This window comes from Schistocerca cancellata, chromosome 1 (genome assembly GCF_023864275.1).
Source record: "Schistocerca cancellata isolate TAMUIC-IGC-003103 chromosome 1, iqSchCanc2.1, whole genome shotgun sequence".
Taxonomy (NCBI): Eukaryota; Metazoa; Arthropoda; class Insecta; order Orthoptera; family Acrididae; genus Schistocerca; species Schistocerca cancellata.
The window spans coordinates 66,378,351-66,666,708 of NC_064626.1; the positions used below are offsets into that span (position 1 = coordinate 66,378,351).

The window sequence follows — 288,358 nt, forward strand, 5'->3', positions numbered from 1 at the left end:
GTTAATATTTTCTTCCAGGTAATTAATATACAGTTTGAGTAGCAAGGTCCCCATGCACAACGAACGTAAATGGCCAATGTTGTCTGTAGGTACTGCAGTCAGGCCACAGTGCCTGGAGGCACAAGTGGGGTATAGGTCCTACACACTAAAGCAGTATTCTAGGTTTGATGAAATAAATATTTTGTAGATAACTGGCTGTATTTATCAAATATCCTATCAGCAAAATGAAGTTTGCCAAATACTTTACCTAGTACTGGACCTCCACAATCTTTTCATTTTACATCCACACAAATTATTTCACCAAGGTATTTGAATGAGCTGTGAAGCATGGATATTCTAGTCATAGGATACTGTGGTTTACTTGTATGAAGTGAACTGTTGTACTCCTATGAACATTTAAAACAATCTGACAATCTTAGCATGATTTTGAAATCTTATTATTGTTGTTGTTAATATTGTCTTCCATGTAATTAACATACAGTTTGAATATCAAGGTCCCAACACAGTTCCCTGAAACATGATAAAGTTGTGTCCCAACACACTTTCCTGAAGCATGGCCACATATTTCATTTGATACCTCATATGATTCTGCTTTCAGTGAGTGTTGATGTGATAGTGAAATGATCTGCAGAAGTCAACAAATACTGCAGCCACCAGACTGTCCCAGTCCATTACTTTTAGAATCACATGTGAGAAAAGCAGTTCAACTTTGCTTGACCCATGTTTTCAGGACCCTTTGTGATTGGCATGGATACTTCATTATGTTTGAGTTGAGAATGTGTTGTAAGATTCTATAATAGATGAATGTCAGTGATGTTTGATAATACTTTTGTGGATCAGATGTTGTTACACAAGATAGATGTGCCCTGTGTTTTCTTCCAACAACTGGGCTCAGTATTTTGTTCAATAGGTCTAAGTGTATTATGGTTAATTCTATATCGAATCTGATAGGGGTTCCATTTGGCTTTAGGTCTTTTGCAGTTTTAGGGATTGCAGTTGTTTCTTATTACCACTGATGCTAATATTTAAATCTCTTCTACATGGGGTATCCCAGGAGGAACAGTCAACACTGAGGGATGTGACCGGAATAATCATTTTATGCAAAAGCTTTGTATGGACATATGCCCTATTCTGAACGGTTTCCGAAATAGAACACATTTAGTGTATATTATTCATATTTTCTGTATTATTCAATATATAGTCAGGTTTACACATGTACAACATTTAGCAGACATTACAATGTGTGTTTTACAAAGCATCAATCAAAATAAACATATTTTTAACTCATTCATCTCTTAAGCATGATCTGACGTGACGGTTCACAGTAAATGTTTGAATACTCCATTGTCAACTTCAATGCATTTGTACACTCTTGGGAGAAAATGTGTTGCTTGTCTGAATGTGTCGACACATTTCCTAATGAGGTCAGCAGTGTCCATGATGCAACCAAGCAGTTCATCCCATTTCACCTTTTGTTTGTACACCTCAGACTTCACTCAACCCCATAAACAAAAACTGAGTGGTGTAAGATCTATCAATCCTGGTTGCCAGTTAATTGTACTGTGGAGAAATCACAAAGGGAGATCAATGGGGTTAACTTTTGCATCCACTCATTTTCTTTAAAAATGTGTTATGTCTCAGAAACCGTTCAGAATAGGGCATATGTCCATGTGAAGTTATTTGCTTCAAATGAGAATTCATTTGAATATTGACCAGCCCAGTAATTCCAGAGTAGGATCTTGGATACCTTGTTTATTAATTCCAGAATCATTCCAAAAGTTCCGCCATTGCTCCTTGATGTCAGGTTGATGTTCTTGTGTATTTACCCATATAGGCTTCTGTGACTTCAAGCGGGTCAATGGTATTTCATTCAAAACTTCATGGATTGGTAGATTCTGAGGGTAATCTGAGTCATGAATTTTCGAGCACTCTCTTGCTGCTGCTTCTTGCCTTCTCAATTGTGGAGGTGGGATATTGCTTAGAGTATGCAGCCAAGGGTCTGGGGTGGATTTAATAGTACCCGTTATTATCCTCATACACTCGTTCAACTGGACATCGATTTTATTAGTATGAGTGCTCGTATGCCAGACAGCAGAGCAATATTTGGCAACAGGATATACCAGGGCTATTGCGGCAGTACATAAGGTGGATGCTTGAGCTCCCCAAGTCGAGCCAGCCAATTTTCTCAGGATGCTGCTGTGACTCTTTAGCTTTTGGCTTACATTTTCTGGTGTTTTTTGTAAGTCAGGGAGCGGTATAGTGTTATGCCAAGGTATTTGGGGTTGAAGTTGTGTTTGAATCTTTGTTCACAGAAGTTCACATTCAATTCCTGGTGGGCCATTTTATTGTTTAAGTGGAAAGCACCCACCTCAGTCTTGGTTGGATTGGGTAGAGTTGCCATTTTTTATATATAGGAATTCAAGGACTCTAGATCATCTGTGAGTACGTTCGCTCCTTCCCAAAGTGTTTTAGTTTGTACAACTAGTGCCAAATCATCGGCGTAGCAAAATTTCCTGCAGACTATATTTGGCAAGTCGCTAATATACAAAGTAAAAAGGGTTGGAGCCAACACAGATCCTTGAGGAAGGCGATTTTTTATTTTATACGATCTGCTGGTGTTGTGGCTGATGCTCACTTTGAAAGACCTGTTCGTCAGCATGTTGTTCATTAAGGTTTCCAGTTTTAAACTAGGTATGTGTCTCTTGATCTTAAGTGTAAGACCCTGGAGCCACACAGTGTCATATGCCGACGACAGATCAACAAAAGCTACACTTGACTTCATCCTGTTCTGGAATCCGCTTTCTATATATGAGGTTAGGGCTAGAACTGGTTTGCAACAGCTGCGCTTGTTTCTGAAACCTGACTGATATGGAGGGGTTATTCCATCCACGATGTCCTGAATTCTATTAAGTATTAGGCATTCCAACAACTTAAAGCACACACTCAAGAGGGTGATGGGGCGGTAGCTAGTTGGATCTTCTGGTAGCTTTCCAGGTTTAAGGATTGCTAGTGTGTGGACTATTTTAAATTGTGGTCAGACTATTTCAGTGTTTAAAATGTTGGCATAAAAGTTTCTTAGCCACGCTTTTCCATTATGTCTGAGGCGTTTTACAAATTCTGGGAATATACCATCAAATCCCACCGCTTTGCATATTTTTAAGGTCTTTATCGCACCCTTGATTTCCTCTTTGCTAAATGGTGACAAAAGCAATGTATCATCATTCAGAGTTTTTTCAAGTTCTTGCAGTTCTTCTTTAGTTTCTGCTTCAGTTGTTGGATCAAGAGGGGTTTTCTCAGCACGCGCCTTTATGTGCAATGCCATCTCCGATGGTTTTATTTTAGGTTTCTGGTGGCATGCTGAAGAGGAGTTACCAACTTTCCTCAATAATGACCAGGCTTTTCTGCTGGAATGTGTAAAATTCAGCTGGGACATGAGTTCCTGCCACTTGTTTTTTCTGTGTGTGTTTAGTCCCTCTAATATTTGTCCACCGGTTTCAGGGTTTCCTGTTTCTTGGTATTTATCATAAAGTTTGTTAATATTTTTGTCCCAGCAAAGAATATACTGTTGTCTTAAGTCCGCATGGTATATTCCTTTTGGCTGCAGCGATGACGACTCCAGTGAATTGTTTATAGTTTTCTTGTTTTGGAGTAATCCAGTGCAAATTTTGATCAACTTCTTGAGCATATTTTGCCCAATTAGCTTTCTTAAAGTTCCATTGTGGTTTATTGACAGATTTTACTACTGGGATTTGCAGGCCTATGTTAAGTATGGTGGGACAATGTTGGCTCTTTGGAAAGTGTTTCAGGACTCTTTTTGTATGGTATAGTGGGACTCTATTCTGATCAGTGGACACAATGCAGAGATCAGGATTGGTATCTGTTTGCCATCTGGCCAATTGGAATGTCTTAGGGTCCTTGGCATCATATATCACGTACATGGCTTGCACTTCAATCCACTCAGACAGTTTTTCTCCGTTTTTGTCGAAGTTGCCATAACCTCCCCCCCCCCCCCCCCCCCCCCCCCCCCCCAAAGAGAGTGTGACGGCTATTAAAATCCCCCACGTACACGCAGTGGTTGGGCAGTACTCGTAAAGCTGGTGTTGGCCATTTACTTTGTGGGGGCTTATAAATGGCTGCTATGGTCATTCCATTAAGTTCAATAGCAATTATTTCTATGTCATTAATTTCTTGGCATACCACTTCTTTGTACCCAGCAATGTTGTTACCAAGATACAGAGCGGATCCATGAATGTGCGATGGCAGTGATGACCATCCTGTAGTGTGGATTGGTGCATGCTGTTATGCGCTCCTGCACTTGATGAGTTTCTTGGAGCACTATGATGTCAATTGTATGATTGTTAGCCAGCTTGCTTGAGTAGTCACATTTATCCCTTGTCAGGCCTTCTACATTAATCTGCAGAACATGGGCGATGGGTTCAATATCTTTAGTCCGTTGGCTCTCAGAAGAGCCTTTCTCAATGATAGCATTCTTCTTTTTCTTGTTTTGTCGCAGTGTGTGGCCGTGAGAGATCAATGATCTAGTTCGGCCGCCATTTGTGTAGACTTCCTGCCATCCTGCTATCGCAGTCCGTTGCCTGGGATGCACCATATTGGAGGTTGTCTACACATTGTCTTCTAAGATAAGTCATAAGGTCAGTATTGCCTCGTGTGTTCCAATATTTCTACGGAATCCAAACTGATCTTCCCCGAGGTCGGCTTCTACAAGTTTTTCCATTCGTCTGTAAAGAATTCGTGTTAGTATTTCGCAGCTGTGACTTATTAAACTGATAGTTCGGTAATTTTCACATCTGTCAACACCTGCTTTCTTTGGGATTGGAATTATTATATTCTTCTTGAAGTCCGAGGGTATTTCACCTCTCTCATACATCTTGCTCACCAGATGGTAGAGTTTTGTCAGGACTGGCTCTCCCAAGGCCGTCAGTAGTTATAATGGAATGTTGTGTACTCCCGGGGTCTTCTTTCGACTTAGCTCTTTCAGTGCTCTGTCAAACTCTTCACACAGTATCATATTTCCCATTTCATCTTCATCTACATCCTCTTCCATTTCCATAATATTGTCCTTAAGTACATCGCCCCTGTATAGACCCTCTATATACTCCTTCCACCTTTCTGCTTTCCCTTCTTTGCTTAGAACTGGGTTTCCATCTGAGCTCTTTTCTTCAAAGGTCTCTTTAATTTTCCTGTAGGCAGTATCTATCTTACCCCTAGTGAGATGAGCCTCTACATTCTTACATTTGTCCTCTAGCCATCCCTGCTTAGCGATTTTGCACTTCCTGTCGATATCATTTTTGAGATGTTTGTATTCCTTTTTGCCTGCTTCATTTACTGCATTTTTATGTTTTCTCCTTTCATCAATTAAATTCAATATTTCTTCTGTTACCCAAGGATTCCTACTAGCCCTCGTCTTTTTACCTACTTGACCCTCTGCTGCCTTCACTACTTCATCTCTGAGAGCTACCCATTCTTCTTCTACTGTATTTCTTTCCCCCATTCCTGTCAATTGGTTTAGTCAGTTTATCCAGGTCCCATCTCCTTAAATTCCCCCCTTTTGCAGTTTCTTCAGTTTTAATCTACAGTTCATAACCAATAGATTGTGGTCAGAGTCCACATCGGCCCCTGGAAATGTCTTAAAATTTAAAACCTGGTTCCTAAATCTGTTTTACCATTATATAATCTATCTGATACCTTATAGTACCTCCAGGACTCTTCCATGTATACAACCTTCTTTCATGATTCTTGAACCAAGTGTTAGCTATGATTAAGTTATGCTCTGTGCAAAATTGTACCAGACAGTTTCCTCTTTGATTTATTACCCCCAATCCCTATTCACCTACTACGTTTCCTTCTCTCCCTTTTCCTACACTCGAATTCCAGTCACCCATGACTATTAAATTTTCGTCTCCCTTCACTACCTGAATAATTTCTGTTATCTCATCATACATTTCTTCAATTTCTTCATCATCTGCAGGGCTAGTTGTCATATTAACTTGTACTACTGTACTAGGCGTGGGCTTTGCGTCTATCTTGGCCACAATAATGCGTTCACTATGCTGTTTGTAGTAGCTTACCCGCACTCCTATTTTTTTATTCATTATTAAACCTACTCCTGCATTACCCCTATTTGATTTTGTATTTATAACCCTGTATTCACCTGACCAAAAGTCTTGTTCCTCCTGCCACCAAACTTCACTAATTCCCACTTTATATAACTTTAACCTATCGATTTCCCTTTTTAAATTTTCTAACCTACCAGCCCAATTAAGGGATCTGACATTCCACGCTCCGATCCGTAGAACACCAGTTTTCTTTCTCCTGATAATGACATCCTCATGTGTAGTCCCCGCCCGGAGATCCGAATGGGAACTATTTTACTTCCGGAATATTTTACCCAAGAGGACGCCATAATCATTTAACCATACAGTAAAGCTGCATGCTCTCAGGAAAAATTACGGCTGTAGTTTCTCCTTGCTTTCAGCAGTTCGCAGTACCAAAACAGCAAGGCCATTTTGGTTAGTGTTACAAGGCCAGATCAGTCACTCATCCAGACTGTTGCCCCCGCAACTACTGAAAAGGCTGCTGCCCCTCTTCAGGAACCACACATTTGTCTGGCCTCTCAACAGAAACCCTTCTGTTGTGGTTGCACCTATGGTACGGCCATCTGCATCTCTGAGGCACGCAAGCCTCCCCACCAATGGCAAGATCCATGGTTCATGGAGGGACTGAAGCTTACATGTAAGCAAAGCAACCGCTTGATCATAAACTGGGGACCAGAAAAAGACATTTTTATGCAAAAGCACTTGCAGGGGCTGAGCAGCAGTGGATGTGTCTCATAAAAACTTTCAGTAGTACACAATTTTACTGCAGTTCCTTAACAGAGGTTGGCTGCGGCAAAGCTGCAATTGCATCAACATAGTGCCACAATGGCTTGACCCCTGTACAAGAAACCTCAAAACTTAGGTACTCAACTGATGGCTGAAAAAACTGAGATTTAACAAGATGGCGTGAGACATGCAGACTGTAAAACAGAAAACAATGATCAGAGATTTCTAAGTTGGTCTTCCGTGGAAGAACCTGAAACGAGAATATTGTTGAGGTGACTAATGCATCTGGGCACAGAGACTGTCAGGTGTTCTACAAGTGTTGAAAAATTGCAGGCACACAAACAATGCCAAAAGTTGCGGATGGGGCGAAGGGTATGTACCTACTACAGCCTGTGCATTATTTGTGACACTGAAGTCGCCACAGAACAAAGCTTACCCATTGGCTTCTTAACAATGACCAGTGCTGTATCTCATTCACTTGGGCTGAATGACATCAGGCGACATCAGATGGTCTAATGTGGCCTTGACAGATTGCGCAATGCAACAGTCACAGACAATGGGGCAGGCAGGCTTTTTCATGGTAATGTGGGTCTGAAAACCGGTAGCACAACCGAGCCCAAGGGAAAACAGAGACAAAATCTCAGGGCAGTGGGACTCCAGTTGCTGATACGGAGCTTAATCTGGCACTAAAAGTGTTAAACGCATCTAGCCTGAACAGGTCTGAGGTATAGGATGGATCCACAACAAGGAAGGTGAGAGGGCGAACAACAGATTTGTAATAGACAAGAGCGGAGAACTGACCTAGGATTGGAATCTGCTGTTTGTTGCTGCCAACCATCTTCTGTGAAACCCGTGTGGAGCCCAAATCCATGTACTTTTGTGTATTTACAAGCCACTGTAGATCCTGTGTTCCCTCGCATTTTTAGCAGTTTACAAGACACAGCCAAGTTAATAAACAATTTGTTTGGGGAGACACTCATTGTAGATACAGTTTGTGTCCATTGGTACTACTGTGTCCACCATGTATGAGGAGCAGTTATGCCTAACAGGAGTTGATGGAGCAACTTTCAATGCCTTCCCCGAGGCAACAATGTGATCGCCTGTGGCTCATGACACTTCAAAGGACTGTGCCATATTGAGCACATCCGTAACTGTTGGTTTCTCACACTGAAGCTGTATGTGTTGTTTGTTGCACCGTGAGAAATGTATGGGCCGAACATCAAAGCATTATATTACAGATGACCTGGGAAAAAGCTGACAGAAAATGTTGTTTCCAGGAAAATCAATTTAAAGATTAAACTTATATTTTCTTCAATTGTTATACCATCACATGATCAAGAATTATGCTCAAGATCTTCGTTGTCTTCAAGACTTGTGTTATGACTTTTCTTTTGTCCTGTTTTCTTTGCTAGGTGCCAAATAGATATTTCAGCTTTAGAAACATGACAATGACCAATTTTCTCAAGAACTGTTAGTTATTGCACTGGCTCTGAAGTCCAAATGCTGTAACTCATTCTCCCTATGTTTTCATGATTAAAGTAATTACAGCATCTCATGTTGCAAATTTTACAGTTTTAGATGACGAAAATGGTGTCTTGGGGTAACATTTCCAGGTGAGCACATTCAGAAACTCATTCAGATTTTGAATTTTGCCACTAAGAGAATTTTGAGTTTTGCCACCAAGACACTTCCTTAGTAGGTGAGGATTTGCCTGAGACCTAGATGTGGGCAAGAAGCATTCATTACACATTGAGGAATACATTTCTTGTCAGTGTAGAAACTGTTATTCCACAGACAGTTGTGAAAGGGGTTATGGCATCAAACAGCACAGATTATTTATTTTTTGATCACTTCCCATGTGATTACAAAAATGAAACTCTGAGAAATAATGTTAATAAATTTTGTATCTGAATGGACACAAAATAAGAAAATGAAATTTTTAGCCACATTTGCATATGTCTCCCCTTAAAATCAGTTACTGACTGCTTCCACAAGTGTTCTCTTCATTTTTGTTTCTTTTTTTTTCCAATCAGAAGGTTCTACTTTGCCAATAATAGGACATAAAACAATAAGATGCACTACAAGATGCAGTGACGCATTTACTCAATCGTTCTTTCTGTGCTCCACACATGATGGAAGGAGATGAAATCCTGACATGTAGGGTAGGTACACAGTTATTAGTGGAGTATACCAGGCTGGTTAGAAACAGTGTAAAATGTTGTAAGGGTGTTGCATGGTAGGTTGTACAGAGAAATAATTTTTAAGAAAATGTTCAATATGTAGCACTGTTTACGAGTTAATGAGCATTGACGTTAGCCAATCAGGGCAATGCACACAGAAAGCAGCCCACAAGAGATAGTGTCACTAAATGCTTTCTTCATTTGGTTTCCTAAAACCAAAGAAGAGAGCAAAACAAAAATTGGACATGGAATGGCAGTAGGGATCGAACCTGAGCCAAATGCTGAACAGTCTCATGGGCTTCCATCCAAGCTATGAGAACTGACCAAGTAGTATCTGGTGGACTTGGATTTGCGTGCCCAATGGTCTGAATAATTAAATGGTCTGAATAACTAACTTCAATGCTGATTTACTCAGAAATGGTGCACTTACAGGCTTCTCAGACTGTTTCTGACTGCCCTGTATAAGTAGATGAAGAGGGACATCATTCTTCTGTCCAAATGTCAAGTGATATATAATATATTTTTGCATGTAGAAGCTGTATTCCACATTTTTGATGCTCTGTAAATGGTCCAAGCAAATATATCTATCTACTTACTTCCCCCTCCCATATCTACACAACAACTTGAAATGAAATACTTTCTCATATCCTCTCCACACCATATACTGTCATCTTTGTCACCATTTTAAGCTCTGTAACATTCTAGTCAAACTATGACGGTGCCAAACCAACACCCATACACCAATATTCTCCCATGCACCCACACACTACCACCTAGTCCAGTCACACCACAGGTAAATGCTCCAACACTTCCTTCTCCAGCCCCACCACTGATACATCCTACAATATTGAAGGCAGAGTAACTTGGGAAACCACACATGTTGATGATCAATTAACTTATTACAGTGTTATATGTAGTACATATGTAGATCTGAATCAATCAGCACATGAAAGGAAGACTTATCATATAGGATTAGTGATAAACTTAATATCAAAATTAGGTACCGCAAAGGAAACAAAGTGAAGGTATTCTACTTTAGAAGCAATATGATGCCTAATGAATGAAGTAAAGGATGTATGAAAAGAATACTAGCACAGACAAAGAGGACATTCCTTGCTAACAGAATTATACCAGTATCAAAGACAGGTCTTAAATTGAGGAATATAGTTCTGAGGATGTGTGTGCGGTGCACAGCATTGTATGGAAAATGAATCATGGACAATAGGAATACCAAAAATATAGAAAACAGAACCATGCCATAAAAGGGTTTTGAAAATTAGCTGAAGATATGAGGTGGTTCTCCACAAAGTAGGCAAGGAAAGGCAAAACAATGATAAGAAGGAGCAACAAGATGATTTACATGTGTTAAGACACCAGGGAATAACTTCCATCATACTAGAGGGAGTTAGAGAAGACGACAGAAAATGAAATACATCCCACAAATAATAATTTGAGGACGTTAGGTATAAGGGCAACTCTGAGATGAAGAGGTTGGCAGAGGAGAGGAAATTGTTGCATGTCACATCAAATATCCCAGAAGTGATGGGTGGATGTGGGGAGGGGGGTGGAATCAAAATCAGTAGAGGTTTACATGAAAGTAATTAAAAGAATGATGACGTAAAAGCAGGAGACAAATGAATATCAACAAAGGTATAGAAAATACGTACAAAATTTTTATTGCCTGATTTCTTGTTCTGTCTGAAATGAGATCATCAGCATGATGTACTCATTTAACTTACTTTCACAGTATTACTTGTTATTTCAGCAGAAATGAATTTGTTTTTAAAACTGTTAAAAATAGAAAAATGCATTCCCAAATTTATTTGTGAAACTCAATTAAGGCATCCCACAATTGGTGCTGTTAACAAAATATTCAATATGGCAGCCAGAGTACTGTGAAAAGGAACAATAAATAATAGAAAAGCAAAATTCTTACCAGAGTGATGAGATGGGACACAATGCTAACTAAAATGAGGTGAGCTGAATGTTTATTACTATAAAGGAAGTAAATAGGTGTATATTTACACATTACATGATAATCTTTTATTTCACAATAAGCAACAAAGCCAATGCTTTGAGACAGAAATTTATTTTACACTTTTCAAAGCCGATTGACTATACACTATTTAAATCTTTGGGTAAGAGCAACAATTCATAAATCTAAATTGTCATGATAAGTTTGTAATCTCTGTTCAAAAAACAAACATCTTACAAGTTTTGTTAATATTAATTACTGTAGTACTTCATTACAACAACCAAATCAGATTTAATATTTTCAATGAATTAAAAAGAGTTAATGTTCCATCTGATATGTCACACATTTGTAGCATTAGTTAACTTTCCTTACATAACCATTGGTGTCATTACAAGAAACAACGAACATTATATAAAACCAGAGGAATTACTAATCCAGTATCTATGTAATTTATTCATTCATTAATTTACAGGTACTGAATCAGTTTTTTCCTTGCCGCAATAATACATAATTTCCACACAGATTGCATAAAAAAGTTCTTAACAAAATATACAAAAGTTGTGAGATAGATACTGCAATAAGTGAAAAACTCACACAATTTCCTAAACAATTGACACCAAAGTATTTTAACATATAATATTATTATTAGTAGTACTCTCTGCATATTAAGAGAGAGAATGAAAAATAAAATACACATAATCAGTTGGTTTCAGTTTTGCACTATGTTCATTAGAATTACATATTTAAGAACACACTATTACTTACACATGTTGTATATGAACTGTTACAGAATAACAGTGATTTGTGAATTTCACTTCCTTGACAAAGTTTACTTTTAATTATGTATACTTTCTTCACATATTGTTTTTTTTTTTTTTTTTTTGTGATTACAGACAGCACAACTACAACTGATGAAGGAAACAATGAAAGCTTGTACCAGAAGCTCCATTTTCAGCATTGCACCTCAAAAACAATTATATGTGATTTGTTGTTAACTCTAATTTTTTTGCCTTTAAGGAGGAAAAACTCCTTCTGTTATTAGTAGGTACATGATAATAAAATCATCATGTTTCATCAGCCTGAAAATTAACAAAAATGGAATAAAATTTAAAGGATCTTCTTAGCACAAATTCCAGGATTTTTTAACAATATACAGGGTGTTTCAATAAGAATGACCTGATTATGGACAGTAATAATTATGAAACATGGGACGTGTCAGAAAGGAAATGTGTGCTGTTTCAATGGTCACTGCCTAGAATTTCACAAAATCACCATTAGATGTCAGTCATTGCATCTTCTCAGTTTGCTTGTCAGTCACATGTAAGATGGCATCTGCTCAACAGACGCCTTTTGTGTGCTGTAGTTTGCAAATAGTGATTCAGTGATTTTGATACAGTGTGCTTTTTTTCACTGCACCCAAAAACATTCATCATTGGTATCACCAATTTGAAGAGACAGGAAGCTTGTGCAAAGGTCAAGAGTCCAGGTCTACCACCCAGTTCTTGTCAGAACACGGTGGAAAGAATTCAGCAAATGTTTGAGAGGAGCCCATGAAAAGTCTACTCGTCGCACAAGCAGAGAACTAGCAATCCCTCGTACAACTGTGTGGTGAGTTCTAAGGCACTGTTTGGTCTATAAACCTCACAGACTACAATTAGTGCAAGCTATTGGGTTGGTGATAAAAGAAATGGGCTGACTTTAGCAATGCTCCCCTTTACCTTGTGACATAGAAGAAGTGAAGAACAGAATAACAGCCAGCATAACTTTTGTAAAAGCAGATAGATACACTGTGTAAAGTTTATGACGAATTAAACAACTGTCTAGTTGTTGATCAGCTGCTGCTGATGGACACATAAGTCATTTGTAAGAGCATAGCTAAAACTTTAAAATTTTGTAAGTATTTTGCAATTCAGCCCATAACTGTAGCATGCTTTTATCGATAAATACAAAGTTTTGAAATCAGATGATTCTTTTTGAAACACCATGTAGCATAAAATTCAAGTGCAACACAATACAGTGCCACAAAAAAATTTTCATTGGTGTTATTCTGTTCTATTTATTTCTGATATGAGATTGTCAATACGCATCTTTACTTTACACTATAGATATGGAGGTGATAAAAATTTCAAATCCTAACAACAGAACACTGCCAATTATTTGTACTGTTGCAGACTGTAGCTTTCTGTGCTCTTATAGTTACTTCAAGCTTTCTGATCAAGAAAACATTACATCCCTTCGAGAATTCTTAAATTAAACTGGACATTGACTTCACTGATGAAGATAAGGATTTTTTACTAGAGAGCAGTGAAGATGAAGGTGTGGACACTGTGAATTAGGAATGGTTAGTGGAAGAGAATGCAGATGCTGATGCACATCACATCTCGCCTCATCAATCATAGCATGCCCATTTGAATGCATCTACTCAGATGGTCACTAGGAATGTGATCAAGTGGAATATTATCTATTTCTGGTAAATAATCTTCTGGAAGGAGATTGGCTGTGAATGTTCTAAAGTAAGGAGGTCCCACTACTTGCACATACCAATGAATAGATAACTCTGTCATCAATGCTTTCCTTCTAATTTTTAATGAAGCAATGGTACATCTCATGAACAAATGCACAGAATCAAATAATCAAAAAGTACTAAAGAGCAATGATTGGACCATATCACTTAAAGAACTGAAAAATATGATAGCCATCATAAATGCTTTGAGTGTCATCTGTACGAAAGATGTGTTTCAGATTATCTGTGGTTGCTTCCTTGGGGCCTGCTTTCATCACGGATATTTGACCACAAGTTGGATTTCAGTAATTTTTAAGATTTCACCATTTTGAAGAAAACTCTGGGCTGAATGCATGCCAGGCAACGAGTTTGATCTTGTATCTGAAATTTTGGGAAAGTTAATATCAAACAGTATTTGTTCTTACAGTTCTGGAAGAAACATAACCACAAACAAGCAGTTATTACCAAGCAAAATAAAATGCAGGTTTCCACGAGTCATGGCCCACAATGCCAACAAATATGGTCCCAAATTTTGAATTGTTGCCTTGTAGCAAAATACCTTATGTATCTTAAACTTTCCGAAATCAAGGAAAAAACATGACAAAAAACAACTTCTCCGTGTCTTCTCAGCTTGCTAAAATGTTTAAAGAAAACTTCATAAGCTGGTACAATGAAGAAGATTGTGAGATTGCTTATGAGGTAAAGCACCATCATGCACCAGATGCATGATGGACTACATTGTGACAGTATACTAATGAAAGAAGAAAAAAATGTTATTCTTCTGGGAACATTGCATTTCCAAGTACCTATAGGTAAAAAAGGGAAGAAGAAACCTGATACAATAACATTCTACAATTCAACAAATTTCAGGTTGCATGTGGTTGGTCAAATGAACCTTAAATAAGATGGACAATGCATGCTTTCTATATCATATACATGGTAGCAACAAATGCATATCTTATACGGAACAGTAATGAACATGAAAGAAGTAGTTCATACTTCAGCTGGTGAATGAACTCAAGGGAACAAAAGAGTAGGAATAACATACAAAAGAAGAGGACATGGGACTAAAATAATCTAGAAAGTGGAAGTACTACCTAATTAGTTTCTGAAAAGACCACAAGTATATTTAAGTGGCACAATGCCATGTGCAGAAAACGTTCATCCTGAACAAAAATTACCAGAGCTATCATCCATTCGATTCCAATGACTTGAGCAGAAAGTACAACAAAGCCATATGTAGAACACATGTAACTATAATATGGATCGTATCTAGTAAATTTGTCTAGAAGGTTCAAGGAATAGTAAACATATGAAAATGTACACTCCAGAAAATTTCTTAGCATGAGTAATGATAAATCAGTATGATATTTTTTGCTGAAATATGTAAGTACTGTGTTAAATATTTTCTTATATAATTACTGTTACAACTTTCAAAAAGGAAGAGATTAACAGACAATAAAATAAAGCACTAAAGTCAGATATAAAAATATTTTTCTGCCATTTCGGGAATGTCAGAAACACTGTCTTTTTAGTGTTAGTACAATTTTTACAGGGAAAGCTGTATCATTCCTGTGAAACACAATTCTTCAGTTAAATAAAGCAATGACATCTACTGTCAGGGGAACTCAAGTTGATTCAATAATTTTTGATTTCCAGAATACTTTTGAAACTGTTCCTCACAAGTTACTTCTAATTAATTTCCATGCCTATGGAGTTTCATCTCAGATGTTGTGGTGTAATAAGCATGAGATGTGTTTTGAATTCTTCAGTACAGACAGATATCACTAATTTCAGTTCATAAATCAGAAAGTTTTTATAACACTGTACTCAATAAAATTCAGTATTTTGTGCATAAATACAATGGTGTCTAAAATAAAAGCAACAAACTACTACCGTATTTACTCGAATCTAAGCCGCACTTTTTTTCCGGTTTTTGTAATGCAAAAAACCGCCTGCGGCTTAGCATCGAGTGCAAAGCAAGCGGAAGTTCTGAAAAATGTTGGTAGATGCCGCCACAACGAACTTCTGCCATCGAATATATGTAGCGCTACACAGGCATGCTTTGTAGTCACAAAGATAAATACTGGCGCCAAAACCTCTGCATCAGTAAAAAAAAAAAAGGTGGAAGACGAGCTTTTTTCTCCGCCCCGAGTTCCGATCACTGCATTTTCATACATTATCCAACGAAGTAAATACAAATTCCGTATTGTTCATCTTCAAATGTAGCAGAATTTCAATGTACTACGAAAATAGACTGTTCGGGATGTTTGTCAGTATGGCCAACTCTACATTCTGAATTTTTTTCCTACCAGTGAGAAGAGATGGTTGCTAATAGGAACCTGATGAAATGTGAATCACGTGCAGTATTCTCTTCACCATAAGACTAATACAAATATAAACATTTTGCCATGTATTCTTTCGTGTTTGCTGTTATCTCATTTAAATTCTGTCTGCCTAATAAACTACATAACTAGAGTGAGACAACAACAAAGGAGGAAGAATATACGTATCGTGTCATGTTTATATTCATATTATTCTCATGCCTAATAGTGATATGGTCAGAAATGAAGCACGGCAACTGACTAGATTTTTAAATCTAAGATGACTAATTTCTGTGCAGAATTTGATGTACTACAGAAGCGGCCGCAAAGATTTTCAAATGGAGAAAAATTTTCGCCCAACTCTCATTCAGAACATGTTCTATCATACGCAGTCTATTATTTGGTTCTTGTTGATCATTATCAAAGAAAGCAGCAGTGCAAGTAACAACAAATAGCAGTCTCTTGCCATTGTTTCGCTAATGAGACGATTACTCTCTCTCTCTCTCTCTCTCTCTCTCTTTCTTTTTTTTAAATTGTAAGTGGTTGTAGCGCGCACAAAAGCAAGCCATGCTGTGAGCAACTACAGGCCGTAAACACGCACTATCAGAGTGCAACAAACACTGCATGACACAGTACAGTAATGCATTTTCAGCTTAGAGTGATGTAAACACCTATAACAAAGAAAACGGCACTTATCAGATCAAAGCAAAATAAGCAGTCGATTCAAACCAGACGAAGCACGTGAAAAAGGAAGGATACCTGTATAAATACGGACGGAGCGCCTGACGCGTAGCAGTGGCTACCTGGTAAAGCTTAACTGCTTTGACTCGAACCAAACTACTGTAGCTGTATCGTCATTCATTCGACCTAAATTGTGTCTCACATTACAATGGTCCAACCCTGTTTCGATTTGGAGGTGCAGTCTAAAACTTTTCTCTCCCCTTGAATTTCGAGTCTCAAATTTCAGGTGCGGCTTAGATTCGGGAATTTTTTTTTCCCTTTATTTCGAGTCTCATTTTTCAGGTGTGGCTTAGATTCGAGTGCGGCTTAGATTCAAGTAAATACGGTATTTCCCCCTCCTGTGCCTAATTCAGGGTATAATCATACAAACTGTCAACAAATGTCATTATGATTGTGTTCTGCATGGAAGATGGCATTCCAATCAATGGACAACCACACAACAATGGCATCAGGGCACCTATCAAGTGGGGTCATGTTTGCAGGATAGGCTCACACCCACAACTGCTGTGTACACAGTCACAGACGGTGCAGTACGGCACAGAGAAGATGCCTACAGACACTCTGCTGTGGAGGGCCATAGGAAGAATGGAAGCAAGTGTGTCACAAACTGATGTGGCCTGATGGCGTAATGTGAATTTTCCTGTTGTTCCTTGGATGAGGCGACAGTTTATAGAGACTGAAACCGTTTTCCGGAGACCAGGACAGGGCTGACCACATGTGACATCAGAAAGAGTGGACCATTATTTGGCTGTAAGGGCATGACGGTACCACCTCAGCACATGACTGCAGCTGGCACCTGACCTCATAGCATCCACTGGATGTGTTGTATTGAGGCAAACGGTGTACAGAAGGCTTCAACAGAGTGGCCTTTATTGTTGGAGGCCTGCTGTCTGTTTATCTCTGGCGTTTCTTCAAAGAAGGGCACGTCTTGGATTGTAACTGTCAACATGCCATCCGGATGGTCGAACGGTGGGCCAATGTTCTCACAAATGAGGCCCGATTTGATCTGGAGAGTGATTCTCGACAGATTTGCATCTGGAGGATACATGGAACACGATTTCAGAATCCAAACACTGTGGAAAGAGACTAATATCGAGGAGGATCCCTAATGATGTGGGCAGGGATTGTGTTGGCCACTCGAACACCTCTTCATGAAATTGTATAGGTGAATCAGCAAGATTTAACTGATGTCAGGTATCGTGAGGAGATCTTGGGATCTCATGCATAGTTGTTGGCGCTGTGGGCCCAGACTTTGTATTAATGAAAGATAATGCTTGACCTCAAAGAACACAGATGGTTTATGTTTTTTTGGAAATGGAAGATATTGCATGCATGGCATGGCCTGCTCACTCTCTCAATTTGAATCCAACAGAGCATGTCTGGGATACACTAGGTAGACGTGCTGCATCACATCAGCACCCACCAACCACTCTCCAAGACTTGTAAGCAGCTCTGCAGGGAGAATGGGCATTATTGTCTCAACATGAGATAGATTACATCATTCACAGCATGTCCTGCTGTTGTCACGTCTGCACTGGTGACAGAATAAAATGAATCCAACTTCAAGACTATCAGCTAAGTAAGAAGTTATATTTTAATAAAAAGAATATAACCTTCAATATAACTCCATCCATAATAATGAGCAGCATCCATACTGAGCACATTAACCAGTTGTCAGAATGTGTGGGCAAATCTCTTAAGCTGGAGAAAAAATAAATTGTCTACTGTTACACATGTTGCAGTTGATTATGTTCTGCATTCTTTACACTGATTCTACTTTACTATCACCTGTTTATACTGTTTTGTGGCAAAATAAATGCAACCTTCCAAAATTTCCGTTTCTTGCTTTAATTTTGGACACCAATGTATTTACGGCTTATGTGTTCAGTATAAATTTTGAAGTTTTAACATAAAAATCTGCAAATTTAAATCTACCAAGTTTTGATAAGTATATCTTTGCTTCAGATGTTTTCTTTGTACTGTGTACATTTGGCAAGGTGTTTTGCAATAATGGAGGCAAATCATGTTTATGATGTGGCAGAAAGCAGACGCTGTAGTTGTAACTGATAACTTAATAAAAAGAATATAACCTTCAATATAACTCCATCCATAATAATGAGCAGCATCCATTACATGGACAAGACACTGTACAGACAGTACTGAATTGGTATATTACATCACTGTCAAAAATGTTCAAATGTGTGTGAAATCTTATGGGACTTAACTGCTAAGGTCATCAGTCCCTAAGCTTACACACTACTTAACCTAAATTATCCTAAGGACAAGCACACACCCCTATGCCCGAGGGAGGACCCGAACCTCAGCCGGGACCAGCTGCGCAGTCCATGACTGCAGCGCCTTAGACCGCTCGACTAATCCCGCGCGGCTATCTTACAGCACTGAATTGGTATATTTCACATATTAATATTAATGCTGTACAAAAAATATATAATGACAGATGTATTTTTTTTTCCAGATAAACTAAAGTGAAAAAAATTGTAATGAATGCAGTAGTCAACACAATGGAGATGAAATGGAAAAGCAATTAAGAACTGTGAACAATAGGACTAGAGATCAAAGCAGATACAACTGGACACACTACAGATTTAAAGTTAAGTACATAATTTCAGCTTTCTTCTTTAGCTGTATTTTCAGAGTAGGAGACAAAAAGAGTGATGTTTGGTTTAGTTCGGGGCATGTTTGAGGAGGACAATTCAGGGATAGGATTTCAAAACCAGAGTACAGAAGATTCAGTAGACTCAGTTACAACAATTTGTGATAGACAAGACAAAGGTCATAAAATTCCCCTGAATGGCGGAAAAAAAATTAATGAAATTTATGAATCATGTAAGAAAAAGGTTGGGTTGTTGATGATGTAATTGTGTTTCTGGGTAACTTGTGTAATGACCATAACAATATAAATAGCAATGACATTTCTGGCTTACATATTAATTGTATGAAGAAAGTAAGTAACTTAACTAGAGCAAGGAAAAAAGTATTCAGAGCACCAAGGACATGGAATGCAGAGAAGTCGAAAAAGATGTTCTAGACGAAGACACTGATACAAAGACAGATGAAGAAACAGGATATGCTTATGACTATGTGAAAATAGGGAATTGGTAGGGAAAAGCACTGCTTGCATTCAATGTTACAGACTTGAAGGGAGACATAACTGAAACTAAATTTACACAGGAGGAAAAGGAAGATGCTTGTGAAAACATGAATAGGTTGCTGTTTATGAAAGAAGAAAGTCATGTAACAGGGGACAACACAGAATTAGAAGCTGAAGGAGTTCATGAAAACAACTGAGAAGTACCTGAAACTATGGGGTGAGTGAGGAATAGAAGAATGGGCTGAAAGATAGCTAAGACTATTTGTAATGGCATTTGCAGAAACGACAATCATGATGATAATTTGAAACTGCTGAAAAGTTGATAAATATTATAACACGTAAAAGGGAATTCTATTTAGAATACCCAATTTAGATGACTGGAGACTGTGTTGGCCAGAACAGCATACTGAAGAACTTATTATGTATATTTATGCAATCCCAAATTCCTGGAAACCCTAACAAACGTTAAACTCTTGCCCTTCAGGAACTAAAGCAATATGCACAACACCATCTCAAAAAACTTTCCAACCTGCTCACTTCCTATTCTCACCTTGGACTATCACTGTCCACTACCTCTACAACAACCTCCAAATCTCCCCCATGTCCTCTCAAAGCTGACAAACCCTGTCTTGCAGACCTACTACATTTACCCCACTCTCCAAAACTGCCCCCCCCCCCCCCCCCCCACCTCCCTACAGAAACCAGAACCTAAACAGACCCATAACACAGTTATGAACCTTACCTCCGAAAGCCTTTGCCTAACAGAAGTATCAGTCCTTTCCCAAATTCAATCATGCAGGACTTGTAAAGACCTTCTCTGCTTCTCCCAGTCCCTATGTGGAAACACTTTTTTCCCACCAACCCTTCTAATCAGATTCAACCTAAGAGCAATGTTGAACCCTGCCCGAATCAGTTCACTCCTTCATCCAACTGTGATCCACTCCCACTGCCCCCAAACCCCTCCCTGTTAACTTTCCAGAATTTCTTAGCCTTGAACCTTGTCTCATCATCATTCCCCAAATCCCTCAACATGCAAACTAGCCTTACATCCCCAGAAAGATCTGCACTCCACCACCTAAAAACTGATACTGACCTTATAATCCTACCTGCTGACATAGGCTCCACCACTGTTGTTTGAACCACAAGGATTACCTGGCAGGACTCCAACAGCTGTCAGATTCATCCATCTACAAACCCTGCCACAATGACGCCATTCCCCAAATCCAGCAGGATCTCCAGTGTCTCTGCAAATCCTTAGGCCCATCCCAGAGTCTCTCACAGCAGTCCACCTCTCTCTTCACCCCTACCATTCCCCACACTGCTACCTTCTACATGCTTTCTAAAGTCCACAAACTAAACCACGCAGGATGTCCCATTGTGGCCAGTTACTGTGCCCCCACTGAGAGGATCTCTGCTCTTGTAGGCCAACACCTTCAGCCTATTAGTTGCAACCTACCCTCCTTCATAAAAGATACAGTTTCCTCCACTGACTCTCCACAGTTCTTGTTCCTTTACCACATTGTGCCTTCTCATCACTATCGATGTCACCTCCCTTTACATTAACATCCCTAATGCCCATGGCCTTAATGCTATTGAACACTACCTTCCCAATGGATTATAGACCAATCACCTCCTTCCCAGCTGCCATCACCAACTATATCCTCACCCAAAATTACTTCTCCTTTGAAGGCATTACATACAAACAAGTCCGGGGTACAGGTGTGGGCACCAACATGGCACCATCCTATGCCAAACTATTTGTGCGTCATCTAGTGGAATCCTTCCTAAACATGCAGAATCCAAAACCCCTCACCTGGTTCAAATGCACTGATGACATCTTTGTGATCTGGATCAAGAGTGAGGACACCTTATCCACATTCCTCCAGAACCTCCTCAACACTATCTCCCCCACTTGTTTCACATGGCCCTACTCAATCCATCAAAGCCACCTTCCTTTGTATGGACCTCCACCACAAACAAAGATGGCTATATATGTACTTCTGTCCATGTCAAACCTACCAACCATTGGCAATACCTCCACTTTGACAGCTGCCACCCATTCCATACCAAGAAGTTCCTTCCATACAGCCTAGCCACCCAGGGCCATCGAATCTGTAGTGATGAGCCGCCCCTGTTGAAATATACTGAGGGTCTCACTGAGGCTTTTACAAATTGTAATTACCTTGGTACACAAGCAGATCTCTCACAAAGCCCCACTGTCCAGCCACAGAGGAGCATTCCCCTCGTGACTTAGTACCACCCAGGACTGGAGCAACTGAATTACATTCTCTGCCAGGGTTTTCAGGGGACTATTTCCCTCATGACTCAGTACCACCCAGGACTAGGGCAACTGAATTACATTCTCTGCCAGGGTTTCAACTACCTGTCACCCCCTAAAATGAGAAATGTACTACGATCTATCCTTCCAACTCCTTCGACAGTGGTATTCTGCTGCCCACTGAACCTACACGATATTCTCATCCATCCCTACACAACCCCTGCTCCTAACCCCTTCCCTCATGGCTCATATCCATGTAATAGACATAAATGCAAGGCCTGTCCCATACATCCTCCCAACACTACCTGCTCTAGTCCGATCACAAACATCATCTATCCCACCAGCGGCAGGGCTACCTGTGAAAACAGTCATGTGATCTACAAGCTAAGCTGCAACCATTGTGCTGCATTTTAGTTGGGCATGACAACCAACAAGCTGTTTGTCTGCATGAATGACCACTGACAAACTGTGGCCAAGAAACAACTGGACCACCTTGCTCATTGAGGAGCACACTCCCCAACACGATGTCCTTCATTTCAGTGACTGCTTCACAGCCTGAGCCATCTGGATTCTTCCCAACAACACCAGCTTTTCTGAATTGCACAGGTGGGAACTCTTCGTGCAATATATCCTGCATTCCTGTAACCCTCCTGGCCTCAGCCTTTGTTAGCCATCTAGCCGCTGCCCTATTACCATTCCAGCACTACACAGCTCCCAGTCTTTTTACTTCTCTCCTTTTCCACTAATCCCCATCACCACCACTCTCTGTCTAACCTCCTGATTGCACCCAGCTGCTCCACTCTCCACCTCGCCCCTCCACACTCCCAGCTGCACTTTAATCTCCCCCCACTACTACCCTGCTCCCCCTCCCCACCCCAGCCTCCTCCTTACCCCCTCCCTGTTGCCTCTCCCATAGTGCACTGCTACTCACAGTCTGGCTCCAGCTGCCAGAGACAGTGATTATTTGTGTGAGTTGCATTTGGGCATACCAAGAACTACCATGGTAAACATATTTCCAAAATATATCAAATTCTCTCCTGCTAGAAAAGCAAACACTGATTTGAAAATAGATAAGGACTACTTTCATATGTAGGTACACCTCAAGCAATGATGTTTAGTAATGTGTGACATTTTGTCTCAAATTCATGGAAGGTAAATTAAAGGTCAAGAGTAAAATACATTTTAATATTTGCTTATCATCCAGGCAGTCATCCTGCCATAAGGTGTATCAGGCAAATCAGTAGAATACTGCTTACTGCAGTTACAAACACCCATTCTGGACTGAACATGTGGCCAACTTTGAAGACGTGATGAACAGTTTGCAACGTAGTTCTACTTGAGGTATTGGCAAACCCAACCCCAATGCTTACCTTCTGATTTATCTGAAATCTTGAAAGTTTTTTGGACTAGGAAATTTACTGAACTGAAACCTCTTCTGGAATTTTGCTGTGTGGTATGGGATCCTTACCTCACAGAATTGATAGAGGACACTGAAGATCCTTACCACACAGAAGTAACAGAGGACACTGAAGACATTCAACAATGGACTGCCCATATTGAATTATCATTACACTGAGGACAGGAGAAGAAAGTAGGAATGGCAGTTATTAAAACAGAGGCATTTATTGTTGTGTTGAGATCTTTTCATGAAATTTCAACCAATGAACTTTCTTATCCAATTGTCAAAACAAACTGTTGACCTGATCAACTTTCTCCTCCAACTGTCAAAACAAACTGTTGATCCCCACCTCTGTTGGGACAGATGGTCATTGCAATAAAATGAAACAGAGATACAGGTGATCATTTTTCACCACATGCTATTCGACAGTGGAAAGGTCAAGGCTGAGCCCAGTCTCCGTGCCGCTAATGAAGTGATTGCTTTTGCTGACATCTTTTGCAATAATGACTGCGCCAATCAATGGTATCACGTACAGAAAGAAAGAGCTGCTGGTGCTACTGAGGACTCACTCGTGAGCATTTCAGATGACTTCTTGAGCTCTTATTCATGATGGCAGTCAGACAATCAAAGGTGTTGTCGACTGTGGCAGACAAATGCGAAATACACTCATTGTGTGTTTCCGCAAAGTGATCTTTTATTAACAGCTTACTACTGACTTTTTTGCACTGAAATTATATCTACTTTTATTATATAACACTACCACTTGTCATGCAGTTTTACAATGAACTGCTACTTTCAGACCTTTAATCGACTTTCAACACCACAAAGTACTAAAGCTATATGGATTCTCAATCTACATGTATGATGTTGCTGTTGCGATCCTCATTCCAAAGACTGATTTGACGCAGCTCTCCGTGATGTTCTATCATGTGCAAGTTTCCTCATCTCCAAATACTACTGCAATCTACATCCTTCTGAATCAGCTTACTATGTTCATCTTTTGGTCTCCCACTATGATTCTGGCTGATGTCTCAGAATGTTTCCTATCAACTGATCCCTTCTTTTAGTCAAGCTGTGCCACAAATTCCTTTTCTTTCCAATTCTGTTCAGTAGCTGCACATTAGTTACACAATCCACCCATCTAATCTTCAGCATTCTTCTGTGGCACCACATTCCAAAAGTTTCTATTCTTGTCTAAACTGTTTATCATCCAGGTTTCACTTCCATCCACGGGCACAATCAAAAAAGAAAAAAAGAAAAAAAAACTTCAGAAAGGACTTCATAACACTTAAATTTATATTTGATGTTAACAAATTTCTCTTCTTCAGATATGCTTTTCTTCCCATTGCCAGTCCATATTTTATATCCTCTCACTTTGGACATCATGAGTTATTTTGGTGCCCAATTAGCAAAACCTATCTATTACTATAGATGTCGCATTTCCTAATACAATTCCCTCAGAATCCTGTGATTCAATCTGGCTACATTCCATTATCCTTGTTTGCTTTTGTTGATGTTAATCTTATATCGTGTTCCAAGACACCGTTCATTCTGTTCAACTGATTTTCCAAGTCTTTTGCTGTCTCTGAGAGATTTATAATGTCATCACAAATTATTCTATGGTTTCCTTTACTGCTTGCTCACTGTACCTTGAATAGCATTGGGGATAGGCTACAAACCTGCCTCACTCCCTTTTCAACCACAGCTTCACTTTGATGGCCCTCAACTCTTACAAGTGGCGTACAGTTTCTGTACAAGTTAGAAATAGTCTTTTGCTCCCTGTATTTAAATGCTGTTTCCTTATGCTGTTACTTTCAGAATTTCAAAGACAGTATTCCAGTCAACACTGGCAAAGCTTTCTCTAAGTCTACAAATGTAGGTTTGCCTTTTCTTGACATAGCTTCTAATAGAAGGTGTAGGGTCACTTCTGCTTCACGTGTTCCTACATTTCTCTGGAATGCAAAATGATCTTCCCCAAGGTTAGCTTCTACCGGTTTTTCCATTCTTCTGTAAAGAACTCACGTTTGTATTTCGCAACCACAACCAAACCAATAATTTGATAATATACAGTAATTTTCACATCTGTCGACACCTGCTTTCTTTGGAATTGAAATTATTATATTCTTCTTGAAGTCTGAGGATATATCGCCTGTCTCATACATCTTGCTCACCAGGTGGTAGAGTTTTGTCAGGGCTGGCTCTCCCAAGGCTATCAGTAATTCTGATGGAATGTTGTCTACTCCCAGGGCCTTCTTTTGACTAAGTCTGTCAGTGCTCTGTCAGATTCTTCTCATAGTATCATATCTCCCACCTCATCTATGTGCTCTTCAATTTCTACAATATTACCTGCCAGTTCATCTCCTTACATAGACGCTTATGTAATCCTTCCACCTTCCCCTTCCTTGCTTAGTACTGGTTTTCTGCTTGAGCTCTTGATTTTCATACAGCTGCTCTCTTTTCTCCAAAGGCCTCTTTACTTTTCCTGTAGGCGCTATCTATCTTGTCCATAGTGATATATGCTTCTAAACCCTTACATTTCTCATCTAGTCATTTCTGCTTAGAATTTTGCACTTCCTATCAGACTCATTTTTAGAAGTTTCTTTTCAGTTTCACCTGCTTCATTTTTATATCTTCTACTTTCATCAGTTGAACTTAGTATATCCTATGATATCCAAGGATTTCTAATAGACTGTCTTTTTACCTATTTGATCCTCTGCTGCCTTTACTTTTTTATTTCTCAAAGATACCCATTCATCAACTACTGTAATGCTTTCTCCTGTTGCAGTCATGAACTGCCTAATGCTCCCTCTGAAACTCTCAACATCCTCTGGTTCTTTCAACTTATCCAGGTCCCATCTCCTTAATTTCCTACCTTTTTGCAATTTCTTCGGTTCTAATCTATAGTACATAACCAAGAAATATTGGTCAGAGTCCACATCAGCCCCAGGAAATGTCTTACAACTTAAAATATGGTTCTGAAATCTCTGTGTTACTATTATACTATCAGTCTTAAACCATCTGGTGTCTAGAGGTCTCTTCCATGTGTACAACCTTCTTTTGTGATCCTTAAACCAAGTGTTAGCAATGATTACAGTATGCTCTGTGTAAAATTCTACCAGGTGGCTTCTCCTTTCACTCCTTGTCCCCAAACTATATTCCCCTACTATTTTTCCTTCTCTTCCTCTTCCTATTAGTGAATGCCAGTCTCCCATCACATTAAAATTTTTGTCTCCAATAACTATATGATTAATGTCTTTTATCTTGTCATACATTTTTCAGTATCTGCATCATATGCAGAGCTAACTGGCTCATAAACTTGTAATACTTTTCATAGTAGCTTACTTGCATTCTTATTTTCTTATTAATTATTAAATCTACACTTGCATTACCCCTATTTGATTTTGCCAGTATTCATCTGACCAAAAGTCTTGTTTCTCCTGCCATCAAGCTTCACACTAATTCCTACGATATCTAGATTCAGTCTATCCATTTCCCTAAATGTTCTACTCTATTTGTCTGATTAAGGGTCTACCATTCCACGCTCTGACCCACAGAATGCCAGTTTTGTCTCTCCCGCTGACGCACCCTCCTGAGTAGTCCTCACCTGGAAATCCGAGGGGAACAATCTTACCAATGGAATATTTTACCCAAGAGGATGCCATCATCATTTAACCATACAGTAGAACTGCATGCCTTCACAAAAAATAATGGCTATAGTTTCCCCTTGCTGTCAGCCATATGCAGTACTGACATAGGAAGGCTGTGTTGGTTGATGTTATAAAGCCATATCAGTCAATCACCCAGTCTGTTGCACCTACAACTACTGGAAAGGTTGCTGACCCTCTTCAGGAAATACATGTTAGGAGTGTTAATGAAGAATGTTTTTAATTTTCTTTTGAACTGGTAGGAAATCCCAATTTGTTGTTTTATGTTAGATGAGAGCTTGCTGAATATCTTACCACCAAAGCTCGTAACTTTATTCTGAACCATGAACAAAGCCTACATGAAAATTACTTTTGTGTCTTGTATTATGACTGTGTATATCACATCTGATATGAAACTAGTTTCCATTATAAGCAGCAAAAATCATTAAGGAATAAATGTACTCAGACATGAGTAGTAAATAACTGCAAGACCTATAAAAAGACTTTTGCAAGATGTCAGTTTATCTACTTTACAAAATGTTCTTATTGCTTGCCACTATGGCTTCAGTCTTTCCCATAGTGCTCAGAGCCATTTGAATCACTATATGGAAAGGTTCAGTTTGGGCAAATCCTCTTTGTAGCAATAAGGAGCAAGATACTGTCACAGGAACAGGAAATATAATTCAAACTGCCATAAACTTATATCTAGACTTGTACATAGTGGCATACTGTTAATGTACAGAAGGTCAATATGCGGAAAGCATACAAAGAGGATAATTTGTAATACTGGAGAACATTGTAATAAGTTAGGATCGGTATTCATAGATCCGGATGACCTTTTTAGTCACAAATGTCTGGGGACTGCCCTTAAATAGGTTTGGCTCTAAGATGTTTTATCAGACTTGCCAGATCTTAAAAGGTAGGGAAAGCTGATACTGCATAACTGAAATGAAGAATAACTCAAGGTCACAAAAACCAAAGACTAAAATTCCTTCCAGAGCAAAAGTGCAGTAAATTTATAAGTACTGATATGGCATGTATTATACAACATCAAATGGTCTAATTGCTGACTGTTTGAATAATAGAAAAAATTTTCTGTCAGAATGCAAAAATGTTAAAGTTATGTGTCTGTATCAGCACTGGTTGATGTAAGATACTTTGAAAATTAAAAAAAAAAAAAAAAAAAAAATAAAATAAAATAAATAATTTCAAAGTACCTTCCAGCAACGTAGGAATTTAGCACTCTTGTGTACTTGTTCATTCTAATACCAATTAGAAATTAAGAAATGATTTTAACTATTTAAATGAAGATTATAACTTTAAAAGTAGATGTGTAGAGTTCTAATCTGGTTTAAAGTAGTTGGCATTTGACAGATAGCCTGATGGACTACACACACAATCCATACACCAGTGGGAGTCTAGCATTGTTGGTCACCACTGTGTTGCTCTGTGTAGTGTCTAATTTTGAGTGTATTATGAGGTTTGATGACACTAAATGAAAGAGGAGCACACAGGAGACGCTATACAGATTTATTCCATATGTCAAATTCAACGTTTTTACAGACAACAGATCTGATAACTTCATACTTGTAAGAATTGAATGTTGAAAAAATGTAATGCAATTTTCCAAAGCTTAACACATCAAACACAACATGATATACAGCTTTGGACACACCCACTACTGAGCAAGATATTTTGGTAATCAAGGGGGAGGAATCTACTTCACTGAGTTCAATAATTTTTTAGATATGACATAATATGATTGAATCTGCTTCCCAGATGAGAAATGTTTACCCATGAACTCTCTTGTGTCAATCTATTCAGTTCACAATGATCAGTTGCACCCTAAATCCTCGAATATTTGATGGATACAGACTCCATTCAGTCTTCCCCTATAGTATTTACCTTCTATAACTCCCAATAGTACCATGGAGGTTATCCCCTGATGTTTTACCACATGTCCTATCATCCTAACCCTTCTTCTAGTTGGTGATCTCCAAGTTCCTTTCTCTGCTAATTCTGTGGAGAACCCTTTCATTTCTTATCTTATGAGTCCACCTAATTTTCAACATCCTTGTATAGCAATACATCTCAAGGCACTTTCTCTTCTTTTCCCAGTATTCCACAGCCTGTGATTCACTACCATACAATGCTGAGTTCCACATGCATGTTCTCAGAGACTTCTTCCTCAAATTCATAGAGCCACTTTCAAATTATTTCTTGGCTGTTCCAGTCTCACAGAGCATGTGGATAAAATGAATCCCTAAATCGTTCCAGGTGAGTTGTTATTTATCTAATTTTATTACCATCTCCTTATATAGGTGGGAGTCAACAAAATATTCTAGCATTAGGAGAAGAGAGTTGGTGGCTGAAATTTCATGAAAATATCTAGACACTTGAAAAGCACATTTGTTTTAATGAGTACCGCCCCAAGTCACTTAACATATTCATAACACTCACTCCCCCAGTCCATGATTCAGCTATGGTAGAGCCCTGTTCTAAAGTGATTCCCTAGTCAGTATGGTCACTGTTGACCAAAATGCATAATCTGGTAACAATATTTTGTGATCATGCATTGGAAATATATAAGCAAAGGTTTCTATACTTCTTAGATCACCATTTGTATACACATACCTATGATGCCTGTCTACAATGTTTATAGAGATGGTGTATAAGGGATTACTGATGCCATTCTTTCAACAGGAGAAAAATATTAATGTGAGGTATGCATTTACCATGATTTGGAAGAAGAAATATATTTGCCAGCAGCAAGTTCCATACTCTCCTGCATTTCCACAGTCATCTTCACAACAGAAGCACATAACTACATAACACAATTATGTAGTATACAATTACTGACAAAGAAAACTTAAATTTGATACACAATCCGTACATAAGAGAAAGACCAATTACAAATTCGACTGCACAACAATTTTGCCATACACACAATGTTGAGTGTTCTACACTGTCACTGAACCCGTTTACTGTTTTAGCAATGTATAAATAATTTTTACTTTGGATTATGCAAGAAGTAGCTTAGTGCTTTTATGTGCTTAAATATAATGTAGTTTTGGGGAAAAGTATAAATGTACAAATATAAGATAACAAATAACACAATCTAATGTCTCACTTTACTTATGGACAGTACAATATATGGAACAATCTCCCACAAATGGATCAGCTGTGTTAAAACATATGAAACTATAAAATACTTACAGTCATACTCACTATCAAGATTCCCATCAAAATACCAAATTCTCTACAGGAAATACAGAAAATCCTCTAATGCATTGCTTGGTCGAGTGTGGAGAGATTGTCCTACCAAGAATGCCAACTTGTGAGCATATTGAACTGGTGCCGGTACTCTCACTGTGCCCTGTGAAGTTTAGAGCATTTGTGTTTTTAGAAATTAAAATAGGCCTTCTTCAGAAATTCTGTAAGCAAAACCAGATTACACACTCAAAAATACCTATAAATAAAGCAATGTTTTGTAGAAGAGGTGTGTGTGTGTGTGTGTGTGTGTGTGTGTGTGTGTGTGTGTGTGTGTGTGTGTCTCCATATGTTACTATCATGAGAGAGAGAGGGGGGGGGTGTTAACCATATATGGTGCAGAATTTTAAGTGATTGTACAAGTACTAATAGCTCCTAAGAGCTACAACACATGCAATTACTGATAACAGCTTACGTTTTCCCTCTGAATTTAAGTAAACTATGTAATGAAAGTCTGTTGAATTATCCATTCTTTGTGTCAGTCTAAGACTGCTTCCAAATACTTGATCTATATCTAATTGATTGCTTCAAGTAGAAGGTTTTTCTTCAGGTAATCTACATTTTTGCACAGTAAAAGTTTGTTCAGAAGTAAGTTACAGCTATAAAACTGAGTGAAATGTTGTCTCTCTTTTCATAGCAATCTTTTGATCTACATTTACTTTATCTGATTTCATCTTGTGATTCAAGTTTTCATATTGGGTTTATTTTTTTATAAATAATCCACAACATTACTAACATTTATTGAAGTCAGAATCATGTTTTATTTCCAGTGCCATAACAGGTTTTATGAGGAATAGCTTGTATGACCAACTCTCACACAGCTTCATAGAAAAGCATTAATCAGCTTACTTTTTGACACTTGGTGTAAAAAGCATTCTGGAGCAATTGAGGTACCATAGTCAAAGCATAAGGTAAAAATATCTTGCACCTTTTTGTTCCACCTAGAGAACAATTATCTATTGAAATTACTTAAAACAATGATAAAATTGCTACAGCAGAATATATGTATTCGACTCATTAAATAAAATTCCTTGATATGCATATCAGCCACATAAGGTTTTGTTTTTATTTTGACATTTTTTTTAGCAATTTTTGCAGCCCTTCTGTCTACGTGTATATCCAGTTCAGTCAGTGAGTTAAAACATGATTTGTATGTGAACAGAACCGGTAATCTATGTGTCTTCATTTTTTATTTTGATACAATGAATCTTCCTTGCAATTAACATACAATATCATTTGAAATTTTCAAAGTGACAATTTGATCTAAAAGTAATTCTGATGCAGGGCTTGGTTCATCTCATCAGAATGACATCACAAAGCAAAATAGTAACAGTTAATTTCCAGCAACAGTTAATTTCGGCAGTTGGTAGCACAGTGATGGGAGCAACAGATTATGGTTTGGTTTGATAACTACAGGTTATACTGTGTTCATTTGAATCTGGGAAACAGTATGTTGCCACCACTGACGATGGCCGTACTCAAATGGAGCAAATACACATCTTAATTTGGGCTGGAGGAAAAAAGTAACAAACAAACATTACACAAAATTGTTGTTTGTATTTAAATCCTTAGTATCATCTCAAACTTCAAATAAAGCCACGGTTCTGCAGCACTGGACAAAACTATTACCACACAATAAGTATGTAATTGTGGATCTGAGAAGCTACTAAATGGGTCTAGATTATATGCTAAACAGGTAGACCTTAACTAGGGACTCTTGATCTGGGATTCATCTAAAGCAATTTTGAGCGGTTTCTTTTTCTTTTTTTATCCCCCTGTCCCTGAAGTGTTCTAGGTTTGGAATACTCCCACAAAAAAACATAAGTTCCACCTCTATTTATTAATATTTTCCTAAACTTAACACAAATGGCCTCCTCTGGTCAAAACTAAAGCTCAACATAGACAAAGTGCAAAAATGTCAGTAACCTGGACAAAAATCTTAAAATAAACCTACAGTTTACTGAATGCTTAACAACAAAATCATTCTCTTACTGGAACACCCAAATATTCTTTATGATATGATACAGCCCTCCCACTTGACTAAACACTCGGAAATCTCTGACAAACGAGGTATAATTTCAAGTCCCTTCAATCTCGTCAGAAGAGTCTGACAGTAACATGTGATACCAACAGTTCCCATGAGCACATTGCGAAACTTAGTGCTGTCCACTGGAGATGACGGTGGTGTGCAGCTGGAAGAAGTAATGGGTCTGTAGACGAAGACATCAGTTAACTGGCTGTAACAGAACTGCCTGGACTGGGGCTGACGAAGTCCTAAATACTCACATGGCACAAGTATATTTGCATTCAATTGGCCACACAAGACACAGTGGATGCAGTAGAAGGTCGACAGCAGGAGAGACCACTGTCGCAGTTGCGTGCCCCATCTGTTCCCATGTCTGGTGTAGGTGAAGGCACTCTGTGGACTGAACTGAAAATGTCTTGTCTTGATGGGCTGTGCAACTGAGTCACAGTGGCTGTGCTTGCTGCAGTCTGCCTGACAGGGGTGTGTTGCTAGGTGGCTTCAGCAGTCATTATTTTCTGCGACATGTCGCCCCCACACAAATAACAACTCCCACAATACAAAGTAGTGCGCATAAAGAAGAATGAAACCTGCCTGAATAAAATGTTTGCACACTGATACCTGAAAGATGACAACAAAATTTTTCATCCAGGACATGACAGGATAAGAAGTATTTGTTTGTTTGTTTGGAAGTGAATTATTCTGTCAGTGGAAAATTAAATAAAATGCTACAATGGCTAACATGGAATTAAAAGTCTACCTGAGGCTAGTGGAGAACAGGCACTTTGTGGTGTAAGTTTAAGTGGCTGATGTACTATTGTTCATGCAACACCAGCAAACCTTCCTGGTGCCCTAATTCAGATTACGGCCTCCCTTAATTAATTACAAACTGGTAATGAAGGTCTGCCAGACACATCAAGCTGGAGGAACAGATGTATGATCAAGAAAACAGAAAAGAAGAAATTGCTTTTCCAAATGCAATTTTGAGGGTAGAGATTTGTGAGAAAGTTGATAGTTAAGCAATAGAAGTGGAAAGGTTAGAGGACAGCATGGCTGAGGTAAAAACGTGTCTGAGAGCTAATATTGATGTGTGAGAAAGGGATTCTCTTCTGAACAGCTCAATAGTGAACATAAATTAAAAGAAACTCAAGCTCTCATTGAGTCAAAGACCACAAACCAAAACTCTCATCACTAGAGATGCATTTAGTCACATAATGCTAACCAGTGCCAGTACACATCCCAGCTGGGTGATGTACTTAAGTTGAGACCACGAGTGACTCTGTGGAACAAACATTAATACATTAAATAGAATAGAATCTGAAACAAACTGACAACTGGCAAACGCTGATATCAAAGAACCTGCAGGAAATAGATTTTATGAGACTTTTTCACAGTAACATTATTGAGGCAGTGCACCAATGAAATGTTTTTTTGGCACATGGTAATACCACTCAGTATATTTTATTTATTAGTCTAGAGGCAACTGTGTGCCTGACATGATAGGACTCAGAAAATTAAACTTGTCAAAAGACTTTTAGAGGGAGATGCTGTAACATTGGGAAGCCAAAGTAGACTACAATATTTAAGTTATGAGAAGCTTGAACATTTTTTTCTTAATGCTTCCTGGTCTGAGACTAAACGAGACTAAACAAGTTACAATCCATAATGAATTTCTGAATGGACCACATTATCAGGAGAGAAAAGTTTGCTTTTTTAAAAAAAAAAGTCAAGAGAAGTTTTTGTTTGTTTTTCAATCATTTGAAACATCCTATGAAGATGTAACTTGCAGTCCTGGACCAAATCACCAAAAGATGAGCACAGGGCTACTGTGAATTAATTCATATATTCCAGTGTATTGCATGTAGAAATCTAACTGTCATGAATAGAACTGTAAACTCATAAAGTTTGCATTTTCCACCCTAGAAATTCCCAACATAAGTCCTTTGGTCAAACACGTGTCCAAAATTTTGTCAAGTTCATTCCATACCACATGTAACAACATCCTGTAAATGGTCATCACAGCAGCACTGATGATCTTGGCAGTGGGGCTATGTAAACATGGTCCTTAATGTACTGCAAAAGAAAAAAGTCACATGACATTATGTCAGGTAGCCTGGAGCTAAGGGAACACAGCCGCATCATCTTCACCACCACAGCCAACACAATGATGTGGACATTTATTGTTTAGGGAGCCACAAACATCAATGCTCCAATGAGGAGGTGCCTCATCTTCTTGGAAGATGAAATTCGTGGAAGCATCAGTCATTTGGAGACAACCACAACTGCAACATACCAGGAGGTAACTGTCACAGTCTTCTCACAAAAGAAAAGCAGCCCATATAGCTTTGTCTGTGATACCACACAGAATATACCAACCTTTGGTGAATTCCAGTCATGCATCACAATTTCATGAGGATTTTCAGTGCCCCATACTCTCACATTGTGTTGATAACCTTTCCAGAAAAATGTAAGGTTGATTCCCCCTCAAATAATATCAGCTTGGAAGCAAAATGTTTATCCTCAAGAGCTTCCCGCATTGCGATGAAAAACTGAAGGCACCAGCCATATCTTTCAGTTTAATTATGGCATGAGGTGCAGATGGTACAGTTTGAAATGTAAACACCATTACAAAACTTCTACAGTGTGATTCAGTATTCCAAGTGCATGGCTTCCACAAACTGTCGATTATTTTTTTGGTCTGTGTATGAAACTTTCCCTCACCGTGTCCATGGTGGCATCTAGACACTTGGTTAACAAATATTTTTTTCTGTTTACAGAGATAGCCAGTATCCCTAAGTTGTCAATACCAATAAACAATGTTCTGTTCACATGGAAATTCTGAGATATTACAACACACAAAACCCTTATCTTGCTTTATCACCATTTGGCAAGGCACTGCACTCACAATGGCAACTGGTGGACACAATGCAAACTTGGTGTTTGTGGTACTGTTCATGCATCATTCATATTTCTACATGTAATACTTTGGGAAATATAGAACTTAGAAATGAATGAATCATTTATAGTAGGCCTGTACAACCATGGCAGTTGAGAATATACTGACGAGCGCCAAAATTCATGTGCTAAAAAATAGATATAGGTAGATTTTAATCAAGATTTGTAAAAGTTACATCACGATCAATGCATGTAACTGCAATAGCCTGTATATCCCAGACTAGGTACATGACAGTATACCGATGATTTGAAATATTTAACTGTACACAATATTTGATCTTGAGACTGTAGTAGTATTGTGTTAGTTCCCAAAGTGCTGCAAATCGAAGAGGGTTTGTAAGCCTACAAATGAACAACACAGGTTACTGGTTGACAGTGACAAACACATTGCTAAGCAAACACATAACCTTACAATTCCAATGGGTGGTAGCATGCCAAGCAAACATGCAGGCCAGAGAAGCTGTGTTGCACCATGTCTTCAAAGAAGTACTGTACATTATTTGGCAGATGCAGGCAGGTTTTATCCTACTGAAATATGATGAAATGGTATTTCAGATAGTTTTCCATACTTACTGGTCAAGACAATGTTTTGTATTCAATCACTTTGCAAACTATTATACTTGCCATCTATCTGCAACAACACAGCCAAGATAAAGGTACGAATGCTGTCAGTGCAACCTGCACTTAATGCTGCTGCACTGCTGACTGACATTTTACTGTGACTTTAGGAATGAAATATCGGTCATTCTGAGCTATAGTCACTTGGCATGGTCCAGCAGCAGCCTGTTAGGGTAAATGACCCTCCTTTGAAATCTATTTTGCAAGCCAACATACAATTGATTGTGGAGGGCACCCTGCACAACTACTAGTAATTCCCTTCGCTGTTACACTTGCAAATAAAATGAAGAAATAATGACTGTCTTTATGCCTTTGTACAGGCCCTATTTTCCCTTACCTAATCTTTGTGATCCTTATGCAGAATGTATGTTGACAGTAGTGGAATTGTCAGCCACAAATGCCAGTGCTCTAAATTTTCTCATTTTTTTATTTATTATTATTATTATTATTTTGTGAAATAAATGTTCTGTTCCCTCCAGGGATTCCCATTTTAGTTCATGAAGCACCTTCATAATACTCATGTTGGCTGAACATACTGGTAACAAACTGAGCAGCACACCTCTGAATTACTTTGATGTCTTTCTTTAATTCAAACTGGCATGGAGCCCAAACACTGAAGCAGTGCTTAAGAATGTGCCATGTCAGTATCCTGTATGCTGTCTCCTTTATGGATGACCTACATTTTTGTAGAAATCTCCCAATAAAAAGAAATCGACCATTCACCTTCCCTGCTACAGACCTTACATGCTCCTTCCATTTTCTATAGCTTTGCAACATTACATCTACATATTTAATCAATGTGACTGTCAAGCAACACACTGCTAATGCAGTATTTGAACGTTAAAGGAATCTTTTTTTTTCTCAGCTGCATCAACTTAATGTTTTTCTACATTTAGAGCAGCTGCTTTTCATCACACCAAATAAATATTCTGTCTTAAGTCATCCTATATGCTTCTAGAATCACTCATCATCAACACTTTCCCGTACAGTACAGTGTCATCAGCAAACAGTCAAAGATTGCTATTCACACTATCCATCAAGTATCAAAAATGTAACACTGACACATTCTCTAACCTGTGGCTGGGCAGGCCAGCATGCTGTCAGTAAAATTCTGACATGTGGGCAGGAAAAGTGCTGATGTGACATGACATACACCACCAACCTGGTGCAGTTGAGCACCAGGTTACCTCATGCTGTGCTGTCTTGGCCAATCTACATGATGAGAAGTGACAGCTCATCATAGTAGAATGCAGTCAAGTAAGTATAAATACTGCCTGTCCAAGTCTAACATTATCTGTTGTTGGCTGCTGACTAGGTTGAGAACTATGATCATCTAGTCTCATCTATAATGGGTCACTGCCTCTGCTAACCATTAGTCTGTGCGCCACACCACCAGAACTTGAATTGGCACCTTCTAGCTACAGCCTTCTTTGGGCTGCCATCAACTGACTCGTCGACATCACTAGGGGGTCTCACACCTGACTTACTATCAGCCGATGGCTGGTCATTGCAATTCATACCTAATGGTGTGACTGATTTACACATGAGCATGCTGTTGTTACAAATCTGACATCAACAGGCATGTGCCAGCACATGCAGCTCCACGGCATCAGCATTCTGCTGCACTTGCATCCACACTTGATGCTTCTCAGGCATACACCCAGGTGCCCTGCTGTGGAACACTGCTGCCTGGAGTCAAAGCTTCCTATCAAGATACCATGTATGAATTCTCCTGAATAAACTATGTTGTTATTGCAACTGAGTTTATGATTCCACAACAGCTAAAGAACTGGTTCCTCATGCCTTACTGTCTGGCCTATCATTCTGAGACATCATCTTGGCATTCATCTCAGACAATACTGGGGCTATAATAACTTGTGTCAGAAGTGAGCAGTGACATTGAAGAAAGCCATAGATGAGCATATAGTGTCATTGGAGCAATGTGGTGAGGTGAAACAAAATGTATTTTCTCTGGTTGTTCTCTCTTCAAATACTGTACAATGTTGTGCCAATCAAACTGGCAGGCTGGTTTTACAAAGAAGTTTGTAAAATTTGGTGCAGGACGAGAATTGAGGGAGTTCAAGAGAAGTACAAGGGAGACACATGCCTATACATGTACAGGTGGATGTACGATTTTTAATTTTCTGAGGCATAATGCCCCCTGTGCTCATCTACACCTGTTACATGCTCTAGGTGTACAAGGTTTGGGCTTTAGGGCAGGAGTGCAAAAAGAGCGTAGAGCTGGCACTTGAGTGTATAAATGGAGTAGGTTAAGGAACTGTTACTGTAGTGCTAAGTTCCATTGTCTCCCTGTGTCTGTCCTACCATGTTTTGTCCTGGTGTGTTGACAAAGGCATTACAACTGAGTGAATCAAAGGCACAGATGGTTAGCACTCAGGAAATGACTCAAACATTACTAGAATGAGTAGCTCAAATGAAGGCAATTAATATAGACTTCAACAGGCAGTTATATGCTTTGAAGAAGAGCAGACCCTCATTCAGTTTATCACTGCCCATCCTGGATGCTAGTGCTGCTAGCCTAGTTGGTCTTTTTTGAGCAAGGCACGAGAAGATGTGTTAGCATTTGTGAATAACCTGTTGAAAGTACAAGCTGAGTTGTCTGTTGGAGGAAAAGTTGTTGCAAGTGACCAAATTACACAGGGGTTGCAAAGGCATAAGTAATGTACCAAGAGGACCTGAGAAATCCTGACAACTTGAACTACTGAGAAAAGGCTTAGTACACTGGTATAGAAGACAGCGGAGTTGTAGACAGTGGAGAGTTTTGTACTATGGTACACTTTTCAGAATTTTGCCTCTAGCATTCCAATACAAGTTTAATACTTTTCCTATTTCATTTTTAAATGACACTCTCTTCTTATGGGATGCAGTCTTTTTCTGAAATTTCAAAAATTATTCCAGAATATTAAACTTTTGCCAAGTGTGAAAACGTGTTCCAAGGTACACCATTGTCACCCAGCTATGAACAGATATTCTGTTGAAATCTAAAAGCATTGCAATCAAGAAAATAATTTCAGTACCGTATTTAATAGTCTATGTGTGGTTGTTATTGTCTTCAGTCCAGAGACTGGTTTGATGCAGCTCTCCATGCTACTCTTTCCTGTGCAAGGTTCTTCATCTCCAAGTACCTACTGCAACCTACATCCTTCTGAATCTGCTTAGTGTATTCAGCTTTTGGTCTCCCTCTACAATTTTAACCCTCCACATTGCCCTCCAACACTAAATTGGTGATCCCTAGATGCTTCATAAAATGTCCTACCCACCGATCCCTTCTTCTAGTCAAGTTGTGCCACAAATTCTTCTTCTCAACAATTCTATTCAGTACCTCCTCATTAGTTACACAATCTACCCATCTAATCTTCAGCATTCTTTTGTAGCACCACATATCAAAAGCTTCTGTTCTCTGCTTGTCTAAACTATTTGTCATCGATGTTTCACTTCCATACATGGCTACACTCCACACAAATACTTTCAGAAATGACTTCCTCACACTTAAATCTATGTTTGATGTTAACAGATTTCTCTTGTTCAGAGACGCTTTCCTTGCTATTGCCAGTCTAAATTTTACATCCTCTCTACATTGACCATCATCACTTACACTCCTGGAAATGGAAAAAAGAACACATTGACACCAGTGTGTCAGACCCACCATACTTGCTCCGGACACTGCGAGAGGGCTGTACAAGCAATGATCACACACACGGCACAGCGGACACACCAGGCACCGTGGTGTTGGCCGTCGAATGGCGCTAGCTGCGCAGCATTTGTGCACCGCCGCCGTCAGTGTCAGCCAGTTTGCCATGGCATACGGAGCTCCATCACAGTCTTTAACACTGGTAACATGCCGCGACAGCGTGGACGTGAACCGTATGTGCAGTTGACGGACTTTGAGCGAGGGCGTATAGTGGGCATGCAGGAGGCTGGGTGGACGTACCGCCGAATTGCTCAACGCATGGGGCGTGAGGTCTCTACAGTACATCGATGTTGTCGCCAGTGGTCGGCGGAAGGTGCACGTGCCCGTAGACCTGGGACCGGACTGCAGCGACGCACGGATGCACGCCAAGACCGTAGGATCCTACGCAGTGCCGTAGGGGACCGCACCGCCACTTCCCAGCAAATTAGGGTGACTGTTGCTCCTGGGGTATCAGCGAGGACCATTCGCAACCGTCTCCATGAAGCTGGGCTACGGTCCCGCACACCGTTAGGCCGTCTTCCGCTCACGCCCCAACTTCGTGCAGCCCGCCTCCAGTGGTGTCGCGACAGGCGTGAATGGAGGGACGAATGGAGACGTGTCGTCTTCAGCGATGAGAGTCGCTTCTGCCTTGGTGCCAATGATGGTCGTATGCGTGTTTGGCGCCGTGCAGGTGAGCGCCACAATCAGGACTGCATACGACCGAGGCACACAGGGCCAACACCCGGCATCATGGTGTGGGGAGCGATCTCCTACACTGGCCGCACACCACTGGTGATCGTCGAGGGGACACTGAATAGTGCACGGTACATCCAAACCGTCATCGAACCCATCATTCTACCATTCCTAGACCGGCAAGGGAACTTGCTGTTCCAACAGGACAATGCACGTCCGCATGTATCCCGTGCCACCCAACATGCTCTAGAAGGTGTAAGTCAACTACCCTGGCCAGCAAGATCTCCGGATCTGTCCCCCATTGAGCATGTTTGGCACTGGATGAAGCGTCGTCTCACGCGGTCTGCACGTCCAGCACGAATGCTGGTCCAACTGAGGCGCCAGGTGGAAATGGCATGGCAAGCCGTTCCACAGGACTACATCCAGCATCTCTACGATCGTCTCCATGGGAGAATAGCAGCCTGCATTGCTGCGAAAGGTGGATATACACTGTACTAGTGCCGACATTGTGCATGCTCTGTTGCCTGTGTCTATGTGCCTGTGGTTCTGTCAGTGTGATCACGATATGTATCTGACCCCAGGAATGTGTCAATAAAGTTTCCCCTTCCTGGGACAATGAATTCACGGTGTTCTTATTTCAATTTCCAGGAGTGTATTTTGCACCACTAATAGCACAATTCTACTAATTTTCTAATCTCATTCTCTCAGAATCACCCAGTTTAATATGATTACATTCCATTATCCTCATTTTGCTTTTGTTGATGTTCATCTTATATCCTCCTTTCAAGACACTCTCCATTCTGTTCAACTGCTTTTCCAGGTCCTTTGCTGTCTGACAGAATTACGTCATTGGCAAGCCTCAAAGTTTCTATTTCTTCTAAATATATATTAATTCCTACTCCAAATTTTTCTTTTGTTTCCTTTACTGCTTGCTCAATATACAGAGTGAATACAATCAAGGATAGGCTACAACCCTGTCTCACTCCCTACCCAACCACTGCTACCCTTTCATGCCCCTCAACTCTTACAACTGCCATCTGGTTTCTGTACAAATTGTAAATAGTTTTTCATTTCCTGTATTTTACCCCTGCCACCTTCAGAAAAAGGGTATTCCAGTCAACATTGTCGAAAGCTTTCTCTAAGTCTAAAAATGCTAGAAACATAGGTTTGCCTTTCCTTAATCTATAATCTAAGATAAGTCATAGGGTTAGTATCGCCTCACATGTTCCAACATTTCTATAGAATCCAACCTGATCTTCCCCAAGGTCGGTTTTTACCAGTTTTTCCATTTTTTTGTAAAGAATTCGTGTCAGTAGTTCGCACCCGTGACTTATTAAATTGATAGTTCAGTAATTTTCACACCTGTCAACAACACCTGCTTTTTTGGGATTCGAATTATTATTTTCTTCTTGAAGTCTGAGTATATATCACCTGCCTCATACATTTTGCTCACCAGGTGGTAGAGTTTGTCGGGGCTGGCTCTCTCAAGACTATCAGTAGTTCTAATGGAATGTTGTCTGCTCTCAGAGCCTTGTTTTGACTTAGGTCTTTCAGTGCTCTGTCAAACTCTTCACGCAGTATCATATCTCCCATTTCGTGTTCATCTACATCCTCTTCCATTTCCGTAGTACTGCCTTCTAGTTTGTACAGACCCTCTATATACTCCTTCCACCTTTGTGCTTTCCCTTCTTTGCTTAGAACTGGTTTTCCACCTGAGCTCTTGATATTCATGCAAGTGGTTCTCTTTTCTCCAAAGGTCTCTTTTAATTTTCCTTGAGGCAGTATCTATCTTACCCCTTGTGATATATGCCTCTACATACTTACATTTGTCCTCTAGCCATTCCTGTATAGCCATCTTGCACTTCCTGTCGATCTCATTTTTGAGATGTTTGCATTCTTTTTTGCTGGCTTCATTTACTACATTTTTATATTTTCTCCTTTCATCAATTAAATTCAATATTTCTTCTGTTACCCAAGGATTTCTACTAGCCCTCGTCTTTTTACCTACTTGATCCTCTGCTGCCTTCACTACTTCATCCCTCGAAGCTACCCATTCTTCTTCTACTGTATTTCTTTCCCCCATTCCTGTAAATTGTTCCCTTATGCTCTCCCTGAAACTCTGTACAACCTCTGGTTCTTTCAGTTTATCCAGGTCCCATCTCCTTAAATTCCCACCTTTTTTCAGTTTCTTCACTTTTAATCTACAGTTCATAACCAATAGATTGTGGTCAGAGTCCACATCTGCCCCTGGAAACGTCTTACAGTTTAAAACCTGGTTCCTAAATCTCTGTCTTACCATTATCTAATCTATCTGAAACCTTCCAGTGTCTCCAGGCCTCTTCCATGTATACAACCTTCTTTCATGATTCTTGAACCAAATGTTAGCTATAATTAAATTATGCTCTGCTCAAAATTCTACCAGGCAGCTTCCTCTTTCATTCCTTGCCCCCATTTCATATTCACCTACTACTTTTCCTTCTCTTCCTTTTTTTTTACTATCAAATTCCAGTCCCCCACGACTATTAAATTTTTCATCCTTCCTTCACTATCTGAATAGTTCCTCCCCCCCCCATCAACGGCAAGGTCCATGGTTCATGGTGCAAGTTTGTGTGTTATTAATGACTGGGATGCAACACAGTTTATTAAGCTTTCATTGGTCAACAGAATACCATAGCTCATAATGACTAAGTATTGAACTTTCTATGGAATGCCACTCCAGTGCTAGAAAAAAATAATGTGCATGGGCAAGGCCAAAATTTGAACCATAATGCAAATAGTAGCATGTTACCATCAGTATGTTATGTTCTGGTTTGAGAACAAATGACTGTTACCCACAACAATTGAGTTGCCTTTTTGTACAACAACATAGGATCATCAACCTGCCTTGGAAATTTGTTCCCTATAAGTTTTAATAAATCATGCCAATAGAAGAATCGCACATTTTTAGATAATCTAAATAGTTCTTTTGCAATACATACAATTTTAAAAATTTGATGCGCTGTCTCTGTAACGAGACTGGAAACTTTATGGTTAGTAATTCCTTATTAGCTTCCAACTGCTGGAATAGTCTATATGTTGCATAATTACTCTACTACACACCAATAATTGGCAAGTGAAATTAAATCAAGCACAACATTTACCAAAAACCATTACAAGTTAAACACATTTTTCAATAGTAACCCTTGCACTCAAAAGGAGTAAATGAAAGAAAGTAAAAGAGCAGCTATTGTCGAAAATTTTAGATATTGAGCTATTGTAATTTTTACATTCAGCTTTTTAAAATTTTTAATGATCTGGAGGGAAAACATTCTAGTTCTAAATTTAAATGAGTTATGGCAGGTTGAACACTGATGGTGGAAAATAGATGTTTCGAGATAATGTGTTCTGAAGTTTCACTTTATTACCACTATTTAATTTGACATATTTAAGAAACAACACACACACACACACACACACACACACACACACACACACACACACATATATATATATATATATATATATATATATATATATATATATATATATATATATATATATATATATATATATATCTAAAAACAAAGATGATGTGACTTACCAAATGAAAGTGCTGGCAGGTCGGCAGACACACAAACGAACACAAACATACACACAAAATTCAAGCTTTCGCAACAAACTGTTGCCTCATCAGGAAAGAGGGAAGGAGAGGGAAAGACGAAAGGATGTGGGTTTTAAGGGAGAGGGTAAGGAGTCATTCCAGTCCCGGGAGCGGAAAGACTTACCTTAGGGGGAAAAAAGGACGGGAATACACTCGCACACACACACATATCCATCCACACATATACAGACACAAGCAGACATATTTAAAGACAAAGAGTTTGGGCAGAGATGTCAGTCGAGGCAGAAGTGCAGAGGCAAAGATGTTGTTGAATGACAGGTGAGGTATGAGTGGCGGCAACTTGAAATTAGCGGAGATTGAGGCCTGGTGGATAACGGGAAGAGAGGATATATTGAAGAGCAAGTTCCCATCTCCGGAGTTCGGATAGGTTGGTGTTAGTAGGAAGTATCCAGATAACCCGGACGGTGTAACACTGCGCCAAGATGTGCTGGTCGTGCACCAAGGCATGTTTAGCCACAGGGTGATCCTCATTACCAACAAACACTGTCTGCCTGTGTCCATTCATGCGAATGGACAGTTTGTTGCTGGTCATTCCCACATAGAATGCATCACAGTGTAGGCAGGTCAGTTGGTAGATCACGTGGGTGCTTTCACACGTGGCTCTGCCTTTGATTGTGTACACCTTCCGGGTTACAGGACTGGAGTAGGTGGTGGTGGGAGGGTGCATGGGACAGGTTTTACACCGGGCATGCCAAGGTAATCCCATTCCTGATGTCCAGGCAGAGCTTCAAGGAATCCTCAGAACCTTAGGCCCCCTACAAAACCTTTCACCTGACTCCATCAACCTCCTGACCCCACCGATACCCTGCACCCCTACCCTCTACCTTCTTCCTAAAATTCACAAACCCGATCATCCCGGCCGCCCCATTGTAGCTGGTTACCACGCCCCCACAGAACGTATCTCTGCCTACGTAGATCAACACCTTCAACCCATTACATGCAGTCTCCCATCCTTCATCAAAGACACCAACCACTTTCTCGAACGCCTGGAATCTTTACCCAATCCGTTACCCCCAGAAACCATCCTTGTAACCATTGATGCCACTTCCTTATACACAAATATCCCGCACGTCCAGGGCCTCGCTGCGATGGAGCACTTCCTTTCACGCCGATCACCTGCCACCCTACCTAAAACCTCTTTCCTCATTACCTTAGCCAGCTTCATCCTGACCCACAACTTCTTCACTTTTGAAAACCAGATATACCAACAATTAAAGGGAACAGCCATGGGTACCAGGATGGCCCCCTCGTACGCCAACCTATTCATGGGTCGCTTAGAGGAAGCCTTCTTGGTTACCCAGGCCTGCCAACCCAAAGTTTGGTACAGATTTATTGATGACATCTTCATGATCTGGACTCACAGTGAAGAAGAACTCCAGAATTTCCTCTCCAACCTCAACTCCTTTGGTTCCATCAGATTCACCTGGTCCTACTCCAAATCCCATGCCACTTTCCTTGATGTTGACCTCCACCTGTCCAATGGCCAGCTTCACACATCCGTCCACATCAAACCCACCAACAAGCAACAGTACCTCCATTACGACAGCTGCCACCCATTCCACATCAAACGGTCCCTTCCCTACAGCCTAGGTCTTCGTGGCAAACGAATCTGCTCCAGTCCGGAATCCCTGAAGCATTACACCAACAACCTGACAACAGCTTTCGCATCCCGCAACTACCCTCCCGACCTGGTACAGAAGCAAATAACCAGAGCCACTTCCTCATCCTCTCAAACCCAGAACCTCCCACAGAAGAACCACAAAAGTGCCCCACTTGTGACAGGATACTTTCCGGGACTGGATCAGATTCTGAATGTGGCTCTCCAGCAGGGATACGACTTCCTCAAATCCTGCCCTGAAATGAGATCCATCCTTCATGAAATCCTCCCCACTCCACCAAGAGTGTCTTTCCGCCGTCCACCTAAGCTTCGTAACCTCTTAGTTCATCCCTATGAAATCCCCAAACCACCTTCCCTACCCTCTGGCTCCTACCCTTGTAACCGCCCCCGGTGTAAAACCTGTCCCATGCACCCTCCCACCACCACCTACTCCAGTCCTGTAACCCGGAAGGTGTACACAATCAAAGGCAGAGCCATGTGTGAAAGCACCCACGTGATCTACCAACTGACCTGCCTACACTGTGATGCATTCTATGTGGGAATGACCAGCAACAAACTGTCCATTCGCATGAATGGACACAGGCAGACAGTGTTTGTTGGTAATGAGGATCACCCTGTGGCTAAACATGCCTTGGTGCACGACCAGCATATCTTGGCGCAGTGTTACACCGTCCGGGTGTGTCCGCCGCCGTGGTCTCGCGGTAGCGTTCTCGCTTCCCGAGCACGGGGTCCCGGGTTCGATTCCCGGCGGGGTCAGGGATTTTCACCTGCCTCGAGATGACTGGGTGTTTGTGTTGTCCTTATCATTTCATCATCATCCAGGAACGTGGCGAAATTGGACTGAGCAAAGGTTGGGAAATTGTACGGGCGCTGATAACCACGCAATTGAGCGCCCCACAAACCAAACAAAATCATCATCATCACACCGTCCGGGTTATCTGGATACTTCCTACTAACACCAACCTATCCAAACTCCGGAGATGGGAACTTGCTCTTCAATATATCCTCTCTTCCCGTTATCCACCAGGCCTCAATCTCCGCTAATTTCAAGTTGCCGCCACTCATACCTCACCTGTCATTCAACAACATCTTTGCCTCTGCACTTCTGCCTCGACTGACATCTCTGCCCAAACTCTTTGTCTTTAAATATGTCTGCTTGTGTCTGTATATGTGTGGATGGATATGTGTGTGTGTGTGTGTGCGCGCGAGTGTATACCCGTCTTTTTTTCCCCCTAAGGTAAGTCTTTCCGCTCCCGGGACTGGAATGACTCCTTACCCTCTCCCTTAAAACCCACATCCTTTCGTCTTTCCCTCTCCTTCCCTCTTTCCTGATGAGGCAACAGTTTGTTGCGAAAGCTTGAATTTTGTGTGTATGTTTGTGTTCATTTGTGTGTCTGTCGACCTGCCAGCACTTTCATTTGGTAAGTCACATCATCTTTGTTTTTAAGTATACATATATATATATAAACTCTTTGCCTTTACAGATGTCTGCTTGTGTCTGTGTATGTGTGGATGGATATGTGTGTGTGTGCGAGTGTAAACCTGTCCTTTTTTCCCCCTAAGGTAAGTCTTTCCGCTCCCGGGATTGGAATGACTCCTTACCCTCTCCCTTAAAACCCAATCCTTTTGTCTTTCCTTCTCCTTCCCTCTTTCCTGACGAGGCAACCGTTGGTTGCGAAAGCTAGAGTTTTGTGTGTATGTTTGTGTTTATTTGTGTGTCTATCGACCTGCCAGCGCTTTTGTTGGGTAAGTCTCATCATCTTTCTTTTTAAATATATTTTTCCCACGTGGAATGTTTCCCTCTATATATATATATATATATATATATATATATATATATATATATATATATATATATATATATATATATATATAGATATATATATAAAAATGAAAGCGTTGGTATGTTGATAGAAACAATAACAAACACAAACACACACACAAATTTCAAGCTTTGGCAACCCACGGTTGCTTCATCAGGAAAGAGGGAAGGAGAGGGAAAGACGAAAGTATGTGGGTTTTAAGGGAGAGGGTAAGGAGTCATTCCAATCCCGGGAGCGGAAAGACTTACCTTGGGGGGGGAAAAGGGACAGGTATACACTCGCGCGCGCACACACACACACACACACACACACACACACACACACACACACACACGCACGCACACGCACACACACATCCATCGGCACATCCCGGAAGTGGAAAGACTTACCTTAGGGGGAAAAAGGGACAGGTATACACTCATGCACACACACACATATCCATCCACACATATACAGACACAGGCAGACAAATGTCAAGGCAAAGAGTTTGGGTAGAGATGTCAGTCGAGGCGGAAGTACAGAGGCAAAGATGTCGTTGGGTGACAAGTGATGTACGAGGGGCGGCAACTTGAAATTAGCAGAGGTTGAGGCCTGGTGAGTAACGGGAAGAGAGGATATATTGAAGGGCAAGTTCCCATCTCCGGAGTTCTGATAGGTTGGTGTCAGTGGGAAGTGTCCAGATAACCCGGACGGTGTAACACTGTGCCAAGATGTGCTGGCCGTGCACCAATGCATGTTTAGCCACAGTGTGATCCTCATTACCAACACACACTGTCTGCCTGTGTCCATTCATGCGAATGGACAGTTTGTTACTGGTCATTCCCACATAGAAGGCTTCACAGTGTAGGCAGGTCAGTTGGTAAATCACATGGGTGCTTTCACACGTGGCTCTGCCTTTGATCGTGTACACCTTCCGGGTTACAGGAGTGGGGCAGGTGATGGTGGGAGGGTGCATGGGACAGGTTTTACACTGGGGGCGGTTACAAGGGTAGGAGCCAGAGGGTAGGGAAGGTGGTTTGGAGATTTCATAGGGATGAACCAAGAGGTTACGAAGGTTAGGTGGATGGCAGAAAGACACTCTTGGTGGAGTGGGGAGGAATTAATGAAGGATGGATCTCATTTCAGGTCGTATCCCTGCTGGAGAGCCACATTCAGAGTCTGATCCAGACTCAGAAAGTATCCTGTCACAAGTGGGCACTTTTGGGGTTCTTCTGTGGGAGGTTCTGGGTTTGAGGGGATGAGGAAGTAGCCCTGGTTATTTGCTTCTGTACCAGGTCGGGAGGGTAGTTGCGGGATGCGAAAGATGTTTTCAGGTTTTTGGTGTAATGCTTCAGGGATTCAGGGCTGGAGCAGATTCGTTTGCCATGAAGACCTAAGCTGTAAGGAAGGGACCGTTTAATAGGGAATGGGTGGCAGCTGTCATAATGGAGGTACTGTTGCTTGTTTGTGGGTTTGATGTGGACGCATATGTGAAGCTGGCCATTGGACAGATGGAGGTCAACCTCGAGGAAAGGTCCTTTGGCAAGCAGTAAAGACCTAAGACATGTGACATGGTTACCCATTACAGACCTATAGCACATTATAGTGTACAAAATTTAAAACCGAATACATTAGCCCCAAAATGAGAAAAATTAGTGTGTGCTGCACAGCTTTCTTTATGACAAAATATTGTTATTTTTACTGTGTTATGGCATCTTTTAGATTTTGTTTCTGAAGCCACTCATGGGCCCAAAACCACCTAAAATTCTGGATTCACAAAATCCCCCAAGGTAGGTTACTTATATCCCATCTTTTATGGTGTCCAAAGGATTTAATTTTCTATTTCTAAAATAACTGTGTCTGAAAGGGCTCAAAAGCATTCACAACTGACTGAAGGGGTTCAAGGTCATTCTATACAGCATTTTTCTCTCTTCTTCTTTGGTTCTGGAGTATCTGGCTGGTAAGGATCTTCCTCGCAATCCACACTGTCACTGACTTGAGGTTTTGGTTCAGGTTATGATTCTACTTCAGGACACAAAATGTCTTTTTAGTCCTCTTTGCAACAACGCCTGATGTTTTTGAAAAGATAGTCCTTTCGTTGTTTCATCGTCCCTGCTGGAATTTCTGTTTCAGAAGAGTGTTCACTATTTTTGTCCAGTTTGTTTGTGGTGGCGCATATTGATTTAGCTTCAGTATCTTTTGCTTTGCCATGGCATCACCACTCTGCAAGCACTATGTATGCCTACTTTGCACTTAGTGACACCACAATTGAATGCACCTTTGGCACCAACACTATATCTAGCATAGCTTCTTCAGTTACAGGTGCAACAAATGATGCAGCTTACTGATACTATGGGGGAATTCTTTCAAATGGTGATGGCAGCCAATGAGACTCACAATCAGGAACAGAGGACTAAGAGGACTGGGCTGAGTACTTAGCCCAGTGTGAAGTGCATCTATCTGAACACCAAGTACCAGGTAAATTAAACAATCTTTTTTCTTATCAACAGCTAGTGTGCAAGTGGATAGTGTTCCCTACTTTATCGCCAGAACTTTTAACTTACGAAGATTTTATCCAGCCTTTGAATAGATACTATGATGAGAAAGTCCATGTGGCAGCTGCCAGGTTAAATTTTTCAGACTAAAGAAGCTGCTCCTTTGGCCACCTTCCAGCCATTTACGGTATCATCACCAATGAGGATGTAATACTTGGTTCCTTGCAACATAATTGTTACCAATATGCATCATAACAAATGGAGTTTTTTGGGGGGGAGCATATAATGTGTAGGGAGTGTAGTTATAAATATTCTTAGATTTTAGATATAGGCAGAGGAGGAGAGAGTGAATTACACGCTCTTCTGCATTTTTTAAGATTTCTGATTGGTAACTAGAGATGCCAGTGGTTAGGCATATAAGAAAATGTATATTACTGGAATGCATTTCTGTGATAGAGTAAATGTTCATGACGATTGTGTTATAATTACTCTGTTCTTGTTGTGATTAGTTATGGTGGAGAACTTAGAAGTGTTTCTCAGGAATTAAGTGCTACGTTTGCTTGCTTATAAAACTCTGACATGACAAAAGATGACTTGCTATTGCCTAAAGTATCAAAGAGATGGATTCTTACACTCTGGTGTAAGTGGAATATTCATGTGGGTAGTTAACTGTTGGTCTAAGTAAGGATTTTTATGAGATTAATGGTATGTATCGCTGAGTGATGAATGATTTATTCAGTGTAGTGAGCTGGGGATTTCTTTTGTATTCATACAGTATATCTAGGATGATGTTTGTTTTGCTGTATATAGTGTGGGGGTAGTACAGCAAAAGGTATTTTATGGTGGAATGATTGTGGTCACAGCTGTGGTAACAGCAGCTTTGTTTTTGAAAGCAGCAACTGCAGGTGAAAGAAGATTCCTTATAAGGTTTACGGAGAAATGAGTCGAGCTTTGCTTTACCCTTAATTCAAATATTAGAAAAAATTGAAAAGTCATTAGGCCACAATATTGGCACTAAATTTCTATTTTAACAGCAGGAGTATAATATTAAATTGATTGACTGATTGGATCCCCGCAGTATAGGTTTTATGGTGTACACAACTGGCCTAATCCACAGTACTTCTGCTGAGTGTGTTAATATCAAACAATGGAAAATCCAGAATGGAATGTAACAATATTAGAGAAGGAAAGTTGCTATTGAACATACTGCGGAGATGCTGAGTTGTGAAAGGCACAACAAAAAGATTCACAAAATTATAACTTTCAGCCATTAAGGCCTTTGTCACCATTAGACACACAGACAATTGAAACCACACTGCAAGCAGCAGCACCAGTGGAGGTCTGCCACCACCACCATACTATCCCTCCCCCTCCCCACCCCAGCCTCCTCCTCACACCCACCCAGTCGCCACTGCCATCACTGCTGCTCGCAGTGTGGTTTCAGTTGCCTGAGACTGCAGATGTGTGTGCAAGTTGTGTTTGTGTGAGTGTGTGTGTATGTCTATTGCTGACAAAGGCCTTAATGGCTGATAGCTATAATTGTGTGAATCTTTTTGTTGTGCCTATCGCGACTCAGCATATCCACTATGTGGTGAGTGTATTAACATGTTACACACGCCAAAACCACAGACGCAGCCTTGTGTTGATGCACCAAGCATATCGTGAACACATGCAAAAGTCATTGCAAAATAGCACACAACCAGGACACATACTGGTCCCAGCGAGGCAGGTATGCCTTCTTACCTCTTCCCAGCCATCATGCTGCATGATGTCACAGGCCACATCCCCTGCTTGCATATTGCAAAGGCCACATGACCCCCATGTTTATCAACGTGTGCATCAACTAGCTGTATTCTGCCCCCACGCCACTGACAGCAACCATTGTCAGAGCTATAATGTCACACTCATTTTGCGTTCATGCTCCACAACATTAACTTGCAGCACTTACTATTCAACAGATCACAGTGTGACATATAACACCTACTATCAAACTCCCCACTCAGATGGAGCACATACCTTTAATATACACTATGAACCTTTTGTTCTACTGCTCAAGATAACTCTGCATGACAACTGCTCAGTAGATATCCACACTGTACAGGATGGCAGCCAGTCAAGGAATATTTTAGGGAATTGGTTTAAGAAATACAAGTTTTCTCCCAGAGTAATTCACGGCGTGTCTATGTGACACAAGTCTCTTGCCTTTCAAAACCAAGGCAGTTCTGTCCAGTTAAAGCTGCTGACAGGAGACGCCCTGAGCCCTCTGCTGCCACTGCTAGCAAATTCACGCCATTGATTTTAGCCAATAGCGTGCACGGGATACCAATCATGCTTGTGGATGCTGGAGCATCCTGTGGAGCAGAGCGCAATTGCTTCGCTCTCTTGTAATCCAGACCTTGAGCAGAACAGACGTCTTTTTGGAAGGCCTTTCGCGACCAGCCGTAAGTTAACATGAACCACTTCCCCTTCCGTTGCCCATTTTAGTTAATTATTCGACCTCCTAGACTGGCCTCAACCTGCTAACTTCCGACCCTAGGCACACCCTTTGTACTCCGTATATTGAAATATATCCTTTTCATTGTACTTAATTTCCTGTTTTGTCATTTAAAGGCAGCCCTGGATGCCCACTATCAAATCCTGACTGCTTGACCTCCTGCACACTGCCGCCACGAGGCATATTTAACAGCCTTCTTCCCCCTTCCCTGCCAAGCTATACATTAACATCGGTTGCAGAAGTCCCTTGTAAACTTCCCCTAACTTTACAACGCTCTATAGTTGAGGTACTGGCATTTGAAAATGCACAGATCAGTTTAGATCATGCTGTTTCACATAAAACTTACACCATCTAAAGACCAAGTTTATTGTAATGCCTCTGATTTCTGGTTCCTCCCTCTTGGTCATATTTCTATTATGGATGACTAAGGGCTTTGCAACTTTCCATGGGACGTTCACCCTGAACCTCATCCCAACGGTACCTATCGTGAATAGAGGCTGCATGGATGTTGAATATGCAATCTAAAACATTGCTTAGTACATAAGGCATTATCAGGACTCTATACATGTCTAATTTCATAGTTACTTTTGCTATTACATCATTTTATGTCACTCAACTGTCTTAAATGTTGTGGAGAGTCAACACAAGTGAAATGAGTGTTCCTGAGCCATGGTGTAAACAGAATTTTGCATGAAGGCAAATTTAATTTCTGAAGATCACTGTATTAACTATGTCGTTTTACATGCCTACTGGAATTACGCCTATTAATTTAATGTACCCCTGCAGGAATACTAGAATTGTAAATGCGAGAAACTTTAAGAAAAAGTATAATACAGATTTTTGTATTAATTTAGTAAAACAATTTTGCACTGACTCAAGTTTTTGTTACCAGAATACTATGAGATTTTCAACGTGGGGCAAATGATGAAGAAGCTTTTATATCGGGATGGTACTTCGATTTCCAAACATGCATGTGCCTCAAGTATTTTAGGATTTATCTGTGCCTTGCACTATGGGACAAAAGTTTTTGTTCACCTATCACAACTATGGATTTGTGGTTAAAACAGGGATTTGAAATATTCTGTCACATCCTCATTCTAATAGTAAAACACATGAAGACTAAGCACTTCTGTTGTGAATTTGACTGCTTGTTCCCACAGACTGGTGCTGCTGAGTATCCCAACAACAGTGACATGCCTTTACCTAAGAGGGTTTATTGGAATAAGCCTCATTCCTTCAGCTGCCTGTGTAGCTACCAGTTCACATTAGTTTACAGTAAAATTTGTGCATCTAGCAGTGTGTATACCTGATCAGCTTCATAGCATATTACCTCCTAATGGGACAGAAGAAGGAGATTGGAAACTGAAAAACATACTGGCATTGTAGTTCTGTATCAGGAAGGCTATTGAAATAGAACAGCAACAGCAAAAGTTGGTGTGGCCCAATCTACAAAGCTGTATACATTGCAGTGGTTCAAGCAAACTTGTGCCAGTGTGAGTATCTCAAGACCTGGAAGACCAAGAGTAACATCACATGTGAAGATCAGTTCATATGTTTATAGAGTAAACAACAGAGGACTCATAATGCAGCTGAAATTTGTGAGAAAATTAATACTATGAGAGCAGCTCCAATCTTTGTATCAACAGTGAGCCATCTTTGTGAAAAGGGCCCCACAAACAAACACAAACATACACACAAAATTCTAGCTTTCGCAACCAATGGTTGCCTCGTCAGGAAAGAGGGAAGGAGAGGGAAAGACAAAAGGATTTGGGTTTTAAGGGAGAGGGTAAGGAGTCATTCCAATCCCGGGAGCGGAAAGACTTGCCTTAGGGGGAAAAAAAGGAAAGGTATACACTCGCACACACACACATATCCATCCGCATATACACAGACACAAGCAGACATTTGTAAATTTACAAATCTTGCATATCTTTCCAATGAAGTTATTCACTGCATCCAGAGTGTTTTTCCTGGTTGAAATGCAAATTGGTTACTTACAATATTTTTTACAATAAAATTTTTATCTGATTTGCAAGTACTTTCTCCGACACTTTTGACAGGACTGGAAGAACAGAAATAGGGCAATAGTTTCCCACATCTTCCCTCGACCTTTTCTTGCACAGAAGTCTGACTTCGGCATACTTCAAAACATCAGAAAAGCATCCCTGTACAAAAGATTTGTTGAATATTTTAGCTAGGAGAGGGCCTCTTATGTCACACATTGTTTTAATTGCTTTAGTGGGTATCCCATCCCACCCAGCAGTGTTTTTATTTTGTAATGATAATATAACATTTTCCATATCCTTTCTGTGACTTTTTTAAAATCTGTAAGAGACTCAGCTTCTTGGTGGAGTCCAAAGGGATTTACTTTACTCTGATACTCTGCTACATCAAGATCTGACTTCGCTGCATTTATTAAGGATTCATTTACAATCTTATCATCTACTCTAATCCTAGATATTTCATTACTACTAACTAACACCTGACTCTGATTTGACAACAGACCACATTGCTTTTGTCTTACTATTATGTTGTACAATGAACTTCTTTTTGCCATTTGTTTGGCTGCCTTCACAACTTTTTTAAATACAGCTTTACAAGTAAAGCACCTGTTTTTATTATATTTCAGTTCATTTTGGAGCTCCCTCTTTCTGGCACTAGAAATTTTTATGCAATGAGTTATCCATATAAGTTTGTTAGTGGTTTTGTTACATGTGGTTCTAAGTCAAAAAGTTTCATTAAATATTTCAAGAAAGTTACTTAAAAATTGTTAAAGTTACTATTACTCGAAATACAGCACTTGTAAGGCCATTCAACCTCTCATAACTTATATCTAAAAGCAACTGAATTTTTTTCATTAAAGTTCCTTCTCACATGGCTTTCAATACATGAAATTTCTGCCTTAATTTGTGGTAATTCAATGAAAAATGCAGAGTGGTCAGAGATTCCTAATTCTATGCAAAATTTATAAACATCTTGAAATACATAATTTGTTAGAATATCATCAATACATGTATGCACTTACTCTAGTGGGTTGCATGAAATTTTTTTTTTTTTCTTAAGTCAGTGAATTTGGTCCCATCATTGCTTTCAATTATGATGTTAATATTGAAGTCAACAGTTATTACCATCTTCTCCTTTTTTCTGTACTTAGATCTTCAAACAGACAATGAAATTTTACCAGAAAACCTTCAATTGCAGCTTTCTATGGTACTCTATATATAGAAACTACTATGACATTTAGATCCCTCAATTTGAACAGTAGCTTCCAATATACACACTTCATTTTTCTTATTTTATATCAACAGCCTCCATGTGATTTCTCTTGTCTGCAAAAGATGCTGGCTTCTTCACAATTTTCAATTGTTTTACAGATTTTAACATTGTCAGATGCAAGCCATGTTTCCTGATACAAATAACTCAGATTCAGACAGAATGATTTGTAATTTGACACCATTTATATTCAAGTGCATTATGTAGGGACATTCATTCCTATTTATGGTCTCAAGCATACTCTTTCTTGATCTTGCCATTTTTCTAACCAAACACTGTTTCTCATCCCCATCAGTTCTTATAAGTTTCTCCCATTTTTCAGAATTTTATATGTATCAGTGAAAGTTTTACTAAGGATTTTGGAACCTGACCTATTTAAATGAAGATCGTTTTTGCCCAAACGTTTACTGCTTAAGAACTTGTTCAGATTTATGAATGCAGCTTCTAGATTGTTTTAGTTTTCATTTAAATCGTGGTTTATTGTCTCTATATATCGATCACTGACTGATCTTCTGTAGATAATACACTCACCACGATTCTAGGTGTTTTGTAGAGGTTTCTGGTAGATTGAATTAAATTGCTTGTTTCATTTACAATTTCCTCTTCAGTGTTGTTTATAAGAGAATTTGTGCCTTACTGGTCATGGGTTTGTTCTGCAGCAGGACAATGAACCCAAATATGCTTCTATATCATGCAGAAGTTATGTCAATAGAAAAGAGAAATGTGAGGAACTGAAGAATATGATTTGACCATGTCAGTCAGCTGCTTTAAATTCCACTGAACTCTTATGGGATGAAGTTGACAGGGAGGCCAGAAAACTGAAGTCATCTAATGTTGAAGATCTATGGAATAATTTACACATGTGTTGGACTGCAGTACAGTGGAACATCACATAGCGAGCCTAATTCATTCCAGAATCTTACTTGTAGTGTGAAACACTCATTAAGTGAAACAATTTGTCCCATATAAATTAATGTGGAATAAGATATGCATACCACACAGAAAAGTACTAAAAATTCTATCTCATTGTTGCCATTTATTCAAAGAAAGTTATACACATAGTATTATGTACTTTATTATTCGTGATACATAAATAATTCTTTTTTACTAGGAAGCTAGCTATAGTCATTTGTTTCTGCTGACACTTCAACACTTGACTAAAATGCAACACAGCGTTATCATCGAATAAATTTGTAGTGAGCATAGCCACTGCTTTATTGGGGTGACGATTTTTAGTGCATGACGCAACCGATTCCCACGCTTTCTGCTGTGTCTGTGTTGAAGCTGGCTGCTTGACTACTTCTCACAACACTGTGGATGTCAGTTTTTCTCTTAAACTTCTCGAACCACCCACAGCTTAACTTAAACACTTCTTCAACCACTGACGATCCTGGTGTCTCCTTAGTGAGGTCAGTGAAAAATCATTCTCGCTTTCTCACAAATCATGTTCTCGTTGCTTTTCATTTACCCACATACGGAACAACATTTCAACATTGTCCAGAATATGAAATCTATCTAGTCTTGTCACTCCCTTTGCAGCATCTACCTCCTTAATCTTGTCCTTCTTCTTGAGAACAGTACAAATAGTTGATGTAGACCAATTGTATGTTTTTCAATGATTTTAAATTTCATTTCGATGGTCATTTCATTTCTCTTGTGGTTTTATCTTCAGAGACACTCACACAAAAGAATGTTGTGTGAACATAAGTTTAGAAAAAATGTGCGATCACAAGCTGCACTAGGATGATAGCAGAAAGAGCACTAAGCCCAGACTGCAGGATGTACTAAAGTCATTGTTCATATGCAGCTGCCGACAATGAAAGGTCTTCATATTGTTGAGCGTTTCCCCCACCATGCGTGAATGGCTGGTGATGTCACACTAAAATTGCATAACTCATTATGCAAAACATTGCTCATTACATGAGTCTTTTTTATATAATTTGTTTTGCTCATTATGTGAATTGCACATTATGGCAGGTGCTCATTAAGTAAGGTTCCACTGTATCTGCAAAGCATTACAAAACATCATCTCCAGAATGCCAGAGTTTCTGCTGCTGTTCTGAAGGTAAAGGGTGGATATTTTGATTCTAAACCTTGTGTATTGCACTTAATGATGGACAGAGAAAATATTTTGTTGGTCTATCTTAATTTGTATGGTGTGTCTGTACACCTAAAAGAAATATATAGTTTTTATCATGAGCGACCAAAAACTTTTGATGGGTAGTGTATGTAGTACTAAAGGATGTTAACTATTGACAAGTTCTAATTGAGGTGAAGGAGATTTTATTCCACTCTATTTTAGGTGTGTTAAAATAAGTAAGCACTGGCTAGTGCCCTGCAGATCATAAATTAAGTAATTATCAACTAAATCTTTGACTTTCGTGCTGTTTATTAAAGAAGCAGAAAAATATTTTATTTTGTGATAGCATCCTAAAAGCTGTACCTCTAAAACAAACTTTAGCATGGGTGTGACTTGCTTGCATTAATTAAAAAAAAAGTGTATTTGAATGTTTCCTTATCAGCTCTGACATGACCTTACACTGTTTAAATAATTTACTTTTTTTCCCTATGTCAATCTGTTAGTGTATTGGAACAAAGTGGTTCCTTCCTGTGGACTTAAACATGTATATGACGACAATTTAAATAAGTAACAATTTTTATGAGGGCTATGTACACTCACTTTGGGGCATTTGTGATGCCTCATCACATACTGCAGTGTCATCATATTAAATCCAAGTTTTACTCTGCTACTCACAATTGGTTCTCCAGTGGAATTTACTGCCTATTTGCTTGTAGAATTTTGTGTTAGTGGCAATGCATCCATTCTGAATGAGACTGAATATATTGGAATTTTAAGAGCTAGTCATGAGTGTTAGAAAAATTTAAGGTCAGAAGTTCATAGAATTTTACACGCCAAGAAAATTGGGCGACTTTTCCTCTCAGCATCTAAGACCATTCTATTATGTAATGTCTCTGCAAGTATCTAGGCTAATATGTTGCATGAATATTACAGACCAATACCAGTACCTGTCATTCTGGTTACCCAACTGCTGTGGGGAGCGATGCCGACATCCTTCAGCTTTTTCACTCCCAGAGCTCTGTGACCCACATATGTCCTCAAACTATGGCTTTGGTACCACAAGAGCTCAGGGACTTACATTCAAGCCAGTCACATCAAACTTACAAAAACCTATTATAAAACTTTTGGAAGCATGTTGTCCAATTTTGGCCAAATTGGCACATGTTGACCCTAACATTAAGTTCCCAACATGGGTCACCATTTTCTAAAGAATGGGTAAGGATGTGAAGGCTACACCGCCATTGTAGGAGAATTTTTATTGTTAATTTTACATTTCCTTCCAGTTAAATTTTAATTGCCTTTTTAAACACTTTCCCAGTATACCTTCATTGCATTCTACATGCCAAGCAGAGGATGTTTGTTGCTGTATACACATTGACTAACAAGTCACCACACTGAGTGACCAATGGGGAATGTGGAGGAAAATCACATGTTGGTTGCCAGAAGCAGACGGAGCTTCAGACGAAAGAAAGATGCCCGTGCAAGTCCATTAAATTTCGGGCATGCAGCAGCGTAAATAAAATTTCTTCCACTGATATTTTGGCTGCACATCATCTGGCCATCCTCAGGGAGTCGCAGTAACCCTTGCTATCTCCAGTTCTCAGGTCAGCATGACTTCTTTTCTTCTCCTGAGTCTTTTTAGACTGCATTCCATTACCAAATGACTCCTGACAAGACCACCCTGAATTGTTCTACAACCCCAGGGCACACCTGACTGTATTACATGCACTGGAATAGATTGAGAGTACCGAATTTTAACCCTCCCATCCTTTTTACAACTCACTTTGGATGCCCACAGTCCTGGAAACCCCTCCAGACACCATTTTAACCTGTAAACTATTCACTGATTATAGGAGGCATCAAGCAGCAGAAAGTGTCCTTCTTGAGATTTAGGAAAACACATTCCCAAACAATTTAGCCACATAAATTCAGTACTCTAAAGTGAATAGTGATCTCAGTGGAGGTGGGTTGTGGAAAGAGATGGAGAGAGGGGGACCAATAGCAGGGTATGTATGGGGAAAGATGCTGTGGGGGTGTGCAAGGATGTGGCAGGTACGGAACGATGGGCATAGACACAGCACTGGGAGGCTGTGCTGGGCAGTGATAGGAGGGAGAGTGCAGGGTAGAGGAAGCAGAGAAGGGAAAAAGAACTAAGTAAGGTTCAGTGGGATGGCAGAAAACTTGTGTGAAACAGATGTGGGAGCAGGGAACGGCACAGAGACAGGTGTAGGACAAGGACTAGTGATGGTTGATTGGGGGGTTATGGGAACAAAGGATATGTTGCAGCAAGAATTCCCACCTACTCATGTCTTAAAAGCTGGTGCTGGTGGGAAGATTCTAAGTAGTAGAAGCTCTTAGTAAGTCAAGCAGACCCTATTGGATGGCAAGCTCGGCAACTGGATAGTCCAGCTAACTCTTAGCCACCGTCTGGTAGTGGACATTCATGTATACAGATTGTTAGTGGTCATGCCTGAATAGGCTTCTGTACAGTACTGCAACTTTGTTGGTAAACCAAGTGGCTGCTTCCACAAATGGCCACACCTTTATGGAGTAAGTTAGCTTTTACTAAAGGACTTCATTCTTTTTACAGTTGTCCCTACATGTTTACTTTTCAAGTTCTGTTTCCAAATACACTAATGTGAGGCTCATTTGCAGTTACCTGAGGCTGCATGTCAAATTTATTTTCCACATTACTGAGAAAACTGTTGAAGAAAGTGCTAAGCCTATTCCATCTCTTGCTTGATGCCACTTCCAAACTCTAATTTCTGTTCTATTTTCTTAGGGTGGGTAGGCATATAGATGAGCCTGAAGGGCAGCAACCTCTACCCCTTGCCCCATTCCATTCCAATATTTTACTGTCACTACTACTGCGTACCTTATGAAACCAATTAGCACTGTGATGTACTGCTCCAAATAAGTTAGAGGGAAAAGAGGAAAGGGAGAGGGTAATGCCAAAGCGACATTCACGCAGCAGGTTGAGTGCTTCTTGCATACAATAAATTACAATAATACGATAAAAATATAGTGATACCTTAATGAATTAGCATTAGGAGTTGGATTACACAAAATTAGATGTAAACTTAAAATTATTTCAAAGTTTTAAATTTCTTGGCTTTTCAATATTTTGATTAAAAATAATAACAATTTGTGAAGTGAAATCTTTTACTTTAGGCAAAGCTAACTGAATGCATAATTGCTAATAATGTACTTCACATCACATCACAGACATGCTGAACTGTTTTTAGTTTCATTTAACCATGTTTCAAAAAAGAACTCTTGGGCGTTCATCTGTATTTACTAGTAATATGAATTTACAATACTCCTCTCGGTTGTCATTACGTAGTATTCACCTTCTAAGTCATTTTACTTCATTTTCAGGTACAATATTCAAATGATTGTTCAGATGTTTATCAACCATGGATAGACACAGATGGTTTAATGAGTCACTAGTAATAGTTCTACTGATTCAGATACACACATATATGTCAAACACAAAACAGAAACCTCTCTTTATTCCCCCTCAACCCTTCTGCCAGAAGAAGGCACCATTGGCTCCAAAAGCTTGCATAAACATAACCTTTTTTTATAATACTTACACTCCAGTTGAAGTACATGTGAGTCAATTTATATGTAAGACGCTGTATTTTATCTGGATCCAAGCCAAGGTGGTCATAAATAATATTGTAAGATGTTGGACTCACTGTCCCTTGGCGCACTGATTGTGATACAAGAAAGAAGTCATATCTGTAAAGCAAAGAACGACTGGATTTACAAAAACTGAACTTGGCAACATTGTTGAGCACATGGATAAGATAATTTTAATACACTCTGCTAAAAGTAATGAATATTTAATACTGATCAGTTAATACAACAGAAAGCACTAAATTGTTATTATACTGTTATAATTATTTATCACCACAATTAATGCTTCCCACAGTCAAAATATAACTTTATATGCAGATTTATAACAGAGGGCATGCTATCTTCATCAACTCTCATACAGTATTCCTTAAGCCTCAGCTGTCATCTAGATTTCATTTTACTGTACAACTTTACTTTTACTTATAGCCTCAGAAGTACCATTTCCCTTCTGTTTACAATGTTTCCTGTTAGTCTATTCAAAATTTCTACTTTCACAATATCGATTCAATAATGTTTACAAACACTACATGAAGGTCAACTGTCTTGAGTCCTGGGCTCTTTAATTTTGATCAGACAGAGTTGTAAGAAGAAAAAACAACTTCTGAAGCTAGCAAAAGCCATTATGTGTAGCACTGTACACAGCCATTACTTACGTGAATATAGAATTGTGCTGTGTGTTTTAAGTCTTTTCTGTTGTTCTTTCAGAATGGAAAAGTTACAGAAAGACATGGGAAGGCTCTGTCAGTAGTCTTCTCTTTGGACAGAACAAAGAGTAAAACATTATCTAAAGAGTTTAAGTTCATGAAAGAACAGATGTAGCCGCACAGAGTTAGGAGTAAAACTAAATGTAGTGAACAAAATAGTGAAAATTCAGAAACTGTTAATTGAACAGCTGAGTGGTAGATTATAAGAACTTTTAAGCAGTACTAAGAACCTAAGGACATATTTAATTTGATGAAACTACTTTTCTTCAGTATTCTAAATAAGACACTTGCCAATAAGTGCAAAATTTGCCACAGAGGGGGACACAGGACAGCTTATCACAAAATAATATTAGGCATCAATGCTGACGGCTCTGAAAAATTAAGTTACTTGTGAGTTGTTAACTGAAGATACCATATTGTTTAAAATGTGCAAAAAATTGACTTCTAACTACAGTACCAACCACAAAGCATAAATTATTTTAGAACTTTCTGGAAACAGTCGCGTAGCCCTGGTGCAAAAATGTTTTAGACTCTCAACAACCGTTACAAAGAGAAAACATTAAAATCTCAAAACCAAGATAATACCTTGGCAGTGGTGACAAAGAAAGTTCAATGAAGTACTAATAGAGTTAGAGAAAATGGGAATATAGTCATAAGTACAATATGTAATTACACAATATATTGCCTGTGGATATAATAAAGGGCAAAATACACAATATGGGTACATAAAGGTCACAACGATATGATAAGTCCATGCATAATCCAGCTTAAGACAGGTGAAACAAGGTGATGTTCAGCTCTAAGGTAAAGTGATATGTCAACTACACAACATATCTATAGCTCATGGTCTTCTTGTTGTGACACTTGAACACCAAAACAGCCAGTAAGCTAGCTATGGTATTTAATTACACACTTTTAAAAAATATTATTTGTGAGGCGTAACAAAGAAACTGCAGTCTCGCAGATGATGCTGTGTTTTTATGTTTGCCAGCATGTTCTCTATATCTGGCAAAATAAAAGATCACCTGTTTTGACCTACATATAATACCACAAAATTTGGCAATCATCTGCGAGACTCAAAGCACAGAGTTCTTCACAACCACAAAATTCTTCACAATGTCACGAAGTGACACAGTATAACGTTCTTAATGGCCTCTTAGATTTTACAGAAAACAACTTCTTTAAAATATGTCCTAGTGTACTGCAACTAATTTCTTTGGCTTTAGCTCCTTTTGTTAGGCTTCACAGATAATATTTTTAAAAAATGCGTAATTAATGCTGTAGCCTACTTATTGGATTTTTGGTTTTCGAGTTTCACCACACACAGACCATGAGCAAAGGATCACATTATATACTTGACTTTTTGTGTTCCCTAAGAGCTGAATGTCACCTTATTTCAGCTGCCTTAGGCTGGACTGTGCATGGACTAAACATTCTACTGTGACCTTTATCCACCTACATCACATATTGTGTAACTACACATCATACCATTTACCTAAATCTTTTAGTGTCTCAGTGAATTTTCTTAATCACTGCTCCCATATTATTATCTTGGATTTGAGACTTTAATGTTTTCCCTTTGTAGAGGTTGTTGAGAGTCCAAAATTAAATGCCTTTCCTTCCCATCTCGTAAGTCTCTCCTGACCTGGCATTCTGAGTGAGTTTTCCGAACTCTATCTCTTTTCCTAAACCTGTCAAGTTCTTTTACTTCACCCCTTTTTCTTCCCCTTCAACCTTTCTGCCAGAAGGAGCCACTGCTGCGAAAGCTTGCATATGTGATACCTTGTATGTGTGTAGTTCTGGCGCTGCTTGGTGAGCAGATTTTTTTATCCATCCAATTATGGTGTACATGGATAGGATTCTGAAATATGACTCAGGCTGCAGCCTTAATGACATGTTGTCTTTTTCAACTTATTGTTGTCACAACAAAAATCTATACGGTATATAATTGTACACAAGTTACGACATTATTAAAATTACATATTTATATTTGCAACTGACAGGAACATGAATACACATGTGACCTCTAGTGGCACTAAATGTCAATATGTTCTATAGTTACTTTTCTCATGTGTCAGTTCAGAGGTGCTATTGCGTCAGTGATGTAGTGTGTGAATTGTAACATCGGATGATGCACTTGGCAAAATATACTGTAAATACTGGTTTTAGCATTGACATGCAAATGCATCTTACATAACTCTCTGAATAATTAAAATATGGAGTACATTTATAGTACACTTGTTATTAATCTTTACCAAGATATGTGCAATGATAACTCGCTCCATGTTTAACAGCTATGACATTGCATGCTATTTTCATAAATTAATGTGCTTTAAACCTAATGTACACTGTTCACAGATCATATGATAGTAACTCTCTTTTACTAAAACCAATTGCCATAAAGATTTTAGAAATGCAGTCTTGACTGAGAAATTGTCTTCCTTCAAGATGAACACAGTATTTAGAGATTGCCCCTTATTTCTCAGTATGAGCAAGTTAATAATTCATTTGCTTCTGAAAAATGTTTCACATATATTTCAATATAGAGTTAAGTAATAGTATGTAGTTCTACATGTGGTTTTCACACTACTTAATCTATTTCTTAAATAGTAGTATATCTGCTTCATTTCCCCAGAATATTTCTTGACAGGATCTCACTGTGTCAGTTTTCAGGAATAGATTGCTTGATTTCTCTTCTGAATTTCATTTTGTGTTGAAGTATATAAATAAACTGTCAAAACTTTACTGACCCATAGAATTCATTTTATATAATGAGCACACCCTGCTGTGGTAAGGAAAAGATGAGAAGTAACAGAAAATGCCTGTCAGAAAAAAAAAGAGTTTTCCAAGCGATTATTTTTTCTCTTTATAAGACTCACAGAAAAGTGGGGAACCAGCTGGCTCAATCCTCATTCTGCCTTCCTCACCAAAAATGTTGGCATGCGAACAGATTTGTGCTTTTTCTGTTGAAGGAGACAGGAGAAAGTGTTTGCGGGAAACAAAAAGTGGTAGTGAAGGAGCAAGAGAGATAGGTGAAGACAAAATAGCAGTGGGAGTCAAAGAAAGACGAGATAATAGCTGGCCATATATGAGCAGATTTCTGCGATGACCCACAGATGTTTCAGGTGGATTCTTGGATGCCTGGGGACCCACCTGTGCATGAGTGGAGACACAACCTTCAGACCATTAACCACAGTTTAGTTATTTATTCGCCCATCATACAAGAGACCAAATTTGGTGCAACGTACTTGTCAGATACAATCATGAATAGAAGTGTGTATGATGGGTAAGATGCAACTCAAGATTAAAAGTTTGAATAAGCAGAAACAACATCTAATGCCTTAAAATGAACAACATAAGAGGAAAACAGACAAGTTTTACAAGATTAATGTTCTGACCATTTAAATTCCAGAAAACCTGCTATTATAAGAGCTCTGTGTATGGATTCTCTTTCTGCTTCCTAATAATTCAACCAACGAAGCATATTATCACAGGAAGCTATCATTTTATTCATCCAGCCTTGAGAGAGTCAAGCCATTGCAAACTCTTCCACCTGTTGTGCAAGATATATGAGACAGGCAAAATACTGTCAGACTTAAAGAACAATGTAATAATTGCAATTACAAAGAAAGCAGTTGCTGACAGATGTGGAAACTATGGAGCTATCAATTTAATAAGTCACAGTTGCAAAATACTAACATGAACAGTTTACAGAAAAATGGAAAAACTGGTAGAAGCTGATCTCTGCGAAGATCAGTTTGGATTCTGGAGAAACGTAGCAACATGCGAGGCAATACTGATCCTACAACTTCTCATAGAATATAGGTTAAGGAAAGACAAACGTAAGTTTATAGCGTTTGTAGACTTTGAGGAAGCTTTAGTGTTTGTAGACTTTGAGGAAGCTTCTAAATATATTGACTGGGATAATCTCTTTGAAATTCTGAGGGTAGCAGGGGTAAAATAGAGGAAGTGAAAGGCTATTTACAACTTGTACAGAAACCAGATGGCAGTTGAAAGAGTCGAGGGGCATGAAAAGGAAGCAATGACTGAGAAGGGAGTGAGACGGGTTTGTAGCCTATCCCCTTATGCTATTCAGTCTGTATATTTAGCAAGCAAAGGAAACAGAAGAAATATTTGGAGTAGGAATTAAAGTCCAGGGAGAAGAAATGAAAACTTTGATGTTTGCCATTGACACTGTAATTCTGTGAGAGACAGCAAAGGAATTGGAAGAGTAGTTGAATGGAATAGACATTGCCTTGAAAGAAGGATATAAGATAACACCAAAAAATGCAAAACAAGGACAATGGAATGTAGTCAAATTATATCATATGATGCTGAGGAAATTAGGAAACAAGACAAAGTAGTACATGAGTTTTGCAATTTGGGTAGCAGGTGATGGCTGAAGTACAGAGGATATAAAATGTAGACTAGGAATAGCAAGAAAAGCATTTCTGAAGGAAGATAAATTTGTTAACATGTAGTATACATCTAAGTGTGAGGAAGTCTTTTCTGAAAGTCTCTGAATAGAGCATAGCCATATATATGAAATGATAAATAGTTTAGACAAGAAGAGAACAGAAGCTTTTGAAATGTGGTGCTACAGAAGAATGCTGATTAGATGGGTAGATCATGTAGCTGATGAGAAGGTAGTAAACAGAACTGGGGTGAAAAGAAATTTGTGGCACAACCAGACTAGAAGAAGGGATCGATTGGTAGGACACATTCTGAGACATCAAGGGATCACCAATTTAATACTGGAGGGAAATGTAGGGGGTAAAAATCATTGAGGAAAACCAAGACACGAATACATTAAGCAGACTGAGAAGGACGTAGGTTGCAGTAGTTATTCAGAGATGAAGAGGCTTGCACAGGATAGCGTAGTATGGAAAGTTGCATCAAATCAGACTTCTGACTGAGGACAACAACAGCCACAACCACAACAACAACAACATAGCTTTATATGTGAGCTTCATGATGAAGTCCTTAAAGCATTTATTAATGATTCTGTCAACAGTTCAATACTAGTTGCCTAGTATAAATACTGCAACTATTGACAGAATCATTAATAAACACTTTAAGGAGATTAAAAAAGTTGCTGGTTCCCTGTCAACAAAATAGTGAAACTGAAGAACCATGATGAAGTGCCTATCATTTTGCTAAGGGTTATAGTAATTGTGATATTTCACAAATAAGTAACACACGGCATAAAATTTCAAAAGTGTTCAATGAAAAACAGGTGTTGCTATGAATTCACATTTTCACATTAGACCATATATTGCTGCATACGAAATTTAACTAACATACTGAATTTTTCTTTGGGCTCAGGAGGAGGTTTCTATCTATCACTGATTTCCTGAAAGTTGATGTTATGTAGCACACTCATTTGTGATTGCACATGCCAGCCATAAAGCTTAGGGATGGGAAAAACTTTAGTTCTGAATAACCAGTACTTTTTGATATTTGTTTGGTCTATTATAAAAGGTGGGTTTTTTATTTTTTACTAATAAAAAGAGTAAAAAAACTGAAGTATCAATTAGCCACAGCAACAGTGTGAAAATTTTTCATTTTTAAATAAATCTTTTTAAAAAGTGTATAACTTTTATTCACAAAATTTTCATTGTTTTGAAATATGGTGTTATTATAGAAGATGGGAAAGTGATCAGTTCTATTTTAAAAACATTACCAACAGAAACGAGTAACAAATCCATGGCATAAGAATTGGTAGAACATTGCTGAGACAATAATGCTCTTGTTACCATGTATAGTGTTTAAAGTTATGCATGTATGTGCAGTGTGTAAAATTGGCTCCCACTGTTGTCACTGGAAATCTGTGGTACTGCAGAGCGGCACAAGACCTAGACTGGATTGTTTTTACAAAGCAACACAGCAGTGAAGTACAGTGCTTCAGTTGCTTTAAAAGATTGGAGATTTGTCTGCCATTTCCATTAAATAATAAAAGATAAAGGAAGCTATGGTAACAGTAATTAATTAAAAACTTAACAACATAAAAACAGAAAGTACCTGGTCTGCTGTCTTATGCATTTACATGCAAAGACAGTTTAATGCTTATTGCCCTTGGAAACAGACAAATTAACACAAAAAAACAGAGTTCTTCAACCTCAGTTGTCACCCTTTAGAAACAGCAGATCATAATGCGCAAAAAGTGGTAAGATCCCTGATTACAACATGATTTTTAAGCCAAGCTACCAAAGATTAGAATTTCTGTAGTATTTGCCAACTTATCACTTTTCGAGAAAAGCAGAAAATGGTGGATTGACTACGTCCTCTTTCAGTTGCTAGTTAATTTAATATTTTGGTTCTAAGTATTTTGAAACTGAGAGATCAAAATTTTTCCATCTTCGTCCCATTTCTACATGCATTACAGGCAATAGTTTGAATAAAAAACCAAAAAATCATTTATTTCACAAACCGGCTATTTTGTGTGGTTTTAACATTCAGGTTAAACAGGTTGTTTCAGCAGTGACTGCCATCCCTAATAAAGCTAGAATGAAATACTCAAGCATTTGCCATATTCTACACAAGCAGGACGTATATCACAATATAAGACTAACTGTTGACTATGGCAATGTAATGATATAATTTTTTAAGTCATTGGTAACTAATGAAATGAGAATTAAGGTGGCTTTTCATCAAGATAAGTGAAGAAATTATATGTTTATATTTACACTGCAAAAGTGCTTTTTCATAATCTTGTTGCCTGATTTGTCCTCAGTTTATCATTTAATAAGCCACTGTTTCAGGATTCTGTCGCCTTTGCAACTTGACTAGGATGTTAGCGAGGTAGCAGTGTGTAGGCTCTACTAAGCAGCAAATTTTAACATGGCAATTAGAGGAATGTTGAGTATACTCGAAATTTGCTAATGATGAATGAATATAATAAAATTAATGGTACTGTAAATTAAACAAAACTAACAAATGTCTGCTTGTGTCTGTGTATGTGCGGATCGATATGTGTGTGTGTGTGTGTGTGTGCGAGTGTATACCTGTCCTTTTTTCCCCCTAAGGAAAGTCTTTCCGCTCCCGGGATTGGAATGACTCCTTACCCTCTCCCTTAAAACCCACATCCTTTCGTCTTTCCCTCTCCTTCCCTCTTTCCTGATGAAGCAACCGTTTGTTGTGAAAGCTTGAATTTTGTGTGTATGTTTGTGTTTGTTTGTGTGTCTATCGACCTGCCAGCACTTTCGTTTGGTAAGTCACATCATCTTTGTTTTTAGATATAAACCAAACTAACAGTTATATAAACTGTTCCATTTCATGTCACAAGTAAATTGTATCTTCCACATTACAAAATTTGCTGTGTAACTTCATTGTCCACAAACACAAACCTCTGAGCAAGTGTTATTACATCATCCACAATGGTCCCAGGTGGAGGATTCTGTTTATCATGGAATACTCTTGAATTTATCCTTTTTGTAACAATTATGAAAGTCATTTTTGCAGTACGACCCCCATATATTTCCTTCAAACGTCCCTGTAAGCAAATCAAAACAATTTCAGTAAACAAACATCTGTTATCCATAAATAATTGCCACAAAACTGGTAACAATCAATTTTAAATAAATATGTTTTAAGATTTGAGTGAAACGAAGTCAGTCCCATCGACAAATATTGTGTTACCTACAATATTTTGTTGCTGCTTAATATGCAAAGCAATACTACAGAATTTAAGTACATTATGTCTCAAAAATGAGCGAAACGATTAGATTTCTGAACATGTAATTATATTATTGAAGATTTCATAATTTTCGATTTTGAAGATTTTTTGGTGTTGTAAGTCCTTGCTAGTGACGAAAAGACATGGTAAAACAAATGCATATAAAATTTGGGTTATTGTTTCCTTTATATATCAGATGACAAAAGCTCCCCTGGGAACCTGTTACTAAAAAGGAGAGGTTCCAGGAGAGGGACTGACTTTTTGAAACCATCTATATAGGGTCCCAGCTACCTTATCTTGCAGCCATTCACCCTGGCAGGCTTTCATTTGTGAATAATTGACAGAAAAAGAATTTTGTAATCTTGTGTGATGTTATAGAGCCTTAAAGTGAGAGTAGTAAATGTAGTTGTATTGTTGCATATTTGTTAGCATGATAGGATGACTTGGAGGATATTGTGTGTTTGAATCTTATCAGGTGATACTTTTTTTTTTTAATTTTAAAAATTGTTATCAAAATGATTTCGGTCATTATTTTTATTCAATTAATTGGTTTAAATGTAATTTATTTAAAATTCTGACTCTCTGGCACTTCATTTTAATCATATTAACTTTTAAATTTACTCTTTCTTTCATATCCTTTTTTCCATTTGCAATATTTGAGAATGTAATTTCAGGTATCTTTTTGTATTAATTTCAGTTTAATTCCTTCCAGCTGATCAGCTTGTATTTTTACCCATGTTATTGTATTCATTATTTCTATACTTCTTTCTGTTTGAATATAGTTTTATTTGTAATCCCTTCATTCATTTATATCTTCATCTGCATTAATTGCCCATACTGACCAAGAATTTGTGACTTTTAACCAACCAGTCAACATGTTCATATCTTTTATTACTGTAATAGACAAATTAAAATAAATAAAATCTCATGCACAAATGTTGTTGTTGTTGTGGTCTTCAGTCCTGAGACTGGTTTGATGCAGCTCTCCATGCTACTCTATCCTGTGCAAGCTTCTTCATCTCCCAGGACCAACTGCAACCTACATCCTTCTGAATCTGCTTAGTGTATTCATCTCTTGGTCTCCCTCTACGATTTTTACCCTCCACGCTGCCCTCCAATACTAAATTGGCGATCCCCTGATGCCTCAGAACATGTCCTACCAACCGCTCCCTTCTTCTTGTCAAGTTGTGCCACAAATTCCTCTTCTCCCCAAATCTATTCAATACCTCCTCATTAGTTATGTGATCTACCCATCTAATCTTCAGCATTCTTCTGTAGCACCACATTTCGAAAGCTTCTATTCTCTTCTTGTCCAAATAATTTATTGTCCACGTTTCACTTCCATACATGGCTACACTCCATACAAATACTTTCAGAAACGACTTCCTAACACTTAAATCTATACTCGATGTTAACAAATTTCTCTTGTTCAGAAACGCTTTCCTTGCCATTGCCAGTCTACATTTTATATCCTCTCTACTTCAACCATCATCAGTTATTTTGCTCCCCAAATAGCAAAACTCCTTTACTACTTTAAGTGTCTCATTTCCTAATCTAATTCCCTCAGCATCACCTGACTTAATTCGACTACATTCCATTACCCTCATTTTGCTTTTGTTGATGTTCATCTTATACCCTCCTTTCAAGACACCGTCCATTCTGTTCAACTGCTCTTCCAAGTCCTTTGTTGTCTCTGACGGAATTAAAATGTCATCGGCGAACCTCAAAGTTTTTATTTCTTCTCCATCGATTTTAATACCTACTCCGAACTTTTATTTTGTTTCCTTTATTGCTTGCTTAATATACAGATTGAATAACATCGGGGATAGGCTACAACCCTGTCTCACTCCCTTCCCAACCACTGCTTCCCTTTCATGCCCCTCGACTCTTATAACTGCCATCTGCATTCTGTACAAATTGTAAATAGCCTTTCGCTCCCTGTATTTTACCCCTGCCACCTTTAGAATTTGAGAGAGAGTATTCCAATCAACATTGTCAAAAGCTTTCTCTAAGCCTACAAATGCTAGAAACGTAGGTTTGCCTTTCCTTAATCTTTCTTCTAAGGTAAGTCGTAGGATCAGTATTGCCTCACGTGTTCCAACATTTCTACGGAATCCAAACTGATCTTACCTGAGGTCGGCTTCTATCAGTTTTTCCATTCGTCTGTAAAGAATTCGCGTTAGTATTTTGCAGCTGTGACTTATTAAACTGATAGTTCGGTAATTTTCACATCTGTCAACACCTACTTTCTTTGGGATTGGAATTATTATATTCTTCTTGAAGTCTGAGGGTATTTCGCCTGTCTCATACATCTTGCTCACCAGATGGTAGAGGTTTGTCAGGACTGGCTCTCCCAAGGCTCTCAGTAGTTCTAATGGAATGTTGTCTACTCCGGGGGCCTTGTTTCGACTCAGGTCTTTCAGTGCTCTGTCATCTCTTCACGCAGTATCATTATCTCCCATTTCATCTTCATCTACATCCTCTTCCATTTCCATAATATTGTCCTCAAGTACATCGCCCTTGTATAGACCCTCTATATACTCCTTCCACCTTTCTGCTTTCCCTTCTTTGCTTAGAACTGGGTTTCCATCTGAGCTCTTGATATTCATGCAAGTGGTTCTCCTTTCTCCAAAGGTCTCTTTAATTTTCCTGTAGGCAGTATCTATCTTACCCCTAGTGAGCAATACAATGATAGGGAGAAAGAAATAAAATCAAATGAAAAAGTTAGTACTATGACTAAAATGTGACAAAGAATTGGAAATTTATAAAAATTACATCAAAACCAGTTAATTGAATAAATAAAATAATTTCAATAATGATTTAAAAATTAATAAAAAAACTGAAGTACCTGGCAGAACTCAAACTCACAACCTTCTGTATGTCAGGCTATGATGCTAACCATTATACTAAAAAACCACTTTCTGTGACACACTCAATTTTAATGCTCTAGACTACCATGAAAAATTTAAAAATTATGTTTTACTTGCAAACGAGGCCCACTAGGTGAATGGCTGCAGGGTGACACACCTGGGACTTACTTATTTCTTGTTGCGAGTGAATTGCGGGGATACAGAATGTATCAAGTTGTACACAGCTTAGATTGAAATTACATAAATACAATAAAAGACACAATGTAAATAAGACAACAAGGAAAGAACAAATATACAATTAACAGAAAGTTGTGTTATACTGAGGAAGGATCAGTAACAAATACAGGTAGCAATGTTAAGCTAAGTACCACAATCAGTTAATAAATACATAAATAACAAAAACCAAATTTTTGAATGCTTGTGATAGTGCTCAAAATAAAATCAATTAAAAGTATTCATTAAACAATTAAACATAATGTAAACAATGGCGGCAAAAAAGAAGTAAAATTTTTTTAGTCTCTACATCAAAATGAAACATCCTCCTCACATTCCAAAAGTCTCAGCAACTGTAGTGTGAGTAAAATAATTGGCAACTTTTGACACTTCATGCTGGAAGAAGGTTCATGACACTGTTGCTCAGGAAATGATGATCCAGGTTCTCCTTCTGCACTCTTTTGTCATGCTGTTAGTGGTATCAAGCATCAGTTGCTTTGGTGTTTTCATGAAATTGTTTCCTAACCTTCTTCTCCAAAATATGCACCACCCAAGTGAATATACAATTACCCAAGTGATGATTCTTCATACTGCTTACACCGAAATTATGTGTCCATAAAGTATTCACTGAAGTAAGTGCCCTGTTAAATGTTTCCATTTGTTTATTACTTAATGCTTTGCTGATGACTGGTTAACAACCTAATCTAAAAAGTATGCATCACCTACTCAATATATTCACTCAACAATGCTCTTCTGTTGTCACATCACAGAGCTGTCAAATGTCAAGTTATTTTAATTACACAGTATACATCTTGATTGATACCAAAAAATTAACATCAAGAAACTTGTCTTAACTTACAGTTAAAAATAAGTCAGGATTTTTTTACCTGATGATGATAAAAAACATTTTTAATTTTTCAGAGTTAACTTCATTTGAGTACCTTGATCGGAACTTCTCTGAGCTTTGAAAAGATGAGTATCAGGCCACCTTCTTGATACTGTCTTACACAATTTAAACTGGCATCACGTGTTGATTTCTTTTGCAAATGACTGTTTGTGTAAAGGGAGTAGGATGAAATTAAGGGCTATCGATAAGAAAGACTGTGCAAAGCTGGTAAAGTTATTTTATCAGAGCGTCAGCAACAGCAACACTGCACTGTGAGAATGTTGCAGGTAGTAACAGCTGCAAAGAGGCGCCATTTAAGTAAATGGCCTAACGAATATGCTCAAGAAATCTGAAGAAGCAGGTGAATTAGGTGGTGCAGCAGGGAGAAGGATATGGCCCATTCTATAGCAGTTGTTGACAAAGTTGCTGTGGCTATAGCTTACCATGTAGCACATATTTCAAATTCTACAACCAGTGTTTGAGCTGTCTTGCAGGAATTGCCATTCCCATTGTCAACACTTGAAAAGTCATTGGGCACATTTACAATGGCATTTGTACGAGATTCAAAATGTGACTTTTCGCTCTGTATTATGGCAGGTGTGGAAATGGATGACATGTGGCTCGGGAATACTCTTTGGCTGGAAAGAAACAGAAAACATTTAACTCTACCCATTGCCATGAATGCACAGAACTGTTGAATATGGGGTTCAAGTCAACCAAATGTTGTGCAGAAATGTTCATTGCACTCAGCTTATGTAACTTCATGAAGCTAGTTTGCAAGTTTCATTACAACTACCCTTTGTGTGTGTGTGTGTGTGTGTGTGTGGAAAAATTCAGGAGGGTGTAATGACAATACTATGAAAAGGGTAGGTTCAATTTAGGAACATTTTACGCGCGCGCGCGCGCGCGCGCACACACACACACACACACACACACACACACACACACACACACAGGTTGCTTACAATGAAACTGATGGTGTTCCGAGTGCTGCAGCGCCGGCTGTTAACATTGCAGCATTCGGAGGCATGTTCATTAATCAGTGCACTTGTGGAGTATTCTGAAAAAAATAATAGTTCCACCGGGGAAATTATGGTGTTGTAAGCAGTGAGAAAGTGGAGTGGTTGCAGGAAAATGGGAGGAACGATCAAACACATGATAATGGTGGATCTGGCATGATTATTAGGATTCGGCACAAGTTAGAACATGTGTCCAATATGGTATCCCTACTCAGTAGTATTGTATTGTATGTTAACACCGGGTGCCTAGAAACGATGGAGAGGCTCTGTCCCCGCTGCAGCCGCAGTGTTCCACAACCCCACGACAACTACCGTAGTCCACTTCATCCCTCTGCCGCCCCACAATGGACCACTCTTTCAGGGTTATTGTGTATGCACTGAGGTTTCGGCCAAAAGACACTTTACTAAGTAGGAAACACACAAATTCACACAAGATTAATACAACTACATATGACCACTGTCTCTAGCTGTAGTGGCCAATCTGTAAACAGCAACTGTGCCTAATGGGAGAAGCAATCTGTGGGTGGTGGAGTTAAGGAGGAGGCTGTGGCAAGGAGATGGAGGGGTAGCGGGGTAGGGGTGGGGGAAGGTGTAGTGCTACTTGTGAGAGCATTTAGGGACATGGTGGGTACAGTGTAGGGCTGCTAGGTGCTGTCCACAGTTTTCTTATTTTTTATTATTTGGGGTGGAATGGGGGGAGGGGAGGTAGTTGGAGGCAGTGGGTGAGAAGTAGAGGAGGGGAAAAAGGCTACTGGGTGTGTTGGTTGAATAGAAGGCTGCGTAGTGCTGGAGTGGGAGCAGTGAAGATGGTAGGTGAAGGGTAGGGGCTAGTGGAGGTAGAGGCCATGGGGTTAACAGGAGGATAGGATATATTGCAGGGAGAGTTCCCACCTCTGCAGTCCAGAGAAGTTCGTGTTGGTAGGAAGGATCCAGCTGGCCGAGGGTGTGAAGCAGTCACTGAAGAGAAGCACTTGTACGGGGAAGCATGTTGAGCAACTGTATGGTCCAGCTGTCCCTCGGCCACAGTTTACCAGTGGCTGTTCATGTGGGGACAGACAACTTGTGGGTTGTCATGCCCCAGTAGAAAGCAGCACAGTGGTTGCAGTTTGGTTTGTAGATCATATCACTGGTTTCACAGGTACCCCTGTTTCTGTGGGATATGCAATGCCTGTGACTGGAGTGGAGTAAGTAGTGGTGGGAGGATGTATGGGACAGGTCTTACATTTAGCTCTATTGAATGGATATAAGCCATGAGGCAGGGGGTTGGGAGTAGGGGCTATGTAGGGATGGACAAGGATATTTCGTAGGTTCAGTGGGTGGTGGAATACCACTGTGGGAGGTGTGTGAAGGATAGTGGGTTGGGTATTCCTCAATTCATGCCATTTTTCCAACTGCACCTAGCAACTCACCCTGTCCTTGCATGCTCTAACAACCTTTCTCCACCCCTACCCTGCCGCCCCTCCCCTTCCCAGGCTCCTCCTTATTCCTATCACCCAAAGATTGCTCCTCCCATCAAGCGTAGTGGCTGTACACAGTCTGGTCTCATCAGATAGACACAACAGTCACAAGTTTGTGTTTTCTACTTTAGAAGAAAACCTTTATGCTGAAAGCTCAATGGATAGCCTTTCAGTTGTGCCTGTCGGCGACACATTGTGTGTTCTATATGGTGAGGAGCAATCTATCCTTTTCATTATTGTGTGTGTGTGTGTGTGAAACTTTATTCTTATTTCTGGTTGAATGACATTATAGTGTTTGTACTGTAAAGTAAAATAAAGAAGTGTGTCTCAAAGAGACACTCATGTGGCAGCAGTATGAGAGCTGGACAAGGCAACAAAAACATTGGTGATCCATCTTTGTGTCAGCTTAACAGCTTAACAGCATCACACAGCTCATGGATTTTGATATAGCCGGGTCCTAAGCACACACATCACCTGAAGGTGCCCCAGATGTGCTCAATAATCTTGAGGTAAGATGATGTGGAAGCAACCCCATGGTCATGTAGTGTTCCCCAAATCACTCACATTATTCAGTCGCAAGGGACAGTAAACTCTTATGCAGTAACTACAGGTTAACTTGTGAGATGCTGTAGATGAATGAAGGGTTACTATATCTTTAACCTGTGAGAGGCACTGATAGATGAATCAGAGCAATCATTTCATCACAAATGAACATTCCTCATACAAAAATGCCTCTACTACCTGCCTCATTGTTTGCTTTATTGGTAAATGGGTTGCATGGGCTAAAGTGGCTTTCAACATATGCATACATTTCCAGCAACATATACCATGACTCATCAGTCTAGGAAACCCTTCCCATGAGTCAAGTGTCCACAAGAGGTGGCCCCACACCACAGATAATGCATGTGCCATGTAGTAAGCAGCTTCAGTACCTTCTAATAACGAAATGTATCTGGATGGTACAGGTCCTCACTGACTGTTATGCAACACTGATTCCTGTTATGCAGCACTAAACTTGTGACTGATTTGTTAAACTGTAATCCATTTACTTTTGGGTAGCTGCAATAGTCAAAAGCAGCTTGTTATTAGCATTATGTTGCTCATAGCCATTGACTCCAGCAGAAGCATTTCTCCCAAATCACATCCTCATATAAAATGCCACACAGTGAGACACCTGGAAATACCCTAGCTGGGCAACCTTGGAGATGGTTTTCTGTACATTAAGAACCCATATTCAGGTGTCATAAAATGCAAAAATATTACACATCTCACCCACCTTGCTGTCACCTTTCATGCTAATGGCCAGTGTAAAGCGTAGTGACAGGCCACTTATGTGACACTTCAGGATTCCATTCTGTGCAACAAGAATAACAGTATCTCTGCCGTCCTCTCTCTCTCTCTCTCTCTCTCTCTATCTCTCTCTCTCTCTCTTCCCCTCCAACACAACAGATTTCTAAATTTCAATTGCTCTTGCATACAGCTATTTCTTAAGAAGTACAATTGAAAAAAAAGGAGAGAAATGTTACACAAGGAAGTCCCCTGCACAAACAAATGAGCTCTTTTCAAAAAATTCTGGAACATTTGTAATTTCATACTAATGGTGTGTTGGAGTGAAATGCAGTTTGTATCCCTGCACATGCCTGTGTTTTATGTGTAACTGCTGTATGTTTCATTGTTATATATGCCTCTTAGTTATTGTTCAGTGGTGTATCAAGTAGAATGTCGTGTCGCACAGATTACGAACTTCGAGATGGCAGAATTAGAGGAGCAACACATCTGCATTAAATTTTGCATGAAACTCAAGAAAACCTTTATACAGACACACCAAATTGTGCAGGAAGCCTACGGTGATGAGTGATGTAAGCCTTACTTGGTGTTCCGAATGGTTCACATTGTTTAAAAATGGCCGAACGGAAGTTGAACAGGACCCTCATTCAAAACGCACTTCGACGTTGACTGATGACACTCATGTCAGGAAAATTAACGAAATTGTGTGCGCCAATAGAAGACTGACTGTCCAACAGATTGTAGAAGAATGCAACATTTCAGTTTGTTCATGTTGTGAAATCCTGACACAGCATCTTGCAATGCACTGTGTCGGCACCAAGTTGTCTCATGGGTCATAAGTCAAGACCAGAAAGACTTTTGCCTTGCACTCTGTGAAGAGCTTCCAAGTTGCACAAATAAAAACACGATATGTGTCTACGGTTATGATGTTGAGATGACAAGGTTCATCTCCAAGACCCAAAAAAGCTCATTAGGTCAGGTCAAATGTCAAAGTTATACTGATAGTTATCTTTGACTTTGAAGGATTAGTTCATGATGAATTCATGCCATAGGGGCAAACTGTCAATTAATGGTAATATTGGGATGTGTTGTGATGCCTGCAAGAAAATGTGAGAAGGAAATGGTCTGAAATGCAGCCAGACAACCCATGGCCCTTGCATTAAGATAACGCACCTCCATGTTCATCCCTGTTGGTGTGTGACTATTGTACAAAAAACGAAATCACTGTGCTGCCTTATCATCTGTACTCTCCTGACCTGACTCCTGTGGACTTTTTCTTATTTCCAGAATTGAAAACACCACTGAAAGGATGAAGATTGAACGATAGACAAGATAAAAGAAAATTCGCAGACAGCACTTTATGTGATCCAGCAAGAGCCATACCAAGACTGATCTCGGGAAAAGGAAATGGCAATGGGAGTGGTGTATCAGCTGTGAAGGAGAGTATTTCAAAGGAGACCATGCACAATAAGTAAAAGGTAAGTGTAGAAAAATTTTGTGGACAAAGTTCTGGAATTTTATGAATAGACGCCGTACATCTAGCAACAGACATCATTGTACAATGGCTCCTACCTACACCTATTTTTAACTAATTAAAGTCCTCTTCCCTCTCAGAATCTTGTACAGCAACTTTGGCTTGCCCACCAAAGACAAGAGGCATGTGCAATGGCAGAAGTTTGAAATGATGGTACTGTTCTAAAACATCTGTGCAACAACTAAAACAGTAAATAACATGCTGCTACATTCCGGATATATTACAGAACACAGACAGAAAAAGAAAATGTTTGAATTCCAGATTATGCAAGAAAACTGTAAATGCTTTTTTGGCAGGTATTATTTTATTATTTCTATTAAATGATGGTGCACATAATAATAATAATAATAATAATAATACAACAAAATTAAGCCAATTGGGTCAATTACTATCTTGCTGTAACCAAGGTATGGGATTAAATTTATTTTGACTGTGTAAATTAATCAAATGAAAAACCAGCAGAGAAAAAGTGAAAAACCTTATCAAAACATTTATCTTTAAATCAAGATCTGTGCATAGAATGATGCAAAACTATACGCTTACCTTTAATAGTTCAACTTCATGTTCCATGACGAAGGGGATCTGACCTTCCCCCACACCATCCCTATAAACTATTATTCTTTCTGGCAAGGAGCCATTCATTGTTTGAAATTTTTGAAGAGCCTTGCACATATTAATACTCAGTTCATTAGATAGCTCTTCACCAGAATGTTGGTAGCTCACAGCAGAGAAGTATCTACTCAGAGCCTTGTTCATGGATGCTACAAGAGCACCAATGGAGACTCCACGACTTGCTGTGTCATGGTAAACATCAAAGCCAACAACCATTAAACCCTGCAAAATAAATAAATAAATAAATAAATAAATAAAAATTAAAAAAATTAAAAAATTAGTATTTAAGCAGAATTTTGAATTTTTGTTTGTTAGATAAATTGAAAGATGATAACTTTTGCTTCATGTATTTTCATATTTTCACCAATTCTTGTCTTATCCATTTCACAGAAAGGCTCTCATGACAAGTGGGGAAGCATTTTAGCTGAAAATATAGTAACTTATGTTCTAAGTATCTAATTAAATAAAAACTATGAAAGTTGAAGACTTAACTTGATTTAAGGTACAATTTCAAAAAAGTTGTGAAAACTGATTCTTATATAAATGGCAATGCGCAGGAACTGATAAGGAAAAACTTAATGCAACACATGCATCCATTAAAAAATCTAAGCATGAAACCAATAAAAATCCAAACTTTCCTTGAAGATCCTAATGAAGTTTTGCTCATAAATTCAATAAGTAAATCTGAGATTTCATTCAGTCTCTAATGGATCATTCTGGTCGAAACTGAAAACCAACAGAAACCTGAAATATTCAATTCCACACTTAAGTATGTATTAATTCATGAGAATGTTATCACGCTAGTTTGTACACCACACAAACTCACAAATAAAAGTCACTAAAACACTTCCAGTAAAAGAGAAAATTTGGGCTTGGTAAAAATCCTGCTAAGACTTCCTTGCTAAGCCTTATACAACATTTCTCATGCAAGGTATGGTACTGAATGAATAGAAAAGAACTCGGGTCATTCTAATATGGTTGGAAGATAAATAAACAGACATTCCAAAATACACACAAATAATCTAATTTTAGTCTGTTGCTGAGTCCTAGAGCATGTCCTATATTCAACCATTATGACACTAATGGAGGAAACAAAAACTTCTATCAAAGAACCAGTGAGGAACAGCACAAATAACTTGTGTGAAATACAGTTCATGTTTTTCAGACACAACATATTGGAAATAACTGATGCAGACACATTCTTCCAAAATTGCTGGCTGGTAGCCTACATACGGTATGGAAATCTTCATAAATAAAAATTTGACTCAAATAATTTTTTACTAATTCAACACAGTATATTTTCCTTGGTGGCAACCAAAAATGCAAGTAACATTAGGTGTGCCAGAAGAAAGTATTGCAAGACATTAATGTTTGTAATATGATTAATCAGAAAGCTGCAGCAGCATTCTCCCGTCTTCAGATGATTCTGTTGCAACAAGAGTCATAGTTGGATCATCACCAGGAAATACAGATTAACTTTAACAATATTTCTATTGGGTGTATGAAGTGGCAGCTATCTTTGTAGCTATGTGAATAAGGGCAAGATATTAAAGAGAAAACAGTTTGGTAAACCTGGCTGTAAGTACTACAAAATGGTATGAAATGAGATGAATATGTGAAAAAAGTTAGTAGCTTGTCTGTTGCAAGGAAAATTGTGAAGGACCTGGAAAGGAAACAGCACTGAAAATATTACCATTGGCGATTCTGACACACAGCTCCATCCATTTTTTTACGGAGCATGGTAAAAAAATCGTATTTCTTCTTCTGTGAAAAGGAAACTTGCTACTCATTATATAGCAGAGATGCTGAGTAGCAAATAGGCACAACAAAAAGACTGTCACAAATATAGCTTCCAGACAGTAAGTCACACACATGACTGAAGTCTCAGTGATGGGAGTGGTGACTGAGGGGTTGGGGGGGGCTGGGGCAGGGAGAGTGAGAGATAGTAGGGTAGCGTTGGCGGACAGTGACATGCTGTTGGGGAGCGCACAAGGATGAGGTGGAAAGAGGGTAAGGCACCCATGTGCAGTTGGGAGGTTAGATGGAGAACAGCGGCAAGGCTGGGAGAGGGGGTGACAGCTGAATGAACACTGACAAACTTAGGCCAAGAAAAAGTGGACCATCCTGTTGCTGAGCACACTGCCAAACATGACATCCTTCATTTCAATAACTGCTTCACAGCCTGTGCCGTATGGATCATTCCCACCAACACCAGCTTTTCTGAATTGTGCAGGTGGGAACCTTCCCTGCAAGATATCCTATGTTCCTGTAACCTTCCTTGCCTCAACCTTCATTAGTCATTGTCTTCTTCCATCCAACCCCTTCTCTTTTCCCATTCCAGCACTACACAGCCCTCATTTCTCCATCGCACCCAGTGTTTTCTTCTCTCCTTTTCTGCTGTCGCCCCCCCCCCCCCCCCCCCGCCCCCTCTCCAGCCACGCCGCTGTTCTCCGTCTAACTTCCCAACTGCACACATGTGTTGTACCCTCTTTCCACCTCGTCCCTGCATGCTCCCCAAAAGCACGTCACTGTCCGCCACCCCTATCCTACTATCTCTCGCCCTTCCTGCCCCAAGCCTCTTCCCCCCCCCCCCCAGTCACCATTCCCATCATGCACTGTTCCTGCTGCTCACAGTGTGGCCTCAGTTGCCTGAGACTGCAGTCATGTTTGTGCGAGTTTGTGAGAGTGTGTATGTGTGCATTTTATCATCTAATTTTGATGGAGGTCTTAATGGCCAAAAGCTATATTTGTGACAGTTTTTTTGTTTTGCCTATCTGTGACAGCTTGTAACAACGACGACGCTGTACTATTGTATATATAAGTATATTTTTTTCTGATTTTTCGATAAACTAGTGTAATTGATGTTCTGATTTCATTTCCTTTTTGTTTCATGTCATTGTGTTAAGAAAACTGTAAACAAGTTTCAATGTGAAGATTAATGTTTATGTCAAATGTCAAAAAATATTGTGATAGAATTGAAATGTAACAAATTTTAAAACTGTTGTAAGATGTTTAAAATTGTAAATGTGCGTCTGGTCCATATGTACGCAATGTGTTAGTATATGTAGAATGCAAAACCTCGGGTGAATACCTGGTCTGTCAGGGAGCGGTAAAAGGTGGATGGCAGGCGAGCGTGGGAAAATGCACACGGGCATTGCACGGCACAACGGGCTCAGCAAGAGTAGTTGGAGATTGGCATTGGTCACCTTCTGGAGCGAGGAGGCTCTCCTGGGAGACATAGTTTCACTGAGCCTCGGGTATGCTGTTCCGACGCTAAGAAGAATTAAAGTGCCGATACGTCAAGAGCCATAGCTGTGGTTGTATGTGTGCTCTGTGCCTCGCCATCTCGCCGCCCGCCAACTGCCGCATCGATACAAGCAGATTGAAACTTTTAGTACTGTATGCTATAGACCATGAACTGTTCAATAGTAACCTAAATTTTACCAGAACTTTCCCCTCATTCAATTATCCTCACAACTAACCTAGGCAGGGTCCTTTCCAAATGTTGTGCAATCCGAGTGTCCCGAAATGAAAAATTAAATTTTGTGTTAATAATAATTACTTGCAGACCTAGTTATGTTAAAATGGTGTTTAAAGAACTGTTTTGTTAATGAACCAGTAAATGAATAACGAAGGTCTAACGAAGTTGAAAGATATCTTTAATATTGATATAGTAATGAAGTTTAATTATTTCGAGACAGATATAAAGGTATTTAAATGAGAAGTAAATAAGATAAAAAGAGTAGTAACTCATATACTGGAAATCTTGAACGCATGATAATTTCAGTAATCAATTTTTTTTAATATAGTGATCATAACAGTTTCAGGCCCCCCCCCCTTTTTTTATTCATTTGAATTCTGAAGTGTTCCACATTGGTTTGACCAGCAAAAGTTGAAGTCAATATATAAGTAAAAATTTATCAGTATTTCATCTTTATCAAAATTGACAGTTTGTGTGTGGCTCGAAAGTGCTATTTCTAGGGTAACCTATGCCTGATTTTAATCAGATCAATAGACAGTACGAAGCTTTGTAGTATACATTATAGTGTAGTGTTATGTATTCATGGTTTTTCCATATCAGTACAGAACGTGAAACTATCAGTTCAATAGATTTTCTGGTTCTAAAATTTTACTATACTACGCAGTGTTACTACGTGTTGTTATGCATGAATATACATCAACTTGTACAGGGAAGAAACTCAGTTAATGCGTAATTAGACTGGCGACCGTATTATTATCAAATTGGTAGCATCTTCAGTGCTGCTTTTGGTACATACTGACGTGTAATTGCGTTTTGAACTTACTTGACGGATCATTGTTATTACAGAGTGGGTGTAAGTCTGATTTGCCACCATTCAGGTACGCGCGGTCAATATCTATACGAAAATCCTGTCTCGTAAGGTGAAGTTCCCGCTCACTTACCATAGTACAAGCTTTAATGAGTATTGTGTGCCCCACGCGCACGTTACAAGCTACTCTACTATATGGTGAGTAGCAACTTTTCTTTTCACAGTATTGTTACATTCCATCCTGGATTCTTCTACCACTCATAACGTCACTGTAATGTTTTTCTCTTTATTTTCTCTATTTTTATGAATAACACATATATTAGAGTTATACAAATTGGCAATTAATGCTGTAATCCATAAAGTTTTATTACTTCACATGTAATTGTCCAATTACTGATGATAACAGCCTAATTTCTTTACCTGGAAACAATACTGGTAAAAAGAAATCCATAGTTTAAGATTCGTAAGTAATACACAGAGCTGAACGTCTTACTGAGTAAATCATTGTATATACCTCATTTCAAACCCCTGATTCTCCTCTTCTCTTTGACCTAGACAATTTCATTTCTTAGCCAGTCTCTGTAGGTTCTGTGAATCCCTATGGAACTATAAGTAACACCTACAAAGTAATACTTATAATTTTGCACTTTTCTAATCACCCAAGTCACAGTTAAACATACTTGCTGTCTTCATTATTATAACTTGCTATAATCTGATTTTAAACACTGGAAAATCTAGGATGGAATATCATAATTTTATGAAAAGGATAGTACACACCATATAGTGGGAATGCTAAGTCGCAGGCACACCAAAAAGACTCAGTAAGTGAGCTATAGGCCAACAAGGCCTTTGTTGGAAATACACACACACACACACACACACACACACACACACACACACACACACACACACACAAAATCACTCACTCACTCACTCTCTCTCTCTCTCTCTCTCTCACACACACACACACACACACACACACACACACACACAGATAGTGGGGATAAGGAGGAGCCTGGGGTGGATATGAGGAGGGATAGCAGGGTACAGCAGGGGGATGGTAATGTGCTGCTTATGGGATCATACAGGCATGAGGTGCTGAGAGGGTAGGGCAGCTAGATGCAGTCAGGCGGTTGATGGTGGGTGGGGGGTGGGGCGAGGTGGGGGAGAGTTTAATGGAAATGGAGAGAAGTACAGACACTTTGGGTGCATTGGTGGAATAGAGGGCTGTGTTGTGCTGGAATGGGAACAGGGAATGGGCTAGATGGGTTAAGACAGTGATTAATGAAGGTTGAAGCAGGCTGTGAAGGAGTCATTGGAATGAAGGACATCATGTTGGGCGATGTGCTCAGCAACAGGGTGGTCCACTTGTTTCTTGGCTGCAGTTTGTCAGCTTGGCCATTCATGCAGACAGACAGCCTGTTAGTTGCCATGTAGAACGCAGCACAGTGGTTGCAGCTTGGCTTGTAGACCACATGACTGCTTTCACATGTAGCCCTGCCTTTGATGTGATAGGTGATTTTTGTGACCAGACTGGACTAGGAAGTGGTGGGAGGACATATAGGACAGATGTTGCATCTAGGTCTATTACAGGGGTATGAGCCATGAGGTAAGGGTTTGGGAGTAGGGGCTGTGTAGGGATGGGCAAGAATATTGTGTAGGTTCAGTGACGGTGGAATACCACTGTGGGAGGGGTGGGAAGGACGGTAGGCAGGACATTTCTCATTTCAGGGCATGACGAGAGATAGCCAAAACCCTGGCGGAGAATGTAATTCAGTTGCTCCAGTCCTGGGTGGTACTGAGTTACAAGGGGTACGCTCCTCTGTGGCTGAACGGTGGGACTTTGTGAGGTGGTGGGACACTGGAAAGATAAGGCACAGGAGATACGATTTTGTACAAGACTGAGATGATAATTAAGGTTTGTGAAGGCTTCAGTGACACCCTTTCGGTATATTTCGAGAGGGACTGCTTGTCACTGCATATGTGATGACCAAGGATGGCTAGGCTGTATGGGAGGGACTTCTTCGTATGGAAGGGGTGGCAGCTGTCAAAGTGGAGGTATTGCTGGTGGTTAGTTTGTTTGATATGGACAGAGGTACTAATGTAGCTATATTTGAGGTGGAGGTCAACATCTAGGAAAGTGGCTTGTTGGGTTGATTAAGACCTGGTGAAGGAAATGGGGGAAAAGTTGTTAAGGTTCTGGAGGAATGTGGATAGGGTGTCCTCATCCTCAATCCAGATCACAAAGATATCATCAATGCATCTGAACAAGGAAGGGGTTTGGGATTATGGGTGTTTAGGAAAGATTCCTCTAGATGGCCCATGAATAGGTTGGCATAGGATGGTGTCGTGTGGGTGCCCATAACTGTATCCTTGATTTGTTTGTAGGTGTGCATTCAAAGGACAAAGGAGAAGGACATTGTAGGTATGGAATCTCTCGGGCATTGGGAAGGTGGTGTTCAATAGCAGTAAGGACATGGGCATTGTGGATGTCGGTGTAAAGAGAGGTGGCATCACAACAGTGATAAGCAATGCACCATGTAGTAAAGGAATAGGAAATGTGGAGAGTTGGTGGAGGAAATGTTTGGTATCTTTTATATACGAGGACAGGTTGCAGGTAATAGGCTGAAGGTGATGGTCTACGAGAGCAGAGATTCTCTCAGTAGAGACACAGTTAACTGGCCAGAAGGTGATGTTCTGGGTGGTTGGATTTATGGACTTTACGAAGGCTGGTGAAGATAGGGGCGTGGAAAGTGGTAGGGATGAGAAAAGGGATGGACTCCAGTCCAGATTGATACCATACTTCAGGAAAATGCTATTCAGCACCTACCTTGCAGTCTCATGTCCTCGACCTTGTCTCATACAGGAACAAGGTGGAGAGGGGCTAGGGCAGCTAGGTGCATATGAGAGATTGATGGGTGGGTTGGTGGGAGGGAATTTAGCAGAAAAGGAGTGAAAAGGACTGTGGGTAAATTATAGTGAGTGCAGTAATATCCAACCTCTTCTTGTTGAATACTTGCAAACTGCCGCAGTGCCACAGGTGTGTATGTTAAAGACTGAAACCCGCAACTGTGTTAGATTAGCTTCACTTACGGTTACTCAAGCATGTTTATTTGTAGTTTGTATTTGCTTTAGTCGCTGTGCTAGATTGGCTTCCCTTATGGCGCATCACATTTGTTTATCTGTATACTGTATTTAGATTGATAATTGTGTTAGGTTAGCTTCACCCACGGTAACTCAAATTTACTTGTAATTGTATTTTACTTTGATAACTGTGTTAGATTAGACACACTTGCAGTACCTCCAAGTTCATTTATTTTTATTTGCGTATTTCATTGCTCACTGTGTTAAATCAGTCCTGTTTACCATACTTGTAGAACATTAAAAATGTTTCTCATGTTGTCTTAAAAAACTGCGTAAACTGATCGCCTATACTGGGACAGTTGGCACCTATCAAAAGTACTCGTAATGCCTTTATGAATGGTGGGGATTATTGGACTGATTCAATTGAGTTTTCATTCATAGACTTTTTTGTGGTAACTTACCAGGTGGTCGCACTTGAAAGTGCAGAGATCCAGTGTGTGCTGTATGTATCATATGGCAGTAAAACTTGGTAGATTTTCTAATGTGGAAATGATTTACATGGGGGAAAATTAGTTTCAATTTAAGCCACCAGTTGCAAATCTGACGCTATGCAGGCAGAAAGATGTCTAGAAATGTTACAATACAGTTGGATTAGGAACAAGATGTGGGCAGAAAAGATCGAATAAATGAGAAAGTCATAATTTTTATTTTATTATTAACTGCTGCTTACACGTTTTGTTCAATATGAGCACTGAAGATGTTGACAAGATACTGCATCAACAAAATGATGGGGTCGACAATTGGTCACAGCAGTTCCGCTGGATCAGTTAGAGACCAAACAAATCCCTGGTAAAGGAATCCTTTGATATTCCCAGAGCAAAAAATCCTGTGGATTCAGATCAGGTGAGCTTGTAGGCCATGCACCTGGAAAACCTACATTTGTAGAAGGTTGCATTACATAAATCTTTCACTGGGCAAGCAACGTGAGATGTTGCCCCATCCTGCATGAAAATAGTGGTTTCCACATATCTGCACTCTTCCAAATCCCATGCTAACAAGGAGGTTTCAATAACATGCAGACATCACTTTACATCTGACATCCCCCGTGGGTGTATTCTATTCATAGAAGAACAACTAAGAATAAAGCTACTTGTGAATCCACATCATAGTCACAAATGGCAAGCACAAGGGCTCTTCATTCACAACATATGATCTAACAGTACCCCAAATTCAGAAGTTCTATATATTCACAGCAGCCTTTAGTGTAAAATGTACCTTGTTACTCCACAGAATATGTCTCACCATGTGTCATCAACTTTGATCTGTTCCAGAAACCAAATAATTCAGAAATCCACTGCAGATCATGAGGTTCCAGCTGCTGCACTATCTGGTACCAATGTAATATGGACTACAAAGCTTTCTGTACTGTTGACTATGGGATGGGCAGTTATTGTCACACTGTATGAGCCCTAGCACTACCCAGAGCACATACGGTATGGTCAATTATTGCAACAGCACTTTGTCAATAACTTCCACAGGGATAGAGCGCCTTCCTCTTTCATTTGCCACACCAAGCTCACTCGTATTTTCGAATGTCATTATCATCTTCTTTAAAACATTTAATGACATTGGGCCTCTCCTTAGACCTTTCACTCAGCAATACTCTTTCAATACAGCTCTGTAGTTGCTCCTGCCACATAAAACAATTCCACTAACAACACATGGTCTCTCTTCTCAATAGCCATACTGTTTATTCAAGTTATGGATTGTCAAATGACAGCATGGATGTCATAGCACCCATCATATACACAGTATACATTATAACTACCCAGTACCAATGTAAATGCATTCAGCAATTGTGCCAACTAATTGTGCGTGTTAACATTCCAATAAAGTAACTGTTTAGTATTCAGACATCTTTTGTTACATTCTTCCCCTGCATCACCAGTCCATTTTACCCTCCAGGTCTAATAAACCCACAGTATCCACCTATATACAGTGTCATTGTAATTGCCAACTGCTACACATCTCCTGTGCAGCAAGCTATGTAAATTTAAGTATTAACTGTGTTTTTCTTATTTGTCACTTCTTTTTCTGTGTGTTTTTGCTTCTAGGAAGCTTTAATTTTTGAGTACTGGTACTAGTAATAGTGTTCCATAGATTTCGTGTTTGTTTTGAATACAGTCAGAGAGAGTACCTTCAGTCAGCTGTAGTGCCAGTACTGCCAGTGTCATAACTACCATCTGCTTCACATCTCCTGAGCAGCAAACTACATAAATTTAAATATAAACTGTGTTTTCCTTACTTGTCACTTCTTTTTCCATGTGTTTTTGCTTTTAGGAGGCTTTAATTTTCGAGTACTAGTAATAGTGTTCCATAGATTTTGTGTTTGTTTTGAATACAGCCCAGAGAAAGTTAGTGCTTATTTTCATTGTTCCCAACAAGAAATGTCTAGTAACCACAGTTTAGTCAGCTATCAGCCGCCTTTAGTTAATTAGCATTCTAGTTAAAAGTTGACTAACTCTCTACAGTAAATTGATTTCTTAGGATGGATAGGATGTGTGACTGCTGTGCAGTCACAGAAGGAGCTGACCACTGTCTGCAAACATCTGAACGTGCTGATGGTCACTGCCAGCTGTCTTCAGGCCGCTGCCTCAGAGTGTAGCAGTAGTGGTGAGTTTGGTGCATTGCATGGTACACCCCGGGTGTTACATGCTTCACCCACAGTCCATACTGTTGAAAAATAGTCATGGTTACCGACTGGGGTTGGGCCATCCTCTCCCCAAGGGGAGTGGGGGGTTCAACGGCGTTCGCGTCGCGTGAGGCGGAGGGTCAATGTGGAGGATGGCCATGTGGCATTGCCCGCTCTGCCTGTGAGTGGACATGTGGCCGCTCCTTCAGCAAGGTCCGAGCAGGCACACGGGGCGAGGGGTTTATTAGTGATTGGGAGCTCCAATGTTATGTGGGTGATGGAGCCCCTTAGGGAAATAGCGGAAATGTCAGGGAAGAAGGCCAGTGTTTACTCTGTCTGCTTGCTTGGGGGTCTCATCAAGATGTGGAAGAGGCCCTGCCGGTGGCAATCGAGAGCTCTAAGTGCACCTGACTGCAAATTGTTGCTCATGTCAGCATGAATGACTCCTGCCGTCTAGGTTCAGAGGTCACCCTCAGTTCATATAGGCGGTTGGCAGATCTGGTGAAGACAGAAAGCCTTGCTCGATGGGTGGAATCCGAGCTCACTATTCGTAGTGTCTTTCCCAGAACCGATCGCAGGCCTCTGGTTTGGAGCCCAGTGGAAGGCTTAAACCAGAGGCTCAGACGATTCTGCGGAGATCTGGGGCACAAATTTCTCGATCTCCGGGTGGAGAAATGTAGGGTACCACTGAGGTCAGGTGTGCACTACACACAGGAAGCAGCTACAAGGGTAGCGGAGTACGTGTGGAGTGCACATGTGGGTTTTTTAGGTTAGAGAATTCGAATTCCCTCGCTAGGCCTGACAAGACACCTCCTGAGATGCGACAAGGTAGCAGTAGGCAAAATGCAACAGGGAATGACAATATTAATGTGGTAATAGTAAACTGCAGGAGCATCTATAGAAAGGTCCCGGAACTGCTCTAATCAATAAATGGTAACAATGCCCACATAGTACTAGGGACAGACAGTTGGGGCTGAAACCAGATGTAAACAGTAATGAAATTCTAAACTCAAACTGGAACGTATACTGCAGAGACAGGCTGGACAGTAAAGGGGGAGGTGTGTTTATAGCGATAAAAAGTGCAATAGTATTGATGGAGATCCGAAATGTGAAATAATTTGGGTGAAGGTCACAGTTAAAGCAGGCTCAAACATGGTAATTGGATGTCTCTATAGGCCCCCTGGCTCAGCAGCTGTTGTGGCAGAACACCTGAAGGAAAATTTGGAAAGTATTTCAAGTAGATTTCCCGACCATGTTATAGTTTTGGGTGGAGATTTTAATTTACCAGATATAGACTGGAGACTCGAATGTTTATAACAGGTTTCAGGGACAAAGAACCCAGTGAAATTGTTTTAAGTGCATTATCTGAAAACTACCTTGAACAGTTAAACAGAGAACCAACTCATGGTGATAACATGACCTTCTGGTGACAAACAGACCCGAACTATTTGAAACAGTTAACGTAGAACAGGGAATCAGCAATCATAAAGCGATTACAGCATCAGTGATTTCAGCCATATGGAAGGAAAATTTTTCTGTTTAGCAAAAGTGACAAAAAGCAGATTTCAGAGTACTTGACAGCTCAACACAAAAGTTTTATCTCAAGAACAGATAGTGATGAGGATCAGTGGACAAAGTTCAAAACCATCGTACAATATGCATTAGATGAGTATTTGCCCAGCAAGATTGTAAGAGACAGAAAAGAGCCACTGTGGTACAACAACCAAGTTAGAAAACTGCTACGGAAGCAAAGGGAACTTCACAGCAAACATAAACATAGCCAAAGCCTTGCAGACAAACAAAAATTACACGAAGTGAAATGTAGTGTGAGGAGGGCTATGCGAGAAGCGTTCAACAAATTTGAAAGTAAAGTTCTATGTACTGACTTGGCAGAAAATCCTAAGAAATTTTGGTCATATGTCAAAGTTGTAGGTGGATCAAAACAAAATGTCCAGACACTCTGTGACCAAAGTGGTACTGAAACAGAGGATGACAGACTAAAGGCCGAAATACTAAACGTCTTTTTCCAAAGCTGTTTCACAGAGGAAAACTGCACTGTAGTTCCTTCCTCTAGATTGTCGCACAGACAACAAAATGGTACATATCGAAATAGCAATTAAAATCGCACAAAAGAGGAAAGGCCACTGGACCTGATGGGATACCAGTTTGATTTTACACAGAGTACGCAAAGGAACTTGCCCCCTTCTAGCAGCAGTGTACCATAGGTCTCTAGAAGAGGATAGCGTTCCAAAAGATTGGAAAAGGGCACAGGTTTTCAAGAAGGGATGTTGAACAGACGTACAGAACTATAGCCCTATATCTACAAGGTCGATCAGTTGTAAAATTTTGGAACAAGTATTATGTTTGAGTATAATGACTTTTCTGGAGACTAGAAATTTACTCTGTAGGAATCAGCATAGGTTTTGAAAAAGACGAACATGTGAAACCCAGCTCGCACTTTTCATCCACGAGACTCTGAGGGCCGTAGACATGGGTGGGTTCCCAGGTAGGTGCCGTGTTTCTTGACTTTCGCAAGGCATTTGATACAGTTCCCCTCAGGCGTTTAATGAACAAAGTAAGAGCATATGGACTATCAGACCAATTGTGTGATTGGATTGAAGAGTTCCTAGATAACATAATGCAGCATGTCATTCTCAATGGAGGGAAGTCTTCCGAAGTAAGAGTGATTTCAGGTGTGCCGCAGGGGAGTGTTGTAGGACCGTTGCTATTCACAATATACGAGGTTATTTCAGAAAGTAAAGATACACTGAATGCCAGAAGAACAGAAGAGTTTTGGCGAGCAAGTTGGCAACACTGGTGTTAACCTTGAATTGTTAGCTTTCTCCTTGCGGTCATTCGGTAGTTGAACGTTGCTTCTGGTTGGAGTAGGTCGTGTTTAAAATCGCTGTGCTGATTCAGAATCCCGCGAAATGCGAAGTGCGCTCCGTCATACGTTTTCTTCATGCAAAATATCAGCGACCAGCGGATATTCACAAAGAAATTGTTTCTGTTTATGGGAACATTATGAATTGACAAAATGTAACGAAATGGTGTCATTTCTCTGAAGGTAGGACCGAAGTTCATGATGAACAAAGAACAGGTCGACCAACTGTGATCTCTGATGCCGTTCTTCGGAGAATGGAGGAAGCAATTCGTGTGAATAGACGTCTCACATTGAAAGAATTGCATCAGATCATATCGGACGTGTCAATGACAACTCTTTATGACGTTGTGACAGTCACCTTAGGGTACAGGAAACTGTGTGAGCGCTGGGTTCCAAAACTGTTAACAGAAGAACACCAAAAGAAAAAGGATGGGCTTTGCACTCAACTTCCTCACGAACAATACGAGAGTGGAATAGAAGGGAGAACCGATAGAGGTACTCAAGGTACCCTCTGCCACACACCGTCAGGTGGCTTGTGAAGTATGGATGTAGATGTAGATGTAGATATCATGCTCAGTAAGGAACACAATAAAAACAACAACAGATTTTGTTATTCAGTCTTATGCTTTTCTATGAGTAGTCATGCAAGACAATGCTTCAGTCAGTATCCGGTATTCACTTGCAATGTTAATATCTCAGCATCACTATCAATCAGTCCTGGGTTACTTATCAATAGTAAACATCATGTGACAAGTCAACAGCCTGCCTTCTTTTGGCCAATATGCAACTGATATTACAGTCAGAGGGTAACACATTCAGTAATCACCATGAAGTCAGTATAAAATTCCAGGTACAACTGTTGAAGTGTACAGTCATTATGCTCAAACAGATATGCACATTAAAATGTTAATATGTACAGTGAATATCTAAACAAAATTATCTTCATATAACCAGTCAGTAAAAATTTAACAATGTATATATGTATGTACATAATAAATCTTAGTTCTCTATTCATACATCAGCAATGTAAGTGCTGACTTATGATGCATGAACTAAAATTGTTGAATGCAAGCTGATCATCAGATTCTCACTGATGTCAACACATGTGAAAAGATGACAACTTGACAAACTGGTCATTAAAACCAAATTATAACCAAGAAGTAAAACATCCACAAGCTGCAGCACTACTTCCAAGGTGACAAATAGATCAGTTAGGTTACATGTTACTTAAAATTTCTTATAAAGTAGGGTAGAGAGTAAATGTCAAATGAATTCAGACACACACTGCTAGGATCATAACAGGTTTGTAAGGTCCATACAGAAATGTAAAAGTAAAAAACAAACAACAAATCTTTTAAATTTTAGAGAATTCAAACTGATCGTTTTCAAAACTGATTAAGATAAAAGAGCTATCTAATTACACAAAAATTAAAGATAAAAAAAAGTTACTTCTTCCCATTTTATAAAATCTCCCTAACATAATTCTTACTTCTCCAAAAGAGTTAATGTGTGTGTGTGTGTGTGTGTGTGTGTGTGACAGAGAGAGAGAGAGAGAGAGAGAGAGAGAGAGAGAGAGAGAGAGAGGGAGAGAGAGCCTGCACGCACACACAATAGAAGTTCTTCATTATCACAGTAAATCTTCACTGGAAGATTTATAACACCTAGCCTCTGTATATGGTTTTTGAGATTACTTTCCCTCTTTAACACGTTGTATTGACAATTACTATATAGCTTTACTTACACTTAGTGGTATTTCTACACTCCAAGGAGCTCCTCCAATTTTACAACACATTTGAATTACTATTTTTGAGGCAACAGAGAAAATGTTTTTCCCCTCTGTGTTTTTCAGGAGAACAACCTGTGTAGCAACAGCTCTATCCACACAGCATCTTCGTTTCAATGCACTGCAAAATGGAAATGATTATTTTAGCAATTCTGCAGAGTAGTGATAATATTGTTTGCTCTCTCTCTCTTTTTATGTGTGTGTATGAGAAGACGACACACACACACACACACACACATACACACACACACACACACACAGAGAGAGAGAGAGAGAGAGAGAGAGAGAGAGAGAGAGAGAGAGAGAGAGAGAAGGAATCGTGTTTGTGTTCTATATTGCCAGACATACAAACACACAGTTTTATCACAAGTAAAATTCACCTGTACAAACTATCAAATTACATGGATGCAGTAATTACCTTCAAGAGTTGAAGTTCTAAGTACTGCTGATAGACACATAAAAAAAAAAAAAAAAAAAAAAAAAAAAAAAAAAAAAAAAAAAAAAAAAAAAAAAAAAAAAAAAAAAACTATCAAAGCTTTTGTATATGAACAGTTTAAAAAGTAAAGTGGGAATTTCTACTGCTATATATATCAATAATAGTTAGACTTTTGCGTTCACAAGGTTAAGTACTTGCCTGTCATTACACCTCCCTGTAATTTGACAGATGTGTGGTTTTAACTGGTACAATAACTTTTTTGTGTACCTGCTCCGTTATACTTTATTTCACTCAAACATTTCAATAATGGACACTTGCTTTCACATACAATGTTGGTATTTTATGCGCGTATTACAATTTAAGATAAATCACACAAAGGTGCCAGTAAAATTTTTAATAACATGAATGTCTGATCTTCTGGGCTCGAAATTCATCTAAATGGCTCGTCATCAAAGAGTTGATTTATAATTAGAGTCAAACGCTCTGTGATTTAAGAAATTCATCGTACATTATTGCACATAGTTCCGGTGTCACTGCCAGAACGGTACTTTGATGGTAACGCTTTTCAAACCACCATTCGGAATATTTTCCCGCAACCTGTTGGAAATAGGTTCATTTCTGCAGTTGCCAGAGAGCACCAGATGACAGGCATCACCGTGCTTGCATAGCTACGATGTCATAGGGAGCCCGTATGTTCATACGTGTAAACATTAAAATATCTTACATTATGTCACTAAGAAACAAGACATCATAGGATACTCCAAGAGGATCAGAATTTTGTGACCCATACTAAAATGTGCACATTTGAAGTGCACATTCCTATGTCCGGATTCCTGTGAAGTAGGCCACAACCTGATATTAAGCTTTTCAATGTGTTTTTCGGGATGTAAATTTTCTTGGAGTACCAGTACTGTGTTATCTCATGTTTGGTTCTTTATTATGGCATAATGCCAAATGTGCTAGAAGTTGAAAACATGCACTTGAAATGCAGCGAATAGAGTGTAGAATTAAACACTTCATTTCAAATATATTGTCTGCCTCAGAGGAAAAGATTAATAAAAGAAAATTTCTTTGGCAAACCGACAATAATAACTTTAGTGTTCTGCAAGACAATTAATGCTTGATTGTCAGAAAGGTGGAAATAAAATAAAATCTGCAACTAATAACATACTTTAGCCTTCCGTAATTATGTGGATGTATTTTAATTCACTTGATAGCTCCTGGCCACAGAGATCTGTTTTGTTTTCATTTGATGTGAAAGCAGTAAACGAAGAGGAAACAGCAAAACCACTAAATGTAAACATGGGTCACATGAAGACTACCCACTTCCCCACTGTTACTCAGACTGCTCTGCGCATCGGCACTGGATCTCTAGTATTTCCGAACTGGGGCAATACCCAGCCATTCCCTCAAGTGTTTGAGATAGGACGGGGAAAAAAATGTGTTCATTTTTTAGCGCACATTTTTCTGAAAAGTCTGATGCATAAAACATATGTGTTCGAGAAAATGTAAGACATGTTATTTGGTTGTAAGTGTGCCAAAGTGCAGTGCCTCTTCTCCTCACACAGCGGTCTTCTATCGCACGTCACTGTACTTCGCTCTGTGGAATTGAAATGTGTATATTTTGTGTTGGATGCCATCAAACCATATCCAGAACGGTGGAAATTAAAAAGGACTCTTCAGAAAACTTGCATTCTTTGTTCCCTATCAGCTAACAAGTTGCTTCTTCAGGTGACATGAAATTAAATATAGGATACATAAACCCAGTAAAGACATAAGACAATACACATTTCTTCAATTCTTAGCTCCTAGAATTTTTTTCTCTCTATTCTTGGTACAGCTTTACATGGCGTGCATTCCTTTCCACGAAAGAATCTATTACCTCATCAAAGTTTGCCAAACATTTTGCTACATGAAAAGTCAAAATGTTGTTGTGAATTTTAAAAGCTACGTGGTAAAAGAGCAAAGCCTTTAAGTTCATTAACCTTTTTATTGAGATGTCGGGACCATGGCATAATACCAAAACTTGCTAGAGTGACTCATTTCATTAAGACCGCTACTGCACGGAAGATTACTGAGAAGGCTAGTCATGCTATTGTCAAGGAGAGGATTTGCTATACAAGACGAAGGTTAGATGCTATTTCAGCATAACTTTACCAGTTACATCTGAAGGTTGCAAGGTATCTTTCTCCTGTATCATGGGACTGGGTTGATGGAGTGACTTCGGCCAAGTTCGAGTGGATCCACAATGATGCTAACTGTTGGCAGATATCAAAATTTGATCGACTGTTGCCACAGAAGCCGTTGCCAGAAGGGATAATGGTATGACGTTCCGTTGTCAATCTCACGGAGAAGAATTTGGACGACGCTACACTGTCTGTATTACGCAAGGGAGTCAATTTTGCACCTACACCTACAGCACCGCCATTAATAAGTATTTTGAGTGGTGTTGAAGAAGCTGTACGACGTCTTCCTTTGGATGCCGCAGACGAAATAAGAAGGGAAACTTTCCGTGCTCTGTTTAAGGCTCCTACTCAACGCAATAATTTAACCTCTGCAGAAAGGGTTGCATTACGAAATCTGAGAGAGGACCCTGACGTAGTGGTATTGAAAGCTGACAAAGGTAATGCAACTGTTTTGTTACCTCGTGGTGTGTATAAAGATAAGATGTATGGTCTGCTAAGTGACTCTACCTATAGGAGGATTGATTACGATCCTACAGGACATGTGCAACGAAAAACTCCAGCACTATTAAATTCCTCCTCCTTACCGCAAGAGACCATCAAGAGGTTAAGACCACATGGTTGTGTACCTCCAAGACTGTATGGCCTTCCAAAGATTCATAAAGAGGGTCTTCCTCTGCGTCCAATAGTGAGCAACACTGGAGCACCTACATATGATTTAGCTAAACATCTTGCTTCCTTACTGAGACCTTTTGTAGGCAAGTGCTCACATCACATACGAAACTCAGCTGAATTTATCAATAGACTGGGGGCTCTTCGTCTTAGCAGTGTAGACCTTCTAGTAAGTTTCGATGTGGTCTCACTTTTTACAAAAGTTCCTCTTGCAGATTCTTTGACACTGATTGGTAACATGTTTCCTGTTGATATCACTGCTTTCTTCAGGCACGCACTTTCCTCAACTCATTTTATGTTTAATCAAGAATATTTTGAACAGACTGACGGTGTCGCCATGGGTAGCCCCCGTCTCCTTTGGTTGCCAACCTTTTTATGGAGGATTTTGAAGAGAGAGCGCTTGAATCAGCTGCCCTGAAGCCAACAGTTTTTTGGTGGTATGTGGATGACACTTTCATAGTGTGGCCTCATGGAGAAGATAAATTAATGGAGTTTCTACATCACCTCAACTCCATTAATAGCAACATCATGTTCACCATGGAAATAGAGAAAGATGGTTGTTTGCCTTTCTCGGATGTCCTGGTTCGAAGGAAGAATGATGGTTCTCTAGGGCATTCAGTTTACCGGAAACCCACTCATACTGATTTGTACCTGCAAGCATCGAGTTGCCATCACCCATCGCAAACCATGAGTTTGCTTAAAACACTAGCTCATACTGTCTCAGATCTAGATAGCTTATCTCAAGAACTCACCCATCTAAAGACAGTATTCAGCAAAAATGGATATTCCATCTGGCAGATTAACAGGGCACTAACAGTTAAAACTAAGAAGCAGGAAGTGAATAAAGAGGAGAACATGCCGGAACAATCTTTAGCTTTTCTTCCTTTCGTTGGCAGCACTTCGTTTAAAATAGCAAGAATCCTCCGAAAATTTCAGGTCAAAGTGGTTATCCGCCCACCATCGAAGATTGTGGACCTTGTTGGATCAGTTAAGGACAATCTGTTACTACGAAAGGCCGGAATTTACAAGATACCGTGCCAATGTGGTATGGCTTACATAGGTCAAACCACACGCACCGTGAAAGAACGCTGCACTGAACATCAACGTTACACCCGCCTTTTTCAGCCAAGCAAGTCCGCTATTGCTGAACATTGTATTTCTACTGGACATTCAATGGAGTATGAGAAAACAATGATTTTGTCCACAGCAATGTCTTTCTGGGACTCCATTATTAAAGAATCCATAGAAATACGACTGGCAGAAAATCTGTTAAACCGTGACAGCGGCTACCAGCTGGACAGTGCATGGAATCCCATCATCTCCACGATGTGCTCAAATCGAAGACGACAGAGTGCATCGACGGCCGTGGCAAACAGCAACGCAGAGGGCGACTGAGTTCCGCTATTCCACCAGCAAGGGCGTTGCCGGCGAGCAGTGTTGGTTCAACTATCAAGTTTTCGACGCATGTGCAGAATAGTTACAGTACGCTATATATTGCAGAGCGGAGGACGTTATCGCCAGTCTGCGACGGCTCACCTGAAGATGACTGGTAGGTGCCCAGTTGAAATATCGTGCGAAGTATTGAACGACGACCGGCTGCAAGCCCGAAATTTCTTTGAACAGTCAAAATGTTGTTGTCTAATACTGAAAAAGCTGTTAATACAAATAGGACCCAAGACTGATGTAGTTTCCTGATCTGATTACGTCTATTTTGTCACTGTCTGCTAGACAAAACAAAACAGGCCTTTCTAATACTGCAACAATTGTAATACACACAAAATAAACGAGACTGTTCTGGCACAAATGGTGTTTTTTGTAATGACAGAATATGATTCCCAAAGTACCAATATCAAATGCCTATTAGGCCTACTACAAGAAAAAAGCTTTACGTTAGGAAATAACTTCAAACTGCATTCATATGCTCCAGTTTCTCAAACATGAGATCGAAAAGTAGTAGTATGAAATTTTTACACAAACTTGGAATCGTCATATTGTTCCATAATTTGTATGATGTCCCCGTTTATTCTCCTTCTTGGTTCTAATGAACAGTCTTGTTATCACTAATTCTGTAACTATTCCTGCCAATGTCAAAGCATATTCGTAGGTTAACTTCACTAACCCTGCCACAATCACCGGTTTAGTTATCCCGCAAGTATTCTCCGGTTAGGCATTGTTACTTGTTCATCCAATGCATTTTCCACGCTTCTTCCAGAATAGAACTTAAAGAGGCTGCTACCAGGGAACAGTACAACTGGCCCTACTAGTATAGCGATATGTCCAAAAATTTTCTGTCAAAATTTTATTTTCTTGGATACAACGAGAAGGTAAATGTAATCTTCCTTACCTGTTATTCATTTATTTCCACTTCTGTAGTCTGAATCTATAGATTTCGCTAGTAATTATAACAACACTCATCATTCACAAACCCAATCAACCATACAATCAGACAACGGTTGGCATTCATCCATTCGGCATTACTCCACTCAGCTCGTATAGCCCCTTTTGTCTGTAGGAAAGGTTGTTTCTACATGCGACGAGGATTCCCCTGACAGAGACATCATGTACACTATGCACGCATTCACAAATCAACTTACGATTCATCTACATCTACATCTACATCCATACTCCGCAAGCCACCCGATGGTGTGTGGCGGAGGGTACCCTGAGTACTTCTATCGGTTCTCCCTTCTATTCCAGTCTCGTATTGTCCGTGGAAAGAAGGATTGTCGATATGCTTCTGTGTGGGCTCTAATCTCTCTCATTTTATCCTCATGGTCTCTTCGCGAGATATACGTAGGAGGGAGCAATATACTTCTTGACTCTTTGGTGAAGGTATGTTCTCGAAACTTTAACAAAAGTCCGTACCGAGCTACTGAGTGTCTCTCCTGCAGAGTCTTCCACTGGAGTTTATCTATAATCTCCATAACGCTTTCGCGATTACTAAACGATCCTGTAACGAAGTGCACTGCTCTCCGTTGGATCTTCTCTATCTCGCCTATCAACCCCATCTGGTACGATTCCCACACTGCTGAGCAGTATTCAAGCAGTGGGTGAACAAGTGTACTGTAACCTACTTCCTTTGTTTTCGGATTGCATTTCCTTAGGTTTCTTCCAATGAATCTCAGTCTGGCATCTGCTTTACCGACGATCAACTTTATATGATCATTCCATTTTAAATCACTCCTAATGCGTACTCCCAGATAATTTATGGAATTAACTGCTTCCAGTGGCTGACCTGCTATTTTGTAGCTAAATGATAAGGGATCTATCTTTCTATGTATTTGCAGCACATTACACTTGTCTACATTGAGATTAAATTGCCATTCCCTGCACCATGCGTCAATTCGCTGCAGATCCTCCTGCATTTCAGTACTATTTTCCATTGTTACGACCTCTCGATACACCACAGCATCATCTGCAAAAAGCCTCAGTGAATTTCCGATGTCATCCACAAGGTCATTTATGTATATTGTGAATAGCAACGGTCCTATGACACTTCCCTGCGGCACACCTGAAATCACTCTTACATCGGAAGACTTCTCTCCATTGAGAATGACATGCTGCATTCTGTTATTTAGGAACTCTTCAATCCAATCACACAATTGGTCTGATAGTCCATACGCTTTTACTTTGTTCATTGAACGACTGTGGGGAACAGTATCGAACGCCTTGCGGAAATCAAGAAACACGGCATCTACCTGTGAACCCGTGTCTATGGCCCTCTGAGTCTTGTGGATGAATAGCGTGAGCTGGGTTTCACATGACCGTCTTTTTCGAAACCCATGCTGATTCCTACAGAGTAGATTTCTAGTCTCCAGAAAAGTCATTATACTCTAACATAATACATGTTCCAAAATTCTACAACTGATCGACGTTAGAGATATAGGTCTATAGTTCTGCACATCTGTTCGACGTCCCTTCTTGAAAACGGGGATGACCTGTGCCCTTTTCCAATCCTTTGGAACGCTATGCTCTTCTAGAGACCTACGGTACACCGCTGCAAGAAGGGAGACAAGTTCCTTCGCGTACTCTGTGTAAAATTGAACTGGTATCCCATCAGGTCCAGCGGCCTTTCCTCTTTTGAGCGATTTTAATTGTTTCTCTATCCCTCTGTCGTCTATTTCGATATCTACCATTTTGTCATCTGTGCGACAATCTAGAGAAGGAACTACCGTGCAGTCTTCCTCTGTGAAACAGCTTTGGAAAAAGACATTTAGTATTTCGGCCTTTAGTCTGTCATCCTCCATTTCAGTACCATTTTGGTCACAGAGTGTCTGGACATTTTGTTTTGATCCACCTACCGCTTTGACATAAGACCAAAATTTCTTAGGATTTTCTGCCAAGTCAGTACATAGAACTTTACTTTCGAATTCACTGAACACCTCTCGCATAGCCCTCCTCACACTACATTTCGCTTCGCGTAATTTTTGTTTGTCTGCAAGGCTTTGGATATGTTTATGTTTGCTGTGAAGTTCCCTTTGCTTCCGCAACAATTTTCTAACTCGGTTGTTGTACCACAGTGGTTCTTTTCCATCTTTTATGATCTTGCTTGGCACATACTCATCTAACGCATATTGTACGATGATTTTGAACTTTGTCCACTGATCCTCAACACTATCTGTACTCGAGACAAAACTTTTGTGTTGAGCCAGCAGGTACTCTGTAATCTGCTTATTGTCACTTTTGCTAAACAGAAAAATCTTCGTACCTTTTTTAATATTTCTATTTACAGCTGAAATCATCGATGCAGTAACTGCTTTATGATCGCTGATTCCCTGTTCTGCATTAACTGTTTCAAATAGTTCGGGTCTGTTTGTCACCAGAAGGTCTAATATGTTATCGCCATGAGTCGGTTCTCTGTTTAACTGCTGGAGGTAGTTTTCAGGTAAAGCACTTTTAAAAAATTCCACTGGATTCTTTGTACCTGCCACCCATTATGAACGTTTGAGTCTCCCAATCTATATCCGGCAAATTAAAATCTCCACCCAGAACTATAACATGGTGGGGAAATCTACTCGAAATATTTTCCAAATTATCCTTCAGGTGCTCAGCCACAACAGAAATCAACTTAAAATGTGTTCAAAACCCGACGGGATGCATTTCAAAGTCATATGAATAATCGATAGACTAACGTGCGCTGAATGCTAGTCGCTTTGTGAAACAAGGATTTTTTCCCTCAAGAATATGAATTTGCGGAGAGGGGGGGGGGGGGGGGGGGGGGGCACAGATTTGGGCCTGCTGCCCATGCATGAATCTGGCAGCTTGGGTGCTCCAGTAAAATATTTCCCGGTAGCATCTAGCTGCTTGCTACGACTGCTTATACAGCCAACAGCCACATTTCTGTTGCCAGAAGCGGGAGAAGGCACTACTCAACTGCGCATGCGCATGATCCCGCTCATAACTGCTAAAACAAATCTAATGTAAACAGTTGTGGTGTCACACTCATCGGAGGCAATTCGTTGTTACAAAGCATTGCACAGTCTTCCTAAAACATTTGACACATTTTGCTGTTGGCAGACGCTTGTATGCTCACTGTTTTGTTGCTTTATATGGCCCATTTTCCTTGCAATTTAAGTTTTATTTTTGTTTTTCTCTCATTCATGTTTTATTGCTGCAGTACTGAGACACAGTAATATCCTTTGTTAGAGTATCGGTTCTTACCAATTAAAATTACAAAAATTTAACTGAAAACAAAAGCAATGAAAAATTCCCGGAATTCTAAAAAATTCCTAGATTTTTCCCGGTTTTCTCCCAGATGAAAAAATTCCTGGGTTTTTCCCGGATCACCCAGTTGTCCCGGGTCATACACACCCTGATAAACTACCCTGACAAAATCTATTAACAAAGTTTCATGAACAAGCTTTGATTGATTACTGTAGGGATATACTACAACCCCCACCTACTGCTCACACAGGGATCGTGAGGATAAGATTATAATAAATGCTGCATGCAAAGAGGCTTTCAAACAATCATTTCTGCCATGCTCCATATGTGAATGGAACAGGAAGAAACTCTAATAACTGGTACAATACAACTCACAGTGGTTTGCAGAGTATAGATATAGAAGCAGACTGAAAGCTTTGGATCGAGGCAGGCAGGTAGATGCAGTATTTCTTGATTGCGAAAAGCATTTGACTCAGTACCACACAACACTTACTGTTAAAACTATTATCATATGGAGTATCAAGTGAAATATGTGACTGGATTAAGGATTTTTTGGTAGGGAGAATGCAGCATGTTAACCTGGATGGAGAGTTATCATCAAATGTATAAGTAAAGTCAGATGTTCCCCATGGGAGTGTGTTGGGACCTTTCCTGTTCATGTTGTATATTATTGACCTTGCAGACAATATTAATAGTAATCTCAAACTATTTGTGAATGATGCAGTTATCTATTATGAAATACTATCTACGAGAAGTTGCATAAATATTCAGTCAGATCTTGATAAGATTTCACAGTGGTGCAGAGACTGGCAATGGAAAATTGTATACTTCACGAAATGAAATTATAACTCATACAAGTACCTGGGAGTAACATTTTGCAGGGATATGAAATGGAATTATCACATAGGCTCATTATGGGTAATGCAGTTGGTAAACTTTCGTTTATTGGTACAATACTGGGGAAGTGCAATCAGCCTACAAAGAAGGTTGTTCACAAACCACTTGTGTGACCATTTCTAGAGTATTGCTCAAGTGTGTGCGGCCTGTACACAATAGGACTGACAGGGAATACTGAATCTACACAGAGAAGGGCAGCATGAATGATTACAGGTTTGTATGATGCATGGGAGAATGTCACAGAAACACTGAAGTAACTGACCTAAAACAAACGTTCTTCCTGCACTCCATACATGAATGGAACAGGAAGAAACCCTGGTGTACCCTCTGCCATATACCTCACAGTGGTTTCCAGAGTATAGATGTAGATGTAGGTGTAGAAAGTTACACACTGTCTTGTGACTTCGTTGACTGTACTACTTCCCTCAGCCACTACATTGTCTCCCTGAAGTGCACAATTAATAGATTTTGAACCACTTTTGCACACAGAAAGTCAGAAATTTAACACTATGAGAATTTATTTAAGTCAAATTAAATAAAATGATAGTTTCAGTATTCTAGATAATGGGGATTTTTCACACAAGTACAGCGGCAACTTTCCAGAGAGTAGAAAACACTGCAAAGAAAATTTAAAATGAAACAAGAAGGGAAGAACATCAGTAAACGATAGTATGTCCATTTAAATAAAAATATTAATAAACACATTTGAGAGTATATGAGAAGATATAGTGAAAATTTTATAAGAGAAACACTTGAAAACAATACAAATGTGAAGAAGACAAAAATTATGCTGGGTAGAAATGAAATTTCATCAAATGTCAGAAGACAGATTTTATATTACACATTGTAGTACACACACTCCATGATTTTTTTTAAGTTCAAGAGATTGATAAGAAAAACAAACTCTTATTAAACTAGCGAAATTCTCAGAGTAATGCTAGATGCGGTCTGTACAGCCATTTAAGGTATGAAAAATGCAACATAACAAGAAAGAATGTCTGAACTGAAATGATTAAATCTGGAGTAAGACAACAGGAACTTGCAAAACTGTTTACAGAATATTTGTGAAAAAGGAATGCTTTCTGCATATTTTATTTCACATTCTAGGCCAAAACATGTTGTTGTGCAAGAGCTGTGCAATATAAAATGTGATCTACACAGAACACTGAACTGAAAAAGGTACAGTTGGATTGCAGACCAGTGTTTAAAATTTATATGCTTTGATGATAAGAAGGAGACAGAAAAATGGGATGACAAATACTCCTTACCTCTCAGTTTCCTATCTGTAGCTTTAAAGATATCCACGGAAATTATCACTCACTCAGCACCAAAAAACACTGAGGTTTAACTTATAACATAAGATGGCTTCCAACGTGGATATAGCACAATGGACCATTTGTAAACTAACGACATAATCATACTTGGAGCAAAAGGTACTGATCATCACTTTGTCTGGGATTCAGAGATTTTGAGAAAACTTTGAATTATACTTCCACAAATAGTGCACTAAAAGCTCTTGAGAATTAAGTACTGATTCAACCCTCATTAATACACTGACAGGAAAAAATCACAAAAAAAAAAAAAAAAAAAAAAAAAAAAATGTAGAGTGAAGAAATTTTGGCAACACATATGTCTAGGTAACATATGTAAGTTGCAATATCACAGATTAATGTAAGCACAAAATAATCCATTGCAAATATGAAGTCATGGTACATTAATAACCAGTGTAACTGTTGTGACTCGCCGATCATTCAAAGTGCCGCCGCGCAATTACACGCGTCCTCTACGTGCGGCGCTGTCTGCCAGCCATGCAGCAGCTGCGCCACCTAAGCGGCCAGCCGAGCAGCGGCCGCTAGACTGGGACTCAGTGCTTATTCGAATGCTAACGAGTACACATGTCAACTTAACTCTGTGACTTGTATGTGTTGTTGTGTTGTTCCGAAATATATGTGTTAAACTTGAAGTTCTAACAATTGGCGACGAGGTAGTGGAATTTTCCTTTTCACCATTGACTCACAGGGTTCCATGGCTATTGTCGAGCAACTCTTGCAAAATCTCCTTGAACAGCAAACGCTTCTAGTAGCGGCGATTCGCGATTTCGTCGCGGCGTCAAATGCGGGGCGTTTCTCGTCGTTGGCTATACCTCCTTTTGACGGAAGACTGGTCTGATTATGAAAAACGTCTTCGACAGCACTTCTTGGCATTTCATGTCATGGATGAACAACCATGTAAGTCTCGGTTCCTTTCCTGGATTTCACCTCAAATGTGTCGGTTGTTGTCGCAATTGGCTCCTTTGAAGGATCCTGCGTCTTTGTCCTTCGCTGAAATGTGCTCACTTCTGTCTGTCTATTTTCAGAAGCAAACACATGTGGTAGCCTCTCATGTTGCCTTTTATCATTGTCAAAAACAACCAAATCAATCCTATTGCGCTTGGGCTGCTGAACTTCATGGCCTCAGTCGAAAGTGTCAATTTGTTACTGACGTTCACAAAGAATCCTACTCCGATTCCATGGTACGGGATGCTATTATCCGGTCGGCGCCTGACAAAGAAATTCAGCAACGTGCCCTTCAGTTCGCAAATCCAACTCTAGATGAAGTACTCTCCATTGCGCAGTGTTTTGAAATTTCTCGCGCCGCTGGGGCGCAAATAGAAGCGTGGGGTGATGTCGGGGAAATATAACCTCTGTGCACTGTTGACGACGCTTGCGGCGCGTCCCCGTCGGCCGACGTGGCCGCAGTGCACTCCCACGCGCAGCCTCGGCCTAGCCGTAAACAACCCGCTAAGAAACTGCAGCAAAACCCCCAGCATCTTCCTTCATGTCCGCGGTGTTTTACGAAACATTCACGCGAGGATTGTCCCCAACGTTGGGCTGTGTGTCACAATTGCAAAAAGAAAGGTCATGTGTCTTCCGTTTGTAAATCCGACCGCATACATGATGTTCATGAACATGACGCTGATTCTGATTCTGTGTTGTCTGTCGATTGCACTTCTTCCCTTTCAGGGAAGTTATTCCTCACTGTCCAAATCCTTGGTCGAGATGTTCGCATGCAAGTGGATACCTGTTCTGCTGCCACTACAATTAATTCTCAGACGTATCTTCAGCTGGGTTCTCATCTCCTGTCCCCTGTCACTCGGCAATTACGGACGTACAATAAACGTAAGATTTCTCTCTTGGGACAGTTTAATGCTGAGGTATCTTACAAATCCGTCGTTCGCACTGTTCCTATATTTGTGGTCGACCAGAGCAACGCAGAAAATCTTTTTGGTTTCGATGCCTTTCACGTTTTTGGGTTCTCCATATTGTCTCTGTCAATATTGTCTCTGACGCTATTCCTTATGCTCAACTGGATTCCTTGTCGATGACATTTTCGTCCCTTTTTTCTCCTGGGTTAGGCCATGCAAACGACTTTGAAGCTCATATCACGCTCAAACCCACTGCTCAGCCTAAGTTTTTTCGGGCTCGGCCCATTCTTATGGCCCTTCGTGATCGGGTAAAACGGGAGTTGGATCGTCTCACTGTGTCAGGGGTCTTGCTTCCTGTCACTTCCAGTGAGTGGTCCTCTCCTGTCGTAGTTGCTAAGCCAAATGGTGATATTCGTCTCTGTGGCGATTTCAAAGCCACTGTAAATGCTCAATGCCTCATCGACACTTACCCTATGCCCCGTCCTGAAGAACTGTTCACTAAACTTGCTGGAGGCCAGTATTTTTCTAAAATTGACCTGTCAGAAGCTTATCATCAACTTCCTCTCGACGCTGCTTCCCGGCAGTTTCTGGTCCTTAACACGCCTTTCGGCCTCTATCAATATCAACGCTAGCCATTCGGGGTTGCTAGCGCCCCTGCTCTCTTGGAACAATTATTGCTCCTTGTCCCGGGGTGTATTAATTACATGGACGACATTGTTGTCACTGGCTCCACCACTGAAGAACATCTTCAAAATCTCCGCACACTTTTTAATGTCTTACAGACTGACGGTCTTAAGTGTAATCTTCAGAAATCACAATTTTTTCAGGCATCTATCACGTACTTGGGGTTTCAACTCTCTCGGGATGGTATTCGTCCGCTTCAACAGACTGTCGCTGCGATCGATGCCCTTCCTCGCCCTACATCTGTTAAGGAACTGCAGGCCTTCTTGGGGAAAATAGCATACTACCACAAGTTTTTACTGTCTGTGGCTTCGGTGGCTCAGCCGTTGCATCGCCTGTTGCATAAAAACGTGTCTTTTCACTGGTCCGCGTCATGTGAAGTGGCTTTCCAGAAATTAAAGACTATGCTGAAATAGGCCCCGTGCCTGGCTACTTATCGACCTGGCCAACACCTTGTTCTTGCCTCAGACGCCTCTCAATATGGGGTCGGTGCAGTCCTTGCACACCGTTTTTCTGACGGTTCGGAATAACCCATTGCTTATGCCTCCAAAACGCTTACGGATGCCCAACAAAAGTATTCTCAAATTGAGAAAGAAGCTTTGGCCATCATTTATGCTCTTCATAAATTTGGTGTTTTTCTCTATGGCTCAAAATTTCATCTTGTTACGGATCACAAACCACTTGTTTCCTTGTTTCATCCATCAATGTCACTTCCCGACAAGGCTGCACACCGCCTTCAGCATTGGGCTCTTTACTTGTACCGTTTCAATTATGAGATTCATTTCCGGCCAACGGCTCAACATGCGAATGCTGATGCTCTGTCTCGCCTTCCCATGGGTCCTGATCAGGCATTCAATAGGGACGAACTTTTGTGTTTCCTTTCCGAGCAGCGGGTTGTGGACGGGTTCCCCATCACTGGGGACAGGCTGGCAGCTGCTACGGGTTCTGACCCTATCCTCTCCCAGGTTTTACGCTGTATTCAGAAGGGTTGGCCAGATCGCCCGTCCGCTAAGACTTCTGATCCGTTGCGGAACTACTACACTTTGCGCTACCGCCTCACGGCTAGGGATGGTGTTATCCTCCTCTCCACTGACAATGCTTCGCCGCGTGTTGTGGTACCTGCGTCTTTGCGTGCTTCGGTCCTGCGCCTCCTTCACCAAGGGCACTGGGGTGTGTCTCGCACTAAATCTCTGGTGCGCCGTCATGTTTACTGGCCTGGCATTGACTCTGAAATAGCACACATGGTCGCTGCCTGCGGACCTTGTGCGTCACAGGCCGCTGCCCCGAAGTCATCTTTGTCCCCGTGGCCTTCACCTGAGAAGCCCTGGGAACGCATTCATGCTGACTTTGCGGGCCCCTTTTTAGGTACTTATTGGCTCCTCGTAATTGACGCCTACTCTAACTTTCCTTTCATTGTACGTTGCACGTCACCTACCACCGCGGCAACCACCAGTGCTCTCGCCCGCATTTTTTCTTTGGAAGGCCTCCCCTCTACTCTTGTTACTGATAATGGTCCGCAATTTGCCTCTTCCGAATTTGCAGATTTTTGTGCTCGTCACGGCGTTACGCATGTCACGGCCCCGCCGTTCCATCCACAATCCAACGGTGAGGCTGAACGACTGATCCGCACATTTAAGGCTCAGATGCGGAAACTTCTGACTTCTTCTGCTGCTGATGAGGCGCTTCTCCAGTTTCTGGCGTCTTACCGCTTCACCCCCATGGGCGACCACAGCCCGGCTGAGCTCTTACATGGCCGACAGCCCCGCACGCTACTTCATCTTCTGCGGCCTCCCACCTCACGGCAGCGGGCGCCTTCACATGGCCGGGTCACCGCCGACGACCTCGTCTGGGTACGGGGATATGGCAGGAGGCCATAATGGATCCCGTGCCGCCACTTAAGACACCGTGGCAGACGCTTGTGTGAAATCCAGACGGACACGGGTGTTGCAGTGGGTCATTCGGACCAGCTTCGGCCACGGGTGCCAGCAACGCCTGTTCCGAATGCCGCCACACCACCTTTGGCTCTACCTGATGCTCGGGATCTTGGCATCTCTCAATACTCACAACGCAGCCCTCTCACCGTCATCGCGATGCCAGCACCAGAACGGACACCACCAGGAGATGTGCCCATGCAGGAACTGGAGGACCATCCTCTGTCTGAGCAAATCTACTCGCCTCCTCCTCCAATGGATGCCGACACATCGCCCATGTCTCCTGTCATATCAACTGGACTTGCCACAATGGGCAGATAGGTGCATGGGGCCCCAGCAGATTCGACCCCTCCGTCTCCTGTCAGCTCGACACGTTATCATCGGGGACACTTCCGTCCATACAGGAAGCCGCCTTCTCGAGACTTTACGGCGACTCAAACAATGCCTATGGACGTTAGCCATCTCCAGGACACCTCCATCAAGACCAGTGCAACAATTTCAAAGGGGGGAAAAGTGTTGTGACTCGCCGATCATTCAAAGTGCCGCCGCGCAATTACACGCGTCCTCTACGTGCGGCGCTGTCTGCCAGCCATGCAGCAGCTGTGCCACCTAAGCGGGAGCCGAGCAGTGGCTGCTAGACTGGGACTCAGTGCTTATTCGAATGCTAACGAGTACACATGTCAACTTACTCTGTGACTTGTATGTGTTGTTGTGTCGTTCCGAAATATATGTGTTAAACTTGAAGTTCTAACAGTAACTACCAGAATGTCAGATGCAAACATGCATTGTGTTGTATAGGTGTCAGATGACCATTTGTGGAATGAAGTTCTCTTGCACTTGGTCAATCAATACAGGGTTGGTTAATGCTGGTTGTGGATGATGCTAGAGTTGTTGCCCTATGATATCCAATACGTGCTTGATTGGAGACAGATTAGGTGATCAAGCAACTCAAGGCAACAAGCCAACACACTATAGAACGTGTTGGGTTAAACAGTGGTATTATCATATTGGAAAATAAACCCTTGAATCCTGTTCTTTAATGGCAGCACAACATGTGGAATCACCTGACTGACATAAAAATTTTCAGTCAGGGTGTGTGAGATAACCAAAAAAGTGTTCTTGCTGTTATACGAAATCATACTGCAAACCCTAATTGCAGGTGTAGGTCAGTGCATCTAGCACACAGAAAAACTGGTTGCGAGCCCTCAACTGGTGTCCTCCTAACCAACACATGACCTCTGCTGCCACTGAGAAGTTGCAAATGTTGGTGTTTTGGGGTGAGTGGAATGAACGCTACAGCGTGTTTGGCTCACAGTTGTTCTTGAAGTAACCAGTTTGTAACAATTTGTTGTGTCACTGTGGTCCCAATTGCTGCTCAAATTGCTCCTCTGCTGCAGATTCAATATGATTCATGAGAGCCATGAGCCAAACATGATGGTCATGCCTCTCAGTAGTGCCACGTTGCTGCCTGCAGCCTGGTCCTCTTGTGACAATGAATCCTTGTGACCACTGTTGCCAGCTATCATGTACAGTGACTACATTTGTGCCAAATCTTCCTGCAATATTGCAGAAGGAACATCCAGCTTCTCATAGGTCTATTACATGACCTCATTCAAACTCAGTAAGACGTTGATAAAAGTGCGTTTGTCACCCTAAAGACATTCTTGACTAACATCAACTCAGTAAATCCAATGTCTATAGTAACTAGTGCTCAAAACTGTTACATCATTTATTTGAATCAAACCAGATGTCTATCCCCATTGTGCCACTAATATGACCTCTCTTATAGGACTGGCTCAAAATTTAAATAGACATCATCTTTCAGATTTAGAAACATGCCTATCAACTTTTGTTTATGTTGCACAACTCCTTCTTGGTGTTGCAATTTTTTCCCCATCAGTGTATACTGAAGAAAATGGTCATCAGTGCTTCCATTATACTTCATATAGACTAATGGAAAATTCAAAATTTGGAATGGAGTCAGGATGGAGACTCACTTTGCCCAAAATTATTCTCAACTGCCCCCAAAAAGGCTCCAGATGCATAAATCGCAAAAAATAAGAATGGATTGCTGTTACAGCAATATGCCAAAATCACCTTCAGTTTTCTGATGATTTCTTTGCTGTCTGCAGCCTGGTCATCTTGTGACAATGAATCCTTGTGACCACTGTTGCCAGCTATCATGTACAGTGACTACATTTGTGCCAAATCTTCCTGCAATATTGCAGAAGGAACATCCAGCTTCTCATAGGTCTATTACATGACCTCATTCAAACTCAGTAAGACGTTGATAAAAGTGCGTTTGTCACCCTAAAGACATTCTTGACTAACATCAACTCAGTAAATCCAATGTCTATAGTAACTAGTGCTCAAAACTGTTACATCATTTATTTGAATCAAACCAGATGTCTATCCCCATTGTGCCACTAATATGACCTCTCTTATAGGACTGGCTCAAAATTTAAATAGACATCATCTTTCAGATTTAGAAACATGCCTATCAACTTTTGTTTATGTTGCACAACTCCTTCTTGGTGTTGCAATTTTTCCCCCATCAGTGTATACAGAAGAAAATGGACATCAGTGCTTTCATTATACTTCATTTAGACTAGTGGAAAATTCAAAATTTGGAATGGAGTCAGGATGGAGACTCACTTTGCCCAAAATTATTCTCAACTGCCCCCCAAAAAGGCTCCAGATGCATAAATTGCAAAAAATAAGAATGGATTGCTGTTACAGCAATATGCCAAAATCACCTTCAGTTTTCTGATGATTTCTTCTGATTGCCTCTAGTATAGATAAACAACTAATGGGAATAAGTAATGTATCCAGTTTGACAACACCTATGAAAATCAATTACAGTATGACAAAATATGTAACAAAACCACTGAAAATAAAGTGGCTCAAATTAACGTTGACTATTTATATGTTAACTATTATAAAACTGATGGTTACCCAATGGGCAGATGAAACATTCACCTAGGGAACCACTAAGAGAGACAGGAAACAAGCAACTGGAATGATAAACAGAGTGGTATAGGAAATACAACTTTGATTGTAATGCAAATGCAACTTTGATTTTAATGCAAATGAAGTGGACGTAGCTGGACATATTCCAGGCCAGACTAGTGTCAGCAGTCAGAGACAGCGGGCAGATGTGTATGAGTTGCATTTGCATGCGTGCGCGCGTGTGTGTGTGTGTGTGTGTGTGTGTGTGTGTGTGTGTGTGTAGTCTAACTTCAGAAGAAGGCCTTTTGGCCAAAACCTTCCTTCTTTAGAAGTCTTTTTGTTGTACCTGTCTGCAGCTCAACATCTCCACTACTTGGTGAGTAGCAACCTATTGTTTTCTTAACGGGAATGTAGGTGCTGCAATTTGTGGACCAAAAAATGGTAAGTTAGAATATCATTCATCCAAAAATCTACAATACGTTGTTGTGATCCTACTAACTAATCAATCAATCTAAGCATTAAGACATATTTTAGTGCATTTACTTGTGTGCGTGAGAAAAAAAGTGATTAATTACTCATATCACAGTCCAAATGGGCTTTCATTTCCCAACATGACATGCTCAACATGTTACTGGAGTTAATACCTGTCAAACTAAACTCAAGGACAACTTAGAAAACTACATAATGAGAGAGATTACAGACTGACCAGCGATTTTAGTGAACAAACTCATTTAGTAACACTTAATATGGTAATACTTGTTGAGGCATGTTAGAAAAAGTAACTATCATAGATGACTATTTCTATAAAACACGTACTTACTTGTATCTATCAGCTCGTTTGTTTTGCAAAATTATTAATATTATTTGAGGAGTAAAAGATGACAACAAATGATCCAAAGCTTGGATGTAGCCCGCAATCCCTTGTTCTTCTTGAACTGAATACACGACACCATCTTCAATTTTAAAATCAATGGCTGCAGCAGCTTTCTGAAGAGTGAATTGAAATTCCTTACAAGCCCGCAACTGTGAATTTGGGCACAGAATTCCCCATTTCTTGAGTACAGGAGCACTTAGAAGGCCTCTAGCTGAAAAAAAGTGTCAAAGATCTTAATTAACCAAAAGTAACAGCCTAATGAGCTGTGGGATATAATAGAACACTGTATTATTTAAACAATTTTTAAAAAAGCAAGAAAATGGAAGCCAAGGTTTATATGACGGGAGTTGCAATGTAGTGCAGAAGCTGCAGTAGAGTGAAAGGCCAATTCTGGAAGTAGCTACACAGCGAAGCACCCAGAAGGGGAGGAGGAAAAAAAAACCACTCAGCAGTACTGTAGTGGGTTCTTTGGTTTGCTCTGGGAGGAGACTGAGTGGATGCTATAACACATGAAATATTAGTTCAGTTTATTACAACATAGGTAAGGATGATTTACTTAATTTTGTACAATTCATTTCCACAAAAATATCATGTGTGTTCACAACTGTCTTTGAACATTAATGTTATCACCTATTACAGACAGAACAAAAGTCTCTTCATCACTGTACATTTAAAAGAACTTTCACATATAGTTCTGCCTAAGACATTGAGTACACACATGGCCTAGTAGAAGATGATGCTGTTGTCTTACTGTGTTACTCGATGATTGTGGACTGGGCTGAGCAGTCCTCTGCTTGCCATAAGTAGATGCTCATTTGTCAATGGAGCTTGCAGTGACAGTTATTTCTTGTGGTTGCACTGTGAGGTACCATTCTTGCTTTGGTACTTCGCTCTTCAGACAACACCACATAAAACTTACCTACCTACTACCTTTTAGGAAATATTTCTTGAAACATATTTGGAATCTAATTAATAAATTTATTAAGTTTCGAGTTAGCATCAATAGCAGTCCATACAAGAGAGTGGTTCCATAATGTTTGTGTTCATAATCCTCATTCATAATCATTTTCAAAATGATATTTATTTTTCTCAGTAAATTACTTAGTTTATCATGAGAGAACTGTCTGTTATGGTATGAGGGCCAACAAAGAATGTTTTTGATGGTTAAATTATTATATTTAACTTTTTTTGGAAATACATTACCAATGAGTGTGAATCAAACATAATTCTTTAAGCTTCAGAAAAATTCATATACGTGAACTTATATAGTCTCTTGAATGGGAAACACATTTCCCCTAGCATACAGGCAGTTTGTTGATCCCATTTTCATAAAATGTGAACGACTGTGACAGTAACCAGTCGCACATGAACACTTCCACAGTGTCACTGTTGTCAAATTTCTATTCTATGACTGCTTCCTTTATTGGTCCAAACAAATGTTCTAGTGTTGTCCAGAACACTTCCAGAATTTTTTGTTGAGTTTGGGCAGTTGTTTGTTGTCAAGCATTGTTATGAAGCACAATTACATCCCGGAATGGAAATGTGCATCTTTTATAATGATACGCATTTTATATTTGGTCCAGAAGTAGGCAATGGTATGCAGCATTAATAGTACTATGTTCGTGGAGAAAATCTGTGAGAAGAACTCCTCTAAAATCAAAAAAGACTCCTGAAAGAACATTACCCACAGAGAGTCAGTTTTTGGCTTTGAAGGGTGCAGATTTGTCTCTTTGTGCCATTACATGCCGCCTTTTTTTCAATTTCAGGATGTAATGGTGCAACCATACATTGCTGGCCACAGTCCAGTGCAAAGAAATGTTCCCCTTCAATTTGGTAGCATGTCAGTATCTGTTTGACATATCAAGATAATGAAATTTGTGCTCTGTGGTGAGAAGACAAGGCAGAAACCACGTGAACACTTTCCAAGGTCCAAGGTTGTCAATAACAATCGCCTGAGACTACTGTAGCTCCTACCTGGAGTTCCCTTTGGTAGAAATTCCAAGATAATACACTATTAAATGAGTTGAGAAATGCACCACTTCCTTCAAAATGACATTGAAAATAAAATTAGAAAAATCAATGCACACATTTTGTAGGAAGAGAACAAAATTATACTGATACACTATACACCAGCATACACTCTGTTGTTACAGAGTGCAGATGTAAACACAGATACAGTTATATCATTTTGCTGCAAATGTACCTAATATATTGGCAAATTAATGTGTTCTAAGCAAAGGATTAGAATCTCATGACTGCTTTAACTATTTAGAAAATATTAAATAAGGTAGAAAACTGTAAAACGTAGTTCCTATTTTAAAGACATGTGTTTACTTCTTCCTTCTAGTTATTTTGAAGAGTTGCTCATCAATTTTATTTTGTTTGCATTTACAGAACCTCAGTAACTAACTTTCATTTGGGATGCTTTGTTGGGAACCATACTTTGAAGCTTTCAGCTGACATATGGTTTAAAGTTCATAAATTTTCTCCTTATCCTGACGCAGTCCCTTTGGCTATGCCAAATATAGCTCTCAATGCTCAAAAAATAAAGTACCAAAGTATTACAATTTTGGATAATTAATTATCAGAAAGAGATCAAATTTAAGAACCACATAGTGCATAAACAACAGAATGTTTTAAGGCTGCTTATGTTACACACAAGCATTATGAACAGGCTACATTTAAATTTTTCCAGCAGTCTGAAGTTTTAGGACATTTTATAGTTCATATACACCTCTACAGCTCTGCAACTGTTGAAATCATTATTGAATATTCTTGGAAAAAGTAGTTACATTTAATTAAATTTCTACACTGTGAATGTTGAGACACCACAAACAGCATGGGCTGCACTGAACTTAACACCACCAACTGGAGGCTAACAGTTATTGAGTGAGGCAACTGCCATTACTTGTAAGATAGAAATAAAGAATCTCAATAGAATGTGTGATATGACTGAAAAAAATAGTACTCTTACAACGTATAGCATCACAGGAGCAGATGTGGACACTGACCACAATATAGTGGTCATGATCTGTAGATTAAAACTGAAGAAATTGGAGAAAGGTAGGAAATTAAGGAGGTGGGACCTGGATAAACTGAACGAATCAGAGGTTGCTGAGTGTTTCAGAGGGAGCCTTAGGCAACAACTGACTAGAACAAGGGAAAGGAATACAGCAGAAGATGAATATGTAGCTTCAGGAGATGAAATAGTGAAGGCAGTGAAGTACCAAATAGGTAGACAATGCCTAGTAGGAATCCTTGGACAACACAAGAGATACAGAATTTAATTGATGAAAGCATAAAATATAAAAATGCAGCAAATGAAGCAGGTGAAAGGGAAGACAAATGTTTAAAAATGAGACTGACAGGAACAAAATGGCTAAGCAGGAATAGCTTGAGGGCACATGTAAGGCTTCAAAAGCATATTTAACTAGGGGAAAAGTAGGTACTGCCTACAAGAAAATTAAAGATGCCTTTGGGGAAAAGAGAAACAAACTGTATGAATATCAAGAACTCAGATGTAAATCCAGTCCTAAGCAAAGAAATGAAAGCAGAAAGGCGGAAGGAGTATATAGAGGGTCTATACAAGGGAGATGTACTTGTGGGAAATTTTGCGGAAATAGAAGAGGACGCACATGAAGAAGAGATGGGAGATGTAACTGCATGAAGAATTTGCCAGAGCACTGAAAGACCTAAGTTGCAAAAAGCCCCCGGAGTATACAACATTCTATTAGAAGTACTGATAGTCTTGGGAGAGCCAGCCATTACAAAATTCTTCCATCTGGTGAGCAAGATGTATGAGACAGGTGAAACACCCTAAGACTTCAAGAAGAATGTAATAATTGCAACTCTAAAGAAAGCAGGTGCTGACAGGTGTAAAAATTATCAAACCATTATTTTAATAAGTCACAGTTGTAAAATAGTAACACAAATTCTATACAGAAGAATGGAAAAACTGGTAGAAGCCGACCTCAGGGAAGATCAGTTAGAATTATGGAGAAATATAGGAATACATGAGGCGATACTGACCTTCCAATTTATCTTAGAGGATAGGTTAAGGAATGACAAACCTAAGTTTATAGCATTTGTAGACTTAGATAAAGCTTTTGACAATGCTGACTGGAATACTCTCTTTTAAATTCAGAAGGTAGCAGGGGTATAATACAAGGAGAGAAAGACTATTTACGGCTTGTACAGAAACCAGACGGCACTAATAAAAGTGGAGGGGCATGAAAGGGAAGCAGTGGTTGAGAAGGGAGTGAGACATGGTTGTAGCCAATCCCCAATATTATTCCATCTGTACACTGAACAAGCAGTAAAGGAAAAATTTGGTGTAGAAATTAAAGATCTGGGAAAAGAAATAAGAGCTTTGAGGTTTGCCAATGACATTGTAATTCTGTCAGAGAGAACACAAAACCTTGGAAGAGCAGCTGAACAGAATGGACATTATCTTGAAAGGATATTAAATGAACATCAGCAAAAGCAAAACAAGAATAATTGAATGCAGTTGAATAAAATTATGTAATGCTGAGGGAATTAGATTAGGTAAGGAGAAACTGAAAGTAGTATATGAGTTTTGCTATTTGGGCAAAGTAGAGAGGATATAAAATGTAGACTGGCAGAGGAAGAAAAGCATTTCTGAAGAAGAGAAATTTCTTAACCATAAATATAAATTTAAGTGTTGAGAATTTTTTTCTGAAAATATTTTTCTGGAGTGTACCCAGGTAAAGAAGTGAAACATGGACATTGAAACATGGACGAGAAATAGTTTGAACAAAAAGAGAACAAGCTTTCAAAGTGTGGTGCTACAAATAATATTGAAGACTAGGTGGATAGATAATGTAACAAGAGGTAATGAATAGAATTGGCGAGACAAGAAATTTGTGGCACAAATTGACCAAAAGAAGGCGTCGGTTGACAGGACACATCCTGAAACATTCAGGGATCACCTATTCAGTATTGGAGGGAAGTGTTGGAAGTAAAAATTGTAGAGAGAGATGAAAAGATGAATACAGTAAGCAGATTCAGAAACATGTAGGATGCAATAGTTATTCGGAGATGCAGAGCCTCCCACAGGATAAAGTAGCATGGAGAGCTGCATCAAACCAGTCTAGAGTGAAGACCACAACAACAACAACAACAACATGGCTTCACAGTACCGGTGTATTTTCTTTAAATTACTAAGTGTAAAGCATATAAATGCAATCCTTGCTATTTGGAGCACTATATCCTGTATCCAGCAAATACCAAACAGGATTGGCATGATACTTTTCCAATTTTGTAGAGAATCAACCATACCCACACACAGGCTATTATTAAGTTGGGGTCAGAACTCCCAAAGGCATTTTCAAGCTATTCCCAGCTGCCCTCTGGGAAAGAATGTGTGTATGCCTACTGTCCATGTCTAGGGTTATCGCACTGTCCAACATGACACCGTTTTCAAAGTGCTGCACATCATGCATTTGAGGTGAGGGCAAGTGTGCCTTTCCAAGTTCCAGATGCAGGTGTTTTAATGCACTTGGCTACCTCAATGGGTCATATAAATGCAGTATGATTGATGTTGTGTACAAAGCATGTAAATCTAATATGCCGAATATTTTATAGATTTAAAAATATATTATGCAACTGTCAAGTTACAAACTCAGTCTATATGCCTAATATGTTATAGATTCAAAAATACATTATGCAACTCTCAAGTGACAAACTCAGTCTGTCATCAAATATGGTCACAATGAATCCGTTGAAGATTGTTTGAAACAGGATTTACAGAATGCAAGAAAATACGTCCTCGACATTGAAAAAGTGGTAAGTTCTTTTGAAAAAAGAAGAAACTCGGAAGAAAGTGTTATTTGTAATTGTTTCCCTAATCCTATAGAAACGATCCATTCAAAACATCATGAACCTATGTTAACATTATTCTCGGCAAATACTAACAAGTGCAGCAAGCTGTTATTACACAGGCCTACTGAACAATTAAATGCTGCGAGTGTGATGTTTAAGTCTGCCAATGATGAAAACAGCAACCTCAAAAAAGTGAGTTTAACTTGTAAATCTACAGGGAAGATACTTAATGTCAATCCAGTGCCAAATAAAAGTGAAATATGTATATTAGGAGATAGCCATGCCAAAGGAGTAGCCAGTATAATGATAGCTATGCAATCTCGCTACAAAATTACTAGTGTTGTGAAATCAGGTGCACCTCTTGGCGAGATTGTGAAAAACTGTGAAAAGCTAACAAAAAATTCCTCTGTCTGTGTCATAATAGGTGGTGCAAACGATGTTTATCGTAATGAAAGCCATCATGCAACAAGAGCACTCAAAGAAACTTTGGAAAAACTCTCACATATAAAAGTTTTCGTGCTTAGTGTTCCACATAGGCATGACTTAATAAGTAGCTCGTGTGTTAACCTAGAAATCAACAAAGTCAACAGGAAAATAAGAAAACTCTGCTGCAGTTTCCCACAGGCTACCTTTATTGACGCAAACAGCATGGAGAGAGCTCACTTTACAAAGCATGGTATGCACAGGAACACACAGGGAAAGGAAGCTATGTGCAAACAATTGTTAAATTCTATTAACTGCAACACAGTGGAAGGTCGTGCTGTAATCCCTCTGCCAGTATGCTTAATAACAAAAACGAAGAAAATGAATGGATCAGAAGTTTCAGTACCTAGATGCTCAGATGATTCTGTTTCTTCACCAAACAGAGATAACTCAATGGGTACATGTACTGCAGAAGAAGAAAAGGCAGCATTTCCACTCTGTGAACCTACAGCAACACCACTTGTGCACCTGCCTACATGCAGTTCGTCAAAAATATCGCTGCCAGCAGAAACACCAGCTGCAACAGCAGTACAACCCCTGGAGCCTACAGCAACAGCAATCTTATCCCCACCTGCAAGCAAGTCAATAGCTTCATCATCTCCAAGGGAATTGACAGCATCAGCTCAAGGTAAATCAACAAGCAAGTCATCAGTTTCATCATCTTCAGTAAAGAAGGAAGCATCTACTGAAGAAAAATCGACATCATCACAGAGAACAGGAGGTAAACGTAAAGTTGTGTGTCCTCCTCATCTGAAGGATTTTTTAACCACAGGCACGAGAAAGAAGAAACCACCAAAATAGGTAATAATCCAAACAACTTCTCCGTTTTTCACCAAAACATAAGGGGAATAAGAAGCAAACTAGATCAATTAGAAGTTAACATAAATAACAAAAACTTTATGAACAATGCTCAGATCTTATGTTTCTCAGAACACCATATTACAGAAGGAATTGAAATGTTACATATAGACAGTTATAGCCTTGCCACCTACTACTGTAGAGATAGCATGAGAAAAGGTGGAGTAGTAATTTTCATTAAGAATAATTTAACTTTTAGATCTGTAGATGTAAGGAAATATTGCAGTGACCAACAGTTTGAAGTGTGTGCAATAGAAGTGTCATTAAACAGTTCCAAATTAATAGTAGTTACAGTGTACAGGGCACCAGGAACCAATTTCACAGTCTTTATGGTTCAGTTAGAATTGTTACTATCAACCTTATTTCCTAAAAATAATGACATTATCTTACTTGGGGACTTTAATGTCAACTTCGCAATGGAATGCAACAACAAAGTAGAGCTCCATAATTTGCTGAGTTCCTACAATCTTACATCAGTGGTTGACTTTCCTACTAGGATCACACCTGACTGTCAATCTCTGATAGACAATATATTTTTAGATGTAAATTTATACCAGAACTTCACTGTCACTGCAATAGTAAATGGCATATCAGACCATGATGGACAGCTCCTCACTCTACATGACTACAGACCTGTCAAGAAAGCAGTCCCATCCTGGAAGGCAATCAGACTTATGAACAAAGAGACCCTGGAATTTTTTAACCATAAGCTGCAGCATGAAGATTGGAATTCAGCTCGCAGAGTAGATGATGTTGATACAAAGTTCAACATATTCATAAATGAATTCCTATCCCACTTTGAAGAAGCTTTTCCTAAAAAGTTTGTTAGGAACGATATTTCCTCGTCCTTAAAGAAGCCATGGATCACAAAGGGTATTCGAGTGTCATGTAAATATAAGAGAGAACTTTATGTTGCAACCAGAGGGTCAAGGGACAGAGAATTAATCAGCCACTATAACATGTATTGTAAAATCCTAAAGAAAGTTATTCAGACATCAAAAGCACTGTATTATGTAAAAGAAATTGATAACTCCAATAATAAAATGAAGACTGTCTGGCAAATAGTTAACAAGGAGACAGGGAACAATAAAAAAAGAGCTGTAGAAAACTTCATAATCAAACATGAAGGGAATCTTGTGCAAAATCCTGAGAGCATAGCTGAAATCTTTAATAAACACTTCCCGTCAGTGTCTGAGCAAATAGGCTGCAAGGGTTCTGTGAATGATGCCCTGACCTTTTTGCGAAATGCCTTCCCTAACAAAATCATCCAAATGCATATTAGACCCGTTACAGTATCAGAAATTGAAAGAACAATTGCCTCCATGAAAACCAAGAACTCCTGTGGAGTAGACAATATTTCTAGCAAATTGTTAAAGCAGTGTTGTACTTCTGTAAGCAATATACTGTGTCATATTTTCAATGCCTCTTTGCAGCAAGGAATTGTTCCTGATAGACTAAAGTATGCTATCGTGAAGCCTCTCTTTAAGAAAGGGGAGAAAACTGATGTTAAAAATTTCAGACCAATATCTCTCCTGACTGTGTTTTCAAAGGTACTAGAAAAGCTCATGTATTCTAGAATTTTAGAACACCTACATAAATTCAATATTCTCAGCAAACATCAGTTTGGTTTCCGGAAAGGTCTGTCAACTGAACAAGCAATATATGCTTTTATAGATAAGGTTTTGGAATCTCTAAATGAGAAAATGGTGACAACAGGGATATTTTGTGATTTATGTAAAGCCTTTGACACTGTGAACCACCAAATACTGTTACTGAAGGCAGACCATCTAGGAATAAGTGGTGTAGCAAATAACTGGCTTCAGTCATACCTGACAGAGAGGAAACAGAAAGTAGTCTTAGATAAGTCAGACAATTTGTGTGGTGGAATGATTTCATCGGAATGGAGAGACATAAATTGTGGAGTTCCACAGGGCTCTATTCTTGGTCCTTTACTGTTCCTGTTATTTATAAGTGATTTACCTTATTCTTCAATGATTCAGTGCAATTTTACCATCTTTGCAGATGATACTAACATAATGGTTAATGGTCTTAAATGTGAGAATGTTCAAGAGTCTGTTAATACTATTCTTATAGATTTAATGAAGTGGTTTACTGCAAATGGTCTTTCACTTAACCTGAGTAAGACTAATTATATTCAGTTCACCCCAACTGCCAAAACTGAGGAAGAAATGACTGTTAAATATGCCACACAGGTCATAGAAAGAGTGGAAGTAACAAAGTTTCTAGGCGTGAAGATTGACTGTAGAGTAAACTGGTCCCATCACATTTTAGATCTTTACAAGAGACTCAGCTCTTCAGTTTTTGCAATGCGAATCATCTCTGTCAGTGCAAACTTAAGCATTAAAAAAGCTGCATACTATGGTTACTTCCATTCTTTGATGGCATATGGAATTATTTTCTGGGGAAATCAACCTCTTGCAAAGAAAATATTCATTGCTCAGAAGCGTGTTGTAAGAGTGATGTCTGGTGTAGATCCTAGATGCAGCTGCAGAAGCCTTTTCCGGAATCTGGGAATTCTTACAACTACTTCTCAATATATATACTCACTTATGTGTTTCATAAGTAAAAACACTGATTTATACAAATGTAACAGTGAATACCATCAGTATAACACAAGGAGGAAACATGATTTCCACACTGAAGGTAAAAATTTGAAGATTGTGCAGAAGGGTGTACAGTCCTCTGGTATAAAGATATTTAATGCTCTTCCTCCAGAAATCAAATGTGAAATTGCCAACAAATCTACATTTAAAGAGCTTCTGAGGCAATTTCTTTTAGCCATGTCATTTTACAGTTTGGAAGAGTTTATGAAACACAGTGAGAAACGGCCTTAAAATAAGATGTATTATCATATAAATTGAACATTAAGCTGAACATTCTTGTCACAATGTAACTCTTTTAGTGTTAACTGCTTATATTTAACAGTCTGGGTTGTATGACCTTTTCAGGTTTAATTTACTTTGTTTTATACCTGTAATCTGTAGGTCTAAGGATTCTCATTCCATTATATTGTGTTATGGATCATTGTAGTGGTTAGGTAACTTTATATTCTTTACCTGTAAACATAGTGTACAAGTACTTGTCATTGACAATGTAAAAATTGACACACACTACATCCATGTGAAATTGTCACAGTTGGATCCATGGTGTAAGAAATAAATAAATAAATAAATAAATAAATAAATATGCAAAAAATGTATTGATAGGATATGCACAGCCTGAAGCAATGGTTCCATTTGAATAAAATTTTATTACTATATTGATCCAGTTATATACTACACAGGGTTAATCACCTAAACCTTGTTATCACAAATATTGTGGAACTGGAAAGTGCTACTCACGTGCAGTTTTCACATATGGATTGGTAGTCAGGAGCTTGTAGTGTTAGCCAATCAACAGAATGTAATAATACTTAGAAAATGTATTTTTTGTGCAAAGGTACACTTCTTCAAGTGGTAAAATGCCTATTGACATTAACAAACTAAATGTAGGATAAATTAGAAAGTCAGAGGTTTTTTAAAGGCTCTGAGCACTATGGGACTTAACTTCTCAGGTCATCAGTCCCCTAGGACTTAGAACTACTTAAGCCTAACTAACCTAAGGACATCACACACATCCATGCCCAAGGCAGGATTCGAACCTGCAACCGTAGCGGTCGCGCGGTTCCATACTGTAGAGCCTAGAACCGCTTGGCCACTCCGGCCGGCAAAGTCGGAGTTGTTTGTTGAAGGATTCTAGTGCGAGTTGTTTATGAGGTATCGTGCTCTGACAAGTTTCCACAATGACACTTGTTAGCGAGTCAACCTGAATAGTTTCTAGGTATGATGATGTTATATTTGCTTACAGTGTGCTTGTGTGTTCCTTGAGTGTACTGAGACTTGCTGACCTCTAAGTGTGTGATAGTCCAAGCAGTAGGTCATATGGGAAAAATGGAATCTACCAATGCAGAAAAAGCCAACATGCTCATGATGTATGGAGAGTGTAGGAAGAATGGAGTTCGTGCTGGTACAGTGTATGCAGCAAGATATCCCAACCTATGTCAACCATCTTGGGAAATATTTATCAACTTCATCAACCAGTTATGTGAATGTTGTAGTGTTATGCCTAGACAACCTAACAGAAGGAAAAAAGTGACAACAGAGGAGGGGGAAGTAATGTTCTTGCTGTTAATGCACTTGATTTGCACACTATCTTGTGTGAAACTGCATGACCAAGTGGCATGAGTCAGGCAAGAGTCCTCCACTGACATAGGTCCCATCCTATCATATCTCTCACCATCAAGAGCTGCATGGAAACAATTCTGAGAACCAAGTTAACTTATGTACATGACCATTAACACAGGATACTGCAGATGTATCATGTATCTTGTTTAGTGAAGAAGCTACATTTACCAGTCACGCCAGGTAAACCATCAGCATTTATGGAGTGTAAATGTGTCATGCAGGACAATGAAGCATCAGCTCTTAGGTCCATTTTTCATAGATGGAACACCTGAACATGCACAAATATCACAGCTTCATAACAGACCATCTTCCACAGATGCTTTAAGACGTTTCTCTACAGACTAGGAGGAGCCTGTGGTAGCAAAATGATGGCTGTCCAGTTCATAGTGCATGAAGTACTACAGCATGTCTTCATGAATTGTTTCCAACTCGCTGGAATGGATGCAGTGGACCCGTATCAGGGCTGGCCTGTTCCCCAGATTTGATGCCTGTAGACTTTATTCTGTGGGGAAAGCTGAATGACGCTGGCTATAAGGACATAACTACATGTGATGATATTCAACTTATTACTGTAGACTGCTCGGAAATCTCTGATGAAATGCTACCCTGTGTGCAGTAGGCATTCAATACCAGACTGGAAGCATGTATTGCTGCCACCAGTGGTCATTTTGAACATAACCTGCAGTGGTCATTTGTCTTGTTGCTGGTTAGGATCCAGTGTGTGCTACCACAGGTATTGCCCTAGTGTCAGTGAGGGTACTTTTCAAAATACTATATCTTGTAAATGACTCACATTAGAATCCTGCAACAAACACCACTGACATTCTAGTTTACATTACTTTTAGTTTGTTAATGTCAACAGACATTGTTCCATTTAAAAAAGTGTATGTTTGCACAAAAAATATATTTTTAAGCACCATTACAATCTGATGATTGGCTAATGATATGACCCCTGCCTATCAATCCATTCTGTGAGAACAGGAGATCAATAGCACTTTCCATTTCTGCAAGATTTGCAGTGCACGTTTTAGCTGATTCACCCTGTATATGTGAGGGTGATTTGACAAGTGTGGTAATTTTTGTGTTAGCAGAAGAGCCAACACCGTGTTATGTGTGGAGGCCAAAATGCATGCGTTTTAGCTCACGCAGGCTGGAGTGAAGAGGGAAGAACTATACTGACGTGAGGTCTGGAACATGACAAGGAATGAGAATTCAGAAAGCGGACATAATTAGTTTCATACCTAACTTTAATCCATTAATGACCAACATCGCTCTTGACGGTACATGGTTCACAATATTATCTGTTCAGAATACATCCTTGAAGTAATTTTAGTAACTGAATATGGCGCCTTGCTAGGTCGTAGCAAATGACGTAGCTGAAGGCTATGCTAAACTGTCGTCTCTGTAAATGAGAGTGTAGGTAGACAGTGAACCATCGCTAGGAAAGTCGGTTGTACAACTGGGGCGAGTGCTAGGGAGTCTCTCTAGACTAGACCTGCCGTGTGGCGGCGCTCGGTCTGCAATCAATGATAGTGGTGACACGCGGGTCCGATATATACTAACGGACCGCGGCTGATTTAAAGGCTACCACCTAGCAGGTGTGGTGTCTGGTGGTGACACCACAGTAATGGTCCATGAAACAATGGAACATTATTGTTTTGCCTTTGTAATTGGTAAACCTGATTAGTCCAATAAAGAATTTCAACAACTTACAGCATACAGTTCATTGCTGACATCCATCTGAATTGTTCAGTGTGTCAACTCCAATTGAAAATGGAGAAAACTAAGTTTTTTACTGTCACTAAACAGTTTCATTTGAAGGGTTGAACTGCTGTACAAATCAAAGCATAAATAGATAAAGTTCACACAGACACGGCACAATCACTGAAGACAGAATACTCCAGATGTATCATTTATCTTGTTTAGTGATGAAGCTACATTTACCAATCACAGCCAGGTAAACCATCAGCATTTATGGAGTGTAAATGTGTTGTGCAGGACAATGAAGCATCAGCTCTTAGGTCTGTTTTTAAAGACGGAACAACTGAACATGCACAAATATCACAGCTTCGTAACAGACCATCTTCCACAGATGCTATAAGACGCATCTCTACAGACTTGGAGGAACCTGTGGTAGCAACATGATGGCTATCCAGTCCATAGTGCATAAGTACTACAGCACGTCTTCACGAATTGTTTCCAAATTGTTGGATTGGACGCAGTGGACCTGTATGATATACACATGTGATATATACGTTACTTTTGGATTAACAAATTTAAATGTGGTCAGACAAGCACCGAAGTGCGCTCCTGCCATCCAACTGAGATTACTACAAAGGAGCCCATTGACAAAATCCATGACACGGTAGTGCAAGGCCACCAAATAAAAATTCATTAAATTACTAAGACTGTAGGCACCTCAACTGAGTGAGTGCGTAATATTCAGCACAAATAATTGGCTATGAAAAAGCTGTGTGCAATATCGGTGGTGGAAATGCTCACAGTCGACCAAACAAGCATCCGGCACAACATTTCAACACACAATCTGGTGATGTTCCATTGCAATCTGAGATGATTTTTTGTGCCCATTTGTGACTGTTGATGAAACCTGAATACAGTACTACATGCCAGAGTCAAAAAGGCAGTCAAAACAATGGACAAAGGTTGATGAAACAACCCCAAAGAAGACAAAGGCCATTTTGTCACCTGGAAAGGTGATGGCCACTGTTTTTTTGGGAATCCTAAAAAATAATCCTCATATATTACTTGGAAAATTGCAGAACCATAATTGGAACCTATTATGCTTCACTGTTGAATCATTTGAAACTTGTGATGGCTGAAAATGACCAAGGATGGTGTGCAAAAAAGAGCTCTTTAACTAGGAGAACACATCATCCCACACATTGGTGATACAATGGCAAAAGTGCATGAATTACACTTTGAACTGCTGCCTCGTCCACCCTATTCACCATACATAGGCGCAAGTGAGTTGTTCTCTTCCCCAAGTTGAAACGTTGGCTTTCTGGGGAGAAATGATGAAGTGATAGTTGCAGTCTACAAGCATTTTTCAGAGTTTGACAGAACCTATTTTTCTGAAGGGATGAAAAAGATGGAGGATTTGTGGACCAAGTGTATATCCTCCAAAGGAGGCTATATCGAGAAGTAAGGTATCACAGAAAATATCATGATAAAAAAAATACATCCCTCAGAATAAGGGCCACAAAGAAGAAGTGTTTAACAACAGACAGGAAAATATAAAATAGACTTTTGTCACATTTTTCAGCTATCAGACAAAGTCCTTCATCAGACTGAGAAAAACACACACTCACACACTCACACACACACACACACACACACACACACACACACACACAAAACCACTTTAGTTCCTATGGCCCCCCTTGTTACTCCATCACAGATTTTCCATTGCTTAATTTCACAAAGAGATTTTTAGCAAAAAGTGACTAGTGGCATTTAGTTAAACCATAAATAGTTAATCCTCATATCGAAATCACCATAATGATCTGTCTATAATGGAAACATTTTCTTACATTTTACTTCCTGAGTCCAATCATTTTTTTGTCCAACAGTGCATTGTGCCTTCTGCAAAAATATTTTTTCAGGATCCAAAACCCTTGCTGGTACTGTCACCAGCTCATCACTGAGCGACATGTTCCACAGCTTCAGATCTTTCTGTACCTGTTGAAAAGAAGTCATTTATTTGAAAACCTCAATCATAATAAAAAAAATTCAGGTATTTGTACCACAGATTGCAATTAACAAAATTAAACATATTTCATGAAATAAGCCATCATACAATACTTTATGATTTTTTCCTTATTTGTTGTGTGTCAATGATCACATCTACAAATACTTCTGGATTAAAGGAGACCACTCAGTGAAAAGTGGAAGCATCAACTTAACTATAGGCACACAAAAATGAAAGAAAACTTGCTAACTTTTGGAATAATCCATTTTCAAGCTACAGTAAAACACACACACACACACACACACACACACATGCAATTGTGGCCTTACATGAAGCTGGCTGGGCGAATACTGCCAGTGCTCCACTTCAGCAGGTGGGCTAATTTGTGGTGGGGCTTGTGTCAGGTGGGGTGGGAAGAGGGGAATAGAGGTGGGAGGTGGGGAAAGAAACTGGGGGTGGGTGGATAGCAGCTCTGTGGGAGGCAGCTGGCTTTGAATATAGGGAAGGAGGGGTGGCAGGTACACGGGCTAGACATGTGGTGTACCACCAGGTGGTCAACTTTGTTTTTGACAATAGTTTGGTGGTGGGTGTTCATCCTGGTGGACAGCTGGTTGGTAGTGATGCTGAAATAAAGATCTGTGAAGTGTTTACAGAGGTACTGGTCTATGATATGGCTGCATTCACAGGTGGCATGGTCTCTGAAGGGGGAGGGATGAGTATGTGACAGGACTGGAGCAGGAAATGTGGAGTGACTGGAATGGCCAGGTCTTGTACATTGGTCTATCACAGGTATTTGATCCCTGTGGCAGGGGGTTGGGAGTAGGAGTAGCAAAAGGATGGACTAGGATGTTGTGTAGTTTGGGTTGCTGATAGAACACCACTTTGGATGGGTGGGAAGGATCCTGGGTAGAATGGGCCTCATTGCAAGACACAATGAGAGATAATCAAAGCCCTAATAACAGATATGGTTTAGCTGTTCCAGTCCAGGGTGATATTGGGTGTTGAGGAGGGCACTCCTTTGTATCTGATCCTCACATCATGTTCAAACACTATCCTATTGCTCCCAACACAATTTCTTCTGTCCTTTTTACTCCCCAAACTCATGCTCTGTTATCCAGTTCCACTTATAACCACCTAACACTTTCACTTGTCCATTTCTCACACTATTTCCCATTAATGAACACCAATCCTCTCTCAATGGACTCCTTCTCCATCTATCTTCACCAATTCAGGCAAGGTACCCCTTTACCTAGCTATAACTGAGATGACATAAGTTGATCCCTAACAGTTGGAGTGGGCTGATAGAGGCAGCTTTACACACCTATCCAAACCATGAGCATCATGTGATTTTGTAAAAGTGCCTACTGCAATGCCTCCATGTTGTCACAGCTCTATGGGCGACTATTGTTTTTGCCTGCAGCCATTTGTGCTTCTGAGCTGAACTGTCAGGGATCTTCTTATTCCACCTTGACTATAAAACACTAATGCACAGCCTGCTCCTTAAATGCTATCTTAGCCCCAGAATCATCTCCTCCCCCCCTTCCCCCAAATGATCTAACCATAAAAATCCTCCTATTTGGATCCCACATTTCTTTTCACAATGTCCTTCACCTTTTCAAATTCCACCAGTCACTATTCCTTACAAACCTTATGCTCCAGAAACACATCTCCATGACACAGGCATCCCAGAACCACCGGAGCCTGGAGTAGCATTCCAGACACCACCTCCATAAATTGTCCAGCCTGCTGACATCCTGCTCCTGACTTGGGGGCAACACTACTCACCAATACTCATCCCCCTCCTGAACACCTCAAAGTAATGTGCCTAGCTGATCCTCCAAAACTCTCTCCAAACACTCCACAAAACCCAGAACCCAAGCAAACCCTAAACACTGCTGTTAATTTTTGCACCAAAAACATCATCCCCACAGAAGTTTTAAACCTATTCAAAGGCCTCACCTTCAGCCCCACATCCAAGTTTAACCATGTTGGAATTATCCAAGTCTTACTCGCCTTCTCCTAATTCCTACAGTGGAAACACTTCTTTATCATGAATCCTCCAACCAAAGCCAACCTAATCCCAACCCTGAATCCTGCCTCTCCCAGTTCATATCATCAGCCAACAGTCACCCTCTTCACCTCCCATCTAAATACCCGCTGGTCACTTTCAAGGAATTCATTACCTCCAACTTGGCCTCAGCATCCATCACAGGGTCCTTTCCTAATAACACTAACCTTTCAGCAGAGAAAAGAACAGATCCTGACCTAATCATCATTCCTGCAAACAAAGGGTCCACCTCTGATGTGACTCAGTCACAGTGACTGACAGAAGACCTCCACCGAATGACTGATTCCTCCACCATCAATTTCTGCCATAGTGATTCCCCCAGCAGTCCTAACATAGCCTCCAATCTCTACTGAAATCAACAGGCCCTTCTCTGAACCTCTCCCCCAAGTCTCTTACTGACCAATAGCTCCAACCAACTGGCCAAAACCTAGTCTACCACACTGAAGATATTAACCACTTTCTCCACTGAATATCCATCATCCCCAACCCTTTACCTTGTTTATCCCTACTCATCACTGTTGATGCTATCTCTCTATACACCAACATCCTTCATATTGTTGGCCTTGCCTCAAATCCAACACCACATCTCCTCAGGTTCTTCACATTCCAATCCCACTAACTCATTCCTTATACACCTTACCAAATATATCCTGACTCTCCACCACATTTCCTTTAAAGGGAAGGTATGCAAGTAAATCCTTCACTAGGTCTCTGATTATATCTCATCATATCCTGAAATGAGGCACATCCTACTCAAGATCCTTCCCATCCCTCCTAAAATGTTGTCACCCACATAACCTACAAAACATTCTAGCGATCCCTGTGCCACTCCCACTTTCAACTCCTTGCCACGGTGATCATATCCCTGCAGTAGGCCAACGTGCAAGATTCAGAGTAGTGGTTAATAATGAAAGAGGACAGATACAATACCTTATCACATTACAGTGTTGTAATACTTTTACAAGAAAATCATGTGAAAAAGACAATAATGTCTTGTCATTCTCCAATGTAAAACATCTTGCTCAAACTGAGGGGATGTTGACTCCATTTTTCAGGTTGACTGAGGGAAAGACATGAAGACATGCATGAGAAATAGTGACATGTTTATAGGCATGGAGTCAGCTTTCTTTACTGACTGGAGTTAGAGCAAGTGGTATACATAACAGTAAGCTCATAGTTTCAAGTCATAAGTGGGTGTCCTTGATGTGTGCAGCTATGAAGACAAAATTTGTGCTTGTACAATAAGGACCATTTGACCAAGGCAGTGCAGTTGTTAAGACATTGATCTAATATTCACAAGTTTACTCTGTCTAGCCGTCCTGACTTCGGTTTCCTGTGGTTTTTCTAGGCAAATGTCAGGATAGTTTCTTCATCAAGACTGCAGGTGACCACCTATCCTATCTTCATAAAGTATACTTACGTATTTTGTGTGTACATTTATTTTTGAGCTATTTATGTTCATTGCTCAGTACAATATGGCAGACTGGTATTGCAAGAAAAGCCTTTCTGAAAAAGAGAGATTTTTTAACATTGAATATAAATTTCAATTTTTGAAAGTCTTTCCTAAAGGTATTTGTGTGGAGTGTTGTCTTGTATGGAAGTGAATCGTGGATGACAAATAGTGCACACAAGAAGAGAATAGCATTTGAAACAGTGTGCTATACAATAATTCTGTAGATTATATGGGTAGAATGAATAACTGAAAAGGAGATACTTAGGCTCATATGGCTATAGGTTGCAGCAGTTATGGAGAGGTGAAGAGAGTTGCACAGAACAGATCACCAAACCTGTCTTCAGATTGAAGACAACAACACCCCATCCTTTCTTACAGGAGTGACAGTTCTGCAAGGTATACAGGAAAATATCAGTGATGTCGGAAGGTAGGAGAGATGCATCATCAGAAGTAAAACTGCGAATCATGTCTGGACAGCTCAATCAGTGGAGCATTTGCTCACAAAATGCAAAGGTTCAGTGTTTCAGTTGCAGTGAGGCACACTGTTTTTGTCAGCCATGAGATTTTGATCAGTGCACACTCAGATGCAGAGAGAAAATTCATTCTGGGAACAATCCCCTATCTGTGACTATGTCATTTCAGTATCCTTCCTTCCATGAGTGTTAATCTTACAAATTATTCAGGAGTATGTCTGTGAACTCTGGAAGATAGGAGAGAGGTACCTGCCGAAGTGAAGCTGTGAGGACAACTGTTATGTCATGCCTTTTATATCTCATTTGGTAGAACATTGTTCCAAAAAAGTCAAATGCTATAAGTTCCAGTCCTTGACTGGCACAGTTTTAATCTGCCACAAAGCTTCACTTGCATTATTCAACACATGAAGTGAATACAGAAAGTTGCAAGAAGGCATCAAGTAAAAATATAATACAGTCACAATAAAATAAAACAATTCACAAATTCCTTACAACAGCTAAGACACATGTTGCAGAAATTACTATAAAAAACTCCAATTCTACAGATATTAATGGTATCCCTGCACCAATCTTAAAGAATGATTGCCCTAATTTATTTGAGTCAGCTATACATTCATGTTAACTCCCCACTCGATGCAGCACTTTCCGAAGTGTATTGAAAATGTACAATTCCAGTACCATTTAAATAAAAAACTTATAACTTAACATATTTTTAAAATTGACAAAAAAGCATAATTCTTCTAGCCACATAAAGATTTTTAACCCCAGAAAGATAGTAGTGAAAATTTGTGCTTGTAAATTTTTAATAGCTATGACAATACTTGTAAAATTTAAAATAAAAAATAAGAGTTGCATGCAATAGTAACTGACGCATGAATACTTCACCTCAGTCACTAACAGTTTTATTACACTGCAAACCATTGTGTGATTTTTCTCAATGACAACTGCTCTCTACACTCCCAACTGTTGTCCATTGCATATGTTCCACATTTTTTATTTTAAATTTTGTGAGTATTGTCACAGCTATTAAAAATTCATAAACAAAAATTTTCACAACTATCTGTGTGGAGCTGGGAACATGTATCAGGCTAGAAGAAATTTTTACACTCTTTGGTAAATTTTAAAAACCCATTATATTAAAAAGTTGTTTATTTAAATAATTACTTTCTGCTATTTAACCTCAGGTGTATGAAAATTTTCAATCACTTTCAAACATTTTAATGGGCTCACAACAGAAACATGTGGCAAATTCCAGATTTATTCCAGTTTCTCTTCATCTAGTCAATCAACATATTCTTTCTCCTACATATATCTTGCCTTGCTGTGCTGGTACTGCGAACAGCTGAAAGCAAGGGGAAACTACAGCCGTAATTTTTCCTGCGGGCATGCAGCTTTACTGTATGGTTAAATGATGATGGCGTCCTCTTGGGTAAAATATTCCACAGGTAAAATAGCCCCACATTCGAGTCACCGGGCGGGGACTACTCAAGAAGCCGTCGTTATCAGGAGAAAGAAAACTGGTGTTCTATGGATCGGAGCGTGGAATGTCAGATCCCTTAATCGGGCAGTTAGGTTAGAAAATTTAAAAAGGGAAATGGATAGGGTAAAGTTAGATATAGTGGGAATTAGTGAAGTTCGGTGGCAGGAGGAACAAGACTTTTGGTCAGGCGAATACAGAGTTATAAATACAAAATCAAATAGGGGTAATGCAGGAGTAGGTTTAATAATGAATAAAAAAATAGGAGTGTGGGTAATCTACTACAAACAGCATAGTGAACACATTACTGTGGCCAAGATAGACACGAAGCCCACACCTACTACAGTAGTACAAGTTTATATGCCAACTAGCTCTGCAGATGGCGAAGAAATTGAAGAAATGTATGATGAAATAAAAGAAACTATTCAGATAGTGAATGGAGATGAAAATTTAATAGTCATGGGTCACTGGAATTCGGTAGTAGGAAAAGGGAGAGAAGGAAACATAGTATGTGAATATGGATTGGGGCTAAGAAATGAAAGAGGAAGCCGTCTGGTACAATTTTGCACAGAGCGTAACTTAATCATAGCTAACACTTGGTTCAAGAATCATAAAAGAAGATTGTATACATCAAAGAACCCTGGAGATACTGACAGGTTTCAGATAGATTATATAATGGTAAGACAGAGATTTAGGAACCAGGTTTTAAATTTTAAGACATTTCCAGGGGCAGATGTGGACTCTGACCACAATCTATTGGTTATGAACTGTAGATTAAAACTGAAGAAACTGCAAAAGGGGGGAATTTAAGGAGATGGGACCTGGATAAACTGACTAAACCAGAGGTTGTACAGAGTTTCAGAGAGAACATAAGGGAACAATTGACAGGAATGGGGGAAAGAAATACAGTAGAAGAAGAATGGGTAGCTCTCAGAGATGAAGTAGTGGAGGCAGCAGAGGATCAAGTAGGTAAAATGACGAGGGCTAGTAGAAATCCTTGGGTAATGGAAGAAATATTGAATTTAATTGATGAAACGAGAAAATATAAAAATGCAGTAAATGAAGCAGGCAAAAAGGAATACAAACGTCTGAAAAATGAGATCGACAGGAAGTGCAACATCGCTATGCAGGGATGGCTAGAGGACAAATGTAAGGATGTAGAGGCTTATCTCACTAGGGGTAAGATAGATACTTCCTACAGGAAAATTAAAGAGACCTTTGGAGAAAAGAGAACCACTTTTATGAATATCAAAAGCTTAAATGGAAACTCAGTTCTAAGCAAAGAAGGGAAAGGAGAAAGGTGGGAGTATATAGGGGGTCCATACAAGGGCGATGTACTTGAGGACAATATTATGGAAATGGAAGAGGATGTAGATGAAGATGAAATGGGAGATATGATACTGCGTGAAGAGTTTACAGAGCACTGAAAGACCTGAGTTGAAACAAGGCCCTGGGAGTAGGCAACATTCCATTAGAACTACTGACAGCCTTGGGAGAGCCAGTCCTGACAAAACTCTACCATCTGGTGAGCAAGATAGATCAGACAGGCGAAATACCCTTCGACTTCAAGAAGAATATAATAATTCCAATCCCAAAGAAAGCAGGTGTTGACAGATGTGAAAATTACCGAACTATCAGTTTAATAAGTCACGGCTGCAAAATACTAATGCGAATTCTTTAGAGACGAACGGAAAAATTAGTACAAGCCGACCTTGCAGAAGATCAGTTTGCATTCCGTAGAAATATTGGAATACGTGAGGCAATACTGACCCTACAACTTACCTTAGAAGGTAGATTAAGAAAAGGCAAACCTATGTTTCTAGCTTTTGTAGACTTAGAGAAAGGTTTTGACAATGTTGACTGGAATACTCTCTTTCAAATTCTGAAGGTGGCAGGGGTAAAATACAGGGAATGAAAGGCTATTTACAATTTGTACAGAAACAAGATTGCAGTTATAAGAGTCATGGGACATGAAAGGGAGGCAGTGGTTGGGAAGGGAGTGAGACAGGGTTGTAGCCTATCCCCGATGTTATTCAATCTGTATATTGAGCAAGCAGTAAAGGAAACAAAAGAAAAATTTGTAGTAGGTATTAAAATCCATGGAGAAGAAACAAATACTTTGAGGTTCGCCGATGACTTTGTAATTCTGTCAGAGACAGCAAAGGACTTGGAAGAGCAGTTAAACAGAATGGACAGTGTCTTGAAAGAAGGATACAATATGTACATCAACAAAAGCAAAACAAGGATAATGGAATGTAGTCGAATTAAGTCGGGTGATGCTGAGGAAATTAGATAAGGAAATGAGACACTTAAAGTAGTAAAGGAGTTTTGCTATTTGGGGAGCAAAATAACTGATGATGGTTGAAGTAGAGAGGATATAAAATGCAGACTGGCAATGGCAAGGAAAGCATTTCTGAAGAAGAGAAATTTGTTAACATTGAGTATAGATTTAAGTGTCAGGAAGTCGTTTCTGAAAGTATTTATATGGAGTGTAGCCATGTATGGAAGTGAAACATGGCCGATAAATAGTTTGGACAAGAAGAGAATAGAAGCTTTCGAAATGTGGTGCTACAGAATAATGCTGAAGATTAGATGGGTAAATCACATAACTAATGAGGAGATATTGAATAGGATTGGGGAGAAGAGAAATTTGTGGCACAACTTGACTAGAAGAAGGGATCGGTTGGAAGGACATGTTCTGAGGCATCAAGGGATCAACAATTTAGCTTTGGAGGCAGCGTGGAAGGTAAAAATAGTAGAGGGAGACGAAGAGATGAATACACTAAGCAGATTCAGAAGGATGTAGGTTGCAGTAGGTACTGGGAGATGAAGAAGCTTGCACAGAATAGAGTAGCATGGAGATATGCATCAAACCAGTCTCAGGACCAACATATGTCTTGCAAAAACACAATGAAGGCAAAAAACTGAGTCTAGAGGCTTCCCAGCAAATTTTTTTGACTTCAAATCATTCGTGACGAACAAGAAAAGAGACAAATAGCAGTAGTACATAAAGAATCCTCCACCACATGCCAAATAAGAAAGTGAGTTAATATTGCATTGTCATTCAGCTCTGAGCTATGTTGAAAATGTCAAGTCCTCACCTCATCTCCAAGTTAAGTTTACACCAATTGTAAAATTTGTACTGAACAGACAAAACACACATGGGTGAACAAAGTACCCTCCATCACACACCAGACATGAAAGCTGTTTAATATTGCATTGTCATACAGTTCAGAAAATTTCAAATACCTAGCTCATTGGGAAGTTAGTTTTAGCTGCAAAATTTGTACCTAACATACAGACAAGAAAGTGACCTAACAAAAATGTGTTAAATAGTGGGAGTGACAATATAAGTAACTACACAACCATTTCAAAAATTGTAGACAGAATTATGTGTGATACACTTGTGAAATTTATAAATAAACATAAAATATTATGTAATGAACAACACAGATTCGGAAACAAGAGATCAATGATAATAGCTATTTATGTGTGTCATAAATGTGCACACACAAAATAGGAATCAGAAGAACTATTAACTAACTTGTCAAAGGATTTTCACAAGGTGGATCACAAAACACTGTTTAAAAGTTGAACAATAAGGTATTCGAAGTCTATCCAACACCTAGTCCTGTTCTTTTCTCAGTAATCATAAACAAACAGAAGCCGCAGGCACACTAATGTATAAATATTTCTGAATATTTATTGTGTACCTCAAACATTCATAATGGGACCACTTTCATACACTGATTATTTAAGCTTCAATGAGGATGCTCATAAAACTATATTATTTGCATACAATACCATACTTCTCTTTAAATGGTAAAGTAGAGAACTACAACAATCAATAAACTATATCAGAAAACCAATTATCAATTTATTATGAACAGTAAAATTAAATTTCATTTAAGAATGCTCTAGACAATGATACTTATGGCCCATTTTTCTCTATCAATGGTGAACCACTTGGTAAAATGATAGAAATCAAATTCTTAGGATTGAAAATAGAATAACTGTATACAGGGTGTTCAGAAACTCCCATTACAAACCTCTATGACTTGTACAGTGGAGACACTAAGTAATAATTTGAAATGAAACCTATGTCTCGAAACATACCATTTTCATGCTACAATCATTTGAAAACATGCTGGTAAAACAATCACTCTTACAAGTAATTGATTAGGCGTAACACAGCACATCGCTTGTTTTACAATTCCGTTCCTTAATAGCCAGAGAAATTGCTTGTGTACTCATTGACATGTTCTCTTCAATGTGATGCAGTACTGCCTCTTCCAAGGTGAGCATGGCACATGGTGTCTCCTTGGAACACCACAGTAAAACCTGTTGATGGTGGAGGTACCCCTTCTCAAAGCCATTGCTTAACTGTGGCGAAAAGGTTATGTGATGGAGTTGGTCATTGTGGTGAATGATCCAGTAAAAGGCAACGAGTAGCTCTTCTATTACTGTGAGCTTTGCCGTTCAGAGGGATCACGTTGTATTTTGCAAATGTGTACTAAAGCATGTTGGCCTAACTCTCACATACATATAAATGTGGCTCGAACTAGGTCAGAGAGGTAGGACAGATGTTAAGGGGGGTAGGACGTCAAATGGGCCGACTTGGAGCAGGAGAGTCGCCACAGGGCATTTTAATTTCCACTGTCTATTCTTTTACAAATAAATTCAGAAAACTTTGTCAGCATGACCAAGAAGGATTCAGAATTCACACTCATAGCAGTGGAAGTTCAAAAACATAAGGAAGTAATTTTTTTTTTTACATGTGAAATTTCATCATTTTTTCACTTACTAATGGCAGCATTTGTTGCTATCGGTGCACTTTTCTTCATAAGTAAGCAAAATGGTTAAACGAATTTTGCACAGCATACAAACCATACTTAAAGGCGTATGAAACTCTAGAATTTTCCAAATCTATTAAAAACTGTGGTAGAAATTGAGGTAATTAACTACATAATTTGTGTTTTTTCTAAACATGAAGTTTAAAATACAACAGATCATTCGTTTTTTCATAAATTAAATAAATTCTAGAGTTTCATACACCTGTAAGTATGGTACTTATGCTGTGCAAAATTCATCGAAGAATCTTTCTAACTTATGAAGAAAAGTGTACCTATAGCAACAAATGCAGCCATTACTAAGTGAAAAATAGATGAAATTTCACACATAAAAAAAAATTATTTTGCTATGTTTTCGAACTTCCACTGCAATGAGTGTAAATCCTGAATCCTTCCTGGTGATGCTGACAAAGTTTTATGAATTTATTTGTAAAAATATAGACACTGGAAATTAAAATGTCGTGTGATGTCTCTCCTGCTCCAAGTCGGCCAGTTTGATGTCCTACCCCCCTTAAATGACATCAGCCAATCTTATGTAACCAACCCCTGCCATGACTACCTACCTAGCAAACATGTTTTCAAATGGCTGGTACTTTTCTGGAGACACTTCAACCCTCTACAAGCCCTAGAAGCTTGTAACATAAATTTCCAAGTACCCTACGAATATGAATGTTAAAATAAGCACAATTTGCCATATCATTTGTTAATTAAAATCATGTTTTAGTGAGACAGCAGTAAAGAGTAAGTATTATGTCTAATTTCATTCTCACTATAGAGTCATACTCATATTTTGACAGAACTCTAAATCTACTATCAGCACACACAAATTGCAAAAAATGTGCTCCCAGAATTGTCTTTGTGAACCTAGAGGTCATACAAACCACTGTTTTAGGTCTCTTGTGTATCTTTATCATATTATCTACATTATGGAACCTCTTACATTCTTTAAAATGAGTGCAAGGATAGTGGACTGCAAATAGAGGGGATGGAGAGAGAGAGAGGGAGAGAGAGAGAGAGAAAGAGAGAGAGAGGGAGGCATGGAGAGTGTGTGTGTGTGAGAGAGAGAGAGAGAGAGAGAGAGAGAGAGAGAGAGAGAGAGAAGCTGAGATATTCATTATCATCATGCCAGACATGAAATCTTACATTTAACGCAGACCAACACTCCCATGTCAAAAAGGTGCTTTCCACAAGAGGATTAAAATTTTTTAACAAACTTCTCGTAAATGTAAAAGTAAATACTGCTATAAATATCTTTGGAAACTGTTTGAAGTCATATTTAAAGCACAAGGTTTTGTACCCTAATGAAAAATATTTAAATAAAGAAGATTTATTATATAAACAGAAAGTGTATTATCATATCAAAATTGACTTCTACAATGCCTCTGCATATGCTTCTTTTGTAAAGAAAACAACCCACAAAAATACAATACAATAGCAAATGGATGGGCTAAAAATAACTGCAGATTTCTTTCATTTCAAAACTGGATGCCAACATGTGAGCAGTACTAGTAACCAATACCATATCCTTAGACTGAGATACCAAGATGAATGTTTCTTTCCATAACCCCTATTAACTGTATACGACATGGCACAAATAATTTCATGGAGAAGCAATGCCATAACTTATTGAGTTGTACCACATGTTTGGTCATATGAATACAGCAGAGAATGTACTCTTCTCTCAGAATTTTTGAGAATATTGTCAAAATTATGAAGGTAATTGCTACTCACCATATAGCAGAGATGCTGAGTCGCATATAGGTGCAGCAAAAAGACTGTCAAACAAAGCTTTCGGCCAAACAGGTCTTCATCACAACAGACAAAACACTTGCGCACGTGCACACACACACGCACGCGCGCGCGCACGCACGCACGCACACACACACACACACACACACACACACACACACACACACACACACACACACGGGAGCATGCATCTCTGGCTGTCAAGGCTAGACTATGAGCAGCAGCGCATGATGGGAAAAGCAGACTGGGTGATGGGAATAAGGAGATGGCTGGGGTGGGGAGAGGGAGGGATAGCAGTGTAGAGGTGGGGGACTGTAACGTACTGCTTGTCAGAACATAGAGGGACAGGGTGGGGATAGGGTAGGGCAGCTAAGCTCAGTCAGGAGACTAGACAGAGGACAGGACAGTGCGGTGGAGGGGACAGAAAAGGAGAGAAGTAAAATGACTGTGGGTGTGTTGGTGAAATAGATGACTGTGTAGTGCTGGAGTGGGAACAGGGCAGGGGATAAATGGCTAAACGTCAACAACTAGCAAAGATTGAGGCCAGGAGGGTTACAAGAATGTAGAATGTATTGTAGGGAGAGTTCCCAACTGCACAATTCAGAAAAATTGCTGTTGGGAGGGAAGGATCCAGATGGCACAGGCCCTGAGGCAGTCATGGAAACAAAGGACATAGTGTTGGACAATGTGTGCAGCAACAGGGAGGTTCAGCTGTTTGTTGGCCACAGTTTGTCGGTGGACATTCATGCAGACAGAGAGCTTGTTGGTTGTCATGCCCATGTCGAATGCAGCACAGTGGTTGCAGCTTAGCTTGTACATCACACAACTGGTTTCACAGGCAACCCTGACTTTAATAGTTTAGGTAATGGTTGTAACTAGACTGGAGTAAGTGGTGGTGGGAGGATGTATAGGATAGGTCTTGCATCTCGGTTTATTACAAAGATATAAGCCATGAGGCAAGTAATTGGGGACAGGGATTCTGTAAGGATGGACGACAAGTAGTTGGGGACAGGGGTTCTGTAAGGATGGATGAGGATATTTTGTAGGTTTCGTGGGCAGCAGAATACCACTGGGTGGGGGGGGGGGGGGGTTAAACATGGGTAGGACATCCCTCATTTCAGGATACGATGAGAGGTAGTCGAGACCTTGGGAAAGAATGTGATTCCATTACTCCAGTCCTGGATGGTACTGAGGTAAGGTAATAGGCTGTAGATGTTGGTCTATGAGACCAATTCTCAATGGGGGCACAGTAACTGGCCGCGGTGGAGTGTCCTGTGTTATCGAGTTTATGGACTCTAGGAAGCACATAGAAGGTAGGAGCATGGGGAGCGGTGAGGGTGAGGAGAGAGATGGACTCCGGGATGGGCCTACGGATCTGGGGAGAGAGTGTAGATCCTGCTGTGTAACTGGAATGGGATCACTGTGGTAGGGCTCTTAGGTGGATGAATCTGACAGCTGGAGGAGTCCTTCTGCCAGGTAGTCCTTGTGATTCAAAACAATAGTGGTGGAGTCATTGTCAACAGGTAGGATTATAAGGCTGGGGTAAGTATTTTGGTAGTCGATTGTGGTTCTTCCTGTAGATGTAAGGTTAGCTTGCATGTTGAGGGATCTGGGGAATGATGGTGACACAAGGTTTCAGGTTAAAAATTCTGGTAATTTAACAGGGGGTGGTGATCTGGGGGCATTGGGAATGGATCCTAGTTGAAGGAGTGACCTGAGGCAGACAGGGTTGCATGTGATTGATAGGGTTGGTGGCAAATAAGTGTTTCTACTGTCGGGATTGGTAGAAGGAGAAAATATCTTCAACAAGTCCTGCATGATGGAATTTGGAAGTGGGGTAAAAGGTGAAGCCTTTGGGAAGGACTGGTTCTTCAGTGGGGCTAAGACTTTTGGAGGAAAGGTTCATAACTGTGTTTGGGTTTGTTTAGGTTCAGGATTAAGTGTAGTGCTGGGAGAGAGTTTTCAAGGGTGCGGTAAATGTAGCAGATCTGTAAGGCAAGGTTTTTCAGCTGTGAGCGGATGTTGGAGAGGTTTGGAGGTTGTTGTTTTTATCCTCCACCATGAATTCTTGCTCCTTTTAACTGCCTAAACACAGAAAATTTTCCTTTTCTCTAGCCAGAACCCAGTCCCACATACTGTTCCTGCACTGACTGCTTAAGCTCATGGAATCCCCGCATGTAGCCTTACCATAAAATTACCCATTCCCAGCTGCAACTCCTCCTTCCACAATGACCTCCATTTGTTGAGATCGTGCCAATCCTTAAACCCCACTAACATAGTACTGCAAAACCACGTTAATCAGGCCCAAACCTCCTATCTGTAAAATTCTCCTGCTATGCAATCCCACATTCCTGGCTCACATGTCACACACTGCAACTATTTCCATGAGGGATTAGATCATCATCTAGAATGCCACCTCAAGACACTCTCCACCCTGTTCATTTCCTACTGCTGCCTTGGACTACCACAATCCACCACCTCTAAAGCAACCTCCAAACCTCCCCCATATCACCTCATAGCTGACAAACCCTGCTTTGCAGACCTACTACATTTACCCAAACTCAAAAACTTCCCCTCAACCTAAACTAACCCAAAACATAACGATGAACCTTTCCCCAAAAAGCCTTAGCCCCAACTGAAGTATCAGTCCTTGCTAATGGCTTCATCTTTTGACCCCTTTCCAAATTCAATCATACACGACTTGTTAAAGACCTTCTCTCCTTTTACTGGTCCCTACAGTGGAAACACAACAAACTTTACCGATCACACTCAACCCAAGAGCAATGTTAAACCATGCCTGACTTAAGTTCACTCCTTCATTGAACCGTGATTCACCCCCACTGCCACCAAATCACCCCCATTAACATTCCAGAATTTCTTAACCTTGAACCTTGCATCACCATCATTCCCTAAATTCCTCAAGATGCAAAATAACCTTACATCCACAGATAGAACCACAGTCCATCACCTAAAAATTGATCCTGATCTTATAATTCTACCTGTTGACAAAGGCTCCCCCATTGTTTTGAACTGATTACCTGGCAGAAGGACTCTGCTAACTGTTCAATTCATACAGCTGCCACAGTGACCCCATTCCAGAAATATAGCACGATTTCCAGTCTCTCCTCAAATCCTTGGGCCCATCCCAGAACCTCTTTCCAGAGTCCTAATCTCTCACCCTTACCACTCCCCATACTCCTACCTTCTACGTGCTTCCTAAAGTCCATAAACCCAACCATCCAGGATACCCCATTGCTGCAGGTTACTGTGCTCCCACTGAGTCTCTGCTCTCATAAACCATAACCTTCACCATATGTCCTTGGCAGCAGGGGATGGGGGAGAGGACCACAGAAAAGGAGAGAAGTAAAAAGACTATGAGTGTGTTGGTGGAATAGAGGACTGTGTAGTGTTGGAATGAGAAAAGGGAAGGGGATAGATGAGTAAACGATAATGACTAGCGAAGGTTGAGGCCAGGAGGGTTACGGGGACGTAGGATATATTTAAGCAAGAGTTCCTAACTGTGCATTTCATGAAAACTGCTGTTGAGTGGGAAGGATCCAGATGGCACAGGCTGTGAGGCAGTCATGGAAATGAAGAACGTAGTGTTGGATGTGCCCAGCAACTGGATGGTCCAGCTGTTTCTTGGCCACAATTTGTTGGTGGCTATTTGTGTGAACAGACAGGTTGTTGGTTGTCATGCCCATGTAGAATGCAGCAGAGAATCAAATGGGTAAAAAGACTAGGGCTAGAAGATATCCTTAGATAACACCAGAGATACCGAATTTAACTGATGAAAGGAGAAAACATAAAATGCTGAACAGGTCTTGAATCTAAGTATATTATAAGGATATTAGCCATGAGGCAAGTGGTTGGGGCAGGGGTTCATTAGGGATGGACAAGGATATTGTGTAGGTTCGGTGGGCAGCAAAATGCCACTGGGAAGGGGGAAAGATAGTGAGTAGGACATTCCTCATTTCAGGGCACAACAAAAGGTTGTCAAGACCCTATGGGTGTTTCTGAGCCATGAGGGGAAAGATCCTCTCTGACCATATGGTGGGACTTTGGGAGGGGGTGGGTGACTGGAGACATAAGACATGGGAGATCTGTTTTTCCACGATGTTGGGAGAGTAATTATAATCTGTGATGGCCTCATTGAGACCCGTGGTATATTTTGAGAGTGTCTGTTTGTCACTACAGATGCAAAGGCCATGCATGGGTGGCTAGGCTGTATGGAAGAAACCTCTCGGTTTGGAATGGGTGGCAGCTGTCAAAGTGGAAATATAGTTGCTGATTGGCAGGTATCTGGGTGGAGGTACTGATGTAGACATCTTTGAGGTGGAACCCAACATTGAGGAAAGTAGCTTGGTGGGTTGAGGACGATCAAGTGAAGCAAATGGGTGAGATGATGTTGAGGTTCTGGAGAATGTGTACAATGTCTCCTCATCCTCGATGCAGATCATGATGTCATTAATGGATCTGAACCAGGTGGGGGTCTGCACACACACACGCACACACACACACACACACACACACACACACACACACACACACACACACACACACACACACACACACACACAAATCATCTAAATGAAATTACACATGGCATAGTTGCCATGTAGTGTAATTGAAATATATTTTGATTTTCAATCATACTGTGAAAATGGGATATGTACTGTCAGTGGGCAACAAAGTAATAGGCAGATTAAAAATATTGACAGCACTATTGGCTAATGCCCAGCCCTACTTTATCCAAGACCAACTACTCTGCATTGTTGGCCTTGAGCTCAGTTGTTTTGTTAATCATTTCTTACTTGCAGCTGAATTTCATGGAAGCATTGCTGTTTATTGTTTTTGTGCTAAGTGGTGTCATGGTAGTTTCTAATGATGCACGTTTCTAAAAATAAAGAAGATAGAAACCGATTTTGATTTGTCTACAAGCATTATAATATGTTAAAAGTATATACACACTACTATAACAGCCAAACTATACATATCTGTTGCTGTTTAATGTTAGCTCTGGAGTCATTATTTGGAGACTGGTAGCTGGTTTGAGGTTGCAGCATTTCAATATTTACAAGGCAGTGGAGTGGTAAACGTCATTACAATAACATTATATTTTTATATAATTTTAATGAGTGCATAAAACTGCTCTTCAATTTGCCTGCATTGCCCAAAAATTGTGTTCATCAACAAAATACTAGCCCAAGCATCTATGGTTGCATTTATTTAAAACATTTGCTCAAAATTCTATCACCAATAGTTCAAATGGCAAGATATTGTCCAATCTGGTTAGCTGGGTGGTACTCAGTTATGAAAACCACTTCCAATATGGAACGTTGGGGAAGTGTTTGTGAAGAGTGGAAGGGGTATGCGACAACAGTGCTTTCTATAGTTAGTTCATTTCTAAAAGATTTTTTTCTGCAGCCTGCTTGAATTCATCTGAGCCAACTGCACCCTGCATCCTCCCCTCCCTTCTTCTAAAATCTATTTACACTCTTGTAATGCTGTAATAACTGTAGCCAGGAATTCTGCATACAATGAAATCTTAAAATATGCATACATCTGTGCACTACCAGGTGACCAGACATGCACAGTTAAAGGGAAAAAACAGGCAATCACTAAATTCCTTCTTTTGTTGTGATGGATTTTACTTTACTTTGAAACAATGTAGAACAGATAATCGACATTTTCCACTGACTGGAGTAGCTCTGGTTATTGAGACACTCAGGAAGCAATCCCTGGATTCGGGAAATGAGGTGGTTCGGATACATTGGCCGGCAATGTTGAAAACAAGTTTCTAGGGTTTCTTATTTTCAATTTTGGAGAATGCCAGTGTTGGGCATTCTTTCGAATTCATTTTTTTACTGGCAGATTTCAATCCCCTCAGCAGCAAGGTCAGCAGAATAACTCTTCAGAGACATTCAGCACTATAAGCAATATGATAAATAAACTATAATCCAAATTCTCCTCATTTAGGCTGATATGGTCATCTGCTGAGACATTCATTAATACAGAAAATGAGCTTTCTATATTGAAAGAAGTGACAGATGAATACTTAAACTTAAACATTTGGGAAAGTTGGTTGAGTAATTTCAGATCATTTGCATTTTCACCACTGAAAATTGTTCTCGATTCCCTGTTGAACACAACAATATTAGATCTGTTTATTCCAGCAATCTTGTTGGTAATAATCAAAGTGTCCCAAAAAATTCATGCTCATTCATTCCTGATCACTTCCACAATTCAAATCCAAATGCAAGAAGAAGAAGAGCATAAAATGACCTTCGACGGTGAAGGGAGATTAGAGCATGACTGCTTCTTAGCGCTTTCCAAAAATACAGCACTGCTAAGTAATGAGATATATCTCTGCTCAGTGAAAACTCTGAGATTATTGTTGAGAAAAATGATTTATAGTTTGTTCTGGAAACTCCATGTGTGTGTGTGGTTTGGGGTTTTCGGGCGCTAAACAGCGTGGTCATCAGCGCCCAAACCCATAGAAACAGTAACACATGCAGTGAAGGGACGAAGACGGACACCGAACAAGGAGAACGGCTAAAAGACACTGACCTGACGCAGTTCCAAATCCTCACATACAGAGGCAAAACAAGAGGAGAAGAAAGGCACTAAAAGAGGAAAGGAAACACAAGGAAAAGAGAACAGAAATCGAAGTGAAACAAGTAGGTAATCGTGACTGGCGGACCTCTTACCTAAAGCCTGGGTGAGCCAGTCACCCAGCAGCACATTAAAATCCTCTCCCTAAAATCCAAGGCAACAAATTGGACAGGACACAAAACCATAAGACCTTCACCACAGTCGTTGCGTCGTCTTGCAAAATAGAGGGCAAATCCGGTGGCAGGGAAACCACCGCCCTCTGGTCAGAGAATAAAGGACAGTCAAGTAAAATGTGGTGGACCGTAATCTGGACGCCACAAGCACTGCAGATTGGGGGGTCCTCCCGCCGGAGGAAAAAACCATGCGTTAAGGGACTGTGCCCAATGCGGAGGCGAGTGAGGAGAACCTCATCCCGCCTGCACGACTGGTAGGACGTACGCCATGGCCGCGTGGTGGCCTTGACCAGACGCAGCTTATTTTCATCGACTGCCAGCCACTCCTCTTCCCATTGACGCATAACACGAAAACGCAAAAGGGAGGTAACAGCATGGAGGGGGACGGCACATTCAACAACGTGAGGGAGGGAACATGCATCTTTGGCAGCCACATCCGCCAGTTCGTTTCCCCTAATTCCCACGTGCCCCGGCACCCAGCAGAAAGAAACCTCCTTCCCCTGCCGTTGCAGGTGGAGTAGGACATCGTGGATGTTCTGGACGACCGTATCCGCTGGGTACAAGTGTTGCATGGTCTGAAGGGCACTCAGGGAGTCAGAACAGATGAGAAACTTAAGACTGGGAACACATCTCATCTGCTCCAATGCCCGCAAGATTGCAAACAATTTGGCATCAAAGATGGTAAACGCTGCAGGAAGCCGTAACTTGATGACTCGATCAGGGAAAACAACAACACAACCAACAGAGTCTCTCTGTTTAGAGCCATATTTTATGGAGGAAAATCCCATCATGAACCAGGGACCTTGCTGTCAGTAGGTTGGCTTGTATGCCTCAGCAATACAGATGGCTGTACCATAGGTGTAATCACAATGGAGGGGTTATCTGTTGAGAGGAGAGACAAATGCGTGATTTCTCAAAAGGGAAGCAGACTTTTCAGTAGTTGCAGGGAAAACAGTCTGGATGATCTAGCCATGTAACATCAATAAAAACTGCATTGCTGGGCTGGTAATATGAACAGCTGAAAGCAAGGGGGAACAACAGCCACTATTTTCCCCGAGGGTTTACAGCCCTCCTCTGTGATTAAATAATGATGGCATCCTCTTGGGTAAAATAACCCAGAGGTAAGATAGTCCCCTCAGATTTCTGGGCAAGGGCTACTCTGCAGGTTGTCATCAGTAGAAACAAAACTGGCATTCTGTGGGTCGGAGCTTAGGGAAGCGGACAGGCTGCAGGTAGATATTGTGGGCATTAGTGTGTAGTTCAGTGACAGAAGGACAGGACTTCTGCTCAGATGAATACAGGGCTATAAATACAAAATAAAATATGAGTAATGCAGGAGTAGGTTTAATAGTGAATAAGAAAACAGAAATGCAAGTAAGATAACATGAACCGTATAGTGAATGCATTATTGTAGTCAAGGTAGAACTGAAGCCTACACCCACCACAGTACAACAAGTTTATATGCCAACCATCTCCACAGATGATGAAGAGATTGAAGAAATGTATGGCAAGATAAAAGAAATTATTCAGGTAGTTAAGGAAGACGAGAATTTAATTGTGATGGTGGACTGGAATTGAAAAGTAGGAAATGGAAAAGAATGAAAAATAGTAGGTAAATATGGACTGGAGGAAAGGAATGAAAGATGAAGCTGCCTGATACAGTTTTGCACATGGCATAATTTAATCATCACTAACATTTGGATAAAGAATCATGAAAGAAGACTATATATGTGGAACAGACCTTGAGGCAATGGAAGTTTTAAATTGTAAAACATTTCCAGGGGCAGATGTGGACTCAAGACCGTAATTTATTGAACTGTAGATTAAATTGGAAAAAGGTTGTAAATGAAGGCAATGGGATCCAGATTAAGTTGAAAGATCCAGAGACTGCTGAAAGTTTCAAAGGGAGCATTTAGCAACAGCTGATTAGAACAAGGGAAATGAATACATTATAAGACAAATGAGTAGCTTTAAGAGGTGAAATAGTGAAGGCAGCAGAGGATCAAATGGGTAAAAAGACCAAGGCTAGAAGATATCCTTAGATAACACCAGAGATACCAAATTTAACTGATGAAAGGAGAAAACATAAAATGCTGCAAATGAAGCAGGTGAAAGGGAATACAAACATTTTAAAAAATCAGATTGACAGGAAGTGCAAAACAGCTAAGCAAGAATAGCTAGAGGAAAAATTTAAGTATTTAGAATCATAGAATTTAGAAGCATAGTTCACTAGGGGAAAGATAGATACTGCCCGCATGAAAATTAGAGACCTTTGGAGAAAAGAGAAGCAAATGTATGAATATCAAGAGCTCAGATGGGAAACAAGCCCTATGCAAAGAATGGAAAGTTGAAAGATGGAAGGAGTATATAGAGCTTTTATACAAAGATGATAAACTTGAAGGTAAGAAGGGGAAATGGACAGATGAAGATGAGATGGGAGATATGATAGTGTGAGAAGAATTTGAAAGAGCTCTGAAAGATCTTGGATGATACAAGGCCCTGTGAGTAAAAGAAATTCCTTCAGAAGTACTGATAGCCTTGGGAGAGCCAACAATGTCATAACACTCCCATCTGGTGAGCAAGATGTACGAGACAGGCGAAATACCCTCAGACTTTAAGAAGAATGTAATAATTGCAGTTCTAAGGAAAGCAGTTGCTGACATGATAAAAATTACTGAACTAAATTATCAGTTTAATAAGTCATGGTTGTAAAGTACTAACACAAATTCTTTACAGCACAATGGAAAAACTGCTAGTCACTGATCTCAGGGACGATCAGTTTGGATCCTGGAGAGATGCAAGAACATACAAGGCAACACTAACCCTACGAATTATTTTGTAACATAGTTTAAGGACAGGCAAACCTATGTTCATAGTGTTTGTAGATGTAGAGAAAGCTTTTGGCATTTTCGACTGGAAAGCTCTCTTTGAAACTCTGAAGGTAGCAGGGGTAAAATATAGGAAGCAATAGGCTATTTACAACTTGTACAGAAACTAGACGGCAGTAATAAGAGTCGAGGGGCATGAAAGAGAAGCATTTGTTGGGAAGGGAGAGGGACAGAGTTGTAGCCTATCCCATATGTTATTCAATCTGTGCACTGAACAAGCAATAAAAGCAAACCAAAGAAAAAATTGTAGTAGGAATTAAAATCCAAGGACAAGAAATAAAAAGGTAGGGGTTCGCTGATGACACTGTTATTCTGTCAGTGACAGCAAAGGACTTGGGAGAGCAGTTGGGTGGAATAGGCATTGTCTTCAAAGGAGGATATAAGATGAACATCAACAAAAGCTAAAAAGGATAAAGATATGTAATTGAATTAAATCAGGTGATGCTAAGGTATTTAGTTTAGGAAATAATACACTTCCAGTAGTACGTGTTTTGCTATTTGGGCAGTAAAATAACTGAGGATGCCAGAAGAAGAGAGGATATAAAAATGCAGGCTGACAATGGCAAGAAAAGCATATCTGAAAAAAAGAAATTTGTGAAAACTAAATACAGATTTAAGGGAGAATGGGTGTAAAGGTTAATTAAAAGTAATGTCAGAACTACAGAGAACAGTAAACACATAACTCTGAGTAATTAGTATCTATAACTTCTGTGGGGAAGTTGGTAGAGTGTTAGTCATACCAACGGTCCTTGGTCCACACCCCAATTATGACAATTTTTTACTGTATTTGGCATGAAAATGTTACATGGGACTATTAATACTCCTACACATGTGATGCAATTGTTTCTTTATTCTACTGTTCCGATTGTTTATGTTTATTCTGTGAAACTACAAATGCACTAGATGCTTCATCGTGAGTGATGTATGTTCTGTTGCACATGTCCCACAGAACAACACACCTATTTATACAAATGTATTCTATAGGTATGCTACTTTGTTGTAACCATGACCGTTCCTGTCATGTGGTTGCCGTGAATGAAAGTACAGTGGGACTGGATGGGAGTGACCTGCAAAGAAACAAGATGGACAAACGGTACAGGAAGGACATGCACGGCGACAGACGACCGAGCAAGACACCAAGAACAACCAGCAATAAGCAACGGGGTCACAAGCAAAAACCTCACATAATCAACAACATCCACTCATACACGGAAGTAAGCAAAGTAAACATGATGTCTGTAAGTGAGATATCGAGAGACTTATGTGAATATCAGACTGCTTCACTGAGTGAGAGGCAGGCACTTAAATACACAACAGGGTACATCACTATTGGCAACTGGGACCACATGCCCCGGAGTGGTGCCCTCACATTATACGTGGACCAAGAGCGCGCGCAGTCACAGCTTACGGCATGCTAGCTGCAGACACCTCTAGTGGTAATCAAGGTCCATGCCATCTGGCACGGATTCGAAAACCGTGGCGCTTGGCACCAGACTTTCAACTAATGAAGCGAAAACAGGCTGCCAAAAGAAAATTGCTACAAACTCTGAAAAGTCCCTTTACATGTTAGGGAAAAGTTCTCCCACATAACAATTTCATGTATAAACAATTAAAACAAATTGTCATCAGTGGGGTTTGAACACGGGACCTCTGACACGACAACCTGACATTCAACTAACTCAACCACATAAGATCTAAAAAAATTATCACTTTCTGAAACGTATTTCCTGTGCTCCATAGTTGTGTTATTACTTTTAATTAACATTTACACATGTTCTACTGGACAACAGCACATACCACATACTAAACTGGTGTTTTAGTTGATACTCTATCTACATACAGTGTTTGGCACTGATCTGAGTGTCTCCGAAGGCAGGCAATGATATACATAGCCTGAAGAAATACTGAAGAGAAAACTGAAGAAGGTCATACAGGTTTATTGATGAAAACATTATTCTGGCAGTGAATCATTTTCTTCACAAAAATAATGAAAGAAAAGGGGGTGCCCCTCCAAACCAAATGAAAATGAATATATTTTTACACTATTTACAAGACCGAGGTTCTCAGAATGGTGTAGGAGAAGACTTAGGTACACACCAGGGAACTGTATCACTGTAATTTTCAGATTTTCTTTGACATGTTACCCAAAAAGCACCTTTGTGGCTCCAGTCCCAGAAACATAGGAGAACTAGAAACAGTAAACTTACATGGCAATCAAGGTATGAGTTTCCATGTATGGTGAGGGCCTCAACTGCATGTATATACCAATCTTGGAACCCACTGAACATGAAGATGAATATATTACCAAAAGGGCTCTCCTAGTATCAATGTGCAGGCAGCAGTGATTATAGTGAAATGTTTACTAATGTTGATGCTTCATGACCTGGGTCTGTAGATAATGCTAGGATATAGGGAAATGCTGTTGCATGCTACGTGCCAAGAGAAAACTAGCATAATGCTTTAATTTTTGGAAATAAAGGAATGACATTGAACCATGGTTAATGACACAATTCCAGAACCCACAAACATCTGATAAGAGGGCCTACAACAGACTTCAGTAGGGCAGAATGAAGCTGCTTTGGAAAATTCAGTTGAGGAGACTATTTTGTTGTAGTGACAGTGGCCCTTCAAGAATCTGTCATAACGATGAGTGTGATGTCAGTAGAGTTTCTCCACAATTGCCACAGAAATAAAGCACAGGCAGATTCAATGGCATGTTGTAATGCACAGTTTATCATTGTAAGCACCTATATAACAAAATTATATTGTCATAGGTTTTGAAATTTTAATAACAAGGCCTTACCAGCAAGTAATTCCATATGAAGTTAATCTCGAATTCAGTCTGTATTACACAAAATAAATATTGCTGCAATACTCAGGTATTTTGTTTTGTATTGCTCTTGTTCCTTCTCCCATACCGCTCTTGTTCTTTCTCCCAGTAACTGTTTTCCTATTTAAGATTGTTTTATTACAGTATAAATCTTATTTTTTGTCATGAATATAATAGAGGGAAACATTCCACGTGGGAAAAATATATCTAAAAACAAAGATGATGAGACTTACCAAACAAAAGCGCTGGCAGGTCGATAGACACACAAACAAACACACAAACAAACACAAACATACACACAAAATTCTTTTTGAGGTTTTGGAGGGAGTGGAGCTGGAAGTGGGAGATTGAGTAGATGGGACAGACTGGGTTTGTGTGCAATGAGAGGAGGTTGAGGTTTGCTGGAAAGGTTGTGAAGGGTGAGTGAGTTGCCTTTCTGGAGGTGGGAAACCAGGAGATTGGATAGTTTTTTAAGGTGGAGGGTGGCATGCTGTTCTAATTTGCGGTTGGCCTGTAGGAGGATGCTCTGAACAGCCGGTGTGGACGTGGGAGAGGAAAGATTGAGGACTTTTATTAAGGAGAGGTTTTGGAGGGAGTGGAGCTTTTGTGTGTATGTTTGTGTTTGTTTGTGTGTCTATCGACCTGCCAGCGCTTTTGTTTGGTAAGTCTCATCATCTTTGTTTTTAGATTTATTTTTTGTCATGTTAGAAATAACTAGGTGGATCACAAAATTAATAACCTGTTAATTACAAACCTACAATCTGTTTCTCCTAATGAAACTCTAAAAGTAGTGCTTAGAATTTTACACATGAGCAGGCCCTCCTGTTCTTTCTCCCAGTATCAGCTGGCATATTTCCGGTATGTTTTCTCACAGCATAAATCTTGTTTTTTGTTCTGTTAGAAATAAGTAGGTGGATCAGAAAAAATAATACACTTTTACGTTCCTGGAATTACTGTTTTCATACTGTTTATGACATTTTTTTATAATTCCCGTCAAATTTCCTATGTCCACAACGTTAATTTACATCTGACTGTGTCAACAAATTTACAATTCCCCCCTCAAAAATGTTTGTGGAACAAAAATATGATGCTGACATGATGTTGGCTGTCCAGTAACATTTACAAATACTATGTGGTAAGTTTCTTGACACCAGGGCACTCTACTCGGTGGATCTGAACTGGTAAGTGTGTAAAAGTTGGAACAATTCATGCCATATCTGCTGGCAGCTGTACTTGGCGTAGTGGCTGATGATACATAACTAGGTTCATCTGAATAAAGATATTATAACCAATCACAACCATTTCCAAAATGTCTCCACTGCACAAATGCAGTTTTGTGATTGTTGTGATCATTGTGACACTTTTCTTGAACCATATTTAGTATGTTTTGGTAGCACTAGCTCCCCCCCCCCCCCCCCCCATGCTGAGCAAAAGGTGTTATGTGAATTTATTCTCATTGGCAAGTGCAGTATTTATTATCCATTTTTTGTGATGTTATACAAACAAACAATGTGAGTGATAGTGGTGTGTGGTTTTCCACATAACTGAGGAGGCACTGTACCTGATAACCTCAAAACGATGACTACAGTGCAAGAGGTGGTGAATAACACTTATTCAAGCACCACACAAAAATCTTATGTATAGATTTGCACTTGATAACGAGAAAAAAATTCTCAAAATGTGTTGTGCTAAGCATGAAAAAATACATAACCAGTGCAGTATTTCATTATTTAAGTAATGAATGACAGCTGCAGTCTTTCAAAAACAGAGTATGAAACTGAGTCAAACGTTCCTACTTCCCAGACAGTTTTCAATTCCATTTACATCAGTAGTTTTTACTGGATAATATACAAGTCTTTTGATGCCTGTTATGTACATATATCTTACATAAAATGTGAAAATGCAAGGGGTATCCTATGTGTAACTTCTACAGTTTAAATGTTATTTCCAATATTTTACATTTTCCGGCATTTTACACAATTTTTTTTGAAGTCCCTTGAAAAGTGAAAAAGTAGGGTTTCACTGTAACTGGTTAATTACAAACCCAGCAGTCTGCTTCTCCTAATGAAACTGCACAGGTGACCACTTAGTATTTGATGCATAAGTGGGCTAGTGTGAATAAAATTAATTTTAATCAAAATTATCTTCTGTTAGAAAACTATGATAGTGAACTGGTTTGAAGTAGGCAAAAAGGTAATGTGCTCTGAAAATTTTGTTTGCATAAGGTGTTCACCTAACTTCAATAAGAAAAAAGTTTCCCATGTTGAAAGTTCAGTAACATGCATTTTCATAAACTGTCCATATATCATCTTAATTTATTGTCATACATGAAACTAAAAATAAAACATAGTTCAACTCTTCCAGAACACATTCATATCAGTTCTATATTTGTACATTGAATACTTTTGTCTGTCTGAGTAAGCTGCATGAAATGTAAGGCTAAGTATGTGGTCTGTGCCATATGTGGCACATAACACACACAAAGAACTTTCTCAACGAGGAGAGGAGTTAGTGAGAAAGAAACTATCTGGTCAGACAATATGCTTTGCATTTTTTATTCATGTGAAATTGTTAACTTTCTTGGAGAATTTTCTTTAGCTCTGAGAATCTTCTGCAGAGATGCTCTCTTTCTTCATTTATAAAACTCATTTATACAAGAAGATGGCAGGATAGAAGTACTATGAAAAGCACAATGGATGGCAAGTTCATCTTTTCTATGGGTTACACTGATGGTAGTGGCATCCTCATGGAAGGAAAGTTTTATGTAGGTTAAAGGTGGGCACCTGTTCCCTACAGTTAGGCCATACAGGCACCTGAAGGAGGATCATGTGCATTGTTGGAGAAGAGAAAATATGGTCCCTGCAGCAACATGCATGTCAATACTTTAGAATGAACTACTTACTGTTGGCTATGATTATCCATATATGAGATATATTGTACTGCACCTGTTGGTATTCAATGATCTAATGAGAGAAAGTGGCCTTTTTGGGTATGTAAATCTTCAGTATACTCACTCTAAGAGATATTCTGATTTATTGGGGTATTCATGACTTAGCAAAGTCACACAATGTGTATTCAAAAATCAGTATGTGAGAATTTAGGAGCTGCAGTCGTTAACATTTATCTAACAGTGAAGCCACCATTAGAAGTTTCTAGATAATTGGGAGAAAATTATGTTTGTTGGCAGCTGTGCTACAGTAAGTGGCAATTCTCAGATAAAGATTGGCTGCAATATTAATGTGCAACATGATATTAATGTTGCAACATGAGTATAACTTTGTAATAAAATGTTAATGTAAAATTTCATATCAAGGAATATCCCCTTCCTTCTCATCCTGTGAATCTTTTTGTATAACCTCTTCTCCTCCATTCACTTAACAAGTCCAAACCATCTAAGCCTTTATTACTCTATTCTATCCTGTAATAGTTCCTCCTTCACTAATTCCCTGCCTCTCTCATTCCTATTAACCTGTCCAACTTTGATACTATTTCTCAAGTCTATGATCTCACTAGCTTGTATTTTGCATCTCTATCTTCCGCCAGATCTCTGAAGTATACACCAGGATTGGAACACAGTATGCCAAATACACTACTGGCCATTAAAATTGCTACACCACGAAGATGACGTGCTACAGCTGCGAAATTTAACCAACAGGAAGATGATGCTGTGATATGCAAATGATTAGCTTTTCAGAGCATTCACACAAGGTTGGCGCCGGTGGTGGCACCTACAACGTTTTGACATGAGGAAAGTTTCCAACCTATTTCTCATACACAAACAGCAGTTGACCGGTGTTGCCTGGTGAAATGTTGTTGCGATGCCTCATTGATAAAGGTTGGATTGTAGACTGTTGTGATTGTGGTTTATCATATCGCGACATTGCTGCTTGCGTTGGTCGAGATCCAGTGACCGTTAGCAGAATATGGAATCGGTGGGTTCAGGAGGGTAATACGGAATGCCGTGCTGGATTCCAATGGCCTCATATCACTAGCAGTTGAGATGACAGCCATCTTATCCACATGGCTATAATGGATTGTGCAGCCACGTCTTGATCCCTGAGTCAACAGATGGGGACATTTGCAAGACAACAACTATCTGCATGAACAGTTTGACAATGTTTGCAGCAGCATGGACTATCAGCTCGGAGACCATGTCTGCGGTTACCCTTCACGCTGCATCACAGACAGGAGCGCCTGCAACGGTGTACTCAACGACTGAATCTAAGTACTGTATGCGAACATGTTAAAAAAAGCAAAAATTAAAAATTCAACATTTGATTTATAGGGAAAACAGTGCTTGATGCAAGTACTTTCTTGTTTGTTAGCGGTCATCTCACAAACCTATTGAGAACATCTTGGACAAATTCATGAGGGATACAAACATTTTGAATCCTGTTCTGACCTATCTACAGTTGTTGTGTGTGCTTGCTGTAAGGCATGATTCAGAATTGCTCCCCAATATTTATGGTGTCCAGTGTACCCCACATTGCAACAAGGTGCCACTTTTAACAAGATGAGGCATGCTACACACTAGTAGTGAAGAGAGTATGTTGTCAGAGATGCTACATTTACTCTCTGTAACTTTAGTCTTTGCCTCACTTCCTCAGTTCTTGAAGAATGATTGGAAATTCATAGTTGTGGAAGACAGGTACTATTTCCTATTTTAAGTGTTTCTTTCAGCAGCATTGGGAGTTTGATATCCTGGAAGTAACTACTGGAAATCCTTTCTTGTCTCTGTGAAATATCATCTTTATTGATTGAATTTTCTGTCTGACACATTAGATTCATTGCAGGGTTGTGTGATTGTATGTATGTCTGTACTGAATTGTTACTTTTCCATTTTTTATTCACTGAAGCATTTATTACAAAAATAGAATTAGTGACAGCTACATTACCTGTGGATTTGTTCTTAAACGGTCTTGAAATTTACGTAGCCTTTCCTGGCGAGTAGCTGGTCCGAGGCGGGTATGTTCAGCTAATGCTCGCATGAGGCTGAAATTTGACCTCATTTCATCAGTGATACCTGTTGTGCGGCACAATTCAGGAATCAGATAAATCAGGTTGTTAATTCCTCTCCTCCGGTCCCTTTGTTTTGGTTGAGAGACAAGTAGTGGTTGTTGTTGGTCTTTTATGATTATCCCATAAGCCTAAAAACAATTAAATCAGCTCAGTTAGACAGTTGTGATATGATGTACTAAAACTATTGATGGGACAACTAGCTGGTTTCAACAACTGATGTACACATTTTTTTGCTGTCAGTTTCTTCAGTCAAATTATACTGAAGCATCAAAGAAACTGGTACAGACACGCATATTCAAATACAGAGAGTTGTAAACACGCAGAATACAGCACTGCATTCAGCAATACCTATATCAAACAACAAGTGTCTGGCACAATTGTTATATCAGTTACTGCTGCTACAATGGCAGGTTATCAAGATTTAAGTGAATTGAACATGGTGTTAAAGTCGGAGCACAAGCGATGGGACACAGCATCTCTGAGGTAGTGATGAAATGGGGATTTTCCTGTGCAACCATTTCACAGGTGTACATTCAGTATCAGGAATCTGGTAAAACATTAAATCTCTGACATCACTGTGGTTGGAAAAAGATCCTGCAAGAACGGGACCAATGATGACTGTAGAGAACTGTTCCACGTGACAGAAGTGAAACCATTCGGCAAATTGTTGTAGATTTCAATGTGGGGCCATCAACAAGTGTCAACATGTGAACCATTCAACAAAACATCATCGATGTGGGCTTTCGGAGCTCAGGGCCCATTCATGTACCCTTGAGGAATGCACGACACAAAGCTTTATGCCTTGCCTGGGCCCATCAACACCGATATTGGACTGTTGATGACTGGAAACATTATGTCTTGTTGGACGAGTCTCATTTCAAATTGTATTGTGTGAAAGCACATGTATGGGTACGGAGACAACTTCATGAAGCCATGGACCCTGCATGTCAACAGGGAACCTGGCAAAGGTTCTGGAATGGTGTGGGGCATGTGCAGTTGGGGTGATATGGGACCCCTGATACGTCTAGATATGACTGACAGATGACACATACATAAGCATCCTGTCTGATCATCTGCATCCGTTCATGCCCATTGTGCATTCCGACAGACTCGGGCAATTCCAGCAGGACAAAATGACACTCCACACACACGAAATTGCTATAGATTGGCTTCAGGAACACTCTTCTAAGTTTAAACACTTCCGCTGGCCACCAAAACCCCATACATGAACATTATTGAGCATATCTGGGATGCCTTGCAACATACTCTTCAGAAGAGATCTCCATCCCCTCATACTCATAGATTTATGGACAGCCCTGCAGGATTTGTGGTGTCAGTTCCCTCCAGCACTACTTCATACATTAGTCTGAGCCCATGCCATGTTGTGTAGTGGCACTTCTGCATGCTCGCAGGAGCCTTACACGATATTAGGCAGGTGTACCAGTTTCTTTGGCTCTTCAGTGTACATTATCTAATGGAACTAGTCTTTGCTGCCACATCAGTTCTGCCCACTGCTGCCAGGAGTGAAGCTGGAGCAAGGAGGTGGTTTGGCCACTGGCAGCCTCGGACTGCTATAGGTCTGTACTCCACTGGTGCAAGAAGCTGACCCGGCTGCCAGCACATCAGGGACCTGTGGTGGCAGGAGACTGCTGGAGGCCAAGCCAGTTCCTCATACTATCTGTGCTCCTGGCAGCAGCAGGAGGCTGAAGTAGAGTGCATGGCATGCAAACACAGTCTGATAGGGCTTGATTTAGTTTTTAATTAATATACATTACATATTTTCAGTAAAAATGGAATGCAGGCAGACACTAAGATTTGTTAAAGTCTCTTTCTTCCTTATGCATCCCTAATGGACCTTATATGATCACCTTTGTACCCCAACAATACATAAGCTCGATTAGTTATATATTAATTTCCATCTGGAACCACTTAATCCACAGCAGTACATTAATCAGTTTTCAGTCAAGAAAAGAAATATTAGCTTATTCAGTATATAATTAAATAAGTATGTAACTTTGGCATACAGGTACCCCTGAAATTTTGTTAGTGTACACCCAGGAGCAGGGGTACCCTTCAGGGGTGGTCCAAACTGTGTGAATAGAAACAGTTATATGCCCCTTTTAAGTACCTTGCATGAGTTGAGCCATAGGGAAAGAAACACTCTTAAGATTTTCGAGTATAGTGTGAGGGATTATTGAGCAACAACCATCAAGTACCGTATTTACTCGAATCTAAGCCGCACTTTTTTCCGGTTTTTGTAATCCAAAAAACCGCCTGCGGCTTAGAATCGAGTGCAAAGCAAGCGGAAGTTCTGAAAAATGTTGGTAGGTGCCGCCACAACTGACTTCTGCCGTCGAATATATGTAGCGCTACACAGGCAAGCTTTGTAGTCACAAAGATGAATACTGGCGCCAAAACCTCTGCGTCAGTAAATAAATTTTTTAAAAAATGGTGGAAGACTAGCTTTTTTTCTCCGCCCCGAGTTTCGACCACTGCATTTTCATACATTATCCAATGAAGTAAATACAAATTCCGTATTGTTCATCTTCGAATGTAGCAGAATTTCAATGTACTACGAAAATCTGACTGGCAAGATTGGTTGGGATGTTTGTCAATATGGCCAACTCTACGTTCTGAATTTTTTTCCTACCTGTGAGAAGAGATGGTTGCTAATAGGAACCTGATGAAATGTGTCTCACATGCAGTATTCTCTTCACCATAAGAATAATACGAATATAAACATTTTGCCATGTATTCTTTCGTGTTTGCTGCTATCTCATTTAAATCCTGTCTGCCTAATAAACTACGAAACTAGAGTGAAACAACAGCAAACGCGGAAGAATATACGTATTGTGTCATGTTTATATTCGTATTATTCTTATGCCTAATAGTGATACAGTCAAAAATGAAGCACGGCAACTGACTAGATATTTAAATCTAAGATGACACTAATTTCTGTACAGAATTTGATGTACTAAAGAAGCGGCCGCAAAGATTTTCAAACAGAGAAAAATTTTCGCCTAACTCTCGTTCAGAACATGTTCTATCATATGCAGTCTATTATTTGGTTCTTGTTGATCATCATGAAAGAAAGCAGCAGTGTAAGTAACAACAAATAGCAGTCTCTTGCCATTGTTTCGCTAATGAGACGATTCCTCTCTTTCTCTTTTTTTTTTTTTTTTTTTTTTTTTAAATTGTAGGCGGCGGTAGCGCGTACAAAAGCAAGCCATGCCGTGAGCGGCGACAGGCCGTAAACATGCACTATCAGAATGCGACGAACAATGCATGACACAGTACAGTAATGCATTTTCAGCTTAGAGTGACGTAAACACCTATAACAAAGAAAACGGCACTTATCAGAGCAAAGCAAAATAAGCAATCGATTCAAACCAGATGAAGCACGTGAAAAAGGAAGGGTACCCGTATAAATAAGGACGGAGCACCTGACGCATAGCAATGGCTACCTGGTAAAGCTTAACTGCTAAGATTACGACTCGAACCAAACTACTGTAGCTGTATCGTCGTTTATTCGACCTAAATTGTGTCTCATATTACAATGGACGAACTTTGTTTCGATTTGGAGGTGCGGCCTAAAACCTTTCTCTCCCCATGAATTTCGAGTCTCAAATTTCAGGTGCGGCTTAGATTCGGGAAATTTTTTTTTCCTTCATTTCGAGTCTCATTTTTCAGGTGCGTCTTAGATTCGAGTGCGGCTTAGATTCGAGTAAATACGGTAAGTGGCATAGAACAATAGTCAAGCATACTGAATATCAGTTTTCTGGTTGGGTTCGATTGCAGCTGTTAATGTGATTGGGTGAGGGTATGACAACACCAGAACTTTGCTATTGAAGGAAAGCTGAAATTCCAAACAGTCTGAATGTTTTATAACAATTACTATTTAAATATTCAACAATTCCTATTTAAATATGGGAAACAGAAACAGAAATGGGACCTCTTGTCAGAGAAGTAAACTTTTCAGTAGAAGAAAAATTGTTCGGTAATGTCTAAAATATCCCTTTTCATTTTCTTGTGCATTATAATAATTTACTGCATTTATACATCCTCATATTAATTTGAAAGTTGTTTGACTTCAACAGGAGTCAGTAATATCACTAAAAGTAATTGACATTAGTCTTCTGAAAATGGACCTCTTGTCGTTACGGGAAAATAACATTGGCCCGCAAGATCCCCCTTTCAAAATCGTGCAGAAATGTATCTAGTGTTTTGCAGAATAGTATGTCTTAAAAGTTTAGAGGCATTTTAAGGAGATCAGAGTAGCTTTGTATAAAAAAGGAACATTTTCTCAGAACATAAATGCAAGACGAGACAAGTGATCCCTTTTTATATGGGATTTATAAATGCCTACATACATTGCCAATTTGCAGTTGGGGATAACGTAGAATAAAAATACCAATATTCTTTCAAAAAAAGTCAACACAAGTTTCACTAATTTCTCTCAATTTGTAGCTAATTTACTTGTTTTAAATTGATGTACACTGTAATGTGCTATAAGTCTGGAGGGCTTAACCACATGTAGTGTTCTGTTAACTTAAAAAACTCTACACCATTTCACAAAGAACATTTTAAGGGTAGTACATATATGCATTTTTTCCCCCAATCTGGTCAGAATTTAGTGCTAAACTTAAAAATTACAATAACTCAAAATCAAAAATTTTCAACAGGAGGTCCCTTTTTGCTTTCTGCCTCACATATAATAATAAATAATTAACTAGCAAATCCAGCAATGCTTCACAATTACTAAATAAGTATGGGAGTTAGATATATCTCTTAATGTCCTTCTCCCCCCGCCCCCCACGGTCTTTCTGTGTCCATCTTCTCCTCCCTCCCTCTATGTCCATTTCCTTCCTTCCTTCTCTGTCCATTTACTCCTTCCCCTCTCTCTGATCTTGAGCGTTGTTTATTGTTACTGAAAATTCAGATTCTGCAGTAGTATTCTAATAATAAGCTGATAAGCCATAAATACAACTTTTCTGTGAAAACTGACTGTGACAAAGAAAACAAAACAGTGCAATAAGAAACCTGGCATTAACTGAGTATTGGAATTTATTTTTGACTTATAAAGTTTTTTTGTGTACAGTGTGTGAAGCAGTATGATTGGGGACACGAACGAAGACTTTGTTTGCTTCACTAAAATGGGAGCAGGGGGCAGCCGTGAAGCACCATGAGAACTTTGGCAGTTTATTCTGTAAATGAAGGAGAGGTGTGAGATTATGTGTGACGCTCTCCATCAGAGTTACTTCATGCCTTGCTTTTGGAAAGTGTCTCCAAAGATCTAGTTAAAGCCTGATGTTCTTGAGCAGCAACAAATTTTGCCTCACAATCTTCCTTGGATTCTGGAGAGCACATAGTCCTCTGTCTATTAGCTGTGCTGTTGTATTCAGAAACACTTGACTATTTTGTAGTAATTTTTATTCATAAACTAAACAAAATTAAATGTATTTAGTAGACACCCAAATCAATAGGCAAACTCAATAAGGTCGTTTTATGTGGCAAAAAATATAAATAAGACTTCTTGAAAGGAGCAGAGCAATGTCACTAAGTTTTCACAAACAATGTGAAATCCATAAATCTGTATATCCTAGCCATGAAAAGTCGATGTCAGTTTGTAAAGTGAAGACTGCAGTGCTTCATTCTGTCACTGACATAAACTTGTGAAAATATGTATGTCACTAAGTTAAAGCAAATAACACTGCCTTTATTGGTTCTTTGGTGAACCACGAAAATAACACCACCACCTATTGGTCCCTTGATGTACTAAGAAACAAACAGTGCCATCTATTGTACTGCAAATCTAACAACACCATCTACTATTTCGTTGGTGTACTATGCCATGATGATTGTGCCACTGAGGTAAACATCCAAACTACTAAGCTGAGTGGACGATTTCAGATCAAACTAATCACAATTTTTTTTCTCCACATTTTGTTTTGATTTTGATGAAATTAAGTCTACATGTTGTTCCAAGCTATGCCTGAGTATTCTGTTAAAACCCCATTACACTGCAGTTTTGGAGATCAGTATGTTCAAACTGGCAAACCAACAAACACAATGGTTTTAAATGAAACTTTAAATTAATAAATCTTTTTTTACATTTTCTGATTTTTATGGAATAAAGTCTATATGTTGCACCATGCTACAATCAAGTTACCTGTAAAAACTTCATGAAAATTCGTCTATTACTTCTGGAGGTTAGTGTGTTCAAATTGGCAAACAGATGGAGACAACAATTCTATCTAAAGTTGAAATCATGATATTTTTCAAATGAGCTCATTGTGATGAAACAAGTCCTAAATGCCACCCCAAGCTATGCTCAAGTTACCTGTGAAAACCCTATGAAAATTTGTTTGGTAGTTTTGGAGATTAGCATGTTTAAATAGACAGACAGATATGACAGTTTTGTGGTCTTATTTTTAGTACAGATGAGAAAGAGCATGGCATGGAAGAAACAGTAACTAAATTGGATGTGTTAATTTTATGTATATAAATTGAACTAATTAAATATATTTAAATTTTATAATTAATGGTTTAACATTGTGAGAAATAAAAAAAAGCAACTAAATATATTATGGGAGCGGTAACATTCAAATCTGTGCTGACAAACTTATAGTTGGTGTGCTAGACCACTGCTCTATGGCACTGATTTGTTTCTTGTTGCTCAAAATTCCTTCACACACTACTTCAAAATCTTTAGAGAGCATTTACTCTTTTCTTATGGCCCACTCAGGGTCATCTACTTCTACTCACACAGTTTGAGCCAAATTGATGAGCCCCGTCCCGTGCCCTCCCTTTGTCAGTCAACTATAACATTAAAGAGCGGGTTCAGATTAAAGATTGAACACTAATGAGAAAAATTACACATTGGTTTCACTTGAAAAGAAAGAATGAATAATTTGGTCAGCATGCAAAATTACAACAGATTGTATTGACTGTTTTCATACAGTTGCCCATACGGATTGGATACACTCAAAAGAAATAAACAAATAATAATCCATCCAATATGTAAAATGACAACTGAATGACTTGACTGTTATCGTTTGGCTGGCCCAATGACTGGTTTCACTTAGAAGAATGAATGAAGAGTCCAAGTGATTGAATCAATTGTTCTCATTCAGTTGTTCCCATAACTAATCATAACTAATGTACATTGTAAAAACCATGTTTTACTAAATCAAAAGCATATTTCAACCTCAAATATTACATAAGAGAAAGCACTTTATCTTAACCAAACTGAAGAATATCTTGTAGAATTTATTATTGCTGATATTTACAATGATACCAGTGGCGCCTCAGTTTATCATGCCACTGTAAACATAGGTGATACACATATTACTGTCAGTGGTTTTTGGAAACAGCTGAAATTTTTAAAATTTAAGAAGGTCCTAGGCCCTTCAGATTCCTGACACAATCTGCAGCCTAAATACCCCTTATTGTAACCACATGATAGCATAGATTCCTCAGAAAAAACCAGGCCAAATCACAACTCTCTACAGGAATGGTAGCATAGGTTACCCACAAAATTACCATACATCACTGACATCTGTCATTAAATCTTTGAGCTAACACATAATGGAGTATGTCAAACAGAGAGACCTCTCTCTTGTCCACCAGTAAAGAGGAAAAATCATTGGTTACACAATGTTGAACTCTAGCTTTTTTCACAAGACACCCCGGAAGCAAACAATCAAGTCAATCTGGTGGATGAAGTAATTTTGAATTCCAAAGTACCTTTTTACTCTGCACCACAATTATGCTTACTGATGATACTGTTGTTGATTATCACAATGATACTGACTGTGTGGAACAAACAACTTAAAAATGAAAAAGTAACAGCAGAGAATGATAATTAGATTGAATGAGCTGTATCGGTGAAATGAGCATAATATGAAGAACACTGGAAGTGGGAAGAAGCAGATAACATTCAAGTTGTATTTTGGTGACACAATCATAGAAACTCTCATGTGTGAAACTAATTATTATGCTAGAGATTTTGTTCAGAGACAGACTGCTATACAATCACATTTAAGTTCTGTAACTGGGTACATGTTGACACAGATGAGATATATGTCACTTTTTTCTACTGCAGATGTTGACAGGCATTATTCACAAGCAACTCATAAAATCTTATTTCAGTATGCAACTGCTTTTGAACACACGTCTTTTTTTCCTAGACTGTGCATCAAGACAGTTTTGAGATAGTTTGTTGATTCCTTCAGTTTGTAAACCATGAGGAACTGCTGGAATTAAAAGATTGTTCAAGTTTGTCATTTAGCACTTGAATAATACATTTAACAATTTTATGTTGATGAATCTCTTCCATAATGGAATTTCGAGGCTGGCAGTAAAGACCTACCTACGGCTAAAAGTAGCAAAATTTAGAGTAAAGTCCTATGAAAACTGAGACTAATCCACATACACTGAAAATGAGTCAGAGCCGAGTAAAACTTGTCAAGCTTGGTAACAGGTATGAATTTTGTTGGTTACACTACAACTCAATAAGAAGCATGCCGCTCACGCAAGACTCAAGAAATGTGAACTTACGACACGGCACTCACAGGGCTTTATGGCACTGAAATGGATGAATAAAAAACAGGTGACCTTTATTTCAGTATTCCATAATGGTGTAGTTGCTACAGGAACCAAAGAAGTAAGAAAGACTCAATGCATTAAAGAACACAATTCTCTTTGGGGTGGGGTATATCTGAAAGTTAAGATACTAAAACCTTTTCGCATGGAAGGCAAAAAGGTATGAAGTGTCACATGAAAATGTTTAGAAGGCTGATGAATACTGAAGTGCACAAATGTTTTTAATGTTTATGAAGCCAATGAAAAGACAAAGGAAGAAAAACATGTAAACTTCTCAAATCAGAACTGCTGAAAATTCATGGAAAGCGTGTACCTTCACCTCAGTGTGGCTGACCTTCAAATACTGCAGTCCCTAAGTGGCTCACAGCAACATATCTCATTGCAAAGATCCTAATCCACAGAGAAGAAGAGCAAGCCCCCATAGAGATGTACAGTATTCTTTAAGACAGAAGCGGGAATAACACGAAACATAGTTCTAGATGCAGAGACTGTGACGTAAGTCTTTCAAGGTACACTACACTGAAAATTCATTTTAAGTGCTAATGTATGATTTAATCATAAAGATCCAGCCATATAAACTACCACCAGTGGGCTAGGTGTGTGAACAGAAACTACTGGCCTGAAGGGTTACTGATCTGGTCGACAACGCTAATAATAACTTCAGAGTTTCTGAAGATGACATAGTTCTCAACAAAGAAGTACAATCTGAAAAAAAAATCTGCATAAATACTGTCAGATCTTAATAATATTATGAAGTGGTCCAGTGATTGTCATTGCTTGAAATGTTCAGAAATCCAAAACTGTGCACTTCACAAAACGAAAAAAAAGTTAGACTTCTGTAATAAAACATCGTGTCATCAGCTAACTCACACAAATGCCTAAATGTAACAATTTGTGGGGATTTGAAGTGAAATGATTACATCAGGCCTGTCATACCTACAGGCTTATAAAACACTCAGGAATCTCATCCTGGAAGATTGACCAATTGTGTAGGTCCCATAACAAACAGGACTAACCAGGGATATGAAACATATACAAAGATGAGCAGCTCAGACAGTCACAATTGATGCACATCATGGAAATGCAGAAAAACCTGAAATGGCCGATGCTTGAAAACAGACACCAACTGTACCATGAATGCCTACTTACAATGCTTCAAGAACTGGTATTTAGTGATGAATCTGTGGTACAATGGGAAATAACCTCTGCCATGTTGTTCGCAAATATGATAACACGTGAACTTGTTATTAGTGATTCTCCATTTAGTGGTTACGATCTATATCATTCTTAATGATGATGCTATTCCCTTGGAGAAAATATTTCAGAGGTAAACTAGTCCCTATTCACATCAAACAGGGCAGAAAACTGGAGCATGTCAACTAATGAGTAATAAAATGTAACTATAGGTGAGCTACTATGAACAGCATAATGAATGCATTTCATAGCCAAGATAGACACAAAGCTAACTAGCATCACATATTATAAATTTATATCAAAGACAATAATGAGATTGAAAGAATGTATGATGGTATAAATGAAATAATTCATATAACAGAGGGAGATTAAAATAAAATAGTAATGGGGGAATGAAATTCAACAGGCTCAAAAAAGAAGGAAATATAAGAGGGAACATGGTTTGTAGTAATGATACAATTTTCAGAAAGTAGAGCTATTGTAAACAGTTGGTTTAAGAATCATGACACAAGGTTAACATTTTACCAATAGAGGAGACCACTCACTGAAAAGCAGAAGTGTTGAGATGTCATCAGGCACACACATAAAAGAATAAAACTTTCTAGCTTTGGAAATCAATCCTTTCTCAATCTAGATTGTGTGTCCAACTGGCACCATGTAAGAACACAGGTGTGTGTGTGTGTGTGTGTTTTGTACTCTAGCTCAACAACAGAGTCATTCCAAGAGCTAGCAAGTTTTCTTTCTTTTTTTGTGTGTGTCTATCAGTGACTCGCCATTTCTGCTTTTCAATGAGTGGCCTCCTTTACTCCTACAGTATTACAGTCTATCACAGCTTTCCTAATGTATAATAGAAAGTCATGTGGAAAGGATTTGAAGGCACAAGAAGGTTTCTGACAGATTATGTGATGGAAATTGGGAGGTGGTTTGGAAACTAGATTTTAAATAGCAAGTCTTTTCCAGGAGCAGATGCGTTCTCTTGCCGCATTTTATTGTTTATGAACTGCAGATTAAAAATGTGAAAGTGAAGAAAAGTAGGAAATTAAGACATAAGGCAATGGAAACTGGAGAAACTGAAAGAAACAATGGTTTTTGAGAGCTTAAAACAGTGCACTACGCAATGATTGACTGAAACTGAGAAAGAAATGCAACAGAAGAAAACCATGTAGCTTTGACAGATGAAGTGTAACCAGAGAGGATTAAATAGGAAAACAACCAAAGGCAGAAGAAATCCTTTGATGACAAACTACATACTGAATCTGACTGGTGAAAGAAGAGATTTAAAAAATGTGGAAAATGAAGCAAGTAGAAGGGAATACAGATATATAAAACTTAAGACTGACAGAAGATGCAAAATGGTAAAGTAGGGGTTGCTCAAAAATAAATGCAAAGCTGTGGAAGCAACTGAAACTATGAAAAAGACAGATGCCACCAATAGCAAAATTTTGGAGAAAAGAGCAACACTTGTGTGAATATAAAGAACTCAGAAATAAAGCCAATAATAAGCTAAAAAGGAAAGGTTGCCAGATGGAATGAATACACGGAAGGGCTACACAAGGGATGGTAACCTGAAGAGATTATCATGGAAACCATGGAGAATGTAAATGATGATCAAACAGTACATAAGCTACTGCAAGAACAATTTGAGATGGACACTGAGAGGCCTAAGTCAACACAAGTCAGCTGTAGTTGACAAAATTTCCTGAGAATTACTGAAATCCTCAGGAACACCCATGAATGGAGAAATATTCCACTTCGTAAGATACACGAGACAAATTAAATACCCTCACTTCAAGAAGAATATAAAATTTCAGTTCCAAAGAACTGCTGACATACGAATATTACACGACCATCAATTTAATACTACGTCATGGTTGCAAACTACTGACAACTTATTTACAGAGGAGTGGAAGCTGACCTCAGATAAAATGAGTTAAGATTTAGGAGACACATACGAACATTAGGCCATATTGACCCTACAACTTACCCTAGAAGATAAGACTGAAGAAAGGTAACCTTACATTTAGAAATTAAGGGAAAACTTTTTTTAAAATTTTAATGGAATACACTCTTTGAACTTCTTATGTTGGAAAAGTGTCTACAAAAGACAAGTTTACAGTCATAAGAGCTGATGGACATGAGAGGGAAGCAATAACTGAGAACGGAGTAAAACAGGGTTGTAGCCTATCCCCAATGCTATTCATTCTTTACATTACACAAACAGTAAAGGACACCAAGGAGAAATTTCAAAAGGAAATTACAGTTCAGGGTGATAAAAGCCTTAAGCTTTGCCAGTGAGAAATGGTGAAAGACTTGGAAGATCCGTGAAACAATATGGACAGTGTCTTGGAAAGAGTTTATCAGTGTCAACAAAAGTAAAACAAGGGCAATGGAATGAATTCTAAATGAATCACAAAATGCTGATGGAAATAAGATTAGGAAATGAGACACAGATTTACTATTTCAGTAACAAAATAACTGATGATGGCCAAACTAAAGAGGATATAAAATGCAAGATAACAATAGCAGGAAACATGTTTCTCAAAAAGAGAAATTCATTAATACAGAAAAAATATTCAAGTGTTAGGATGTATTTTCTGTGGGGATTTGTCTGGAGTATGTGCTGAAGGTTACATGGGTAAACTGCATAACTAATAAACAGGTACTGAATCAAATTTCAGAAGAAAATAAATTTATGGAAGAAATTGACTAAAATAAAGGATTATTTGATAGGGCGTATCGTGAAGCATCAAGGAATCGTCAATTTAGTAATGCAGAGATTTATGTGGGATAAAACTATAGAGGGACACCAATCTTGACTACAGCAGCCAGATTAAAATGGTTAGATATTGCAAAAGTTATGCAGAAACTTACACAGGACAGAGTAGTGTTAAGAAATAGATGAAAACCACAACATCACATTACTGAGGTTTTCTTGTTTGAGAAGTATTACAAGGGCATTCTAGCTTTTGTAATTACAAGGTCTGTTAATAAGAATCCAGAACATTCACAATTTTGCACCAGTCATGTGTTGGAGCAAAATATAGTTGGCATCCCTGAACACGGCAGTGTTTAATGTGTAACTTCTGGCAGTTTCACTGTTGTTCAGTGCCGTACTGATTAGAATGTTGTCGCATAGTCTACGATAGCAGAGTTAGAGGAGCAACGTGTCTGCACTAAATTTTGCATGAAACTCAGGAACAATTTTTACAGAGACACACTGAATGATGCAGATAGCCTGTGATGATGAGTTCTTAATACGTACTCAGTGTTACAAATTAAACACACAGTTTAAAAATGGTGGACAGAAGTTAGAGAACACCATCGTTCAAGAACATCCTTCAATGCCTGCTGATGATGCTTATGTCAAGAATGCCAATGAAATTCTGCGTGCCAATTGAAGACTGACTGTCAACGTGATTGCAAGAGAATGTAACATTTCAGTTGGATCATATCAAGAAATCCTGACACATCTTGGAATGCATCATGTTAACATTTTGGAATGCATCATGTTGACACCAAGTTCGCCCCATGGCTCATGAGTCAAGACCAGAAAGACCTTCGCCTCTCAATCTGTGAAGGGCTTTCGGATGGCACAAATGAGAATGGGATGTTCCTTAAGAGGATCATAGCTGATGATCAGACATGGGCCTAAGACCAATTTTCAATCTTCGCAGTGGGTCGGGAAAGCTTCTCCAAGACCAAAAAAAAGCTGGTCATGTCAAATGTTAAAGCCATGCAGATAGTTTCCTTTGACAATGTGGCGAGACAAGTCATGGCTCCTGCACTGCAATAACGCACCTGCATATTCACCCCTGTTGGTGCGCAACTATTGCACAAAAAAACGAAAAGAACAAAAAAAATTTCCCAAAGTTGAAAACCTCATTGAAAGGATGCAGGTTTGCAACAACAGATGAGATAAAAGAAAATTTGCAGACAGCACTTTATGCAATCCAGCAAGATGTGTACCAAGACTGCTTCCAGAAGCGGAAATGGCATTTGGAGTGGTGTATCAGCTGTGGAAGGGAGTATTTCGATGGAAACCAAGCACAATAAGTAAAAGGTAAGCTTTGAAAAATGTTGTGGAGAAAGTTCTGGAATTTTCTGAACAGACCCCATATTTCTTATGTTGGAACTCTCATGGTAGTTGGAACCAAAGTTCCATTGAGATATATAGATACTAAGGCACCTGTTGAAGGCATTTTCAACTGCTTTTTTATTACAGTGTTCACAAAACTATTAATCTGTATGATAACAGCAATGACACTGAATACAATTTTATGTCCAATTCCTAGAACATATTCTGCCACATTTGACTTGTTAGGATAGTATATGTGCAAACACATCTCCTGTTCAATCTGGAATAACTTTACAGTTTGCACAGTTTGCCCATTATAGTAAATTACACTATCATGTGAACTTTTATACAAAATGGGTGAACTGAATTATACAATTATACATCATTTGTAGACTTAGAGAAAGCTTTTGACAATGTTGACTGGAATACTCTCTTTCAAATTCTAAAGGTGGCAGGGGTAAAATACAGGGAGCGAAAAGCTATTTACAATTTGTACAGAAACCAGATGGCAGTTATAAGAGCCGTGGGACATGAAAGGGAAGCAGTGGTTGGGAAGGGAGTGAGACAGGGTTGTAGCCTCTCCCCGATGTTATTCAATCTGTATATTGAGCAAGCAGTAAAGGAAACAAACGAAAAATTTGGAGTAGGTATTAAAATCCAGGGAGAAGAAATAAAAACTTTGAGGTTCGCCGATGACATTGTAATTCTGTCAGAGACAGCAAAGGACTTGGAAGAGCAGTTGAACGGAATGGATGGTGTCTTGAAGGGAGGATATAAGATGAACATCAACAAACGCAAAACGAGGATAATGGAATGTAGTCGAATTAAGTCGGGTGATGTTGAGGGAATTAGATTAGGAAATGAGACACTTAAAGTAGTAAAGGAGTTTTGCTATTTGGGGAGCAAAATAACTGATGATGGTCGAAGTAGAGAGGATATTAAATGTAGACTGGCAATGACAAGGAAAGCGTTTCTGAAGAAGAGAAATTTGTTAACATCGAGTATAGATTTAAGTGTCAGGAAGTCTGAAAGTATTTGTATGGAGTGTAGCCATGTATGGAAGTGAAACATGGACGATAAATAGTTTGGACAAGAAGAGAATAGAAGCTTTTGAAATGTGGTGCTATAGAAGGATGCTGAAGATTAGATGGGTAGATCACATAACTAATGAGGAAGTGTTGAATAGGATTGGGGAGAAGAGAACTTTGTGGCACAACTTGACCAGAAAAAGGGATCGGTTGGTAGGACATGTTCTGAGGCATCAAGGGATCACCAATTTAGTATTGGAGGGCAGCGTGGAGGGTAAAAATCGTAGGGGGGAGACCAAGAGATGAATACACTAAGCAGATTCAGAAGGATGTAGGTTGCAGTTGGTACTGGGAGATGAAGAAGCTTGCACAGGATAGAGTAGCATGGAGAGCTGCATCAAACCAGTCTCAGGACTGAAGACCACAACAACAACAACATCATCATAACCAGTGCAATACATTGCAGTAGTATTGCTGAAACCCTACAAATTAGTGTGTATCTCTACAAAAGCAAAGTAATTATATCCATCACTGAATCATAGAGTGGTAAAATGAAAACTTTAGTCATAGGTGCTTGCTTGCATGGTCACAATGAGGTAGTCAATAATTAATGATTTTGATGGATGAAACCATTTCTCTGGAAGAGTTTTTGTAGTGTATTCATTTCTTGTGAAATGTTTTCAATAAGTGAGACATCTTTCACTAGATGCACTTGTGACATCAGAACAATGCACTTTAATGAAAGATGATAGCGACATAGACATTGGCACCAATCCTTATGAGTGTGTCTTTTGGAGACACTGTGGTTGAGAGACCAACTGGGATTAAGGTAGATGAGAACATGTAAGTAACAGATTTCTCTGTCTCCACCAGAGCTATTATGTGATTATGAATCATAGTTACATAACTTCAAAAGATAAGTCAGAGCAGCTATGTATATTTTCATGACCAAAGTTAAGTAACTTGGGTATGAAAGTAAGAAGTCTAATGTTATATAAGGCATTGCACAGTTAATGAAGATGATTCCACTTGCCTTTTTTCTTGAAAAAATAGCAGAAAATATTGCCGATAAAACCATTAAAGGATAAGAATATTTAGAAGTAAAATTAGGCTGTAAATATCATGGCAATAGAAAAATGAAAATACAATGGTAAGTGAATGTCACATTGTTAATATTCATACTACAGTTTTTATTCACTTGAGGTAATGTAGTTAAAAAATAAGAAACATGTAAAGAAGTTCTGCTGTGCTACCAAGAATAACACTAGATGCTCGTGCAAACGAGACACATCTTGTAAACAATGTCACTGCCTGAACAAACTTGAACAAAAAGAAAAATGGGCAAGATTCGTAGAGAAAGACAAGAAACTGAATCTACCAATGGAAAATCCAGGATGGAATATGGATGAATATGAAAAGTATAGTTGAGATATTGAATCACAGACAGGCACGGTGAAAAAATTACTAAACAACTAAGTTTTTGGACAAAAGGTCTTCTTCTGAATTAGGCAACATACACGCATACATTCACACAACTCACACACACATTACCACTGTCTCTGACTGCTGAGGCCATACCATGAGCAACAGTGCACGATGGGAGAAGCAAACTGGGTGGTGGGAATAAGGAGAAGGCTGTGGCGGGGAGGGATAGCAGGGTAGGGGCGGCAGATGGTAAAGTGCTGCTTGTGGGAGCATACAGGGATGAGGTAGGGAGAGGGTAGAGCAGCAAGGCGTAATCGGGAGGTTAAACGGAGGGCAGGGCAGTGCAGGGGAGGGGGTGGAAATGGAGTTATAAAAAAGACTGGGTGTGTTGATGGAATAGAAGACTGTGTAGTGCTGGAGTGGGAAAGTAGAAGGGAAGAGATGGGCAAAGGAAAGTGACTAACAAAGATTGAGACCACGAAAGTTACAGGAACATAAATGTACTGTGGGGAGAGTTCCCATCTACACAACTCAGGAAAGCTGGTGTTGGCAGGAAGGACCCAGATGGCACAGACTGTGAAGCAGTCACTGAAATGAAGGACTTGTTTTGGGCAGTATACTCAGCAAATGGGTGGTCCAGCTGTTTCCTGGCCACATTTTGTCAGTGGCCATTCATGAGGACACACAACTTACAAGTTGTCGTGTCCACATACAACACAGCACAGTGGTTGTATCTTGGCTTGTAGATCACATGAATGGTTTCACAGGTAGTCCTACCTTTGATGGTATAGGTGTTGCTTGTGAATGGAATGAAGTAGATGATGGTGGGGGAGGATGTATGGGTTGTACGTATGGGACAGGTCTTGCATCTAGGTACATTACAGGGATATGAGCCATGATGCAAGGGGTTGGGAGCAGGGCTATGTAGGGATTGATCCCAACACAAACCCTGCTCCCAACCCTTTGTCTCATGATGCATATACCTGTAATAGACTTAGATACAAGAGCTGCCCCACTGATTCTCCCACGACCACCTATTCCAGTCCAGTCACCAGCATCACCTATCCCATTGAATCCAGAGCTACCTGTGGAACCAGTCATGTGATCTACAAGCTATGCCGCAATCTACATGGGCGTGACAACCAACACGCTGTCTGTCTGTATGAAAGGCCACTGACAAGCTGTGGCCGAGAAACAGCTGGACCAACCAGTTGCCAAGCATGCGGCCCAACACAAGTTAATTTCAGTGGCTGCTTCACAGTCTATGCCATCTGGATCCTTCCTGTCAAAACAACACTCTCTGAATTGCACAAGTGGGAACCCTCCCTGTAATATATCTTACATTCCCATAACCCTCATGGACTCAACCATTACTAGTCACTGTCGTTCACCCACCTATCCCCTTCCATTCCCACTCCAGAACAACACAGCCTTCTATTCACCAATTCGCCCTGCACCCACAGTCGCTTTACTTCCCCCTTTTCCACCCCACCCCCTCTCGTGCTGCCTCTCTGTCTAACATCCTGACTACACCTTGCCTTGCTGCCCTACCTTTCCCCCACGTCATCCCTTTATGTTCCCACAGGCAGCATTTTACCACCCCCCACCCTCTGTCCTGCTATCCCTCCCCACCCCAACCTCCTCCTTACTCCCCTAATGCAGATTGCTTCTCTCATCATGCACTGTTGCTCACAGTCTGGCCTCAGCAGCCACAGACAGGGGTCATGCGTGTATGAGTTGAATTTGTGTATGTGTGTGTGTGTGTGTGTGTGTGTGTGTGTGTGTGTGTGTGTGTGTGTGTTTTCTAATTCAGAAGAAGGTCTTTTGGGTGAAAGCTTACTTGTTTAGTAGTCTTTTTGTCATGTCAGTCTGTGACTCCACATCTCATCTATATGGTGAGCAGCAATCTATTCTTTTCAATTTGTTTCAAGAAACTGAACGGTGCCTGCAGTAGTCAGTCACTGATCAGTCTAGTAGCTGGCCCCTAACCAGGCCACAAAAACCACCAACATTTATCCAGCATCCTGCAAGTTATTTTGTGGCTGAGCCACAAGCGTTTCCTCATCATAGGTGCCAATTTCCCACTATTCAGGGTGTGAACAACATATAGCTCTGTGACCCAGAACTGTTTTCTTCACCTGTGGCTAGAAGATGTAGATGTAGATCTGTGCACGCATCATCCACACTGGCAATGTGGTCAGTCACATGGTTACAGACATATCAGTCTATCTGTTATCATGAGTCCAACAGCATTAGACGGTTCTTCCACTCTGGCTATTACACTGGCCACTTGCAGCCCACCAATTAAGAGCCTCATTGTCTGTAGACAGTTCTTAGACTCTGGCTATTACTCTGGCCGCTTGCAGCCCACCAATTAGAGCCTCATTGTCTGTATCACCGGCCTGCATGTATGTTCCAGAAAGCTAGCTTTCTTTTATGGTATTCAAATTTATCCAAGCTAAACAACAACTTTTATAATAAAATCCTCTCATACTGTATAAATCCAAAAGATGACAAAGTCTTCCACATCACAACTTTTCGGCAAAGATTTGTGCAGCCATTGCCTTCCCCACTACAGAACATAAAACTCTCCGGCTACACATAGTAATGCATGCGTTTGCAAGCTGGATAATATATCTTGACAGGCAAAACAAAACTATAATGACACACTACCTGTCGCGCCCGACTAGCATATGGTCGCAATTAGCCAGTTACTATGTGGTAGTGAGTTCAGTGGTCAGAAGTCCACATTTTATATTCACATGCCCGATATCAGTAAACAAGGTGACTCCAAAAAGGTAAAAAAGTCAAGGTAAAATAGAAAGAAAAAATATAATTTTTCTTCATTATCACATTTTCTATCATAGAGGGCATTATGACAATTACCAAGTTCATCTTAAATTTAACGAACAATTGATGCTACATTATGTGATCAAAAGTATCCAGACACCTGGCTGAAAATGACTTACAAGTTCATGGTGCCTTCCATTGGTAATGCTGGAATTCAATATGATGTTGGCCCACTCTTAGCCTTGATGACAACTTCCACTCTCGCAGGCATACATTCAATCATGTGCTGTACAGTTTCTTGGGGAATGACAGCCCATTTCTCACCGAGTGCTGCACTGAGAAGAGGTATCAATGTTGGTCAGTGAGGACTGGCATGAAGTCGGCATTCCAAAACATCCCAAAGGTATTCTATAGGATTCAGGTCAGGACTCTGTACAAGTCAGTCCATTAGAAGGATGTTATTGTTGTGTAACCACCCTGCCACAGAATGCAATCGCCATCCCCAAATTGATCTTCAACAGTGCGAAGCAAGAACGTGATTAAAACATCACAGTAGGCCTGTGCTGTGATAGTGCCATGCAAAACAACAAGCAGTGCAAGCCCCCTCCATGAAAAACACAACCACACCATAACACCACCACCTCCGAATTTTACTGTTGAAACTACACACGCTGGCAGATGACGTTCACCAGGCATTCGCCATACCCACACCTTGCCATCAGATCGCCACCTTGTGTACCATGATTTGTCACTCCACACAACACTTTTCCACTATCACCCAATGTTTACGCTCCTTACACCAAGCAAAGCAGCATTTGACATTTACCGGCATGACGTGTGGCTTATGAGCAGCTGCTTGACCATGATATCCAAGTTTTCTCACCTCCCACCTAACTGTCATAGCACTTGCAGTGGATCCTGATGCAGTTAGGAATTCCTGTATGATGGTCTGTATAGATGTCCACCTATTTACACATTATGACCCTCTTCAACTGTTGGCAGTCTCTGTCAGTCAACAGACCAGATTGATCCATACGCTTCTGTACTGTACATGTCTCTTCATGTTTCCACTTCACTATCTCATCGGAAACAATGGACCTAGGGATGTTTAGCAGTGTGGAAATTTCACGTACAGACGTATGACAGAAGTGACACCCAATGACCTCACCATGTTCGAAGTCTGTGAGTTCCGCAGAAAGCCGCATTCTGCTCTCTCATGATGTCTAATGACAACAGAGGTCACTGATATGGAGTACCTGACAGTAGGTGGCAGCACAATGCATCTAATATGAAAAAGTATGTTTCTGGGGATGTCCGGATACTGTTGATCACATAGTGTATGTTTAATGACTCAGCCCATCTGTTAACAAATATGTCCAGCTCATACATAGTGCTCCATTTTTCAGATGCACACATGTATTGCTCTTGCATCTTTCGAAACAATGCCACAGTAAGTCAACAGTTCACAGTGATCCCACCTGAATTGGCAGTTGTTGAGGTGACAACAAGTTTTACGCTTTGTCTATTCACCAATCAGTATTTTGCCTAAGGACACTATTGATCGTTAACGTTCCCAGTTGCTTGTTTGTAAGTAATCATGAACAGTATACTCACGCATAGTGAAAATTGATCCCTACTCTATACAAGATGATGAACAGCAAATAAAACATTAAACTATATGAGCCATTAACGTAAGTTTCCACGGGAAAGTATAGAGAAACAAACTGTTGCTTTACGATCTAATAACTGGTGCGCAGGAGTATATACCACAAATCTCTCAGGCCATTTCCCACAACATTTTAAGAAATTTTTACAGCTTAGTGTTTGTTGTTTTATTAAAATGATAAACTTTTTAGGTGCCACCTCCTAGCCATGGCTACAAAGAAGAAGAATCAATGAAAAATGGAATTGGTGAATTTAAAGTTGAATGGACTGAGTAATTTGCCTTCATACAAAACTCAAATGGTGTTACAACCTACCTCATTTGTCGAGAAAAACTGGCACATAATAAGAAATAAAATTTGGAGAGGCACTTTACAACCAAAGAGCATAATTTGGAAGTATGTATACCACCAGTGATGCAGGAAAAACATCTGTTCTGGAACTTCAAATGAATAAGAAACAAAATTTGATATTTAATCTTCCAACAACACATCTCACAAGCTTTGTTGTAAGTCAAGAAATTGGTAAGATAGAAAAACTGTACACAAATGGAAAATACATAAAAAGTTGTTTTGTAACTGCATTTGAAGTGTTACTCCATGATTTTAAGAACAAGGAAGAGATTCTTAGCAAACTTCAAATAATGCTTATCAATGAATTGAAGACCTTTAATTGGTTTCATCCTTATCTGTAGCTGTAGACAACTCTTGTGACATAAATGGCACAGCACAAGTTTTACTTTTAGTGTGGTTTGTTTCACTCATGGGTCCTAAAGAAGAACTTTTAGGATTAATGCCACTCAATGGTCAAACACGTGGCAAGGATATTGCAAATAGTATCACTGAATACTAGAACAAATACCACATTCCAGTTGATAAAATTATTTCAATTGCAACAGACAAGGCAAAAAGTATGACTGGAGAGAGAAAGGAATCTCCTTATCTTTTTAAGGAAAGAAATAATCAGCCATGAGGTACTTGTTTATTATTGCATCATTCATCAAGAAGCACTCTGTGCCCAGACATTCCCAGAAGAAATTGGTATTGTTATGGACCTAGTCAACACATTAATGTCTAAAGCTCTTTATAATCAGCAATTTAAGAAATTTTTGATTGAAATGGAGAGTGAATATGCATATCTTCTCCTTTATAACAAGGTACATCGGCTTACAAGATGATATGTTCCACAGCATTTCACTTTATTACCAGAAATTAAAGTACAGGGTTATTACAAATGATTGAAGCGATTTCACAGCTCTACAATAACTTTATTATTTGAGATATTTTCACAATGCTTTGCACACACATACAAAAACTCAAAAAGTTTTTTAGGCATTCACAAATGTTCAATATGTGCCCCTTTAGTGATTCGGCAGACATCAAGCCGATAATCAAGTTCCTCCCACACTCAGCGCAGCATGTCCCCATCAATGAGTTCGAAAGCATCGTTGATGCAAGCTCGCGGTTCTGGCACGTTTCTTGGTAGAGGTGGTTTAAACACTGAATCTTTCACATAACCCCATGCGATTTCTTTCTGTGGGGTTAAGTTGGGAGAGCGTGGAGGCCATGACATGAATTGCTGATCATGATCTCCACCACGACCGATCCATCGGTTTTCCAATCTCCTGTTTAAGAAATGCCGAACATCGTGATGGAAGTGCGGTGGAGCACCATCCTGTTGAAAGATGAGGTCGGCGCTGTCGGTCTCCAGTTGTGGCATGAGCCAATTTTCCAGCATGTCCAGATACACGTGTCCTGTAACGTTTTTTTCGCAGAAGAAAAAGGAGCCGTAAACTTTAAACCGTGAGATTGCACAAAACACGTCAACTTTTGGTGAATTGCGAATTTGCTGCACGAATGCGTGAGGATTCTCTATCGCCCAGATTCGCACATTGGGTCTGTTCACTTCACCATTAAGAAAAAATGTTGCTTCATCACTGAAAACAAGTTTCGCACTGAACGCATCCTCTTCCATGAGCTGTTGCAACCGCGCCGAAAATTCAAAGCGTTTTACTTTGTCATCGGGTGTCAGGGCTTGTAGCAATTGTAAACGGTAAGGCTTCTGCTTTAGCCTTTTCCGTAAGATTTTCCAAACCATCGACTGTGGTACGTTTAGCTCTCTGCTTGCTTTATTCGTCGACTTCCGCAGGCTACACGTGAAACTTGCCCACACGTGTTCAACTGTTTCTTCGCTCACTGTAGGCCGACCCGTTGATTTCCCCTTACAGAGGCATCCAGAAGCTTTAAACTGCGCATACCATCGCCGAATGGAGTTAGCAGTTGGTGGATCTTTGTTGAACTTTGTCCTGAAGTGTCGTTGCACTGTTATGACTGACTGATGTGAGTGCATTTCAAGCACGACATACCCTTTCTCGGCTCCTGTCGCCATTTTGTCTCACTGCGATCTCGAGCGCTCTGGCGGTAGAAACCTGAAGTGCGGCTTCAGCTGAACAAAACTTTTGAGTTTTTCTACGTATCTGTAGTGTGTCGTGACCATATGTCAATGAATGGAGCTACAGTGAATTTATGAAATCGCTTCAATCATTTGTAATAGCCCTGTATTTCTCCTAGAAAAGGGAATCGATTATCCTAAATTGACACAAGAACACTGGGTCCAAAAATCCTATTTTATGGTACACATTAAATGAGCTGTATCATAAACTACAAGATGTTACGCATTTTTAACCACTGTGTAATAAACTACTGTTTACTTCCTGTGCCCTTGCAACTGTGCAAGGACATACGAGGGGTGTTTGAAAAGTACATGCAAAAATAAAAACTACTTACATGTTTGGGGTGGAAACACTTAAAAGTAGAAAAACACAAGTCATAACTTGCAGAAATTACATGCTGACCCTCCCCCCTTTCCAACCTTCACCAATCAATTCCACATTATTTCCTTAAAACCTAACATGTTATTTCTGAAAGCTTAGATTAGTAGTTCCAATTCTTTTATTTAATTTAATTTTTTTTTTATAAAGTGAAAAGAAGTCTTGGGATTAATGTTCAGTCAATCATGATCTGAAACTAGAAGAGAAAGAGATGGGAATGTAACGGAATCGGCATAATATATTCCTTGGATGGCCATTAATTGCAAACAAATTCATCTGTGAGGGGAAGGATTTCATCCTGATTTTGCTATGCTCTGAGTGTGTCAGTATGTTTTCAAATAGACAATACAGTGGATGTTTAATTATTATATTACAACAAATCTGAGACAGAGCTGGTGACCAATACTTGCCTTTAGGAGGTGGAAGTATGCAGTACTGCCAGTAGGCATACACACATGTGACACTACCTAGCTTTTGGAGCCATTAGTTCCTTCCTTAGGGAGGGAAGATAAATATGTTGCGTACAGTAAAAAAAAAAAATGGGGAGGGGGGGCAGGTTACTCAGACCCAGGATGAGAAGGACCTACCTGTAGTGAGCACAAGCGTAGACAAAGATGAAAGGAGAGGCTTCAGAGAGAATAGGTCAGAAATGGTAAACTGATGAGCACTGTGACACCTTCATTCCAGATATAAAGATAGAGTCAAAAATAAAGATCTATTAGGAGGAAGCGAGAAGAATAGTGCACAGTTATAAACTAGGACTTCAAAAAGAGTGAATATGAAATGTAGAGATAGCTAATCACCACACAGAAGACGCACTGGGCAGCAGATGGGCACACTGAACGAAGATTGTTAGATATTATTGGCTATCAGATGAAAGTACCTCTTCAGATGTAGAAAAATACACACCCACCTCCACACAACACACACACACACACACACACACACACACACACACATACAAACTTTCGTATGTGCACACTTCACACTTCACACACATACCCACTTGTCATATTCAGTCCTGAGCTCCAATTGCCATGAGTAACGATCTTGTTTGGGATAGGTAGTGAGATTAAACAAGAGGCATGAGGCAGGTGGGAGGATGGACAGCAGGGGGAAGATGGTGCAGTGCTGCCTGTGGGACTGTGCAAATGTGTGTGGGGGCAAGGTCACGAGCTGCTAGGTACAGCATCAGAGACTGTGCTTGTGGTGGAGAAGAGGATAGAACTGGAGAAAGGGAAAGGGCTACGCAAGTGCACTTGAGGGGAAGGGGAAGGAGGGAGGAAGAGAGATGGCAGGTCTGTGTGAGGTAGGAGTGAGGGCAAGGAAGGGGATGGAAGCATATGGGGACAGAATACCAAAGGCTGAGGACAGCGTGTTATAGGAACATAGGATATGTTGTAAGGAGGAGTTGTCGCCTATGCAATTCCGAGGTTAGGAGAGTGACAAAAGGTAAAGGGCAGTGTGGAGAGAACACCAGGGATAGACTATCTCATTTTCGGACTTGAGAAAGTCATATCGTTGGTGGAATAAAGTACTGAAGCACTCAGGGCCTGTGTGGTTCTGAGTGACATAGGGTGGGGCAGAGGGTGCTTTAGAGTTTTTCGGAAGTGTGAACTCCATTAGTCAGAGCTTGAGAAGACAAGTCTGTCTGGAAGATTTGCTTGTGAATAGGATCTGTGGGGTAGCTACAGGACAGGAAGCTTGGGAGAGGTTGTTTCTATAGGTGTTGAGGGACTCAGTGGTAGAGCAAATGCATTTTCTACGGATGCCAAGACAGTACGGAAGTGAGTGACTTGAAAGGGGTGACAACTGTCAAAGTGTAGAGATTGTAGCTTACTAGTTGATTTTATGTGGACTGAGGTTTGGATGTGGGCTTCCTGTGGGGCGGAGGCTGATATCATTGAAGGGGGTTTTTGGTTTGGAAAAGAACCAGGTGAATTTGAGTTGGAAAAAGCGGTTAAGCTGTGCCTAAGTGCTGACAACAAAAATTTCATCAGTATACCTGAATCAATCCAGGAGGTCCAGAAAGTATCTCTTCTATACAGGCCAGGAAAAGATTGGCAGAAAATAGGCCATCCTGCATCCCATAGCATTTAGTAGTGTTCCACAGCTGAATCGGTGTAAGTTGATCCCCAACATTTGCAGTAGGCTTGACACAGAAGCTTTGTAGGTCTACCTCAACCAACATCATATCAAAATTTTGTAAACATCTATCTCAGTGCCTCAGTGTTCTCAGAGCTCTGTAGGTAGCTACTGTTCTCGCCTGCAGCTGTTAGTATTTCACAGCTGAAAGCTGGCAACAGTGCTGCGAGCTGTCCAGGATCTTCTTATACTGTCTTGACTGTAGGGCTGAGAGGTCATGTGTATATGCGATGTCTGTGTAAACTGAAGTAACATTGATGGTGACAAAAAGGGTTCTATTTGTGTATTTTGCATAGTACGCAGGAACTGGTGGAGTGTGGACCGTGAGTGGTACAAAGTTAAAGGGAAGCTGTTGTGAATCATTATGAGGAGCCTAGGATTTTCAGGGACTTTTGCAGCTCAGTATGGATGGAAGGGATTGAGTGATTAGGAACAATTTTTTATATTGGAAAGTCTGAGAGCTGATGATATACTGGCAGCTACTCCTAATGGTCAAGTGCTTCAGTAGTCGAGCACTTGGTCGCAAGAAGGACAATGAGAGAGCAGTCTGCCTTCAGGACTAAAATACTACATTTTAGTTGAAAAGGGGTCAACATACATTGTAATATTTAGGACGAAGCATGCTTTTTAATCTTTTTTTGTGAGTGCCAGTTCTGAGGAGTTGAAATAATGATTTAAATATTCCCTTTCTTGCTCCTATGGGGCATACATGTTTATAGAGACATGCAAATTAATAAAGACAACAAGGAATAATGAGATGTACTGAAAAACGTTTGCAAGCTGGTCCGTGAGAATATTTATTTCTAGAAGCTAACTATTATAATACAATTTAATGTGTTATAACCTCATAATCAAGGGGGAGGGGGGGTTCCTTGTTCATTGCGGCATCCTTGATCCTTGAACAGTGCTAACTATGAACTGTTTACAGTACTTTCTTGAATGTCTCCTTGCAAGACAAGAAAACAAGTGCCAAGAAGGGGGACATCAACACAGGGTTTTGCTGGAACTATGTCCATAGGCAAGTCTACTGAACCCACATGAAAAAGATGATGGTAAGTTTGAAAATGAGACAATCACCTGGTAGTCAAGGGAGCCAGCATGGTCAGAGAGAAAACTTGGTTCAGAGGCATGCCAAAATGGACATGGATGAAATGGTAATAAACTCACTGAACCTCACCACACTACACAAAGTAATCCATGTGCTGATACCAGAGAAATGAACCTGGTGTCCAGCATCAGACTTTGTTCAGTTGCAGTCAAGGGGAGCCCCATGAAGGAACATGGCCCGGGAAGCTGGTGTGGAACATGCTGTAGCACTTCTCTCGTTAAATGAATGCAGAAAATGGACGATTTTATGAAATCCTGTGTCAGCATCTAATCTGGCGCAGTACAGCATCTGACGACGTGACCTACAGGACATTGTGCAGGATGAGCTTCCGAGAGCCTGGGCCTCATCAAAACTGGAATGGAGACTGCTGAGTGATGGCTCAACATGCGTCACCATAAAGCATGATAGTGCAAGACTACCTGTGGTGGAAATGACTAGCAAGCACACTGTGGAGATGTGGTGATACCTTGAATGGCAGAAGCTTTGCTGGTCGCTTGTTTCCAGTCAGCACAGCATGTCGTCTTCTGCAAAAAATGGAGACAAACAGAAGGAGTCACCACACAGTTCCCCCCTTCTGAGAGGAACACACTGATACCAACTGCACAAAGGGCGAGGTGTGTTTGGTTCTGACTAATGATGCTTGCTCGGGGGGAGGGGGGGGGGGGGTTGGGGCATGCATGGGTTTCCACTGCTGTGCTCATGCAAGTACTATAGTTTCCAGTGAGAGGAGGGGCATGGGCAGCTCCTGTGCACAGTGTTGGTAGCTTGTGAAACAGTGTCATTGCTCCAACAGACAACAGAGAGGTTGCTGGCAGCGGTGGTGGCAGTAATATGTCGGGAGTGACAGATGTCTGTAGAACAGGGCAGCATCTACACCAGCCGGAGACTGCAGAAAGGGCAGTGCGGTTGCAACATCAGGGTCCCAGGCACTGCGTAGTGTGTTAGAAGTGTAGTCAGATGGTGGCGGGCAAAGGCGATATGGGGGGCAGCATAGGTTGGCGGCAGGGCAGAGGGGTTGGCATCAGCTGGCAGTGTGTCAGACTTCCCGTGAGGAGCGGTGGTGCCCGGTGGCATGTTGTGAAAGTGAAGGGGTTAGTGTTGGCCTGCTTCATATTGGAGGCGCTGTTGGTGGTGCTGCGACTGGGGCTGATGCTAGGCAGGGGGAACTCCACCTCAACGGTGTTGTGCCGATTGTCTGGATGTGCCTATAGGACATTTTGAGCCTATCTATGGAGACAGTTTCTGCAGCCCCATTCAGGTGAAATGGAGGATGTGTTGCCCCCACATTGCAACACCAAGTGCAGGCCCATGTATGTGGGCGGAGTGACGGCTGGTATGTGTCCAACTGAAACATGAAGTGGGTGCATGCTGTGAGGTCACAGTGTATAAGGATATGGTTCTCACAATGATGTTGTGGAGGTATTGGTCACAGACGGACTGTGAAGCCTTGGAGTTGCTGCATGGAACCTGGGATAATGCTGTTGGGAGGAAAAGCGGTTGCTCCCAAAAAACTGTCAAGAATGGAAAGTGGTTGTCCACATATCAGCTCAATTGTAGAAGTCCCAGGTTGGTTCTCCTTGTGATCTGCTAGCCTTGAAGTACCTGGGAGAGAGCAGTAGACCATTCAGAAGAATGAGACTGAGAAGCAGCACTTCACAAATCAGCGTGGCTTTAGAAAGCATCGCTCATGTGACACTCAGCTTGTTCTTTCTCACTTGGTGTGCTACAAACTATGGATGAAGGGCAACAGACAGATTCCATATTTCTTGATTTCTCAAACGCATTTGATGCGTGTGACCCATTGCAGGTTGTTGACAAAGATATGAGCATATGGAATAAGTTCACAAATATGTGATTGACTTGAAGACTTCTTAAATAATGGAACCCAGTATGTTGTCCTGATAGTGAGTGTTCATCAGAGACAGGGGTATCATCAGGAGTGTCTGAGGGAAGTGTGATAGGACTGCTGTTGTATTCTACATACATAAGTGATTTGGCAGACAGTGTGGGCAGCAATCTGCAGCTCTCTGCTGATGATGCCATGGTGTATGGTAAGATGTACAAGTTGAGTGACTGTAGGAAGATACAAGATGACATACACAACATTTCCCGTTGGTGAGATGAATGGCAACTAGCCCTAAATGTGGAAAAATGTACGCTAATGAGGCTGAGTAGGAAGATCAAACCTATGATGTTCAGATACAGTATTACTAGTGTCCAGCTTGACACAATCAAGTAACATTACAGAGCGATATGAGGTGGAATGAGCATGTGAGAACTGTTTTAGGGAAGACGAATGGTCAAGATCGGTTTTTTGGAAGAATTTTAGGAAAGAGTGGCTCACCTGTAAAGGAGACCACATATAGGGTGCTGGTGCAACCTATTCTTGAAAAATACTCAAGGGTTTGGGATTTGTACCAAGTCAGATTGAAGGAAGACGTCAAAGCAATTCAGAGGTGGGCTGCTAGAGTTGTTACCAGTTGGTTAGAATGACATGCAAGTGTTATGGAGATGCTCTGGGAACTCAAATGAGAATCCCTGGAGGGAAGGCAATGTTCTTTTTGAGAAACACTATTGAGGTAATTAAGAGAACTGGTTTTTCCCTCAGTCAGTAGAGTAAACAGGAAAGGCAATGACTAATAGTGGAACAGGATACTCTCCGCCATGCACCGTATGGTGGCTTGTGGAGGATCTTTGTAGATAGATATGTAGATGTGCAGTGGAACTGTTCCACTATGCTGTGAGCTGGTGATATGGTGGAAACTGGAGCCACTGGTGGCTGTCAGAGATCAGAAGAGGGCAGAAGTGAACTGGCACCTGCAATTTGTAGTGATATTGCAGGGGCATTCAAAGCGAGAAACCCAGGTTTGAACGAAGGCTGCAGCCACAGTTTCAGCTGAAATGTTGGGGATGGGGTCAGTCAATAATTGTCAGCAGATATTGACAGCCATTTGAGGATGATAGTGGGCCAACAATTTCAGGTGTAAGTGCATGAATGGGTACTGTATGGGGGGAAAGGCTTCTGCAGGGGAGTGAATGTGTCATCCGACTGTGTTGTGCTGGCACAGAATACAGGACCAGGCCTGGTTGCTGTAGTCATGTTGAACAGCCGACCATACAAAACATTGTTTCATAAGCGTGGCAGAAGTGTGAATGTGTGAGTGTGGTAGGCTGTGTATGGCGTCAAATGCCAATTTTCAGAAGGCTGGAGGGAGAGGGGCTGAAAGCAATTGTTGGAACTGTCTGGTTGAGAAGGATCCATGAGGACATCACATAAGGTCTTATTGTCAGCACCGGGTGGATCTTAGCTGGAGTTTCAGGCCAGAGCCAGTGTTCTAAAGGAAGTGGGTTAAGGCCAGGTCACCATTTCAAGCAGTGGCCAGGGCGTGGTAGTCTAAGGGTTGCGTGACAGCACAAGAGCAGCTGAGTCTATCTGCCACAATTTTTATCAATGCTGACACCATGCCAGATGTCGGCAGTGTAGCCGAAACAGTCAGGAGGACATTTGATCTACGTCTTTCCTGCAAAAACTGAGAACAAGGGGGCTGTGATCTGTAATGATCATAAAGACGAGTCCCTCAACTGAAGTGCAAAATAGCAGACAGATTCATGGGCTGTGAGCAACTCGTGATCATTTGTGCCCCAGTGGCATTAAATGTCAAAGTTTGAATGAAAAGAGGGTGAGTGGTTGCCTGATGATTTCCACGCATTGCTGGATGAGGAGGGGGAATTCTGCAAGGAGCTGAACATACGGGCCAGCTGTTTAAAGGTGAAACACATGGCAGAACAGGAGCTGCAATGGAACAACCTACTGGAGATGCTGTCGACTAAACAACACTTCATTATGTTAGCAAGTAGATAGTAATGACCGAGGAAGTAGGATCCTAGAATGGGATCAGAACATCCGTCATACGGATGTGTGCCTACTTTCAGATGCTGCTGGGCTTTGGGGAACAGGAGCATGTGGGTATGAAAGTGGTGGTGTCCTCACCAAACCTCTGGGGGTACCAGCAAATTGCACCTAGGTTGTGGTGGTCATCAGAGGGCTGGCTAGAACTGTGCTGGCAGGGGTGGCTGTTTTCAATTGGGAGGCATCTCATGAGTGGAGGTGGTCAGCACCTGGCAGTGGGTGTGTGATGTGCAGGCCAGTGCTACCATCTCACAGCTCAAGTGTGTCACAGTCTGGTGGTGGGCAGGGGCCTGTGAGCTGGGTGGACGGTGGAGGGAACATTGTGCACGTGGGGCTAAAGGGTTGGTCAATAGCCAGCCTGCACCGCAGGGCAATAACCAGCATCCATGCTTCAGCTGAGAAGGAGTTAATTGTCCAAGACTATTGTGTCACCTAATGATAAATGGATGTGTGAGGCCAGGGAAGCCTGCATGGGGTGAAAAGGTGCACGGGCCAGCAATTTAGGAGCAGGCCTGTGGGGAGGATGTATCTGCGAGAGCCTGGATTTGGTCCACAGGGTGTATACATGGACAAGGAAAAAAAATTCCCGGATTTTCCCAGATTTCCCGGTTGAAAATACTCTTTCTCCTGGGTGAAAAAAAACTCTTTCCGTGTTAAGTGACAGTATACTTGTTCTCGGCACAGTAAAACTTACCAATCCTTAGAATGTCTATGGTTTTCTACACAGACGTAGTATTTGTCGGCACTTTAGAAAACGAAACCCGGGGGACGTTTTGGAAAGATCTTTGATGTGCACAACATGTACGCTGTATTTTTTCGTGTTACGGAGGTATAAATTCGAATTCCGCCAAACACTGCATGTTACTTTCCAAAGCAATGAAATCGAGATTGCGACGCGCTTTTCTAAGCGTCATAGCTCATGTCACGTGATCTCGCCAGCTGATGAAAGCATATGACACGTGATGTAGTCAACCAATAGCAAGATCACTCTTAAGTAGTGCGAACACACAAAAAAGAGAAGTTAATGGTTTGAATTAATATACATAGTGTTGCTACAAGAAAAACAAAGCTTTCACAAATAATATTGGTCTCGAAGATTAATAAGTTACAAAATAAGCTAAGCTTCCACCTATAATGCTAATCTTCTTGCACGTGTTACACTTTAAGATACATCACACAAATTTCCCAGTAAAATTTTTAATAACAACGTAAATGTCTGATCTTCTGGGCTCTAAATTCTTCTAGATGGTCGTCCTCAAAGAGTTGATTTTTAAATGAGAGTCAAACGCTCTGTGATTTAAGAAATTCATCGTACATTCTCGCACATAGTTCATCTTCCGTAAAAGGAAATTTACTTTGAAAGTAACACTTTTCAAATCACCATTCGCAATATTTTCCCACGACCTGTTAGAATGAGGTTCGTTTCAGCAGTTGCCAGAGCGCACCAATAACAGGTGTCACTGCACCTGCGCAGCTACGATGACGCAGGAAGCCCGCATGCTCGTACGTGCAAAACATTAAAAGATCTTGCATTATGTCATAAAAGAAACAAGACATCAAAGGCTACTTCAAGAACATCGGAATTTCGTGAACAATACTAAAATGCATAATTCGGCTTAAAGTGCACATTCGTATGTCCAGATTCGGATGTAAATTTTCTTGAGTACCAGTACTGCATTATCTCATATTTGGTTCTTTATTATGACATAATGCCATACGAGCTAGAAGATGGAAAACGTGCATTTGAAATGCAGCGAACAGTTGAAACCAGCCAACAATGTGAAATTAAACACTTAGTTTCAAATAAATTGACTGCCTCAGTGCAAAAGATTAATAAAAGCCAAATCTCTTTAGCAAACCGACAAAAATAACTTCATTGTTCTGCCAGGCGATTAATGCTTGACTGTCAGAAAGTTGGAAGTAAAACTAACAACATATTTTAGCCTTCCGTAAATATGCGAACGTATTTTAATTCATTTGGTAGCTCCCAGCCACATAAATCCGTTTTGTTTTCATTTAATGTGAGAGCAATAAACGAAGAGGAAACAGCAAAATCACTAAACGTAAACACAGGTCACGTGGAGACTACCCACCTCCCCACTACAACTCAGACTGCTCTGTGCATCAGCCCCGGATCTAAGATATTTCCGAACCGCAGCAATTTAGATACTGGCGTCCAGCCACTCATCTGTAGCCAGAAGCGGGAGAAAGTGCTACTCATACGTGACTCAACTGCGCATGCGCAAGAGCCCACCCGCAACTGCTCCAATGAATCTATTGTAAACAGCTACACGTCACGCTCATCGGAGGCAATTTCTTGTTAGGAGGCACTGCATGTTCTTCCTAAAGCCTTTGACACACTTTGGTTGGCAGGCGCTCGTATGAGCACTGTGTTTTGTTGTTGTATATGGTGCAACTTAAGTTTTATTTCGTTTTTTTTCCTCTCGTTCATGTTTTGTTGGTTATTCTGCAGAAGCTGGATGCAGTAATATCCTTCGTTAGATTATTGGTTCTTACCAGTCAAAATCACAAAAATTTAACTGGTAACTAAAACAATGAAAAATTCCCGGAATTCTAAAAAATTCCCGGGTTTTTCCCGGTTTTCTACCGGACGAAAAAATTCCCGGGTTTTTCCCGGATGTCCCGGGTCGTATACACCCTGGGTCCAGCAACAGAGATGGGAACATGTCACCACACTGCTCGGATGGCAACAAATTACGGGTACAGTGCACTGTTTTATTTTATTATAGCTGTTGGAGAGGGTGTAGGTGTGAAATAACATCCTTTACTTGGGTGGGGGTAGTCAGGTCAAGATGGCTGACTACCATCCCAAATTTTGCTACATCACTTATGACAGCACACCCTGCGAAAACAAAGGTTGGTCACAAGAGTTGAAGGAGGGCAAATAGGCGACCACATGGCTGGGGTAAGGGTCTGCCAGAGCTAGCTTGTTGACAGTTGTATGTGAAATCCTGACACCTCAGAAGTGCTTGCAGGTGCTGAGGCAGGAGGGATAATGGGAGGCCACTGGTTGGGGAGCCTGTGGGGCACGACTACTGCAAAAGTAGGAAAGTGTTGCAGTGATGGAGTGACTTAACAGTGGGTACAGCGTGTCACAGTATGTGGGATGGTGCTGGCAAACAACATTGCAGACAAAATGGTAAGCAGGATGTGCACAGTGTGAACCAGGCAATGCAATCTCCACCGGGAGTTGCTGCGGAAAGGATGGTTCAGTACGTGCACAGTAAAACTGTGACTTGTCAGGGTGTGCGGCAAGGGTGGGCGGGAAGTTATGCACTGTCAGTTGCGGGTGGGGCATGGAGGCACCCCTCCGTGGTTGTGCATGCGGATGGAGTGCACGCATGGAAGATACGAAAGGGGGTTAGTGGTGTGTGTGGGAAGGGCATGCATGGATCAGTGTGAGAGGGACGTGGTGGTGCGCGAGGAGGGAAGGCACACGTGGAGGGTGCAGCAAGGGTGTGCATGGAAAGGTGCAGGAGGGCATGGTGTGGGGAAGGCAAGAGGTGAGTGAGGGTGCGAGTGTGATGCATTCAGCCTACCTAATGGAGACAGAGTTCACAACCACATAGGATGTGCTAATTGTAATAATACAAAAGAAAAACCAGCAGGTTCCAGTACTGAGATTTGGCACTTTGGTTTAGTGGGGGTCGTAAGTGAAGGAACAATTTAAAGATTCCCTTCTATGTTCCTAAGGGGCACACATGTTTATAGAGACATGCTAATTAATAAACACAACAGCAAATAAAGAGGTGTACTGAAGGAGATACACAAGCTGGCCTGTGAGAGTATTTATTTCTAAAAGCTGACTACTACAAAAAATTTATGGGTTACAGCCTCATAATCAAGAAGGGTCCTTGCTTGTGGCACAGTCTATGAACGGTTTGCAGTACTTTGTTTGACATTGTCTGGTGGTACAAGATGACAAGTACTGAGAAGGGGGACATCACCAAAGGGTTTTGCTGGAATCAGCATCAGTGAAAGTGTGCCAAGCCGGATGGGAATGAAATGGTAATTAACTTGCCTGGTACACCTGGCACTCACTGAAGTACACAACACTGCACACAGAACCCACATGCTGATACAAGAGGGGCAAACTGGGTGTTGTGCTGTGCATTCATACAGCATGGTCACTGCATGTAAGATGTGGCAACTGCCTTCTTGAGCACCGTGTGCCAACGCTCCAGTGGCAGCAGCGCAGCAGACTTCAAAGTGCTCACAGTGGGGGCACGACAAGAGATGCAGCAGTCATACCCCTGGAGTCGACAGAGCCAATCAGGATGCAGCCCCATGTGATTAATTAATGTCATAGCAGCCCAGAAGGGAACTCATCTGGTGAGCCTCTTGGAGTATGGAGCAGGCCTCCTCTCAGTTGCGACATTGTTGTTATATAGTGTTTATGGGAGATATACTTTTGCTACGGACCTGGACATGAGTGATTACACTGAGTTATGTTTTACGCTGTTTTCAGAATAAATTTTCTAAGTTGTAATTAATTCTGGTTTTCCATTTGGTATTTTGTAACTGGACACAACAAATTCCCCATGCTTCTAGTCGGTCCTCTGCAAGAAGTTAAGGGTTTCGGAAGTTTTTTTTTTTTTTTTCATCTGTCAATGATTTGATAGTGTTCCTGTGTCTGATAACTGAGCTGGTGGTTTTCTTTTTTTGTGTGGTATTTAGATATTCCGTTTTCAGTACAGTGTACTGCAGTCAGGTACTATTTTGTGATTCTCTGCTGTCACTTGTGTATTTTGTTTTCCTATTCTTAGTTTCCATCCTGGTATATTTAGTGACAGTCATTGCTTAAGATCTGTTAAAATATCACAACAACAAGAACCTGTTTCTGTCGTTCCAGTCACTGAAGTTTGTAATTTGCAGGCTCAGGAAATCAACGAGTTGATTGCAGCATTAAAACAGTCTGTCGCTCTGAATACTCAGCAGCAGCAACAGCAAATGTCACTCTCAATACTCAGCAGCAGCAGCAGAAAACACAGCCTACACTACTATTTCCAGTCATACCTCCATACCGTCAGTTTAACCCACAGCAAGAGGAATGTGACATATATAAACACCAACTGGAGGCACATCTCACCATCTATAATGCATCACAAGAAGTACAGCCTCAAGATGACTGGGTGTTGTGTGTCTTTCATCATCATTTCATCCTCTTTCACTCGCAATTCGCCATAGTGGCGTTAAAGAACTCGTGGGGCGGTGGCCGAACCGCCCCGCGAGGGGTCTCCCGGCCACCAATGCCATACACTCATTAACATTACTCATTACCAATGGTGGTGATTAAAAAAAAAAAACAGGCTGGCAAGTTACGACTGACTTCTAGGCAATGGTTAATCCACAGACAGTTGTTGATTTCTTCCCACTCCCTCAACCTGAAGATTTGTCCAACTGATCTCACCGAAGTTGATCTCAGCTGCCTCTGGATAATGCTCCCAACAGTTCATGGTTATCAATATTTATGTGGCACTCTCTCAGTATCAACATCTTCCATTTGGATCGGCATCCGCCCCGGCTCTGTTCCAATGGTTTCTCGAACAGCTGCTGGCGAAGGTTCCATTCTACTCACACTATTTGGACGACATGGTTGTATCTGGTAGAACTCCTGCAGAACATTTATCAAGCCACAAACAGTTATTTCAGGCCTTGTGCAACTCTGGTTTGTGTACCAACAGAGGGAAGTGTACGTTCTTTGCCACTGAAGTTGAGTATGTCCGACATGTAGTAAATGGACAGGGTATCCATCTCAGTCATCATCATTTGGAAGCCATCCAGTATCTTCCCGCACCTACGAATGTTTCTGAACTGCAGGCAGTTATCGACAAACTGTCTTACAACATCAAGTTTCTCCTGGACGCCGCCAAAATTGCCCTTTGCTCCACAGGCTTCACTGAAAAGCAGTACTGCTCCAGTGGGTTACCGAGTGCGACCAGGCATTTCAGCACCTTCAATGAGCTCTTCTCTCCGATTGCTGCCTTATGTATTATGACCCAGACAAGTTGTGTTTTTTGGCAACTGATGCAAGTTCTTATAGCATAGGTGCGGTCTCGTCTCACCGAGTTGATGGTATAGGACCCTTCATCGCAAGGTCCACACACCTACCCAACAAAACTATTCTCAGACGGAGAAAGAGGCCTTCGCAGCCATATATAGTGTCTAAATTCCATCAATGCCTGTATGGTCAAAAGTTCTACTTAGTCACCGACTACAAGCCTTCAATGCAACAAAAGGGGTGTACGATTGGATGGCATCAAAGTTACAGCGATAGGCTCTCATTCTGTACAACTATCAGTAGGACATTATGTTTTGGGCTATCACAAAACATGCCAATGCGAACACCCTCTCCAGGCTCCCTGTAGGACAGGATGCAACCTTCGATTCCTTGGATGCTGCATATTTCCAAGTTGAAGATGCAGAACAGTCAGCCCTTCAAGCCAGCCACTGTGGCCGAATGGTACTAGGAGCTTCAGTCCGGAACTGCGCTGCTGCTACGGTCACAGGTTCAAATCCTGCCTCAGACACAGATGTATGTGATGTCCTTAGGTAAGTTAGGTTTAATTAGTTCTAAGTCTAGGGGACTGATGACCTCAGATGTTAAGTCCCGTAGTGCTTAGAGCCATTTGAACCATTTTCAGCCCTTCAGGCATTTCACTGGACACCAAACATATTCCTCAAGAGTCAGTCAAGGACTCCAACCTCACCGTGACTCTCCATTATGTTTGTGACGGATGGCCATCTTCAAGATCTTCAATTTGTCAGGCTGGCGTTCGCTGCCTCTTTGGCATCCACCACTTCTTGTCAAATCATGTGGGGTCCTCCTCCTGCGCACTGAGAATGGTCAGATGCGTGTCATTGTCCGTCAGCCTTGGCACCAAAGAGTTTTGCAGTTGCTTCATCAAGAACACTGGGGTGTAGTGAGAACCAAACACCTCGTCTGTCAGTACAGCTCTTTGAGTGGCATAGATCAAGACACTGGACGCGTGAGACTGAGAACCAGACAGCACTTAAGCAGCACTTCTTCAGCTGCCCAAAACCTTCAGCACCATGGCAATGCGTTCACGTCAATTTTCTCGGTTCCTTCTGGAACACCCAATGGCTTCTGCTCATCCACGCCTTCAGTCGATTTCCCTTTGTCCTTCCAATGTCATTGACAACAACCTCAGCAACCATCCGGGCCCTACAGGGTGTATTCTGCATTGAAGGGCTTTCCGATACCTTGGTTAGTGACAGTTGTTAAGTTCATGTACTGACACGTTCCATGACCTTGGAGATTTGCTCCTCAATTTGGTCCTACGGAACTTGACATTTAAATAAATAAATAAATAAATAAATGGTCCACGGATTGTGTTTGTCAAGATTTGTCTCTTTGTCAAGCCAATGGGGTTACGCACATAATGTTGTTGTTGTGGTCTTCAGTCCAGAGACTGGTTTGCTGCAGCTCTCCATGCTACTCTATCCTGTGCAAGCTTCTTCATCTCCCAGTACATACTGCAACCTACATCCTTCTGAAGCTGTTTAGTGTATTCATCTCTTGATCTCCCTCTATGATTTTTACCATCCATGTTGCCCTCCAATACTAAATTGGTGATCCCTTGATGCCTCAGAATATGCCCTACCAACCGATACCTTCTTCTAGTCAAGATACGCCACAAATTTCTCTTCTCTCCAATTCTATGCAATACATCCTCATTAGTTATGTGATCTACCCATCTAATCTTCAGCATTCTTCTGTAGCACCACATTTCGAAAGCTTCTATTCTCTTCTTGTCTAAACTATTATCATCTATGTTTCACTTCCATACATGTCTACACTCCATACAAATACTTTCAGAAACGACTTCCTGACACTTAAATCTATACTCGATGTTAACAAATTTCTCTTCTTCAGAAACGCTTTCCTTGCCATTGCCAGTCTACATTTTATATCCTCTCTACTTCAACCATCATCAGTTATTTTGCTCTCCAAATAGCAAAACTCCTCTACGACTTTGTGTCTCATTTCCTAAACTAATTCCTGCAGCATCACCCGATTTAATTCGACTACAGTCCATTATCCTCGTTTTGTTTTTGTTGATTTTCATCTTATATCCCCCTTTTGAGACACTGTCTATTCCGTTCAACTGCTCTCCCAGGTCCTTTACTGTCTCTGACACAATTACAATGTCATTGGTGAACCTCAAAGTTTTTATTTCTTCTCCGTGGATTTTAATTCCTACTCCGAATTTTTCTTTTGTTTCCTTTACTGCTTGCTCAATATACAGATTGCATAACATCAAGGATAGGCTACATCCTGTCTCACTCCCTTCCCAGCCACTGCTTCCCTTTCATGCCCTCGACTCTTATACCTGCCTCTGGTTTCTGTACAAATTGTAAATAGCCTTTCGCTCCTGGTATTTTACCCCTGCCACCTTCAGAATTTGAAAGAGAGAATCCAGTCACACTTAAATCTATACTCGATGTTAACAAATTTCTCTTCTTCAAAAATGCTTTCCTTGCCATTGCCAGTCTACATTTTATATCCTCTCTACTTCAACCATCATCAGTTATTTTGCTCTCCAAATAGCAAAACTCCTCTACTACTTTGTGTCTCATTTCCTAAACTAATTCCTGCAGCATCACCCGATTTAATTCGACTACAGTCCATTATCCTCGTTTTGTTTTTGTTGATTTTCATCTTATATCCCCCTTTTGAGACACTGTCTATTCCGTTCAACTGCTCTCCCAGGTCCTTTACTGTCTCTGACACAATTACAATGTCATTGGTGAACCTCAAAGTTTTTATTTCTTCTCCGTGGATTTTAATTCCTACTCCGAATTTTTCTTTTGTTTCCTTTACTGCTTGCTCAATATACAGATTGCATAACATCAAGGATAGGCTACATCCTGTCTCACTCCCTTCCCAGCCACTGCTTCCCTTTCATGCCCTCGACTCTTATACCTGCCTCTGGTTTCTGTACAAATTGTAAATAGCCTTTCGCTCCTGGTATTTTACCCCTGCCACCTTCAGAATTTGAAAGAGAGAATCCAGTCACACTTAAATCTATACTCGATGTTAACAAATTTCTCTTCTTCAAAAATGCTTTCCTTGCCATTGCCAGTCTACATTTTATATCCTCTCTACTTCAACCATCATCAGTTATTTTGCTCTCCAAATAGCAAAACTCCTCTACTACTTTGTGTCTCATTTCCTAATCTAATTCCTGCAGCATCACCTGATTTAATTCGACTACAGTCCATTATCCTCGTTTTGCTTTTGTTGATTTTCATCTTATATCCCCCTTTTAAGACACTGTCTATTCCGTTCAGCTGCTCTTCCAGGTCCTTTACTGTCTCTGACACAATTACAATGTCATCGGTGAACCTCAAAGTTTTTATTTCTTCTCTGTGGATTTTAATTCCTACTCCGAATTTTTCTTACCCCTGCCACCTTCAGAATTTGAAAGAGAGAATCCAGTCAACATTGTCAAAAGCTTTCTCTAAGTCTAAAAATGCGAAAAATGTAGGTTTGCCTTTCCTTAATTTATTTTCTAAGATAAGTCGTAGGGTCAGTATTGCCTCAAGTGTTCCAACATTTCTATGGAATCCAAACGGATCTTCCTCGAGGTCAGCTTCTACCAGTTTTTCCATTTGTCTGTAAAGAATTTGTGTTAGTATTTTGCAGCCGTGGCTTATTAAACTGATAGTTCAGTAATTTTCACATCTGTCAACACCTGATTTCTTTGGGATTGGAATTATTATACTCTTCTTGAAGTGTCAGGGCATTTTGCCTGTCTCATACATCTTGCTCACCAGATAGTAAGAGTTTTGTTAGGCCTGGCTCTCCCAAGGCTGTCAATAGTTCTAATGGAATGTAGTCTACTCCCGGGGCCTTGTTTGGGCTTAGGTCTTTCAGTGTTCTGTCAAACTCTTCACGCAGTATCATATCTCATATTTCATCTTCATCTACATTCTTTTCCATTTCTATAATATTGTCCTCAAGAACATCGCCCTTGTATAGACCCTGTATATACTCCTTCCACCTTTCTGCTTTCCCTTCTTTGCATAATACTGGCTTTCTATCTGAGCTCTTGATATTCATGCAAGTGGTTCTCTTTTCTCCAAAGATCTCTTTAATTTTGCTATTGGCAGTATCTTACCCCTAGTGATATGCACCTCTACATCCTTACATTTGTCCTCTAGCCGTCCCTGCTTAGCCATTTTGCACTTCCTGTCGATCTCATTTTTGAGACGTTTGTATTCCTTTTTGCCCACTTCCTTTACTGCATTTTTATGTTTTCTCTTCATCAATTAAATTCAATATGTCTTCTGTTACCCAAGGAGTTCTATAAGCCCTCGTCTTTTTACCTACTTGATCCTCTGCTACCCTCATTAATTCATATCTCAAAGCTACCCATTCTTCTTCTACTGTATTCTTTCCCCCATTCTAATCAATCGTTCCCTAATGCTCTCCCTGAAGCTCTCTACAGCCTCTCGTTCTTTCAGTTTATCCAGGTCCCATCTCAAATTCCTACCTTTTTGCAGTTTCTTCAATTTTAACGCACAAAATGACTGCACCTGTTTATCCAGTCAGACAGTGAGGCCAAAAGATTTGTTGGAACATTAAAGTCTCAGATGAACAAGCTTAGTTTCATGATGTTCAGAGAGCGAGCATTCGTCACCTTCCTTGGCTCCTACTGTTCCCTTCACGCTGCTGGGAAATCTCTGGCCAAGTTACTCTGTGCATGGCCTCACCACACGCTGCTTCATTGGCTGTCACCTCATTCCCCACAGTATGTTTCAGGGAACCTTTTCTAGCGCTACAGCCTTGGAGATCCAGTCTCCTTTCCTTCCTTCCATGGCCGTTGTCTAGCGTGACTTCCCAGTACTGTAGTATGTGTAGATGGCTGTGCACAGTACATCATTTGCAGAGCTGACAGTGACTTCCGCTGTCATGTTAATCAGCTCTGTCCCCACTTCTGTCAATGTTCTGCTGTCGGCTCTTTTCCCGCAGACTCACTGCAGTCTGGGAGGGATAGTGAGCATTAGCGAAATCAAGCAGAAAGTTATTAGCACCTGTTAAAATGAACTGGGCATGCGGAGCAGTAGTGCACCCTTCACCTCTGCAGTCCATCACAGTGGCGTGACCTTCCATCCCAGACCTAGTCAACAGTACAGATAATGCCGTTCCACTAGTGGTGCACCAGGCGCCACCCCCTTTGGTGGACAAGTCACACGCACTGGCGGGGATCCTGTGTTTGCCATCTATGGAGCCGACAGATGTCTCCAAAGGTACCACCGCCGATGTTGTCATTCCTTCTGGTGGGCACCCTGAACATCGTTTTTGTATGGCTTCTTCCTCCTGCCGCATCCATGAATGCCCTTATTCCATGGTGTTCAGAAAATTCGGGGAGGAGTGGTGTTGTGCCCTGCATTCATACAGCCCAGTCACCGCGTGTAAGATGCAGCCACCACCTTCTCGAGCACTATGTGCCAATGCTGCCACTGCAGTGGCAGCAGCGCGGCATACTTTAAAGTGCTCACAGTGGGGGCACCACAAGAAATGCAGCTGTCATACCTCTGGAGTCGACAGAGCCAATCAGGATGCAGCCCCACATAATTAAGTCGCAGCCTGGAAGGGGAGTCATCTAGTGGGCCACTGGAGTACGGAGCATGTCTCTGGAGTAAGGAGCACATCTCCTCTCAGCCATGACGCTGATATTGTGATAGTATTTACAGGAGATGCACTTTGGCTGTGGGTCTGGACCCGAGTGATTATGCTAATTATGTTTTACCTTGTTTTCAGAATAGATCTGCTAAATTGTAAGTAATTCTGACTTTCCATTTGGTAATTTGCACCTGGGACACAACGCAGGGTGCCCAGCATCAGACTTTGCAGAGCCACAGTCGAGAGATGACCCACGAGGGAACGCGGCTCAGGAAAGTGGTGCAGAAAATGAGATAGCACTTCTCTTGTTAACTGGGCACAGAAATTTGACACGGACGTGAAATCCTGCTGCCAGCATGAACACCGGTACAGCGCGGCAATTGATAATGTGAGCTACATTGTGTTAAGCAGGTCGAGCTGTCAAGAGCACGGCCAGCAGACTTTGCGTTGAAGAAACGGAAATGGAGGCTGGTGAGTGACGGCTCAGCTCAAACTGTCTAAGGTCTATCTCCAGTGGAAGTGACCAGTGAGAGTGCTGGGGAGATGTGCTGATACCCTGGCTAGTAGAAGCTTTGCCAGTCGCTGGTTTTTGGCCAGCACAGCACATCATCTGCTGCTACAAGTGGATGCAAACAGAAGGGGCTGCCACAGAGTCACAGAAGCCAAACCATAGTTGAGACACAGAAGCCAAACCATAGTTACAAGAAAAATTTTGTTGACAAAGTTTAAAGATACCCACCTTCTCCATTTGTAAATTTTCATTAATGTCTGATCGGCCATTTTATCGCTATCATGTCAAATGTAAGACACTGTGACTGAGCTTATCACTGTAGTTACTGCAGTGTATAAAGTGTGGGTGTGAAGCTTGAACTTTTGTCGGTTACACCATATGTTATTACTACAGAATTCTCTCCATGTCAGTCAGTTAAGGGTTTGTCGGTAGCTGCAATCCAGGCAGGACTGTGGTGGAGCACAGTTGTCACACCAACATGCTGCCACAGCTGTAATGCAATGTTAGTGCCTGCTCACCAGCAAAGAATGGCAAGTTACAATATACAAACAGCTCTCAATAAATGAACACTGAAATGTACTGTTCATTTCAATAGTAAATGAAAAGTCTGTTAGCCCAAATTAATTTTGCAGAAAAGAATAATGAATGGAATAAAACCTACCTTAATGGCTTTCATCGCTGGATGAGGTCTTGCTGCTGCTATTGCAGTCATCTATTTGCACCAGCATCTGTTCTATTTCTATAAGAGACCATGGGTTCTTATTTATATCTGTTTTCAAATTTCTGCATGTGACTCGCTAAATTCTTCCACACACCTTGGGAAACACTTCCCAGAACAGAGTGAGGCAGCTGTAAATTATTCTTTGCAAGAGGACTTTGTACACTAACATGTTACTGGAGGCCAAGGAGATTGTCTCGGCTACAGCATCGCCATAGAGCACAATTGTTGGTCAGGTCTAGGTAATGAATTCCAAATCCAGGATTCTGATAAACCTTTCATAACCTCACATTTGTCAATCTCATTGGGGGATGCAATGATTTGCGCATGTACGCATAAGCTGATAAAATGTAAACGAGTGCAGCAGGGGGGAAAAAATTGCCTGTTACCATATTGTGTCACAGCCATGGAAGGGGTTCTGGCAGCTATTATGGCTAGTAATTAACCTGATATCAGTACTGTGGGTATCACCAAGCCCAGTGACCCCTCAAAGAACAACCTGAAAGGGTGTGAGAAGATAGTTAAACCTGGCAGTAACTGCATATTAACTGGAGTTGCAAATGATTTTATAAATATAGTGCAAAATTGCTGAGTCTGTTCTTATGGAAACTACAAAAAATATCAGAAGTGAATTTCATCATTGTTAGTGTATCTCATACACATGACCTTATGTGTCAACTGTACAATAAAGACCTGAACAAATATCTCCAAAATACCTGCTGAGAGTCTGAAAATGCACCTTTTGTTTAGGCAAGCAGTACTGTTAAGAGGTCACTGCAACTGGTGTGGTCTCTGCCGGAATAGAAAGGGGAAATATGCTATGACAGCTCAAATCCTAAGAATATAAAAATCAGGTAATGTTGCAACTGAGGTCTGGTTACTCACAATTGAGGCCAAACCACCTACAGTAAAGGTCAGGTCACCTGCAGGTCAGACTGGGACACCTACAGCATAAGACTTTACACTGGCAGTGGAGGACACCTCACTGGAGACAGGGAACAGCTCACCAGCAGCAGGGGACACCTCACCAGCGGTGGTCAACACATCATTGGTGGTGGGAGACCCCTCCTTCACTGGTAGCAGAGGATCTCGATCTGGCAGTTGTGAGATGAGACAGCAGCAGTAGCAGGAGATTGTCTGCTGGCAGCTGTTGATTCAGCCTCGCCAGTAGCTGCTATGGAGAGCACTACACTGCAGCCAAAAGGAAGATCTGCAAGGTGGTACCCTTCTGTAAAACAGCACCAGCTATGACACAGCAAAGTGTGAGTATATCTGTTACCAGTCTATCCAAGTGCTTTTCATATTTTAAGCTACAATATCCAGACACTGACAAATAAATCTTTTGAGTTCCTGTTAAGGATGCCAATATTGACTGCCATGTACCTGCCCTTCACCTAATGGGGTTGGCAAACCCCTCAGACACTGAAGCATCACGGGTTTGCATACATACAAGGCGTTGCCTCCCTGGACTGCCTCGATCACAAGGATGACAGCCAGCAGGACAAAGGACACCAGAAATCCTCTGTGCCAGGGACCTATTTCCTCTACCGTGCCACATGTGTGGAACTGGATTGACACTAATTCCTCTGCACCCCGGCTATACAGGGTGGCACAAATCAACACTTCGGCAGTCCACTCGACCGGAGTTCTGGACCAGTTCGTGCAGGACTGGGTCTTAGCAAACCATCAGTCAGAGCCCGTTTGGAAGCCCACACAGCAGGACCTATGACATTCCAGTGATATCCTGGGGGCCAATTATGCCAACCACTCAACCTCTGTCATTAGGGGGCATTGTCTTCACATCCCACTATGTTTATTCACTGGGTGTTCCAGGTGCATGCCTGTCAGTGACTAAGAAGTTGTATTATTTTTTTACTGTGAGGATTTTCCTTTATTATTGAATTTTTCTACTGTGGTTGTAATAAACCCATTTCTTTTTTACCTTCATCTGATTATTTCTTATGAAGCTTCTACCCACGGGAAATGTTGCAGTGGTGACAAGATATCTGAATCCAGGTGGTCATGTGTGTGTCGCTTTTTCTCTTCCTTATTCTCCCATGTCGCCTGATATTCTGTTCCCTCTCCTTGTTTCTCAACAGTGAAACAGCCAGTATCCAAACCCCTTGACATAACAAATGTTGCTCTTTCTGCAGGACACGCAGCAGGTCATGCAAGGTTTGGTTGCCACAGTAGCGAGCTTTATAACAGTGTCTGCTGATGGCTCCCAGTGCCCTTCTTTTCCAGACCTCATGGCTGAAGGCTTTTGCAGTCAAACAGTAGGCAAAATATGTGGTGCACCTCAAGCAGTGTTTTCAGACTTATGGTATCTCAGATGACACCCATCATAGGGCATTTCTCCTACCTAGGTTGGACCAGAAATTTACTGCCTTCTTCAGCAACTGAAACCTGAATTAGAACCAAATGCCCTTATCATACAAGGAAGCAAAATTTTGTTTGCAAGAATATTTTGACTCACAGGTACATGTTGCTGCGGTGTGGCAAAATTTTTCGGCTGCAATAAGCAACAGACTCAAATCTGGATCGTGGTGCTCCAAGGTCTTTCTCTGGAATGCCAATTTCGGTGTTCCAAAGAAGCTGCCATAAACAACATGGCCAGTCCTACAGGGAATGGATCACAATACTCCATGGTCTATCTTGGGAATGCCAATTTTGGTGTTACAATGAAGCAAGTAAACAGTCTTACACTATGTCACTTATTCCAGACATTATCCTGGTACACACACCTGGTAAGGGGCTACATCTCCATCTAAATCTGCATAGATATTCTGCAAGCCACTGTACAGAGCATGGCGGAGGCCACCCTGTACCACTGCTAGTCATTTCCCTTCCTGTTCCATTCACAAATAGAGTGAGGGAAATCGACTGTCTATATGCCTCTGCATGAGCCCTAATGTCTCATACCTCATCTATGTGGTACTTATGCAAATTTATGATGGAGGCAACACAATCATTCAGCAGTCATCTTCAAATACCAGTTCTCTAAATTTTCTCATCAGTGTTTCTCGTAAAGAATGTCGTCTTCCCTCTGGTGATACCCATTTCAGTTCCCAAAGCATCTCCATAACACATGTTGTTTGAACCCACAGTCTAATCTAGCAGACTGTTCCAGTGTAACCACAATTGCCAGAACGAAGAGGTGGCATGCAAGAGCATAGAAGGCTGTGAAGGAAGGGCGTCCAATGGTGCGCGGAATCTGACTACCCCACACCAGGTGTGCCTCCTGCAGCAACTGAATATATACACAGCTCCTGTTAGCCTCAGCCGCTTATGTCGGCCCAAGTCCACAACGTGCTTAGTGCTTCGCTATCAGACTGCTGTTTTCAATAGTCAAGTTAATTATTGTCAATTTGCTTTCTGGGAAGAAAATTACTAATGTTATTTCACTGAATTATTGTATAGCATTCCTAGAGCGCTGCATTCCGTAGGCACCCTATTAGTAACGTGTGGGCAAGACACCGCACAGACCACCTCTGAATTACTTCGATGTCTTCCTTCAGTCTAACTTGGTATGGAACCCTAACACTCAAGCAGTACTCAAGTATATGTCGCACCAGTGTCCTATATGCTGTCTCCAGTGAACCACTCGTTCCTAAAGTTGTCCCAATAAACCAAAATTGATCATTCGCCATCCCTAGCACAGTTCTCACAAGCTCATTCCATTTCATATTGCTTTGCAACATTATGCCCAGATATTTAAATGATTTGACTGTGTCAAGCAGAACACCAGCAATACTGTATCTGAATGATACAGGTTTGTTCTTCCTACTCATCCCCAATACCTTTATTTTTTCCACCTTTAGAGATAGCTGCCTCTCATCACACCAATTTGAAAGTTTATCTAAATCATCTTCTATCTTCCTACAGTCACTCAGTTTCAACACCTTACTGTACACATCAGCATCGTGAGCAAATAACCGTAGTTTGCTGTCCACTCTGTCTGCCATATCACTTATGTATATAGAGAACAACAGCTGTCCTGTCACACTTGCCTGAAGCACTGCTGATGAGACTCTTGTCTCTGATGAACACTCGCTATTGAGAACAACAAACTGGGTTCTATTAGTTTAGAAGTCTGTAGTGCCCCCAGAATTTTATGACAGTCTGGAGTCACTTGTGTTCCAGCCGCTTCGAACACAAGTTATTAACGTTGTTTGTGCAGGCTAACCGAGAAAGAAGAGTGGGTTTTAGCATACACAGATACACACTGCGCAGAACATTATTTGTGCAGGCTAACTGAGAAAGAAGAGCAAAACCGGGCCATCAAGTGACGCGCTCAGTTGCAGCAAAGACAAAAGAAAAACTTCCAGCCCAGAATTCCGTGGACAAATTTCATACACAAAAAACATTGGTGACTGTTGTGTGTTGTGGAGAGACAACAGAAGGAAAAAAATGATTATTATTAATAGTGACTTGGTCTCGAGCAGACGGACATGTATATTAGTATTGTATCATTGAGAAAAAATGTAATTTAATTTTGTTGAATTCAGTCGTGTGTGAATGCCCTAAGAAAGTGTGGGCTTATTGTTTAATTGAATATAGAATATGTTAACAGCAACTGAATTTTGGGAGAGTCTTTATTTGGACTAGATAATAGGATTTTGGAATAGTAGATGAATTTTCACCTTATTCAAAATATAGAATCTTCGGAGAAGAGTTTGATGCAAGCAGAAGACGCCGGAGCTGCGGGGAAGCTGAGCCTGTATCCAGCATTCAAGTAAGTTCACAATGATAGTCCAAGGAGCGCGGCTCTAAGTTTTAGAGAAGATACAACGGGGCACCACATAACGTGGCGACCGGTAAAGAAAGGACCTGTGAAGAAGGTGGAAGATTAATGAAATCAAGTTGAAAAGATTGACGAGTGTTGCCATAGCAACAAGTAAAAGCGAACAAGATTCGAAGATGTTTATTGAAAATTGTCCTGTTGGTTAATGGTGATAGAAGCAAGGAAATCGAGCAGAATGAATGCCACAGTCAATCCATTAATTCACAAACGCTGACACCGCCGTTCACACGAACGCCGACGCCGTCGTTTACAACGTCAACGCTGCTGCCTAAACCGCCGATGCCGTCGTCTACAACGCCGATGCTGCCGTCTAAAACGCTGTCGCCGCCGTCTACAATGTCGATGCCACTGTCTACAACTCTGACGCTGCCATCTACAAACGCCAACGCTGCTGTCTACACCAACACCGACACAGCTGGTAGCAGATATTCAAGTCACACCGGGTGAGCGAACTTTGACTTTTGTTCAATTGTGCAGTGTACGACTTGTGAGTAGGGGGTACTGTGAATGTTGACTTGACTTAAGGCTAAGAAGAATAAGATGGAAGGGGATAATCAACAATCAGAAGAGCATGTTGGGGCTATGGGGATAGGAAACCCAGGACCTGATTTGGGTGAATTAATGAAGTTTATCAAAACTCAATTTGAGTCACAGAACACAAGGCAGAATTAAATTCTAAACTAGATTTACAGAACTCAGAAGTAAAGTCTAAATTAGATTTACAGAACACTCAAATGCAACACCTCAAGTTAGACTTGAAGAATTGTCTGACTTTCTAAGTGAAAGAGTAAATATTTAGTTTAAAGGTTTAGAGGAGAGAGAGGAGAAAAACTTACGGGAAATAGCCCAGAAATTAGAGTATGATGTTGACTGTAAATGTAGTAGCCTAGAAACCAGAGTCAACGAAAATTTTGATTCCTTGAAAGATGTCTGTAAGGTCACATTTGATGTGGTTAAACAGGAATTAAGTAAGATTAAAACAAATGTACATAAACAAGATAAATTGCTCCCATTAATTCAGGCACAAATTTCAGGAGTTAGCTCACGTTTAGAAACTGTAGAACAAAATCTCAAAGAAAAGTTAACTACAACTGAGTTGATCAATCTAACCGGTATAGAGGAAAAGGTGGATGAGCTAATAGAATGAAAAGTGGAAGAAAAATTAAGCGTTGACATTCCTTCGCCTATAATGACCTCCGAATTAGATCATACTAAAAAAAGACTTAAATAACCTAAGAAGGGAATTCAAAATCATTCAGGAGAAACTTGAAAAAGAGTACAGTGTCTCAAAATCTTGTTCTAAATAAAGAAATAACTATTTGCAATGTGGATCGAATTCAGGCTTTTCCCGACAGTTCCCTAGGTTTAAACCAGACAGGGAGGTACACCCCACCCATTTCCTAAAACGATTTAATCAGGCCATGCCTAAAAGTTGGGAAGAGGCTAAGAAAATAGAAGTTGCGATAGGTTATTGGGGGGTGAAGCTTCAGAATGGGGCACAGTAAACATAGTGAACTTCACGTCCTGGGAAGACTTTCAAAGAAAATTTAAAGAAAAATATTGGTCTTCCAGTGCACAAGAGAAGTTAATTTCAGATTTATGGGACCCAAAATACTACAGCAATGCCTGGGGTCCGATGCGTAAGTATTTCGACTCGCACTTGACGAGGTCCAAGTATTTAGACAAACCAATGGAGGAGGAAGGTTTAGTAAGAATTTTAATAAGACGTTTACCTACTTATGTACGGAAAGATATCTTATGTAGTGGGTGGAAGACAGTAGAGGAGTTACAATCTTTTGTAGATGCATTAGATGCCATTAATAAGGATAGAAATGAAAACTTACATGCACAAGAAAATCAGAATTTTAGGAGGGGTAACATGGATAATAAGAATCAATCAAAACGATATGAAACTAACTTTCCCTGAGTTCACCAACTGGAGAGGAATGGTAATAGAGGGGGTGGCTCAAGAGCACAATTCACGTCTAACCTCGATCCAGTAACCACGCAGGAATTTGTGCCCAGCAACAGCTGTGAAACAGTGGGTAACGCTGAACCGACCTTTGGAAATAGGCCCATGGTTGCTACCCGTGAGGAAAACATGGAGCAATCTGGACCCAGGGCCGGGGGCCAGATCGTCGAAATTCATCGAGAGACCTAAACAGGAGTTTACAGGTGTCCTTTATGTGCAAAGTACCTGCAAAAGAGTGGCTGCTGCAGGAGGAAATGAACGAAATAGCTACAAACACCACACCCTTCATACAGCCCTTGCAAACAAGTGTGACTGGTTCTTTATCATTTGCCATTCCATAGGAGTTGCTAAGATCTTTTCTTCGGGGACTTCTAAGGTGATGGTGAGAATGTCCGTTCTGTAGGAGACGCCAAACATCATACCTCCTCCAGCTTCTCACCTAAGTACTGGCGAAGTGGGGCTTCAGGGGAAGGAGAGAGGGAAGGGTTTCCTGTCTTTAGGGCTATCTTCTTTCTTTCTTCGATCTTAGCAACCAACTCTTTTATTTCCTTTCTTACTTCTCTTTAGAGTACCAATCTATCTTTCCCTCTATCCACATTCATATACTTCTATCACTAAAGTCCTTCTCTTTTCTGTGATTTATGTAAATCTTCATCTAAGAACCTTAGCTGCCCGAAGAACCAGGACACACAATCACACTTTATCACTCAGACAATTGAAGACAAACGCGCAGACAAGAAACACAAGATAAGAAGTGACAACTGTCACGTGTAAGAGGGGGAAGTAGTGCTAGGACTAGAGGACTTGGTTATGAGGATGACGGTTGCACCTCTCAGAGGGAATGACGCGTTTAGAGTACATTAAAATAAACTGTTCCTAGATGTGGTAGTACATTGTAGAATAAGTAGAGCTAAGGGAAGATAAAAGTTAAGCCAGAGAATAAAAACACTACCAGAACCTGTATCAACAGGTGGAGTTCGTAAGTTTCTGAGGATAAGAATAGGATTGTGAATCTCGTATAGTCTGATAAGAAACAATAGAGTAATAAAAAATAGGTGGAGGATAATTAAAGTGTTAAAGCTATGGAAGCGGTCTGTAAGAAAAAGTAATCAAAGAGGACATGTACACTCCTGGAAATTGAAATAAGAACACCGTGAATTCATTGTCCCAGGAATTGGAAACTTTATTGACACATTCCTGGGGTCAGATACATCACATGATCACACTGACAGAGCCACAGGCACATAGACACAGGCAACAGAGCATGCACAATGTCGGCACTAGTACAATGTATATCCACCTTTCGCAGCAATGCAGGCTGTTATTCTCCCATGGAGACGATCGTAGAGATGCTGTATGTAGTCCTGTGGAACGGCTTGCCATGCCATTTCCCCCTGGCACGGGATACATGCGGACGTGCATTGTCCTGTTGGAACAGCAAGTTCCCTTGCCGGTCTAGGATTGGTAGAACGATGGGTTCGATGACGGTTTGGATGTACCGTGCACTATTCAGTGTCCCCTCGACGATCACCAGTGGTGTACGGCCAGTGTAGGAGATCGCTCACCACACCATGATGCCGGGTGTTGGCCCTGTGTGCCTCGGTCGTATGCAGTCCTGATTGTGGCGCTCACCTGCACGGCGCCAAACACGCATACGACCATCATTGGCACCAAGGCAGAAGCGACTCTCATCGCTGAAGATGACATGTCTCCATTCGTCCCTCCATTCACGCCTGTCGCGACACCACTGGAGGCGGGCTGCACGATGTTGGGGCGTGAGCGGAAGACGGCCTAACGGTGTGCGGGACCGTAGCCCAGCTTCATGGAGACGGTTGCGAATGGTCCTCGCCGATACCCCAGGAGCAACAGTGTCCCTAATTTGCTGGGAAGTGGCGGTGCGGTCCCCTACGGCACTGCGTAGGATCCTACGGTCTTGGCGTGCATCCGTGCGTCGCTGCGGTCTGGTCCCAGGTCGACGGGCACGTGCACCTTCCGCCGACCACTGGCGACAACATCGATGTACTGTGGAGACCTCACGCCCCACGTGTTGAGCAATTCGGCGGTACGTCCACCCGGCCTCCGGCATGCCCACTATACGCCCTCGCTCAAAGTCCGTCAACTGCACATACGGTTCACGTCCACGCTGTCGCAGCATGCTACCAGTGTTAAAGACTGCGATGGAGCTCCGTATGCCACGGCAAACTGGCTGACACTGACGGCGGCGGTGCACAAATGCTGCGCAGCTAGCGCCATTCGACGGCCAACACCGCGGTTCCTGGTGTGTCCGCTGTGCCGTGCGTGTGATCATTGCTTGTACAGCCCTCTCGCAGTGTCCGGAGCAAGTATGGTGGGTCTGACACACCAGTGTCAATGTGTTCTTTTTTCCATTTCCAGGAGTGTATATTTGACGATGTAATTTTAAAGAGAATTGTATGAAGAGGTATATGCCAGAGGAGTGACTTTGAACACTGTTGAGAGCGGATAAGGAGGGTGTACCCGATATTGTTGAAATGAGAGAAAGTGACAGGTAGGCAGACCCGGAGGAGGCTGATCTATACTGTGCAGGCAGGGGCACCAGAAGGGAATTGACCTGTACTATAGTTTTAAGTAAGTGGAAGGGGTGTACCTACCTGTATGTGAGGAAGAAAATTATGTTCATAGGATCATACTTTATATCATTGATAGAAACAGTACCCGCAGGAAATGGGAGGTATCATAATTCTAACTTATTGTGGAAAAGCTTCCCCTGGTAACATTGAATTTTTTTTTCCATGTCTAGAGATGATGCATTCTGAAAGAACAGGTGGTTACTGTTGCAACCATAAAGTAAAGAAGGAAAGAGTTATTTGATGAGAACAACACCTGAAATTTGTGACTGGCTAAGGGGAGGGATTTATTTTGTACGATCCTAAAAAAGCCTAGAAGGAAGGCTTATATTTGATTAACTGGTCAAGATTTGTTGTATCTTAAATTGCTTGTACTACTAAGTCTATTTACCAAAATGACTGACCATCTGAAGGAACGATAACAATGAGACAAATGTATTTTTTATTTCTGTGCTAAAGGTTTTGTGTGAATAATAAGTGCAAAAAACATTATATGTTGTATCTAAAATAATGAGTGTTTGAGCTAAGGGGAGGGATATGTAGTGCCCCCAGAATTTTACGAAAGTCTGGAGTCACTTGTGTTCCAGCCGCTTGGGGGCACATTATTTTTTAGTGGGTTGTTGCATAAACAGATACACACTGCCGCAGAACGTTATTTGTGCAGGCTAACTGAGAAAGAAGAGCAAAACCGGGCCAGCAAGTGACGCGCTCAGTTGCAGCAAAGAGAAAATAAGAACTTCTGGCCCAGAATTCCGTGGGCGAATTTCATGCACGAAAAACATTGGTGATTGTTGTGTGTTGTGGAGAAAGAACGGAAGAAAAAAATTGATTATTATTAATAGTGATTTGGTCTCAAGCAGAGGGACATGTATATTAGTATTGTATTGTTGAGAAAAAATGTTATTTAATTTGGTTGAATTCAGTCATGTGCAAATGCCCTAAGAAAGTGTGGGCTTACTGTTTATTGTGGCAGTGAAATGGTGTATTGAATTTTGAATATAGAGTATGTTAACAGCAACTGAATTTTGAGAGAGTCTTTATTTGGTCTAGATAATAGGATTTTGGAATAGTAGATGAATTTTCACCTTCTTCAAAATATAGAATCTTCGGAGAAGAGTTTGATGCAAGCAAAAGACGCCGGAGCTGCGGGGAAGCTGAGCCTCTATCCGGCATTCAAGCAAGTTCACACTGATAGTCCAAGGAGTGCAGCTCTAAGTTTTAGAGGAGATACAATGGGGCTCTGGAAGTCTTCGAGCCACTCAATATCTGTGAACTTATTCCATATGCTCGTACCTTTGTTAACAGCCTGCAATGGGGAACCACGTCAAATGCTTTCCAGATATCTAGAAATGTGAAATCTGTCTGTTGATCCTTCATCCATAGTTCGCAGTATGTCACGTGAGGAAAAGGCAACCTGAGTTTTACACAAGTGAGGCTTCCTAAAATCATGCCGATTCATGCTTCTCAGTCTCACGAAAGATTATTATATTTGAACTAAGAATATGTTCTAGGATTCTGCACCAAATCAAAGTTATGGATATTGGCCTGTAATTTTGCAGGTCCATTCTTTTACCCTTTTTGTATACTGGAGTCATCTGCCCTTTTTTCAGTCACTTGGGACTTGGTGCTGGGGGAGAGATTCACGTTAAATGCAGGCTAGGTAAGGGGTCGATGCCATAGAGTCCTCTTTGTAAAACTGAATTTGGATTCCATCCAGACATGGTGATTTATTTGCTTTTTCCTGTGGTTGGAGGATTTTCAAGTTTAGCCTGGCTTCAATGGGAATTATGCTGGGTGGGGTAGCTCATCAAGGGTTTGGAAGGTAGAATACTTTTCAGACAGATAGCCACTGTTGGAAATTGGTAGAGGCAATGTATTGGTCAAGGATAAATTGGGTAAGAACTAAGGATTTTTTGCTCTGGAATTTTTTGGGTCAGTCGCTACAAGTGATCAGAGACTTTCAATGTAAGATCTCTGGGAGCAATACCAAAGATTAATGAAGATTATAAGAATAGTACATGGGATTCTTGTTTGGCCAGATATTGAAGGACAGAGTCAGGAGCAAAGTTTAGGACTACTTTATTGGGACAAAAAAGGTGACTGAAAGAATGTTCAAGAAATAACAGAAAAGAGATACTCAACTATATTGCATGTATTGCTAAAAGGCATAGAAGACTGTGAGGAATGGGAGGAAACAGATAAATACAAAAAGCAGTAACCAAATAAGACAAACTATTGTTATCAAGGAAAAATAAGTGCCAAAAAATGGTAAAACAAAGAAATAGACTGCTAAAAAATGAAAGTCACAAAATAAAAAAAGCAACCAAACAAAGAAAAATGACAGTAAAAAAAGAGGGGAGCTCTAAACAGGTAATAAATACAGCTCTAAGTACATGAAAAAGTCAATAAACATGGAAAAATCACTGAATAAATAAAAATGATTGGCAAATGATAAAATAACGTGAAGGACTCACTGACTTCTGTAAAAAGCTGCTGAAGACAGTAAAACTGAAACAAGTAATAGTCAATGTTCTGTCAATCTCACTGAAAAATGAATGAAGACTGCAAGGAAATAGGAGAATGTCATTAAAAGCAGAATAACAGTAGTTGCACAAGAGATATTGCCCAATGAATGAAGGAGATACTATAGCAGAATAGAGGAAAACAGCGAAAGTTGTTTGAAAAACCACACAAAAACGTAGATCACAAGATACTGAGAAAGGACAATAATCAATGAAAAAAATCTGTCAGATAAGGAACTGGACACAGACAAATGCCACGGAAAATATGAAAAATCTCACCAAATAAACAAATCATAAATCAATAAATAAATTATTACTAAATGTGAAAAAAGACACTAAACATAAAAAAGTATCTGAACATGGAAGAAAGGAGGGATTGTGTTTGATCACAAAAGAAAGATTACAGAAGAAGTAAAATGACCACTAAACGATGATAAGTATGGTAGGCAACAATTGTAGATAACACACAGATGCAACAAAAGAAGCTCCAGACAGACAGTCAATTATATCAAAGGAAGGCAAGAATTGTAGAAAATTCCTTGACAGAACAAAAGAAAATGCCAGAAACACAGTGAATTGTATCAAAGGAAAATTCAATTGAGGAAACTGTCTCCACTGATTTTTTTTCCCCCTTTTGACACAATCATTATTTTATTTAAGTTTATATTTACACTTTTTCTGTCAGTGTTTACAGCACTAAGTTTAAAAGGTATGCTACATATTATCAAACAAGTGAAATGCCACTAAACTGTCAACTTTTGCACACACAACAATTTACTATTGAATATTTTGGTACTTACATTTTTATAATAATCCATATAACAAGTTTCTCCAGATGGTCTCGTGAAGGTATTTCTTGGTGAGACATTAAAATCAACATCATCCACTCTGTATGTTTTGTTTGAGTAGTCTGTTAAAACAATTGATCCTATCACCTTCTTCTTAAACTCCTCCTGTAAAAATATTATATTTTTTTGCATACCTCAAGAAATATCAAAATGAGAAATCACTAGAGAAAAATGTAAAACTACAAGCAAACAGATTGTATAATCTTCAGTGGGCAAAATTCCAGTGATTTTCCCTGTTGAACATAAGTTCTAGGCAGTAATTGTATATCCTTGCAGTTTTATGACCATCTTAATTTTTCTGTAACAGTTTTAGGTAATGTGAGCACATATCCAGTTTGAAATAGTGTAAACAATAAAATATCTAATCCTTTGAGATTGAAGTTCTTCCATCTGTGTTGGCTTATTAGAAAAAAAGAGAAGAAAATGTTTTTGGAGAGGGTATACCTTTAGTAAATCACATTTTTTTCCTTTTTTTACTTTTTCTTCTTCACCTTAAGTATGAGAAAAGAAGTAAAAAAAAAACAATTGTTTTTTGCTCATATATCACATGTTCACAAAGTTCACATTTCACCAAGAACCAACACTCAAGTTAATTAAAATGATATATTGTTCCATTCTCGCAATTATTCCCTAAAATGTATTGGCATTCATTCTTTTAAAATTGGCATTCATTCTCCATTCATTAATTCATTCTTAAAAGTTCCTTCAGTGGTAAAGAAATCATAATATGCTATGAACAAGAGACCAATCATTTACTAATTACAACAACAATTATTATTACCTTGAAATTTTGTGGATTGTTTTGTACTACTCTTTTAAGAATGTCATGTACAGTTTCCATGCGCATGACTTTGTGAGTAATTTCTGTACACATGAGTATTTCATCTTCGTGCTGTCGGATTGACGTTATGTATCCGGGCCAGAGCTCAAGAGAGTAATTCCTAATAGGCACACTTGACTGGGCATCAAAGTAGTGACGGCCAACCTGTAAAGGCAGATATGCAAGAGATAAGTGCACCATTAAAGTAAATTTGCAAATTAATCACAAGCAAAATTATGTCTCATATATGTAATGCAAATCATGGACCATGATCTTTCCCATTTTGCTGTGGACAATGATTTGAATCAGACACATGGAATTAACATAATGCAACCTGGGTAAGTTGACAGAACCAGAGGCTGCTGAAAGTTGCAAAGGGAGCTTTAGGCTATGATTGACTAAAACAAGGCTAGGGTACACAGAAAGAAGTGGATTTGTAGCCGTAAGAGATGATATAATGAAGGGAACAGAGAATTAAATAGCCAAAAACATAGGGACAGCAGAAAACCATGGACATCTGATGAAAGTCGAAAATATGAAAATGCATAAAATGAAGCAAGCGAAGGGAATATGTTCTTATGGTCTTCAGACCAGAGACTGATTTGATGCAGCTCTCTACACTAGTCTATCCTGTACCAGCCCCTTCTTCTCTGAATAACTACTGCACTCTACGTCTGCCTGAATCTGCATATTGTATTCATGCCTAAGGTTCCTCAATAATTTTTACAATCAGTTGGTGCCTTCTTTCAGTTAAGTTATGCCAAGCATTTCTTTTTTCACCAATTCAATTCAGTACTTCTTCATTAGTTATTCAATCTACTACTCTAATCTTCAGTATTTTTCTGTGGTACTGTAACCAGATTTCAAGGCATCTATTCTCTTTTTGTCTGAACAGTTTTATCATCTATGTTTCAATTCCATACAATGCTACACATCAAATACCTTTAAAAAATACTTCCCAACACTTAAATTAATATTAGATGTTAACAAATTCCCCTTCTTCAGAAATGTTTCTCTTGCTATTTCTAGGCTGCATTTTATATCCTCTCTACCTCGGGCATCATCAGTTATTTTGCTACTCAAATAACGAAATTCATCCAATGCTCTTAGTATTCAATTTCGTAATCTATTCCAGCATCATGTGACTTAATTCGACTACACTTTATTACCTTCATTTCTGTTTTGTCATTTCAAGACACTATTCCTTCCATTCTACTACTCCTCCAACTCTTTTGCCAACTCTGACAGAATTACATCTACATCTACATAGATACTATACAAGTGATTGTATGATGCATGGTGGAGGGTACACTGTACCACTAATAGTCATTTCCTTTCCTATTCCAATAGCAAATAGTGATGGAAAAACGACTGTTCATATGCCTCCATATGAGCCCTAATTTCTTGTATCTTATCTTCGTGGTCCTTAGGCGCAATGTATGTTGGCAGCAACAGAATTATTCAGCAGTCAGCTTCAAATGCAGGTTCTCTAAATTTTCTCTATAGTGTTTCTTTGGGGGTGTGGGTGAGAGGGACCATCACTTTCCTTCCAGAGATTCCCATTTGATTTCCTAAAACATCTCTGTTACACTTAAGAGTTGTTCAAATCTACCGTATACTTTCCTTCAAATCGGCCTCGTATGAATGACTAACATTCAAACAGTATTCACAAATAGGTCACACCAGGGACCCATATGCGGTCTCCTTTACAGGTGAACCACTCTCCTAAAATTCTCCCAACAGACCAAAGTCAACCATTCGCCTTCCCTACCATAGTTTTCACATGCTCATTCTACCTCGTATCGCTCTGCAACATTATGCCAGAAATTTAAATGATTTGTCTTTGTCAAGCAGAACACTAGTAATATTGTATCCAAACATCACAGGTTTGATCTTCCTACTCATCCGTATTAACTTACATTTTTCCAAATTTAGGGCTAGCTGCCATTCATCACACCAACTGAAAATTTGACTAAGTGTATGGAATCTTCCCACATTGACTCAACTTCAGACACCTTACCCTACATCTTGGCATTATCAACAAACAACCACAGATTACTGCCCACTCTGTCTGCCAAATCATTTATGTATACAGAGAACAACAGAGGTTCTATCACACTTCTTTGGGGCACTCCTGACAACACCCTTCTCTCTGATGAACACTCGCCATTGAGGACAACATATTGTGTGCTATTATTTAAGAAGTCATTGAGCCACTCACTTATCAGTTAAGTTATTCCATATACTTGTACCTTCATTAACTGCCTCTAATGGGGCACTGTATAAAATGCTTTCCAGAAATCTAGAAATATCGAGTCAGTCTGTTGCGGTTCATCCATAGCTCTGAGTATTTCATGTAATAAAAGGGCAAGCTGTGTTTCGCATGAGTGATGCTTCCAAAAAAACAGTGCTGATTCATTGGCATAAGCTTCTCAGTCTCAAGAAAGTTTGTTATATTCGAACTGAGAATATATTCAAGGATTCTGCAGCAAACAGAAGTTAGGGTATTGGTCTGTAATTTTGTGGGTACCTTCTTTTACCCTTTTTATATACTGGAATCATCTGTGCTTCTTTTCAGTCATTTGGGACTTTGCTCTGGGTGAGAGATTCATGATAAATGCAAGCTAGATAAGGGGCCAATGTCGTCCAGTACTCTTTGTAAAATTTAAATGGAATGCCATCTGGACCTTTCAAAACTTTCAGCTATTCTCTACACTAGGTATGCTTATTACAATGTCATCCATACAGGAGTCTGTCTGATAGTCAAATGATGGTATATTTGTATGATTCTCCTGTGTGAACAATTTCTTGAACATGAAATTTAAAACTTTGCCTTGCATTGTTATCTTCAATTGCCACACCAGACTGGTCAAGAAGGGACTGAATGGAAGCCTTAGATCCACTTAGTGATTTTACAATGTCATCAGTAAACCTCAAAATTATTATTTCTTCTCCTTGAACAATAATTCCAATTCCAAATTTCTCCACAGTTTCCTTTGTTGTTTGCTAAACATACACATCAAATAACATAGGGAAGAGGCTATAGCCCAGTCTGACTCTTTTCTCAACTACACATTAGTTTCCCTTTCTTGTCCTTTGGCTCTTAACTGAAATCTGGTTTCTGTTCAAGTTGTAGCTTAGTTTTTTTTTCTCTCTGTATATTATCCCCACTAATTTCAAATTTTCATAGAGTGTATTCCAGTCAACACTGTCCAAAGCTTTCTTTAAATATGCAAATGCTAAAATATGTTGGTTTTCCTTTCTTTAACCCTTCCTCTAAGATTAGTTGTAGATCAGTATTATGAGGACAATCAATCACACATAGCACATCTACATGAATAAAAATATATAACAAAAATAATCAGTTTTTAACCATTTTTTTGAGTCTTTCCTTCTCCTCCTGTTTGGTAAGTCTCCACTGATCTGGGGTTCTGGGTGGCTTTTCTGAACTTTGCACTTTTCCAAACTTCTCCAGTCCTTTTCACCCCTTCACCCCTTCTGCCAGAAGAAGGAGCCACTGGCTCCAAAAGCTTGCATAAGTAAAACTTTTTTATGTGTGTATTCTCCTGCCACCACTTGATGAATAGAAAATGAATAAAAAATGTAAATGTTTGTTTGTACAAAATCGTAAATTCCAAAAGTTCTTCACTAACTGCTTTGAAATTTTAACGCATTGTTGCATTTGAATAAATGTGTGTTTTTGTATCACAGTTTGACCACCATATGGCATGGCGATCCAGTACAAAAAACAAGGGCATATTTGAATGCAACGTGATGTCAAAATTTCAAAGGAACTGGTGAAGAACTTTCAGATATACAATATTTTAAACAAACGAGCATGAGATTTTAGTCAACAACATATCTACTTTATTTTGATTTGAAGAAAACAGATTATCAACAGCCATAATTTTATCAATTATTTTATTTATCTACCAGTTTTCGGCCTCTCTGGCACCATCTTCTGGTCCCTGTACACAAAAGTAGGTACATCATCCAGTTGTTTGTGTTATCTATCATAGGACCAGTATATCCAACTGGTTTCTGTAGACTTCTAAAAACTTCTCAGTCAGTGTGGTGGACCCTTCACACCTCTAACACCTGGATGATTCACTTAATTTTGTGTACAGGGTCCTGAAGATTGTGCTAATGAGGCACTGAAACTGGTACATAAATAAAATTACGCCTGTTGGTAGTGATTTTCTTCAAGTCTTCAACCAGCTGCAGTCCTGCTCCATCTCCTTTATGTATTGTATACACCTATATTTATGTAACATATCCAGTATGTACATAAAGACAAACATGTATTTGTACACAACACTGAGCCAAAATTTCAAAGTAATGGGTGAACTTTCAAATATTTCTGATTTTGAACATACGAACATTTACATCTATGCAAATAAAAATGTAAATCTATGTTTGTTCAAATTCTTAAATCTACGAACATTCTTCATCAATCGCTTTGTAAGTTTTACACAACAATGCATTCAAATACATGCGTTTTTAAATATCTACATGGGCACCATATGGTATCTATCCTTCTGATTTCTGATGATTACCACCTGTGGCAGGAGTATAAGCGAGGTAAGTGTGCATCTACAGTGGAATGAGTACCTTCTATTCCTGTTCCTCCAGCCACCAATTTCACTGCTCCATATTTTAATACAAAGTTATGAACTACTCAATCCATTGCACCAAAAGGTCATATAAAATGCTAGAGATTTGTTTAGCCTTGCAAATGGCTCTGCAGTGAGAACAAACATACTGCTTTGTGGACAGAAAACAATAGGAGAGTTTCGTTTGGCTCATCCCTAGTGTACTCACTTATAAGGAAATGTATGGTGTTACGCATTTCATGTATTAGCCTTGATATTAAATAAATTCTTTATGCTATTTGGAACTGAATCTGCAGGTACATTCAATAAGTTAAACAAACAAACAGAGATAGATTAACTATGCATACAATGTTATTTTGTGTAATACATTACCAACTGTAGGTTCAATCCTTGCAGGCACCGGCGCACCACGATATTGAAAACCTGGAGGTACTGTGGATCTCCAGTAGATAATACACCAACAAGCCTAACTGTTATTCTCATTTTAGTTCCATCAGTTTCTCTCGTGGAGTACAACTCCATGATCTAAACAGCACCAAGAGTAATCAATTAATGAACTGAATTTTTGTTTAGCTTACTGAAAATAACAATTACAGTGAAAAATTTATAATATGAACAGGCATGTGTACTGAACAGAAATGTAGTAATTATTCTACTAGCACTTTCTTGTGGTAACAATGGTTCAACCATAACTTACTCCCCTTTTACTATGCTTTCAGTCTACTATGGATCTATGAGGACAATTCCCGATTTAACCCTAGTAATACCAAAGCATTTTCAGTAACGAGTATTTCAAGGAGGGGGCAGGGGGTAATTCATGCTCACCCTTAAAAAATAACAACTTTGTTGACTTTAACTCAGTAGTGGGACCAAAAGCCATACAAATAACTTACTTGCATCTGAAATATTTTTCTTCTTATTGTCACTTAGCATTTTATGTCCTCTCTACTTTGGGCACTATCAGTTATTTTACTGCCCAAATAGCAAAACTGCTGCACTACTATAAGTGTCTCATTTTCTAATCTAATTCTTCAGCATTGCATGATTTAATTTGACCACATTCCATTATCCTTGTTTCATTTTTGCTGAAATTCATCTTACAATCTTATCCAAATAACCTATCCATTCCATTCAACTGGTCTTCCAAGTTCCTTCCCTAATTACAATGTCATTAGTAAATGTCCTCAAAAGTTTTTATTTCTTCTTCGTGAACTTTAATTCCCTTTCCAAACTTCTCCTTGGGTTCCCTTACTACTACTAACTCCCTTCAGGTCCTCTGACTTTTATAACTGCAGTCTGGGTTTTGTACTAGACGTAAATGAACTTTATGGTCCCTGTATTTTATCCTTGCTGCCTTCAAAATTTCTAAGAGTGTAGTCCACTCAACATTGTGAAATCTGTGAAGTACATCCATTAAAATAAGATTCCAAGGCACAGGAGACGTGAAAATGCTTTTACATGAGATTCTGCAACTCTTGGCGTGTAGTCTGGTTACCCCCTCAAATCCCCACCAACCACGCCAGCTGTGATGCTAAGTCTTGCCTGAGCAGCTGTTCAGGATGAATCTCCCTCCACTACACCTGGCAAGTGTGAGCTGCATGCAGTGATCCATGCAACTGGATCCCTGAATTCAGTAAAAGTACGACTGACAAGATTTTGACTAAACATTTGTATTATTGCAAGACCTGTCCAACGTGGGTCCCCTAAATGCTCACTGTAAACCATAAACAGCAATGTGCTGCAGCGGCCTATGGATTATGGAAGTGCTATGCAGAACAGTGTGAGGTATTTTTTGATTCAATTGTCACTGGTGATGAAACCTGTGTATATTACATGACACCTGAAACTTAGGAAAAGTCTTTTCAGTGGCAGCATTCGAATTCGTTGAAGCACCAAAGGTTCAAACAAACATTGTCTGCCAGCAAAGTGATGGACAGTATGTTCTGATTGTACTGCTGTGAGTGTTTAAGCCTACCAGCACAGTAATTAATGCTACTCACCACTTTAAAACAACTGTCATGGCAATCAAAATTGAATGATAGGTATGCTGATGAAGAGTTTTCACGATGATAATATTTGTCCCCATACTGCCTATCTAGCCCAATGTGGGTGGGACTTCCTCACCCATCACCCTACAGCCCAGGCTTAGCATGAAGTGATTTTCACATGTTTCCTGACTGGAAGTCATATCTTGTTGGAACACATTTCCAGACCATTGACAAGTTAAAAACAAGAAGAATGTCAAACCAAAACATCTTTCAACCATCTAAATTTACAAACTATTATTTTATTGATCAACTGCATTTGGCAATATATTACGCCATCTCCTGGCCCCATGACCAGCATGTAGGAAGATTTCCACCTCTGGTCCAGTCAAAATAGGGACCAGCATTCAATGACTGGTATCCATATGTTTTTACACAGTGATCACTCCAATCATCATCTGAGAACTGTTAGACAAATATGATTGAAGTTAATGTGTGAAGTGCTTGCTGTGTCAAAAATCTATGGCCCATATTTTGACTGAACCAGAGGAGGGAATCTTCCTACATGTCAGTCAGGGGGGGCTGAAGATGGCATAATATGTTGCCAAAACTGGTTGCTCAACAGAATGACAATTTGGAAATTTAGGTGGCTGAAAGGTGTTTTGATTTGACACTCTGAACAGCCGAAGTCCTGTAACCACCTGTATAAAGATGGGCACACAGAGTTGAAAAACTAGGTTGAGCATTATGTGTGCAATGTGGATTGGAGAGTTCTACGGCAAGGACAAAAAAAAAAGGTCACTGAGCACACAAACGTGCACTGATTGCAACAGTGATTACATCAAAAAATAACTTAAAGATCAGCCTTTCCATCAATGTAACACTCATTGTCAATTAACGTGTTTTCTACATATATAAAAAATTAATTAAAAAAAAAAAGACTGGAGAACTTCTTCTTTTGCTACACCTCGTACAAATGTTATTTATGTATGTTTGCCATCGTTCAACCTAATTTCTAATATGTTTATCATTGTTTGACCTAACTTCTAGGATAAGTCCTAGGGTAGCACAGCTTTGTATGTTGTCATTTTTCTCTGGAGCTCAAACTGATTATTCACCAAGGTTGACTTCCACCACTTTTCCATTCCTCTGTAAATAAGTCATGTCAGTACTTTGCAACCAAGACTTATTAAATTAGCAGTTTGATAGTATCCATGTCATCAACTGGTTTCTTTGGAATTAAAATTGTACATTCTTATTGAAGTCTTCGGGTATGTTATATGTCTCATATATTGTGCGTACCAGATGCCTCCACTTAGGTCTTTCAGTGCTCTGACAAATTCTTCTTGCACTATTATACACTATGTGATCCAAAGTATCCGGACACCTGGCTGCAAATGACTTACAAGTTCATGGCGCCCTCCATCTGTAATGCTGGAATTCAATATGATGCTGGCCCACCCTTAGCTTTGATGACAGCTTCCACTCTCGCAGGCATATGTTCAGTCAGTTGCTGGAAGGTTTCTTGGGGAATGGCAGCCCATTCTTCACCAAGCACTGCACTGAAGGGAGGTATTGCTGTCGATCAGTGAGGACTGGCATGAAGTCGGTGTTCCAAAACATCCCAAAGGTGTTCTACAGTATTCAGGTCAAGACTCTGTGTAGGCCAGTCCATTACAGGGATGTTATTGTTATGTAACCACTCTGTCAGAGGCCATGCATTATGAACAGGCTCTCAATCGTGTTGAAAGATGCAATCGCCCTCCCCAAATTGCTCTTCAACAGTGGGAAGCAATAAGGAGCTTAAAACATCTATAAAAACCTGTGCTGTGGTAGTGCCAGGCAAAACAACAAGGGGTGCAAGCTCCTTCCATGAGAAACATGACCACACCTTTAACACCACTGCTTCCAGATTTTACTGTCGGCACTACTCACACTGGCAGATGACTTTCAGTAGGTATTCGCCATACCCACACCCTGCCATCGGATCATCACACCACACAACATTTTTCCACTGTTGTGTCATCCAATGTTTATGCTCCTTACACCAAGTGAGGCATTGTTTGGCATTTACCAGAGTGATGTGTGGCTTATGAGCAGCCACTTGACCATGAAATCCAAGTTTTCTCACCTCCCGCCTAACTGTCATAGTACAACCCTGTTCAACTGTTGGCAGTCTGCGTCAGTCAACAGACGAGGTCGGCCTCTATGCTTTTGTGCTGTGTGTCTCTCTTCACGTTTCCACTTCACTATCACTAGTGGATCTAGGGATGTTTACGAGTGTGGAAATCTCATGTACAGACGTATGACACAAGTGGCACCCAATCACCTTACTACGTTCGAAGACCAAGAGTTCTGCGGAATGCTCCATTCTGCTCTCTCATGTTGTCTAATGACTATTGAGGTCAATGATACGGAGCACTTGGCAGTAGGTGACAGCACAATGCACTTAATATGAAAAATGTATGTTTCTGGGGATGTCTGGACACTTTTGATAACATAGTATATCTCCCATCACATTTCACTTACCTCATCTTCCCTTTCTATAATATTGTTCCCAAGTTTGTTTCATTTATAAAGACCATGTATACATTCCTTCCTAATTTTCCCTTCTATACTTTGTATTGTCCTTCCATCTGTGTTTGTGTGTGTGTTTATGTTTATATATACTCTGCAAGCCACTGTATAGTGTTATGGGAGGGGTGTCCTATACCACTACCAGTCACTTTCTTTCCAGTTCCACTCAGGAACAGAGTTAGGGAAAAACCAACTGTCTATAAGCTTCCATATGAGCCCTAATATCTTGTATCTTTGTAGTCATTACATGAAATGTATGTTGGCAGCAGTAGAATTGCTTTGCAGTCAGCTTCAAATGCAAGTCCTCTAAATTTTCTTATTACTGTTACTCAAAAAGAATGCCACCTTTCTTCCAGGGATTCCTATTTGAGTTCCTGAAGTATTGTATCCTGCATGTTGTTTGAACCTGCCAGTAAAAAATCTAGCAGCCTGCCTCTGAAATGCTACAACAACTTCCTTTAATCTGATCTGGTACACATCTCAAATACTTGAGTGGTATTCCAGGATAGCTTGCACTAGTGCCTTATATGCAGTATCCTTTACAGATGAACTTCTCTTTCCTAAAATTCACCCAATAAAATGAGGTCAACAATTTGCTTTCCTTACGAAACTCCTCACATGCTCATTCCATTTCATATCCGCTTTGTAATGTTCTGCCCAGATATTTATATGAGGTGACCATGTCAAGCAGGGCACAACTAATGCTGTATTAAAAAATTATGGGTCTTTTCCCTCTATTCATTAAAAGAAAGTCATTTTTTCTATATTTATAGCTAGCTGCCATTCATCACAGCAAATAGAAATTTTTTATTTAACAATGAAATTTGCCAAACAGCCATGCAATTGAAATCTTATTTTATTTTCGCTACCAGTTTTGGCAATTCATTATGTCATCTTCACTGCCAAATGTGGTAGCGAAAATAAAATAAAGTTACATCTCAAATGCATGGCTGTTTGGCAAATTTCATTGTTAAATATTTGACCAGATGCTGTCCAATGTCCACAATGGATTCACAAAAACTAGAAATTTTGTCTAAGTCATCTTGTATCCTCCTACATTTACTCAAACTTTGATACCTTCCTGTACACCAAAGCATCATAAGCAAACAACCACAGACTGCCATCTACCCTCTGCCAGATCATATATGTATATAGAAAATAATAATGGTTCCGTCACACTTTCCTGGGGTGCTCCTGAAGATAACCTTGTCACTAATGAACACTCTCTGTTGAGGAATCCAGTCTCCTGCATTTCCTCTTATGGCATATACTCCTAATATTTCTACTAAAGTTTTGTGGTCTACACAGTCTAATACCTTTGTTAGATCCATAAATACTCCTACTCATTAATTTTTAGAATCCAAGTTTGTTATGACATTTTTGATGAGGTCTATTACTGCATCTATGGTGCATTTATCTTTCTGGAAGCCAAACTGATTCTTGTTGATTATTTCATATTTCATCAGAAAAGCAACAAGTCTCTGTGCATAAGCTCATTCAAATACTTTTGATATGACTGGTAAAAGAGCTATAGGCCTATAATTATCTGGATTGTATTCATTACTCTTTTTATGTATTGGTTTTATCAGTGCTGTCTTTAAGCACTTTGGAAAAGTTCCTTCCAGGAATGATGAATTAATTAGTTGTGTAAGAGGTTTCTTGGGTTACTGCATATAGTGTTTAATTTCTATACATGATATTCTGTCAATTACACATGACTTTGTTTGTGTTAGGTTTTTTTATTATCTTTAATTCCAATCCCAAAGAAACCAGGTGTTGACAGATGTGAAAATTACCGAACTATCAGTTTAATAAATTACGGCTGCAAAATACTAACGTGAATTCTTTACAGACAAATGGAAAAACTAGTAGAAGCCGACCTCGGGGAAGACCAGTTGGGATTCCGTAGAAATATTGGAACACGTGAGACAACACTGACCCTACGACTTATCTTAGAAGCTAGATTAAGGAAAGGCGAATCTACCTTTCTAGCATTTGTAGACTTACAAAGCTTTTGACAATGTTGACTGGAATACTCTCTTCCAAATTCTGAAGGTGGCAGGGATAAAATACAGGGAGCGAATGGCTATTTACAATATGTATAGAAACCAAATGGCAGTTATAAGAGTCGAGGGGCATGAAAGGGAAGCTGTGGTTGGGAAGGGAGTGAGACAGGGTTGTAGCCTCTCCCCGATGTTATTCAATCTATATATTGAGCAAGCAGTAAAGGAAACAAAAGAAAAATTCGGAGTTGGTATTAAAATCCATGGAGAAGAAATAAAAACTTTGAGGTTCGCCGATGACATTGTAATTCTGTCAAAGACAGCAAAGGACTTGGAAGAGCAGTTGAATGGAATGGTCAGTGTCTTGAAAGGAAGATATAAGATGAATGACAACAAAAGGAAAACGAGGATAATGGAATGTAGTCAAATTAAGTCGGGTGATGCTGAGGGAATTAGATTAAGAAATGAGACGCTTAAAGTATTAAAGGAGTTTTGCTATTTGGGGAGCAAAATAACTGATGATGGTCGAAGTAGAGAGGATATAAAATGTTGACTGGCAATGGCAAGGAAAGCGTTTCTGAAGAAGAGAAATTTGTTAACATCGAGTATAGATTTAAGTGTCAGGAAGTCGTTTCTGAAAGTATTTGTATGGAGTGTAGCCATGTATGGAAGTGAAGCATGGACGATAAATATTTTAGACAAGAAGAGAATAGAAGCTTTCGAAATGTGGTGCTACAGAAGAATGCTGAAGATTAGATGGGTAGATCACGTTAACTAATGAGGAGGTATTGAATAGAATTGGGGAGAAGAGGAGTTTGTGGCACAACTTGACTAGAAGAAGAGATCGGTTGGTACGACATGTTCTGAGGCATCAAGGGATCACAAATTTAGCATTGAAGGGCAGCGTGGAGGGTAAAAATCGTAGAGGGAGATGAAGAGATGAATACACTAAGCAGATTCAGAAGGATGTAGGTTGCAGTAGGTACTGGGAGATGAAGAAGCTTGCGCGGGATAGAGTAGCATGGAGAGCTGCATCAAAGCAGTCTCAGGACTGAAGACCACAACAACAACAACAGTGTTTCTTCTTCTGTCACTTGGGAAAAGTGTAATTGTTTTCCCTGGGGATTAATAAATGTTTTCCAGGTGTTATTGTGTTTTTTATTATTTGTTGTTTCTTTTAGTTTTTGGCCTACCGTGGCAAAATAGACATTGAAGAGATTTATGATTTTATTCTGTTTAGTTATAGTTTTTTTGCTGATCATGAACTGTACTTTGATGTCTTCCCGTGAGTTGGAGGGTTTGCGATTTGTATTTATAATAGACCAAAAAACCTTGCTTTTATTATCAGCACTATTTATATACTTTTTTTGATTCTAGTCATTTGGCTGCTTGCAGTACTTTAGCATTCTTTCTTTTATATTTTCTGTATTACTTTTTAAAGTTTTCAACAATGCTAGTTTTATATATTCTGTGCATCATTTTTATCTTGTTGCTAGAGACCAAAAAGCCTTTTGTTACCCTTTTTTTTTATTTGTGGTTTTGGCTTTAGTTTTTATTACTGGGCATGTAATATTGAGATGGTAGGATAGTGTGTCAATAAAGTGAGTCACTTTACGATCCAATGATGGAGAGTCTTTTTCCAACATTGCCATCCTTCTTTTTCAAGTTTTATACTAAGGGCTGTTAAGTTTTGTTCATTTAAGCTTCTTTTTTCCCACATTTTTTCTGTGTTTTCATTTGTGGTGATATCATTTAGATATATTTTTATTGCATCATGATCTGACAGGGCCGTTTCATTTGTGGTGATATCATTTAAATATATTTTTATTGCATCATGATCTGACAGGGCCGTTTCTGTAACTTCACTTTTGTACTGAAAGTCCCTTAAATTTGTGAAGATGTGATCTATTTGAGTACAGGAATTTGCAGTTATACATGTTGGAGTAGCTATTGCATTGTATAAGCCATATGTTTTTATTGTGTTTAGGAGCTCCCTACTGTCATTGGTGCCTTGCAATGTGTTTATGTTTAGGTCACCTAGTAGTACAAGTGCACAGTTCTTGCTTAGGATGATATGTAAGAGCTCTCCTATGTTTTCAATGAACGTTTCTATGCACCCATTTGGCAGTCTGTAGATGTTTAAGATGTACAGTGAGGAACTACATACAACTATTTTTTGGCCTGTTACTTTGACTACATATTTTGTACATGAGTGAAGACTGCTTATGTGGTTTCTGTTTACATTGTTATGGGTTAGTATAGCAGCTCCACCACGCTTACTATTCCTCCACATGAACTAGCTGTTACATTGTAATTTGCGACAGTAAGATTTAGAATTTCATGCCATTTAGGCCATGTTCTGTCAGAGCTAGAATGTCAGGAGTTTCTTAATTTAGCATTATTTCTAATTGGGTTACCATATTTTTGATGTATTGTATATTGTGGTGCATTATTTTTATAACTGAATATCCTAATTCTATGTTTGTTTTTGTCCTATATTCTTTTTTGTTATCACTGTTTTTTGTGGATATCAGATTTCCTGATTTTTCACCCCCATTATACAATGTTAGTTTCCCTCGTTTCTAATGATTTTACAAACATCATCATACATTCTGCTGAGTGTTACTGAACCTAATCTATTTAAATGTGTGCCATCCTTTCCCAGACAATTTTTCACACAGGAATTTGTTTGGGTTTATGAAGATAGCACCAAGACAATTACACTCTTGTTTGATGGTGCTGTTTATTTTGGATATGTATTTCTCACTAACTGACCTCATTTTTATGTTTCTGCTAAGTATGAGCATGGATCCTTCATAAAGACTTCTAGCTGCACGAATCATGTTTCTTGTTCCATTCACTAATTCATCTTCATTGCTGCTTTTAAGCAAGTTTGTTCCAACATGCATAAAAACACATTTGTAATTTCGTTTGTGTTGCATGTCCTGTTCTGTAGCCACTTGTTTTGTAATATTTTTGAAATGTTTGCCGAGTTGTTGCACTCTAATCCCTGGTCGCACATCGATTTTGCAGTTGGGGATATGTTATTGTAATTGAGTTTGTATATTCATGTGTAATTTTGCGGTCTCCTATTTGGTTTTGGTGGTTTTCATTCTCACGCCACTGCCTTACTTGCATTAGTGTATCATTTCTTTGCTTGCCTCAAACAGTTCAGTTTTTACAGTGTCAATGTCGTCTTGTAGCCTCTTTATAGTTTCGTTATCTGAGGCTTATGATTGTATTTGACGGATTTCACACATGCAGAGCTGCTTTTCACATATTAACCTATTATTTTCTTTCTTTATGTGTATATTTTCTGTTTTTAGCGCCTCAATAGCCTCTTGTAGCAATTTTATAACTTCATTTTTTGAGTCTACTGTATTTAGAAGTTTGACTGTTTCAGCACGTAAACAAACTTGGCACGTCCACGAAATATCATCAATAATGACCTTCAGGTTTACCTTCACACACTTTTCGTGTAGCCAGTAGTTGCATTTTAGACACAATATATCCTTCATCACTCGCTTTTTGCATTCTCTACACGAATAACTGTTTGTTTTTTGCCTTTCTGACGAGAGCAAAGTGTCACTACACTTTCCTAATGACGCCATATTGACTGAACTTCAAACTATACATTTCACTTTCTGCATTGTCTAACCTACCTACCCAATTAAGGAATCTAATATTCCACACTCTGACCTGTAGAACGCCAGTTTTGTTTTTCCTGATGATGTCTTCCTCTTGAACAGTCCCTGCCAGAATTCTGAATGGCATCGTCTTTTAGCTCTGGAATATTTTACTCGAGAGGGTGCCATCATTATTAAACCATACACTAGAGCTGCACGTTCTTCAGAAATATAATGGCTGTAGTTTCCTCTCACTTTCAGCCATCTACAGAATCAGCACAGCAAGACCATGTTGGCTGATGTTACCAGTCAATCATCCAGACTGTTGCCTCTGCAACAACTGAAAAGGCTGCAGCCCCTCTTCAGGAACAGCAGGGTTAGCCCACAGATACCTCTACATTGCAGTTGCACCAACAGCATGGCTGCCTATATCACTGAGCACCAAAGGCACCCCTACCTTGTCAAAGACCATGGTCCATTTCTATTAGAATTGACATTAAAATTTTACTAATTTTGTCCATACAAGCATTCATAATACAAATTTCAATAACTATTGTTTTGTCACATATGCATCTTCAGGTTTATACATTCTCTCTCTCTCTCTTTCTCTCTCTCTCTCTCTCTCTCTCTCTCTCTCTCTCTCTCTCTCACACACACACACACACACACACACAATCTCTTGCGCTCTCTCTCATACTCGTACACCTGGCTGAAAATGACTTACAAGTTCATGGTGCCCTCCATAGGTAATGCAATATGGTGTTGGCCCACCCTTAGCCTTGGTGACAGCTGCCACTCTCGCAGGCATATGTTCAATCAGGTGCTGGAAGGTTTCTTGGGGAATGGCAGCGCAATCTTCATGTAGCCCTGCACTGAGGAGAGGTATAGGTATGGGTCGGTGAGGCTTGGCATGAAGTTGGCATTCCAAAACATCCCAAAGGTCTTCTATAGGATTCAAGTCAGGACTCTGTGGAGGCCAGTCCATTACAGGGATGTTACTGTCGTGTAACCACTCAGCCACAGGCTGTGCATTATGAACAGTGATCGATCATGTTGAAAGATTCAATCGCCATCCCTGAATTGATCTTCAATAGTGGGAAACAAGGCAGTGCTTAAAACATCAATGAAGACCTGTGCTGTGATAGTGCCAGGCAAAACAAGGGGTTCACGTTCCCTCCATGAGAAACACGACAAAGCCATTACACAACGGCCTCCGAATTTTCTGGCACACGAGGTTCACCGAGCATTCGCCATACCCACACTCTGCCATTGAATCGCCACATTGTGTGCTGTGATTTGTCACTCCACAAAATGTTTTTCAACTGTTCAGTCATCCAATGTTTATGGTCCTTACACCAAGCGAGGTGTCATTTGGTATTTACCGGCGTCATGTGTTGCTTATGAGCAGCCACTTGACCATGAAATCCAAGTTTTCTCACCTCCCCCCTAACTGTCATAGTACTTGCAGTGCACTCTGATGCAGTTTGGAATTCCTGTGTGATGGTCTGTATAGATGTGTGCCTATTACACATTACAACCCTGTTCAACTGTTGGCAGTCTGCGTCAGTCAACAGGCAAGGTCGACCTCTATGCTTTTGTGCTGTGTATGTCCCTTCATGTTTCCACTTCACTATCACATCAGAAACAGTGGATCTAGGGATGTTTAGGAGTGTGGAAATCTCATGCACAGACATATGAAACAAGTCACACCCAATCACCTGACCACGTTCGAAGTCCATGAGTTCCCTGGAGTCTCCCATTCTGCTCTCTAATGACTACTGAGGTCACTGATATGTGGACTATGTGGCAGTAGATGTCAGTACAATACACCTAATATGAAAAGTGTATGTTTGTGTGTGTGTGTGGGTGTGTGTGTGTGTGTGTGTGTGTGTGTGTGTGTCTGTGAGATCTGATATCAACAAAGGATACACTTCAGAAACACCTAGTATCAAACATTTTTTGACCTTAAAAATAAGACAATGTACAATAAATACAAATTTTAAATATCAAAAAGTCTGACAAGCAGAAACTCTGATAAAAAAATACATAATTTATGTAGAACCTTCAATAGTATGTTCCAGCATGTACTTTTGGAACATAATGAAATGACTGTTGTAACATCAACTATCGCAATATTCATAACCAATTTAATACCTTTGGTAGGCATATTAGACATCTGAAAAATAAGGGACAAGTCACTAACTGAACCTCGCACAACCCACCCCTGTCCAACTGGAGAGCCACAAAGACTTTTTCAGTAAGAGGAAACATGTTTTGGAAGCAAAAATCATAGAGATCTCAAACATGTTTACATATGGAATACAGTGTATCTTCTTGTGATATTGAAGGTAATTAATACATAATTCATGCCTAACTCACATCCTTATCTAGCTTCTTTGCTGTGAACATTACACTTCCATCAAAAATGTATCCTCCCAGAGCTTCCTTATGGATTTTAAACAACTGTATTTTTGCAGCTGTAGTTTCCTCTTCTGGTGCAAAGTCAACACGGTACTGGTACAACATAAAGTCGGTTATTGACGTCAGTTTGAAGTAATTTGTATTCATCCGGATTGTGGTTCCAGACTTTCCTAGAAAATAGACATATTTTTGGTTGGGTGAAACTTTACTTAAATCTTTGCTTCCATGGTCATACAAGTAAAACTAGCAACTTTCAGTGACAATTTCCTAGAAATAATAACTGAGAAAGCTATGAGGCATGTCCAGAAAATAAGAGAACTGAGCCTCTGATGCCCAAACGGATATTGTTTGCGGCACTGCATTCAACGACAAGGTGATGGCAGTAGAAGGCACACTCATTTCTCTCAGTTAAGTTCTGTGCTGAATTGAATGTGTCTATTCTGAAGCCCACAAGCTGCGACATGAGGAGCATAATACAGTTTCTTCTTGGAAAGGGAAATGTGCTGTTCGAGATTTTCAGTGAAATTAAACTTGTTTGTGGGGATGGTGTGATGAATCATACCAATGAGATTACAGCTGGCAGAAAGGATGTTCATGATGAAGAAGCTGGCATTCCCCATTGTGGCTGATGAGATGGTGAGCAAGATCGATAAAATGATTCATTGTGATCACCGATTGGCTCTGGATGAGATGAACAGAATGTTTCCAGAAATCTTGCAATCTCTTCTGCATGGAATCATTACTCAAACATTTGGTTTTTGAAAATTGCGTGTGAGATGGGTACCAAAACAGTTCACATATCAACACAAAGTCAACAGAATCACAAAAGTTCAAATGTGTGTGAAATCTTATGGGACTTAACGTCTAAGGTCATCAGTCCCTAAGCTTACACACTACTTAACCTAAATCATCCTTAGGACAAACACACACACCCATGCCCGAGGGAGGACTCGAACCTCCGCCGGGACCAGCCGCACAGTCCATGACTGCAGCGCCTTAGATCGCTCGGCTAATCCCGTGCGGCAACAACAGAATCACATCTCCATGGGAGTTTCTTTACTTCTTCAAACTAAGACAAAGAATTCCTTGATTCTGTTGTGAATGGTGATAAGTGGCCTTCTATACCCCTGGAATGGAAACACAATCATCAGTGAAAAAATTCAAAACTTTGGGTCTATTAAAACAAGAAATGATTAATGCTGCACAGTGCTGTAAAATCCTAAAAACACAACAGAGTGTGATATAGAACGAAAATAGCAGTAAGTTAATGAAGTGAATGTGCTTGTTGCATGATAATCCACATCCCCACACAGCCAATGCCATAAGGCAAATCTTGGGTTCATACTGTTGTGACATCATCAACCACAGCCCTGATCTGTCACCTTCATATTTTCACCACTATGAATTTGTTTGCAGGTGTAAAAGTGGGTTTCCTACCGATGATGATGTTCAGTGGTTCAGAGAGTGGTTGAAGTAGGTATCAGAGAAAACTCATACCTCAGCTCCACAAACGCACTGAGATAGATGGTGACTACACTGGAAAATGATGTTTGAAGTACATCTGTGAAAGTGTATATTTTTCATAAATATATAGCCTTTTCGTACAATTCTGGACATGCCTCCTTTAAAAAAAATCCTTGTTCTTTAGATTAAATACTTGTTATCTAAGAGAAACTGTAGCACTGTTTACCAAAGGTTGATGATTAGTATCACTTCTCAAAATATATACCTGATATCAAAGATTAAGAAACATATTGCAATGATAAAACTGCATGGAGACTGCCTGCCATATTGTACAGTACAGGTCAGTCCATTTCAAATCATCGAGGCAATGTTGCTCTCAATATTTTTTATTTTCCTGGCAGTCACAAAACATTGTTTGAAAAAGTTTTATAAGCCATAGCATTTTTCTGGCAGCCATTTTTAAAATGGCGCTCCAGCAAAGTTTAATGAAAAATGTGGTTTGCAGGAAGTTTAACTGCCAAGTTATTTTAAAAGATCTCAGAACAATTAAAAAAAACAGTGTGTTCAACATGAAATGAACTTCAGGCATAAATTTTTTTTAAATTTTTATATCCTGCAAGACAGTCAAGTCAAACTATTTCTCCAAAGACTCAGAAAAAATTTATCAATCATTACTTTTTATGAAGGAAGAGAGACTCTCGTACATGCTCCACATTCACTTCACTCATACTGGGACATACGTAATGTCGTAACAAATTTGTTATGCCAGTGATAAATGGCCTTCCTTGTTGGTGGCTTCTCAGCATACTTGGTTCTAAAGATCCGTTGAACAGCTGTAGCACATTTGTTTTTGTCGAACTCCAACACACAGAAAGCTCGGTCCACACCTGAACTCGCCGTGTTTTGTGACTAGTGCTGACTATCGGCAAATTACCAAACTATGCTGTGGTGGTATACACGAAACAAAGCTTTCAGGGTTTCTCTTCCAAATGACATATGGATGATATCTATACAATGTTTGGTTCTTGAGAAATAAATAATTGATGAAAGTGTTCCTGGACTTTATGTACAAACTGTATTTAGATTTAAAATTTTAGTTGTAATTACTTGCCAGCTGCAATTCCCATTAGAGAGCTAAACAATCATGATGTTTCATTGCACAGTTTACCAGTCATGTTGTGTGTTCTACCAGACACTGTTGTGAGTTTCAATGGAGTCACTTTTGATACTATTTTCTTTGCAGGCACCCAAGCAAAGTTGAAAGGCAGTTTTTGGTTCAGAAGGGTGAAAAAAAGGTACCAAAACATCACTGTTATGTCAGAGCATATACATGGACAAGAACAAAAAATTCCCGGATATTTCCTGGATTTTCCAGTTAAAAACACACTTTTTCCCATGTGAAAATACACTTCTTGCAAGGTGAAAAATACACATTTTACATTATAAGTGACACTATACTTTCTCTTGGAGCCATAAAAATATCAATCCTGGATTTTCGAGTTAAAAACACTTTTCCCATGTGAAAATACACTTCTTCCAAGGTGAAAAATACACCTTTTCCATGATAAGTGCCACTATACTTTCCCTTGGAGTCATAAAAATATCAATCCTTTGAGTGGTAAAGGTTTTATAAATTACTGTGAAACTTCAGAGACCGAAAAACCCTGGCAAAAAGTTTTAAAAAGATCTGATGTGCAGCAACATTTACGATGCATATATTTTTTATTTGTATATATCTGAAACAGCACATGAGTTTCTGAAGCATTGAAATCTAGAGTGAAACACGCTTTTGAAAGCTCATGTCACATGATGTCACCAGCCAATGACAGCAGATATTCAGAGCATCTGACGTGATGTAGTCAGCCATTAGTAGCATCACTGTTAAGTAGTGTGAACACACACACTGAAAAAGTTAATCGCTTAAATTAATGAACATAATGTAGCTACAAGAAAAGTTATGCTTTCCCATATAATATTGGTCTTGAAGATTAATAAGCTACAACAAATGCTAAGCTTTCACATATAATATTGGTCTTTTTGAGTGTGTTACACTGTAAGATACATTACACAAAATTACCAGTAAAATTTTAAATAAAGACAATGTCTGGTCTTCTGGGCTTGAAATTATTTTAAGTGGCTAGTCCATTTAGAGTTAAATGCTCTGTGATTTAAGAAATTCATTGCACATTCACAGATGTAACATAATTCACCTTCCATAAAAGGAAACTTACTTTGAAACTAACCCTTTTCAAATCGCCATTCACGATATTTTCCCGTGACCTGTTAGAAATAGCTTCATTTCACAAGTTACCAGAGAGCACCAAAAAACAGGTGTTACTGCGTGTGGGCAGCTACGATGATGTAGGATGCCCATATGTTCATACATATACAGCATTAAGAGATCTTACATGATGTCATAAAAGTAGGAGGATACTCCTAGAGCATCATAATTTCCTAAACCATACTAAAATGCACAATTCAGCTTAAAGTGCAAATTCGTATGTCCAGATTCACAATGAAGTAGGCCCCATCCTGATATTAAGCTTTTCAGTGCAGTTTTCTGGATGAAGATTTTCTTAGAGTACCAGTATTGTATTACCTCATGTTTGGTTCTTTATTATGGCATAATGCCATACATACCAGAAGTTGAAAATGTGCAACTGAAATTCAGTGACACATTGAAACTAGCCAATAATGCAGAATGAAACACTGTTTCTAATAAATTGACTGCCTCTGGGGAAAAGATTAATAAAAGCCACATTTATTTAGCAACTGGACAAAAATAATTCCTTTGTTTTGCAAAACGACTGACTGCCAAGAACATGGAAGTAAAATAAAATCAGAAAACTGAAACTAATAACATATGTTAGCCTTCCATAATTACGTGAATGTATTTTAATTCACTTGATAGCTCTCAACCACAGAAATCCGTTTCATTTTCGTTTGATGTGAGAAGTGTAAACAAGGAGGGAATCACTAAACGTAAACACAGCTTATGTGGAGACTAACCCCTCCCCACTAGAACCCAGACTGCTATGCACATGCACAAATCTGGCAGCTTGGGCACACCAAAAAAAAAAAATTTCCTGGGTAGCATCTGGCTGCTTGTTGCTACTGCTGATGCAGTGAACAGCCACACTTCAAGCAGCTGGAAGCGGGAGAAGGTACTGCCCATATGCAACTCAACTGCGCACATGCATGAGCTTGCGGCCAACTGCTCAAATGAACTTAAATGTCAACAATTGTAACATCATGCTCATTGCCAGCAGTTTATTGTTTTGAAGTATTCCATAATCTTTGTCCTAAAGCCTTGACACATATTGCTGTTTATTAGCTATAACCAGTCAAAAGTATAAAAGCTTAACTGAAGACTAAAACAATGAAAAATTCCCAGAATTCCAAAAAATTCACAGGTTTTCCTCAATTTTCTCCTGGATGAAAAAATTCCCAGGTTTTTCCCGGTTGTCCCGGAGCATTTGAACCCTATATGTTCACTTTTGTCTTCAATTTTTCCAAGCTACCACTTCTCATCTTACAAACAACAAAGTCATTATTTATGAAATATGATATGTTTGTAAAAACTATTGAAGTCTGATGATCATCAAAGTTTGAGGTTTTGGAAGTAACGATACATCTTATTTGGGGGCGTATCTGTGATGGCTTCTTTTTTTCTTAAACTGGTAAACAACATTCAAATCTCTCTGTGTTTCATTTTGATTTGCTCAATGTCAGGCGAAGAGGTAAATATATATTTAATTCAAGAAATACTCTGTATTTGAATATACCTTGTGGAGTCAGGATCTGTTCTGTGTCTTTGAAGGGAAGCTCGTTCTACTTTTCATTTTGTTGTTCTGCCTATCCCACCACAAGAATTCATTCCATGTGATGAGGCAAAGAAATTCGACTCTGCTAGTAAACCAATCATTTTTATGTTGTCAAACAGTAATGAAGTGTTCCTTATTTTTGTACTGGTTGCTTGCACCATTGCTAATGTTAATGACAATTTCAACATTACATATAATATTCTTAATTTCCCTAATGAGATGATGTTGAAACATAAACACAGTTGTGGTATTGTGATCAAGGTGGTCACTAATCACACAAATAGATTTGCAACATACTTTGTCTTCTTTTTTAAAGCAGATGACAAACGGATGCCGTGTTGTTTGTGTATTAGTCCAATGAAAACTTTGAATTTCATCCTGTACTGTAACTGTATAGTTTTCTGCAAAATCACCAGTCACTAAGCAGTGGGTTTCTTTCAGGTTTTCATTTGTTTCCTTGAAATATGGGCCTTGAGCTTTTGAGATAAAGTGATAGGATGTTAAAAGCACCAGCTTATCAACAAGAGAATGTAAAAATTCATCACTGGGCATTACCTCTGTAATAAGCTCAGCTCTGTTTGAAAATTATTTTGTCAGACAAGATAACAAGTTCCTTTTTTAAGATGTCTTCACAGGTGTCAAGCACACATTTTTTAATATTAATGTCACACACCATGAAAGCTATCAGGTCTTTATAATTTGCATTAAGCTTTGCTCCCACATCATAAGCTTTCTGTTTTTATGATGCTTGCAAACGCATACATTATGAGTTCCAATGAACCCAGAAGAACGCACCACTTTGGTCATAGAATGCAAAACATAGAGCGGCCAATTTTGTGATCTGGATATTTCTGTTTATAGAGGCTGTAGAGATCATTCAGCGAGACATGAATTAATCTTTGCTGCTTCTGCACCTTAACACTGTTAACAACAGTTGAAAAACACTATTACTTACCAGAACATAAGCAATTATTTTCATCATCCTCCCTTGAGCCTTTACTAGCTGCCTAGTTAACTTCACCATGTATTCAGATGCATCAAACTCCTGAATTATTTTTTTCTTAAGGCCATGATCTTGGCACGAGGCTAATTATCTTAATTTCATGATCTTTACAAGAAATTTTGAATTTTTCTTTCACTCTTTGGTAATAAGATATCATATTCACTTTGCACATTTTCTGTATTATTTTGATTCTGAGATTCTAAGTAATTATGGAAACATTCTTGCAATTTTCGCTTGACTGCACTTGTGATTTTATCAGTTTTTCTTTGTAAAGCTGACAGTCAGTGTTCTGTGTTAAGCTTCGTTATTTTACACAAAGGAGATAATTCCAAAGTTTTACAAATGGATTCTACTTGATGCAACACATTATTCTCAACACATTCAAAAGGCCCAGAAAGAAATTCACGGTCACTTTTGACACTATTTGCCACTTCCTTGATTGGTTTTTCTACAATTATTCTTGATGCACATGTTAGACATAGAGCTAGTCCAGGAATTAAGTTAATATTCACATTTTTACTCTTGGAAAGATGTTCAATTAGTATTTTATGCAAACCGTTTTTAACTTTTTTCTTAGTACCAAACGGGTCACAACGTATTTCCCAAAAATGTGGTTGCATTTGTCTAAATATTTATCTTTGTGTTAATGGCAAATATTGGTAATTTCTTTTGAAATGCTTAATTTTAGCTGACATTGTTCTTCAGCTGGCAAGTCTTTAGGCACTGCTTTCTGCTTTCTTGTAGGATTGCTCATGGCAATGCTCACTTATTAGTTCACCTACAAAACAGCTCATATTTAATACTTGAACAATCTGTTATTCCTGAAAACAGTTGCAAATGGGAGAGTTAAAGTCTACACTGGCAAAACTCTCATTGACTTTGGTGCCTGCAAAGAAAATAGTATGAAAAGTGACTCCATTGGAACTCGCAACAGTGCCTGGTAGGACACACAACATAATTGATAAACTTTGCAATGAAATATCATGTTTGTTTAACTCTCTAATGGAAATTGCAACTGGCAAGTAGTTACAACTAAAATTTTAAATCTCAATACATAGATAAACATTAATGTGTGTAATCCGTACGCAAGTGTAGTACAATAAATGTATCAGTAAGTTAAGAATTAGAACTCATACTTGCTCTTGTCACTACCTACTGTTATTTAAAAGTAGAAATATTTGATCATTTATTGCAATGATTACAACATCATTCAACCAATGTCAATTGTAATAATTTCAAGCCTTTGTTTGTTAATGTGGCACTGAACAAGCATGTAGAGGCGTTGCATTTTTACCACAGTTCACTGCTCTATTAATCTCACTGTAGTTGAGTTTCAGTCATACATTTCTGTGAGATATTCCAATGAGTATAAAAAAATTCTCTAAAATGCTCACTTGTTTTCATTCAGTCCCTTTTTAGATATTGACCTGTGATAATTGACGTTAAAAGGCTTTTGGCGATTTTTGAAAAGCTCTAGGAAAAACAGGAGTGCATTCTCAGGACTAAAACTTATACTGCATATAGTTATGTACATACTCAACACAGAAATAATATATTATTGCCGAGTCTCTCTTCCTTCATCAAAAGTAATGACTGATAAATTTTTCTGAGTCTTTGCAGAAATAGTTTGACTGAGTGTCTTGCAGGATATAAAAATTTTTAAAAAATGTATGCCTGAAGTTCATGCTGAACACAGTGGTTTTTTGCTCGAACAGTCCACTGGTGCACTGCCGGTCCATAGTTTCCAACGGGCACAATATTTCAGCAACCACACACGTCTCCATCGTCAGGTGCACTGATGAACTGAGCTCCTGAGGGTGGGCTCAGTTCATCAGCGCACCTGACGATGGCAACATGCCTGATTGCCGAAATATTGTGCCCGTTGGACATTATGGACTGGCAGTAGACCCATAGTCTGTTCGAGCAAGAAATACGCCGCGAGAAACTGAAGAGCTCAGTTCGTCAGCACACCTGATGATGGCAACATGTCTGATTGGCGAAATATTGTGCCTGTTGGATACTATGGACCGGCAATACACACGTGGACTGTTCGAACAAGAAATACGCTGGGAGAAATTGAACAATCACACAGTGGTTTTTTAATTATTTTGATATCTTTTAAAATGACTTGGCAATTAAACTTCCTGCAAAACCACGTTTTCCATTAAACCTGGTCCAACCACCATTTTAAAAATGGCTGCCAGAAAAAAACTATGGCTTACAAAAATTTTTCATACAGTGTTTTGTGACTCTCTACGTATAGGGAACTCATGATGATTTATATTGTGTGATCTGAAATGGACTGACCCCTACCTTAAAGCAAACAAGAAACTACATTCTTATGAAATTAATTTTTATCAGTAAAATCAAGCAGTAGGTGTAAGGGTTAACATATTAAAGGCAATTACCCTTTTTACTAGACAACCATTCCGGTCTTGTTATTATGCTGTCCTCCACAACTCGTGTTTGCCTTTGAACATTCCGTTTGGGGGCTGCTTGTGCTTTCTGGACTGGAACTGGAACTACAAAAGTGGAGAAGTCTTTAAGATGCCAACTGCTGACATAAGGTTAAACTTACTTTCTTCAGAAAATCAAGAATAAAATTAAATTACATCTTTGTCAGAGTAGCAGCTTCTCTAGGTTTCATGCAAGATTTTCAGTGCCAGCCATTTCCATTTAAACAGAGTATATAATTTAACACAAAGAAACGATAATGGCATGGAGAGGGTGCATTACAGGGTGAAGGATTTGAGGGTTTGGGGGGGGGGGAGGGGGGGTTGAGGACATAATGAAATGAGAAGGAAAAACTATTTACAACAGATAAGATAGTCTTTCAACAGAGACCAGCTGAGTAACACAAGTTGAAGATCAAGTTTCTTACATGAAGGAAAATGAACTACTTCATAAATCACATACAAATATCCTTGCTTATTCTCTACGAATAAATATATTTTTAGTGGTGGTGGTGGTGTGGGAGGGACAGTGAGCATTAGCGAAATCAAGCAGAAGGTTATTAGCACCAGTTAAAATGAACCGAGATGAATGTGGTTGAAACAAAAATAAAATTTAAAGTGATCTCAAAATTTTTTAAAGTTGAGGAATCATATTCAAAAAATTAGAGTTTATGTCATGAGAGAATACTAACTGTATGAAAATAATGCAAGTGTTATGTAATATGGTGTGCTGATTCCGATTCTGCGATCAGAAATATTGTAGGACATATGGAATTAAAGTTACAGCTGAAAGTGACAAGATATTAAAAGACAGTACATGGGTTATGTAGCTGCATCAATGAGCCATGTTTAATGTATAAATGTGTGAGTGTGTGTATTCTCAAGGTTACTCTGCTTTATGCATCTGTCAAAATATGCATGTACTGTAGTAACGACAAACAAGCAGGTTTGGAAATTTTCTGACTAGTCTGTGACAAGTTCTAACTTGTCCACGAACTACAGCATGCATGTAGGTTTCAGCATGTTTTATAAAATTAGTTCACATGCTGTTTCTCCTGTTGGTCAATCAGTCTGATTCAGATATGACTAGAGAATAGTTTGTGCTAGTGTAGTTCTGTGTTTTATTAATCAACAGTCCCAGTAACATGCATATAAGTTATTTCATATCAGGCGATTTGGTAGTTCTGTATATTGTGATTCAGTAAACACAAGATGAATAGGCACAGTTGTGTGAATTTTCTGGACTGCTTTTGCCACATTTGTGGCAAGTATACAACATCCAACCAGTGCAAGAACATGACCAGAAAGCTGCTTATAGCTTACAAACATTACATAGGATGTGAAATGTAAGGTCAAACAAAATCCTGGGCTCCTCATCTCTGTTGTAAGTCTGTTACTCCGACCTAACCCAGTGGTTCAATGGTAAGCAAAATCAAATGCTATTTGCTGTTTCCATGATCTGGCAGGAGCTGAGAGATTGCTATTCTTACTTGACCAACATATCCAGGTACAGCAAGAAGAACAAGTCAAAAATCCTTTTCTTCAGATTGTGAGTCTGCACTAAAGCCTGTGGCGCATGGTACAGATTACCAAGTACCAATTCCTTCTTCATCCGATGCAATGAACAATGAAGAAAGTGATGCTGAAGGTAATGACAGAGATGCTGGAGCTTTGGAATACATGAATGATCCCGACAATGACATTAAAAAGCCACATTTGATCAGCCAAGCCAAACTGGATGACCTGGTTCGCTATTTGTCCCTGTCGAAATAAAAGTAAGAACTTTTGGGTTCCAGACTGAAGGACTCGAACTTACTCGAGAGAGGTGCTACAGTTATGCACTTTCAAGATCACCACATGAAATTCACAGCATACTACGCTGTTCAATGTGGTGTTTGCTTCTGTAATGACAACCAGAAGCCATCAATTCCTATTGCTGATGCTGTGGGAATGAACGAAATCTACAAAACAATGAACACTTTCTTGATGCTGATTAAGTACTCTGAGCATAACTGGAACATTTGCAGTGATTTGGAGGTTGCAGCCTTTCTGTTAGGAATGCAGACTGAGTACACAAAGCACATGAAATAAATAATATATCCAAGTTCCTCAGTCCAGTAAGCCCAACAGAGCTCCTAAATACCATTAATTCACTGAAGAGTAAGTATGCAACTGGTATTGATGATATTCCAGATTATATTATAAAAATAACAGCAAGACAAATACTTTCACCTTTATTGGACATATGCAATTCATCCTTATCATGTGGTGTCTTCCCTCAGCAACTGAAAATGGCAAAAGTAATACTCCTATATAAAAAAGGTGATCATCAATGTATGGGTAACTATAGGCCTGTGTCTCTATTGTCAGGGTTTTCGAAAATTATTGAAAAAGTGTTCCTTTCAAAACTAATTACATTCTTCAACAAGAATAATATTATTTCTGGATGTCAACATGGCTTCAGACCACAGAGATCAATTGAAACTGCCACTTTCAATCTGATAAACCATGTCTTAAATGCAGTGGACAACCACAGAAATATCTCAGGTTTATTCTTGGACCTGACAAAAGCTTTTGATGTGATTGATCATTCTATACTCCTGAGGAAGCTCGAATGGTATGGTGTAAGAGGTGTGCCAAATCAGTGGATTAAATCATATTTGGAATATCGTTCTCAGGTAACTGAAATTAAGTACACAGAAGGAAATGAACTCCAGGTACATGTTTCAGAACCATGTGGACTAACTCATGGTATTCCACAGGGCTCCATTTTAGGTCCCTTTCTTTTTTTGGTCTACATTAATGATTTCCCATCACACGTTATGGATTCTGAACCAGTACTGTTTGCAGATGACACCAGTCTATTGATTGAAGGGAATAATGAAGAAAATCTTACTGCATCTGCAAAAGATATTACAAAATGAGTGTCTGAATGATTTACCAGAAACAGGCTAATACTTAATCCCCAAAAAACTGTACTAATGAATTTCCACACTGATCAAAATAAAAATCCGGCACAATCTGTAATACGTATAGATAACCAAAACATTAGTTCTGTCAATGAAACTAAATTTCTTGGGATTCATATCCAGGAAAATCTTAAATGGAATACTCATATCACAGCCCTAAATTCAAAACTAGCAAAAATGAGCTATGTGGTAAGAATTCTCTGCAACAGTACTAGTGCAGAAACAGTTAGGGCTGTATACTTTGCTCGTGTACATTCAATACTGAAGTACGGTATCATTTTCTGGGGAAATGTACATCAGGCCATAACAGTTTTCAGGAAACAAAAGGCAATTATAAGAATAATGAAACAAGTGAGCAGCAGAAAATCATGCAAACCTTTCTTTAAAGTCCTAAGATCCTACCCCTTCCCTTCATTTATATACTGGAAATAGTCACGCATGTCAAAAAAAGCATACTGAGAAAAGAAAACCTTTTTCCTCAAAACAAAAGTGTCCATGATTACAGTACCAGGTCAGACAGTGACATACATGTCAATCATTGTAACACCACATTATGCCAAAAAGGTGTACATCATGCAGGAACAAAACTTTACAACAGATTACCAAGACATATAAAATCTCTTACTGAACTACAAAGCTTTAAAAAGTCTGTGACATCCTACCTTCTGAAAAACTGCTACTATTCAGTCTCACAGTATCTTATGCAAGAAAAAATGTAATTTGTATCTTTAATTGTAGAAATAACTTATACAGTATTTCAAAAATTTGTAATTATTAACTGTATAGATCCAATTTGTCATAAAAATTTATAAAATTTATGTTTGATATTTGAAAATCCAATAGCCAAAAAATGTTTTCTGTCCAATATCCTGTGTACAATATATGTACTTAAAAAGAGATTTATATGGACAAATAAATAAATAAATAAATAAACATGCACTTTCAATGGCTGTGGAATAGTCACAATGACAAGAATCAGTACATAGTGAGAAATTAGCCACCCAGAAATTTACCTGTAGTCAGACAGCACAACGTTCCACATGTACGTCTTGTGGATTGTAATAAGATTTACCTACCTCTACTCCACAACAAACCAGGTCTTATGAAAGAGTTTGTTGCAGTGAAGGATAAAACAAACCGTGGTTTTCAGTACCTCAAAGGCAAGTTTGGAAGTATGAAAACTGACGCAACATTGAAAGCAGGAGTCTTTGTTGGACAAGAAATACGGAAGTTGATTCGAGATTCACATGTCAGACTGGAGCTAACAGAACAAGAACTAGCAGCTAGATATGCATCTGTGCTTGTTGTGCACGACTTTCTTGGAAACCATAGAGCAGACAACTATGCACAAGTTGTGGACAACTTGCTAAGAGCCTTCCAACATCTCAATGAATGTCACTAAAGATGCATTTCTTGCATTCATATCTTACCTTCTTTCTGTCAAATATGGGAGCTGTGAGTGATGAGCATGGTGAAAATTTTCCACCAGGAGATGTCTACCATGGAAGTAAGATATCAAGGCCACTTCAGTCCAGACATGATACAGGATTACGGTTGGTTTTTGCAGAGAGCAACAGATGTTCACAGGTGGAAAGCAAGAAGCTCTACACATTTTTAAATCAAGTCATTGTCAGTCGTAGTAAAACTAAGGGTCCCTGACATTTCAGAGGTAAATAAACATTTGTAATTCACTTCTTAATAATACTATTTAGTGTTTTCATCCCAAAATACACACATTAATTTCCCTAAAATATCTCACATTTGCAGTTCAACGTATATAATAGCACCATACCTTTACACATATGTAGCTTTTTAGTCATTCCTCCACTGAGCCTTACCTGAATTTTCACATGGGTCACTTCCTCATTCTCAGCTTTATTCACAAAATTGCACTATAAACCTTCTAACACACACCAAGTCCAACCTGATCACTGGCAAAACTTACTTCACTGAACGTAGAGCTAGCTGTGAGACGACCACTGTGCTTTACTGACTGATGTACAAACACTACTGGTCTTCTTAAGCCAGTATGCCATCAGTAAGAATGAAGAGACATCTAAGTTAATAATATACACCATAGACATGGAAACAACAGCTGTCATCTTCATTTTTGCTTGCTATGTCTCTTCGTGTGCCATCACTCATCTCACCTTAAATTTCTTCTTCATTTTACTTTGAGCATAACTTTCTTTTTCTTGTAAATACTTTTCACAGTGGTTAAGATGATATTTCCTTACAATTCACATTTATGTGAGGCTCAGTATTTAATGTGTACTGTAAAATCTCTATCATGACTAGTTGGAATTTGTGAGAGTATGCGTTCAGTGCCAGCATTCCTCTGCACATCAGTGGGTCTTTAACTGATGCATCAGTTTTTGGAATTTTCTATGGGTATCCATGAAAGTTACTGCGGAAATTGAGAGGTCTGAGGGTCTGAGCACTGAGCACAGGAAGAGGGGCACATGATTGCACTGAAGCAAAAACACATTTAGCGGAAGACTGAAATTAAAAAAAAAAAAAACACACACACACACACACACACACACAGAAAGAGTATAAATGAGCCAAATAAAGAAACCTGTGACAGTGATGTCTATTAGACAAGACCATGATGTAGGAAGCAGAGCATGAAAGCCAGTTGACATATGAAGGACCATATAGAACAGATAGATGAAAGTTTAACACGTGATGAAGAAGTACAAAAACAAAGGGTGATTGGCCAAGGAAACTGAGAAGAAAGGGGTAAAAAAAAATCTGCCAGGAAAATATCAGAGACTGTCACATGATTTAAATGTTAAATGACTGGTTGTGCCAGCCATTTGAAGCAACAACTCCAAGCCCACTTGAATGTTCTCTTACCATACTGACTATAGATAATTATTTATTCCTGTTATTCTTCCAATGATAGCAAAGATTTTGACTGATACATTATAAATCAGCACCTAAAGGTCTTATTCTCACTCAGTAAATTTGCTCCATTATATGTTAGATAGCCCCACAGTCGCATAACTGGCTACTTATCATAATCACTTAGAAACAGACACAATGTGCTTAACAATCGCCTTTAATCAAGAGTTAAGGCAATATGATTACAGAGTGTATATGTGGACATGGGGGGGGGGGGGGGGGGGGGAATCCTGGATTTCCTGGTAAAAAATAAACTTCCTCCCAGGTGATGGTTCAAATGGCTCTGAGCACTATGGGACTCAACATCTTAGGTCATAAGTGCCCTAGAACTTAGAACTACTTAAACCTAACTAACCTAAGGACATCACACACACCCATGCCCGAGGCAGGATTCGAACCTGCGACCGTAGCAGTCCCGCGGTTCCGGACTGCAGCGCCAGAACCGCTAGACCACCGCGGCCGGCAAGGCCTCCCAGGTGAAAATACACTTTTTCCATATTAAGTTACAGTATACTATTCCTCAAAACTGTAAAACTTACCAATCCTTTGAATGGTTATGGTTTTATACATCGGCATAGAATTTCCCAGCATTTTAGGAAACGAAATTCAGGGAAAAAAACATGTATTGGAAAGATGTCAGATGTGCAGCAACATGTAAACTGTATATTTTCTTGTTACAAAAGTATAAATTCGAATCCCACCAAACACTGAATGTTACTTTCCACAGCATTGAAATCGAGATGCGATGAGCTTTTGCAAGCCACTGATAGCTCATGTCATGTGATCTCGCCAGCCAGTGACATGGATATTCAGAGCACAGGACACGTGATGTAGTCAGCCAATAGGAACATAACTGTTAAGTAGCATGACACACAAATAGGAAACATTAATGGTTTAAATTAATATACAGTGTTGCTACAAGAAAAGCAAATCCAGGAAACATTAATGATTTAAATTAATATACAGTGTTGCTACAAGAAAAGAAAATCTTTCACATATTAGCCTCGAAGATTAATAAGCTGCAAGAGAAGCTAAGGTTTCACATACAATGTTGATCTTTTTTGCGTGTTACACTTTAAGATACATTATACAAATGTGCCAGTAAAATTTTTAATGACTTGTTGCAGATTTTTGTTACTGGACCAAATCCTGCTAGAGTTGGCCCAGTTCACTAGTTTCCCTCGTTCAATGCTAGAGTTGGCCCAGTTCACTAGTTTCCGATGATTTCAAGATGGCGCCAATAGAGAAAGTACGTGTAGGTTCAGCTCCCAGTTATGAAGATAAAAGTAATAGTAATTGTAAATTGTGTATCAGAAAAGTTCGTAAAGGAATTCAGTGTAGAACCTGCAAGTACTGGTTTCATGAAAATTGCTGCAAGATCAACTTAAAACTCGTAACTGATGACTATTTGTGGACCTGTGAGCCGTGCATAGCAGCCGCGTGTGAAAGTAAATTTTCAAACATTATCAAAAATAAGGACGAAATAATCAGAATGCTACAAACTGATATTGAAGTGCTAGAAGTGAAATACGCTGTCCTCCAAGACCGATATACAGCTCTACAAAACAGTAGTGCTTCGACAGTGTGTGTAGATCGGTGTTATGTACGTCGTGAAAACGTAACCGTCAACGACGCCACATTTATATACAAGAAAGGAAACCCACAAGTGAATAAAGAAGCCTCAACAGTGGACAAAGTTCAGTGCTTGATAAACAGTGATAATTCAAATAACAAAAACAGTGCATCTAAACTTGTAGTAGACGGCAACACGTGTACACAAAACACGCGTGGTTGCGTAACAAAAAGTTCCGATCGCGTACGTAAACAAACACAACAGAAAAATAACGTAAAAATATTTGGAGACAGTCATGCTCGCAATATTTCGACATGCATGTCGAACTCTGCTCAAGATGGTTCGTGTATATCAGCAATTGTTAAACCAGGAGCAAAATTCGTGAATGTGGTAGAAGACATACACACAGAATGTGCCAAATTCACGGAAAAAGACTGTGTTGCGATAATCACAGGAGCAAACGATGTTTATTGCAACGAGGCCAACACTTTCATTAAAAAGCTACTCGTATTGCTGCAGTTATTACAGCATACAAACATAATACTAACAACTGTTCCCACGAGATACGACCTGACAGACTGGTCTTGTGTGAACAGAGAAATTCGCCTAACGAATAGTAAACTGAAACACTTTTGCACTAAGTTTACGAATGTGACACTACTGGATACAGACAGGTATGAGAGACACTGCTTCACAAAGCATGGACTACATCTAAATCAGTTTGGCAAAAATAAACTAGCAGCAGACATTGGAAAAGCTTTTCATGAAATAATAGGCCTAAACAATAACGATCATGAAAGCAGACCAGTCATAGCCCTAACTAACGAGGGAAACTAGTGAACTGGGCAAACTCTAGCAGGATTTGGTCCAGTAACAAAAATCTGCAACAAGTAATTAATACACAAATGAAAGTTCACTCAAGCAGCTTTACAATTAAAGACAAACAAAAGTTAACAGTGTTTCATCAGAACATAAGAGGCCTATACTGCAAGCTGGATCAGTTCACAGCAAATATAGAAGACACAAAAGGTATAAACAGTGCCCACATTCTGTGTCTAACAGAACACCACATCACTGCTGGTATTGAAGTGGTCCCTATTCCCAACTATGTTTTGGCAACGTCTTATTGCAGGAACTATATGGACAAAGGAGGAGTAGCTGTATATAACTATATGGACAAAGGAGGAGTAGCTGTATATGTAAAAAACAATGTCTTGTTCACGGCAATAGATGTACAAAGATTCTGCTTTGAGCTACATTTTGAAGTATGTGCTATAGAGGTGCCAGACACTGCCTCCAGATTAACAGTTGTGGCAGTTTACAGGGCACCATCTGGTAATTTTAAAGTGTTTGTTAAACAATTAGATACTCTTTTGTTGTACTTAAGTAGAAAAAATAGGGGCATGGTAGTTGTTGGGGATTTTAACATAGATTTCTTGGTTAATTCTCCCTGCAAGGTGGAGTTTGAAAATCTCATGTGCACGTACAACCTTGTTCCCGTTGTTAGCTCGCCCACCAGAACCACAACCTCTTCCAGTACTCTCATTGACAACGTTTTTGTTGATCAGAGTTAAGTCAACCATATTAATATTGAAATGGTTATAAATGGTCTGTCTGACCATGACGGATAACGAGTTACTTTCAACAGTTTGGGAATTCCTCTGAGTGACACCTCACCTAGATGGAAAACAGTAAGGAAAATAAGTGAGGAAGCTATTCAAACGTTCAGATCATGTCTTCAGCATACTGACTGGACACCTGTTTATCTAGCAGAAACTGCTAATTCAAAATACAATTTATTCACAAATGAGATAGCAGGTACCTTTGAAAGTGTATTTCCAAAAAAGTCATACAGAGTCCAACCTGCTAGGTCTGCAAAAAAACCATGGCTCACTAAGGGCATTATAGCTTCGTGTCAGAGAAAAAGACAACTCTACACAGCATCAAAGACTTCTAACAACCCTGCTCAGCTAAAACATTATAAACTCTACTGTAAAATTCTTGCCAAAGTAATTAAAAACTCTAAAAGTATGTGTATAACATCTGAAATTACTAATTCTGAAAATAAAATTAAAACAATCTGGAATGTGATAAAGAGAGAAACAGGGACTGTAAACTACACCAAAGACAAAAATATTGTTTTAACTGTTCACAACTCAGAGATAACTAATAGTGAGGAAATTGCTGAAATCTTTAACCAACATTTTTTAACTGTCCCAACACAGATAGGTTGCCATGGTTTCTGTAGATAAAGCTGCCTGTATAATGAAAAATAATTTTCCAGAGCCTTTCAGTCAAATAAGTGTGCCTCCCATTACTGCCAATGAAATCAAAAAAATCATACAGTCTTTGAAAAATAAACATTCTGCTGGTATCGACGATATTTCAAGCAAGCTGTTGAAGGCTTGCTGTAGTGAAGTGACCGAAGTTTTGGCTCACATCTGCAACACATCCATGAAACAAGGAGTGTTTCCAGACACAATGAAATACGCTGTTGTCAGGCCCCTGTACAAAGCAGGGGATGCTACAAATGTGTCAAACTATCGCCCTATCTCTCTATTAACAATATTTTCGAAAGTCCTAGAAAAAGCTCTGTACAACAGGATTGTGGCACACCTTGGTGACCTGAACATCATTAACAGTCAGCAGTTTGGTTTTCAAATGGGAGTTTCAATAGATAACGCAATTTTCTCATTCACAAATGATGTTCTAGAGTCTATAAACAGAAAGAGGCTGCCGATTGGTGTCCTATGCGACCTATCAAAGGCGTTCGACTGTGTAGATCACCAGATACTCCTCAAGAAGGCCTGTCATTATGGAATTACAGGACCTGTAGGAAACTGGTTAAAATCGTACCTCGAAAATAGGAAGCAGAAGATTATTCTAGATGTTTCAGATAGTGTATCACAATATATAGTGGACTCTGAGTGGGGAATTGTGCAGCAGGGAGTGCCACAGGGATCAGTGCTTGGGCCCTTGCTGTTCCTCATATATGTTAATGATCTGCCTTTATCCATCAATAAGCAGTGTAAATTTACAATGTTCGCTGATGATACGAGCATTGTGGTGGATAATGTGTCAACTACTGACTTAGAATCTGAGGTCAATGATATCCTTAAAGAAGTTCTGGGTTGGTTTAGTATTAACTCCCTTTCAATAAACCTGAAAAAAACCAATTTTATCCAGTTCCAGACAACCCACAAAAACCCAAAAGAAATAGTTATCACACAGAATGATCAGATGATAAAGCAAGTGTACTTATCAAAATTCCTAGGCGTATACGTGGACAGTAGGCTGAACTGGGAACATCACGTTCTACAAACACTAAAACGGCTGACGTCGGCAACATTTGCTTTACGAATTTTGTCACGCTTCAATGACATTACCATCTCAAAGTCAGCTTACTTTGGCTATTTTCATTCAGTCATGTGTTATGGCATCATCTTCTGGGGCAATACACCTGCCGCAAAGAAAATCCTCACAGCACAAAAAAGAGCAATAAGAATCATTTGTGGTGTACCCCCACGAACCTCATGTCGAAATCTTTTTAAACGACTTGAAATACTGACAGCAACATCTCAGTACATATATTCACTGATGTGCTTCGTAATAAATAACCCCACTCTGTATGAAACGAATTGCCTACATCATGAACATAACACCAGAAGAAAAGAGGATTTCCACTGTGAGTTAAAGAACTTGACACTTATTCAGAAAGGGGTAAAGTACGCTGGAACAAAAATTTTCAATTCCCTACCCAACAGCATCAAAAGTATAAGGAGTAGTACATCAGTATTTAAACGTAGCTTGAAAAATTATTTACTTGAGACCTCACTTTATTCACTAGAGGAATTCTTTCAGAGAAATAAGTAAAACCCAGATTGGAAAGATGATTTTAAATTTTTTGACACTGTTTACTGTTAAACTAATGTAATAATGCCCTAATGTAAAAATTCCTGTTTTTCTCATTTCCATTTTTGGGTCACTTTTAAACCCAAAGTGGGAAGTTTTGATTACTGTTCAAGGTTAAAATAGATGAAATAATGCCCTATATATGAAACTGCTATCTTCACATTTATGTTGACTAGTTTTTAAGCTAATAAGTATGACTTTTGTGCACTGTTATTAATACTATAACAATGTCTTTATTCTATGTATTTTATTATGTACATTGACACGTTCCACATCTGAGTGACTTGCTCACATGTACAGATCTATGGAACAAGTATATAAATAAATAAATAAATAAATAAAATAAATGTCCGATCTTCTGGACTCAAAATTATTCTAAATGGTCGTCCTCAAAGAGTTGATTTTTATATGAGTGTCAAATGCTCTGTGACTTAAGAAATTCATCATACATTCTCACACATATATCAGTACAACTCAGTCTGCACTGTGCATCATCCCTGGATCTACGATATTTCCGAACCGGGCCAATACAAGATAGTGCCCCCCCCCCCCCTCTCGCCGCCCCTGAGAGTGTTTGAGGTAGGACACCAAAACTTAAAAAAATCGACTTATCAAAAAATATGTGCACATCTTTCTGAAGAGTCTGATACATAAAACATACGTGTTCGAGGAAATGTGAGACATTTTATTTGGTCATAAGTGCGGCAGAGTGCAGCGCCATGCCTCTTCACACAGCATTTTTCTATTGCACATCACTGTATTTTGCTCTGTGGAATTCAATTTTGTAATGGATGCCATCAAACTATATTCAAGACAGTCGAAATTAAAATGTCCTGTGCTGCCTCTCCTTCTCCCAGTCGGCCGGTTTGACATTCTGCCCCTCTTTAAAAAATAAATAAATAAATCCGCAATTAATATTGGATGGGATTATTTGCAGCCAGAAGAACAAGAACTCTTCAGAAAATCTGCTCTGTGTATCACATATTAGCTAATAATTTGCTGTTTTGTGACATAAAATTAAATATAGGATACATAAAACAAGTAAAGACAAGAGACAAGCAAGACAGTACTCATTTCTTCAATCCTGAAGTTCTAGCATTTTTTTTTCTCTATTCTTACTACAGCTTTACATGGCATGCTTTCCTTTCTGGGAAAGAATCATTACCTCATCAAAGTTTGTCAAACGTTTTGCTACATGAAACAATGATATGTCATTGTCTAATACTAAAAAAGCTATTAATACAAATAGCAACCAAGACTGGTGTATTTCTCGATCTGATTACATGTATTTTGCACTGTCTGTTAGATAAAATGAAATGGGCCTACCTAATATTGCAGCAATTGTAATACACGCCAAATAAATGAGACAAATAAACGAGACTGTTTGGGCATTTTTTATAACATCACAGAATATAATTCACGAACTACCAATATCAAATACCTATCAGACCACCTACAAGCAAAAAGTTTTACGTTAGGAAATAGTTTCATATTTCATTTATAGGCTCCAGCTTCTCAAGCATGAGATGGAAAAGTAGTAGCATGAAATTTTTATATAAATTTGGAATATTTTTCCATAATTTGTGTGATGTCCCCATTTCTTCTCCTTCCTCATCCTAACAAACAACCTTGTTATCACTAATTCTGTAAATCTGTAACTATTTCTGACAGTGTCAAAACTTACTCTCCGGTTAACTTCACTAACCCTGCCACAATCACCGGTTTAGTTATCCCACGTTTATTCTCCGGTTAGGCATTATTAAAGTGTTCATACAATGTGTTTTCCACGCTCAGCTGTTTTCCAGCGACTGTACAACTGGCTCTTACTAGTGTAACGGTCTGGCCAAAACTTTTCTGTCAAAATTTCATTTTCTTGTATACACCGAGTAGATAATACATTATCTTGCTTACCTCTTATTCCTGTTACTCATTTCCATTCTGGTAGTGTCAACCTATTGATTTTGCTAGTAATTATAACAACGCTGATCATTCGCAATCCCAGTCAACCATATCAATAGCGAGCGACATTCACCTGTTCGGCTTTGTTCCGCTCAGCTCATGTAGCCCCGTACCCTTTTGTCTGCAGGAAAGTTTATTTCTAGATGCGACGGGGGTTCCCTGGCAGAGACATCATGTACACTATGCATGCATTCAACAATCAACTTAGAATTTGTTCAAAAATGTTCAAAATCCTACAGAGATGCGTCTTAAAATCATATGAACAATCGACAGATCAACATACGCTGGATGCTGGCACTTTGTGAAACGTCTTTTTTGTCAAAAATATGAATTGCCCCCAACCCCCCCCCCCACCCAAAAAAAAAAAAAAAAAATTGCCACTCAGGTCAGATATTCCGGTTTGCCACCCGCCCCCTAGAACCGGGCCTGTTACGCATGCGTGAATCTGCCAGCTTAGGTGCGTCAGTAAAATTTTTCCAGGTAGCATCTTGCTGCTTGCTGCTATTGCTTATACAGCTAACTGCCACACTTCTGTAACCAGAAGCAGGAGAAGGTACTACTCATACGTAACTCAACTGTGCATGAGCTCACTCACAACTGCTCAAACGAATCTAACGTACGCAGCTGTGACGTCACGCTCATCGGAGTCTCAATTTGTAGTCAAGAGGCAATGCACAGTCTTCCTAAAGCCTCTGACACTTTTACTGTTGGCAGACGTATGAGCACTGTGTTTTGCTGTTGTACATGGCACATTTCCTTTGCAAGTTAGGTCTTATATTCGTTTTCTTTTCTCTTGTTCATGTTTAATTGCTGCAGTATTATTCTACAATAGCGAGATACAGTAATATTATTTGTCAGAGTATTGGTTCTTACCAATCAAAGTTACAAAAATTTAACTGAAAACTAAAACAATGAAAAATTACCAGAATTATAAAATATTCCCGGGTTTTTGACAGTTTTCTCAAAGATGAAAAAATTCCCGGGTTTTCCCCAGATCTCCCAGTTGTCCTTGGTCATATACACCCTTTGTATCAAAGTTACCCTAAATCCACATGTTAAGTACCTCTGAAATAGATTATCATCATAAGCACAGTGAAGTCAGCCCTGAGAGATGTCAGCAACGTAACACTGCCTCTTGGTATCGTCACCAGCTTGACCTCATGGTTTAAGGAGAAACAAACACAATATCAATATAACAGCCGCATCAATCGATCACATATGAAAATTTGGGCTATAATTCTGATAGCACACAATTATTACTTTGTCAATGTGCAGTTTTTAAAATTCACGCACACCTGCAGTTTGTCACTCACTCCATCCATCTACTGCCATATAATCCCCAAACAGAAGTACTGTGCAGCTGAGTGACAACCAGCGCCCTCCTATTCATGGGATGTAGATGGCAATGGCAGATTATGGGGGAGGTGGTCATGTCTACTGAGTGTGTTTTGAAATCTTGTTCAACAGTATGTTGTTTTACATGAAAAAAGGTCTCACATACATGTGGCTACTAAGGTCTATTTAGGACCAGACTACCCTTCCCTTCACTTCAAAATGAATAAACCTATGCAACTGAAGAATTATTATGAAATGGAGTTAACAGTTTTTGATTTGCATTTTAATCATGCCAATCATATTGAAGAATAGCAATGCTCCTGCAAATGTGAACACTTCTTTTTAACAGAGTCAGCTTTTCAATCCAAAGAAAATAATGCACAAAAGCAATGTTAATAACTAAATAGTGCTATGCTATGTCTTTAATGATTTATTCATATCAATAATTTACACTGCATTCATGAACCACAACGTAAAATTGTTCAAAGCAAACAATCTCTGGCACCAGCTACAGTTTAGAAACCAAGCACAGTGATGCAATGACATAAGCACTGTTACTTGTTGATTATAATTATTGTTGTTGTTGTTCATTATAATTATAAACAGGAGTACCACTGTACAGTACTTTGGGCTCAGGCATTAGGGGGCTGCAGTGAAGCAGAGTGAGTAGCAATCAGTCCACGTTAATGTTTGAAAGCTGTTAATTCAGAAGGTCATAACTACGTACTACCAGAATTCTTGCCCAAATTTTTGCAAAGGATCAACTACTGTGGCTTTTTTCTGACTAAATATGAGGTTGAGCTGGGGTGCTTCCTTATTAGAGATGCCGAACTGTGGACATGTTGACTGACAAGTTTCACCCAGCGGTTCAAATAGTCCACAGCCATTTTCTGCATGTGCAAGGCTGGGTGATTTTGTGGGCTAGTCTGTATGTAATAAGATAACCGAGTTCATCAAAGCAGATTTTTTATGCATGCAGTCATTTGGACATGGCTTCTATCATCTTGGAAGACAGGAGTGTCCACAGCATGCTAATCATGAAGATATAGAAAACGAGTAATACATTGTCACTAATAATGTTGAATCATAACCTGAATGAGTAGGACCAAGTCATGGTTCCGCAAACACTCCCAAAACATCACACAATCACATTCTGCCTGAACTACATGATGCACAGACTGCAGGGGTTAAATGCCTCATTGGTACTGTCAATGTTCTCAATGTTGAATATTGTTTTAAAAGTAGAATGGGATAGGAGTGATGATGGAAGTAGGATCACATTTGAGGAAGTGGAGAAAATGATCAATAGATTGCAGTGCAATAAAGCAGCTGGGGTGGATGAAATTAAGTTGGAACTCATCAAATACAGTGGAATGTCAGGTCTTAAATGGCTACACAGGATAATTGAAATGGCCTGGTAGTCGGGACAGGTTCCATCAGACTGGACAAAAGCAGTAATCACACCAATCTTTAAACATGGAAACAGAAAAGATTGTAACAACTACAGAGGTATCTCTTTAATCAGCGTTGTGGGTAAAATCTTCTCAGGTATTGTTGAAAGGAAAGTGCAAGTATTAGTTGAGGACCAATTGGATGAAAATCAGTGTGGGTTTAGGCCGCTTAGAAGTTGTCAGGACCAGATCTTTAGCTTACAGCAAATAATGAAGAAGTGTTATGAGTGGAACAAGGAATTGTATCTATGCTTTATAGATCTAGAAAAGGCATATGACCGGGTTCCTAGGAGGAAGTTATTGTCTGTTCTACGAGATTATGGAATAGGAGGCAAACTTTTGCAAGCAATTAAAGGTCTTTACATGGATAGTCAGGCAGCAGTTAAGAGTTGACGATAAATTGAGTTCATGGTTCAGAGTAGTTTCAGGAGTAAGACAAGGCTGCAACCTGTCTCCACTGTTGTTCATATTATTTATGGATCATATGTTGAAAACAATAGACTGGCTGGATGAGATTAAGATATGTGAACACAAAATAAGCAGTCTTGCATATGCGGATGACTTAGTTGTGATGGCAGATTCGATTGAAAGTTTGCAAAGTAATATTTCAGAGCTAGATCAGAAATGTAAGGACTATGGTATGAAGATTAGCATCTCCAAAACGAAAGTAATGTTAGTGGGAAAGAAATATAAACGGATTGAGTGCCAAATAGGAGGAACAAAGTTAGAACAGGTGGACGGTTTCAAGTACTTAGGATGCATATTCTCACAGGATGGCAACATAGTGAAAGAACTGGAAGTGAGGTGTAGCAAAGCTAATGCAGTGAGCACTCAGCAACAATCTACTCTCTTCTGCAAGAAGGAAGTCAGTGCCAAGACTAAGTTATCTGTGAACCGTTCAATCTTTCGACCAACTTTGTTGTATGGGAGCGAAAGCTGGGTGGATTCAGGTTACCTTATCAACAAGGTGGAGGTTACGGATATGAAAGTAGCTAGGATGATTGCAGGTACTAGTAGATGGGAACAATGGCAGGAGGGTGTCCACAATGAGGAAATCAAATAATAACTGGGAATGAACTCTATAGATGTAGGAGTCAGGGCGAACAGGCTTAGATGGTGGGGTAATGTTACACGCCATGGGAGAAGCAAGGTTACCCAAGAGACTCATGGGTTCAGCAGTAGAGGGTAGGAGGAGTCGGGGCAGACCAAGGAGAAGGTACTTGGATTCGGTTAAGAATGATTTTGAAGTAATAGGTTTAACATCAGAAGAGGCACCAATGTTAGCACTGAATAGGGGATCATGGAGGAATTTTATAAGGGGGCTATGTTCCAGACTGAATGCTGAAAGGCATAATCAGTCTTAATTGATGATGATGATGAGTAGAAGAATTATGATTCGTCACATCGCACTACATCCTTCCAGTCAACAGATACTGTCCAGTTTCTCTGATATTTATTCACCTGAAACCATGTAACATTATGTGCCGCTGTGAGCAGTGGCTTTTTGTGGGGCAACTGCCTCGAAAGGTTCATTACTTAGAGTTCCCTTGACAATGTTTCCTTGTAAAATGAGTGAGATTGAACTTCATTCACTCACAGCAGCAATTTGTGCTGTGTTGAAACAAATTATCATTAATATGACACAACACTTGTCTTCAGTCCCTTTAAGTTAGGATATTTCTATGACAGCTGTCCTTACACCGTAATACATGGTTGCAAGTGATGCATCATTACTTGTAGACACAGATAGTCCATGCTGATGTACCAACAAGTCAATCAACTTAACTGATGGAGTGGTTATAGATATGTCCAAACAATAGCCGCTTTCTGCCATTGTTATGCCTCCTCATCAATCCATCTTACAATGCTGAATCCATATAACCGACTCAGACAAACATACCGCTTCACTGTCCTGACTTACATCAGTAATCATGTGACCAGCACCAGTCTTGTAACATCTACAGCACCCAAAAGTGACCACTGTGTTATTTGAATCAGGCGATTAATATTTTGTCCAATGGCCTTCTTTTAAAAATAATCACACAATATAGTGAACCTTAAAACATCGAAGACTTGTCTGTACCAAATTTTTTCTTCAGTCTCTTCCCTTGGAAGCCAAAAATCCTGATATTTTGCAGAAAACCCATTGTTATATTGAAGTTTTTGGAAGGCTTGAGAAGGGCACATTTTACCCCTATATATTGAAGTTGAGTGGACAAAAACTCTTTATAATGAAGTCCCCTTTATACATTGAAGTCTTTCATATACTACCTCCGTATATCGAAATGTGTGCAAAGAAGGTAATCCCAGTCCCTCCCCTCCCTGCGTTGATGCATTAGTGAGATCTGCGTCGCATTGCAGTTCCCACATCCTCTGTGCAGGTGTGATTTGAGACAGTGTTTGTTTTCACTGAGTGTGAGCTGTAAGCGTCAGCCATGCACTCTAAGAGGAAATGTCTGACCATAAAGCAAAAGTTAACTGATGAAGGGAAAGCAGGAATGAAAAAAAAAAGATAGACATAGGTACAGAGTTTGGGATTCTGATAAACACACTGTCAACAGTAATCAAGAATAAAGACCGTGTCATTGCCATAAATGAAGCGACAGATCAGAAATGACAAAGGCTGAATTTCCAGATTTAGAAGTGTGTTTAGTTCAGTAGTTCTGACAAGAGGAACAAAACTGAAAGAAAAGTTGGATTATTTTGCAGCACATTGGCATATGATATGTTTTGTGTTAGTAATGGGAGGTTAGAAAAATTCAGGAAATTTTCTGTAAAATGAATGGGGAAAGTGCCAGAGGAGATAGCAAAATTTGTGTCAGTGGAAGCTAGAATTGCAGAGGATTCTTCAAGATTACAAACCAGATGATGTTTTTAATGCAGATGAATTTGGACTGTTTTACAAATGTATCCATACAAAACTTTGACTTTTGGAGAAAAATACCATGGGGGCAAGCTGAGCAAAGATCTCATTACCATTCTGTTAGCAGCAAATATGACTGGCACAGAAAAACTCGAGCCATTTATGATTGGAAAATCAAAGAAACTGCCATCAAACAATGGAAAATCCAGGATGGAATGTAACAATATTATGAAAAGGAAAGTTGCAAATCACCAATAGCAGAGATGCTGAGTCGCAGATAGGCACAACAAAAAGACTGTCACAACTGGCGGTTTCAGTTGCCTGAGACTACAGTCATGTGTGAGAGTTGCGTTTGCATGAGTGTGTGTGCGTGTGTCTACTGTCTATTGTTGACGAAGGCCTTAATAGGCGAAAGCTTTAAGCTTTATTTGTGACAGTCTTTTTGTTGTGCCTATCTGCAACTCAACACCTCCACTATATCATGAGTAGCAACTTTCATTTTCATAATAAAGAAACTGCCATGTTCTTCCAGGTGTAAGTCACTCCCTGTTAGTACACTGTGAACAAGCACGTATAGCTTCAGAAGTGTTTTCCAGTTGGTTAAAAGGCTTTGATAGGAAAATGACTTATGAAAACCAAAAGGTTATGTTGCCTGTGGACAACTGGAGTGTGCACAATGCTATCGCTCCATTAAAATCTGTGAGAGTATAATTTTTACAAACTAACACTGTGTCAAAATTGCAGCCCTCGGATCAAAGAATAATCGAGAATGCCAAAGAAAACTACTGGTATGAAGTGGTCCAAATGACATTCTGCAATATTAACAATGACAAACCTACAATTATCGACATTTTATATGCTATGAGAATGCTGGATAAAGTGTGGGGAAACATGAAGGAGCAAACAATCGTCAATTGTTTCTGAACATGTGAATTTTCAACGATAGATGAAAATGAGCAGCTTATGATTTTAATACTTAAGCATGTAAAACCTTAAGTTTGATTCTGGCACTGGTTTGTGTCAATTTTGGATAAAGTTTTTATTTTCTAAAGTACTTACAGACAACACCACCTGTCAGTATCCTCGAGTCCAAATGGACAAAAGTGGTGACTCACTTTAACACTGTTTATGTTCATTTTTTTCCCCCCCAAGAACCATGGACCTTGCCATTGGTGGGGAGGCTTGCGTGCCTCAGCGATACAGATGGCCGTACCGTAGGTGCAACCACAACGGAGGGGTATCTGTTGAGAGGCCAGACAAACATGTGGTTCCTGAAGAGGGGCAGCAGCCTTTTCAGTAGTTGCAGGGGCAACAGTCTGGATGATTGACTGATCTGGCCTTGTAACATTAACCAAAACGGCCTTGCTGTGCTGGTACTGCGAACGGCTGAAAGCAAGGGGAAACTACGGTCGTAATTTTTTCCCGAGGACATGCAGCTCTACTGTATGATTAAATGATGATGGCGTCCTCTTGGGTAAAATATTCCGGAGGTAAAATAGTCCCCCATTCGGATCTCCGGGCGGGGACTACTCAGGAGGACGTCGTTATCAGGAGAAAGAAAACTGGCGTTCTACGGATCGGAGCGTGGAATGTCAGATCACTTAATCGGGCAGGTAGGTTAGAAAATTTAAAAAGGGAAATGGATAGGTTAAAATTAGATATAGTGGGAATTAGTGAAGTTCGGTGGCAGGAGGAACACGACTTTTGGTCAGGTGATTACAGGGTTATAAATACAAAATCAAATAGGGGTAATGCAGGAGTAGGTTTAATAATGAATAAAAAAATAGGAGTGCGGGTTAGCTACTACAAACAGCATAGTGAACGCATTATTGTGGCCAAGATAGACACAAAGCCCATGCCTACGACAGTAGTACAAGTTTATATGCCAACTACCTCTGCAGATGATGAAGAAATAGATGAAATGTATGACGAGATAAAAGAAATTATTCAGGTAGTGAAGGGAGACGAAAATTTAATAATCATGGGTGACTGGAATTCGTCAGTAGGAAAAGGGAGAGAAGGAAACATAGTAGGTGAATATGGATTGGGGGGAAGGAATGAAAGAGGAAGCCGCCTTGTAGAATTTTGCACAGAGCATAACTTAATCATAGCCAACACTTGGTTCAAGAATCATAAAAGAAGGTTGTATACCTGGAAGAATCCTGGAGATACTAAAAGGTATCAGATAGATTATATAATGGTAAGACAGAGATTTAGGAACCAGGTTTTAAATTGTAAGACATTTCCTGGGGCAGATGTGGATTCTGACCACAATCTATTGGTTATGAACTGCAGATTGAAACTGAAGAAACTGCAAAAAGGTGGGAATTTAAGGAGATGGGACCTGGATAAACTGAAAGAACCAGAGGTTGTAGAGAGTTTCAGGGAGAGCATAAGGGAACAATTGACAGGAATGGGGGAAAGAAATACAGTAGAAGAAGAATGGGTAGCTCTGAGGGATGAAGTAGTGAAGGCAGCAGAGGATCAAGTAGGTAAACAGACGAGGGCTAATAGAAATCCTTGGGTAACAGAAGAAATATTGAATTTAATTGATGAAAGGAGAAAATATAAAAACGCAGTAAATGAAGCAGGCAAAAAGGAATACAAACGTCTCAAAAATGAGATCGACAGGAAGTGCAAAATGGCTAAGCAGGGATGGCTAGAGGACAAATGTAAGGATGTAGAGGCTTGTCTCACTAGGGGTAAGATAGATACTGCCAACAGGAAAATTAAAGAGACCTTTGGAGAGAAGAGAACCACTTGTATGAATATCAAGAGCTCAGATGGCAACCCAGTTCTAAGCAAAGAAGGGAAGGCAGAAAGGTGGAAGGAGTATATAGAGGGTTTATACAAGGGCGATGTACTTGAGGACAATATTATGGAAATGGAAGAGGATGTAGATGAAGACGAAATGGGAGATAAGATACTGCGTGAAGAGTTTGATAGAGCACTGAAAGACCTGAGTCGAAACAAGGCCCCGGGAGTAGACAACATTCCATTTGAACTACTGATGGCCTCGGGAGAGCCAGTCATGAAAAAACTCTACCATCTGGTGAGCAGCACGATGTATGAGACAGGCGAAATACCCTCAGACTTCAAGAAGAATATAAGAATTCCAATCCCAAAGAAAGCAGGTGTTGACAGATGTGAAAATTACCGAACTATCAGTTTAATAAGTCACAGCTGCAAAATACTAACGCGAATTCTTTACAGACGAATGGAAAAACTGGTAGAAGCCGACCTCGGGGAAGATCAGTTTGGATTCCGTAGAAATGTTGGAACACGTGAGGCAATACTGATCTTACGACTTATCTTAGAAGAAAGATTAAGAAAAGGCAAACCTACGTTTCTAGCATTTGTAGACTTAGAGAAAGCTTTTGACAATGTTAACTGGAATACTCTCTTTCAAATTCTGAAGGTGGCAGGGGTAAAATACAGGGAGCGAAAGGCTATTTACAGTTTGTACAGAAACCAGATGGCAGTTATAAGAGTCGAAGGGCATGAAAGGGAAGCAGTGGTTGGGAAAGGAGTAAGACAGGGTTGTAGCCTCTCCCCGTGTTATTCAATCTGTATATTGAGCAAGCAGTAAAGGAAACAAAAGAAAAATTCGGAGTAGGTATTAAAATTAATGGAGAAGAAGTAAAAACTTTGAGGTTCGCCGATGACATTGTAATTCTGTCAGAGACAGCAAAGGACTTGGAAGAGCAGTTGAACGGAATGGACAGTGTCTTGAAAGGAGGATATACGATGAACATCAACAAAAGCAAAACGAGGATAATGGAATGTAGTCAAATTAAGTCGGGTGATGCTGAGGGAATTAGATTAGGAAATGAGACACTTAAAGTAGTAAAGGAGTTTTGCTATTTAGGGAGTAAAATAACCGATGATGGTCGAAGTAGAGAGGATATAAAATGTAGACTGGCAGTGGCAAGGAAAACGTTTCTCAAGAAGAGGAATTTGTTAACATCGAGTATAGATTTAAGTGTCAGAAAGTCGTTTCTGAAAGTATTTGTATGGAGTGTAGCCATGTATGGAAGTGAAACATGGACGATAACTAGTTTGGACAAGAAGAGAATAGAAGCTTTCGAAATGTGGTGCTACAGAAGAATGCTGAAGATAAGGTGGGTAGATCACGTAACTAATGAGGAGGTATTGAATAGGATTGGGGAGAAGAGAAGTTTGTGGCACAACTTGACTAGAAGAAGGGATCGGTTGGTAGGACATGTTTTGAGGCATCAAGGGATCACAAATTTAGCATTGGAGGGCAGTGTGGAGGGTAAAAATCGTAGAGGGAGACCAAGAGATGAATACACTAAGTAGATTCAGAAGGATGTAGGTTGCAGTAGATACTGGGAGATGAAGAGGCTTGCACAGGATAGAGTAGCATGGAGAGCTGCATCAAACCAGTCTCAGGACTGAAGACCACAACAACAACATGTTCATTTTGAAGATTTCATGGATGTGGACAATGATGCAGTACAAGGATCACAACAGAAGATGAGACTGTTGACTTTGTGAAGATAGTGAACGAAAAAGAAGACAGAAACAGTGATTAAGTGGAAGGGGAAAGGGCAGAGGGGGACATCAAAGCACCACCACCAGTGATGGCCATGCAGGCCAAAGTGTATCTCGACACAATCAGAGAACATGTGGAAAAGTGTCAGGAGGTAGAGGATAATGTGTTCTCAGCCATGAAATCATAGAGAATGAAATTGACTCACTGGTTATCAAAAGTTTAAAGCAAGCCAAAACTATGGAATACTTTTAAAGCTAACTATTTCTGGAAATTTTTGTGTACATTCTGCATAATTTTATACTAAATGTAATTTTTTTACAATGAAAATAATTATTTTAACCTTATAAACTGTTGTCTATTTCAGAAGAAATAAAACAATATGCATAACAATCTATCTTGATTTCTTTTTTATATTACCAAAACTAACATAGGCCTCCCATATTCAGCCGCATATAAGACAAGGTTTTTTCCCAAATTCGTCATTCGAAAAATACAGAGTCGTCTTACATTCCCAGATTACAGTATTGCTGCTGAGGTAAACATTTTTTCAGTGTTTAATAGATTAATGTAAGGGTTATATTACATTTACAGGTGAAGTTTTGGCTCATTAGGTTTCGTACAAATACATTTTCAAGGGTTCTCAAAGGCAGAGCTTAGCAAACAATACTTTGACTGATTAGACTCAAGATTTCCCAATATGTAGAAGTGTCCAGTAAGAGTATCAATCTTGTTCGATCAACCATGTGAAATTTGACTTGTGGTGCTAGTGCAACACATGGATACAGAGAAACTATGACTATACACTACAACAATCTAATGCTCCACTTAAAAAATTTACAATTTTGTGAAACACTGGAGGAAATAGCATTGAATTCTATCAAATCACAAACTTTTGTTGTATCTGAATACGTTTTCAACAGAAGTTCTCATACATTTATGGATACATATGCATATATTCATGCTGCTTTTTAAATAAAGGTAACATTCAAAGGTAAAAATCTTGTCCTTCAAAAACCATTGAATGATTCTGAACCCTAGTGAGTATTTTATTGGGTTATGAGAAACTAATGATTTAAGAAGAGCATTGCAGATGTCAGTGCTGGTCACATATTAGAATACTGGGGGAAAAAGTTACCAGCCTTTCATCAACTTTGGAACAAGATGGTGACATTCAGATGGAATGAGAAAGGAAATTAACCCGGAATTAAATGTCTAACAAACAAAACAGATCACATCAAACTGACTGCAACTGTTATCGCAAGAATAGATTATAGTGAAAAGAACCACTAGGAAGAAAGTGCTAGATTGCGGGACGAGTGAAAGTTCAAGAACTGGACTGAATCACAATTGCAATCTTTCAGTTATGTATTAGTTGCTGTTGTTGCATATACCTGGGTCCCAGAAGATAATAGCCGTCAATATTTCACTGTTGCTCAAGCGCGGCACTACAAAAGGCCTGGAGGAGAAATAGTGATATGACCTTAGCTGAAAACTATAATGAGAGTGGGGAGTGGAGTGGTAAGCAGACAGCAAATTCTATCTTTCTGCCAACCACGGGAATTTACACAATGGATTTTAGCTTTTTATGAACCTCTACGATCTTTTAAACTAGTTTGCTTGACTCCACTTGTACTTGGAATTGAACAACAATACCATACATTCTGCAGGAGGCCAGTGGCGTAATCATGTGTTTTATGCAGCAATGTTGTCGATGCTCACCCCGAGGCATGATGCAAATGATAGGGAATGCATCAGCTGCTGGTTCTACACAGACAATGGAAGAGTGGCAGGCAGATGAGCAAAAGACATTGTAACATTTTCATGTCAGTATAGAAGCAAAATTCGGTGTGTGTTCCAAAAAAAGAAATCATAACATATTCGGAAGAAACAGCGACATATTTGTGACAAAGAAGACAAAGTTTCACAGCTGTCCAATTTGTATGGTGATGATGATAAAAAATAGTGGCACCTCATATGACAGGCTAAACAAAAGAAGCAGCAAAGAAAATTTATGTGCATAATTTCTTTTTGTTCTTTTATTTCTTCTTGGATTATCAAAACATATCCCCCCCCCCCCATGAACCTTGCCGTTGGTGGGGAGGCTTCCATGCCTCAGCGATATAGATAGACGTACCATAGGTGCAACCACACCGGAGGGGTATCTGTTAAAAGGCCACACAAATGTGTTGCACGGGCAACAGTCTGGATGACTGACTGATCTGCCCTTGTAACAATAACCAAATCAGCCTTGTTGTGCTGCTACTGCGAATGGCTGAAAGCAAGGGGAAACTACAGCCCTAATTTTTCTCGAGGGCATGCAGCTTTAGTGTATGGTTAAATGATGATGGCGTCCTCTTGGGTAAAATATTCCGGACGTAAAATAGTCCCCCATTCGGATCTCCAAGAGAACGTCATTATCAGGAGAAAGAAAACTGGTGCTCTACATATTGGAGCGTGGAATGTCACATCCCTTAATCGGGCAGGTAGGTTACAAATTTAACAAGGGAAATGGATAGGTTAAAGTTAGATATAGTGGGAATTAGTGAAGTTCAGTGGCAGGAGGAACAAGACTTCTGCTCATGTGAATACAGGCTTATAAATACAAAATCAAATAGAGGTACTGCAGGAGTAGGTTTAATAATGAATAAAAAAATAGGAGCGTGGGTAAGCTACTACAAACAGCATAGTGAATGCATTATTGTAGCAAAGATAGACATGAAGCCCATGCCTGTCACAGTAGTACAAGTTTATATTCCAACCAGCTCTGCAGCTGACCTAAGAGATTCATGCAATGAATGATGACATAAAAGAAATTATTGAGATAGTGAAGGGAGATGAAAATTTAATAGTCATGGGTGACTGGAATTCGATAGCAGGAAAAGGAAGAGAAGGAAAAGTAGTAGGTGAATATGGAATGGTGGCAAGGAATGAAAGGGGAAGCCGCCTGGTAGAATTTTGCACAGAGCATAACTTAATTATAGCTAACACTTGGTTCAAGAATCATAAAAGAAGGTTGTATACATGGAAGAGGCCTGGAGACACTAGGTTTCAGGTAGATTATATAATGGTAAGACAGAGATTTAGGAACCAGGTTCCAAATTGTAAGACATTTCCAGGGGCAGATGTGGACTCTCACCACAATCTATTGCTTATGAACTATGGATTAAAACTAAAGAAACTGCAAAAAGGTGGGAATTTAAGGAGATGGGACCTGGATAAACTGAAAGAATCAGAGATTGTAGAGAGTTTCAGGGAGAGCATTAGGGAACGGTTGACAAGAACAGGGGAAACAAATACAGTAGAAGAAGAATGAGTAGCTTTGAGAGATGAAATAGTGAAGGCAGCAGAGGTTCAAGTAGGTAAAAAGATTAGGGCTAGTAGAAATCCTTGGGTAACAGAAGAAATATTGAATTTAACTGATGAAAGGAGAACATATAAAAATGCAGTAAATGAAACAGGCAAAAAGGAATACAAACGTCTCAAAAATGAGATTCACAGGAAGTGCAAACTGGCTAAGCAGGGATAGCTAGAGGACAAATGTAAGGATGTAGAGGTGTATATCACTAGGGGTAAGATAGATACTGCCTACAGGAAAATTAAAGAGACCTTTGAAGAGAAGAGAACCACTCCTGTCAAGAGCTCAGATGGAAACCCAGTTCTAAGCAAATAGGGAAACCACAAATGTGGAAGGAGTATATAGAGGATCTATACAAGGGTGAAGTACTTGAGGGCAATATTATGGAAATGGAAGAGGATGTACATGAAGATGAGATGGGAGATATGATACTGCATGAAGAGTTTGACAGAGCACTAAAAGAGCTAAGTCAAAACAAGGCCCTGGGTGTAGACAAAATTCCATTAGAATCATTGATAGCCTTGGGAGAGTCAGCCCTGACAAAATTCTACCATCTGGTGAGCAAGATGTATGAGACAGGCGAAATACTCCCAGTCTTCAAGAAGAATACAATAATTCCAATCCCAAAGAAAGCAGGTGTTGACAGATTTGAAAATTACTGAATGATCAGTTTAATAAGTTATGGCTGCAAAACACTAACAGACAAATGGAAATACTGGTAGAAGCTGACCTCGGGGAAGATCAGTTTGGATTCTGTAGAAATGTTGAAACACGTGAGGCAATAATGACCCTAAGACTTATCTTTAGTCAAATTAAATCAGGTGATGCTGAGGGAATTAGATTAGGAAATGAGACACTTACAGTAGTAGATGAGTTTTGCTGTTTGGGGAGCAAAATAACTGATGATGGTCAAAGTAGAGAGGATATAAAATGTAGACTGTCAATGGCAAGGAAAGTATTTCTGAAGAAAAGAAATTTGTTAACATCGAGTATAGATTTAAGTGTCTGGAAGTTGTTTCTGAAAGTATTTGTTTGGAGTGTAGCCATGTATGGAAGTGAAAAATGGACGATAAATAGTTTAGACAAGAAGAGAAGAGAAGCTTTTCAAATGTGGTCCTACAGAAGAATGCTGAAGATCAGATGGGTAGATCACATAAGTAATGAGGAGGTACTGAATAGAATTGGGGAGAAAAGAAATTTGTGGGACAACTTGACTAGAAGAAGGGATTGGTTGGTAGGACATGTTCTGGGCATCAAGGGATCACCAATTTAGTAGTGGAGGGCAGCATGGAGGATAAAAATTGTAGAGGGAGAGCAAGAGATGAATACACTAAGCAGAGTCAGAAGGATGTAGGTGCAGTAGGTACTGGGAGATGAAGAAGCTTGCACAGGATAGAGTAGCAAGGAGAGCTGCAGCAAACCAGTCTCTGGACTGAAGACCACAACAACAACAACAACAACAGACAGATACCCTATGCCAGTATAAGTTTGTAATTTTATTAGTGAGAATACCGTATTTACTCGAATCTAAGCTGCACTTGAATCTAAGCCGCACCTGAAAAATGAGATTCGAAATAAAGGGAAAAAAAAATTCCCAAATCTAAGCCGCACCTGAAATTTGAGACTCGATATTCAAGGGGAGAGAAAAGTTTTAGGCCGCACCTCCAAATCGAAACAAAGTTGGTCCACTGTAATATGAGACACAATTTATGTCGAATGAATGACGATACAGCTACAGTAGTTTGGTTCGAGTCGTAAGCTTAGCAGTTGGAAGCTTTACCAGGTAGCCATTGCTATGCGTCAGGTGCTCCGTCCGTATTTACACGGATACTCTTCCTTTTTCACGTGCTTCATCTGGTTTGAATCGATTGCTTATTTTGCTTTGATCTGATAAGTGCCATTTTCTGTGTTATAGGTGTTTACGTCAGTCACTCTAAGCTGAAAATGCATTACTATATTGTGTCATGCATTGTTTGTCGCATTCTGATAGTGCGTGTTTACGGCCTGTCGCTGCTCGCGGCATGGCTTGCTTTTGTGCGCGCTACCGCCGCCTACAATTAAAAAAAGAGAGGAATCGTCTCATTAGCGAAGCAATGGCAAGAGACTGCTATTTGTAGTTACTTACACTGCTGCTTTCTTTGATAATGATCAACAAGAACCAAATAATAGACTGCGTATGATAGAACATGTTCTGAACGAGAGTTTGGCGAAATATTTTCTCCGTTTGAAAGTCTTTGCGGCCGCTTCTTTAGTACATCAAATTCTGCACAGAAATTAGTCATCTTCGATTTAAAAATCTAGTCAGTTACCGTGCTTCATTTCTGACTGTATCACTATTAGGCATAAGAGTAATACGAATATAATGACACGATACGTATATTCTTCCGCGTTTGCTGTTGTCTCACTCTAGTTTCGTAGTTTATTAGGCAGACAGGATTTAAATGAGATAAAAACAAACACGAAAGAATACATGGCAAAATGTTTATATTCGTATTATTCTTTTGGTGAAGAGAATACTGCATGTGATTCACATTTCATCAGGTTCCTATTAGCAACGATCTCTTCTCACAGGTAGGAAAAAATTCAGAACGTAGAGTTGGCCATATTGACAAAAATCCCAGTCTTGCCAGTCAGACTTTCGTAGTACATTGAAATTCTGCTACATTTGAAGATGAACAATACGGAATTTGTATTTAATTCGTTGGATAATGTATGAAAATGCAGTGGTCGAAACTCGGGCGGAGAAAAAAAGCTCGTCTTCCAATTTTTTTTTAAATTTTATTTACTGACGCAGAGGTTTCGGCGCCAGTATTTATCTTTGTGCCTACAAAGGATGCCAGTGTAGCGCTACATACATATGCGACGGCAGAAGTTAATTGTGGCGGCACCTACCAACATTTTTCAGAACTTCTGTTTGCTTTGCACTCGATTCTAAGCCGCAGGCGGTTTTTTGGATTACAAAAACCGGAAAAAAAGTGCGGCTTAGATTCGAGTAAATACGGTATGTTAAAAATCAAATTTTTCTCAGGGAGCCTCTTAGAAAAGGATGGCTGTCTTACATTTAGGGTCATCTTATACTCAGGTAAATACAGTATACCACACACAAATGCAGAATCACGATACAGTAATTAAAAATATTGCTCTATTTACTATATGTACTAAGCAACTAGAGAGGGTTAAGAGGGAGGGGGTTGGAGGTGAGGGTGGAGGAAGAGGTGGAAATGAGATATTTCTTACCTGTTGATAATGACTTGGCTACAGCTGTCATGTCAAATGATGTAGTACGACCCCTCTGAAAGCAGTAGAAACCAGATATTTATAATAAATTTTTATAGGTTCAAAGATCACATAAAATTATGAGATCTGAAGAATGGTTGCAGACAACTGCATTTATGATGCATATAAAACTCTTTACTACACATCTAAACTTTAAATTTCTCAAAATCTGCATGCACTTAGTAGGTGCCACGTTAACTGGTTTTGAATACTTCCATGGTATTGGGTAAATGAGAAGATATGTATCTGTGGCATACATAATTACATACACAACTCAATCAAAAGCTTTGTATCAAATAAGACTGTAACATGCAATTATGAGTAGGTATTCATTCTTAGTGGAACAGTATCAGGTGTGTCTCAGAAAACTTTGACAGCCCATTCCCATTCACACTACACATAAATTTCTTAGTTTACAATGTCTTGGATCCTCTAAGGTTGCTTACAAAAGATGATACTTACAAAAAAATAATCTCAGAAGTGAGTAGTTTACGAGATTGGAGAAGATTCAAAGGCCAATAATTAATATAGTGAGTAGAAGGTATGTTTAATTACCAACAAATACAAAGTAAAACACATAATTACTTAAAAGTATCGCTAAAGCATTAGTGTGTGCCCTACAAATGGTTGCAAGTGATAATTTTCCCAGGGTTTTTCTGTTGGCATGTGTGACGTTCCCACGTATTCAGATCTGTGGTCTCAATTCCTTCTGTAGGTTTCCTCTAGTGCTATGTCTGCGTCCCCCTATAGATTGAATGTATTTTATAAGAAGTCATAGATAAGATGGTACTGTCACAAGAAATTCCTCGTCTACTCAGGTCCCCAGGAGCCCTTCGTTCTATTGGTCAGATGCGCTCAGCAAATTGGATGTTGCAAAAGTGCCTCGCAAAGGCAACAGAATGAAATAATTTTCTGCTGCGTTCAATGGCATAGAGGGATCTGGGAAAATGAACTTACTGATGCGGCTGACACGAAGGCTTGCTCCCTTCCACCTCCCACTCGCAGTTCAGTCCCCTTGCAGGCTGTTACCACATAACCAACTCAGATGGCAGGAAGCTCAGTGACTGGATGTAAGGAATAATAAGCTGCCTCCAGTAAAACTTTCCGTGTGACATGGCTTAGTCTTCCCGACAATGACGAGCCGAAGAAGTAGGCCTTACAAGTCTTAAGAGTGGGACATTGCCCCTGGCACAAGGCATTTCTTCTACCACGAGGAGCCATGAGTTGTGCCACAGATGTATAACACATGTCAGTAAGAAATATTTTAATTGATTGTGTTTTATATGATGACCTTGGAGTAGATCTGGGTCTTTCATATGACCTGCCAATTATTTTAACTGATAATGAGGCAAGTGTAGTTAATGTTCTCTGTCACATCAGGACTTCTTCCCAAAATGCTGTATGTGAGGTTTTAATGTGTTGCAGAGTGGCTTGATCATCCATTATTTCTAAACAGTCACCAAGCCACAGCCATCTATCCACTTTTTAACTGTGTCTGTACTGAGGGTTTATCCTTGATTTTATCTAGTTATTCTGCTGTGTTTTGTCTGGCTTTTATGGTTGATCTCTTAAGAATCACACAGTATTTTCAGGTCCTGTGAGTTGATGCAACTTGGATTTTAAATTTAATGTTAATTCTTTAGCAGATTTTCATGCATGGGCACCGATGATCTCGTCATCTACTGCCCTAAACCAGTAATCACTAATCCTGTGTGATACACAATGCTTTTTGAATTAAGTCCCCAGAATTTCTTGAACAGTTTTGTGACCCATTTTCATACACTAAAGCCCATCACAGGCTAAATCCTGCACAGTTTTGGTGGTAAGGATTGAAGAGATGCTATTTTACAAGCAACAGTTACTCAAGAATCTTCCATAAACTTGATAAAGCAATACCTTCCCAGAATACATCTGTTGGACCATTGCCTAACATTTACTTTTCACACTCAGAAATTCATGTAGCTGTGCCATTGGTATTTATGTGAACGGTCATGAGTAAGTATTGCAATTATGTAAAAAGAAAAGGAGGGGAGGAATAGCTGTCTGGCATTTACCTCCAGGAAGGAAAAAATTAATACTAGTGATTGACACACATAAAATTACACACTATCCTAGCTTTGAAGATTAATTATTTCCTTACACATGGAGCAGAGACAGACAGGTTTAAGAAGCTTAAAAAGGAAGGGCAGGCCACTCAAAACCCAGGATGAGAGTGGCCCACCTGTCATAAGTTTGAGAGGGGACAAAGAGAAAGGGGTGGGGTCAGGGACACTAAACTAAGGCACATCTGTAAGTTTTGTTTTGATTCCACTTTTAATGTTAATACTAGACTCAATTCAATAACAAATCATCAAAGTCATATATAAAATGTGCTGGTGTAAGCTGTCAAAATAACATCTCAGAATAAAAGGAACTAATTTAACCTACACCAAGTGAATGAAAATCACCACATTTTTATTGTGTCTCTCCTGAACTACCATATTTACCTGATTATATGATGAGGCTTTTTCCCAAATTCGTCATTCCAAAAACATGGGGTCATCTTATATTCACAGATTAAACCATTGCTCCTGAGGTCAATGGTTTTACATTGCTTAATAGATTAATATAGGGATTGTTTTACATTTACAGATGAAGCTTTGGCTATTTAGGTTTCATACAAATTTATTTTTAAGAGTTCTGAAGAGTAGGGCTGAGCAAACAATATTTTCATGTGAATAGTCTCAAGATTTCCCTATACACCAAAGTGTTCAGTACACTATTGATGTGGTGCTAGTGCAAGGGATATGTGAGAAGCTTGTCACTACAGTAATCTAATGTCCTGTTTACAAATTGAAGATTTTGTGAAACACAGAAGGAAATAGCATTGAATTCTATCAATGTACAAACTTTTGTTGTATTTCAACAGGTTTGCAATAAAAGTTCTCATACATGTACGGATATCCCCTAGTCCATACACATATCTATGCAGCTTTTTAAATAAAGGTAACACTCATCTTTTCTCAACACCCATTACTTGATTCTGAACCCAAGTCAACATTCTATTTGGTTATGAGAAACTGTAATGATTTACCAAGTGGGTTGCAAATGAGAAATTTGGTCACTGTTCATGTATTAGAATATTGGGCAAAACCGTCACTAGCTTTTAATCAGCTACAGAGCAAGATGGTGGCATTAAGATGAAATGAGAAAAGAAGTTAATCCAGAATTAAATGTTTAACACATGAAATAAATCACATTAAACTGACTTCAATTGTTACTGCGAGAATAATTTAAAGCAGAAAGGCCCATTTGTTGAGGCAGTACCAACAGACATCATTAGATCACAGGACAAGCCCAAGTTCGAGACTTAGATCGAATCATGATTGCGGTCTTTTATTTATATATCAGTTGCTGTTGTTACATATGACCTATACCCAAGAAGGTATTGCCGTCTGTGTTTAATTATTGCTAAGCACAGCACTATGGAAGGGTTAGAGGGGGAACTATGATGTGTAAGGAGAGGTGAGTGTTGAGAAGGCAGCAAATTTTGTCATGTTGCTAGCCACAGGAATCTACATCTACATCTACATCTACATCCATACTCCGCAAGCCACCTGACGGTGTGTGGCGGAGGGTACCTTAAGTACCTCTATCGGTTCTCCCTTCTATTCCAGTCTCGTATTGTTCGTGGAAAGAAGGATTGTCGGTATGCCTCTGTGTGGGCTCTAATCTCTCTGATTTTATCCTCATGGTCTCTTCGCGAGATATACGTAGGAGGGAGCAATATACTGCTTGACTCTTCGGTGAAGGTATGTTCTCGAAACTTTGACAAAAGCCCGTACTGAGCTACTGAGCGTCTCTCCTGCAGAATCTTCCACTGGAGTTTATCTATCATCTCCGTAACGCTTTCGCAATTACTAAATGATCCTGTAACGAAGCGCGCTGCTCTCCGTTGGATCTTCTCTATGTCTTGTATCAACCCTATCTGGTACGGATCCCACACTGCTGAGCAGTATTCAAGCAGTGGGCGAACAAGCGTACTGTAACCTACTTCCTTTGTTTTCGGATTGCATTTCCTTAGGATTCTTCCAATGAATCTCAGTCTGGCATCTGCTTTACCGACAATCAACATTATATGATCATTCCATTTTAAATCACTCCTAATGCGTACTCCCAGATAATTTATTGTATTAACTGCTTCCAGTTGCTGACCTGCTATTTTGTAGCTAAATGATAAAGGAGCTATCTTTCTGTGTATTCGCAGCACATTACACTTGTCTACATTGAGATTCAGTTGCCATTCCCTGCACCATGCATCAATTCGCTGCAGATCCTCCTGCATTTCAGTACAATTTTCCATTGTTACAACCTCTCGATACACCACAGCATCATCTGCAAAAAGCCTCAGTGAACTTCCGATGTCACCCACCAGGTCATTTATGTATATCGTGAATAGCAACGGTCCTATGACACTCCCCTGTGGCACACCTGAAATTACTCTTACATCGGAAGACTTCTCTCCATTGAGAATAACATGCTGCGTCCTGTTATCTAGGAACTCCTCAATCCAATCACACAATTGGTCTGATAGTCCATATGCTCTTACTTTGTTCAATAAACGACTGTGGGGAACTGTATCAAACGCCTTGCGGAAGTCAAGAAACACGGCATCTACCTGTGAACCCGTGTCTATGGCCCTCTGAGTCTCGTGGACGAATAGCACGAGCTGGGTTTCACATGACCGTCTTTTTCGAAACCCATGCTGATTCCTACAGAGTAGATTTCTAGTCTCCAGAAAAGTCATTATACTCGAACACAATACATGTTCCAAAATTCTACAACTGATCGACGTTAGAGATATAGGTCTATAGTTCTGCACATCTGTTCGACGTCCCTTCTTGAAAACGGGGATGACCTGTGCCCTTTTCCAATTCTTTGGAACGCTACGCTCTTCTAGAGACCTACGGTACACCGCTGCAAGAAGGGGGGCAAGTTCCTTCGCGTACTCTGTGTAAAATTGAACTGGTATCCCATCAGGTCCAGAGGCCTTTCCTCTTTTGAGCGATTTTAATTGTTTCTCTATCCCTCTGTCGTCTATTTCGATATCTACCATTTTGTCATCTGTGCGACAATCTAGAGAAGGAACTACAGTGCAATCTTCCTCTGTGAAACAACTTTGGAAAAAGACATTTAGTATTTCGGCCTTTAGTCTGTCATCCTCTGTTTCAGTAGCATTTTGGTCACAGAGTGTCTGGACATTTTGTTTTGATCCACCTACCGCTTTGACATAAGACCAAAATTTCTTAGGATTTTCTGCCAAGTCAGTACATAGAACTTTACTTTCGAATTCATTGAACGCCTCTCGCATAGCTCTCTTCACACTACATTTCGCTTCGCGTAATTTTTGTTTGTCTGCAAGGCTTTGGCTATGTTTATGTTTGCTGTGAAGTTCCTTTTGCTTCCGCAGCAGTTTTCTAACTCGGTTGTTGAACCACGGTGGCTCTTTCCCATCTCTTACGATCTTGCTTGGCACATACTCATCTAACGCATATTGTACGATGGTTTTGAACTTTGTCCACTGATCCTCAACACTATCAGTACTAGAGACAAAACTTTTGTGTTGAGCCAACAGGTACTCTGAAATCTGCTTTTTGTCACTTTTTCTAAACAGAAAAATCTTCCTACCCTTTTTAATATTCCTATTTACGGCTGAAATCATCGATGCCGTAACCGCTTTATGATCACTGATTCCCTGTTCAGCGTTAACTTTTTCAAATAGTTCGGGTCTGTTTGTCACCAGAAGGTCTAATATGTTATCGCCACGAGTCGGTTCTCTGTTTAACTGCTCAAGGTAGTTTTCAGATAAAGCACTTAAAAAAATTTCACTGGATTCTTTGTCCCTGCCACCTGTTATGAACGTCTGAGTCTCCCAGTCTATATCCGTCAAATTAAAATCTCCACCCAGAACTATAACATGGTGGGGAAATCTACTCGAAATATTTTCCAAATTATCCTTCAGGTGCTCAGCCACAACAGCTGCTGAGCCAGGGGGCCTATAGAGACATCCAATTACCATGTCTGAGCCTGCTTTAACCACGACCTTCACCCAAATCATTTCACATTTCGGATCTCCGTCAATTTCCTTCGATACTATTGCACTTCTTACCGCTATAAACACGCCTCCCCCTTCACTGTTCAGCCTGTCTCTGCGGTATACATTCCAATCTGAGTTTAGGATTTCGTTACTGTTTATGTCTGGTTTCAGCCAACTTTCTGTCCCTAGTACTATATGGGCGTTGTGATCGTTTATTAATGAGAGCAGTTCTGGGACCTTTCTATAGACGCTCCTGCAGTTTACTATTAGCACATTAATATTGTTATTCCCTGTTGCATTTTGCCTACTCCTATCTTGCCGCGTCTCAGGAGGCGTCTTGTCGGGCCTAGGGAGGGGATTCTCTAACATACTTTGTCTTTTCTATGAACATCTACCATGTTTAAACTGTAGTTTGCCTGAATCCATTTGTACTCTGAATCGATTTGACTAAAACTGGCCAAATATGCAATAACAGCATACATTGCTACAGGAAATGCTAAAAGTATGGATTGGGGCCAGTGGTGTACTTATGTATTCTGTGCAGCACTGCTGTCAAGGTTATTGTATAGGGGGTTTGTCAGCTGCTGCTTCTACACAGCCAATGGAGAGCAGCTGGAAGGTGATATTTCTAGTCAGATGCAAGAGACACTGTAATGTGCTCATTTCAGTATAGAAGCGAAATCCACTATGTGGTCAGGAAAAAACAGCTATGTCCTCAGGTCCCACTGTAACCACAATCTCAGAAATCACAACATGTTTGGAAGAAATAACTAAATATTTGTGAGAATGAAGTTTCATGGCTGTCCTGTTAGGATGACGACGGCAATGAATAAAAATAATGGTGCCACAGGCGACAGGCTAAGTACACAAAAAATACACTGAAGATAAAATTAATGTAAGCAATTCCTTTTTGTTTATTTTATTTTTCCTTGCGTTATCATAAGTTGAGAATAAGTGTAATATTAATTTGTTACGCAGATACTTTATATCAAAAAAAGTTTGTAATTCAGATTGGACAGAATACATTAAAAAATAAATTTTTCTCAAGGAGTCTCTTAAAAAAGAGGGGGGTCGTCTTATATCCAGGGTCATCTTATACAAAGGAAAAAGTCCAAGGCAATCATAAAATGTGTTTTAGACAGGTACGTGCTGAGTAAAACTGTGATGGACGGGAAAAACCCTCCGTGGTTCAACAAACAACTTAGGAAACTACTGTGAAAGCAAAGAGAGCTTCACTGCAAGTTTGAACGTAGCCAAAACCTCTCAGACAAACAGAAGCTAAACAATGTCAAAGTTAGCATAAGGAGGGCTATGCGTGAAGCATTCAGTGAATTCGAAAGTAAAATTCTATGTACTGACTTAACAGAAAATCCTAGGAAGTTCTGGTCTTATGTTAAATCAGTAAGTGGCTTGAAACAGCATATCCAGAGCCTCTGGGATGATGATGGCATTGACGCAGAGGATGACACGCGTAAAGCTGAAATACTAAACACCTTTTTCCAAAACTGTTTCACAGAGGAAGACGGCACTGCAGTTCCTTCTCTAAAACCTCGCACAAACGAAAAAAAGGCTGACATCAAAAATAAGTGTCCAAGGAATAGAAAAGCAACTGAAATCACTCAACAGAGGAAAGTCCACTGGACCTGACGGGATACCAATTCAATTCTACACAGAGTACGCGAAAGAACTTGGCCCCCTTCTAACAGCCATGTACCACAAGTCTCTGGAGGAACGGAAGGTTCCAAATGATTGGAAAAGAGCACAGGTAGTCCCAGTCTTCAAGAAGGGTCGTCAAGCAGATGCGCAAAACTATAGACCTATATCTCTGACGTCAATCTGTTGTAGAATTTTAGAACATGTTTTTTGCTCGTGTATCATGTCGTTTCTGAAAACCCAGAATCTGCTCTGTAGGAATCAACACGGATTCTGGAAACAGTGATCGTGTGAGACCCAACTCGCTTTATTTGTCCATGAGACCCAGAAAATATTAGATACAGGCTCCCAGGTAGATGCCATTTTCCTTGACTTCCAGAAGGCATTCGATACAGTTCCACACTGTCACCTGATAAAACAAAATAAAAGCCTACGGAATATCAGACCAGCTGTGTGGCTGGATTGAAGAGTTTTTAGCAAACAGAACGCAGCATGTTGTTCTCAATGGGGAGACATCTACATATGTTAAAGTAACCTCTGGCATGCCACGGGGAAGTATTATGGGACCATTGCTTTTCATAATATATATAAATGATCTAGTAGATAGTGTCAGAAGTTCCATGCGGCTTTTCGCGGTTGATGCTGTAGTATACAGAGAAGTTACAGCATTAGAAAATTGCAGCGAAATGCAGGAAGATCTGCAGTGGATAGGCACTTGGTGCAGGAAGTGGCAACTGACCCTTAACATAGACAAATGTAACATATTGCGAATACATAGAAAGAAGGATCCTTTATTGTATGATTATATGATAGCGGAACAAACACTGGTGGCAGTTACTTCTGTAAAATATCTGGGAGTATGTGTGCGGAACGATTTGAAGTGGAATGATTATATAAAATTAATTGTTGGTAAGGCAGGTACCAGGTTGAGATTCATGGGAAGAGTCCTTAGGAAATGCAGTCCACCAACATAGGTGGCGGCTTACAAAACATTGGTTCGACCTATACTTGAGTATTGCTCATCAGTGTGGGATCCGTACCAGCTCAGGTTGACGGAGGAGATAGAGAAGATCCGAAGAAGAGCGGTGCATTTCGCCACATGGTTATTTGGTAAGCGTGATAGCATTACGGAGATGTTTAGCAAACTCAAGTGGCAGACTCTGCAAGAGGGGCCCTCTGAATTACGGTGTAGCTTGCTGTCCAGGTTTCGAGAGGGTGTGTTTCTGGATGAGGTATCGAACATATTGCTTCCCCCTACTTATACCTCCCGAGGAGATCACGAATGTAAAATTAGAGAGATTCGAGCATGCACGGAGGCTTTCTGGCAGTCGTTCTTCCCGCGAACCATACGCAACTGGAACAGGAAAGGGAGGTAACGACAGTGGCATGTAAAGTGCCCTCCGCCACACACCGTAAGGTGGCTTGCAGAGTATAAATGTAGATGTAGATGTAGGTATCTTGCCAGTATCAGTGGTTCAGTTGTTCAGTAGATGCAAGAGAAATGCAATGACAGAGAGATCCTGAATGAAATGCATTTGGCTGTCAAGAGAGCAATGCGTGATGTCCTCAGTGACTACTGTAGAAGAATATTTTCAAGTGATCTTTCACAGAAACCAAAGAAATTCTGGTTGTATGCAAAGGCTGTTCATGGCACCAAAAGTTAAGTGTCCAGTCCCTAGCGAATGAGACAGGAACTGAAATTGAGGGTAGCAACACAAAAGCTGAAATGGTTAATTCTGTTTCCAAATGTTCCTTTACAAAGGAAAACCCAGGAGAACTGTCCCAATTTAATCCTCGTGCCACTGACAAGATGAATGAAATAAGTATTAGTGTCAATGGTGTTGAGAAACAGATGACATTGTTAAAATCGTACAAAGCTCCAGGCCCAATGGAATCCCTGTCAAATTCTATATTGAATTTGGGGTGAGTTAGCCCCTCTTCTAACTATAATCTGTCAATGGTCCCCTGACAGCCAGTTCTTTGAAAAAGGCACAGGTCACACCTGTATACAAGAAGAGTGAAAGAAGTGATCCCCAGAACTACCGTCCAATATCCATCAATTTGTCGTAGAATGTTAGAACATATTCTGAGCTCAAACATAATGAGGTATCTTGAACAGAATGACCTCCAGAATACTAACCAGCGTGGATTTCAAAAACATCAATCATGTGAAACCAAACTTACACTTTTCTCACATGACAACTGAAAGCTTCAGATCAAGGCAACCAGGTAGATGCAGTATTTCTTGATTTCCAAAAAGCATTTGACCACACCTATAATTATTGTGATTGGATTGAGGACTTTTTGATGCAGAAGACACGGCATGTTATCTTGGATGGGGAGACATCATCAGATACAGAAGTAACTTCAGGTGTGCCCCAGGGCAGTGTGTTGAGACCTATGTTGTTTATATTGTATATTAATGCTTTTGCGAACAATATTAATAGTCAAATGAGTTTTTTTGCAGATGCAGTTATCTACAATGAAGTACTATATGAAAGAAGCTGAGTAAATATTCAGTCAGATCTTGATAAAGTGGTGTAAAGACTGGCAACTTGCTCTAAATGTTCAGATATGTGGTCACTGAAGAAATCATTAACTCATACAAATACTTGGGTGTAATAGTCTGTAGGGATGTGAAATGGAATGATCACATAGTTTCAGTCATGGGTAAAGCAAATGGTAGACTTCAGTTTACTGTAGAATCCAGCGGAAGTACAATCAGTCTACAGATGAGATTGTTTACAAATCACTCAAGCCACTGGTTCTAGAATACTGCTCAAGTGCATGGGTCCCATACCAAATAGAACTAATAGGGGATATTGAATGTATACAAAGAAGGGCAACAAAAATGATCACAGGTTTGTTTAATCTGTCTGAGATTGTCACAGAGATACTGAAGGAACTGAACTGGCACACACTTAAAGATCGACTCATGAGAAAGGCTGTTAACAAAGTTTCAAAACTAGCTTCAAATGATGACTCTGGGTATATATTACAATCCCCTACATATCACTCACATTGGAATCATGAAGATAAAAGATGAGAATCATTACTGCACAGACATTCAAATAATCACTCTTACCACACTCCATATGTGAATAGAATGGAAAGAAACCGTAATAACTGGTACAATGGAATGTACTCTCTGCCATGGACCTCACAGGTCGATGTAGATGTAGCTACAGCTTAAACTTGAATCAATATATGCAGCCAGAGGACCTGCTCACAAACCAGTGCTGCTCAAACTCCTCGTGCTTCACAAAATGTAACCTAGTGATGACATGACACAACATCTTACTTGAGTCTTTGATGCTGTGGAGAAGCAACAGATGTTAACGTAAGCAGTCTCTGCCATGGACCTCACAGTGGTTAGCATAATATGGATGTCGATGTAGATGTAGCTGCAGCTTAAACTTGAATCAACATACACATCCAGAGGACCGTCTCACAAACCAGTGCTGCTCAAACACCCCATGCTTCACAAAATAAAACCTAGTGATGACATGACACAACATCTTACTTGAGTCTCTGATGCTGTGGACAAGCAACAGATGTTAATGTAAGCAGTGATCTATTGTCAATAGTGACAATTTTAAATGTTCCACTGAATCATGGAATAATCTACCAGATGCAGAGATGCTAGATGTAAAAATCTTGGAACAATACAATGCAAGGATTTAGAAAGACAGTGAAAGTGCAAGCGCCACAATGTGATATTGGGTAAACATTTTGTGAACAACAAAAAGTGCTGTGACTAACAGTGACAAATTGGAACAAAAACAAAACAAAAATGGGAAACTTCAGCTTACAAATGCAGCTTTTGTGACATGAATGGACAGAAAAAGAGTATTTCAAGACAAAACTAAGTGTGCAAGCTGCAAACAGTGTCAGAGAAGCTCACTGCTGTTTCTCTGTGAATGAGTCTGCTCTGAAGTTTTGTGACTCCAACATTTTTTGATGCATAGGCAGTGGTTGCACGTCACATGTATGCAATAATCTGAAAGAGTTCACACATGTGACAGAAATGCAGGATAATTTAATGCTGGTAGACAACAGCACTAGACAAGTAATGGTTACACTTAACAACCACAGCCAGTGGTGCCAACTCTGTAATGCTGAAAAACATTTTTTACACACACTCAGAACCAATCTCATTGCAGTGGTAAAGTTTGTTAATAACAACCACAAAGAGAAATCTGAGAAAACTCATGTAGTTATATGAGATACTAATGGTAAAGTCAAAGTGACTTCAAACAGATTGTTACATTGTTTTATTTACAAAAAAATGGTCCAAAGGCGTACATTTTTGCAAAGTCACAAATTATGAAAACTGATATGCAAATCTGGAATGATAGATTAGACCGCTTGCGAGATATGATCAAAATGCTCATAAATGAATATGTTACAGGTCTGATATTCAGTGACACCAATCTCACTACAAGCACTACATGTCTTGAAGAAAGAATCAGCCCACTGCCTTCAATGAGTGAGAATGGAACTCGAACTGACTTCTGGAGTTAATCCATTCTGACATCCATGGGCCAGTGAGAGAAATGTCTCAAGCTCATGTGAGATTTTTAAAAACTAGTAAAAAATAAGTACAGTCATAAAGTTAAATCCTTTCCGTCGGATAATGGTAAAGAGTAATGCAATGAAAAGAACAGACCCCATCCTCAAGATGGCAGGAATACAATGACATCTAACATTTCCGTAACACTGCAGCAGAATGGTGTTGCCAAACAAAAGAACCATTTGTTGGTCGTAGTGGCTTGTTCATGCTGCTTCAGTCAGGACTACCACCACCATTTTGGACTAAGACACTCAATACAGCTACTTACATCCAAAGACATTGCTTAAGTAAAGGACTGTCTGATGGAACTCCACATGACAATGGGCTAAGAGAAAAACTGACCTACATTGTCTTTGTACATTTGGTCAAAAGGTTGTCATCCTGGACAAATCGCAAAATAAAGGGAAGTTCAATCTTAAAGGAAAAGAAGAGAATTTTTTATACTGTTCTGAATGTTTGAAAGCCAACTGTGTGTAGGTACCAGATGCAGAGATGCTACATATAAAAATCTTGAAACAATACAATGTGAGATTCAGAAAGACAGTGAAAGTGCATCCTGGACAAATCGCACAATAAATGATAGTTCAATCTTAAAGGAAAAGAAGACGATTTTGTATACTGTTCTGAATGTTTCAAAGCCTACTGTGTGTAGGTACCATGAAACCGCAGGATGCACTTGTCCAAGAGTTGTGAAGTTCCTTGAACATGACAGTTTTAAGTCCACAAAAACTTACACAGATATCTTTGAAGATGAAACAGATTGTCACCAAAGAGCATGCAGCAACATGAATTCCATTGGAGAAGATTTCAACAGTGATGCAGACAGTGAATCAGAGCCATTGTCAGACAATGAACCATTCTACAGCTTTGAAGAAAATGAGCTTCCAATCACTGCTGGCCAAGAAGTTACCCCCAATAATGACTTTTCATGTGATAAATAATTCTTCAAGTGTCACAGATATTAATTTCACTGAAAATGGAACAATGTCAATATATACAGGAGTGCTGGAACTTCAATTGAAAGAACTATTCCTTTACATCTTATACACAAAAATCCAGTTTCAGAGTTCTACTATCCTTCAGAGTAATCACCAGCATTTGTGATTAACCTGTTGCCAGATATATGGAAGTTGTAGAGTACTTATAGAAACCCCAGTTGTGTTGATAGTGAAGTGGAGTGGTCTGTCGCTCAACAAGTCTCTGTAACAGTTCTGATGGAATGCCACGAAGTGATTCTTTTAATTTAGGAATCAAGTTGAAATCACAAGGGCACAAGTCCAAGGGGTGTGGTGGGTGGGATAAGCACTTTCCAGCCCCATTGATCAAACAAATCAGTCACAACTTGTACCATATGCACCTGAGCACTGTCCGGCACAATGATGGGCAGATCCTGCAGGAAGTGTTGCTCCTTCTTTCTCTAAGATGTCCATTCTTGGAACACAACTGACGACCAGCTTACAGGAAGAAGGCAGAGATTTGTCAGGCAACGAACCTCCCACTCAATCAACACATCTGGGGTTTCTAAGAGTATCATACAACTTTCACATCTTGGGCAACAGGTTACACACAATGCTGATTCTCTCCAGTTTCAAGAACTGAATAATTTAGATTATTTATGGTATCAGTCAAATTTGACTTGCATGTCTCACAACTGGATGTCACTACTGCATTTATCAACAGTGAAATTGACACAGAAATATTCATGGAACAGCTGGACTCAATGGTAGACTACTTAGGAAAGATGAACGATGTGGAGAAAAACTGTCTCATGCTCATGAAGACACAACTGACAAGCTCCAAACTCTGATATCTGATAAAGTATGTGAACTTAGAAAAGCCATTAACGGGCTGTGCCTAGATCGTGAACAGTAGTATTCCAAGCTGAATGCAACCCTAAAATCAATTAGGTTGCAACCCACATATTCAGATTTGTTTTCCTTTGCGGACAGTGTAGGACAGTCCGATCTTCCTACTCATTGAAGTTGATGGCATTATAATCACTTCACCAGATCCAGGAAGGACAAAACAAATAAAGAATAAGTTATCTGCCAGCTTTGATGCCAAGGGTCATGTCGTAAGTTGCTAATCTAGATATCAAGGTAAGTCAATCTGAGGATAAAATTACACGAGGTCAAAGTGGTTATGTGAGAGAAGTTTTACACTGATTCAGAAATGAAGATTGCATGCCAGTAACAACTCCACTGGTAACACAGAGCAAGCTAGATGCAACATGTATGAACGGAAGATGCTACTCATTATCCTTTAGAGAACTGGTTAGAGCATTGATCTACATCGCCATCAGCACGCGACCTGATTTATGCCATGCAGTCATAAGCTACGCCAGTACATTACAGCCATAATTTTGTTCACAGGCAATGAGCTAAGAGAATCAGTTACCTGAAAGGAACCACAGACAAGAAAGTAAGCTATATCAGTGATACGGAAAGAATCTTTGATTTCACAAATGCTGATTGGGGAAGTTCCGATGTTGATGGGAAGTAATATACAGGCTACAACTTCACATTATAAAGGTCAGAAATATCATGGTGTTCACATGCAGAAAGAATTGTTCCTCTTTCATCAACTGAAGCTTGAGTTCATGAGTCTCAATGAAGCAGCAAAGGAAGTGACTGACCCGTTAACATTCATAAACGGGTTGGGTTTAAGGAAATTGTCACCCTGTTCAGTGACAGTCAATCATCTGCAAAGTTAGCACATAATTTTTTTTTTCATTCAAAGATGAAGCAAATCCATAAAAAATATCTGCCGAAACTGGGATATCAGCTAACAGAAGATATGATGGCATACGTACCGACAAAGGTTCTTCCCACACCAAAGCAGAGGCAATATATTGAAGGAACTGGAACTCAATCCTAGAGCTACAGACTTAAGACTCAATTCTTAACTTGTATCAGTCTGCATAAAATGAAGGGCATGTTGAGATTTAAATTCTACCACCATGTTGTACATTTGGTGTCTACAGATGTCACTGTGCAGATGTTTTCAAGCATATTGTTGTTTTTGATTCTTAGTTCTGTTATTCTCCATATGTAAGTTATATATAAAGTTGTTCAGTAATTACATGTCCTGCCTATATCTCCAAACTGCATCACAACAACATCTTTTCACATTTGTTTAAAAAATGATGTAATGTCACGACAGAAAGTCACAATGAAAAATATTTCACATTTTTCCATTGTACAATATAAAAAAAATCACACCATGATATTCTTGAAACAAAGTGTGAGTTACAAAGAAACTTAATTCACATACATTTTCAGAGAACGAAAGAACCAAGAACTGCTTGCAAAGACCAGCAAAGTATAATTTGTCTCTTTGGAAAGCAAATTACAAACTAACTCTTGGCACATTTTTGACAATATTTATAACCTACATGTTTGTGCCACAATACCCTGGAAACCTCCATTCACCTGGTTTTCTAAACAGAGAAAATTTGCATAAAAATTGTGTGTTTTTATAACAGGGTGCCAATGTGGACAAGGAAAAAAAAATTCCCAGATTTACCGGTTAAAAATACACATTCTCCCAGGTGACAGTATATTTTTCCTTATCAATCCTTTGAATGGTTATAGTTTTATACGTGGGCGTACAATTTCCCGGCACTTTAGAAAACGAAACTCAGGGAAAAAGACACGTTTTGGAAATATCTTTGATGTGCAGCAACATGTATACTGCGTATTTTCGTATTCCGAAAGTATACATTGGAATTCCACCAAACACTGCATGTTATTTTCTGAACCATTGAAATCGAGATTTCGATGCGCTTTTGTAAGCGTTCTTAGCTCATGTCACGTGATCCCGCCAGCCGATGACAGCGGATATTCAGAGCATAGGACACGTGATGCAGTCAGCCAACAGCAGCATCACTGTTAAGTAGCACGAACACACAAACAGGGAAAGTTAATAGTTTATATTAATATACATAGTGTTGCTACAAGAAAAGAAAAGCTTTCACATACAATACTGGCCTCAAGCTGCAATAGAAGCTAATCTTTCGCATATACTGTTGATCTTTTATGCGTGTGTTACACTGTAAGATATATCACACAAATGTGCCGGTAAAATTTTTAATAATGACATAAATGTCTGATCTTCAGGATTTGAAATTCTTCTAAATGGCTCGTCATCAAAGAGTTGATTTTTAAATGAGAGTCAAACACTCTGTGGTTTAATAAATTCATGGTGCATCCTTGCACATGGT

The 288,358-nt window shown here is 39.8% G+C and overlaps 1 protein-coding gene across 1 annotated transcript; it reads right to left on the minus strand.

Moving 5' to 3' along the window:
* Positions 1–30,257: 30,257 nt before the first annotated feature.
* On the minus strand, positions 30,258–241,757 carry LOC126149511 (piwi-like protein Siwi). The gene is made up of 13 exons (XM_049915822.1): positions 241,674–241,757; positions 232,933–233,144; positions 220,735–220,887; positions 215,711–215,914; positions 214,882–215,034; positions 158,380–158,631; positions 128,751–128,898; positions 113,720–113,984; positions 94,261–94,423; positions 79,502–79,792; positions 69,364–69,509; positions 61,268–61,415; positions 30,258–30,374 (listed from the first exon to the last, which is right to left on the minus strand). Exons 2-13 carry the CDS (start codon positions 233,119–233,121, stop codon positions 30,258–30,260), a joined length of 2,229 nt encoding a protein of 742 aa, XP_049771779.1. The 5' UTR covers positions 233,122–233,144; positions 241,674–241,757.
* Between the last annotated feature and the right edge of the window lie 46,601 nt (positions 241,758–288,358).

What these genes read in the sequence shown, in the direction of transcription:
- LOC126149511 (XM_049915822.1), bottom strand. Translation starts at nt 233,121, where the DNA reads ATGAATACAAATTACTTCAAACTGACGTCAATAACCGACTTTATGTTG. An exon ending in AAGGATTGAACCTACAGTTG is followed by an intron (nt 215,915 to 220,734) that starts GTAATGTATTAC and finishes CTGCCTTTACAG; the next exon opens with GTTGGCCGTCACTACTTTGA. An exon ending in ACATGTACTTCAACTGGAGT is followed by an intron (nt 30,375 to 61,267) that starts GTAAGTATTATA and finishes TAAACTTCACAG; the next exon opens with GGCACAGTGAGAGTACCGGC.